At 42.5% G+C, this 260256-nt stretch overlaps 2 protein-coding genes and 1 long non-coding RNA gene across 6 annotated transcripts; all 3 read right to left on the reverse strand.

Annotated features, from left to right (window-relative positions):
* Window positions 1-15551: 15551 nt before the first annotated feature.
* TMTC1 (transmembrane O-mannosyltransferase targeting cadherins 1) lies at window positions 15552-162775 on the reverse strand. The gene is made up of 20 exons (XM_061444822.1): window positions 162276-162775; window positions 147002-147179; window positions 145205-145278; window positions 143889-144065; window positions 141822-142028; window positions 103739-103820; window positions 102651-102754; window positions 90022-90211; window positions 76635-76756; window positions 62062-62226; window positions 53907-54020; window positions 34502-34645; window positions 28539-28647; window positions 22597-22699; window positions 19486-19621; window positions 18550-18694; window positions 18300-18437; window positions 17808-17930; window positions 16642-16719; window positions 15552-15902 (listed from the first exon to the last, which is right to left on the reverse strand). The coding sequence occupies exons 1-20, from the start codon at window positions 162740-162742 to the stop codon at window positions 15762-15764; spliced, it is 2997 nt and encodes a 998-aa protein (XP_061300806.1). The 5' UTR covers window positions 162743-162775; the 3' UTR covers window positions 15552-15761.
* Window positions 162776-189475: 26700 nt separating this feature from the next.
* On the reverse strand, window positions 189476-195233 carry LOC133264823 (uncharacterized). Of its 2 annotated transcripts, XR_009741779.1 has the most exons (4): window positions 194563-195233; window positions 194052-194201; window positions 192306-192610; window positions 189476-192122 (listed from the first exon to the last, which is right to left on the reverse strand). It is a non-coding gene; the product is annotated as an uncharacterized LOC133264823 (long non-coding RNA). The 2 variants fall into 2 exon arrangements; XR_009741778.1 differs by having other exon boundaries at window positions 189476-192610.
* Window positions 195234-202785: 7552 nt separating this feature from the next.
* IPO8 (importin 8) lies at window positions 202786-253087 on the reverse strand. 3 transcript variants are annotated; one of them, XM_061444823.1, is made up of 25 exons: window positions 252901-253087; window positions 244489-244570; window positions 242241-242397; window positions 238579-238737; window positions 237482-237638; window positions 236370-236459; window positions 235457-235551; window positions 234824-234908; window positions 232108-232242; window positions 230999-231098; window positions 229310-229386; window positions 227947-228063; window positions 225609-225698; window positions 224618-224783; window positions 223901-224061; window positions 223331-223456; window positions 221533-221599; window positions 220721-220846; window positions 220134-220231; window positions 219008-219103; window positions 217175-217395; window positions 209714-209919; window positions 207504-207740; window positions 206721-206837; window positions 202786-206003 (listed from the first exon to the last, which is right to left on the reverse strand). In XM_061444823.1, the coding sequence occupies exons 1-25, from the start codon at window positions 252982-252984 to the stop codon at window positions 205906-205908; spliced, it is 3147 nt and encodes a 1048-aa protein (XP_061300807.1). In that variant the 5' UTR covers window positions 252985-253087; the 3' UTR covers window positions 202786-205905. The 3 variants fall into 3 exon arrangements, with proteins under 3 accessions (XP_061300807.1, XP_061300808.1, XP_061300809.1); XM_061444824.1 differs by lacking the exon at window positions 232108-232242; XM_061444825.1 differs by lacking the exons at window positions 202786-206003; window positions 206721-206837 and having other exon boundaries at window positions 207612-207740; window positions 209660-209919.
* Between the last annotated feature and the right edge of the window lie 7169 nt (window positions 253088-260256).

A 260256-nucleotide genomic window follows, 5' to 3' on the forward strand; every position in this document is an offset into this window, starting at 1 on the left:
CTCATTCAGCTATTCTTCTTAATCTAAAATGCACCAATCTAAGCTCTGTCATTTCGCTCCCCTGATCAGACTTCCAGTTTGGCAACCTGCCCTTCCCTCTACACAAACCACTTTTTCCATGAAGAATGTAAAAATGAAAGCCATTTCACTAGCATCAGCTGCAGCACTGTTTTGAAAATGTTCACACGAGGTATGGCAGAGGACAGGGAGCTTACCAAGCTAATGCTTGAGTAAAGAATATTCATGCAAGTACACCTCAAGGAAACTAGTGTCAGCCTGGTCAGCAGCTTTCTCCTGAGTGTGTGTGACATCAAGGGAGAGATGGGAACTGCCTTCTTTCCAACCTCCTGGTAGCACTGCCCATGCCAGGGCTGCCTTGACCCCCCCCGGTTTCAGTAGAGGTGGTGGCACCTGCGTGCAGAGGTCCTGCTGTTAGTAATGCCCAGGGCAGGTCTAGGCAAGAGGGCAATCATACTTCACTCTCCTGGTCGCATCCATACTCCCACCCACAAAAGACTCCTTCTGCCTTCATTATCCTGAAGCACCTTATAAAGCCCTTGCTCAGCAAAGTGCTGACAGCACATCTCAGTGCAGTTGCTTCCCTTTATCCCCAGAAAAGGTTTGCAGGTGGACAGGACAAGCCTGTTGCCCAGCAGGAGCCAGGGCAGATAAGTCATTACCTTGCATGCATTCCCCTGTTATGCATGGCCCGATGTCAGTGGCAGCTTCATGCCTCAGTATCACACTGCAGGTCTGGCTGCCAATGAGGGGCAGCTCCATGGCCTGCAGAACCAGAACCAGTGCCACACCACTGTGGGAGCAACGAGGCCACATGCAGCATCTGCAAGACAGCTTGCCCCTCCAGCCAAATGATAACCAACAGCCCCATTGCCTGGGATCTGCATCCACCCCTTACCCCAACACCCCAGGAAGAGGTACTGGGGGTTGCACACCAGTTGCATACCTGTGATATTTTTTGCAGTGACATTCTGAAGCAGTTTGGGATCACTGAGTGATGCTCCCAACTGCTTAATATGAGATAGAAGTCCTGGCTAAGAGACAGCATGCTCTCTCCTGGGAGGGCTGCTGCAGGAAGGGGGCACAGGCAAGTCTCTTCTGTCTCCTCTACTGTGGATGAGTCCCAAACCACTGGGGATGTAAAATTAAAAAGCAACATCCACAGACATTCCCATCTCCTTTAAAATCTACCAAATCTCAAGCAAGCCCAATTCCTTTGAGGTAAGTTTTCTGATATCTAGAGGAAAGAGTATAAAAGAGTATACATTTTTATGAACAAGGGAACTACTCCTACTTCTGTAACACTTTGTAAGGACAGCTCTGCTTGTGAGAGGCTCTGATACTCACACATGAATATTCACAGCAGCACTGCAAAGTGCTCCAAGGTCCCATGCTGAAGGAAAATGCTGATCTGCACATGCCTACTGGGGCTGGTCCTCTGACAAACAGAGGAGACCTGATGAGCAAAGAGCTACTTGAATTTTCCATCTGACAGGAGTCACCTTCTCTTGCATTTCTATTTCTGAAAGTGACTCCTTTCCCTTATTCTTTACCGTCTCCAACTGTGACCAGAAGACCCTGCCATTTGGCTCACCTTTCCCTAGCCACTTGCCATACAGTATCCCAGCCTGGGAGTCTTCACCCCTGTGGGGAAGGCAGATGGGCTGAACCTCATCCCCTGCAGAGGTATGGGTGCACAAAGGAGTGTATGAATCCCATGCTTCCAGGAGCATGTCTGATTTACGGCACCTTTCAAGTCACACTGTTCCTTTTCTACCCTTCACAAAACACCACAGTCACATGTGAGTGTTTGTAAACTAAGGATACAAACTGAAGTTAGTAACATATAGTTGAATTTATACATGGCAAATTCAGAGACAGAGATCAGGAAGATTATTAGCTGCCTTCGAATGTTAACATAAGCAGGAAGATATCTGGGAAGGGGACAAACAGGGGAAACAGCATTGCAGAGATGAGGAGACAGAGCTGCCTTTGTATCAGTCTCGTATAGTGTGGGAAAGACTGCTGCTTGTGAGAAACTCTTTACATCATTCTCACCAAAGACCAGAGCTGGTCAGATCAGAGGAGTTATGCAGGACATGAAAAACTCAAAAGATTCAACTCAATCCAGACTCATACTGATTAGTTTTCCTTGATATTAGGAGAAAAATGAATCACAGTTCTCCTCCGCTGCCTTGACAGGGCACTGGTGGTGCCAGACCTTTAAAGAACTAATCAGGGAGCTCTGCAGTTTCTTTAGGAGTTGCCCATACTGCTCAGATGCTGGAGTGGCCAGTTCATGCCAAGAGACATAACTGTTTAGCTGCAGAGTACAGCACATCTCCACATCCTGCTCTGTAAGGAAACTGGCAGCCCTCCTCATGCTGCATGTCAGGATGTCTGAGCCCTGAAATGAACAGTTCTTGGGTGTGATTTCCGTTATTCCTGCCATAATGGGCAAACTGTAATCCAAGCCGGTGAGTTAGGACGTGACAGTGACAGAAGGTTATTTTATGTTGGCTGATCTGCCATCTGATGGTCACAGGCAGTCATGGCCAGTTGACCGTAACCCATTGTAGCTCTATACAACTCAGGAAATTGCTGCTGAAAAGCCTAGGAATTTAGAGACTTGTACCAGTTCCTCAACAGTGACAACCTAAAATTACCTCAGAGGCTTTGCCTTTGCCAGAAGCAGAACTTGGAGTGAGCAGCTTTTAATCCAGCCTGCTTCTCAGTGGGCAGGACCTTTGCAGCTAATAGCTCAGGGTGATGGCCAGGAGGAAGCTGATGGCTTTCCAACAGCTAGCTGAGGGTTAGCATTGGCACAACAGGGCTGAAGGAAATTGCGCTGGTACAGCTTGTACGAGGGGAACTCAAGGACATGACATAGACAGGGGCATAGACAGAGCACAGACCCTGACCAAGTGATAAACTTTTGGGACAATTAATCAAAGCCTAGGACAAAAGTTAACACAGTTGTGCTACTTAGATAAGAAACAAAGGCATAACTGAGGGGACATTTCTCCTGTACAGAGAACATGAGAAGGGAAGGAAGAAGGGTGTTTTTTCTGGACCAGTGGAACAGATGAGGACTTTGCCTGCATAAAGCAGCCTCTTGCAGTGGTAGCTCATCCCCTTGGGCTTCCACTTATCATAGCAGGCTGGGTGCTGCAGATGCAGCAGGGCCACATCACAATCTATGTACTGCAGCCAATTAGCATGGGGCAGATGATGACACACACGACAGGGATGCTCTGTTCCTGCTTCTCTGCCTGCTGGAGGTGGCGCTCCCCCACTGTCACCACTGGGCTCGAGATTCCTGGTGGGAAGAAAAAAAACAGTGCTTGCATGATAAAGGAAGGGCCTGGGGCCACAGAGCAAACTCTGACAGTGAGTCTGCAACCCTGCAAAGTGCTTCTGCCCTGGGAACTGGGGCTGGCCTTCAGTAACAAGACATTCAGCTGGGCTGATTTTATACTGGCAGCAATGCAGAGGATCCCTGACCTTCAGATGGAAAACCTGAACTTATTTTTGAATGGATAGAATCATAGAATGATTAGGGTTGGAAAGGACCTTAAGATCATCCACTTCCAATCCCCCTGCCATGGATACATAAGTTTCTTGTTTCATCTGCTATCCATTAAGCCACTGTTCATACCTGCGCAGCACAGAGTTGCCAGGAGGCCTGGGGAGGTGCCAACAGATTTCACTGACGCCAGCTCAGTACAGGGAAAAGGACAGTTTATCTTTTGCCTTAGGTCTCACAGAACCCTTGTGCTTTTTGGCCTTGAAACATGAAGTTCAGCCCTTGTTTCCTGTAGTTTGGGATCCTAAAAGGCACATGAGAAGCTTTAAAAGCAGTGGGAACTGATTGCCAAGTCGTTTTGGCCCCATAAATCCTCCTTTCTAATTTTATTAGTGAATTTATGAAAGGAGCAGAGGCCTACATCCAGAAGCTTTATGAGACTAGACAAGTATGGCCATTATGTTTTTTCTGTATATTTTATAAACACTACAATGTCACAGTTAACCTTAGAGCAATCAGCTCCAGCAGAGTCAAAACAGCATTCACTATTTCTTTTAGCAGTTAAGTAGATAGCTACACTATCAGAGAAGAGTTACCCAATAGACGGGTGTTATATCCCCATCTTTAGCAAACCAGATCTTTAGCAAAGGAGTTTACTCTTTTGCCACCAGCTCTGGGGCACAGGGTAGGACAGTTTTACACTCAGTAGGACACTTGAATTGGGTTCATTGGTCCACCTGGTAACAAGCACTGCAAGAAATGCCCACAGGAGCCACACAACTCACCTGTGTTTCGGCTGTCAGTGTTCCATGTTACCAGCTCCCACAGCACAGGGTGCAGTACAGCAGGGAGCTGTCTTTGTGATGAGAGCTGGTTAAAAGTCTGCCTGAACTATTACTGAACTAGAACAAAACCCAGACCTGAAGTGACTGCCATTTGCCTCCAGAATATTTTACTTAAGAGTCCAGTGCTCAGACAAGAGCTTTGAAGTCTATTTATTACCGATTTCTAGTAGGTTTGTGGTTTTTTTTTACCCCCCTGTCCTCAATCTCTTCTCTAACCCCCGTGGGACTGCAAGAAAGTCTGACTGCTGTGAATTACCACCATGCTATTTAACCCATGCAGCCTCTGGAGGTGGCAAGTCTGGGCAGCTTGGCTTGAGGAGGATAGTACATACTTTATTATGGCCGCATGCCCTGAAGCACAGCCCCAAACATTTTGAATCAAGGTATGGAGGACTTCAACCTGAGCCTTTGCTTCACTGCTTTCTACTAAATTAAGATTTCTCCTTTTTTCCCCTCCCCATTCACGGAAACCCTTCCTCTCATTTTCTAATGACTTAGAAAAGTAACAGATTTACTAATGGCACAGCTCAACTTTAATCCTAGGAGGCAGTTTACTGGAACTGGAAAGTTCCCATACTTCCCAGCAATGTCTGATACCAGGATTGCCTGGCAATGCAAATGCTGCAGTAATGGGAACATCAGAACAGCATTGGCAGCATAACACGGAGATTAAAAGCACTGGCTAGTTGTGCACAGAACAGAGAAACAAGGACGTGCCTCATTATCAAGGTTACTCTTGTGCATTGAAATTTTTATACCATAGCAACTTTCTCATTATTCAACATTAGTCCTCAAAAATGATGCTCAAATTGAGCAAGAAACAGATGTGAAGCTGACTGGTCGGCAATTATGTTATAATGGATTATAAAAGGGCTGGCAAAGGGGCCACTTATATCATTGTCCCTGCACATTAAGAGGTCTTTAGCACATCCCATGAAGCTGGTCTTGCATTAAAAGTACAGAAACCAACGTGACTGCTAGGAGTTAACATGACAGTTACCAGAGCTGCTTTTACCAGGAAGCAGCAGTGCTTCTGACTCAGAAACGCTTCTCTGGATGCTTGCTTAGTGATCAGGGCTTTTTAAGGACAAAGTCCGTGAATGATTTAGACATTTAGGAGAGCCATGGTAGCATGGAGACTTCCATAACCTGATCCCTGCCTCAGGACTGCTCACACCTCACAGAGATCCTGGGTGCTGAGCAGAGCTTGCTGCTCCAGGCTGACCATGCAGTGAGCAGTGGTGATAGTCACATCTTCTCAGACCAGGCTGCCACTATGGAAATGGCCCACTTGAAGGACATCTTCAAAGAAAGGGTCAGGTACATTTTGAGATGATGTGACTCCCATTTCCTCCCAGAATGCGAAAAAATAAAGATGAGCCCAGCCTGGAAAACAAATTTTCCCTCACAGTATTAGCGTGCAGGACACCCAGCTACCTGGAACCCATGGGAGTCATTCCAAGCCATGACTGAACCTTGGCAGCCACTTTCAGCGTCAGGGTGCATGAGACAAATGAGACCCTGGAGCACCCCAAAACAGAGGGGACCAGATGGACATCTCACTTTCTTACTGGTTCAAGAGCTTCCCCAAGTCTTGATGCTAGCCAGGGGTCCATAGATCCATCCCCCTGATCCCAGCAGCCTACCCTCTCCTTACATCACACCCTCCTGTGCCTTCCTGCATTTCATGCTACTTGCAGACAAGTAGTACTTTTCCGAACAGAGGCATGCCCTACTCAGTTATTCATAAAGTGTCATCCCACAATCGTTGCTCACTGCTTTTGCTTATGTGAAAGCAAGACACTAGGCAAAACAACTCTCCTCTGCAACAGGGGACCAGAGAGGCATCCTCACTTTCCACCTCTGCAGCCTCTTTCTGCACCATAAACCAAGGAAGTCCTCAAAAAACCTCTGCAGCTACATTAGCTCACACCAGCCAGAGATCTCATCTTAACCATTACATCAGCTCATTGCCTCCCACTTTGTGACAGGAAATCAGCCTGGGAAGCTGAACCATAAGGACTTTTAGTCCAGGTTTCGCTCCTGAAAAAGCGGCATTCATTGACTTGAGGATGAATTAGCAATGCTCCTGCTTCTCCTCCACCTTTCCCAGGAGGAAGACACCACACTGCAACACAGACCTGTCAGGGCTACCCTTAACCACCTGCCTCCTACCAATGATTAGAGTGAAGAATCACAGCTGCAGAACATGCCCGAAGTTCTTCAGGTTGGCAGGATGACCTCCACACTCCAGGCCTAAAGAAGAGGCAGGAACAAGAGTGTTTTGCAGCGAGATATGGACCCACATTCTCAAATACATCAACTCGGGCTCTCCTGGCAGGTAGGGAATCAATGGGACAAATCCCAGGTGTCAGAGTTATCCAGACTTCCGCCTAAGCTCTAAGCTGAAGGCAATTATACAGAGACAAATGAAAACATACAGGAACAGCACTTATTGCTCAGAAGCTGATGTGCACAAAGCTGAAGTCTCCTGTGAGGTACTTCCATGATGTGTATGCACGGTCATAAAAGCAGCAAATTTAGATTGCATCCAGTAAGCTAATTATTCTTAATGAAATGCAACTGGGACCTACAAAATTAAATAACAAGTGCAACAAGCTATAATGATGTCACCAGACTTTATTGAGAGTTTATTTCAAAGCTTCCATCCCTTAAATGCCCTGGGGGGCTTAACGTGAGCAAGTAAAGCCATCATGAAAGATCTTGTGTCTGAACTAAGCTGGTCTCCCAGTCAGTCTTGGCTTTGGTCTGAAACATATCATAAGGAAACAGAACTTTTTTGTATCACTTTTGGCACTGACTGTGCCTTAGAAATGTGGACAATGAGCATGGGAAAAGACAGATGGCTGGGTCTGATTGAATTTTAGATGCTTCACTATGCAGTTTGAGATAAATTCCTAGCAATCTCATTCATGTTTTCTGGTGATTTCCCCGCCAGTCCTCATCCAGCAGGGGGCGATACACACACTGACAAGCCTGAGAGACTTGCGCTACCCCCCATGTATCAGCTCCAGAACATGATCATCACAGCAAAGATGACACAGGAGGTTGGGACACAAAGGGAACGAACCCACTACAACTTCTCATACCAGAGGCCTACTTCTCCTTCTAGGTGCTGGTGGGAGAGGGGTAGCATCAGGCTCCTGGCTCCTTTGCTGAGGACAGCAGCTCTTCTTGACTCCTTTCAGCTGGCCTGTATCTGCACCAGCTAAAAATCACTTTGTTAATCACTCCTGTCCATGTGTTCCTCATGCCAATAGGAATGGTCCCCTGGCTCTCCCAAGCCAAGGCTGGGATGAATTCAATTCCCAGCCATGCAAATATAAACAATATAATGCCCTGGAAAAGAGCTTGGAATCACTGGAGCCACCAGAGACTGAGTCTGGATCCAAAATGTTACTGACTGTCACAACAATGCCCCTCCAGACATCCCTAGCTTGGGGCCGATGTCCTCTGCATAGGCTTGAAGGCAATGCTCCTAGCTTAACTTTCCCACCAGGCTGACAGGCATTATGAAGCCTACCGATCTCCTACACCACCTCATCTGAGTGCCAATGAAGAGCTCACATCTTCCCCTCTACCCAGACAGCCCACCACCCCAAGACCTCAGCAGTAACAAACGGTACTCACTGCACAAGGTTGTGGGGATACCTGCACAACTCCCGCAGCACTCCTGGCTATAGAGGGGCTGAACTACTTGCTGCCCTGTTCAGTCCAGCTTCCCTCTCTCCCTTTTTTTTAATGGCATTTTATCACATTCCTGGAACTCTCTGGCCTCAAAGTATTTGACTACTGCAGAAAGCTCAGTCACAAAATCAAGCACAATTTTCTAAGCCACTGACCTGAACCAAGCTCTCCCCAGCCCTTGCTGCTGACTAGCTTTTCCAACAAGAGACTGTGGTGATTATTGCTATAGCAGCAAGTCTACTAGTGAAGTAGAAAATAAATAGACTTTATCAGGGAGGTAAATGATGGAGAAAACACCATTCTCATAGGTGGGGAGAGAAATACCATTAGCAATAGCAGAAGGACCAACATGATACTGAAGCAGGGCAGGAATGATGGCAGTTAACAAGTTACAACATCTCTTGTCCCAGCTGGCCAGGTCTTTTTAGCCCTATCTTCATTAGAAGGAGCAAATCACTCTAATGATCACCATCCTTGTGCCCAACTTGACCCCCTTTGCAGCCTGTTCCATGTTTATTTCCCTCTCCTACCTCAAAGCACCCCTAGGAAATATATTTTTACAGGGATGCAGGAGCAGGCCAGACTGTGAGCTATAAATACATTAGCCACTGCAGGAGAATGCGCAAGAAGGATTGGAGAACATGCTGCCATTCATTGCCCTCCTAGATACTTTGCTGACCTGAGTGCCCCAGGGTCCCCAGTGAGCAAGATCACTGGGACCAAGCTATTCCTTCCTTTCACACAGCAGCTGAACAGCCAGCATAGGGAACTTACCACAGCAGTCAAGGAGAGGGCTGTGGTGAGCAGAGCAGAGCAGAGAGGATAAGAAAGGCTTCAAACCCCAGCAGAACCACACTAATGGCAACCCAAAAATCATTCACTGGGAAATGCACACCAAGCCCTAGTTATGATCTGTGAAAACTGACTGGTTACATTCACTTGCTTCATACCTTAAAAGAGCCGTACACCAGTGCTTGCTGCTGCAGTCTCCACATCAGGGCATATCCCCCACAGCCAACACACAGGACTCACCACATGGAGCAAGAAGGAACACCAGCAGCAAGAGGAGCTCTGCTCCCACCACAGCCCAGGCTATGTTCTGCCACACACAGGAGGAACAACTCTCCTCCCCCATAGCTAAGGAGCCCCTTTTATAGCTGAGGGCCAATCAGTTTTGGCAGGTGAGGCTGCAGGGCTGCAACTCAGGTGGGTCTGGAGGGTCTCCAGATATGTCTTGCTGGTCATCTCTAGCCCCGTGGGCTCTCCTGTTTGTAGTCTGCTGTCCCCTGCCCATGGGGACAGCATCAGGATCTAATGTCCCCCTCACCATTGCCACCAGACCTGAGCTGCCTCAGTGGAAACAAACTCCACTGCTTTTGCAGAGGAGGGTTGGCACAGGCAAAGGCGAGGTGATCCAAGTTCTTCACCCTGTGGTCTCTCCTCGCCCTGGAAGAGCATGTCTGTGGGGTATGGTGGTGTGTTTGCCTCTCTCTTCCCAGAGGACACCGAGAGAGTTGGACACCTCCAGCAGCTTTTCATCTCTGCAGCAATACCTGGGGTTTAATTAGCTGCCATAAGGATGAAAACTGTTTGACCTTTTTTACAGAGAGAGCTGCTATCCACATACTGCAAGACCAACTGCGAATGGAGCTGCCTTTTCTCTTTGGGCCAGGAGCTGCAGAGGCCCCCTGGGTGCTGTGGTGCTGCCAGGCACACGAGGCCCTGCTGTCACCCACAGCAGAGCAGCTTTGGGGATTTATGGCCCAGCCTGTCCTCACTTGCTAGGCTACTGCCCATCCCCACTCTGCCCCATGGCCAGCTGGCAGTGGGAAGGCCTCTATCCTCTGACAGTAACACCACCAAACTATCTGCAGGCAGTGGAGGGAGGCAAGACCACCATGCTGTGCTCTTTGTTGTGGTGAAAAGGCAAAACCCGCACGCTGCTCCACAGGACAGGATCCAGGTTGTGACCTGGATTTACATCTTATTTCTCCATCAGTACAAAGGAGGGCCTGGAAAGGTGGGCTCTGGGCAGCAAGCTCCATTAGGAAACCCTGCACTGTTGGGATCTGGGAGAACTTCACAATGTATTAGTTGACTTCAAAGTGAGCATGGAATTCCCCTTCATACTACAGAGGGGTTTGCACAAGACAAGATGGCAGGAAACGCTATGGCTTATGTTCAGGGCTTTTGATGCTCTTTCAGGTCCGTTTTCAATGGAGGTGTTTATCACCCAAGCCCTGGGAACACTCAGGAACATGTGGGAATGTCTGCCAGGATGAAGGGAAGTAGAACAAAATGAATTTCTTTTTAATTTCTGTTCTGTTTTTCTCTTTCCACTCTGTAGACTTACTTGATACATTCCCCATAGATGCATAAAGCCTGACATGAAGATCTTGTGTCAGTATAACATATCCAATCAGCGTGACCTTATAAGCACCAGCCCTCATCCTTTCTTATGCTCAGGCTCCAAAAAACACCTGGTCCAGTATTTTTATACGGCCAGACACAAATACATGGGCTGCATAGTTGCTCCTCCATGACCAATAGCTGGGATTCCTTGAGCAATGGAAACTTTGGCCTTTCCACCTCCAGAAGAACTTGTTCATGGTTGGTCCCAAGGAACACTGACCCCACAGCCAAGAGAACAAAACCAGACACAGCACTCACTTTTCTACTTTTTATATAAAATAGACATTTACATACATTTTGTTTTGCAAAGTCTTTGAGCGCAAATCCTTCATGTGAAATCTAGCCATAAATCCCACAGTGAAAAAAGGAAAGACTTTGCAAATTCTTGTATCACTGACATACATCCGACTGCTGCTGTGTGAATTTAGTTTAAAAAGATTTCTATTCCACGGGCTGTTTTCTTGTTTCGTTGGGTTATTTTAAAGGTATGCACGACTGATTAAAAAAAACAGATACAGAAATAAGAACCATATGAACAACAGGCAATGCTAACCACTCCTGCATGAGAGAAACAGGCATCGTGACATCCACTTCAGGCAGAGATTTTGACAGTAATAGAGTTGTAGAAGCCATAACTTTTACAGAGGATACCACTGGGGGTATTTTCCAGCAGAAATAGTTTTTCAGCAAGTCAGTACAAACATGGCAATGAAGTTTCGCACAAAGGCATCGAGATTACCTGAAGCAACTTTGCCACATTGAATCACTAGAGAATGCCAAGCGCTTTATTTCTTTTTCCTCTTTTTTTTTTTTTTTTTTTTTTGCTGCTGGGTTTAAATGTATGTGAAAGCAAAATGGTGCATTTAGAAACTGCTGCAAGAGACTGATGGCTGGGAAAAAAATTAACCCTCCAAGGACTAATTTCTTCCAAAGATTGTGCATAATTGCATATATAGAAAGATGGAAATTGAGCACTTGGTCAACTTAATCACATACAGATTGAGGAGATTTAAGCATATATCATTATACTGAGCTGGAGGACAAGTGGGGCAAAAGAACATACAAGTATATTCTAAATTGCCTAATTACTAAAATTAGGATGACAATTATCTTTTTTCACCAAATATCATACACCATGTCTGGCCTGGTTTCTGTAACTGTTGAGCTTTCATAGCTTTGGCATAATTCTAGGGGTGTCCAGCTTCCCCTGCACGTTAGGCTCTTAATTTTGGATTTTTTTTGACTTGTTCCACCCATGTGCATGCACGCACACACCCCCGTTCTTGTTGAGATCTCCGGAATGAAGGCTGTTTCCACTGCTGCATTCACTTACTATTTGGCCAAAATGAGTTGCCTGCACATTTGTAGGAAAATCTAAGTCCAAGGAGTCTATAAGAGAGAGAAAATGCCCCCACTGCATCATTTATCCTAAGGGTGGAAAAGGAATGGAAACAAAGTATGCTGGGCTTTAAATAAGCAATAAAATAAAACAAAATCCATCAGCTGGAAATATTATTCATGGGGAAAGGAAAAAGAAACACAATTATTACGGTTTTAAGATTAAAATGCACAGCGAGTACACAGGAGTCCTGTCTAACCAGCTTTACGTTAATTCTCCACTTTAATACTGGTGAGCGCTGAGGTTTAGCCAATGCAAATTGCAGAGAGAGTGAACTCTCCCCCACCAGGTAGAGCTTCAGCCGCTTATTAATTTGTAATCTCTGCTAACCATGCTGAGTGCTGGAGCTGGCAGAAAACAATGTATTTATAACTCATTATTTTAGAAGCTGTGCAATGCTAGGGGAAGAGGACATTGCCTATGATTAATTAAGATAATATCCAGTTATCACAAGGTAAGTTGCTCAATTTATCTTTCACAATAGCATGCTATTTTGGTGGAGGTAACTCATTTCATACCATATTCCATTCTTCTTCACTTGCAATAAACCTTTCACACAATTAATGTCCTGAACAAACACAGCATTTCAGCATGAACGCCAACGAGACAGGAAGTCAGCTCAGAACTTCACAAGCGTTTAACTGCTTTGGTAGCTCATGGTCTGAGTCGTTCTCCAAATACGCTGCCAGTTTGCAGACCGTCATCCTGCATAGATGGGGTATAAAGTGCTGTTTCAGGAAAGCGGGGTTCATTACTGAGCCCTCTTCTCTCCATAACTACCATAAACCAAAATGTGGAGAGTCGACCTTTCTGCATATAAACATAATCAGGTTCAACTGGGATTGAACTCCATGGATATGTTACCTGCCTAATTCAGGTGAGCGGATGAACATATTGCCTTCCAACATATGCCTTCCAACAAAACCACATCCCTCACTGGGAAGATAGTCTCTCTATCTATCTATAGTCTATCTATCTTTCTATGTTATTCTGCAAGTAAGACAGTGTTGCAAAAATGGTAATCCTTCTCCAGGATCTGGGAGGGAGGCACCCAAAGCTATATTACACTTTTACACATGCACCAGTTTTAGGAGGTCAAGGTGGTTCTTCTAGGACAAGAATGAGACAATCATTTCTATCAGGGAAAACAAACTAAGATTTAAACCAAAGTTAAAAACACAAAACCAAGTCTTCTTCCTCACAAAGCATTGCTATAAAAAATACAACTTCTTCTATGTTTGAAAAAATAAGTTTCATCGGCCACCATTTAAAGCCACACTGCTGTGGGGCTTGTAGAATATATAGTATTTATTTAATATATCTTTATGAAGCAAAGGTTATAGCTGATACACATTTTTAAATGAGAGGCATCTCCTCCCGCCCCTATCCCCATGGTTTAGGTAGCTGTCACAGCACTCTGCAGATGCCTCCTCCGCTGGGGGACTTTGCATGTCACCGCTGCCCCAAGCTCCACCTAACAACACCCTGCCAGCCCCCAGGCTTGATGCCATGCAGTTGTACTGCAGGCAGCCAGACAGCCTAGGCACATGGAGCTTTGGTGAAGGCAGGCTCACCTTGGGGAGAGGCAGAGAGCTTTAAGGTGTAGGTACCTCTGAATACCCCAGTATTGCGCCATCTACAACCCTGCAGTGCATGGTGGGGAACTGACTGTTCTCAGAGGCCATTTAAGCTTTGGTTTCCCCATCCCATGGGATTCTGCTGGCATGACCTCATCTCTCCACAGCCATCCTGGCAGCAGCAGGGCTATGCAAAGCTACTCCACGCATGGCATCCAACAGCTGCTGCACTGGGGACCTGCAGAAATGTCAGGTCAGCAAGCCTGTGGCCATAAAAGTCATGTGAAACGACAAGGGTTGCTGACCAAGACCCAGGACCCCAAACCTGCCCTTGGCTCCAGAAAACAAAGTAGTGTGTGTGGCCTGGGGGCAGAAGGGAAAATTCACCAGCAAAAGACTTGCTTATTTTGGTCCCAGATGCTCTTCAAAGGGAGAGAACCCAGAAACATGTGTCACCACCTTTCCCCCACCAGTGCTCTCTCCCTCTCGCTTCTGCCTAGCTGTAGGCACTGACTGGTCTCCTTGGCCAGTGTGGATCTGTACCTCCCAAGTCCAGCCTCATCTCAGTGGGCACGCAGCCCTGCAAGGGCAGACGTCTGCACCAGTCTGAGCTCCCTCTAAGCTCCAAATGCAGGTGGAATCATGTTAATAATTTGTCAATAATTTGACCATCAGTACTGGCTAGACACAGAGCTTTCTAAATGAAGCCAGTGGAGCCACCAGCACATGGCTGTCCCATCACACTTAACGAGTCTGGAGCTTGCCAAGGTGCCATGGCCAGCACCAGCTCAAGCCAGGTGCCACGTGGGTCACTGGCACACAGGCTTTTCCTGACGGGTGTGTATCAAGGAATCACATACCTAATCTGAACTATCCTTTAATAATAGTGCCAAACCCTGGCATGTTCTTTCATTGGAACTGGCCACAAACCCTGGTGGAAGCAGCAGAAGCGCTATTATTGCAGTGACATTATGGCCCAATGTGCTCTGCAGCCATTTGCTTTAGAAACATCATTAGAGGGAGTTATTCAAGCACATCTTGATGGTATTGCATTTTTCCAGCTTCAGACAATGCGAGTCACAACACCCAGCCATGTGGCCAGCTGTGAAGGATACTGTCCAATTTGTATAAAAAGAGAAAATATATTAATTATTTGATTATTATAAGTTAAATAAATAAAACTCAAAAATAAAAGTCCCAATTCTGAAGAGATTTTGTTCTCCCACTTCAGTATTCAAAAATATAGATTTATGACTGATCGCCTATAGGTCATTTTCAGTATCTTTAAGGGGAAGGGGTGAGAACACTTTGACATAGTATTTTGTCAGTGCTATCACCATGATAAATGGGCTTCGTCCTTGAAAACCCGTAAAGAAAGCCTCCTTAGTACGTTTCCAGGCCTAGGAAATCTTCCCTCATTCTCTGTGGCTTTACTTTACCTCCTATATGGATCAGATTGGTTGGGGTTTTTTACTGGGGACTGGACAGGAGGACAAGTAGTTCTAGAGATTCCTATTGCCTTTGGATGCTTCTAATTTCTTTTTCAGCGTAATAATTATTTGGCCTGAAGGGAGAGGGAAAAGGGTAAAGCCATATACTTGACAACATTGTCAAACCTGAATTAGTACAAGATGACTATCTTGTGAGTAACACATTCAGGGGAGGTTTTCCCTCAAAGGTTCGTTTCTCCTACTTGTAGAATCATCCTTCTAGGGTGGTATTTAGATACTGTTTTCCCTTCCTTTAGAATAATTTTCAAGTCACATTCAGAGCTGTACAAGTGGCCACCACTTCCTCAGCATTAACCCCTTGAAACTTTTTTATGTGACCATTGACCATTTTTCTGGCTCAAAGTGACCTGGCAGCACTTGCAATGAAGCCCATTAGTGGTACTTTATGTGAAAAATGTGAGCCTATGTTGAGTAATAAGAGGTGCTACTTCACCCCTGCTGCAATGGATGAGTGCTTTGTCTCCGTGGTTTCCCCAGTGATAACCAAGATATTGAAGGTACACGTCCCACCCAGACTCCCAGTGTGCTTAAAATGGACCAGCCTAAACAAAAATCTTGATTAAAGGAAGGTTTTCACTCATTCTCCAGCATGTCCCACAGGAGCAAAGTGGCTCCTGTAACTTTGGTCAAACGTAAGCATGCATTCAAAATCTGCCTTCCGGAAGTCTGAGTCCTATCAAAGTTCCTTCAGCATCACTTCAAGAATAGGCTTCCACCATACTCTTCTCCAAGGGGCATGAGTTTCATTCCACTGATGACTGAATGCTATGTTTGGTCTTTCTCCTGGACTTCCTGAAACCGTTTCTCCAAGCGATCCAGTTTGGCCAGATTCTCCTTCAGCAACTTGCTGTTTGGAACCAGCTGTAAGGCTTTCTCATAGTAGCCACGGGCGGTGATGTAGCTCCCCTACAAAGAAAATGAGTGGCAGATTTCATTCGCATTCCCTGACATACAAGGTTAACTCCTTGGGAATGGTGAAGACCATAATACGCAGGAAAAAAAATTTATAAAACCTGATGTTGTTAGGTAACAGGAATACTTCTTCATTATGAAATGGATCACGGAGTGCCATTAGCCTAAATTGGGTCAAACACACAGTAGATTTACATTTGTCTGTTATATTGTACCAGAAGAGTTAATTTCACTCAGCAACAGGATAGCTTGAGGATATTATACAGTGTGACTCCTTAAGACCCACATCATAATGATATGCTAAAGTATTCAAAAAGATAAGCAATCACAGGGCGGGCTGTCTATTTCCATAATTTCATGCCAGTACTCTGCATTAGACATCTTTATTAAGTTAATTCCATAGAGAGGAATCTTAAAAGTCAACTCACGGTGACTTTTCTCTAAGGTAGGTAAACAACCAAAGCAGGAAAGCTTTAGAGATGGGCACGTTGTTCCTTGCAGCCTGCTCTCTTAAAATATGAGATTTACATTACAAGATAGATATTCCAAAGCAATCTGGTTGGGAAGTTCTAGTTGGGGTGAGCAGAATTTCCTCCCTTTTGGGGTAAAATATGTCAGGGACACTCACTGTTCATACACATGCAGTTCTTGGCAGCCTGAAACAAATTTGGCTTTCTGTCCCAAGTAGTAGTCTCTGTACTCGGCATCTTAAGGAAAAGCAAAAATGTCATACCTTGATGTGCTCGATGCCTCCCATATTCATCCAGGCCTGTGCTTGGTCTGGATTGAGCTCCACAGCCTGTTTATAGCTCTACATAAATATGAAACATTTTTAGGTTAAGAGTCTGAATCTCCAAACAAAACCAGTGCTGGAGAGGAAAGAGAAAGTTTCCTCTCCTGAATCCATTTAAAATATAATTTCAAATTCTTCTCACATACAACGCACAAGCTGAGTTTCAGCTTCTTCACAGCAGAGGCAACATAATACACTGCTTCACTACTGAGCTCATCTTGAAGGTTTTCCCTGCCCACAGCACCATATGAGGAGCCACGCCAACCCTTGTGACCCTCTCTCTGGACCCTGCACCACTGGGGTCTCCTGCACATCAGGGTCATTTCCTTGGGCAGGTGCCTGCCAACCACAAGCCATGTGTGGGTTGTGATGCTCCTCATCTGCAAGGCTTTGGAGCTGGCAGCAGACTATGGTACAGTCACTTGTGCGGAGGTTCCACAAGGACCCGAGGGCAATGCTATCACTCTCCACTGGCTCCACCACTGTGCATGGGAGAAGCTGCAACAAGGACCTTCTGGACTCTGCCAAACAACATCGTTTCTATGGTGTCACAAAAGGAAAGGATTCAAATCAGGATTAGACATCTTGAGGGGTTCTGAGAATATTCAGAACTGTCCCACTAATATTCTGTACTATTATATAATGCTAACATAATTTCTGAGCTCTCAAGCCTACTGCTCCATAGGATAAGCCAACCTCTTAGCTATTAGGTAATAAGGTGAGATATAACATCATGGTGTGTTCTCACAATTCCCCATGCTTCCAGCTGAGCCACCTGGGGTTGGACATCACTGGGAAGGGGGCTGGGGCTGGATGGACCAAGGGTCTGGTCAATGAGAAAAGGCCTAGGCTCCTCCATAATCCCACCACGATTCTGTACTAAACCTCTCAGAGCAGGGAGGTCTATTTCCACACAGGAATAAGGAAAAATTTGCAGCTAGGTCTCGCAAAATAAGGTGCCCCATAGCTTTACCTGTACCACTGCTGAACTTCTGAGCTCCCAAGAGCAACAGCCAGGGTGCACACTCCAGGGAGCATTAGATGCAGTGACCTAACTCTTATCTTTAAATCTACAAAACTATCCACAGGGCTGAGAGCAGTCGTACCTCAAAAGCCTTGTCAAGGAGATTCTGTTCTCTTAGCTGGTTTCCTTTAGTGAAAAAGAGCTCTGATATGACTTTTGGATCCTTTGGTTTTAGCTGAAGAGCTTTTTCTATAGCTTCAAGTGCCTGTGAGAATGCAAGAAGATGTTGTGTTACTGTATTCTGTGCCCTCACCACTAGGCCTCCCAGCATAAAAGTTACCTTCTTCCTTTCCCTTGTTTGCCCCACACCACTAACACACATAGAAATGATATTTTATATGCTTGTGGCTTCGTGGCAGTGGGGTTGACAGCAGTGGGAGCAGTAAGTAATAAAAAACCCACACTGTTTAACTTCAGTCCCAGTATCTAGATAAAAAGGAGGGTTTAGTAAAAATATTAACCCACTGGATGTGCACTAAGGCATGTGACATGTCTCTGGACAGATGGAGTGTAAAATTCAATCTGAGCTCTGTGTGTGAGCCCTCAGGACAAGGGCACTCTGGAGCCATGGTACCTTAGTATAGTGCTCCTGCTTGCTGTAGATGGCCGAGAGAAGACGGTAGCACTCCAGACACTTCACATCCTCGTTGAGTATATGGTTTGTCATCTTTTCAGCCTCCTTCGTCCGCCCCATCATTGCTAAAACCTGAGCCTGCAGAGCCACATTATAAAGGGTTATGGCATTAAAAATCTCAGCCCTCCTTAATAGATGATGCTGCACCCAGTGGCTGGTGCTCCAGTTCCACGGTCTCATTCACACTCACCAGTGCCAGTCGGATCTCTTTGTTCGAAGGCTGCAGTGATCCTGCTTCTCTGTAAACCTGCAGCGCTTCTTCATACCGCCCCGTGTTATAATACAGAGCCCCCAGCGGGGACAGTATTTCAGCCTTCCGGGATACCTTCAGTGCCCTGGAATTTGGGAAAAAGAGATGCTCTGGGTGGTGTAGGGATCAAAGCAGAAGAGCGAGGAGCGGCTTGTCCTGAGATAGAACTGCTAAGCTCTACACCCTGCTCATCCCACCCTGAGAAGCATAAACTTAAGGTCTCTTGGAGGGGTAAGCATGCCCACAGCAGCAATCTCTCTGGCTGCCTGAAAAGGACAGACAGATACTTCCAAAGTGCATCTGGAGTGAGAATGGCTGATGGTGGCAGAAACTGGGAAATGTGAACACAAATAAGGATGCCAAAAAGGAGGGCCCCTCCCACCCAAAAAACAGTCCACCCTGCTGCATACTAGGAGTCAGAGCCTGCCTTACTGGCACATTACTGGGGTGGGTCAGAGTTCCCAATGGTGTCAAAGTTTTAGTGGTGGTCTGTGCAGCAGTTATAGCTGTTACTGGTGCAGCATGCACAGACCAGCTTCAGGAAGGGTGGGAGTCCTGCTAACAACCTATTCATGCCCTCAGGGATCTTCTGACTTCATCTTAGGAGCATCCCCCAGCCAAAAGCAGCAGTGTGTCCATCCTGCGGATTGGGAACGGGCCAGAGAAGTCAACACTGCCTGAGTCTGTGCTGCTTCTCCAAGCATTCCCTAAAAATAGCCAAATAACCAAAGGTAAATCTGGAGATTTACCTGGAGGTTTTTATCTGGATGGAGAAAGAAACATGCACTGACAGATTCATCTATCAGAGGCTCTTTGGAAGAGACAAACCTTATAAGAGGAAGAGAGAAACCTTTGTTTAGCATCCCAAATTCTTACCGCTTATACCACACTTCAGCCTCTTTGTTCTGCCCCAAGGAGCGGTGAAGCCTGCCCAGGTTGACCATGGCCACGTGGTGAGTGGAGCTCAGGTGGATGGCCTGCTTGTAGTGGGACACGGCTCGCTCAGGAGCCCCTGGAGAGAAACACGGCAATTAAACTGATGCATTAAAAAAAAAGCCTGTCACAAATTTAGCAGACAGTAATGCTCTGGGTTCTTCTTTCATCTACTGCTGTGTACATGGGAACCATTTTGAGAGAGAAATACTGCCTCAGCCTTTTGCGATTCAGTACAAGCAAAATTGCTGTCCAGACTAATAGGCTCCAATATTCAGAGACAACCCTGAGAAGCAGATTTTCATGGGGTGGGCTGTTGCAAGTCAATTGTTGCAGCAATCATGCTGCAGGGGAGATACATCCACTGTGCTAAGCACAGAACCCACCCCAGAGAGGGGGCTGCGGCACGTATCTCACCTACTGGTAGAGCACCCTTCCACCCTGGCCCACTGGAGAGAAAGGCAACACAGACATGGAGAATAAGCCACCCGGTATACCCCACAAGCTCACCAGAGCTGCAAATAGTTTCAGGTCTTCCCAAACAGGGTGATTCTCTCCACCTCTGTTGGCTGGCCCTGCTCAGTCTCTGTGCATTGCTCACCTGGACTGGGAGTAGCTGCCAGTGACGAGCTAATTCCTACCTGGAGTCAATGAATCCCAGACCAGAGGGGTCCAGGTGCCCATTTTGGATCTTGTAGGCACCAACTCCATGTTGCAGAGGAGCCATTGGGTGGCACTGCTTCCCCGTGTGACAGTGTGTACTGGTGCGAGGTCCTGCAGTCCATGACATCACTGAGCACCAGCACAAAATACAACACGGTGCAAAAGGCAAGGCACCAGACCACGAGCCCAAAAGCCTGAAGTTGTATTTCTAACACTATATTTTTATTTAGCTAAGTAATGGCTTTCCTCGAGAAGGATCTTGAAGTGCTTCCCTCAGGCAGGGCCTGCTGGCTACCTACTAAATAAATTAATGGAGCACACTGCATTCCAGCAGTGTGAATATCGTGTTTTTAACCCCACTGCTCGTTAAATTGGTTTGCACACTGTAGACCAGATAATCTCCTGATGAAAACCGATACTCACAGAGCTTCATCCACCAACAAAGCTTTGGAGTATTGGCATTTTTTGAAGCCGAATCACTTCACAATGTATTTAATTCAATTTCTAGCTGGAAAGCAGAACTTGAAAGCAGCCTGTGCGTGCTGGGGCACTGAGCATCTGCTGCTGTGGGAATTGTATTTTCATAGCTCTTCAGATCTCGTTTGGTTTCTCTGAGACTATCTCCATAACATAAAAGTAACAGTGACACTTCTCAGCACCTCCTTTACAGGAGAGAGGAGGGACGTCTGTAGGGAGGTTTAGAAGCACTTAAGATTCATCAAAGGCCAATGATGCATCTTTCAAGGTAGGACTTTTTCAACACATCCATCAGAAGCCTTCATCTTCTCCCACCTCTGGCAGATGTTTTTGAAAATCACATGTACAAAACATCCTGGGAAGCAGCTGGGTGTGCACCATAGTCTGTAAGTCAGCCACTGCCTCCCCTGCTCAACACACAGGGGTAATGTGCATCGTTAAGGGAGATGAATGTCTATGACCACTGCAGAGCTGTCTATTACGGCTCCTGGGAGCTGACACTTGCTGGAGGCTTGTTGCACAAAGTCCTGCAAGTTAATTGGTGTGGTGCTTCTCAGCATCTCCCTGTGCCTGCTGGGGAAGAGCCCAGCCTGTGATGGGCTCAATACCAGCTGCTTCCTTCATGTATTGTCATGTCTCCGGGAGGGTTATTTACACATAATGCCTGAAGTACCAGAAGTCAGTGGGGTTTTTTCTTCTTGTTTGTGTGCAGGGAAGTGTAGTAGTAAACCAGGAAGAGTTAGTTCTCACCTTGGCACAAGTGCAAAAAATAGAAAGTGCACTGCAGTGCATTTGGACCACAGTTTTTGGCAGGAAAAGGGCAGCTTATCTGGGATGGCAAGCAGAGATAAGCACAATGACAGTGTGAAAATACTGAGGAATTTCTATTATTTGCAAGCTTGAATTTTGCAGGGCACAAATTCAGAAACTCAACCTCTGTTGCTAATGCTGAAATGCCTTTTTTTGATTATGAATATTCATTTTGCTTTCGTGTGTATTTCACACTGGTACTACAGAAGACCAGCGGCTGAGTGTCAGCTCAGAGGCAGGACAGTCACCTGCAGACTGATGGGTGCCACTGTCCTGTCTTCCCAAGTACCACAGGCACAGTTGCAAAGGGGCAGAATGGGTAGCAACCAAACACTTTAAGCTTACAATATTTCATCACTGGCTCTCAGCTCTGTTCTGAAGGGACCGGAGTGAGATAGTAATTTTGTTTCCGCTACTCATTTGTCAAACTTGGCTTTGCTTATAAAGCTGTCAATAAAGTCAGCAATTACAGTGGTGTTTTTTTGTTGTTGTCATTATGTGGATGGCAGGAAGTGCCTGAGTCCATGGAATTTGAATAGGAACCAGGAGCTCAGAAAAGAAAGGCTTTGGATGTCATTATGGAGCTCCTGAGAAATCAATTCACCCCAGAGTATCTTAGGTTTTCTTTTCACAAGATGGTTGTTGTTTAAAAGCCATGTTTATTTTTATAGTGGTGGCACTCAACCTTTACAGTCAAAGAGCTGATTTGTCACCAAGCAGAGCGGAAAGTGCTCCAGACCATAACTATCCACTTGTGTGCCTGGAATTGGGTTTGATGTGGCCATGCTTTCCTGAAGAAACAGCAGGATTGTCGGGGTGCTGCCCAGCTCAAATTGAAGATGACAACCGCCTGTACGAAGATGCTGAGAAACACTGAAGGAAACAACTGGGCTGAACGCCACTGCCGCACAGTGCCTGAATTGATTACAAATTCCAGTACACTGTGCCATCTTGATAGCACAGGAATATTTATTTCCAAGCTACAGTGGAGGCACATCTATTGCTTTGGAAGCTTTTCACACCCTTTCAGATGCACGCTGCTGAATAAAACAACTCAAAGCAAATAAGGCAGAAAGGGCAAATTCCTTGCTGCTTCTCACTTACCGGTATCAACCAAGAAAACACCATAGTTGTTATGCAGATCGGAGCTCTCTGGACAATTTTCTATTCCAGCCTTATAGACCTCTTCTGCTTCCTTAAGCCGTTCCTTAAAAGAGAAGATTTCTTAGCCATGGCAGAAAAGGTGTCAGCATCATTTGCTGTATGTGGAGCTCAAGGTCTGAGCCCACCCCACTGTCTAGGAGGCCAGAATTATACCCCATGGCATGGATGACGTATAGCTCCCATCTGGTACCCCAGAGCAATTCAGACAGCCTTCCCCCATACGTTTGCAATTGGAGCTATCTGTGAAACAAAAATAATAGCTGGAAAAGGTGGCTCCTGTGCAATGTCAGTGAGCCCAGCTGGGCATGTACCCAGACAGGTAATACACAGTGACAGGGGTCGTGTTGGTTCTGCTGAGAAATACCTGTCATCTGGGAGCTGATATATTTTCATTTATTTGTTTAATGAGCATCTCGCTGGCTAACATTTCCCCTCTGCAGCTCTGCTATTCTATCCCTAGGCAGCAGGGAAAACATACGGAGTGAAAGCTTGGCTTGTGTGATGCCTGGGGGACGGGGAGCTCCACAGGGAGACGGGAAGCTGGAGGAGGACGGGGGGCAATGAAAGAGTGGGGAAAATTTGACAGATCCAGATTAAAACCAGGCGTTGTCAATGCATGAGATGTAAGCTCACTGGGATTGATGGGATGTGCCATCACGCTGATTCCCAGATGCACTGAGCCCTTACATTTTGCATGGATTTAAAGGGCATTTCTTGGCGCTGAGCATGTCTGGAAAATACAGAACTTTTCTTTGGGAACACCCTGCCTACAGAAAGTGTACCACAGGCTGTTTACTCTCTAGCCTGAGCTACAAACAGCCTGGTCCTGACACGAAAATTAGGTGTCTCGTTTGGATAAATAGCAATTTAATAAGTTTTCCATTTCCCTCCAGCCAGCCAGAGCGTGCCCACTGCCTGCACGCTCACTAGCATGGGTTATCACAGTCTTCCTCCCCTCCCTAACCTCAGAGGCTTGCCGTTGCATGTATTTATGGAAGGAAGCTGTGAACAGCAGAGACAAGCAGAGTGCAGAGGGGTGTCAGGCAAGCCTCCAGCACCAAAGATGCTTTCTTCTATTCTTTCCCTGCCATGGAGTGGTACAACCCTACGGCAACAAACTCCAGAGCCCCCTGATGATGCTCCCAAGCAAAATCAGCCATCTGGGTCTCCACTGTGGAGGGCCAGGAGCCACCAAAGCAAACATCCTGCCTGGCAGCTGAACCCACACTGAAATAAACGGTTGGTCTACTCCCAGCTATGGACTGTGCTCTCCCCAAGCCCTGCAAATCCTAGAGCCTCGGACGCATTCTCTGGATTTAAATGGTGTACCTGATGGTAGCTTTTGTTCTGTAGCTGATTAAATGTGTGGGCTCCTTTCTCACCTCGTATTTCAGAACTGGGGAGCTGGAATTAATCGCATTGGAAGAATATGACTTGATGAAAGCACAGTTTGCCACGGTTAAGTGCTTTCACATTTATATGATAAAGGTCAGCCAGCAGAAAAGATAGGGTGTGACAAAACACAGAAACACATTTTTTAAAAGTGCTTAAGTTTGGACATTTTGGGTATATTTATGTGAATCTGACATCATTATCCTGAGGGGTCAGGAAAAGTGTAGCTATCATCAGCACTGACTGAAATGAAGAACAATTTCTTGAGAAAGCATCTGTGTTACCAAGACACTAACAAGTGTATTTTCAAAGATTTCTGTATTAGTTTCTTTTCCTCTGATTTTAATTTTCAGTCAAGGAATGTGGCTTTGTTTGCACATATGTCAGTTTTCTTCATTTTATTTACTGACCATAAACCCAATCTTTAAAACATGGAAGGGCTGTGTTAAACTGGATTAGCAGAGTGTCCCACGGCAAAACGTTCACACTCACTAATATTGAGCACTTTTAGCATTTTCATCATGGCTCATTGCTTTTTTGGCACCTGCCTGCCTCAGGCTCAGCACAGAGTCTGGGATGATTTCTCTAACAAAGTTTTGCATTAAGCACAGTCAGAAATCGGGATGGGTGGGACCAGTTTTTTCTGCCAGAGCTTTCTCCCTCACAGCATCTCCTCTTCTTGGAAGAAACGCTCTAAATTCATCAAGGCTTGATTCTCATTAACGGTTTATAATGCCACTCCCGATGCTCATGAAACATTCATCAACCTCACAAAATGCAGAAGATTGGCTTAAAAAAAGTATGAGATTTTTATGATATTAAATATATTATGCATGTGAGGATCTCTCAGTTGAACTCCAAGGGGTTTAAGTCTGGTTTTTCATGGCTCAGTTTTCACACACACACACACACACACACACACACACACACACACAGAGGGAAGAAGGTACTGTTCAAGTGCATCAGAGGAAATCCTGGAGAACCAGGAGAGTTGTGCAAATAGCAAACAAAAATGTTTGATTTCTGATATTAGCACCACTGCAGTTATCATAGAGAACAAGGAAAACAACAATACGTTGTGACCAAATTACAACACCAAGTAGAAAAAGCAGTAAGAAAGGCAAGCCTTTGGTGACATGGTCTAGGGTGAGGCATCCTTGCCCATGGCAGTGGGGTTGGAACTAGATGACCTTAAGGTCCTTTCCAACCCTAACCATTCTATGATTCTACGATTCTGTGGTAAAAGGCACAAACAAGCCAAACTGTTTTATACAATGTGGCGGTAGTTTTTTTCCATGTCAGGTCTGGCTTCAGAACCAACTATTAAAGAGAGAAGAGGGCAATTACATTGAGTTACAGGCTAATTCCCTGGTTCATGGGACATTTCTTTTAGGAACACTTTTTACATCTGTAGGAAGAAGGGGCCAATAAGCCTTATTTTGGATTCATTGCCCTTGATGGGGGGAACATGCTGTGTGGGACCAACCAAGGTAATCCAGGCAATAGTTCACCAAGCCACATCCACGTTTCCTCCCTTCTTATCCTTAGTGCAAAGCTGGAGGAGCAGCAGCTTCTCATGAGCACGGTCATCTTGTGTGAGTTATTTTAATGCACCACTTATGACACGTCAGGCCCTTTCTATCACATCCCAGCATTTACTGCATAAACTACATGGCATCACAGATATCCTTCAGCTGTGAGACAGACACTGGGCCGCAAGTAGACAGAAAGACACATTTGTAATTTTTAGACAGTTTGGACATGATTCCTTGGACAAAGTAGGAAACCCAAAACTAAAAAATGGGATCCTGTCATCATCCTTTGGGCTGAAGTTACCAAAACTTCTGCACTTACCCCTCCAGAAAGCACACAGCATTAGGGTTTGATTCTGCAGCCCCCAGCCACGGACAGCAGCATGTGTTTGTAGGACAGCCCTTACTGCAGTCACTAGGATAAGTGTGTGAGGCAGAAGCTGCACAATCAGGTAGTCATTCACTGTGGCTGAATGTGAGAAGGTGTTAAGAGCCTGCAGGAAACAGCTATTTTCTGAGGAAATTGTACTATCTCTTTTCCCTACCACTTACTCAAGAGGGTGAACAATCTATATGTAAGAGTAGATGAATTATTGCTGGACTTATTAATGGCATTTGCTTTGGGCAGAAGGCCTCAGGGCTCTATAATCATTTTATTGCTCTGTTGACCTTACAATCGATGGTTCTAATTAATAAATTCAATAAATATTAAAACCAGGTACTACTGTGGAGGACTCATTTCCTATACGTGCAGAAGACTCTTTATTGACAGCTTTATTCAAAACATACTTCCCATTCAGTGAGTCTGTTCTTTCAATTCATACACTGTATTTCTATGCCCGTGTAGCTGACATTGATAGTATTCAAATATTTCATAGAAGCCTAGAATAGTTTGGGGTGGAAAGTACCTCAAAACCATCTAGTCCCAGTCCCCTGCCATGGGCAGGGACACCTTCTACTAGACGAGGTTGCTCCAAGCCCCATCCAGCCTGGCCTTGAACACTGCCAGAGATGGGGCAGCCGCAATTTCTCTAGGCAACTTCTGCCAGTGCCTCAGCACCCTCGCAGGGAAGAAAGTAATTTGAAAGTAATTTAGAAGGGAAAATAAAATAGCACATTTTTTAGTAATCCACATATATCATACATGAGTTTTGCAGAGTGACTACATCATTAAAGAAACCTAAATCAGAACAAGACCTCTGCTTATAGTTTTGCTGAAATTTATCCACTTCCCTTACTGAAAGGTTTCACTAACCAGATCAATGGAAAACAGTGAAATAGGATACATTTCTGCTTTATCTGTATTTGCATTTGGCAGTCTTTATAGAAAGCTTTAGCACACCATGCTATGGAACAGTTAGATTTGAAACCTGGAGGAGAAAAAAATCAGTTTTCAAAGGTTTGTAGAGGTGTGCTGGAGCTGTGCAGTTATGAGGACCTTGTCACCCAACCCTGTATCCCCAAACTGGGGCCACTGGCTATGGCCAAAGCCCATGGGAGCGATGCCCAAAGCACAGCATCCCTCATCTCCTGCTGCAGGCATGGAGAAAAGCAGGGCCTGGTGGTCTTATCATGGGCACCCACACTTTGTGGCTTCTGAACTCAGGCATTTTGTGCTTCAATTTCCCTTTTTCTCCATGGGGGCAATATTTCACCTCACAGGGACCTTGTAGAAATAAATTACCTAACTACAGGGAGTAGAGGGAGCCCCAAGTAATGAGCATGGGGAGCAAGCCTGAGAGGAAATGAGTAATCCTGCCTCCAGAGCACAGCCTTGGCCATGCATGGTAAATAAGGCCTGGGGTTAAATAACCAATGAGGTTAAATAAAATATTGAACAGCTGTTCATTAAGAGCAACATAAAGGTAGTGAACCTTCCCATCCCCTGTATATGATCATCTACCACAGTAATGAAGTGCCATATCCCGATGTATGTATGCAAGGGGCAGAATTCAGGCTGCAGAGCCCACCTGTTTTTTGTCATTTCCTAGCTTTGGAGTGATTTATTATGAAATCTCAAAGTTACTGTCATGGTTTAAGCCCAGCCAGTAACTCAGAACCATGCAGCCGCTCACTCACTGACCCCCTTCTTCCCTCCCCACTCCTGAAGGGATGGGGAGGACAATGGAAAGAATTGAACTCCCATGGGTTGAGATAAGAACAGTCCAGTAACTAAGGTATAACACAAACCACTACTGCTACCACCGATAATAATAATCATAAGGGAAATAACAAGGTGAGAGAACACAATTGCTCACCACCTGCTGGCCAATACCTAGCCCAACCTGAGCAGCAACCTGGGCCTGCTGCGTAAGTCCCCCCAGTTTATATACTGGGCATGATGTGCTGTGGTATGGAATACTTCTTTGCCTAGTTTGGGTCAGGTGTCCTGTCTCTGCTTCCTCCCGACTTCCCGTGCCCCTCCTCACTGGCAGGGCATGAGACTGGAAAGTCCTTGATTGGAGTAAACATGACTTAGCAACAACTAAAACATCAGTGTGTTATCAGCTTTGTTCTCAGACTAAAGTCGAAAACACAGCACTGCACCAGCTACTAAGAAGGAGAAAAAAAAACTGCTATGGCTGAACCCAGGACAGTTACTTACGTAGGCATGTGTGTCTGAGGGGGAAGTGCTCGCCTATTCTGCTGTCACAACAAAGTACAATGGTTTAAGACTTCACCATAGATGTGGGGAGCTGCAGAGAGGGTGTTTACTCACAACTTCAACAGTGATTTAATTCAGAGCCACATCATGTGGGTGTAATTACTCACTGCAAATCAGTTGCCTCCCATCCTGAAAAAGTCATCTCTAACGCAGCCTGAGAGCTCTCTGCAGACAGTGGGGGACCCATGCATGCACACAAGGTGAGGGTGCTCTGTTGGGATGCGCAGGAGGTGCTGCGGCTGCAGTGCATACACATGCACAATAGTCACAAGAGTTCAAGTGATCACCATTACCTGTTCGGCTAGTAGCGAGGCCAGGCTTGAGTAAGCATCTGCAAACTCTGGGCCGTACTTAATGGAGTCCCGCAGTAAGATCACAGCTTCCTCCTTCTTCCCTTGGGACCTGCACAACAGGGAAGGAGGGAAAGAAAGAAATGTTCCTGTAAGCACAGGTTTAAGTCATCCCATCATCCCACTGATGAACTACTTCAAAGAGATGTGAAAGCCCCCAGCTTGACCTTTTCAACAAAGACTAAATGATTCACTTGTGCATCCTCTCCACGGTGTGCATCTCCTCAGCCCATCACTATTTCCATATGTTGTTTTCAGGGGTTGGGAGAACATAGGCTTTAATGAATCTGCTTTTGGACTTCTATTCTGGTATCTGTCATACTGAGCAGTACGTGATGATCCTAGTGAAGACAAAACACTGCCCAAAACAACTCATTCCTCAGCCCCACACTCTGAAGAACAAAAGGTATTTTTATTGCTTGCTATCAGGCAAGCAGTACAGGCCACATGCACTGTGTGTTGAGTCATAACCACTAGATTTTGTAAACTTCTCCAGTGCTACCATACATATCCTCTCAATATTTCTCTTTATGGCAAATATATCTCATTCTTATGCATTCAACCCATCAGGAGTTAAAGGTACATAAAAGACAAGATAGCAAAAGTGTCCCCAGGCATGAAGGGGTATTCAAGACCCTCCCATCAATGTCCTTGGGAATTCACATGCCCTACAGGAAGGGATGGTGTCAGGGTAACACCAAGTTTGCAGTCAGCTTCTGAAGGTCTGGCCTCAGTCATGTCACTGAGGTCCTGGGAGCAGGACATTTGCTCTCACCAACCCTGCTCACATCAGTAGGTTGGTGACACCAAAACATTTGCATTTTCCTAAAAACCCCCTGCATGTTCCCAGACAATGAGTGCTGTTATAGAGCCACTTATGACTTAGTTAAATTATACTTTGAAATTAAAATATTGCTAAGTTAAATATGCCTGGGACCTCTAAATAATTCCTTAGTAAGTCAGTTATTAGGCTAGAGTAGTCTGCTCTTCAGATCCTAACATTATGAACAGAGATAGTTGAGAGCTGGCTATGCTGATGAGCTAGGTTTTTTCCAGATTTGATCTGCATTTATTACCATGGAAAACAGAAAAGGTTTCCTGAACAAAGATCTAAGGATGTTTATTTATTTGAGCTACATTTCTCCAGTATCTCCATGTATTTCTTTCCTTGGAAAAATGAGGTTTCATGAACAAACATCTAAGGACATTTAGCTGGACTGGAACATGTTCCTTATGTTGGTTGTAGAAAGAATATGAATAGCAGAAATTTTGTTTCTTTTCTTTATAAAAAGAAACAAAAGGCTTCAGGACACAAAATACGTGAACACCTTGCTGCTTTGGCCTTAGATTTCATCTGAATGACATGGCCAAGTAACCAGATCTCATTTATAAGGTGCAAATTTCAGCTGGTAATATATGTGGCTTTGCAGATTTCTCCCCTTTCTAGTTGTGTAGCTGGAAGAATATTTTGCTTGTGCATAGGGCTAAGTAAAGCCAGTTGTGCTGGTCTTTTCCTTCTTCCAGTGGTGTTCCATATGAATTACACGAATGAAGCAAAAACAAATAAATAACCACTTTTCTCCTACACTAATTAGAGATCAGCTAGCTTGTCCATTTATGAAACTTTTGGCTACAGTTTCGTAACACATTTTTATAAATCAAAACCAGATGACTGCTTTATAAAGGTATTGATGTTTGGCAAAAAACTCTAGGAAATGCCAGCTACAGAAATAAAAGGATTAAGTGATCCACTCAGCAGCAGTAAAAGTCCCCATTACCCATAAGCATGCACTCTGAACATGGGGCAGCCCTCTTAATTACTCTTTTTTTCCCAAGTGGCCTTTCTTTCTTTTTTCTTTTGATCCAAGAACAATGTTTGTCTCCTGAAAGTGGAGGTAGAGAGGGAAAGATTAAGGCATCTTTTTTATGTGACAGACTGAATTACATTAAAAGAAGCAGATCCAGTAGTTTCTCAGAGGGCTTAGGCCTGCAAGATACCAGGCGATCTGGCCAAGCACTTAAACGCATACTTAACTTTTATGTATGCAAGCCGAAAATTAATTACTGGCTGAAGTGCTTTTCTGGATCAAGGCCAACACTTTGCAGGATCAAGGCTGTGGCTTTCATAGATCTCCAGCAGTTTGGGAGAGCACAGAGAATTGGAGGACCAGTCATATACACTAATTTACCATAAACTGGGGATCTGGGGCAGGAAAAGCTAGGTAATCTATACTTTCGCTATGACAGAGAGAACAAATTCAGCTGACATGAGGAGTCTATAATCACTCAATCTGATTTTTCTCCAAATACCCTGCCTTAAAATGCCCTCTCCTGACTCCGTCTTCCACTCAAGCTCTCAATCTGCCCTCTACAATCAGTGCGCTTGAGCTCAGAGCAAGACAAAGCTCTTTCCACTGGTAGCATCTCTCCCATATTTTTGCAAGTGCCCCACAGTTGGACAAGCACCAGTTTAAACCAGTTCACAGAAGTCTGATGATGCACAGGGCTGTGTGTGGGCAAATTTCAGTTGCAACATAAAGGGTAACCTAGGAATTAGTGCCTTAGGGAATGTTTTAACTGTCAAGATTTGTTTTATTTTGTAAAGTTAGTTCTGTAAAGCCAGAATCACAGAACTCAGTAAGTGCTCCACAACTGAGCATCTCATCTTGGTTCACAAGGAGAGCTTGCAGCGTCTAACTCTGCCTGCCTAGAGGAAGCCTTTAAGCCTGTTTGACTCCCTGGTTTAAAACCGATTCAGGTAATTTAGATGCACTCCTTTGCCATTCATCTATACTATGTGGATGACACCAAGGTGGGGGAATGGACAATACACTGCAAGGCAGAGCTGCTTTTCAGAGGGACCAGGTCTGGTGGGAACCTCGTGAAGTTCAACAAAGGCAAATGCAAGTCCTGCACCTGGAGTGGAATAACTCTGTGCTCAAGCACAGGTTGGGGGACGTCTGGGGTCCTGGTGGAGAACAACTTGACCACGGGCCAGCAATGTACCCTACATGGCAAAGAGGGCCAAAAGTGGGGCCAGAGAAGTGATCTTTCCCCTTTATAGGATGCTTGTGAGACACCACCTGGAGTAATGCCTGTCAAGAGTTGGGCTCCCCAGTGAAAGAGGGCCAAAAGAGGGCCACTAAAAGTCAGGGCTAGAGCACCTGTTGCTTTGAGGAAAGGCTGAGAGAGCCATATCTGTGCAGCCTGGAGAAGAGAAGGCTCAGGGGTAACTTCATTGCTGGCTGTTACTGTCTGGCTGGAAGATACAGAAAGACCAGAGCCAAACTCTTCACAGAGGTGCACGGTGACAGGACAAGAAGCAAGAGATGCAAGTAGGACCATGGGAAATTCTGATTAGATATAAGGAAAAATATTTTTCAGCACAAGGGTGGTCAAACACTGTAACAGGTTGCACAGAGAGATTGTGACATCTCTGTAACACCTTCAAGGTGCTCAAGATTCAGCTGGATGCAGCCCTAAGCAACCTGATCCGATTAGACTTGCTCTAAGCAGCAGGATTGACCAAATGATTTTCAGAGGTCCATTCCAACCTAAGTTATTTCTTTAATCTACCATAAATTTGACACTGCCAGAGTTTGGTTTTTGTTGGTTTGGATTTTTTGGTTTGGTTGGGGTTTTTTTTTTTGGTTTTGTTTTTTTTTTTTTTTTAGGAAATAGGCTACAACATGTATGTGGTACTGATGGATAACTATAGCACTTCATGCAATGCAGAGTATCCTAACCAGAAACCATCCAGAAAGCCAGATGCACTACCACTGAACATTATAACTCAGTTTGCTTCTTTAAATGGAAGGGATAATGTTTCATTCTCTAAAAGATCTTAAATCTCAATACACGTAATATCTATCTGCATCTTCAGACGGTTACACAAACCTGTGTCAGCACATCCACACACATACATATCCGGAAGCCTGTATCAGAGAGAGCAAACAGTTCTCCTTCCCTTGAATGGATGGTTTCACTAAACGTTGACTAAATCACGGCAACAGGACACATTGTGTGTTATTCTACATTCAGAAGAAAAGCAGTCTTTTGAATAAACTCAGTGTTTCAGTGGCATTGTTTCTAGGCATTTCACTTTTCCTCTGGAAATGAAACCGTAACACACTCAAAGCATGTAAGAGTCATGAGCCTTTTCTTTATAAGAAACAGTGTACTGAATACTGGAGCATTTGAGGTATGGATATACAGAGTACTGCAAATAAGAAGCTCTCTCCCATTCTTTTGCAACAGAAAGCCAGGATAAATATTTACTTCAAGTGTTTGTAATATTTTATTTCTCATCTCTTTACAGAATATCCCACAGACTATAAATTGTGAGGTATTCTGAATGATATTCATCTCAGTTTTTCATGCTGTATCTCCAAAAAAATGAATGTATATAGAGAAGTTACATATTTATTTAAAGGGAAGCTTCAAAACAAAACACAAGAAAGCAGCATCAGGCTGCTCTGTGTCACTGACGATGGGCCATGAAAGCAGAGAAAGAGATTTCTCACTTTTAGGTAGGCCATCTTTGAGTCTATTTTAACTAAGAAATCTGTTGGCATTGTTTAATTATCTACTCACCAATATTTATTGTAAGCAAGAATATGATGACATACAATTTTATTTTAGGATATGTAAACAAAACCAGAGGCTTATTCAGCCATTACTCTACAATGCTTCCTGAGAACATTCATCTTCTGGCACATAGTTGTCCTCACTGCACGCAAACAGAAAATAGAAACATTTCATCTAGGACTTCTGTAGAAAAAAAAAAACCTTAAAAATTTGACCCTGTGATCCTCAAACCAGACTTCTAGTAAATCAGAAGCAACTGATGCTCAGATAGCTTATTTACCTGGAATAACAAGAGGTAGATTCCCACATGGGAATAGCAAACCCATCTTTCCAAAATCCTGGAGACAGCCTTTCTCAGCACTCCAGGAGGTGAAATCTAATATCCACCACTATATTTCCACACTATGAGCAGGGATGGGTGTAAGGAACTCAGCAGAATTCAACTGGAAATTCCCTATGCCAGTTAGTTTCATTACTAGTCCCAGGAAATTCATGGGTGGAACCTGAGTGTTTTCTTTTCATGAGTTTAGCGTAAGCATCACACACCTTTAACATAGTACGACACATGGCACCATGGAACAATGCTGAGCACGTAATGTCCAAAGGGGGATACAATATCTTAACTATCACATTAGGAAAAATATGACATATTGCACACAAAACAAACAGCAGTTCTAAGAGACTTTCCCATGCTTCCTTTGTGCTTTGCTAGTGCAACAAATCCAGTTTCTACCCATCTGCTGGGTCATAAAAGAACCCATCAACAGGCCAGATTTAAATATTATTGACATGAGATATCATGGTGCTGCTTCTGGCTTATATCCTTTTGTATTAATATTTTATATTAAAAAAAAAATCACAGAGAATAATAAGGCAAACATGATGAATTAAAAGGACAATATGTATTTTTAAAAACTATTGCCACTGAAGATTAATTTCAATCAACAAAATCTGATGAATAATACAAAGACCTTCCATTTCTCTTGCAGTAAGACTGTCTTTACCATTTTTCTTTCTTGTGAATATTTCCAGTAAAACCCTCACCTACTTTCTAATTGCAACACAATTGCAAACACCACCTTAAGTGATGTAGTACACAGCATAAAGATATCCAAACTACCATAAAGATACCCAAACAAGCATAAGGATATCCAAACTAGCATAAGGATATCCAAACTAAGCCTTACCTTTGTGCTGGCACTGCTGGCTGACACTAAGAAATAATGCAACTCCTCTACCAGTTGGCAGAAAAAAATAGTTTGGTGATGAGTGTTGGGAAAATGTGAATTTCCTTGGTGCCTGTTCCCTGTTCAACTTACTTGAGCAGGTTGCCGAGATTAAAGAGAGCTCGATTGTGCTGAGGGTTTAACTGAAGGGCCCGTCTATAGTACTTTTTTGCCTCCACCACATCTTTGGTCAATGTCCCCAAGTTGTTGAGAGCGCTTGCATGACGAGGGTACAGTCTAGGAAAAAATGAAACATCAAGTTACAGACACTCATTAACTGACAAGTAAAGCCAAAGTCACTAATACTGCCACCACTGCTTTTCATCACTTGGTAAAGGGAAGGATGTCAGCTAGGAAACACTGTTTTCCCTTCATTTGCAGCAGGTCCTCATGGGACCCTGAGGAACCTTTTCAACTCTCAAACAGACAGCGAATCAGATCTTCTTCTACAGTTCCTGTATGCCTCCAGGGCAAAAGGGAACACTGAACACTTCTGAAAGTCTCTTTTACCCTCAAAGCAAAAGGCAAAATGACTAAAGCAGCTTGAATGTTTTTATGCAAAATGTTTTTCAAACAAGCAAGAACTGCCTTATCAAAAATAAATTTCCAATGGAAATATGTTTTGAAATACACAGAAACCGACAAAACAGTTTTAATTGATCTGTTTTGCTGTTTGTTGGGTTTTTTTCTAAATCAGTTTTCCACAGTAAAAGTAACAATAAAGTGCAAAAGGAAACTTGAAATCAGCCGTTGAACAATGTTTTCAAGACCAAACAAAATGATACAAAAATATGGAAATAGACTGCTTAACAGTATGAATTCCCTAAGCTTTTAGTTATCATTTTTTACTACGTGGTTCAGTTCTTTTAACTGATCTGTTGATCTTTACATCAATGTGTTTCAGTTACAACACTACATATTGGCCCGTTAAAATTCTCCATGAACTAAGCAGCACGTTACGGTCCATTCAGCTGCTTAAATTCTCAAAGTTGTGCTCCCACATTACTATTTTGGTTTGGAGATCTTCCACCAGAAAACTCTAGAGGGGAAAGTAATCCAGGGTAACATTTAGCACCCAGGACCCCTTGTGTCATAGATAGGGGAAAACTGAGCTTCATTCATTATAATAAAGAAATAAATCTATGTCAGTAGCCCACAAGTCCCAGGCAAGCTGGAAGACCAACGAACTGAGAAAGTCCAATGCTCTGGTATGAAATGGTGCACAGGTGCTTGTCCACTGAACTCAAGATGACCATTCATGATAGGGAGGAAGCAGGTTAAGATGGCCAATGCTTGGGTTTGAGAAGACCTAGTCACAAATCCCGCTGCCACTGTAGATATTCTGTTTTAAATGAGGACATCTGACATTTCTTTGCCTTAGGTCCCTGTTCATGGGAAAGTGATGTGGATAATGACATTAAAAATAGCTGGCTATGATAGCTCAGGGTACAGCATGAGGAGGGGCATTTAAAGGAAGAAGGGATTAAGACTCCATAATATAGCCTGAATATGAAGTTTGCAACTGTTTTTAATCTAAAACTTTCCATGGTGGGTTTTTTTCGCCTGGAGTTTTTCATTATGTCAGTTCAGCCCTGGGATTTTCTGTGCTTAAGTACCATGAATAATTTAGTATTTTACACACTGCTGCAACATTTGTATCAGTCACATTTTTGCTTCACAGAATATAAGTGATTTTGGCACAGTCTTACTTGGGGGTGAAGCTGGGAACACATGAAGGAACTCCAGGGAAAATGGACATGCACCTGTAACAGACCTAGGATGTTTCCTACATGTAAGTAAGAGAAGAGCCCAAAGTCCCTTTTTTTTACCCAACAATAAGCCTAGCAGACAGAGATTACTTACTGAACCTATTATAACGACAGAAGATAAATGTAGTGACCACCACTTACAGTAACTAACGACTGCAGACTCTATGAACCTCCGTCCTGTACAGATAAGCGTCCTGTCTCTCAGAGGTAACCACTTCTGCTGCAGGCCCTCAGGTGCATTGCCCAGTGTCTCCACTCACCCATACCACCTGCATTTGCTGCTCAAGTAAATTTTGAAGGGCTCCCCAATTGGTTTTGTCACAGAGGAGCAGAGACTAGGAAATTCATGGTGAGACTGCATTTGGCACAGGAATAGTAATGCTTTCCATCACTGAAGTTACCCAGTGAGCCTGACACATTCTGGGATGCAAGAGGCTACCTGCGCTTGGAGAAGAATCAGCAAAGGACAAGATGGTGATGAGGATACAGTGTTGGATCTTGACCTTGGCCCTAAAACCCACTGGTCATCAAGGCTAAGCCTCCGCAGCTGAAGCAAGCTGGGAGAAATGCTTTCCAGAACAGCAGCAGGAGAGCAATGGGAAGGATCAAGCTTGCCTGGTCTTCAGCACTTGGAAAGCAGCTCTGTGTGGTACCTTGACCAGGATCCTAAGTGAAGAACATCTTATCTATCTTAGGGCAAATGACCAAAGGCTCAGCCTTGTTTCCCATTTTTCCATGTGATTCTGACATTGTTTTGGACCAAAAGAAGGTCTGGGAGATATATTTCTGAGGCTGTTTTTTTGCCAGTTGGCTATGATACAAGCTGTGCGCTACTTTTATGGAATCATAGAGTCATAGAATAGTTAGGGTTGGAAAGGATCTTAAGATCATCTAGTTCCAACCCCCTGCCATGGGCAGGGACACCTCACACTAAACCATGCCACCCAAGGCCTCGTCCAACCTGGCCTTGAACACTGCCAGGGATGGAGCATTCACAACCTCCCTGGGCAACCCATTCCAGTGCCTCACCACCCTCACAGGAAAGAATTTCCTTCTTATATCCAATGTAAACTTCCCCTGTTTAAATTTTAACCCATTACTCCTTGTCCTATCACTACAGTCCCTAATGAAGAGTCCCTCCTCAGCATCCCTGTAGGCCCCCTTCAGATATTGGAAGGCTGCTAGGAGGCCTCCACACAGCCTTCTCTTCTCCAGGCTGAACAGCCCCAACTTCCTCAGCCTGTCTTCATACAGGAGGTGCTCCAGTCCCCTGATCATCCTCGTGGCCCTTCTCTGGACTTGTTCCAACAGTTCCATGTCCTTTTTATGTTGAGGACACCAGAACTGCACACAATACTCCAGGTGAGGTCTCACAAGAGCAGAGTCGAGGGGCAGGATCACCTCCTTCGACCTGCTGGACACGCTCCTTTTGATGCAGCACAGGATACGGTTGGCTTTCTGGGCTGCGAGCACACACTGAAGCCGGCTCATGTTCATTTTCTCATCGACCAACACCCCCAAGTCCTTCTCCTCAGGGCTGCTCTGAATCTCTTCTCTGCCCAACCTGTAGCTGTGCCTGCGATTGCTTCGACCCAGGTGTAGGACCTTGCACTTGCCATGGTTAAACTTCATGAGGTTGGCATCAGCCCACCTCACAAGCGTGTCAAGGTCTCTCTGGATGGCATTCCTTCCCTCCAGCGAATCAACCGAACCACACAGCTTGGTGTCATCGGCAAACTTGCTGAGGGCGCGCTCAATCCCACTGTCCATGTCAGCGACAAAGATGTTGAACAAGACCGGTCCCAACACCGATCCCTGAGGGACACCACTCGTTACTGGTCTCCAGCCGCACATTGAGCCATTGACCACAACTCTTTGCGTGCAGCCATCCAGCCAGTTCTTTATCCACCGAGTGGTCCATCCATCAAATTGATGTCTCTCCAATTTAGAGACAAGGATGTCATGTGGGACAGTGTCGAACGCTTTACACAAGTCCAGGTAGATGACATCAACTGCTCTACCCCTCTCCATCAGTTCCGTAGCCCCATCATAGAAGGCCACCGGATTGGTCAGGCAGGATTTCCCCTTAGTGAAGCCATGCTGGCTGTCACCAAGCACCTTGTTGATTTTCATGTGCCTTAGCATGCCTTCCAGGAGAATCTGCTCCAAGATTTTGCCAGGCACAGAGGTGACACTGACTGCTCTGTAAAACTTTTTTCAGTACTCACACATAAAAACAGCTTTAATATGTGACATGAAACAGCTTCAGTTATTAGTGGGCAAAAGTATTTCAGACAAGTCTTGGGAAAGAAACAGATTAACATTTTACAGCCCTAAACCTGATGATTTTGCTCTCAAACTCAGAAATTAATTCTGTTCTTGGCCTCTGCTGCTCCTATGAAATTTTAGGCCCAGAAGATTTCCTTGCACCAATGTGGAGAGGAATGAAAACTCAAGATTAAAAAATAGAACTGATTTAACCTTTAAATTGCACAGTTCTGACCAGCAGCTACATAAATACATTTCTGCACTCAGCGCTAAAACCTCTCGACAGCAAATCACAGGACGCAAGCACAACTCCCATGCACCCTGGGCTCTGTTTCTTGTGTTTTACATTTATTCATTACATCTCATTGCCTTTTCCAAGAAATACAAATGAAAAACGAGAACCCCAGCTAGCAAAAAATTGTCAGCTTAAACCCGCTTAGCATGTAGCCTGAAGAACCTCTGACATTTGCAATTTTACATACCTGAACAAACATTGAGAGAAAAATCTGAGCACGGTGAGATAAGGCAATGGCATTGAGCTTTGCCATTAGGATTCAGTTCTTTACAGCTTTATTTGGAATATTACTCTATTAAGGTGGTAGAACAAGATGCCATTCAACTGAGTTCAGCAGAGCTATAACCAAGCCCTAAGAGAGCATCATATCTAGTGGAGTAACCAGAGCTGGAGGCTGAGCCCATGACCTTCCATGCTGTTGTACTGTTAAACATGGTTCCTAACACTTTCACATCACCCTCAAATAGTTGCCAGGAGTGTTCCAGGGCTAAGCCCAGACCACTGTTTGGTCCCAGCGGCCAAGTTGGGTTTGGTCACTGTTTCTCAAAGGATACAAATACTGAATACTTGTGGGTCTGTTTATGCCAACTGACCTAAGGGCTAGAGAATGGGGACCAGACCCTTTTTTATTTATTAGTATGATGTTGACTAAAGCACTAATGGCCTTATTCAACCTACCCTCTGTTCATGCACACCCACTGCTGTTACTAATGACTTCCTGGGGATAAAACCAGAGTAGAACAAAGTCTTGTGCCTGGATTTACAGAACTGTGTAAAACTTGACCATAAATGACTAATTAAACCAACATTTACTTAAGAACTCTCAAAATATTTCTGCAAAACTTGCAGATACACCATTTGCAAACTGGTTTGCTGTACGTGATCTATCTTCTTAATGAATGGAGGCACATGAACATTGTTTTCCGTTTTGATGTTATCAGGAGGCTTGGTGCTGTTTCTCAATACTTTTGGAACAGGCTCCAGCTATTGCCAGTGTCTACTCTGCTGATTTTGACCATGAGCCCTCTGATGCAAAGATTGTCTCTTCCCACATGTATTTATTTTTTGGAAGGGTCAGAAACACATTACCAGGCCAAGGAGGTCTCCAGTTAACCTGAGGTCTCTTCATGCCACAATAATGACAATACTCAGAAGCCAGACCTTATTTTACAGTCAGGACACTGAGATGCGAGGAATCAGTTGGAACATGTATGCTTTGTTTTGCAACCTCTCTCAAGAAACAAAGCTTTCTATCTGGACACACACAGAGCTGTATTTTCCTTGCCACCACCACTGATAATGGTAACAGTCTGCAGGCAATATCCTTCTTGCTATGCATCTGATTAGGTAGAAATTCCTCTAGGCTACACCTAATCAAATGCAAGTGCTGCATTATTTATGAAAGAAAGCTGAATTTCATTAAACTTATTCTACAAGAAGCAGTTCATGTAAAAAAAAATCAGTTTCTCCTTTCTTTTAGAAATCAGAATAATTTTCTTTAAAAATCTACATTCACAGGCAACTATAACAGAAGTTTCAAAATGGAAAAATTGCTCTAGAAAAAAAGAAACCAACCCATAAAAGTATATTTTTAATCAGACTGGGATTTCATTTCTAAATGGAAGACAAGTGGGATGTTTCCTTGTCGCAGAATGAATAATTCAAATGATTCCTCCAGTGCTGTATCTGCAATTGTCAGAATAAATTTAAGCAGCTTTCCCTTTAACTATTATAGGTATACACTGCACAAGAAGTTCTGCTAGTAATTATCCCCACTTCTTTTAGGCTAGCAAAATTCCCTGTAATACCACCAAACAAAAGCCTTATTGACTTGCACAGCCAACAGATTCAGTTTCACAAGAAGATACCAGTAATAAAACATAACACAGTCATTAAAATGCTGATGACCATTTATTTTGCCTTTTAGTTTAATGTTGCTATTACCTGAAACATCTTTTCTTTGATTTGAGGGGTTTTGTTTGGCACCGTATCTGAACTACAAGACAATTCCAGTAAAAAGAGAAAGGGAGGGAATCTGTTGTCATGACTACAACCAAGAATTTTAATTCCTTTAATTCAGATTGAGAGAGACCACTTAAGCAACTGGCAAGCTCTCCTCCCAGTCCTGCCTTTAAACAGCCCTTAGTCTGGTGCCAGAGGTATTCAGGGGGCAAAAGCCGTTAGTATGACAACTCCCCACTTGCTCTTAAGAGCATTATGTGGTTTTGCACAGCCATTGCTGTGCAGGGACAGAAAATAACAGGGGACGGGGCCAGACCAACATGCAATAAAGCCTGCAAATCTTCCACAAACAGCATGGAAAAGGCTTCAATGCCAGCTCTCAGGGTCCACGCAGCCCCCCACAGCCACTGCATGATGAAAGGTTATTGAAAGCAGTCCATAGCCACCTCTCAGAGCTAGGACAGCCGTGAGATGTCACACACTAGGGTGCGATTCTCTCTGGTGTCGCAGCCCAGTGCTCAGCCCCTTGCCACTCTCCAAGTATTGATGATAAGCCTGTTCCCAGTGACTTAAAACATGAGTCCTTAAAACTATTATAAAAGCTGTAAGCAACACTGGCTATTATTATCCTAATGGCCATGCTATGGCAGCAGCAGAAAGAAAAAACCTGCTTGCATTACCCTGCACAATATTCAAAGGGGCTCCACGCGCATTAATTTCTGCTAAAAAGAAGAATCAGCAACTTACTCAGCTGGGAAGAACGAGCATGCCTGGTTTTTGTTAATGCATCTTTTGATTAAAGAATGCATTTAAAACCTAGCATTCGCAGGGAATGTTCCACCTTTGAAGCAGCTGTGATTAATTACCACTGCTGAGCTGCCGTGACAAAACAGGTTGTGTTACCTCTCTTATTCCTAAGAGAAAAAGAGAGGCTGAAAGCCCCTGGGACAGACCTCCTCTCCTAAGTCCTCCATAGCGCAGGACACATCCCTGCTGCCTGCTTTCAGCTCTCCCTGTGCCTGCATGACCCTGCCACAGTGCTCAGCATCCACAGGGCTCACTTCAGCCAGATTAAGCACGCTGTCAGGCCTTAATTATTCAAGCCCAATTACTTGCTGGCAGCATGGCAACTGGTTTTTAAGGCACATTTTGCCCCGTTCCAACATATACTGTAATATTTTATTAGCATCATTTTGCCAACAAAAGTAAGAATGTTACATGAATAACGTTTCATCTGTGCCAAATTTTTATACTGCCCATTTTATATTTATTCCGGTATACTATTTCAAGCAAATTTTCCAATCTTAATATTACCTCACACTCATGTTCATGTGTCTACATAGTTCTCAATAAAGCTCTGTATCATGCTGAATTAAAGTTTGACTTGATGTAATTCTGAGACCAGTCATCCTATAGGGAACAATCCTGCACTGGCAACAACTCGGGCCATGGCCTCAAGTGTGGCACCTTGTTCTAAGAGCTGCTCTACATGATGTAGAGACGTGCAGGGTCATGGAGCCAGATCCTATGTCTTTCTCAAAAAGACCTTCAATTTGCAGCATTTGAATTCTTTTTATAGCTGGAGAGATGATCCTGCAATATTAAGCAGCAGCTGGTTTTCTTCTGAAGAGTTTTTGTAGTTGCATCAGTATTTCCTCAAAGGTAACACCCTTCAGCTTGGCAGAAGGTTTGTGGCAGGCTGGGGCTTTCTATATTTAAAAAAAAACAAACCCCAAACCTGGAAATCCTGTTGAAAAAACAGTAGGTGAGAGATCTAACGCTTTTAGGTTCTATTGGAAGCCTCAGGCATAAGCTTCTTCAGTGAAAGTGTGACAAAGCAGTCAGACTCCTGGCTGTACACAGGTTGAGTATTACATCACACTCATTTCCAAGTACTCAGCTATGAGATGGCCTGGCTCAAGGCCTGACACAACACTGAGAACAAGACAGGGAGTGATCCCACCCCAGCATGGTGCCAGGAGCTCTCAGAGCATCCTTTAGCAGCCCTGTGTGTCCCATTAGAGTCCTCACTGGTGTTACACGGGCTGGCTCAGGTCCTGATAAAGGTTCTGTTCAAGAAGTCAGTGTGGAGAGTGCCTGATCACCAGTGCCTATAGCTAGTTCAGACACCCACCCAGGTTGGCCTCTCCCTGCTTCTGCTGAAGGGTAGGGGGTCCCCTGCCAGATGCCTTGGGTACCCCAGCCTACCTGAAAGTCTTCTACCTTCTGGTGGGCAGAAGTCACCTACATTTTGGCACTGAGCACCTACAATGTGGACACCGAGAGATGGTGCTCATCTCTACCACATTTCCCACATGGCCTAGGACAACTCTGTCTCTCAGGGTGTCCATGCCCTGTCACTAAAGGGACAATAAAATTTCTCTGCCCCATACTCACATACTTCCCTGCCTCTCCACTCACAGCAAAAGCCCTCTGTGGTGATGACAACCTCCAGCTTCAGTCAGTGGTCAGCACAGTGGATCTTGATCTCAGCTGGGATCTCCAGAGGCTAGTTCAGTATAAATAATAAGTGCTGAATCTCAGCCAGGGATCAGTGGAAGGAAGAAGGGTCCTTCTCCTGCTGCCTGGCCACCAAGCTGGCAGGAACAGCAGCCCATGGGCACCCTACCACCAGCAAACCCTTTCACCAGGGTGAGCCCCACAGGCTGATGGCCAGAGCACAGGGACGTGTTGAACCCTAATATTGAGGAAAACAGCTCTGGGACAGAAATGAGGGAGAAGAGAAGCCGAATAGATTTAATCTGTACATTGACAAAAGCCCAATTAACTCTTCAGAAAAAAAAAACCACCCAGAAGCATGCCATTTAAAAAAAACAAACCTGCAGCTCATTAAACAATATTACAATTTCTGAATTTTCATTAAATTTTCAAACTTGGGCAGGGGCAGAAGCTTAAGAGCTACAGTTGAGGAGAAAACCAGGATTTTAAGTCAAACAATGTTACAGCTAAATATAAATAAATAAAATGTTTCCTGCTAAATTCACATGTTCCCTGCAGAGCTGAGGCAATATGAGGTTATCAAACTGGGCTGCCTGCTTATGCTCTCACATAAAAAATTTATGCAGGATTCATGTAAGTCCTGGAAAATTCCAGAAACCACTCAAGCCAAACAAAGGACTAATAATTCACGACGTGCCTGACTTACAGACAGCGTAAATAGTGCAGGCATATCCACAGAGCCCACAGAAACTAGAGGTACACCACAGCAAACAGGAGACCACTGGGTGGGTTCTTCCACTAAACTGCTACACGAGGGGATGAAATAACAATCTGTATCTCACTGAAGCAGATGGGATGAAATCACACCTATCATCTCCCAAGGTTAAGAGGTGCTGGAGGAGGCTGTACAGCCCCACACCGCCACCTGTAATCACTGCTGTCTCCAAGATGTCTGGGGGTTGCCTCAGCCTTCGGTGTAAATCAGAGAAGAACCCATTCCAACAGTGCCCAAATTGCTCAAAGGGGCCATTCAGAAGTCTGGGTATAAGCTGAGTGCCTCAGCAACTCCTGCCAAGCCTTCACAGAAAGTCTCAAGGTTGTCCTTGACAAACGTGTGCTGGGAACCAATTTTTCTGCTGACCTGTGGTAAGGCACAGTGAAGGCAAGTCTCTGATGATTTAGCACGATGATAATAAGTGCCACTTGGTCATTCTTTGATCAAAGTTTTCACAAAGACAAGGACAGCAGGCTAGGGAAAAAGAAATAACTGTGGGATCAAGTCATTAACCCTTGGATCTGAGGTTCTCATTAGCCAAAAGTGAAAAGTAGACTCAAATACCTGGGTAATACAGCCATAAGTCTCTCTTTGCATGGCCCACATAAAAATCAAAATAGATGCCTTGTCCCACTAAGAAAACAGCTTTGCAGCTTCAATAGGGAAACAGTTTCCATTCCCCAGATTTTTAGCTCAGTCCCTAATATCTAAGTAGTCAGAGCAATGATGCAGTGCCTGAGGTAGGCTACAGAGCAGTCATTCTCACAGCTGATGGGGGCTCTTCTCCAAGAAGATGCATTTGAAAAGCCATCAAGTCCCTGAAGCACAGTGTAGAAGGACCTGCAACCATGACAGAAGCCATGTTCTAGAAAAGGGCCCTGGCTGTAAATACCATTGTCCAGGGGTGAGTTATATATGCATCTATGTGTAGCTTCCACCACTGTCAGTGCAATTACACGTTTACTGCTTCTGCATCAGGGCTTATGGCTGCACTTAACGTCGGTTCTGGTTTTGAGAAAATAAAAGCCCATGCCTTGATTAATTAATATTTTATCACTAAAAAGTAGAAAAACTGAGCAGAGGTGGAGCACACCCCAAAACAGGCAGGGATTAGCACTTCATAGAGAAAAAATACATTGCACTGGCTGAAGGAACTTGGCCATCATCCCATGCACTGTGTTGCAACGGCCATTAAGTCTCTGATTCAAATTATCAGGCAGCCTTCTCAGCCATCAATTACTACTAAATTACTCAACAATTCTGCCTAGCTTCAGGACAACCACCATATACACGTACACAGGAGCACCAATTACCCCAAAAGCCTACTGTCAAAACGCAATTCAGAAAAACACTGTGCAAAGATGTTTCTGACTACTTGGATGTGATCAGCCTCAAGTCTGTAACACCCACTAACACAGTGCATTATGTGAAGTCTCTATGAAGATGTTTCATCAAGTGTCTAAGCATAGGGCTTGCTCCAAGGGCCTGACCTAAGTACCATTAAGGGTCAGAAGGGCACTCACAGTTTCGGGAGCAAACAGAGCCGTGGCAGTCACAGCAAAGCAGCACTGCACATTTTTGACTCACTGTAAAAACAGGCTAACAAATGGTGCTGGTATTTTAATTCTTTCCAGAAATAAATCACAGATGGTATCCAAGGCCACCTGCAGTCCACGCTGAGAGGCATTTTCAAGGCACACACACAGGCACACACACACACAAAGGGCCTTATGAACACAATTTTTTTACTGCATGGAGAGTGCAATTTAACTGAATTTAAACAACCCCAGATACTGTTGATTTAAGATATATAAAAACCCAGTGGGAAGGTGTGTGGGAAAGCTTAGCAGGAAACCTGAGTCTCCCTTACAGGATTAGGGCTTTATTTCTAAAGTGGAGTGAGGAGAAAGCAGCTTTGCTTGCTCCTTTTCTTTCCATTCCAGTGATGTTATGAACTGGTTTTATTCCCCCAGTGAGGGACATAGATATGGCACCCACACTGATTCCTCTCCCTCCTCCCCCATCTAGCCTGCACTCAAGTACCAAGCATACACAAGCACTATCTCATGACACTTCTTGATGCCACAAACCAGCACGCCCAGGTTCCATGTGTGAGCAATGCTCTAAGCTGTATTATTTGACCATGAGATGGTGGAGCCTAGGATCTTGTGTGGGAGGAATAGAATACCTAGCAAGGCCACATTTCTGGATTTCCTAAGGGCAAACTTTGGCCTCTTCAATCAATTGCGAAGGGAAGTATCATGGCAAAGGGTACTACGTGGTAAAGGGGCTCAAGACAGTTGGTCAGCATTCAAGGACCACTTCTTCAAAGCTCAGGATCAGAGTGTCCCAATGAGTAGGAAGTCAAGTAGGGGAGCCAGGAGATCAGCATGGTTAAACAAGGAACTGCTGGGCAAATTCATACGGAAAAAGAGAATCTATGGATTATGGAAGGAGGGGCTGGCCACTTGGGAGGAATATAGGCCAGCTGTTAGAGGATGTAGGGAAGCAATTAGGACAGCTAAGGCCTCCTTGGAACTTAATCTGGCAAGTCGGGTCAAGGACAATAGAAAGGGCTTCTTCAAATACATAGCGAATAAAACTAACACAAGAAGCAGTATAGGCCCACTGCTGAATGAGGTGGGTGCCCTGGAGACAGAGGATATAAAGAAGGCAGAGGTGTTCAATGCCTTCTTTGCCTCTGTCTTTACTCCTGCAGACTCTCCCCGGGGGACCCAGATTCCTATAGCCCCAGAAGGAGTCAGGATAAAGGAGGAGTTTGCTTTGGTAGATGAGGATGGGGTTAGGGATCAGTTAAGTAATCTGGACATCTATAAATCGATGGGTCTGGATGGAATACACCCACGGGTGCTGAGGGAGCTGGCAGAGGTCATTGCTGAGCCACTCTCCATCATCTTTGGTAAGTCATGGGAAACAAGAGAGGTGCCTGAGGATTGGAGGATGGCAAATGTCACACCGGTCTATAAGAAGGGCAAGAAGGAGGACCCGGGTAATTACAGACCGATCAGCCTTATCTCCATCCCCGGAAAGGTGATGGAACAATTTATTCTTGACACCATCTCTAGACATATCAAGGATGAGGGGGTCATTAAGAGCAGCCAACACGGCTTTACCAAGGGGAAGTCATGTTTGACCAACCTTATAGCCTTCTATGAGCAAATAATTAGGTGGATGGATGATGGCAGAGCAGTAGATGTGGTTTTTCTTGATTTCAGTAAGGCATTTGATACTGTCTCCCACAGCATCCTCATAGACAAGCTAAGGAAGTGTGGGCTTGATGATCAGGTAGTGAGGTGGATCAAGAACTGGTTGGAAGGAAGAAAGCAGAGAGTTGCTGTCAATGGGGCAGAATCTAGCTGGAGGTCTGTGACTAGTGGAGTCCCTCAGGGGTCGGTGCTGGGACCAGTGCTGTTTAATATTTTCATCAACGACCTGGATGAGGGAACTGAGTGCACCCTCAGCAAGTTTGCTGATGATACTAAACTGGGAGGAGTGGCTGACACACCAGAGCGCTGTGCTGCCATTCAGCGAGACCTGGACAGGCTGGAGAGTTGGGCGGAGAGGAACTTGATGAAATTCAACAAGGGCAACTGTAGAGTCTTGCATCTGGGGAAGAACAACCCCATGTACCAGTACAGGTTGGGGGCTGACCTGCTGGACAGTAGTGAAGGGGAAAGGGACCTGGGGGTCCTGGTGGATAGGAGGATGACCATGAACCAGCAATGTGCCCTTGTGGCCAAGAAGGCCAATGGCATCCTAGGGTGCATTAGAAAGGGTGTGGTTAGTAGGTCAAGAGAGATCCTCCTCCCTCTCTACTCTGCCCTGGTGAGGCCGCATCTGGAATATTGTGTCCAGTTCTGGGCCCCTCAGTTCAAGAAGGACAGGGAATTGCTTGAAAGAGTCCAGCGCAGAGCTACAAAGATGATTAAGGGAGTGGAACATCTCTCTTATGAGGAGAGGCCGAGGGAGCTGGGACTCTTTAGCTTGGAGAAGAGGAGACTGAGGGGTGACCTCATCAATGTTTACAAATATGTAAAGGGTGAGTGTTGGGATGATGGAGCTAGGTTTTTTTTCAGTGATGTCCAGTGATAGGACAAGGGGCAATGGGTGTAAACTGGAGCATAGGAGGTTCCATGTGAACATTGGGAAAAATTTCTTTACTGTGAGAGTGACAGATCACTGGAACAGGGTGCCCAGGGGGGTTGTGGAGTCTCCTATGTTGGAGATACTCAAGGCCCGCCTGGACAAGTTCCTGTGTGATGTACTCTAGGTTACCCTGCTCTTGCAGGAGGGTTGGACTAGATGATCTTTTGAGGTCCCTTCCAACCCTTAGGATTCTGTGATTCTGTGATTCCGTGATTTGCAAGCTCTGTGAGAGCCCCGCCACGTGTCACAGCACCACATGTTTTCATACTGTTCATCTTGCCTCCTGGCCCACCCCCTCCTCCCTCTTAAGACTGAGCACCAGAGCAACTCCCTGAGCTGCAAAGAAAGCCAGCCCAAGGATTCCTGCTTGATGGCCAGAGGCCCTCTTCTCTGGAAGATGCCACAAAGAAGAATGGAGGTTTCTGCAAGGCAGGCTGGTCCTCTTCCCTGCTCTGTTTGGTCAGAAGCATTTGGCAGGGAAAGTCCACAGGGAGCTTATGGCTATGAACCTGTTGATGGATCATACACACACACAGAGGCACATTGCAGACACGTGGGCATTCTCGTGTACACACACACACCAGTGTATTTATATACATAAATTCACACTTTTATATATGGCGGATACTTCCTGCAGAACTCTATAGTATCAGCTATTACACTGATGATAAGAGGAAGTTCACACACTTGCCCATGGCTCCCCTGGGAAAGGGCAGCACCTCAGAGGCCAGTGCAAGGTTGCCCTGAGGTGCCTGGTGCTTGCAGGGCCAGCCTGAGTTTCTACTTCACCTCTCTGCCCTCGCCCTACTGTCTGTATTTCTTCTTTCTATCACTTTTCATTTTTCAGCCCCCCAATCCCATTTCTGTGACTTTCATCCAGCAAAAATGTTATGAAGAAAAAATTCAGTTATGATTCCCCCATTTATATTATATCATGGTCATATTATATCATGGTCACAGTATCAGCCTTCAGACGAAGATAACTCTTTCTCTCCCACTATTCACTTAAACACAACATTGGCATTTTTTAATTAAGGGAAAATCTATCTGGTTTTATATGCAAGAATGCACACATGAATTTTCAGATGCTGACCAGACACAGAAATGCAGCTTGAATAGCACAGAACTATTATTAGCACGTTTATTCACCCAACTCCAGCAAGAAACCCAGCAACCTCCTTCAGCCCCACTTGCTGCTCCTTACATCAATCTGCCATCCATGGGGAGCCTGGCCCTGGCAATGAGCACATAGATAGATGATAAGACAGGGCTGCTTTGGGAGTTGAAACTTTGAATGAGTGCCATTGTAGAAGGCAAGGTGAATTTCTCCCCCTCCCCCAAGTTGTTAAAAGGGTTATTAAAGGCATTAAGAATGTTCATCAAACAGGTTTTAAGCCTCTGCTGTTTCCCCCTCTGCATGTCAGCACATGTGAATTCCTGAGGAGCTATAAAACAGTCTCAACAGCAATGTCCAGGAAACAAGGCTGGGGAAAAGCAGGACAAAAGCCTGGTAGCCATCAACAACAGCAAAAATGTCTTCATTAGCACATCAGAGTTGTTCTTCATATTTGCGTGAGGCTGCACAATGCCATATTCACACTCACAAACACGAGAGTGAGAAGACGAGTTTTGCTTCAGACAAGACCAGCACTGTTTGATCTGCAGGAGCAGGAAGTCTCTGAAATGCCTCACAGCACCTGCATATCTGCAGCAGAAGCAGCAGCAAGGACCTTAAGGCCAGCTTTCAGAGCAGCCATGGCCAGCTCACATCTCAGATGGAGTACTTCTGGCCTTTACTTTTTGCAAGGAAGAAAACCCAAGTATCTCCTGGGGTCACTACCACATGCCAGGCAAACCAGTGAAGCAGTCCAATCCAGCAGTGTGTTTTTCTTGTTTTACTGAAGGTAAGCTGAAAGGTTTATAACCCTCTGCTACAACGGCAGAACACCAGCTGCTCATCAGGTCTGCTTTATGGGTAACTCATCTTGCATCTCTGAAGGGCTCTGCTTCCATCATTCCCCTTTTAGGAACCTAACATACAGGAGGAGCCTTTCCTGCATACACAGAATTTGTATTTTTCATTCTCCACATCTCCAATTCAAATGGTTTTCTCCATTTTTGCATTTCATTTCAGTTTCATTTCCCCCACTCTCGGGCAACATAATTAGATTGCACTAATTACCTCAGCCTGGCCAAGGTCAGGGTGTTACTGGCCCCTGGGCTGGGGAATGAGCTTTTTGGCAGGCTACCTGCAACAGCATCAACAACTAGTTGCTGGACTCAATCACCAAGTTTGCCTTGGAAACTTGTGTTGTTGTTTCACTGTCAGAGAAAGCACATTCTCCTCCACCACTTACCTGCCCTGAAGTTAACAGAGATGTACCAGCAGAGGACAAACCTGATTTTGAAAGCAGGAATGGGAGCAAGTGATTAAAGTACCAGGGATCAACCTTCCCAGGATTTAGTCTCAATTGCTATTATTTCACTACGTAACCTTTGTGCACTTCAGCATCTTTTCCCACAGCTCTAGCTACAACATCACCTACCTACTTCACAGGAGCAATGGGTTGCTCTGCTGAGTAGCTACATGGCAACCAACACTTCTGGCAGAGCAGCAGCGCGTGGAAGCGCATCGTTACGTTGGTGGAATGGTAATTGCAAGCGGTTCAAGCAGCGGAGGGCAGACTGACAGGATCACTTTTGTTTAGTAAACAGTTAAACTCATTCACCAGAGATCAAGCAGACCTTACACTGTAATTTGGCACAAGCTTTAGAAGTGAGTTGGAATGGTGGATGAGCCATCACACATGTGCCTCAGACAGAGCCAGTATGAGGCACATGTTCTGTCTTTCCTACCTCCCAGGAGCTCCCAGGCAGTGGCAGTCCACGTCCTTAATGACTCAATTTCCTTATTAATTCCTTCATTGATCTCACTGCACACTAGGCAGATACAATATTTTGATCTTCCCTACTTCTGAGAGTGCTGCTGTCAGACTGCAAAGCCTCTTGAGTAGCTTGTGTTTGCTATAATCTGGGATCCAGGTGGAACCCAGAGAGCAGACACCCAGAGAGAGATACCTGGGGGAAACCAGGGAAGCTTGTTGTGTTAGCACTTCAGTGGCTGGTCTGCTTGCTCCCTGATGAGAAAATTCATGGAGCGAGTGGGTAATCCAGTTCCCCAGCTGTTCTTCCATTTTCAGGTCAGGCCAGTAGCCAAAAACCAAACCATTCAAATCTGGTCAGGATATTAGAGCTACTACTTCCTTCTCTCTACCTGTAGAGTAACTGGTCTACAATCAGAGCAGTGATTGCACAGATGGAATGCGTGAGGATGGGTAAATAGCTTGGACATGAAATCTGTTCTTAGCTGTGATACCTGTCTAGGGTCTTCTACTATATCCACCATCATGCTGCCCGTTCCACATCCATCATCTTCTCTACTGCTTCAATGCAGCCATCACATGTAGACACCTAGCAGAGGCTGCAAGGCCTGCACACAACCCCAGGCATTTCAGAAGGGGTATGTCTGAGGTAAAGACATGGAATGTAATTCTCAACTGGAAAACACATACACTTTTCACTTGCACTGTTTTATTGCTTATTACACAAGTAATTTCCCTGTGAAAGCAGTGGGGAAAAGGTGTAAAAATAGGGAAAACAAGTGCAGAGAGACAAGGGATCAAGTAATGTAGCTTCCCAGTGGTGGAGCCAGTGGGAGACTCCCAACTCCTGGTCTGCACTGCTCGGTCAGATAGCAAATGCACACGGTTGGTCTCACTTTTCAGAAGAGCAGCTAATCCTGATAGTACTGAAGTAAGTGAAGCACTAGCCCTGGTGTCACCAAGACACCAGGCACCTAGAGAAGAGCACGGCTGGTTCTGTGTGGCTCCAAGTCCCAACGAGGCTTTCAATATTCTATAAACAATACCATTGGCACAAACCACACTATCTAATAAAGTTGGGGAAACGTTAGCAATCAGTTCTCAAAGCAGACTCTTTCACAATTGAAATACGGCAGAGCAGAAGGCAGCATAATAATTATAATAAATGGGTGCTGCTGAGTTAAAGAGCAGAATCTTTCATTAGCAAATCCCATTTACACAAGCAGAGGGAATTTTGGTAGGAGCTGTTGCATTCCTTTGTGCTCACATGTTCACTGCAGGACTTAATTTTTGTTAGCCTTTCTTTTTAACTTGCAATGGGCTTTTCTGGTAAGTTGGAGAAAGTTCAGAGAATAGCTGAACAGCTGGAGGACTGCAAAAACTCACATGACACTGAAAATGCCAGCAACTACATCAGTGGGTTGTATCAAGCAGCAGGTAAAGGGAGGAGCTGATCACTATGGAAAACAGTAGTGGGATCTTCAGTGTGGCATTTGAACAAACCCAGTGACTGGAAGATGACATTAAACAAATGAGACTAAAAAAACACGGAGGATGTTTTCAAGAGCCAAGGTAATTAACCTTCAGTACCTTGGTGGTTGTGCTGGATTTTCCAGTCCTGGAAACATTAAAAAATAGGATAGAGGTTTTTCTAAATGACTTCCTAAATGCCCAGCATGGTAAAACAGAACAGGATGCTGCTCAAAGAAGCTAAAAAGTTTTCACCCAGGTTCAGGCCCTCCTCAGTGACACTGAACTCCTGTCCTGCAAGCTTAGCCTGGGTGGGATAGGAGCCCTGGGAGAGCCTTTGTTATAACCCTGCCAGCTGGCCAGAAGACAAAACACAGATGTAATTTCTGGAGTTTCCTGCCACACTATGTGTCAGGAAAGAACATGACTTGCACCTCCTGACATGCCCTATAGAGCTGAGCTCTGTCCTTGCTGTCCATCATCTGAGCCACTCCTCACCTTGTCTGTCCTTCCCACATATGCTTTTATTCCCAAAGACATCTGCACCCTCCATGTTTGCTTTCCCTTGCCAACGTGTCCCCTTGCCTTTTCCCCTGCACTTATACCCCTGAGGGACTTGTCCCTTATCCCAGACCCCCAGGACCAGAGCGGAGAGGTCTGGGGAACTGGGGTGACCTGCTTGCTGCACTGAGCACTGTCCAGGCAGAAAGAATTCCCCGAGGCCCCAGCTGATCTGCACTAACAGCCCCAGCAGGAGCGATGCTGCTCTCAGGGAGTGATTCCATCCACCCATGGTCAGGAGGGTCCTCCAAAGACCTATACCACAGGAGATGTCCTATATTACAGCCTAGCCCAGGGCCCAGTTTTACCATGCATCTATGGGCACGGCGATTCACCCTCCTGCTTTAGCAGGAGCCACAGTAATGATGTTTATGCTGCTGCTGCACAGGAACATTTTCAGGATCAATTAGTTTAGTGTTCATGCAAAGCTCTGTGGACAGAGGCCTCAATACAAGTAGTAAGTACTATTATTATTACTGCACTTCAGATGGCTACAGCACTGGCATTTTCCAGGCACACACCATTAACAATTTACTAAGATAAATGGCCCAGGAACCTGAAAATGCATTTAGAACAACTACCTCCTGCTTACCAGCATACATTCAGCTGTGTAAATGACACCTCATTGCTCAACGTGTAGCTATGGTAACATTTCTATTGCATATATTGAAGTGTGCACACACACACACGTGTGGAGCTGGAGGGAAGCCAAGCTATCTCATTTAATGACACACAAACACTGAGCCAGGGAACTTTCCCAGCCTCCGAAAGCCAAGCTACCCCTGGGAATCAGTGGTGAGGAGCAGGCAGCTTGCCCCATGCCCGGCATGGAAGGGCAGGGATAACAGTACCACACAGCCAGAGCCCCACAAGCCATCAAGGGACTTACTTGAGAGCAGTTTTGTAGTGGTAGATCGCCTCAACGTTACGGCCCTGGTCTTTGAGGAAATTGGCGTAGTTGTAGTGCACCTTGGCATTGTGGGGCAGGGTCTTCACTCCTGAGCTGCAAAGAGGAACAGAAGCAGGACAATGATAGTGATCCAGTTACCTCGCTTTCCCCAAGGCTCACCTTCTCCTCACGGTCCCCTTCTCCCACGTGCTCTGAGTGGACACAAATATGTGGCAGGAATCAACCTTAACCTGGCCGCTGTCACTGCAGGCACCTCTAGCACCAACACAGCGACACTCCCTGTGTCCAGATGCTGTCATATTTCAAAATCTGAATTATTAAACTGAAAGACTCTAAAAAAGCCAACATTTAGAGGGAAGGCGTATAGCACTTTCTATAATACAGCCATAGCAGACTCCCTGCTTAAACTTCAGTGTTATGGAGCACCTTATGAAAAATCTCGATTTAAATATGTCAGCTGCAGGTACCAGAAAGAAGGCATCTTTTCCATGTGCATCAGCCACTAGAGGGGATGCATAGCATACTCTGAGTACTAAGCCAGCACATATGCGCTTAGTGCTGAGAGGAGTATAGCCAGGAGGTGAGGGCTAATGGCACTCTTGCCCCTAGCTGGGACTCTTGTCACTAGCTGGCAAGGTATACACTCTGGCATTCTAACACATGACTGAGGACATGTGGCTGCACAGCCATCACATCGCTCCCCTCCACCTCCACTGCCACATACAGATTGGACTCAACATTTGGAATCAATAATGAGGGCACAAAGACAAAAGGAGAAGAGCAAGCATATGCTTATTTACTTAATTAAGAGCACAGAAAGCAAGGTACACCTTGCACAGCTAGAGGAAACACCGTTTCAAGGTTAAAGAGAGAAAAAAATCCGAGGCACCTACGACATGGAAACATTTCCCCTGCAAGTTTAATGGGGGAATCCTTTCCAGCACATAAATAGGGGCTCTCTGAGGTAAAGGGATATAAAGGTGGATGAATCTGTTCATGTAAAAGCAGACAAAACGCTGGTTTTTGCTCACAAGTAGATTCCTGCCAGCCGCTCTTTTTTCTCCCCCCATCATCTCTGACCCTCCTACCTCAGGCAGAAAAAAGAAAGGCTTAGGAAATTCTCAAGTGTTGCTTTGCCTTGTCTGTCTCTCCTGTTTAACTTTGGAGGGTATGGAAGTTAATCATAATGATACAGGGTTGCGCACAGCCCCTACCAGTGGGGGAGAGTGCACCTACAGCTGCAGAAACCCTTTGCTGGGGATTTTGCTGTAAAACAGCACTGAAGAATCCCAGTGGCAAATAGGATATCTTTTTTCCTTATCTGCAGCCAGTGGTATCAAGTGTTGCTAATGCCTACTTGTGAGAGCTTCCAAAGCTTCACCCACGGCTGCCTTACAGAGTTTAGCACAACATAGCCACGGTTTGCCTACTGAAATTAAAAATACACCTTGCATTTGGCTTCCTAATCATTAGGTATTTCCAAATTACTTACTGGGAACACTACAGGAATAAGACATTTTGTGACTAATCGCTGAATTAAATCACTTAATTGATGCTATTCTTAAGAGAATGATTTTCTGTATTAGTTTTCACAAAGATATACTGCAGCAGCAGCAAGTAATGTGTGACTGCTATGGCTGTGTTAATTTCCGTTGGCCTTGGGAGCTATTAACTACACACTTACAACCTCTGGGCATTACTGGAATATTAATTTTTATACAGAGAGGTTTCATTACATCAGTGCCAGTGTTACAGGCAGAGACATGGACAGGCACTCAAAACTGCTGCTCTCTGAGCTACATGCAATGAGTTGCTGGCTCTGCTACAAGCCTCTGCTGAAACAGAGCAAACAGTGAGGAGTACAGTACATATGCACAAGTACTTCAGTTCTAATGAGATATGGTTTTAACAGTAAGATGCATATGTTTAAATATTTTCACTCTGGACTGTCTCCCTTTGAATAGAATTTATTATTAATCCTGCTGGTCCCTTTTATTAAAACATCACTAATCAAGCTCCCTTCATCAGCGTGCTTCTGCTGGAGGTGGGGGTGACATAGGACAGGCAGAAATCAGTTTGGGTTCTCACTTGGGCTTTCTTATGCATCATACTGCTCACACTCCCTGACCTATTTATTCTCCTTGCGCGAGCAGGGAGTGTGGAGTTTCATTTTGCAAAGGCACAGAGCGATTTTGGAGGCTGCTTGGAGTCTCTGTGCTGTGGGAGGTAGCAGCAAACACAGCACTGGACACGGAGGGGTTTTGTAGGAGAATCTAGGCAAACACTCCTGTTAATTGATTCTTGGGCCAGCCAAGAACACTGTTTGCTCATTGACAGAGGAAACAATAATGTCCATAATGAAAGCCAAGCAGGAAAGGGTGGAGTATAAATAACAAGGCAGAACACAATGTTTTTCCATTTCTGCTTCCCACAAGCACCCAGTCTCTTTTTTCAATCTAATTTTCCAATGTGCTTTTCCAAACTCCCATTTCTCTCTTCTCCAGCACGGCCCACATGTGCCTTCTGAAAACCTACGACACCAATCTGGCTAGAGCCAGATACAAGCTCACCGAGATCAGACGTCACTCCTACAGAGGATTTCCTTCCCTTTTGACTTCTACGAGAGCAGTAAGTGACATAAACGGAAAATAAACAATAGGCCAACCCTTTTACGCAACACTTCCTCCCCATAGGAAGTCAAAACCGTATTAGCTGTAAATCAGGGACATAAAATAACAGTGGTATTTTCCAACCTCAAATATCAGCATCACCTAGTCTCAGTTCAGTTGGGAAAAGTCTTCTGTGATCCCTTCCACTGTTTTTGTAAGTGCATGTTCTGCTCTGCAAAGTGACTGGGGTGCAGGGCAGAAGAGTCTTTACTTGTTTTCTGTGACTTCCATATGGAAAGTGCTCTGTTTACAGGGAAACAGGGCCATTCCCACCTCAGCCAAAGCCCTGGGGGATAGAGGAAATCTCCTCTGCTTTGGGAATCATTATCACCAATAAAGATTCTCTGCAGCAAATTATTCTCTGAATGACACAACCAACCACTTTCCTTGGCCTCCTACCCTTGTATTGATTTCACAGATATCAATGCTGGGCCACACTAAACTGCTCTATAGAAGATGCACAAAACGCAATAGGAGTTGCTCTCCCCAGCTGATCCAGCTTTCGGAATTAACAAAATAACACAGCAGTAAATGCCACCTTTGAGGATGGGTTGTTTTTTTTGCAAATTACTGAAGTCAGCAGACCTGGCTTAGGAGGGAAAACAGCTGACTAAGAAAGTGCCACTTTCATACAGTTCCTTTGCCGGTTACAACTGTGTTTCCAGGCACTGTCTGTCACAAACGTGGGCAGTACATGCAGATGCTTTCCAGGAGCAACAGGAAACATGGCAGCTTGACAAGCCTTGAAAAGGTTGGTACAGCGGATGCAGAGGTTAGCCCACAGCCCTCACCTCCCTCTCTCTGGCTTCAGAAATTAACACTGACCGCAGCCGAAGCCTATGGAGCCTGACCTCCTGGCCTGTACATTCTGCCTATAAGGGTAGTTCCTTAAATAATTAACAAATAAGCCCTCCCTGCCCACCTGCCAATACAGGAAAACAAACTGCTTGGGGCCTCTAGAGATCTATTGAAATGATACATATTTGAACACTTCTATGCTCTCTGTATATTCGAGCTCTCTCTAGAGCTGAGCAATTCTTATAGTTGTGGTTCATTTGCTTCTCATTTAGTCCTTGCACATATGTTTGTGTACTTATGTGGAGATGCAGCGTTTCCTCAGACAGCATCATCCTCCTACACTTTCAGCCAGGACACGGCAGGATTTCTGCATCCAGAAAACTTGGCCCCTGGGCTGGAGACTGAAAGCCAGGATGGCCCAGAGACGGCAACAGTGCTGCAGCACAATGTCAAAGTGGGATAAGCCTGGAGAATGAGACAAAATGGGGTACAAGCGCAAAACCGATAACATGCTAGGTATACAGTCATCTCCTGGATCAGCGCAGAGACAGCCTGTATAACAGAACAGGTCTTGGCCAAGGCAATCGTGACAGATTGACCAGAAGAAACACATCCAAGCAAATGGAGGAATGGAAAGTAGAGAAAAAAGTAAGAGGCGAGAAAAACAGTAATGAATTAAAGCAGGAACCGAAAAAAGAAGAATGAAGAACTAGGAATGGGAGTAAAGAATCTCTCAGCACATGCTTCTTAAAAATAAAATATTCAACACACGCAGAGACTACCAAGTAGGTTGATTTATGTCTCCTTTCCCACATCTATAGATTTGCTCTGTTTCATTATTATTTTCTCTCATACTTCTTTACTGTTTCTTATCTCCTCCTCCTGTGCTGTCCTTTCTAATTTATGGCTGTTGCACATGTCTCCATCCACTTCTCCGTTCTCTCTTCATCAGCCTATATATAGCTGCCTCCTCCTGCCCAAAGAGATCTCCCACTCCTGGATGACATTATCTTCTTGCTATACTATTCTTCTTTTGCATTTCCTTCCCATCAGTAAGAAGTGTCCTGAAGTATTACAGACTCAAGAGAGATGTACAACACCTAAGATCTTAAAAGGACAACAAAAAGACCAATATGGTTAAACAGCATAGTAAAGAAGGCTACGAGAAATGAAAAAAATCCTTTAAAAAGTGAACATCACAGCTACAGAAGGAAAAAGGAAAAGAGTATAAACTTCAGCAAGTTAAACATAAACCATAATTAGGCAGACCAAAAGAGATTTAAGGAAAAACTTGCTAAAGCCATCAAAGCTGATAATGGAATACATCAGATATAGGAAACCTGCCAAAGATCCCCTAAGGCAAATAGATGATGGAGGTCTCAAAGTAGTGCTTGAAAAAGAAAAAGCCATGGCAGAAATGCTAAATGGATTCTCTGCACCAGTGCTAACTACAGTGGTACTGAAGAGGTTGCCACATGGGAGCTTTTCCCTACAGGGTCAAGTTCAAAGCCCTATCTCAAACTGAAGTGGCAGTAAAAGAGGCTTTAAAACAAATCAACACCAAGAACAGCTATAAATCCATTGGGCTTGGTAGTATGCATGCAAAGGAAATAAAATGTGAAACTGCTATTAGTTGCAGTATGTAGCCTGCCATTTATACAAGGCCGGCACTAGAGAAATAGGACGTGAGGAACATGACTTCATTTGGCTCTAGGGGAGGGATCTGGGGGGCAACAGAGCAGCAAGTCTTGATTTCCACTCCAGGTAATCTGGGGAGATCCATAATGAAGACTGGTTCTAGCAAAGTTCTGGATAACTACAATCCAACAGAGAAGAACTGATCTTGTTTTTTTGCAGAAAGACGTTAGTTGGGCAGATCTGTTGTTCTTTGATAGACTCAACAGCTACGTGGTATTGAAACTATGGAAAGCTTTTATGAGCTTATGAGCAAAAATATCCCAGTCTGGCTGAATCACACACATCAATGTTGTGCACTTAAATATTCAAAAAGACTTTAGCTGTACTCTCTCACTAAAGACTTCAAATTTCTTAAAGGCATCATGGAATAAGAGGGAAGGTCCTCTCCTTCATCAACACCTAGATGAAAGACAACAAGGAAAGAGTGAACAGTTTTTACAATTGGAGAAGACTGCAATTAGGGTTGCCAAGAAACGTGCAGTGTATGCACCTAAGCTGTGTTCACATATGACTTGAAAAGGGAGCAAACAGGGAGACGACACATTTGCTGAAGACACTGACGTAAGTAACACTGCAGAAATTAAAGCTAACTACACATTGTTGCAGAAGGCTCTCATGGTATTGAAGGCTGGGCAAGAAGATGGCAGATGAAATACAACTCTGGTAGAGGAACAAGCATCAGAGTGTATATGCAAACACTAAATCTGCACAAATTTGCACACAGATTCATGTCCATAAATCAGGCACTTCCACTCACAATTGTTATCTTGGAGTTCTGTGGACAGTGCTGTGAAAGTATCACCTGTTGTATAGAAGAAGTGACAAAAGGCATGTGGAAGATCAAGAATTCATAGGAGAAGAGAAGTAAAACCAGAAAGAGCCCTATGCTGCTGTGCTGTACATATACCTTGAAAGGGGATTCTGGTCTCCTTCTCCAAAGGACAGATTAGAGTTTGAAAGCATCCAGCAAAGACTAACAAGCAGGAACAGAAATGCAGAACAGCTTCCATATGAGTAGAGTTCAAAATCAGAAGACTCCAGGCTTGGGGGACATGGGGATAAAGGCTGAGGGGGACAAGTGCTGAGCTGATTGTTACTCACTACTCATTCAGCACACCAGAACTAGGGGACACCAGACAAGATGATCAGGCCGAAGATTGACAGAAGGGAAATCTTAGTGTGCACATTGTGTAATTTTAACAACAGGGCCAAGCACACAGGATGCTGTAGAACCCAAACCTATAAACAGATTTGAAAAAGGAGTCAGACACATTAATGGAAGAAAATCCATCAGTGGTTGTTAAAAGCAAAAATAGCAAGTAACTCCTGATTCAGGAAGTCTTTAAACTGCAGATTACTGCAAGCTGGAAAAGGACTGGAATGAATTATTACTGCTGCTGGCCCTGTTCTTACATTGTTTTTCTAGACATCCACTGCTGATTCATCTCAGGGGAAGGATTTTACATGAGGTGACCCAGCAGGAGCACACCTATGTTCTTGCCTTCTCCTCCAAAGCCCAAGGAAGATCCCTCTCCTGGAACTGTTTCTAAAAGTCATGAGCTGAAGAGCAAGTTAGCTCAACCTAAGTCACTGAGCCCTGCATACTATCCTGCACAATACCAAATCCCTGCCTTGAGGCAAGGTGTATTAGCTCCAGCTCAGTGCTGCATTGAAGCAGTGGCATGGTTTCTGAGTATGAGCTGGATTGTACATTGCCACCCTGCTTTGCACAGAGGTAGGATGAACAGAAGTCCATCTATGTCCAGCTAGGTATATATAATCCTTTTCTGCTCTTCTGTGACAGACCCCCTGGCGCCCCATATCATCCCAGGAGTGCTCCTTATAGGAGGAGATGTCTTCCTGCCACCTGCTCCAGTTTGACTTCATCGTTCCTAAACAGGGGTGACCGTAACTGTACACAATGGGATACCAGAGGATGCCTGCAACTCAGCATATGGAATCGCCATCTTCCCACCCCCCTTTCAACAACAAAGTCATCTAACTTGGAAAAAGCCTGATGCTTTTCCTCTGACCAGCCACTGTTAGCCAGAAGGGTTTAGGCTGGAGGTGTGCTTCACAGGGATCATTGCACAAGCCCAGACGGGTCACCATGGCTGCTATTGTTTGAACAGCAAACAGCCTTTCAGGGAGACGGGCGATGAATCACGTCAGAGTGAAGAAACCTCTATTCCAGATTTATTTTCTTTTAAATCCCACTAACGGGGCCCCAACCACTTCACTGGAGTTTCCTGAAGAACGAAGGGTACACATAAAAAAATAATTTCATACTCTTTAGGGCTGTATAAATTAAACTTTGCTCTGGCCAGTAAGTCAGAGAGTAAAGTTAAGCAACCCATGTGCAGATCACCTGCACTTTCGCGATTACTTCACAATTAGACAACTGCTGAAAGCAGCTGGAGGCAAATGCAATATATTTGCTAGCAAAACACAAAGTGAAACAGTCTGTTTCAGTGCAAAAAAAATACATAAATGAGGTTGTAAAGAGAGCTGTTTGGCAAAGAGTAATCAAATAAAATAAAATATGGTACATTAAGTTGGGCAATTCATGTCATTTCATTTTTTGTCATTGAGAACATCACTAAAGAAAATTCAATATATTCCACAGCATTACTATGGTGTTCTGGAGGATCACAACAAATTTTTGCTACATCTTCAAAAGGAAAAGTGTTACATTATTGGTAATTTCAGAGAACTGAAGTTATGTAAAAGCAGCATGTCCTAAAAATGTGATTGCCAGAACCAGGGTCTGTGCATAAGCATGTAAAGTGCTGACACCAGTTTATGCACAGCTGCCAGAAAAGAAAAAGTAGCTGTTACTTTATAATAATAAAAATGTTAATCACAACAATGCATCAATAGCAGGACTCGTGCTAAAGAAAACTATTCCATGTAACAAACTTATTTTAAACAATACAAGAATGCAATTACTCTCCCGTGGTCACTCGTACCTGAAAAGGGATTCTCGTGACAGCCAGATTTCGTTCTGTTTCACGGTCTTCCAAGAGAAGAGCAGCAGCAGTAAAGCAAAGAGGGTCAGAACAGTAATTCTCCATTTATTTAACCATGTAGACAGCTTTCTTAGACCGTGGACAAAAAGGATGCAGTACCCCATACTGGGAAAGAAAAAAAATAAAAAAAATGGAAAATGCACCACAAGTTATATTCCAGTACTCTGGTTTATATGCAAGACCACGCATTATTGCATTTATTACACAATTAGAGGGTTTTTTGGACTAATTGTATTTTCTGGGCTAACAAATTCCAATTCAAAAGCAGTTTTCCTCAAGTCACTGCACAATTTCCAAATTAATCTAAATGATAGACCCGGATGCCAGAAGTACAGTAGCGCACATAATACCACCCAGCATAATGGTAGCTTACACCAGCCCGCAGAAGGCAGCTGCTTTTCTGAACAGCAAGCTAAGAAAGCATCATGTAATAACAGTAATACTGAGCACTACTGGGGCAGCTTGGAAGTGAAAAACGTTTTCAACACAGGGAAGTCTCCAAACAACCCCAGCAGTGGCCGCTATTAAGTCTAGTTAACAAATCGTGAAGTTGTGGTGGGAGAGCTAGTGTTGCAGCCAGCACCACAGCAGGAGAGGGTGGAAAAGGCCGCATCAAAGGCAGGAGTCCCTGCCTGAGTCTTGCACACCTACATCAAAGCCAGCCCATCCCTTTTAGTGCCCAGTCCAGAACAGCTGAGACGGCAGAGCTTCCTCACTGCCCTTCCATAAAACTACACACGGTCTTCTCCAGCACCCAGGCTCCTAGAACTTTCATGACTCTCCATACACAACTACTGAGGCATTTTCTGCAAAGTGAACTGCATTTTGAACTGAGGTCTTACTCCTGTCTGTATAACTTCAAATAAATTCAGTAATTATTGAACCTAATTCAAGCTTTATGTTAATTCTTCCAGTGATGCCTCTCTGAGCTGGAAACAGGGTGCTTTCGGTTGCTGTACTTAGTATGCCATTAATTCTGTTTGGCATTTTTAAAAGGGAATTTCAATTCTTATTGCTTGAGGAATTTCAGTAGCTTATTTTAACTCAGTTACTTAGCCCCTGGTTTAAACTTAAAAGCTATCTTAGTCCAGAAAACTCCCCCCTCAAAGAAAAAAGGAAGCAGAAGGATATGGAGTAACACCTGGGGACTATCAGCACCCAGGACAAAAAAAAGCAGCCCTCCCCAGACACTGGCACACCTTGAACCCCAGCTGAATCCCACACTTGAATGTAGGCAGGCCGGAGGCAGACAGCTCATCACACCTGCCTGCACTCTGGATAGAGATCTACAGGCTTTCCTGATCTGTACCAAGACATGCGAGCAACTTCCCCATGAGACTGCTAGGAGGCAAGAAAAACTAGAACACAATTTCTCTGTCAGAGGTGACCTTGCAAGCAAGCACATGGTATGGTGAAAGTCAGTCTGGATATCAGCAAAGGAAAAACATCCTATCTTCAAGGAGCTGTGAGCGTGCTTCCCAGCACAGTTTCTCTGGACACACTGCTATTGCTGGGCTTCCTGAGGATGGAGAGGGACAAGAATTCTCGCTTTTACTGAGGAATGAAGTGACTCTGTTGTATATGCTGACAGGCAGCAGGCAGCGGTGCCATCTCTGGCATAGTACGGGTGACATATAAGTTGTAGAGAAGTACAGACATAAGGGGCAAACCCAGAGACATCAGATCTAGAAATCAGTCAAGATTTCTTTCTTCGCTGTCGTTTTAGAGTTCTCCTGTTTTTCAGGGTCGAGTGTCAGTATGGTTGGGCTTTTTTATTTAACTATGCTCACATTTTGCTGCAACACATTTCTTATGGCACTTGCACTGTTTTTTCTTCCGTGAATTCTTTTGCACACATACGTTTATTGCACCTATATTAACTGCAAGCAGACATTCAGATCTACAAACCGAGACGCTGGTGCCAAACAATCCAGCCTGTATAGCTATTGAACCCTATTTTATAAAACCTCTGAAAAGCTAATCTCAGTAATAAGCCCTCCCTTCGCAATAAGAAATGTCTCAAAAACCTGCGGATAGTTTTCACTCTCTTATTTTGCCCTTCAGCAATTTTATCCCTCCTTTGGAATTAATTATCTGACATAAACATTAATTGCTTTAGCACAAGGCTGTTTTCAAAGGAATTTCCCTAGACCTTCACAGCTTCAGGAACAAGCCTTTTCTAACAGAGTTGTGAATACATCCAGAAAACAAAAAAATGCAAACGTCAATGTCTTGGTATTTATGTCAAACCCTGCCCCAGCTGTTGGGAATGTCTGCCTCAGCAGCAGCATTCAGTCTGCTTGGCCAGGGCACAGCCAGCATTGCATTAGATCTTACACAGCCCTGGGAAAGGGGCTTCCAGGTGTTGCTCTCCAGTATCTGCAGTGTCTTGCCACAAGTCACAGAGAGAGACGCTGGGTGCTGCAGAGAATTAAGGGTTCATTTCAGCCTGCAGCTCCCATCCCAGGTGCACTGGCAATGACACTGCAGCAGTGCCCAGCTCCGCGTGGCAATTTCCATTAGAGGCTCCCAAAGCACTTCCTGAGGGTCTGCTGCAATTTTCCTCTTACAGAAGAGCAGGAACCTGAAACATGTCAATAACATGATTTTCTCTGCTGACAGCGGACTGGCAAACAAGGCAACAAAGCTCAGCCCAGGGCCCTACCCACAACACAAGGGAGTATGCAATGGAAAACATCTTGCTGAAAAGCCCACATGACTCCCTGTGAGATAAACAGGTAAGTCACCCAAAGGCAGGCTCTACATGCACGCTCAGCAAGGCAGCAAGGCTACAGGATTCAGCAGGAAGTGCAAATACAGATGAGCATGGGTTCCCAAATGGCTGCTGGCAGCTAACCTACCAGAATCCCAAACTGCAAAGCTGCTACGGGTAAGGTTAAAGGAGTGACACTATAGAGGCAGGACTGAAGCATGATTTACACTTTAGTAAGAAGGGGGCCTACAAGTTTGCTAGAGAGAGACTCTTCATCATGGACTGTAGCGATAGGACAAGGGGTTTAAACTTAAACAGGGGAAGTTCAGGTAAGATATAAGAAGTTCTTTACTGTACGGGTGGTGAGGCACTGGAATGGGTTACCCAAAGAAGTGGTGAATGCTCACCCTGCTGGTGCTCAAGGCCAGGATGGACAGAGTCTTGGGTGACATGGTTTAGTGTGAGGTGTCCCTGCCCATGGCAGCGGATTGGAACTTGATGATCTTAAGGTCCTTTCCAACCCTAACCATTCTATGATTCTAAGATAGAGATAATGGTGACAGCATTAGGATTGAGTTGCAGTTGTGCTATAATTATAGCCTAACTAACCTATAGTCCCTGTACCTGCACTATAAAATGCATAGGAGCCCAAAAGAATGTAAAAGAAGGAAAAGGATCAGGAATCATGAAGCCGGTCAGTACTTTTATTTTCAGAACCTGGTAAATTTGGCTTAAAACTTCAGACCATTTCCTGCCACGGATCATCAGGGACAGGGTGGGGAGGGCACACCCACATTATCTTTCAGGGACATTTCAGTGCAGATGTCAGGTGGAGCTGCACCTTTTTGCATGGTCATTGCATTCCCTGGTCAAGGGTGAATGTTACATTCCCGGCTGCGGGTCTTTTTCAGGCCAAGGAATCCCAGAAGCACAAAGCACTCGTGTTAATTGCTGCCAGGAAAGCGTGTGTGTTTGTGATTTCATGCCACATATTGTTTGCAAAACAACAACTCCCTGCAACATCCCCAAAGCTATTATCCTTGGTAATTTCTGCATCTCACTTTACATTTCTACGTTAAGGCCAAATAATTATGGTGAAATCAGGGCAAATCCAGACCCCTCCTCCAGATCCAGCTCTAAACAAACAAAAAGAAGCATCCATACCAATGTATTAAGCATCTGTAAAAAAAGCACAATTACTATTGTTTCCTAGTCCCAAAATCACATAATCCCTCATACTTTACAACACACTTGTTTCACGCTAGACTCAGCAGTCCCAGTACAGAAACTAGCTTTAGTAGAGAGAACATGAAGTTTTGAACCAGTAAATCACCAAACTTGCTTAGATGGAGTTAGATGCTTAGATGCTGCTGCTGCAGCAGCAACATGTCTGACAGTCATGGGACCTGGAGAGCCCTCCACAGTGCTTCAGCCCCGAGATACGTGTTCATCCCATTTCCCTTGATCCCAACCTCATCAGGCTTCACATAAGCCATTTGAAGCTGCCCTGAGTTTTAGGAGTCAGCAGCACCCCGACAGTGGTACCCATGGTGGAAAGAGTCTAAACAGGTGAGACTGCACTTATCCAATTAACTTGTCGGGTGACTCTAAGGCATTTCCTATGTGGTGATCCTGTTATCACCTACAAACACAGAGAACATTTCAAATGCTTTTCTTCTCAAAGTGGTGGGGGAACTCAAATCCATATCAAACATTAGCACTGGCTAACACACATTCACAGAAAGAAGATTTAAGCTGTCTCAGAAGGACCTTTCATCAAAGACCTATTTGCCACTTGAAAATCTTACTCTTACACACTGCATTCCAGACATCGCCATAGCTATCTGCATATGCATCCAGGCAGTACAGTTGTAGGTTTGGGGTTTGTTTGGGTTATTTGTTAACTCTAGCATTTCCTAGGAAGGAGAAGGGAGGGGACCATTCCTCCTGAAGGGCTTTTCTCTTGGTATTGTAATGCCTGTCATGCAAACACTTTCCTGAAATACTCTGTAGTGAAAACAAAACAATGGAAAACAAGCAAAATCCCCAACCCTTATTATTATTTTTAAGTCAGGTTTCCACTGCATGACTGTGAAACTGCTAAGCTTTCTCTTTTTAACCTTCTGTAGAATAAGCAACAGCCTGCTACAGCAACCGTTCTCCACTATGAAAAGTGTATGCCAGCTTGGTCCCGGGGGTCAGATGCAAAGCAGGACCAGAGGAACAGCCTGACAGGTTAACACAGTTTTTCCATGGGCTAACAATGAGCACATTATTATGGGAGAAACTGTGGCTTCAGCAATTCAATGATGCTGCAGGAGAGCTTGGCAAATGGACTAACAAGCCAACGCTTTCATGATTGCTTGCGTTTCAGACTCCTGTGGTACTAAAGTGGTACCTTGCAGTTCAGGTACACGTCCTGAACTGTAGTGAGGGCACGGCTGCACTGGGCAGGCAAAACCCTCTGTGCCTTTGCCATGTACTTCTGGCAGATCACACACAGGGAACTGTGCAATAATAGATTTTTGTCTACAATTTCCATGGTTTGTTAATACCATTCCACTTGCAAGGAAGCATAGAGAGAGCAGGCACAGGCAGATGGGAATGAGGTGGCACGCAGACCCCATTTCCCTTGGTGCGCTACATGTATTGCCCACTTAAAACAAGAGCCAAACCAGCAGATACTTAGTATTTGCAAACACTTCTTGGATAACCACATCACAAATTCAATCTTTCCGTTGGCCATTGGCCTTGGGCCCTTTCCCAAGGCAAGGTGTTACTGACAATGCTTACACACAGCTTTTCTCTCCCTCTATGGATCAGGTTTCTCACAGTCAGGAACCACTTGGCTGCATTTGGTTCTTGGCAATGGCATCTAATCAAAGACACATGTGGTTAGTGCCACAGCCCAAGATTATTAGGATGTTCTGCTACAGCAATCTGCCAGCACAGGAAACCGTCTTACCTCTGTCAGCTCTTGAAAACTGAGGTATGTTCCAGTCACACATCTTACTGCATTTTCTGAGTTGTGACTTTGCACAGCACAGGTTTCCACTCACAGAGGAGCCTGTGGGCAGAATAGGCTAAGTGCTGCTGTTCAGAGGCACCGCACATGAGGGAACCAGCCCTGACACCAGCGCTGCAGCCCCAGTCTTTTCTAACTCACCCAGGCAAAGCTGTAACCTCAGGAGTTAAAAAGGGCGGAAGAATGCAGAAAAGATGCCTTCCTCACACCTTTTAATGGTTATTTTGGGGATGTTAAATCTTGTGAAATAGTTTGTTTAGTTTTGGAAAAACTCATTTAATCTCAACTACATGCATGCAGTAAATCCACTGATTTCATCAAAGCAGTTACTCCAGATTTCTGAGCTCAGCCTAGATAAGAATCCAGATGCATGCATACACATACATATCAGAAAAACAGTTGTCCATAAGCAGCCTGTCAAAGCATGGAAGAAATACTGCCCTGTTTAGCGGCTGCTAATGCAACAAAAGGGATTATCTCAAAACGATGCTGAGACCAGAAAATGCACTTGGCTTTAACATTCCACCCTGAAGGCTCTTTCTGGACTGCAAACCACCTTCTTGATTTCCAGCTCTTATTTAAGATTACTCCCTTTCCCGCCATAAAAACTAACCCTTGCTTTCAAGCTGAAGCAAGTTTAACCCTTGTGTGTGTGACTTAAGCTAAATTCATACTCTGCTATTGCCCTTCCGAGAGTGCGGAGCACAGCCTTGAGAAAGACGATGTCCGCTGCCAGGTCCAAACACTGAACACAAATATTCGATTGCCTCGGATTTATTAGTCCTCCACAAGCTTCCTAGCCCCAGTCCCACACGTATGTTACCTGGCACAACATGCTTTTCCTGCTTCCAGTCCAAGCCACTCCAGCTCTGCAGCCTGAGCTGAAGACACACACTGAGAGGAAGAGCTACAACCAAGCTGAAATGCAGCTTGCAGGCAGGGCTGTTGCTTCAGGGGAAAAAGGCAGTTCACCCCTGTTAAACATATCAGCTCTGCTCACACTGCTCTAATGGGGGGTAATTGATTGCAAAAAGCATGCCTGGCATGCCCTGTGGGCTGCTCCTGCCTTACTGCACAGCAGTCGGATGTGGAAAGGAGAGCAGGCAAGCAGGGATGGCCAGGGTGGATCCTTCTGCCCCAGAAAGCACACTCAGGCACGGAACTGCAGCGATGAGCAGTGCTGGCAGTGTAGCAAATATGCTGTTTCATGAAAAAGGTCAAGTTTTCCAAGGCTGGAGCCATTTCAGGCAAGAATAAAATCTGGACTTTACAAAAAAGGTTTTCATCTGGAAAAAAGGTGTATTTGTATGTGCATGCTGGCTTGCACTGGGGTCACCCAGAAAAGCCAGATACTCAGAAATCAGGGTACCTCCCTGTGACTCGGATCCCATGGATTCAAACCACCTTGCAAGGTAAAGCTGAGAGTTGGGGGTGCACTGAAAGAGTGTGCATGCAGGCCTCCAAGTTTGGTGTCCCCCAAGTTCTCCAGTCATCAAAACCTAAGTGCTGATCTGGAATAAACACACTCCGCTGGTCCAAATATATCTGGGAAATTGAGAAGTTTACTTTGTACTGCCAAGCTAACTGCTGGATCAAGATGTTCTCTCACAGCTGGTACAAGGCCTAAATTCAGCAAGTTACAGTCTGGCTAATTTGACAGGAATGTAAGCGTGAGGATAGATAAGGTCTGGATCAAACTTCTGCCACCAAGTGATCCAGCAGCCTGTAGGTCTGCACGAGCAATCCTGGAAAAATGTTGGTGTGTGGCACATGGACCTCAGTGCCCCAACTCTCAGATGAATATCTCCCCCAGAGAGGCAGCTGTGGGTTACATCCATCCAACAGTCTATTTCTGTTGGTTTTTTTGACCATAAACTCCATCTTAAGTTGGAGAAGTCTTTTGTTTCCAACCTTTTCATCTGAAGTTTCACTACAGTTTCAGCACACCTTGGCAGAAAGTTTTGGGTTAACTAAAATGTCACATTTTCCATGGGAAAACGTATCAAAACTTTCTCAAGCAGTTTGGAGTATGAGTGAAAAACCTGTTGGAACATTCACAGCTTTGGACTGAATGTCCAAAGGCAAGCAGGATGTGGGATGTGTCTCTGTCACACTCAGACAACCAGCAATATTCACCATGCATCTATGGCTCTTCACTGGTGTTGAAGTCTGGGGACAAAGGGAAAAGTGTTGCTTAAATTGTCTATCTTCCAGTAATGGCAACATGGAATTAGCATCTTTTTTCTTGGTTACTAGATGTTTTAAAAGACTTCAGGACCACCTCCAACAAAAAATGGCTAGTATATAAAATAAATCCTATTGGGAAAAAACAAGCCTCACAGCTCAGAAATATCAGTGGACAACTAAAGAACTGGCAGTGTACTTACTACTGAGTGTGCTGAATGTGTCAAATTTTCACCAGAATTAAGAGGCCTTATCCTGGAATAAGGTCTGCAATTCATAAGCACAAAGACATAGAGAACCATAAACACTGGCAGAATACATTTAATGCGGAAAGGTACCTTATGAGTTAGTGTTAGACTTTGTCCTTGGCTCTGAATTAAAACCTATGCATGCCTATATTAAAGACACTTAGACATAACGGGCTAAGTCATCAAAATGATTTACCTGCACAAGCAATGGGGTCTTCTAGCCAGAACATGCCATAATTGGAGAAAATGCAGGAAGTCTTATTTTCCTTATTAGAGAGAAAATATGGACTAGAAATGAATGATTTCGCTGACCTTTGAAAGGCTATTTAACATTTGGACACATTTCCCTTCCCTTCCTTCCAATAAGTCACATGATTTAAAAAAACTAGTTCATTAGCATTGAAGTCCAAGATTTCACTTCCAACAGATTCCCATCTGAAAAATTTACAGGTAATACACAAACTTTTCATGGTTTTGGTTACTATATGCCTTATGGAAAGAAAACATTTTATAAATGAGAAAGCTGATAAAATTCCATGGGGATTCCACAGAAGTTCCCTTAAATCTTATATAATTTACCATGGAAGGGTCTGTATGTTACAGTTTTAATTAAAATACTGTAATAACTTCTGGAATTCTATAGTAGGGACAGCATTTCCCATTCAATTCCATCACAAGTCTCAAAAGCCACCATGTAAGAAACTGTTTTCTATTAAATTTCACAAGGCATCTTCTTAAGGGCACTGTATGCCCTTTTAAATAAGAATTTCTCTTTAAACAAACATGACCAAGTAGATTATTTCTACAAGATGACATGAACTTAGCTTATTACTATTTTCAAAAGCAATATCCTTACATCTCTGCATTATTTTCAAAAACAGAATAAATGAGTTTGAAGGTTTTCCTTTAATCTATCACAACGAAACCAAAATCTTTCCAGTATAGACATTAATGCTCACACTTTGCAGAAATTCAGCTTTTCCTTGAATAGACTGTACACAGCCAAGACACAACATGTTTCTCAAAAGTATGTTTTAAGTTTAGTTAAAATAATGCAAGACTTCAGTCTAGACCAAATGCACCATAAACTAATCTTTTTCAGCTTTTCAGCATCATTTCAGCTTTTATTCCTAGGTCTTTACTGCCTTTTGTCAAAATATATGACACTAGCATCTCAGCATTTCTTGCCTGCATTTACAGAGGATGGCTGCATTGATTTCTGCTTAAAGTGTTTAACAGGGGTGGGCAAGCCTTCAAAAATAGGAGCTTAAGTTTGGATATGCATCTGAAAGGTAGCTGCTTGCAGTGTTTAGCCTTTCTACAAGCAGTTAATTCTCACTAATTAATGTGAACTCTCCCCGTCCCCTTCCAAAAGGCAGAGTGGAATTATTATCTCTATTGAACAGATAAGAAAGCAGAACCAGAGCTGCTTGTCTCAACAGAGGTCCCCACCTCCTCTCCTCCAGCCATGAGGCATTTTGCAGACTGAAGCTTGAACAAATGCCCTGAAGTAGGGACCTCATGGTAAAGAGGGGCCATGGTAAAGAGGACCCACTGCCATCACATAATGCCCTCCCAGTCCTCTCCCAGTGCCCACAGTTACAGGAAATATAATCCAGTTTGTTCCTTCTGAACGTGGCCCTCACAAGAATAGCAGCAATAGAGTAAGGCATTGAAATCATGCTTGGTTTAAGTAAATGGAACAGGTGTAACTCAGAGTCCATATCCGAATCCCAAGTCAATTGTTGGTGTATAACTTGAAAGCAGGCAAAAAGCTTAATTATGTCCTCGAACTGAGATCAGGGAGCAGATAAATTGGCTCCATGGAGTCAATGGGACTTTCACCACCTGACTTTGCTGGGGTCAGGGTTTGATTCCAATTGAAAAGAGAAGCTTCTTCTGTAACTCAGATGATCCCTTACAGGATCTGATCTAGTCCTGAAGGAATTCTGAAAGGCAAACAGGAATTCAGCTCCCAGAGAACTCGTAGCTTCAAAGAAATAGGTGGCAAAGGAAACCAAAAACACACCACCATCACATTATAAAACTGGTCTTCAAGAAAATGAAAATAAAGTGGAAAGAGTAAAACACCCCCAGAAAAAAGAAGCACCAGTAAGTCCCATCCTCAAGTGGCTGTCCTATAAGCAAACAGACTTTGCTCAGAGATATTCAGGTCCACAAAAATTACAGACAATTCCACTACCTACCAGTTTTGGGTGGTTTTGTTTTCTAAAGGTTAATAATGTACGGAATTACACTAATTGAAACAAATGCATCGGCACAAAAATCAAAAACATGCTCTATGCAAATGCAAAAATTCATATGGTGCCTGCTTTGCTGTGGCACAGGGAAAGCTTTTAACATGTGTTTCGTTCCTGAAAAGTGAAAGCACTTTCTTCTAGATGCTGGCTTTCTCACAGATTTTGAGATGGATGCTGAAGCAAATGCCATCCTGTATATAGCAGTTATCTCATCTGCTAGTATTGACAATTAGGGTTGCAACACCAACTCTTGATAGAGTGAGGAAACGGTAAAAGAAAAAAAGAACAAAAGAAAATGACAGCAACCCGTAATTGCCTGTGCTGGGAAAGAGTGTCTGCAACCCACTCATTGCCCAAAAATGGTGCAGGTACCTCTGACTTGCCTACGGCTTTCAGCAAATTGGAAATAAGCCATGTAGCAGTGTTTTGGTTGATTTGTTGGTTCATATACGGTTGTGAAAACAGCTGAAGTTGTCCAGCTGCAGTACAGCAGCCCTGCCAAGAGCCACTGCTATCAGGGTAGCAGTGAAAGATGGGGAAGATGTATGATTCTATGATTCTAAATAGCTCTGATTGATAGGAAAGATCCATGAGGTGAGAACAACCTCAACTCTGCTGATGTGTCAATAGGGCAGGCAGCCCCTGGATGGTCGAGGAGTTTGCATTACGTCTCCAGTTTCTGCATGGTGAAAGGCAACACAGAGGACAAGCTAGCACTAAGGACAGACAAATGCTCACAGCTCAGAATACCTGCATGTACATAGCTGTTCCTGATTTTCAAAGAATCAGGCTGTCTGTAGTGTTCTGAGCACATTAGCAGATAGGCAGCAAGCGTTATTATATCTACGTTTTGAAGAGGGGAAAAAAAAATAGTGATTTAAGTCTTTCACTGATCCAGCTATTTATTGTGATATCTCTTCGGAAAACTGTGGTCTAGAGAGTTGTATCCTGGCTAACACTTCCAAGATATGTAATCCATCCCCCTAGCCCTCCTGAAAACAAGTTTTCCCCTCTTAAGGATAAGAGAACAACAACAAAATGAAAATTAGAAATTGAAATACAAATAGTTTGCCTTTGAATCTTTTCAGGCAAAAGTAATACTATTATTAAAAAATCCTGATTTTAACAAATAAGTGCTTGTAAGCCCCAAATAAAAACTAAATACAAGAAATATTTTCTCCAAATATTTGTGGTTTGCTAAAGCCAATTAAAGAAAACATTCAACCATTTTGACTTAGCTTACATCCCTCTTCCCTGAGGCACAGCTTGCAGACAGAAGAGGAATTGTTCCAAATACTCATCAATCCCCAGAAGGCAAGGCCCAGCCATATAATTAGACATCAAGCAAAAGGCTTATTCCCTGTTCCTTTCTATTTACAACATCTTTTACATAAATCCTCGGGCCCTTACTTAACGTAGATTGAAAAGAAAATGCTTGACATTTTGCCCAGGTAACTACTGTGCAACACCGAATTAGGGCTTCAGGCTGCGACACGCATATACAACTGTCACATCCATAAATACTAATAAAAGGCTATTACTTGAAACAGAGATAGAAAAGCACCTTCCAGCATAAGCCCAAAACCATAGATCACTGAGCTGAGTTCTTTCCACCTAATTGAGAACTTTTGTCTAAATATAGCTGAACAACCACCTCTGACACACTAAATTTTTGGGAAGGAATAGTAAGGAATAAGAAAATCCCTTTTCAAGATGTAATATAAGAAACTGCTAAAGGCTGTTCATAAAGAACATAAGTGCTTCCTAAAGCCATCGTTATTAAACTGACATGCTCCCAAGGGGGGGAGGGGGGAGGGGAGGAATAAACAAACAAACAGAAACAAACAAACCCCCCCCACATTATTTTTGTTCTTCCATGAACGCTCACAGAAGCTCCCCTCACCACTCATGTCATTTTGCACCAACAGGATGCAAGAGTTACCATTTCTCGGTAACTCGTAGCCAAGAGCTCAGCTCTCTTGAGATCCTTGTGCTGGAAACTAAACTGCCCACCATTCCCACAAACTGCCAGAGTCTGCCTTCCCTTTTCATGCCAGCTGCCTGCCAGCCTGCGGTAGGAGCAAACACCAAATACTGCAAACCAGGACATGAGTGATCTGAGCAAAGTATGAGATATCAGGGGATTCTGACACAGAGATATCCCCTGTGCTCCAGAGATATCATTTAATCTATCGTCTACCTCAGTTTTCCTGCCTGGAAAAATAAAAAAAAACAACAGGATCTATCAATTGCCTACTTTGTAGGTCATATATTTGCAAAGCCCTCAGGGAGATGAAAAGCATTATACAAACTATATGCACACATGTTAACGCTGATTAATTTTCTCTGCACAAACATATCCTTTTTTCTTCTTCATTGCCCCTCCTCTCATTATATCAGCAGTCTCATCTGGAGGAGGACGAGGAACTGCTGACGGCTGAAGTATTTTTGCAGTTCTTTTGAGATTCAGAAATGCAACCACTCAACACAGCCCTGCATTCAGCTGACTGTTTCCTTAATAGCTTTGCTCTTTCATGTGTTTCCTCATTTTCTGTTACATGAATTTAAAGCAATCTGATTTCCAAGTTAATTTGAAATGATGCAGGATCCATTAGTTGAGGGTATCATTGGCAAAATAACACCACGGAACAACTTTCACTCACTATACTTTCAGGTATACTCTCAGCAAACAAAAGTAATGCTAGTGATGTGAATGAAATCTGCAGGATTTGACCCAAAAAAGCATATCAGTATATAGCAGAGCACAGATATCCAGTCTAATTGCATGAGAAGCTTGTAATAAATGCAACGGCTCCCACACAGCCTGAGTTTTACACCAATAAGTAGCCCTTTTGTGATAATGCTTATACAAATGATGATCAGAATATGAATACGGCTTTGAAAAAGACCAACTGTAAGCATTTTTCTTAGGATTTTTGGATCCATGTTTTCTGAGGAATACAATTTAAACATTTTGTGGGATAAAACTATTGTTTCAGTTATCGCAAAGTAATCCAGAGTGAAACTGAAGACTTGTACTTCTTCAACAGCTCCACAACGGCAGCTCCCACTAGAGATAACTGATGCTGACCTTCTGCACCCCTGGACAGAACTGGGCTTTCTGACTTGCGGCATCCAAGAACAACCATTTATACTCATAGCTGGAACAAACTGCACCAGCACAGATTGCCCAGAGAGGTTATGGGGTTTCTCTCCTTTGAGATATTCAAAAAGCTGTCTATACATAGTCCTGGGCAACTGGCTGTAGGTGGCCCTGTTTGAGCAAAGGGTTTGGACCAGATGACCTCCAGAGATCCTTTCCAACCTCAACCATCCTGTGATTCTGTGAAATGGGCAAAGTCTGGGGCATCTTGGATGAACAACTTGTTACTGCCACCTCAGCCTCTGGTCTGGGTACTGTGGAGATGTCAGAAGTAAGGACACCAAGTTGTCCTTGAGTAAATGTAATCAGAAGCACCCAGACTGCTGAAGTGATAACTGTTAGTGACTGGAAGCTGAGAGAAAACCCAGGGCAGAGGCTGAGGGATGGAGAAGTGGCTGGCTTTTCTTCATCCTCTTCAACAGCTGCAAATCCTGCCTTTTTAGATGTGTATGCAGTCAATAGCTTACAGGCAGGAGGTCATGCGTGTATTTTCACAACTGATGCCAACACCCTTTTAAGACAGCAAGTCACCTTTGTTTGTACTGACCACCTAATGTAGTGGGAAAGCTGAGCAATACCACAATAAAAATGTGACAGATTAATTTTTCGGCTACTTTCCTTGAGGTAAAGACATTAAACAATGTAAGCTGATAATACTACTAAGAAAGAGAGTCTTGGAGGTCTATCTTCAAAAACAACAGCTAATCTCTGTATTCAGCTGTTTCAGGCACAGCAAAAAAAACCTGCTCTCAACCAACTATAAAATGTCTCATGCTATCACACCAAAACTGCAAGGCAGAGAGCACACTGACTAGCAATATAATGTTTGAAGTATTGTAAAAGGAAAGAAGCAATCATGCCTGCTGTTACAAAATGGGATGGTGGTCTCATTAGAAAGGAATTCAATTGCGATAGTTACCTCGGCATGTAAAGGACTCGCTCTGCCACCACAAATCCCACCCTGAAGAAGAGGTTGCTGGCTGGGATGAATGGGAAAACCAGGAACAACAAGCCAACCAAAACTTCTTTGTGTTCCAGTTTCTGCAATAACACAAAATTAAACAAATATCAACTAAACAAATCCAACAATTCACCACTAACTTTCCCCTTTCCTTTTGAGTTTCTTATATATGAAAAAGGTAACTTAGATTAATATTTGATATGATTTGCATTTAAAAGAAATTATTTCAAGATGCTATTCTTCTATATAAACACACTGTTTGTGCTTCTCATATGTCCAGAAAGTGCACAAACATTAACCACAGTGTGTATTACTATCCTTGGTATCTTTTCCAAGGTCAGCTCTATTGTATGCAGCTCTCTTGAGATAGCATAAGTAACACTTAAAATATACCCCATGATCTTTAAGACCCCTTCCAACCCTAACCATTCTATGATTCTAAAATGGGTAATACATAAGTTTAGAATAGCGTGTATGTATACATTAGCATGTCTACCACACTCTGGCTGTATGTAAACACACAAATGCATATTGCATACACAGACTGCTGTGTTCAATCCTGAATGTTTATTAACTGAGAAAAAGCTGTTCAATCAGTCACATTTTGTGTAAAGAAAACTAGCCCCAAATGGCATATCAATGCAGTCATTTTATCCCTTTGGAGACAATATCTAAACTTGAAATGATACTTTCACACACGAGGTCTCCATACTCACACAGAGTTGGAAATTTGAAACATGCTAGATGCTAAAATTAACATCTTTCACTTGAGCTCAGTTAATGCCCTTCATTTGAGCTCACTTTAATGTTGGCTTGCTCTTTGAGGAGAAATTGAATTGCCACATGCACTTCAAATCAACTGTGATCTGCACAGCCAACACAAGCCTCTCAGGATGCCATTAGGAGCAGCCGCTGTTGCAGCCATAGGGAGACCCAAGCCTCCTCGGGAATGTTAATTTAGCTCCACCCCAAGAGGGTGAATAAGCTCATGCTTTCTGTCAGTGATACCAAAGAACATCATCAGGCTAACAGAAGTGTAGCACTGGGTCTGTTAAATCACCCAGGCAGACATCTGTGCCTTCCTGCCCTGCCATACTACTGCCTCATGAGCTGCTGCAGCACCCTTTGGCAGCCATTGAGAGAAGCTTTGTCATGCTTAGAAACAGATGCGACCAGAGTCACTTAATGGTTGCAGCCCTTTCTAATTGTTGTGGGCAATTTCTCAACTTTGGAGAGCAAATTGACTTCTCTTTACTGAAGGGATCTAAATTTAGAAACATTGAACAAGACTTTTGAGTAGAGGAATAGAGCCCGATCAGTGATGTGGGACCAAGCGGTACAACCTGTCTTGCTTTTGCACAGCTACAGACACCAGTTACCACTGGCCTAGTCAGTGGCTGAAATTCAGAAGTCCCAGTATTAAAATATATTTGTCCACTCTCTGGGAAAAACAATGAGCATTCCCTATGGGTACCAAATGCAAGGGTACACATCAGGAGGCACTAATGTTGCTTTCAAGGAGCTAAACCACAGGATCACAAAAAACTGCATTGGCTTCCCCTGGCTCAATGAAGAAACATGAAGCAGTGAGAGGACAAGAACTTATGTCTCCAGACTTCTTTATCAATACCTGCGTTATAGAGCACCTTGTTTACCTGCTTCTATTTTTCACTCTTTCGGTGTCTTGGAAATGAGAGCTACTACTGCCTTCTTGCAGTCACACCACCACCTAAAATACATTATTCCCAGCACTGGAGCTGACACCATCCATAAAACTGATGAGCATAGATGACTGGTAATGGTCAATTTGGCTTTTAATTACAATAGAAAATTGAATGGGAAAAAGGAAAGAGGATTAAAAATGATTACTCAACTCTGAATGAAAATTATCAGTTCTAGCTCAACTCCAACTTCCCTGCCACCCACTTCTGGACATACACTCTATTTCTTTCCTGCTATTTGACAGTCTCTTCCCACCTTGTCTGGCTTAATTATGGTGCCCATTTGCTGTCACTGCTCTAACTCCGGGGGTTTAACAACAAAGACAAAGAAGGTATGCTGGACCAAAAGGAGTGCACTGCTATTGCATAAAATGTTCTCTGTCCCTAAGATATGCTCTTGATTTCAAATGAACCAGCTATCAAGTATTTATCCAGTTGTTGTTCATTAAGTCAGTAATTGGGAAAGCAACCTCTGGTTAGCATCTCTAGGAAGGACACAGTGATATTCAAAGCTGCAGCACTGCAGATAAGCAAAGGAAACTGAATTCTGGAGAAAGATAAATAAACCTGTACATGAAATGGGAAAGAAGAAAACGTAGGAATTATCTCGGCTGAAGGAGAAAATAGTATTGCATGCCCTTTCTCTCTCCACAAGTCACACTCTAATGCCGCTGGGGGCTGCCAGCTCAGTCCCTCAGGCAGGGCTCAGAGACAGGAGCCCAGCAACTCACAAACCAGCCTCACAGAGCAGCAGAGTCCTCCTTAGCGATACCTATTTCTGAAATAAGAAACATCTGGCATTACCCTTTTAAAAGCATTCAGTTCAGGCTGAGGCTTTTGTGAAGAGATGGTTCTTGAGGGCCAGATTTACCCGATTTTGTTGCTTGCAAGCCAACAGGTCAAACTGCTGAGCTCATGCTGCGATCACTCCAGAGCTCAGTTTGGGTTTCTCTCCTCTACCAAGCCATTAACTTTCCCAAAATTTGTACAGACATTTCATGTATTTGACACCTTGGCTCTGTGGCTGGGTCCTGCCCAGGAGGAGTGGCTGGGGAGAGCCCCTGGGCAGGAAGCCCTGCCCACAGCCTGGAATTTATACTGAAATAAAAAAATCACCTAATTCTCAGCCAGACCTTATTTCTCATTTCCCTAAATAGTTTCTACTGACTGATTAGATAATGAGCAAAACCGGCGTTTGCCCTGATGGAAGAACTGAACATTCTTCTATCCCAGCCTTGTGAGGGCTGGTGGCACAGCAGAGCTCCATCCCTGCCTTCTCAGCAAGGGCTAACATTCACTCACCTAGGCAGCTCAGAGAAAACAGAAAAAAGGACAGAAATGCAACCATGATGTGTTGAAAGGATTCTGTGTATCGCAGGCGATAACTGTAAACGGCTAAAAGCTAACAGCACAAGTCTCATAAGACACTGTATTTTCCTTTATCTTCTTCCCCTATCAAAATTTACTTGGTAGATTCACCTTTTAATCTCCCTTCCCCCTGAAGGGACTGATAGATTTACAAATGAGTAGACAAGCACAAGAGAATGGCGCAAGAATATTGGAGACTGGTATTGTAGGGCTGCAGGAACAGAGGGCAGCAGGATCTTCCATCCAGCGCAAGCCACAGATGTCCTCCATGTGTTTTTTAGAGGAAAAAAAAACAACCCAACATGTAGCTTGTTACATATTTAAGGGAATAAAACATAAAAACCCACAAGCAAACAAACAAAAAATATTGGGACCATTCATTTGGTTTAACTGGTCTGGCCATAGGAGCTCACTTAAGAGACAGCTGAGCTAAAGATGGCCTGGAGGAGCAGTCAAAGCTTTTAAAGAGTAGTAGGCAATTTTGCTTGTCTTCCCTTTTCCTTAAAATAAGAAGAGCTAGTATAGAAGTTATAGATCACTTCATTCCTTTTACAGAGACACATCTCCTTTGCTCTTAAAAATAGTGCTTTCTTTTGGAAATACAAACTTGCCTTCCTATCTGTCACAGAATTCTCTGGGGGTAAAAAAAGCCCACTTTTGATTTAACCTTGGAATGATTCCTTTTGTTAAAGACAAGCCAACATCTACCTCTAATTACAATTAAGCCTTCACTATATTGTTACAAAAAAAACCAAAAACCAAGAAAACAAGCCAAAAAAAAAACAATAAAGAACTTTTTTAACCTGCTACTTTTTATAGACTTGAAGAACTGAAGAACACCACTTTTTGTCCCAAAGGCAAGACAAGAAAATTGTCACACTATCTCAAACAGAATCCATTCAAGGCCAAAATCAACCAAAACAACAATAAATCTCAAAAATTACTTCCTTGGCAATTTGGGGGAAAATTAAGAAAATCTTGAGTTTAGAACTGAAAGAGAACTTTGCATATTACATATAAGACATATTTCTGTGCTACAAATAAATATAGTTAGATTATTTGCTGACTACTGTTAGATCACAAGTCTCCTACGAGCCAAAGCCTACAGAGTACAAGTGCAGGAGGTATGCAGATTACGTTGACATACCTATCATAAACCATGGACTTGCATAAGCCCACTGTACATTTGCTATGTTTCCTCCGAAGAAACATTGTCTGAGGTGCCAGTCTTGCACACATTCACATCCCCTGGCACCTCGAAGGGCTGAGGCATTGGAAAGTGGAGCTGTGAGGAGAACCCTCCTGTCAGCTGGATGAACTTGCACCTTGGGGAAGAGAGCAGCTGGGCAAACAAGTCCAAGCAAATTCTGTTCTACCTTGGAATGCTTCTGAAGGTGTTTACACGTGACTGCCTGTTTGATGGGAAGGTGGCAATCAAATGGGTTCAATTCCTTCCTCTTAATAGTTTATTTTGAGAATGAGGCAAGCGTTACCTCTCCACCATTTAGAACCAAGAGCTCCATACAATAAAGACTTCCTTCCTACCAAAAGAATAAATCATCCTCTGCCAGTGAGCTCTGGATGGTCCAGAGCAGCCAGTGAGATATTATGCTTGGAACATCTGACTGTGAGCACAGAAAAGCTGGTATCCAGGAAAGTTGGTAGTGCGTGACTGTAGAAAAGCAATGATTGGTATTACACATTTTTAAATGCTTGCAGGCCTAGGAGGTAAGTGCATTATCCATCAAAAGAGACACAGAAATCTAAAGAAACTACATGACTGACTGTAGGCCACAGACAGAGGATTACATTTTTTCAGTTTATTCCTAACATCCATTTGTGCAGACTGCTGGCGCAAACAACACACAAACTTTATTCATGTACCATGACTGCTGTAGTTGTACCAGTCCACTGTGAAGCCACAAGCAGCTCAGCAACATGACTTCTCATCTGCCTGCACCAAATCACTGGCAGCATCTCACCTGGCAAGAGGTCAGGATCTGCAAGCCCCTCTCTTGCACTTTCCGCATACAAGTTAAAAGGGACATTTCAAATTCACACTGCATTCTTGCACAAGGTGATAAAAAGCAAACTTAAGCTAATCGGGAACCAACCCTTGGGCTTCATTCCTTCACAGCTGACGCAGAGCTTGCAGAAGCAAGCACTGGGTGTTCCCAAATCCTGCCTTACTGATGCAGGCCCAAATGGGTCATGGCAGAGCTGTACGATGCTCCATGTACCATCAACATGGTCTTCTTCAGGTCACCATCAGAAATCAGGATAAGACATGTACATCTTTATGTTCTGTGGCCAAACAGAAGGGCACTGTGGACCTGCGGCTGTTTCGCTCTGCTGCCTGTGCCACCACTTCCCATATGCTAAACATCAGGCGTCAACAGATGGTCTGAAAAACTCAGACATTTGGTAAGGGAAAGGTAACTGCCCAGCTTCAAACCTGGCTCAGACAGTAGGCTTAATCAGCCTGCTCCTACAAAAAGCCACAAATTCTGTAATCACTTCAATTTATCAGGAGTTTTATTCTTCCATCTCATAAAAAAAAAAAAAACGGCATCTTCAGTAGCGCCAGCTGCTTGAATGCCAGTCTTCAGCAACTTACTGTCTTCCTAAAATAGCTCTATTTTCCTTGGTGATCATCTAAGTCTTGACAAAACCACCCAGTTACTACTGACTAGAATTAAGCAAATGTTGTATTTCACAGAAAGTCCAAAACCATGGGGATTACCAACACTATTTTGACCATCACTACTAACTGCTTATTAATTACATGACGTGTTGATCCTAGTTGAAGCATCCAGCAACACAAAAACTACTTTGCAGTTCACCAGCAGCAGCACCTATTCATGAACTGGTGTACAGGCAAACATACACCAGTCAGAAAACAAATCAAAACCCTTGGAAGTACCATTGACTTCCTGACCCAGGCTTATCTGAAGAGAAATCCTTGGCACATATCTCAGACCACTTTAACGAGATCGTTCACTTTCCATTTTCAGAAGGAAGCAAGTACTGGTTTGTACCAGTAGATAAAACAGCCTACTTTTACAAATGCTGAAAGTGCCTAAAGCTTTAGTTACATCACCGAGAACTGGGGATGCTCAGCAGCTCTGGAATTCAGTCTTTCAATTACACAATAAAAGCAGAAAGCAGTCCTTTCCCAATCTCATAACCCACAGCAAGGCACAGAAGTACATTCTACTGATACTTCAGTTTTTATTTTAGTATCTTAAAGTAAAATTTTAATAGCTACTGCTTTCTTTTCACCTGTAGTTCCCAGCTATCCATCCATTCAGCTGTGTAAGGTCTTTCTTACCCAGGTTTCCAAAATTCCCTGAAGATATAAACTCATTTTCCCAATTCCTAATCTCTGCAACCTCTAACACTACCTGACAAACTGATTTGAGCAGGATGCAGGAGCACGTATGTCTTTGCAAGAGAAGTGGAACATTCCAAAAGGAAACAGGAAAGTCAGTAAATTGCTCCAGGAATTAGAATAATGCTTTTGACCTTATGGTTGTTTTTTGCTCTTCCCTTTCATTCTGTGACAGCAGGCTGCTTCACAACATGGGGGGAAAAAAGAAGGCAAAAATCCCCATGAAATTTAAACACATGCTCCCTGCTTGCAGTATGTAAAAGTATGGTGTCTGAAAAAGCAACTCTGTTCACAGTGAGTTTGCTCTTAAGAGGTAACGCATAACAAGAGGATCCTAAAAAAATTACACAATAGCTTGGCACTCAAACATTTAAGACCAAATAACCACAATGAGTATCATTATTGCCCTCAGCTATAAATTTCCTAGTCCTCAATTCCACCTATCCTCTCCTATTACGCCTACTATTGTGCCACTCAAAAAACCTTTCAGCCCTCAGTGGGCCTTGAAATATTAACTCAAGCCAGAAGAAAATGGTAGAAACAAAAAGAGTATCTTTGACAACATAGTAATTCTGTGTTAATAGGCTGATAACGGCAGAACTACCTGCACCTATGAAAACAACCTACCTAGGGTGACAAAACTCCTGTAGGAGAGAGCCCATTTAGCAAGATCTTTACAGTGAGCCAAATCAGAACTACTTCAGCTATTGTTATATTTACTCAGAGTACCACACTCCAAACCTGGTATTTCAAGCATCTCCCAGGAAAAAAAAAAAACAAACCAACAAACCTGATGCAAAAGGTATTTTGACAGCTCTTGTGTTTGCTTTTTTAATTAAGAACAGCAGTGGCATACAGACTGAGGAAGGTTCCTTCTTCCACTTGAGTGTCAGCTGGCACAGCAAGCACCCTGGGAAGGCTTTCCTATTTCTCCCAGCCCCATCAGGAATCCACACCTGGTCTGCTTGCAGCACTCAACAGAGCAGAAACATGGCCAGTGAGACACACAGGGCACCCACAAAGTTGCTCCCCCTTCCTCCAGCTTCCACTAAACAGAGTCTTTCTGGCTTATTACTCTCTCCCCGCAGCAAATATTAACAACAGACGCAGCACAGAAAAACCTTGCTGCTAAGGATTAAGAGCATCAGTCCTGACCTTCTCTGTGTGTGGAAGGAATTCAAGTGAGCCCTCAGGAAAATGAAAGCAGGATTTATTTTAAATGGACTTTTTATGAAAATGACTGTGGTTTCCAGCTCGTCTGATAGACTCCGTCGATAAATAGCCTTATTCACCTTGCCGTGCCTTTGAAGCAGGTATTGTTCTAGAAGTGTTGTGGCATATGAATCTTGCTAGACATACTTTCTAACTATGTACTACTGTAGAATATTACAAAAGGCAATTGTTCCCCAGAAAGGTCTGTAAGCTGTGATTTATTAATGAAATGCCAAACCTGGGAAACGAGGCAAAGGTCTCAGTAGTGCAGGGTAAAGTAAATAGCATGACAGAATACACATAATAAGTTCTAGCAAAAACAACAGAAACATGCACACAAAGAGAAGATGCAAACGCACTTCTCTCCTTGATGGTATTAAACATTGTCGGCTAAGAAATATAGTCTCTGCATGTGACTGAGGAATATGCTTAGATGACATTCATATATACAAACAGCCAGATAAATGGCAATATGGTACCAATTACAGAGCAAATTAAAGTCGTAATACTTTGCTATAATATGCCTTCTTTTGGCTAAGAAGTACTATGCATAGAAATGTAAAGAAGCAGCATTACCTTAAAATTATACCTGACGTAAAAAACAAGCAACTGTAGCACATGAAAGGTCAGGATAATAATATACATCACAGTCACATTGTAATGAATATAAACTGGAAAACATCACAACCTCCTGTATCACATGTAGCCACATCAGAAAGCAGCAGAACATGTTCTTCAAAAAGGTATATCCTAGAGGACACTACAGATATTTTTTTATTAATGTGAAACATAAGTAGCACTCCCTCCTCAGACACAAGCAAACTGCTGCATGTCATTATGTGTTACTGCTGAGCAAGTAGAAGGTGCCTTGAACCAGCATAAGGTACCTCCATGTGCTGGTCATGAGTATATATGCAATACAAGGACCAAGCAGCATGAAGCACAATACATTCACCCCCAAGACTGGTCAGGTACCAAAGCTACTGTTTTAAACTGGTTTTTGAGATCAGTTTGCTCTGAATTAAGCCATCACACACACATGAGTTTTCCCCCTATTGGCCCTCCATATATCAGGTACCAAAGAGGAATTTGATCCATCATGTGCTCTGTACATACCTTCACAGCTACAACTACAAGACAAGCTGCATTTTAATCACACTGCTAGTTAAGAAGCTTCCTAGAAGTACCACTCAGAGTGGCCTTCTAAACACCTGAAGGGTCTTCCTTTCATGCTTATCGAATTATTACGAATGCCAAAGAAATAACTGTTGCCCTGACAATACACCAAGAATTGTTGTCCTCTCTCTATTTCACCAGGTGCTTGCCATTTCTTCCAACATAGGAAGGCAGCACTACGGGCCCCTGGGTACACTAGTGGCCATTTGAAACATCAGACATTATTTCTCTGGCCTTGTAACTGGTGTGCTTGGCAACCAAAAAGAGTGCTTCATCCATTTCACTGCTATCTTTGGAATCTTCCAAGTCCCAAAGCTGGAAGACAGACCATATCCATGCCTTGCAGCTGAGGCTGTCTTTGAAAATGAACAATGTACAAATCTCATTCTCTTTTCCCAACTATCATTATTTCTCTGGGATGCAGGTATTTGCAATAGCATCCCCAGCCTTTGTCACATCCCCTGCATGCTACTTGAAGTCCAACCAGACACGGAGGGGAAGTTCACTGCAAAAAGCTGAACAGAGCCTGAGGATTTCAAGACCCTCTGGTGGCTCCTGGCACCTTGGCTAGAACATCTTAAGAGAGGCAAATTTGCAGAGCATGCCTGCCATCTGTGTAGTAAAAAATCAAGTATCAGTGTAGTAAAAAATCAAGTATCAGTGTTTCCAAGAGCTGCTTAACGATGGACTGCAGCTTAGCCACCAGGGAACTGTATCACTATGGAAAAGTCTTGGCTACAGGTGACAGCAAGGTCCCTTAGTCCAACAGTGGGAGATACCAGGAGCAGGCCTTCTCTTTACTCCTGTCAGGCATTCTGAAGATGGAAATTGTCATGTGTGGTACGGATGGTTACAGCAAGAGATAAGCATGGCTGCGCACCTAAACACTGCAGAGTAACAAGTCCTTCTTGAGGAACTGCTCATAGGGAGCTCTTAAGCCAATAAGCAAAAGGAAACAGTACTACGCAGACAAAACAACCAAGCAAATGAAAGTTATATAGAAGAAATTCACAGAGCAATTTTTCAATGACTTCCTCATTAAGAAAGAAGGAGGACAACAGTGACAGTGCATGAGGATGATGAGAAGGGAGGCTTCTCTCTCCAAACAATAACAAACTGGAGAGCTCTCTTATAGAATCATAGAATGGTTTGGGTTGGAAAGGACCTTAAGATCATCTAGTTCCAACCTCCCTGCCATGGACAGGGACACCTCACCCTAGACCATGAAACCCAAGGCTTCATCCTGGCCTTGAACACTGCCAGGGAGGGAGCATTTACCACTTCTTTGGGCAACTCATTCCAGTGTCTTACCACCCTCACAGTAAAGAAATTCTTCCTTACGTCTAACCTGAATCTCCTTTGTTTTAGTTTAAACCCACCACCCCTTGTCTTATCACTGCAGTCCCTAATGAAGAGTCCCTCTCTGGCATCCTTGTAGGCCCCCTTCAGATACTGGAAGGCTGCTATGAGGCCTCCACACAGCTTTCTCTTCTCCAGGCTGAACAGCCCCAACATTTTAGCCTCTCTTTGTACAGGAGCATGAACACCTCCATCTAGTAACAGATATATTCCAAGTGAAGCACTTATGGGTAGAAATTTTGCACTGTTTCTTCTCCTTCTGAGCTATAACAACGTTCTCAAAACGAAATGGAACAAGAAAGCTTGCCTTGGATGTCTTTTATCAGCACTACACATACCTAACAACAGAGTTATTACCCTAATCACAAACGTCAACAACAAATTAGCGCTGTTTAAAATTCAAAGGCAACAAAGACAGAAATCCAATACATGCATTCTCCTAATTACATTCCATGTAATATATTCTGCAAGTCTCCTGTGAGCTTGTTTGGATGCACACGCATCGCCTCTTACCACTGAAAATCAGTTCTTGTGTTCAATGCACAGATGTATTCACTCCTGCCAAAATAATTTCTAGCATTTCCATTCTCTGTGCCACAGAAAGTGTCAGTGCCAGTGGGAACAAATATGAGGTTTTTTCCTCTCTTAGCCCTGCATACCTGCACACTCAAATGAAAGGCACACACAAACTGCATGCCTGTTCATTCTAAAACCATTCCTTAGAAAATCGCAAGTTATTTCTTCCAGGTTAGCCTTTGCAATGAAAAATGAGAAAAAAAGGCTGCTAGGACAGTTCTGTGTGTTTGCTTCAGAAAGAATGCAGAATTTCTTACTTTATGCAATGTGAAAAATCAACTGATGTGTCTCATGCTGCCTACAACCTGCAAAATACTGAGAAATAGCCTGTCTGGGGCTTGGTGGAGGGATGGTTCTTCTTGGGGGAGCAGTACTGTATGAAAGGCTGTTGCATTTGGAAAGAAGCTTTCTTAAGAGCCTAATACAATTGTGCCTGCAGTTCATGTGACCTGAACTTCCCCCTCCTCTCTGTAGAAGATATTCCCAAAAGTGTCCAAAGCCAAATGGGATAATGCGTTTCCAGGAAATGTGTCTCTTCCTACTGTTTGCTTTCGTCAACAATCCACACTACTCAGCACAATTACCTTCACACCACTTATGGCAGTATCACCATAGTCATGAGAATCATTAAACATGAAACAGAAAACAGCTTTCGAAATTTAGAATTTCCTGAAAAGCAGAATATTTCAGTTATCTCTAATTATACCTAGGGCTGGGGGAAGCATGTTGACCCTGAGGAACCATTACCACTTCCATGTTTACGGTGGGTTTGCAGGAAAGCAGAGCAGAGACTGATTACAGCACTTTGTCAAGAATAGGTGATGGTTCCGGTTTCACTTGGGTTAGCCACAAAAGCAGATCACTTCAGATCCAATTTACTCCATGTTTGGGGTTTTCAAGGTTAAACACAAAAGAATCTACAAGATGAATTTCAAGACATCCAGCAACTAAACACCTGAAGAGTGAAATTCACGTTGTTTAATGCTACATTAACAGTGGGTAAGAGCAAAGCAGTGAAGCTATTTCACACACAAAAAAAAATAGAAATTGCCATTTCAAATCAAAGAGTGGTATTCATAAATTCACACTGAAAAAGTGTGAAGAAGAAGGCCGGAAGGAATAAAAATATTATAAAATCCAGGTACTTAATGCACAAAGTGCCTTGAAATATTTTGTTTTGCAGTTCGACAGAAGACTAATACTTCAGTTACCCAAAGGAATCCTTCTGGATTATCGTTTCACCCAAAATAAAATCATATCAAATGTCTTTGCATAATCCTGAAAGATTTTTTTTTTCCCCTGCAAACTAACAACATTAATCTCACTGATAGCAACCGAAATGTCAAAGAATATGGGATAAGATTTTTCAGAAGTGTTCAGTACTGTGCTAATGAGAATTTTATCATTAACTTCCATGGGAACAGGATTAGGTCTAACACAAACACTTCTGAATATCTCTAGCAGTGAGTAATACAAGCAGGAGGAATACAAGATGGTGTACAACCTGCAGGTAGAACTAGTGAATATCTAATAGGGTATTTTCCCATATTTCCCATAGAGCATCTGTCAATGCATAATCTAAATTAATGACACTGCAGTCTCAAACCATTTGGTTCATTTTCTCTTATCAGGAGCAGAGGGAAGACTGCCAGGGTAAACTGAAGTATGTACATGACCTGAACATTTTAGCATAACTAAGTATTAAAACCCTAACACTCCCCTACTATGCTTTTCAAAGATGCATATATTTAAGGAAGAAAAACTTTTGTCCTATTTCAAAAATAATTACCAGCACTTTCCTTCCAATACCGTTGAAGGAGGAATAGCTTGTAATAACCTATGATCCACAAAAAAAACATTCCATGTAAGTGCACGTCTAATCTCTGACAAGTCTAGTACAACCTCACTGTCATATCTAGTATGATTAATGGTGGATCTGAAATGTTGAATTGCAAAGCACGGCTTACCAGCTATATTATTTACGCTAAATAACAACTTCCAGATCATTTCAGGTTTCCCACATTCCATTACTCCACTGATGAGAAATCTTCTCATCAAGATGTATCCAACATTTAGCTTTTAGAAGCACAACAAAGGTATGAATACAGTAATTGATTTTATTTTCAAATGGCTCTGCAGATGTGTCATGGTTTAAACCCAGCCAGACAGCTTGTTCACTCACTCCCCTGCTTCTTTCCCTCCCCCTCAAGTTCCCAGTCCTGTTTGAGGTAAGTGACAAAGAGCCTAATGACTTTGGCAGAGGCAGAGACACTTAACTTCAGTGGGTTTGGATCCTTAATGGTAATGCAGGACTCTAGGACAAGTTTTGCCCTCAAATCACACCAATTAGAGACTGAGACATTCAACTAGGGGGACATTTTCACCTTTGAAGCTTGCCTGCATCAGTTATGTAGTAGGGTTTTTTTAACCTCAGTCCAGTGCATTTGGGAGGAAAACTCGTGCTTACTGACCATTTCAAATGAAGGTTAGGAAACAGAATATTTTAAACAAAACACTCTATTGCACGACTTTTTGGTGTTACCTTGAATGCAGCTATGCAATGTAGGCTGAGTAAGGTCATCACCAGTACCAGGAACACTGTGGCTAAGTTCCTTGCATCCCAGATTGACTCGATCAAAGGGATGCTGCCGACCTGCCAGTCATAGCACAGGGTGATGGGTGCCAGCAGAAGCCATGCATTGAAGGCCAGAAGGTAGGAGTAAGTCAGAAACCTGCAAAAGAATATAGGTAATGTAATATATGGAATAACTGCCAACACATGAAGCATTTTCCTTTGGTCATTACCATAAACTATATGGAAAAAGAGGAAAAAAACAAAACAAACAACAACCAAACAAGCTAAAAAACCTGTACACACACAGGCAATACAGTACCTCTCTATCAACAAAGAGATGCTAACATAGGTGAGGGGCACTTCAAAGAAATAACATAAGATCAATAATATTTACATGATTTCTGTGCACTAACCTTTAGAAAACTAAGAGATCTTTATCTCCAATGAATGTTGGATTTTTGAACAGATTTTCTCCCTGCTTCAATGATAAATGAATAACTGGGCAGGTACATACATATATTGACCCGTTAAACACTTCACTGCATCACTCCTGCAATACAAAACATCCCTCTAGCTAGGTTTGACTTATAATTTAGGATTTTTCCTATGTGCATAATATTCAGCAATTAAAGTCAAGAACTCTCTGTCTTCCATTCCAGCTCAGACAGAAAATACAGAAGAAAGGAGGCACAAGGCGATTCTTGGCTGATCCCATCAGCACTTAGTAGGGCCTGAGATGTGCCACAGAAATGATGGAGAAGTAGGGAGCCTTTGAAATTGTTGTAAACTTCATTAATTAGTATTCTCAATAGAGAGGAAATTAATGGGGAATAGAAATGGGGAGCATACTGCCCTCCTGAAGTATGCAGGGCTTTCAGAAGACTGAACGAGAACAGCATGTGTGCAAAAACAAGAAACAGAAGAAAACTAGAAACAAAAAAAAATCAAATCAAACCAACATCCCCTCTCCCCTCCAGCTTTTTGCTGCTTGGCATCTACCTGCCCAAAAGCACATCTGCCTCACACCACATATAAAGCAGTTCATATACTTTTGTATGCAATAGGCTGGAAATTATTTCAGCAACTGTGAAATCAAACAAGCAAAGTTACGGCAGTCTTAGAACAGACAAACCCTTTCTTGGTTTGCAAATGGAAAAAGTCACATTGTACACAGCAGCAATGACAGAAAATAACTCAAGGAATTAAGTTATATTCTATCCTGCATAATATTTCTTCCATCTGAGACTGCTCTGACTGTTGTTTTCACACCCAGTTGCCATGGTACCTTAGCAGGTTTGTTAAAATGATAACAATGAGACGTCAACCTATGTAGACAGAGGATTGTTTCACTTGCCACTTACTGACATGCCTCTTTGGGTCAAAATACAGCTCCTTCCACTTATTAATATTGTATTTGTGGCAGAAGGGGTAAGACACTGAAATTAAAGGTGACTCCAAGCAAGCAGGAAGTTCCTAGATAGATGTTGGCCCAAGACACAGGGATGAAACAGGTCTAAATATTTCTGAAAACAGTTTTAAATAACCACAAACTGTTAGGATATCAGTTTCTCTTCTCATCCAAACCCCCAAACATCTCCAGCAGCACAGTGACCTAAAAGCAGGGGGGCTTACAGAGCTGGAATAACATTTCATTGTAAACAGCGGACAAGGCACATTCTCATTTCCCCACAAATCTTTCTAAGCTCCCAGTTCTGATGGAAAATGGAATACTTCCACATTTTGAAGGTTTTCATATATTTGATACATTTCTCTTCCATCCCCCCATTTTCTTCCCCTTCCCCATCCCAAGGTAGTAAACAAGGGCAAAAGAGAATATCCATCTTCTAACAGAGGTAGCGACTAAAAAGCCAGTTTCTATATGAGAAAGCATCCCTCAAAAACATAATCTGATTTTACACAAATTTTTCTTACAATTTTGATCATTCAGTATTTCTCAAGAAACAAATACCCCTTTTCTAATAATAAAGCCCACATTTTCTGGCCTCCATTACAGAGGAACAGAGCAATGCAGAATCTGATGGAAATCAATCACACCAAGGTGTTCACTCCCTGATGTTACATGTGGCCTGGCCCCACCTCTGCTTGGCTGCAATAAAAAAAAAAAAAAGACTTCTGTATCAGCCTCAATACAACATCAGCTCAGAAAAGGTTGCCAGCATTTATTTACAGCTACTTACTTAAAAGCCGAGATCCCTTTCTAAAAGAAAGGGCATGTCCGTTTATGTCAGTCTGTGTCACGGCTTATGATGCTGTTACAAGAATGAACATTAGACAGGATTTTCACAAGTATTGAGTTAGTTTTTCTCTTGATGTCTTAGGAGAGCCCAGTTTTTTGAGGGAGTGCCCTTTTATGCCCTGGCATATTAACATTCTTAGTAAGCATCACAATATACATGGAAGTCTGGATGCAAACCACAACACACACCAGAAACACTCCCGTGCTTACTCAGACTGGAATGTTGGGTAGGAAGGAATGAGACGACATTTGGGATCTTTGCAAACTGCAGCACTGCAGCTAAAAACAGTCTAGTTGCTTTTCTGCATCTTCACTGATAAGGCAGGAGCTGCTAAATCATTATGCAGTACAGAATAACTAAACCCAGTTTGTTTCCATAACAAATTGAGTCAGTTTAACAAATTTTAAAAGTAACTAGCCAGATTAGTGTCTGTTACATGCATTTCTGCTGGAAAGTTAGGACAAACTGCTGTTGAAGATGAGAAGACACGCTCCAGGACACTCATTCATCAGGAGAAGTCTGTAAACAAGTCTCTCTTTCCATGCGCTTGTGGGGTTTCCATCTTCCTCGGGAGCCATGCACACAACATGCTGCCACAGGCAGGTCTCAGACGAGATGGGCAATTGCTCTGTTCCATCACAGCAATAACTGGTCTCTTAAACACACTCTGTCACCAGCACTGAGCTACATTAAAGCCTGTGACAGTTGTTAACCATCTATGTAAGGTCAACTGGCTGGCCTCTCCAGACACTCTGCTGGAGATCCCTTTGACCGTGTGTCTCATTTTCAAGCCTGAACACCCTAACTGAATGTGCATGTGCCATCAGCAGGCAGAGAAGCAAGACGCAGGGAAGGTGCTGCCTGATGTTAGAAGGTGTCTGTAAGCTGCAAAACATTCTTGAGCAAGCTCTGATCCAAGAAAAGTTTGGGTATGCTTTCAGTATTGGTAACCTGTCCTTGAATGTGATGGATGGCTGTATAAAAATAAAGCACAAACTATTGCTATTCTAGATACTAGGAACAGAAAAATAACAGGAAGCTAATAATAGTTACTGTCAATTCAGTGCTGCTTTTTACTTACAGCTCTCAAAAGCACATGGTATTCCTCTACATCCGTGTGGCTCTCATACCACAAGGCTAACCAGGGATAAAGCTAAACGCAGAAGAAACTTCAGAAGAACCCTCTCACCAAAGCTGACACCTCAAGGAAATAATCTGCAGATTCTGAAGACTCAAAGATTCCTGGAATCATTCCAGGAGCTAATTGCATTTCAGCAGCCTACCTGCAAATGGCAACAAAAGTATTTCTTTTAATTAATTGACTAAGTGAATTACATTTTAAATGAATGATCTTCTCTATGCTGCTGTTAATGCCTGCTGAAATTCCAAGGGAGAAAAATCCTTGCCTGTAACATCTCCCAGTCTATCAGTTAATCCCAGACAAGTCAGAATATTACTGGTGAGGTGACTGGAAGAATCTGCCTCTTAATTGGCAATCAGTTTTTCCCTAGGCATTTGCATTACAGCAGAGTCATTCCTTTTAATTTGCAAACTGAACACGAAAATGCAAGTTTCAGTGGGTATCAAGTGTTTCTCTTCACTTCTCAGTATCTCTGGCATGTTGGGAAAAACACAGCTCCTCCTGTAGGTAGCAGGTGTTGTCATGGCAATCCAGTTTGTTTAGTTTTGCATTTTTTAGTTTAAATGTACTGTGTGTGCTTTGTTTGAGATAAATACAAGATGCCTCATCTATAGAACCTGTTGCAGAAAACAACTATCTGAACTGATTGCTTCTGCTGCAAAAATGAAAGTAAAGGATACTATTTAAAAGCCATAAACAATACAACAGAAAAATACTGGAGGAATTGCCTGTTACCCTTTGCTGTAATAGAGACTACCAAGCTTGGAAAAGCCCTAGTCTCAGCTCTGCCAAACTCAGGCCATCAGATCACACGAGGACTGTGAGACTAGCTAAAATAAATACAACATTTATAGACACTTAGAAGGAGTTTCATTTACTTTCTGATGTTGCAGCATTTTAAGCTTCCCCCCCCAGCTCTCAGGGGCTGAGGTTATAGATTTCTTCCTAAAACTATGCCACACAAGTGACCACAAGACTCAGATCATGCCCCACTGAAGCTGCATGGAAAAGCAGGGGCCAGTGATCCTATTCTTTCTAGGTGCATGCAGTGGTGCAGCCTACCACCTACCCAGTTCTGAGACAACCCATCTCATTCCCAACCAACAGCCTTTCCACCAAAGACCGAGCAGGGTATCCACCTGCAAGTGGAAGATTTTCCTGCACTGGGGATTCTAGTAAGATAAAGGCAAAATATTCTCCTGGTTGGGAAAAAAAAATTGAGCAATCTAGCAGACAGGTGATAACAGTTCACTTAACGGGTATTTGGGAGAAGATGGGGGTGTATGAAAAAGGGGGGGTGGGAATCTGAGACAGAAGCAGGAAGATAGTGATTGCTGTTTCAGAAGTCACAGACCTCGTTAATGCTCCTCTGTGAAGACAGTCTGCACACTGCAAAGACTCCTGGAAGTTTCAGTTCACTGCAAGGGTGAGAAGAGCTCCTTTATTAGGGAAAAGAGCTTCTCGCTTGCATTAAGAGCTGAACTGGTGTCAGCTTAAGCCTCTCTTCATCCTCTGCAAAGCCCTAAAACCAATTGTGTTTGATGAGCCTCTTCACAATAATGTCCTCCTAGGACAAATGCAGCTGCAGTTATAACCAGGTGGTGGTATTTCAGGATATTGTCTTGAAACTGTATATTTGTGCTTCCCTTGGGGAACTGTCAGTCCAGTCATACCTTCCCACATGAGTTTGTTTTCCTGCTCTGTATATTGTCAGCCTAAACATTTTCTTTTCATAGCCTTAGAATTAAAATAACACTGTCTATCCAGCACATTCAGTGACAGTGGAATAAGACTACACAAACAAGCAACAGACATATTCAGATTTAACATCCAAGTGCAAGTATCAGCCAGGTAGAAAAGACTTGTAACTGGGAAAAGTGCCTTGTATACCCTTTCATCAAAACTTTTACATCTAGAGGAAAAGAGCTGCCAGTCAGTAGAGGACAGGAGTTGGAAAGACAAAGATATGAATAAACAGACAGCTACAGCTTGATAAATAGCAAGGTAACTCCTCTGGAAGGTGGGTTTGTGTGCACCAGGAGCACAGGGACAAGGCAGACTACATTGTCCTCTGTAGCTTCAGAGACTGAAAAGCTTTGATCTGATGAGCAGTTTGCTCTCAGTTGTTTCAACTCTGTGCCTAAGAATCTGAGAAATATCAAATTCTTGAAGTGTAAAGACTTTCAAAGAGCCTGTGAATTTCCAGTGAAACCCAAGCCTGCTTTCAGAGCCTGAATGCTGGAAAACCTGGGATTGATCTTGTACTGTTTTCCCTCCACAGGCCCATGTGTGCTGTGGGTGAGAGCGTGCCTTGTGATCAAAAGCAATCCTCAGCTCATCACCAACAGCAGCATCTCTCCAGAAGCCACTCAGTCAAAACCCCCAGCCACAGGTGACATCTGCTTCAGAAGAGGCTCACCGAGGTGGCAGGGGTTGGAGGGTCCTCTGGACAGCTGCTGAGACACTGGTGGCTGATCCTCGGGAAATTGAGACCCAGACCTCATAAACCTGCTGTGATAACATTTCTGGAAGTGGTCCATTGTACCCCAGAGCATTACGGGCGCCAAAGGGATGGCCTGGGCATGCTGCTTCGCCTCAGAGGCTGGCCATGGTCTATCCCTTGTGTCTGAAAGTGCTTTGATAAGCAAAATGCATTGTCTATAGGAGGCAACAGCCTCTGCTTTGGCTGCACCCCCTCCACTTTTGGCAGAGGAGGCTTGTTTTGTAACCAGCATTTGTAGCAAGTGCCATGACCTATTAAAAATGCCTGTCACGCTGAGTTCCAGAGCAGCACCACCTACCTGGGTTTCTTCATTAAACCAGGAAAACTTAACTGAGAGAGATGCTGAAATCTTTCACATGGTTCTGGGAAAGCAGGTTTCTTTGGGAACTGTAGGATGGCCTTTGCTTTGTAGCACCACCTTCCAGATAGGCTTCCCTCCAGCCCCCTTGGAATAAAGAATATATCTTACACTTAACATAGGGGCTATCTGGCCCCTGGGTGGGCATGACATCAGTTCTTACTGACACATGTTGTTCTCCCTTTTGTCAGAAGCGAGCCCTGAATTCTTGGTCCCTGCAGAGATTACATAGAATCATAGAATGGTTTGGGTTGGAAAGGACCTTAAGCTCATCTAGTTCCACCCCCCCTGGCATGGGCAGGGACACCTCACACTAGACCAGGTTGCCCAAGGCTCTGTCCAACCTGGCCTTGAACACTGCCAGGGATGGAGCATTTACCACTTCACATAGGGCTGAAGTTAAGTAGCTTTAGGCACATGATAGAAAGCACAGACAAAACAGGCAGAACTTTTCCACTCAGGAAGCCCGTGCAAGTCTGGCTACTAATTAAGAACTGATCTGTCACAGGGGTCTGTTTCAATGCCAATTCCTAGCTTAAGGTCAGAGTAGTTGCTGCACTTCTGTTGCCTTGTCAGAACTGGCTGGCACACACACTCAGCTCCCCAACAGAGGTCTGCTGTGTGCCTCTCAGTAACTCATGCCCTTCGCAGTTGCAACTGGGATGATTTAATGCACTGCTCAGGAAACAGTCACAAATCTATCTGAAAAGGAGCATTTGCCAGTTTTTATGTATAAGCATTTCTTCACTTTATACAGCACTGAGCTCTCATTTACTTTATTGAAACAGCAAAATAATACAGAAAAACAGCTTACAGAGAGAGCAGTTCAACCATAGGAAAATGTTATCTCAAGGCAGTTTTAGTAGAAATGTATTAACTATTTAATGCAACACCACAGTTTAGCCTGCTTCATGCCCAGAGCCATAGCCAATGGAGGTCACAAGGCAAATACCAGCAGAAATTCATAAAACTTGACTCACAAAAATATAGTTTTAAAAAAACAAAGCACAACAATTTTTTTAGTTTGAAATTACTGGCAGGATTTAATCTGTTCCACACACCTTGAGACATGCTGTACAATGGCCTTTTCCCTTGTATCACCATGGTGTTAGTAATACAATCTGTTTACCTGGAGGCCTCCTACTTCTTTCCTTTCAAGAATGGTGTAAGAAGGAAACATTGTGCAAAACATCTGAAGCATGACAGCCCACCACTCAACGCCCTGCTAACACTCAAGCTACACTTCAGTACACTGTTTACCTAAAGCTGGGTAGCTCTCCAAACATTTCTAATTGCATTCTTCCTCAACTTTTATCTAATACAAGCAAGAAAGTTTTAACAGAGTTTTGGGGTTGTTTTTTCTACTGCAACAGCTTACCCACAGCAGATTTTGAGATGGCAAGTCACAATGACTGGAAATGCACCTTCTTTAAGGTAGGTCACTGGCGAAGGTACATCCTTTCTGCAGTGTAAAATAGCCTGTATGGACAAGTTTTAATGGCAGGGCTTATATATAGCAACATTCCCAACACTAATTTCTGCCTACACTAAGAACTGGAATGATGGACAGATTTCATCTTCTCAGATCACTCTTGCCAAGCAACATGCTGAAGGACATGGAAATGTGGCTTTCATTCATGTCACTAAGTTTTAAGTTATTTGGGAATAGCACTTGTAATTTTAAGAACAGTAACTTAGTGAACATACTGAACTTGTTAAAGACTTCCAGCTTATTTCATTTTCCAATGGTTAAATGAATCTTTAATGTATACGTTTGTATGTCCAAGATTGAGGACGTTGCACAGAACACACAGCCATGTTCTAAGGCCAGACTAGGCCACACCAAAGGTCTGCCAAGACCAGGATCCTCTCTCCAGCAGTGACCAAAAATTAATGGCAAGCAAAGCATATAAGAACATGATAATTTTTTTCCAGTCTCTAGTTATCATGATTTCCCTGAGTTGGATGTGGTTTCTGCATATTTAGTAGCCTGGATTTCTTTTTTTAACTTGGCAAATCTCTCTTCGAGCCTGCATAAACTTTCAGCACACCCACAGGATCCTGCAGGAAGGAGCTCCCCAGCTCAACTACCTGTTGCAAGACACCTCCTTAGCTTGCTTTGAATGGCTCCTCTTAAATTCGTTTGATAAACCTTTATTTCTATATGCTCCCCACCTCCACACAACCACGGATGCACAGATCTCTCTCTTACACTACAAGAATCATAAGGGCTGGAAAAATCTGACCTCAAATACTTTTTCAAACCCATAACTTACACCTACCCCTAATCTTAGCTACAATAACCTTTGCCAGCCTCGGGACAAACCATGCCTGTATAGCTCACTGGCTGTCACAGAAGTCTTATGAGAGTTAACAATGCTCTTTTGGGTTCCTCCTATGTCAGCCAAGACCCAGCTCCAGATCTAAGTTTATACATTTCACAAATACTGCCACACATTTCCAAACTACTGTTTTTCTTTTTTATTCCACTTGTTGTCATCAGCCTTCTTCCTAGCCCCAGAGAGTTGGCCAAGTCTTACGATAGCTTTCAACTCTGTTGAAAACCAAAACATTTACCCTGGCAAGACATGCAGAATGACCACATTACCAGCTTAATACAAACAACTGCTTGCAAATACAGACTCCCATTTGTGCCCTGCAGGATCTTCAAAGAGTTACAAAACAACTCGCCTGCTGCCCAAGCACTAATCTTTGTTTCAGCCATAGCTAAAGTGTTAGTAACCAACCCCCTTAAGATCACCACCCAACACTGGTCTTTCTTTTAGTTTCATGGGGCTTCCTCCTTCTGGTGTTGACACCAAACTTGGCTCTTCCACTCCCTTCCTCCCAATTTAACCCAAGTTGCAAATAACATCCTGGCTTTAAATTCAGTGCTGTGACAAAATTACTGCCTTCAAAATCTCATTAAAAGCTTCCCACACCAACTCTTCATATGCTGCTGCTGTAGGTGTCTGCAGATGAGGAACATATATTGCTTAGCAGCTTCTCTGAGGCTGGACCATAACTACAAACACTTCCATCTGACTGGAGATCCAGCAGCTGGGCAAGCAACCGCACAGATCAGCACTTATTTGGATGTTGAATATCCTCAAACCTTGATGTCACAGACCCTAACCTAACATCACCTCTAACACTGGAGCCAGAAAATCACATTGCCTCCAGATATACCCTCGAGCAATTCATCCAGCTAACAGTGCTTCTTGTTTCCAGAGGATGGAAACAGGAGGCTTTAAAACTAATCTTGTCTCTTCAGCCTCCCTCTTCCTTGCACCTAAGCTGAACACCAGCCCTGCCTAGCCTTCCCAGTGGCCAGATACACAGATCTTCCTGGAAACCAGGCCTACACCACTCAGACTTGCTGTCTCCATCTGACATCCCAGTCCTGCACTCATGACAACTGGCACTGTGTCATTTCTGCAGCAACAGCTTCAGCTCTGACCACGACCAGATGAAGTCTCAGGTGAGAGTTACAGTTTGAGCCTGAAAGAGGAGGTGAGGAAGGAAGAGGTTTGCCAAGATAAGGGCTGTGGTCAACGTATGCATAACAGGCTGTCCATTCAGACGCAGTCCCCAGCTCCGTCCACCTTGCAGGACTGACCACTATCCCATTCACCAAAAGTTTGCCACCCCACCTGTCCAAAAACTTGTCCTAGGCTGTCATCCGTATTGACTAACTAGCCTTCCCACAGCTCCATGAGACTGGCAAGATACAACAATAAAAGAACAGCTCTCATCTCCAATTTCTTGTTTTTGTAGGTGATCCCACATGTCTAACATGAAGAGTATTGCCAGCAGCACAGCTGGGCCTATAGCTAGCTCTGAGGCAGTCAGTGGGTCAGTGACCATTTCAAAATGAAGGCTTAGGGTCTCGTTCAGGAAAAAAAGGCACTGCTGAGCAAGCCTAACGTGCTGGCAGGTGGATCCTGCAGGCTTACATGGGATCCCATGGTACATGGGATCAGGATAACCAAGTTTTGACCTCTTTGAGGTTGTTTGGCTGCAAGCTCAGGTTAGTGGTCAGCTTAAGATTTGAGTCCAAAGAAATATGAATTGCAGAGTAGAATTCACAGATATATTTTGCAGGTACTTCACATCTAAGATGAAGTTTCATGCCAGGAGACTAGGACTAAGGCCAGCAGAAGCTCAGAACCAAGTTTCTTTCTAGATCATACAGTGCTCAGACTGTGAGGACAGGGACTACCACAAAGCTGAGGAACAAGATCCATGGCAGGGAAGGTGGCAGGTACTGAACTGTGGGAACACATTGTCAGGGCCCTGATGAGCACCACCTAGTCCCACACCTGACACCCCATTTCAGTTCAGCCCTGTCTCCTGTATGCACATCGAACCTGTGCTGTAGGTAGCTTGTGTCTGTGGGGGTCCATCCAGGAGACACATTCTTGCTTGTCCTTACTCCTGCCTCTTGCCCTTTCTCCTGCGTGAACTTTGGGCAATGTTGCGGCTTTGCCGGTCCCATCTCCTGACTGCTGACAAGGATTCAGCAACAAACTTACTTTTTGGGTTCTGTTGTGAAGACCTGTACCTCAACATCAGCTATGGGAGGCTGGTGCTATATCAACAGCAACGGAACTGATCAGATAAATTTAACTCTGCGTATTAGAAAGCCACATAATGGCTGCCATCTGGGCTTGCTGAAATGATGTCTGGGTGGAAGATACAGGCTTCTGGGTAAATTGGCTAAAGGATTAAGATCAAGCTCAGCAGAAGAGCTGGGATAACTACAGGGGTTTAGAATCCCTGCAGAACGATAATACTGGGGTTTACTGCAAGGGTTTCCTTAATTAGGTTTGGAGCAGGTAGGTGTTGATGGATGGCAGGTGAAGCCAGGTCTGCTTCTTGAAGCAGGAAGGACCTTAGCCAGCAGCACTCTCACTTGAGTTTCATAAGGCTGTTAATGAAATCCACAGTGCTGATGGTAAAAATAGACACTGTTTTATAGCCCAGGAATGACTTAGCTTTTGGGTTTAAAAAACCTTCCCCTGTCATTACAAGATGTAAAGAGCAAACACATGAAAGTCATTTGCAGCTCAGCATACATAACTGGAATAGGCCATGATCATTTATGTCGTGATGACCCCCATCTCAGCATAAACATATCAAAAAGAGACAGCAGCAAATCCTTCAGTTGTGCTGCAGAGTCTGGTAGTAACGACTCCATCAGAAATGCTGCGAACAGATCAGAGCATTCCAAATCAGACAATGTGCTTCCTAGAGGCCCTTTCAGCCTTGATGGTAATAGGAGCTGTTGTCACATTATCTTAAAGGTCTCCAAATGAGATCCAGTCCAATTCTGCAGCAGATGTTCAATAAGGATTGCTTGATCTTAACCTGCATATCAGTTCCAATTCCATGAGCCAGCAAGGCCAGAAAGTGACACAGAGGAAGACTGTTCCCATTTTCATTTGAGACATAAGGAAATCCCTCCAGAAGCTGCAAAGCGTCTTTCTCCAGTTCAGAAGCTAACCAGAGCAAGCAGTTATGCACATGGCCCTGTCTTAAGAGGAAATTAACTTCCTACCACCTTCTTGGAACACTGGTTGGGTTAGGTCTGGAGGGAAGAACTAAGTCGCAGCTTCTACTGCCTTGCTGGTCTGGCCCAGCAGAGCCAAAGGAATGTGGAATCAGCCCCCTAATTGCACACTGGGTCCCAGGCAAGGAAAACAAAACATGTTTTTACCAAATTTAAGCATCTGTCTTTTAAAAAAAAGGAGTTATAAAACAAAAAAAGTCTGTTAACACAAATTTCAGGTTCATTGGTTTTAATTAATCCACAGCAGCCCATTTTATGCTTAGCCAGACTCTGCAGTACTCAGCACCACCCTGCATTCTGCCTTCACTGATCAGCCACCTATACTCCACTAACAGGCATGGTCCTCCCCTTTTTATACAAACTTCAGCTGAAGATGGAACTCCGAATACTTGCATCCAATGCCTCAGGAGCAGCCAGTTTAAAGTTTACAATTATGTTTCAGTCTCATAAATTAGGCTTTAGGTTTTGGATTAGGCTTTAGTCATTGGACTTCCTGGTCCTATGCTCAGGGAATTAAAATATATTCTTTGGGCTTTGGATAAAAATAAACCCACATCTGTAATGTAATCTAAGGGACCTGGAGCATGCTTCAGGGTTCAAATAATGCTGGTTACTCTCTATTCTAGGCAGAGCAATAAGGAAAAGTAATTAAGACAACAAAATGAGTCTTCTCATTTTCCATCTGTAAAACATTTTAGTGCAGGAGAAAAAATAACATCGAGACTTCACTTTTGAAAACTTTTGTTTGATTAGTGGCATTGTACCTCGTCAGGAAATACGGTGAGAATGAAGCTGGATTGTCCTGCTCTGAAAACATCGGCATGGAACCTCCCATTATCCAGAGGCGGAAGTACAACACGAGAATTACCTTCAAAGAAGAACATCCTAGTTAGCAGTGAGCTACTAAGAAGAACTAAGGCCTCCAGCAAGCGTTTTGTTGTGCTAGATCTTCATGCTCTCTCTGCCTACAAGTGAGTCAGCTCAGCGGTTTAGGCTAAATTCAATTTTGCCACCCTATGTAGGGTGACAAATGTGTCAACCCTCAGCACAGATAGCACAATACGTTGTTGTGTGTCCACCTTTCATGTGTGCATTACTGACAGCAACTGACATATCTCAGCTACCCACGACAAACGAAGCATTTTGAAGGACAAATCTATCACCCTGCTGTGGCTCAGACTGCAGTTTTGCTATTGACCTCTACCTAAATACAGAGGAGGAAAACATGGCTGATGTCTTAAAAGCTATTATCATTCACTCATGCTGGCACAGGTGTAAGGACAAGCTCACCAGAGTTTCTCATGCTGTATAATCCTAATCCCTGGAAGGACTTCAGCAGGCTGGCACTCCTCCAGCTTTCTGGGAACCACTTGTCAAGGAACAAGCAAGGGGATCTGGCTCCTAGAGCAGCACAGGGAGTCACACATCCAGCACACCCCCATGGAGGTACTTGTTTTCTCCCCTGCGACATGTCAAGTCATGCTTGGAGCATGCCAAGCAGCAGCTATTTGCAGGCAGAGGTTTTATTGTGACTTTTACCAAGAACTGCTCTGAAACTAACGGCATGCCACTGAAAAGTCAGCCCAGCACTGTAGAGTTCCCCTGTATTTAGGGCAGGAAATACCTGCACATTATTACATGGTTGTAAGGGCAACCACTATAAATTGAAAGAAAGCCTGAACTGGAAGCACAGCAATATTCTCGTGTCTGCCCAGCTGAAGTCTTCTAGACTGTTTTGCAAGGCTAACTCTGCATTAATATCTACCATCTAAGCTTTCAGAGTCTTTTGGGATACCATCACACAACATTCCTTCATATGCAGAAATACACAGTCAAGTCCATTCGTACTTACGTAGCTTATCACCAAAACAGCTCTCTTCAGAAAAGGCCGAGCGGTATACAAGAAATTCTGGTTCTTATTTGCAGTCAGGTAGCTGAAACATAAGAAAATAAGTATTTGTTGAAACAATAACTCATTTTTCAGACTGGAGAAAAAAGTGTTTGTGTAACACATTGTGATAAACTACCCTAATCTAATGATGCAGTAATAGTGACATCAATCTTACTCTTCAAAGCTCTTTCCTCATGATTCAAGTAAAATATTGAGACCACTTCAAATAACAGATACTATAATACATTGTACTTTCCCATCAAACTCTGGGTTTGGTTTGTAGGTTTTTAAATCATAATTAACTTCATAATCCTCAGAAAACCTCCATGTGTGTCTCACTAAGATTGCTGTCTTCAGACTCCCAGAAGATTACACTGAGACACATTTTTAAAAGGTTACCCAAATAGAACAATTAGATTTTAGGCCATTATTAAAATGCAAAAACTCCTTTTCCCCAGCTCTCTGCTCAGTCTCTGGAGATGCAAATAACTGTCTAGCAGATCTGAACTTATTTTAAGTGGTTTTTTCCAAATGTATCCAGCACACTTAAGTTTCCGCACAACTCTGCTGACAAGGTGTTACGATAATTAAACTGCACAGAGACAAACACACAGGTGGCTTATTGTTGTAGGAGTGTTCATAAAAAATCCTTCCTGTTTCTCAATGAGTAAAATTAAATTGTGTCTGGAGCCAAAACTACATATTTATTTTAATATAGAGTAGAAGCACTTGCCAGACTCTGTGGCGCTTTCTTAATATAACAAATGATGCTGTACCTATTAATTAAATGATAATTCCATTTCTACTGAACCTTACAGAGGCTTTGTCATTGTAATAGGGTGATGAAAAACAAAAAGAAACACAGGAGAGACAACTGGAATAATTTAAGCATATAGGAGCTAGAAAACTGTTGAAAAAAATACAGTTTTAAGAAGTTATAAATATCAAGTAAACAAATAAATTCAGAAGGAAAACATTTGTGAGTTCCTCTGTGTAAAATATAATCAGTATCAGGATACTCTATTTAAATGATTTACAAAACCTGTAGTATGACTCACACCTGCAAGCAAGTTACCTTTCCAAGCATGAAATCGTCATACGTTTCTCCCGTGAACATCTAGCATATAAAACACATCTTATTTCCTCTCCAAATTCCTCAAGACAGTCTATCATCCGATTGATTCCACCCTTCAAGTCTTCGAAAAAACCCACAAGATTTGGCAGCATTAGGAAGCGCTGCAGAGTCTTTAATACCTGGCTTTTTGTTCAAATTCGCTGTGGGAGGAAGTCTGCATGCCTGGTCACCGTGGCACACTGCAGACAAAGCACCAGGGGCAAAGCCAGCAAGAAACAGAGGTGACATTTAACAAGAAAAAGGAAGTATAATCTGGGTGCTTTCCACAAAATAACTGCTCTTCAGAAAAGTGCCCAAGTGTTGTACCTGAAACTTAGGGACCACACCATACACTGCAAAGCAAGCCAGAGGACTTCCAGTCTTTAGTGCCTACCTATTTACAAATGTTGACATTTAAGCTTGGAATCTGACTTAAATGTCAGACTAGTCTTCAAGGGCTCAACTCCACAAAGCGCAAAGTTTTTTGAGCTCCCACTGATTTTAATCAGGCTCCAGCAAGTACAAGTGAGATGAAACTAAGCCTTAAGCTTTCTCTCTCCATGAAAGGTCAGGCTGGCCTTCAAGTGTTCACCATGGCCCTGCTCCAAAGCCCACTGAAGCCAAAGGGAAAGACTGTCAGTGACTTTAACAGCATTTGGATCAAACCCCGATCCTTTGTTTCCTACTGAAACCTTCTATAAAACTCAATCCCTTCACAATTTGCAGTGGGAACAGAAGTGTTGGGTTGCATTTTGTTTATACTTTTATGGGTGGAGGAAGGAAAGCCCTCTATTAATCACGCTGCCTCACTCTTTTCAAGAACCCATTTTCACTTGCTCACAGTTTTAACTAACTGCAACACTTTGAGCAGAAATTTTCCATTACAAATATTTGCTTTAGGTGGAATTATTCTGGGAAAAGATAAGCCAAAACAATTTAGCTTTTTCCTCAAGACTTAAATAAGAGACAGAGGAGCACTTTTAATAGGTGTCAAGAAGTCTGCCAATTTCATCCTTGAGAAACTGCATCACCTCATACCAGTGACCCAGAACTCGTGAGGTGTCCATCATCTCCAGGCCACGTGTTTGCCACCCTCCAGAAAAGCCAGCTGTGATCAGGCAAGCAGCAAGCTGAGGGAGCAGCACAGATAGGGAGGTAGGGAAACGCAGGCCTTGCTGCTTGGCAGGGATCTGGCTTTTAGTAGATCAAGTCTGCATCAAAGATGTTCCAGCTGGAACGACTGCTGGGAACAACATGCTGTTTGTTGTAGTACCCCATCAGCAAGAGCGGTAAATTTTGTTTAAGTCTGCTGAGGCTCAGGAAAGCATGTTTGTGCTTCAGTGATTTACAAACACTGATCTAAGTTGGGGGACCAGCATAGCGGAGCCCTCATTACCATCTCTTCATTCCCTCTCCAGCCTGGCCTGAAGAGAAAATTGAAGCCAAAAAATGATTTGTAAATGGAAGGCCGCAGTTGCTCTTTCATCGTTGGCAGCATGGTGCAAGAATACTTCCGCTTTTAAACATCTTGATTTTGACTTTTTTGTCTATCTGTGAGTAACTAAAATGCCACCCACATCTCACACCTTCCTTGCAGCAAGCATAACACCATGCAACCTACCAAGCACAGTTTCAAGGCATGAGTTTATCTGTAAGTCAAAGTTAATTTGAAGTGCTACATGAATTGCAGGGCAGCTCTGGCCACTGCAGAGGAGGCCTTCTGAAAACATTTCAGAGAATCCTGACAGGCCTCTCACAGTTTATGTTGTGGAGCAGTAACACAGACAGGAAAAAAAAAAACCAAACCCCTGCACCGACACCGATTGCAAATCTCCACCCTGTGCTACAGAGTAGATGGGCTGCAAGCAAGAAGAAACCAGAATGAAAGCAACGGGTAAGTGGGAATTGGTGAAGCAAGAGAGTTCAGAGAGCCCCGATTTTCCCGATCATTTCCCCAAATGCTTCTGCTACTTTACAGCTTGTTAAGAAATGCTGGGGGGGGTCCCATGATAGTTCAGTTAAGAAGCAAAGCTTTTCCATTTTGAGAAAGCTGCTGTCCTGAAGTCTATCTGGAAACCACAAAGGATAGCATGGTCCATTGTTTGGTAATCCAGCTGTCTGCGCAGCAGATGAACCTGTGTGGGTGGTATAAACATACCTGTTATGCTCAATGCATCAAAGCTTTACAAGAACCGTGTGGTTTTCCAAAGTACCTCACTGAGGCTACTACTTGTTTCAGAGAAGGCAATTATTAAAACATCTCATGTCCAGCGTTGCTGAAGGACAACACACAGATTATATATTAAAATCAAATGAACTGCAAATGTGACCTGGATGAGGAAGTTTGCTAAATATCAGTGACACGCAGCATTTAAAAATGCACTAGCATTTACATGTAAAATTGCAGCTTGCAAATACATATAATCATAGAAGCAACTAGGTTGGGGAAGACTTTGAAGATCATCAAGTCCAACCATTACCCCAGCACTGTCAAGTCCACCACTAAAGCATGTCACTGAGGGCCTCATCTGCACAGGTTCTGAACATTTCCAGGGTTGATGGCCTGTTTCAATGCCTGAGCACCCTGTTGGTAAAGAAATTCTTCCTAATATCCAATCTAAACCTCTCATGGTGCAGCTTGAGGCCATTACCTCTTGTCCTATCACTGTTACTTGGGACAAGAGACCATCTAAAGTTACACTGAACTTTTCTCAGATAACCTTCAGATCAGCCAATGCTCTTTATTTTGTCTTTAGCTGGGAGACTCAAAGAAATTACTATTACAAGTTTAACTGCTTTATACCTGCTTTAAAAAGCTGCCTGTATAAAGCCATTTACAGGTCAGGTTTCCATGCATTTGCCAACCACATTAGGCTGCCAAACATCCCACTGTTCATAGGAACCACTCCCTATCACCTGCTCCACCCCAACCAGTGCAATGTGGCTCCCCATGCCAAAATACACACACATATTCATTCCCATGAGAGCAGGTGTGGGATATATGTAGGAAAGCTCTATTGATGGTAGCTCCCATGCAGCAAGATGCTACCTCCAGAGTAAGTGAATATTTCAAGGTGTTGGTCTCCCAGATTTTCATAATGATATAATAAAATTAGAGGAGGAAATCCAGATCGTCAGGTCTGCTAAATAAGTGTGAAAAGAGTCCTCTTGGGTAGAGGTTCCACCTCTGCATAGTGCCAGCTTTCCCACAAAGCCAACCAGCATGTAATTACCTACTTGCTATCTTTTAAAAGCCTTTCAGGAATATTCCCTGAAGCAATCAGAATGACAAAACCCAGTAAATCCAAGAAATGCTTAATAATGCTGGGATTTGTTTTGCACAGTTTGAGTGGAGGCCAAGATAGATATTTGGCAGCTCCAGCTTCCTGAAAAGCATGGCTCATCCTGAAACCTATTACATCATCAGGGCACTCGGAGGTTTTATAATTGAAGACAGCAGGGTAGGTGGCCTAGTAAAACTCAATACTACAATGTTTTCAGGAACGTAAACTTTGCTGGTACCACATGGACTCTGTGTTAATCAAAACAAACTTCTCTAAGAAGCAGGCAGCTTTTTCAATGTGCCTGTACTACTGGAGGCATCTAGAGTTTACACAAAGGAGTGGGGCAGCTCACTGAGCTGCTGTTCATTGCCATGGCTCTGTGAGCTATCATAGACTACTGGCAACACATTTATCCCACGTTGCAGCAGACTCAGCTTTGGTATAAAACATCAACTTGCTTTTGCGTTCTCTTTGAAGGCTTTCTCAAGGGAAGCAAACATCCAGCACAGGGACATCTAAAAGACCAGGTTAAGTATGCAGTAGAACAAACTTTGGTATTTCAAGTGCCTGTTTTCGGCAGGCCCCTCCACTGCAAGATCGTTGCTCCCATTTATATTCTTCTCAGCAAATAGATGCAACTGCCAGAAACTGACAGAGTTTTGAACTAGCACATTCAAAATCTTAATACTAAAGGCAGACATTAGAAGGATTAGCATAAAAGCAAGGCTGCTAACTTGCTCTTAATTATTGATAATGGTAAGACACCTCTATTCAAGATATTTTTATACTTAGAAGGGGCTATTTTAAGTGAACATCAAAGCTTAAGGTCATTGGTAGACACACACCTAATTCCAAACCAGTTTGCCACAGTCCCCTCATGAGAATGGGCAAGTTTTACAGGAGCCATATTTTGTTTATAGACACCACCTTACCATTTCTACTTAAAGATGACTTCCTTATAATCTGTTTAGCCAGCTATATCTTATATCAGAGAAGTATCTTTTCAACCTAGCTTGGCTTATATTACTCCTTGAGGTCAACCATCGAAGGGCAGGGAGAAAACAGGAATGAAAATCGATCACGAAAAAAAACGAAAGTGAGCAAAAGGAAAGGAAAACTGATATATTCCAGACATGCCTGGATTTTTAACTTGCTTAAAATACTTGTTAATGCAGGGAAATAAAATACCAGTCACAGCTATAGGTTTTACAAGGGAGAAGAAAGCCCTCCTGCTTCTCTCTTTCTGAGTAGTCTTGACATTCCCTGCAGCATACATGTAGCATCCTTGCTCCTTATCTCCCCAGAGAGCCTTAAACCCCAGACACAACTACCCATGCAGATGTATAAACACACACCAAACGGAAGCAGTTTTACAGACTCTTTAGGGGGCCACAGAGAGATTTAATGAAAGCCGCAACTGTTTTAACTCATTTGCACTGATAACGTCACATATTCGTCATGTACATTTTCAGTTGTAACCACATTTGGAGATCTTGCTGCTACTGGATTTTTGGGGAAAGCAAAGCAGGGCATAAATGCACTGGCATGTACAGCAGAGAAGACAATTCCACTCATGGCTTTTCAATATTTTTTCATGTAATACATATCTCATTCTGTGTGGGATGAAAGTAGAGGACAAAAACTGGGAAGAACAAGGAAAGGAGGAGAAAGAGGCATAGGAAGGGATCAGGAATAAAACAAGAAAAAAGGAAAATCACAAAATGCACTTAACGGATCAAAGATGTGACCAAGAAGATGAAAAAGGGCTTCCCTTCATACCAGACATTCCACCGACGTGATGAGGAGACAAGGTGGAGCAGGGCTAACAGGAAAAATAAGACCTCATCAAAGCACGGCCACTTTCCACCAGATTTCAGGAAACCAAAGCACCATGCCTGCAATTTGAAGCTTCCATCGATTTTAGCCATTTTATTTCCTCTGCATCACACACACCTGAGGCACTGAAATCAACCATTAGGCTTGTTATTTCTTGTCCTAGCCCAGTTAAGGGCTGGTAGAGCAGTATTTCAAGTAACTGCATTATAAGCAGCACTGATAGCAGCTTTGGCTGCTCCAGACATTTAACTACAAACCCCTATTTTCAGCTGCTTATTCTTGTGACAAGCTGTATTCATTCAGGCTGAAAGTTTTCCCTTACAGGAGCTTGTTGTCAAGCTAAAATTGTTTTCTTCCTTGAAAGTATCAGTTAAAACAGTCAGGCTGTCCTGAAAAAAAAACAACTGGAGAGACTTGCCCGTATCAACAAAGTTGTAAGACCACTTTACTGGGAAAGCTCCAGCAGCTCCATACTCTGGAGCAGGGATTTGAATTTAGTAGAGGGACTGCAGAGATTCTCCTGTTGTTCCTTTCAGTGACAACTGACTGCTTCTGGGCACCTGACAAGCCAGTGCAAAAACAAGTTCCATTGGCTCACTGGAGAGATGTATCAATTCCCCAGGGTCTCTAGCCCTACCCAGCACCTTCTAGCAGGGGCCTGCAGGAATAGCATCAGACCCTCCTTGCGTTGCTCCTGCAAAGCCACCGATGAGATGCTCTCTCCTGCAATCCAGCCTGGAGGAGATCATTTGCTTGGATTGCAGAATGCTGAAAATTTGTGTCTGAAGAGGCCCTGTGAATATGTGTTACAAGGAACAGAGGGGATAAAGGAGAAAGGAAGGTGGGCGCAAAGAGGAAAGGGATGGGAACAAAGAGGAACCAGGAAGGACAGAGAGGAAGAGAAAGCTGGAGATACATGGAGATACTCAGACCTCTTCTGCTGTCAGAGATCCAACAGCAGTATCCAAGAAATCTGCTGCCCACTGGAGCTCCACTCGCATCCCCAGTGAGCACTCAGGAGCTGGGCTGCAGCACTGGAGGCAGGAAAGAGCCTGCCTTCCCCAGAGTGGCAATGCTTAAGAAAGCAGCTGTGTTTTTCAGTGAACCAATCTAGCATGAGCAGATGGACCTAAAAGCACAGAGGATAGCCAGGACTCCTACAGACTGACTGCTGCTTCTGTGTATTTGCACAGAGAACAGCTGGCAGCTCTCAAATACCGCCTTCCCCAAAGCACAGTACAGCATCCAGGGACCACACTCACCCTCCAAGGCCAGGTTTGGTAAAGGGGCTGCTTGCAGACCCACCACATGCAGGCGGGGAGCGTGGCGTCCGCAAGGTATCTAAAACATACTCCCTAATCACTAGCTTCTTGCCAGCATTTATGTGAAGAGGGGAGGAGGTTATCCTCCAGTCATGCACAAGGCTCTGTTATTGTGAGTGGAAATTATTGAGGTGTCCCTGGGAATCAAGCATTCTAGTAAAAATTTACAACCAACCACAAAGGGTGCAGAGGCTTGCTGCGTTGCTTTGATGCTCTATGTAAAGTATTTTGTGTCAGTAAACACACGCTGGTCCAACTAGTCTGCTAATTTACAGAAGGAGCCATGGTTGGTGACTTTAAAATTATGTGTGTGCAATTAGGGAATTAAAGGCTTCAGCATTTTTGTTGTTGTCTTTGCCCAGGACCCCAGTAAATAAACTTAAAAAATAAATTAAATTTAAAGCTTACATCAGGGCAGAAAAGGAGGAATTAATCCTTTCATCAGTAAAATGTGGCAGAGAAAAGGGCACAGAAATCACTGTCTGTGAGACCGTCAGTCTCTTTCTGGTGAGCTTTTGAACATGAGAGGATCTTTCCTCTCCTCCATGCACCTCCAAGTAGGAAATAATACATACAACTGCTAACAACAACAAACCATCCTGGATTCAAATACAGTGCCAAAAAGGATCAAATATGAGAGGCGGGGGGGGGGGGGGGGAGGGAGAGGAGATTGGTAACGAAAATAACAGCACAAAACAAAAAAACACCATATTCAGGCAGACTACCTACTCCTCATGGAAAAATACATGGCACAACACAGGCATCCAGCCCCCAGAAAACACAGGAAGGACTCAGTGAGGAGCACAGTCCAGCTGTAAATATGCCCAGGAAAGGCAAGAGCCCAACCACCTAATCCCACAGAAGGATGGATACACTCGCCCCTACACAACCACCAGGATATGCAAAGAACTCCCTGGAGAACAGACCCATCATTTCCTCCATGCATCAGCCCTAAAAAAGTGACAGGAACTGATGAGAAACATCAGGGTAGGTAAGGGTCAGCTGGCCCCAATCCCAGCTCCTGGAACAACGCTTTAAGGAATTTAAGTAACTTGCTGGTACAAAGTTTGACTTGAGAAAGGAAGGGAAGCAAGCAAATTTTTACAGCTGAGCCTACTCTCAATCAGGACAACTACTCAGATGTTTGGGGTTCTTATATATACTTGAGCTGAATTATTTTTTAAGTCATCATTTGGGGTCAGCCCAAGAAAAAGCTTCTGCAATGCTCGGAAAGGCACATACTGTTTGTTGTGAGCATTTCTGGTAAATCAAGTGATAGTGGTAAGTGAAAGTCTGGTTTTAGAAGGAAACATGGGCACAATTTGCAAAGAAATGCAGGGAGAAAATAAGCACCTGAAACCTCCTGTAAATGTAGCCAGAAGAGTATTGCTTTATTTCAAAAGCTATTTGGTTTGGGTTTTTTTTGTAATTCCTTCATAATTTACTTGTAATCTGAAACTACTTGTCAAATTCAATTTAAATTGACGTTTTTAATTTAATTGGGGGGGGGGGGGTGGATCACACATCCACATTTTGAATCCTTGACTTTGAGACAAGAGGAGGGAAAGAGGAGCAGTTACTGTGCTGCTGTGATTGGGTAGGGGGACTGTGGACCTTCAGGACAGTAAAACAGAATATGTTTTACGGCACTAATGTCCAACAACCAACTTACAGACATCTAGAAACAAACACCAAGTGATAATGAGAAAATAAGTGAAAACAAGAGATAGTAAAAATTAAGGGGGGATATTTATATATTTTATAATCTTCCCTCCTCCACTGGCTGCCTCTGCCTTAGGACAGCAAGTTTTAAGAGCTGGTGCTGGCTTAAAGGATCATGTTAGCATAGACTTAGTGGGAGCAGGAGAGAGCAAGGAATGGGAAAGAGCTAGAGGTACGAGACAACTTTAATAGCAACAGTTTTCTTTTTTGAGGCATTAATAGAGACAGAAAAGCATGTGTGAATTCTTCTGAAGATGCTGTCTAAACTGAAAGAGGCTATAACCTGTTCATTTACATCAAAACCTTCCCAAATTCATGTAATGGAAAAGAAAGGAGTTGTCCTTGTGTGGATCCAGACTTTCTGTCAAAAATCACCAGCAGCAGAGATATTAAATTCAGCAGTACCGTGCTCACACTGAAGTTTGGCCTGTTTTTCACAAACTTTTCCTTCCAAATGAAACCCATGCATCAGCTGCTAAAAAAGCAGTTTACTGGATGTCAGTGCTAAACACTTCAGGAAGAAGGTATTTCCTTTCCGGAAAATTTTTAATCTGACATTTGATCTACCATGTTCTATTGCTTCTGTCAGGTTAAATAAAGCAACCCATAAATACGGCACCGCCATCTCTAAATACAAAACAAACCGTTAAGGACAAAAAAACACCCCACAACCCTTCCTCACTTTTTTTTTTGTTAGGAATCTGTCTGTTATTTTTAACGTCCTTCAAAATAGCTTGTTCTTTTTAAATACGAATGACATGAGGCTGTTAGCAATACAGTGAAGAAGCAAAATAACATTCTTCGGAGCTAGTGTCCTTCCAGAGAAACTTCTTGATGTTTGCAATCAAATGCAACTCAATACCAAAGTTATACTGCAACACAGACAGAATCTAGCAGAAAACAATTAAAAAATTGGCAGCAAATTACTTCTTTTTTTCAGCAGCCCTGTAAGTAAATTATGCCTGTGCTATTCCTGTTGGCAAAAAATGCCAAGCACTGTACTTCCAACAACTTCTATCTCTGTCGCTTTTCCACACAATCACACCAATCCTTAAATTCTTCAAATTAAAACTGGACCAGTTCCTTCATCACAGGCACTCCTGGTCCAGTTACGACTGGGTTCATCTGTGCGAAATAAGAATTAAAATCCACAACAGCCAGTAAAGATTAGTGGCTTACTTTAAATGGATTTCCTCCGCAAAGCTATTCTTTATATCTCATCTAAAAAATGGTAAAAGCCAATAGCACATCAATAAAAGAATAATTCGGAAACTTGGCAGAATTAGAAAAAATAATGACATTTTATCCTATTTTGACTACAATCCAGTCTTATCTATTGCCAGAAAAATAAGACCACAGATGTTCCAGTATTCCATAAGTCACCAAGATATTTACTTTGAACTACACTGGCAACTTCAGAAACTATGCAGCAGCAAGAAAACAGCATCATTTTGTAGTCTCCCATCTCCACAGAAGTGGGCTTAAATTCTGGTATTTAAAAGCCTGGCAAATATGAAAGATCCTGTGCAGTTGCTCACCGGAAAGCTTAAGGGATGCTGCACTCAGCCAAAAATACAGACCCCTTCTGCCTTGGAGATTTTACATCAGCCTGCAAGACATCCCCCAACCAAATCAAACTTTTACAGGATGGGGCTGGAGCTGACACTGAGTAACCAAACCTTCACATCTGATATGCTGCCTGTCTTCCCCAGACTCCCCATGCTAGAAGGCACATCACCCACTTGAGGGAAACCCACGAAAATGCATTGTGAAATTCGTTCAAGTCTTCATCACCCTGCAGAGTAGCCATGATCTCGGTTGTTCTGGTAGACCACAACCAAGATCACTCTAAAAGGTCATATCATAATGAACATCCCTTCCGCAGACCAACACACAACACAGCAACTCACTGCCAAAGGTACGCCTGCTCTGGCACCACATGAGCATCCTCTAAGCATCGCACCCATCCCACAAGTCATCCAAAAGGAAGGTGCAAAGGGCAGGCAGGCCCTGGTGAGTGAGCAGGAGCCACACATCGTGGGAAATGCTGCAGCTCCCTCAGAGGGTACTCCCATGGTCTGTGCTTGTTTGGATTCCAAACAGTGATGGGATCTAGTCAGAAATGATGCAGATGCCCAGACAAGAAGGCACAGGTGAGGGAGAATGGGAAAGGTGAGAAGTGCTTAGCTGCCACAAACACATCTGCTCATTCTTAATGGACAGCGGCGGTTCTCCTGCACAGGTGCTAGGACCTTGGCCTGGAAGGCCACCAGAAGAGTTGCTATGGAAGAACATCAGCAGAGCTTCTGCTCTGCAGCATGGCAGCAATCCCATTGCAGCTAAAACAGGAGAACCGATTCTCCCACATTAACTTGTAAAGAAGCCCCAAGACAAGCAATGCTGCAACAGAACTGATGGCAAGACTCTTCCACAGATTTGCTCGCACGAAACAGCTATTTTCATTAAAATAACCCATTCTTTTTCTTTTCTTGCTCCCTTTTAAAATTTGCACTGCATATGTTTGATCCTATTATTAAACACAACAAATAGCCCCTTGTTGAGTAATTAAGAAAAAAGTACCAGTGAGTGTGGGCGATATTGTCAACCAAGACTGAAGACAGAGAGCTGCTGTTATTTCTGTATTTGAGTTATTGATTAAATGTAACATCCGTGGAGCAGCAATCAAAATTGCTATTCTGCAAACATTCCCAGAGAAGTAGAGACTCGTTCCAAGTGCCAATCACATATCCTCTTGTGGTTAAAAATGCAATTAAGCAAGTAAAGCATCCAATATCCCCACAAGCCAAACAGAAACAAATCACAGAAATCTGACCTGCGGAGCAAATACAAAGGTAAGATTTTTTAAAACATAACTCAAAGATGAGATGTGTCAATACAGGCTGTGGTTTGTAAGTCATTGTAAATACTTTTCAGGTTACATGTAAATATAAACAGACAACAGGGACTTTTTCCAAAATATGTCTCAGTAGGAAAAAATCTTGTGAAACAGTAATACTTTAGTGATTCCAGAAAACTGGCTTTCTTTTTTTTATGCTTCCTGGTGTACTTTTGAAGACTTTTTAAGTGATGAAATGGATGGGAAGAAAAACATTCTTGAATTTGCTGTGTAAAACTCATGCCCTCAGACCCTAAAGAAAGAAGGCTATCCTGAGAAAAATAAGAGTAAGAATAATACCAAATAAATGTAATGATTCAGCAGTCCCCATTTGATCACCAGAAACTAATACAGAGAGCAAGATCCTCACCAATAGCCATCAGACTCGCCAAGAGTGAAGAGCCAGAGGCAGAAACTATGCCAGGGAGACAGCAGGAACTGCTCTGTTGAGACCCTGCAGCCCAACCAAGCAAGTGGTGAGCCCTGTGCACTGCCGTCTCCCACAGAAGAAAGGGGCCAAGTGTTTTGTAAGAGTACAGCCACACGTCTTCACTAAGAACATAAACTTTCAAATCACACTTAGCTTGTGGATCCCATATGGGTAAGAAAGGAGCAATCCCCAAACCAGCAGCAGTTTCCACTAAATTTGGCTGTTGCAAGCCCGTACTGTGGGGCTAAAGCATAGGAGGCACCTAGACTATGGACAGCAGCCTTGGCTTGGAGCTTCTCCTCTGTGGTGATGGGTCTCTAACCTGACCAGCTCAGGCCATGGGGTTGCTGCAATGTTTGCTGGGAAGCAGTGAAGTGGAGTTCACCCAAGCTGCTGTTGCCTGTCAAAGCTTCATCCAGAGAGCACAAGCTCACCCAGGCGAACTTTACTTGACTAAAACCATGTTGTCTGCTTCACTTTTGTTTCCTTAAATTGATAGCTCAAGGCTATGATGACGGACACAGAAAAGGGCACTTTTCACAGGGGCCAAGAAGAAATGGATTTTACAAGATGGATGGAATGAACCAGGGCAAAGTGTTGATGAACATACTGTACCTCATGCAACTTAATAAAACTCACATTACAAAATCACTACAAATCACCTGCTTGAGTTTAAAGTCTTGACCAAACCACACATGCTGCTTGCCTCAGGTAAGAAAATTTGTGCCCAATTCACTGATATTGTAATAGAGCAGTAACACACTGCTCCCTTTTTTTGTTTGTTGGGGTTTTTCAATCTCTAATGAGCTTGTTTTAGTGCCCTGAGCAGATCCAGGAGTCTCTCCCTTTGCAAGCAGCTACCTGCCTGCACAGCAGAGCAGCTGTCTGAAGAATTAGGACAGAGACATTGAAACGCACAGAGGCAAATTGATCCAATCGATCTCTCAGAGTTGAGAAGCACATGGTCCTTGGAGACCTTTATTTTTTCAATCTGCAATGAAAGGGCCTGGCAGTAAACTGGAGAGAGCCAGTTTTATAAGCTGGGAGGGAAACTATTATAGAACTGTAGCAATTCAGGGACCTTCCAGCTGGTTTAAATGATTCAGCTTCCTTATGAACACACTGAAGGGGAATAAAAAAGAAAACTTCTGAAGGCCAGCCACAAGTGCTATAGGTACTGCATGAAGTGGACCTCCCAATGCACTCTCATTTAATGCAGAGATGGGGACAGGAGGAGGAAGGAGGAATACAGAGTAGGAATGGAGGTTACTGCATCCATATGCAAATACAGATTAAGGAGGCAGACCTCTCCTGCAATATCATACACAAATGAGCAAAATCAAGAGAGGGACCAGAGAGCAACATCGTTTATCCCAAACTTCACCAACCACAGCTGGCAGGTACTCCACTGAGGTGTAAACGCGTATCTCCCTGGAAAGTGCTAAACTGACCCCAGTCTGCCACAGCTCAAAAAATGGTTTTTCCTGCTGGGTGAAATACCACTTCCTAAAGGGAACAGGAACTGATTCTTTGTCTCCTTTGTTTGGTTTTCCTTTTTTGTTGCACAAGCTCAGCTATTGTATGCACCGTACTCAAAGTTTCACAGGGGAGCAAGGACGTTTCTAAAATACTCCGAGAGGAAGGGAGTGCTTGTTTGGGTTGAAATGTTTTTGGTTATTCCAAGTCAGATTTGCAAAAACCTTTGCCAGCTCCACACCACACTTTTGTAAGCGCCGCAAGTTGCATAGACCAGCCTTCAGCAATCCAGGCTTCTGGAGACAAGGAGCAGCATCTTAATAGCCTTCCCTTTCTATCCTACCCCTGGGAAAAGTGTGAATGTTATTGAATTTAATTCCTTTTCTACAGCTCTTATTTAGAAAACGACCAAAGTAGAAACAAAACATGCTGATCACTGAGAAACGGCTTGGGATTTTTCCTCTTTGTTTTTGGTTTTTTTTTTTGCAGGTGGTTAGGGTTAGTAATAAAAACCAATTCAGTTTAGAAAAGCTGTTTAGGATATCCAGGGTTTTGGGGCTGGTTTTTTTTTTTTTTCATTAGGATGAATCTAAGAAATTAATTTTCACCCTGCCAGGAGTCAACAGGACCTCACTCTTTTCCCTCCTTCCTCAAAGGTCATCAGGCCACACTCTGCTTTGGTCCCTTACAGGCAAAGGCACAGCGACACCGAAAGCCACATGCTGGCTGAAGCACTACAAACCCAAGGCTGCCCTGCTGCCTGCTTGGGCAGGGGTGAGCAGGCTAACAGCAGTGGCCCCGGCACACGTTACAGCACCATCAGATGCATGGAGACTTTCCATGCCCTCTGCCTGTCTCCTGGGCACAGAGCAATGCTACAGCTGACTGCATGGTTTTGACCTGATGCAAACATGGGTGTGCAGAATAAGGACTGTATCATACCAGATCACACTCCTTGCCTCAGCCAACCACCCCCACAATTGCACACAAGCCCACTATAAAACTCAGACATGCCAGATACCTCATTTATTTCAATTTCTTTCTATCTTACTGATCTGTCTTACTGACTCTGCAAGGCCACATCTGATATAAATAATATCAGCATCCACAAAGTTATGGAAAAGGAAGCCGAAACCCCGTGGACTCCATCCCACTCTCACTTCTGTCAACAGCCACCTCTTACTGATTTCACCACAGGAATCATAACTTCTTTCCACTTCTTTATTATTTTTTAAAACAATTTTTGGTAGCGGGCCAGCACTTGACAAAGAATGAGACAATCCCACTGGTGCTATTCACCCCTGTCCCGCCAGCATTCCTGGCACTTACCGACCCACCGCTAGGTATTTACAGCGCTTATGTGAGCATATCACCACTCGGGATCATTGCCACCCAGGAGGGCACACTCCCTCTCCTGCCCTCTTTGCTCTGTCACAGTTAGGCCAGCCTACATTGGGAATCTGACAAATCAATCTACTTTCTCAAAACTAAGCACTACAAGCCACATGCTGATGAAAGCTGCTAGAAACCCCTGCAAGAAGAGTAGCAGCTGAGGGGGTATTCAGAAAGGCTAAATTTTGCCAAAGGGAAAAAGTCTCCCATGCTCCCTTTTTGATCAGCAGTGAAAGGGGAGGGGAGAGGCAATGCAGAGCCACCACTTCCCCTGAGCTAGCCTCTGAGGACCCTCTTGGCTACAGGAGGAACTCACTTCCCTTGGACTCAGCTCCCTCAAAACCCACACCATCCAGATGCAGCTCAGGCTCTGACAAAATAATTACAGCAACTGAAGGAGAAAAATTGGGTCTGGTATTTCTTGTGCACAAGAGTGCAGGATACTTTCACCCTCTTGGCAACCCTGCCTTTGAGTTCCCAGGAACTAATGCCAGCTTTGATGGAAAAAGATTGCCAAGCCCCAAAAGCATGGGACTAGCTATTCCCAAAAAGCATGGGACTAGCTTTTCCCTTGCTGCTCTGTGGGTCAAAGAGACAGATTCATAAATGGAAAAGCTTCTGTCATCTCACAATAGCAGTATGCAGACAGACTGCCTCTTGGCAGGAAAAAAGTAGAACTACAAAATAAGACTACAAATAACGTTGATACGGTTAACACATGCTTAAAATCAGTAATGAGAGGGTCAGAGGAGAGCTTATCCAGGGCTGCAAGTGCCAACCAGTCTTACAGCACTTTGGCAGAGGCAACTCTGGAAAAACAAGGTGGGGATATTGGCTTTACAGCTTACAGATTGTGTCAATGCAATCATACCTTAGTCATCTGCTTCAGCCAAAGCCCTCAGCCCAAACAGTTCCCAAGATGCTGAACTCAGACAGGCTTTTTGGGACCACACACCTCAGGGCTGAGAGGGGAGTGCCTGGCTGCCCCACAGCTGCTGGATCTCACCACAGCCCATCTCTCAGTGGTCACTGCCAAGCCAAGCGCTAGCTTTGCTGCTAGGCTTCTCCTTAGAGATAACTATCACCTCCTTATATGTACCCACAGTCTACTACAGTACCCATCAGACAGCTCTCCAAGGAACATACAGCCCATGGTTCTTCTTCTTGCTATCAGAAGTTTCAAGGGCTTTGCCTCCAAAATGAGAGAGTGGATTAAACTGAAAACTCCACAGCAATGACTCACACAGTAAAAACTGCAACATCACCACCACTGGAAATTAAATGGGAAGACAGAGGACACATAATTCCTTGTGCTCTCAAGATAAGAAGCTAGTCAGTGTGCTTGGTACAACACATCTTCACCAGCAAGTAAATGTTTTGTAACAAACAGCTTCCCATCTCAAATGGTTTCCCTGCTTTTTCAGAAGTACCAGTTATCCAGCCTTCCAGATGTCCTCAAGCTGCTCCACGGCCACTTTTCGGAGCAAGCATGTGGAAAATGTAGAACTGTTCCCAAAACAAAGCTAACCATTTTACAGGAACTGCAGATGTTACTCCTAACATTCCTAACACTGGTTTCCTTAAATGTATTTTGTAAGCAGCCACATAAAGCAAGACTATTTCACAGTTCTGCAACATCTGCAGCCTCTGCTGCACGCATGCCCACCCCACAGCAGGTCTCTGCTGCTGAGGCACTGCAGGAACAGAGCCCAGACTGCCAGAAACTCTGGGACACAACAGCCCCCCAATAACACATTGGGAACACCATTCTTACATTTGGATTCAACACTAAGAAGCAAGTGACCATTTCAAGTTTTGTTACACTGCTGATGTACACTACTCCCGAAACAGAGACCTCTTTCAAAGCATTAATATCAGAGATTGAGAAAGGGGTGCTGGTACAGACAGACAGCCCATGCTGGCATAGTTTATATGGGATACATTCAGGATCTTAACCCCATTGTGGGCTGACAGCAATCCAGAGGGGTTTGTGGTTTGTGTCCCCTTGCTTAAAAAAAAAAGGATGCACTCCATCTTTTTAAAGACAACAGCTGAAACATTTTAAAGTTTCCTTCTCATTTCTATCATGAGAAGGGAGAAACAAAGGGTAAGGCTGAGTAACAACATGCACTGGTTTGTCTCCAAAACAGTAAAATGAACATCGTTCCTAAGATTTCAGCAGGGATGACTCCCAACTCCAGGAGCAAAGATAACCCATTAACTAAAAAAAATATGCTGTTATGAGACTAGAGCTTCAGGTTAGAGGAGCCAAAGAAAAGTAATTTTTTAAACCCTGTTCACTTTTTTTTACCTTTTTCTAACTCTGAAAACCTGTTAGTTTATTTTTTTCCTAGACAAAGGCATACACTTTTCTCCAGGAGACTGAACCACTGCCAAAACTACGCTGCTATCCAAGGATCTTAACACACTTTGCAACAACATTAATTAAGGCTCACACAGCAGGAAGAATGGAGGAAGGTTGGGTCTTATGTTTTCACAGCAACAAAAAAACCACCACCACCACCACCAAAAAAATGAAAAGGGACAAAAAGATTTAACATCATACCGACCATCTCGAAGAAAACACGCTGCAGAGAACAGCAGAGAGGTGATGCCGAGAGGACAGAGAGGTAGGGAAGGAAAAGTAAAATGCAGCATTTTATCTCTTGGCAGTGCTTGTACTAGACTATGCTTCTACTATGCAATATTAGGTTGGTTGAGATTGAAAATGGAGATTTAAGAGCCAGTTTTCTTAATCCTGGCCCTCCTCTGCTTTTCACCACGCCTATATAATAGCTGCATCCAAACACACAATCCAAAACAAAGCAGTTGCTGATTATCATCTCATTGTAAAGATGCTTCATCCCTAATTCTTTCAAGGTTTATCACAGAGTCATTATTTCTCTCTGCAGGATGAGTTCCCACTCAAGTGTGGGAAAAAGAAGGCAACAGCTATTTAAATGCAATTTGCAACATGGACTGCATGTATTAATTTCTTGCTATCTTTTGGGAGCATTTTCCTACATCAGGTACCTAATCCATAAATAAATATCTATTTCCTTAAATTTGTGGACAAAAGAAAAGTGAAACTAAAGCAACAACTTAGCTCCTACTGAATAGCAGACATATATTACTTCATCATACGTAAATATTCCAAAGTGAACTAAAGTTAAGAAAGCTATTAATATATCCTTACTAACACGGCAGGGCTAGAAAGTAAAATAAAGGGGGTTCATTCACATCAGACGTCATTTGCTGCTTTTGCAATTGTTATTTGCCTTTAAAGCGACAACAAAAAAGCAGCCTCTCAGGGAATGTCAACTGATCGGTGGTTTTGCTGACAGAAAGAACAACCTGAAAAGCTGCAAGTTCAGCAGCAAAACGGCAATGCTTTTCCAAAGGCATCAGGTCAATGCACATTGCAATTCACCACACACTGCAGCAGGTCTCTATCTTAAAGGCCGGCACATGTCCTGAGCAGAGATCCTCTCCATTTGAGCCACCCAGAGCTAGGCCAGCACGGGGGCAGAAGGGATGAGGAAAATGGAGGAAACAGGGGAGCAGAGGTGTTTACGCTCTGTTTCTTAACGTAAATAGCTCCATATGAAGATTTTACTGAACCAGAAAAACAGAAGACTAAGAAGGAAATCTGAAACCCCTCATACTCAAAGATTTTCAGTTCTTTGGACCCCAGCATGTAACCAATACCATGGCTATTACTCAGAGACAATAGTATGGCATCCATGAAGCCGTCTACTGCCTGACACCAAAGGCACCTCCTCGCAACAGAAACATTCAACTTTCACATCGGGTCTAGGGACTGTACCACACAGTCTATTTTTGTTATGGAAAGAATGTTTTCAGATCACATTTGTTTCCAAACCGAAGAAATTCACCTCCCAAAGCCTGCCAGGGAAAGAGTAGGACAACATTCCTTCTCTGCTCTCAGGAAATTAAAGTCACGCGACTGCTGGGAGGTGTTAAGAAGCCTCAGTTTCTTCCTGATGCCAGTACTGAAAGGTGTCAAATGCCTTCACCTCACACTGCCATCAGAAGATGGTGAGGGAGCAGAGCACCATACATCCAAGCTCATGCACTAGGTTTGTTTTGTCTCCTCTGAACCAGAAATGCTTCAGACCACTAACACATGCAGCTCCAAGTTATTTCCTCTTCAGCTTTTTTTTCCCCGTTAGCAAATAAATGGCTGGTACCACTGCTGAGTGATGGCTGCTTCTTAGTGCAGAGTTGGACAGCCATTCCTTCAAAGCTACTGCTCCACAGCTGACAGACAGAACAACTCAGCACATAGTGGACTTGCCTCACCCAGCAGCAACCTAAACGACAAGTACAGTATTATCTCACCTGTCCACACAGACCAGCTATGGCCAAGGAAAGCCCTCAGCTTCACCCAGTAGCTGAAGAAAGGTCAGTCAGCCCTGGGGTTGTGCCAGGCATGGGGATGACCATGCCTACACACCTTCCCAAGAACACAGAGGTGCACATTCATCTCCTAGAGGTCCAGCAGCCCTTTCAGGCTGTCTAGACAAGAGAAGACCAAGTCACTCCTACTCAGTAAAAGGCATTCTTTCTAAGGGACTTTGTGGATGTAAATCCATGGTAAAGACAGCAAAAAAGACAGACATCCTTTTTGGAAGATGTGCCTCTGGAAATTTCACTACCAGGAAAGGAAAGACAACCATCCTGGGCTTTTTTAACTATGATTCATACTATCTTTGTTTACAGGTTACATCATTTTCACAAATCATTCAGACTCTGACACAATAGGCAAGAAGCACCCAATCAGCATAGCAAAGGAAGCCTATCCAGCATGCTCATGAAAAGGGAGCTGAGGTCTCCAAAAGGCCTAATATAATGAGAAATAATGCCTCTGGGAGTCCAGAAAAATAAAGCAAGCAGCAGCAAGTTTCTTCTCTAACATAGTGGGAAAGTCTTGATATTTAAGTTTTAAGTCCAGTTTCAGTTCTCACCTGACTTAGACATGTTTTGCACTAGTGTACAACAGTACGAGTTGTATTGTTAAACACAACGGTAAGAACAAGCCGCTATCCAAAATAACTGAACTTCATTTTTCCTATTCACTAGTTATCAAGATAATGGAGGAGGTTCTCTACTGCTTCATTCTCCTATAAATGGACCTTAAACATATTTGGTGAGGATACTGGTGGTATGGTTTTTTATCACATGCATTTGCAGTTGCTGATGGTTTTTGTTCTGTGCTTTCTCAAAATGGCTGTGAGTCAGAATGAAAAGCATAAGTTTCTGAAGCTGTTGAGATTTTCATGGCTCTTGACCAAAGGAAATACATAAAAATAAAAACAAGCACTCCAAACATACCCTTCTCCTCGGCAAAAGCAAAGGCAGCTTCTCTGGAGAGTTTCAGCCGTTGTCACTACACAAAGCTTGCCTAAATAACACCAGCAAGAAGGTTATTTTACATTATTTAGTAACAACCCGTGTCAATTCTCTGCATCCCTCCCTAGGAACACATACAAAATAAAGAGCTGCTACTGAATCCTCACACTAACACCAGTTTTGTACACCACCTGACAGTCTTTTTAGGTCTCTGTGCCCACACGTTATCACACAGGCACATAAAGGAAGGAAGGCAAAGGAGATGCACAAACACAAGGTTTAAGTGGGCTTAAATTGGCCATCGAGGTATTTAAGCTTGGAGAAGAAAGCTTTCCAAGCAAACTTGTCAGACTGTGGAGCAATGATTCAAGGGAAGACATGGACGTGATCCAACTGGACACAAGGCAGCACTGAACCAGTCTATGGAAGGGATTAGGTAACTGGCTGCATGTGATAACAGAGGACTATGCCCGATGAGCCAAGCAGTCCCTTAACATCTGATGTTTCTTTGACAGAAGGAAGGAGATTACTTTAAGAATCACCTGCAAATGATCTTATGGATGGTGTTGGTTTGTTTAAGTTTTGCATTTTTTCTTTTACTGAATCAGGGAGTATACCTCTTCTTGCTAAAGCCATCAGATTTCCTGCAAATCTCATTGGAGGACCTATTTAAGAAAATAATCATTAACAGATTGGAAAAGGCTTTTAAAATTAATGGTCCAAAATTCACCAAGCCTAGTTTAAGAAGGTGAGAAGAATCCCACAGGCAGGCTTAGCGAGTTGGTCAGATGTGTGCTGTTAGCCATCCCATTCACTAAGCTGGCAGGGGCTTGAGACTTGACATGAGGATGTCAAGAATATGGAAACCTCAGCTGTACCAAAACCAAACAAAGCTACAGACACCAGCTGTTCGGCTGCAACGACCCAGTAATCATCCGTGTCCCAGTTACTGGGGGACTCAGCTAGAGGGATTAGCAGGTCGTGATCATCACACTAAGCTCTACTCAAAAAAGCATTAAATGTAACGACTAAATGTTCAAAATAATTTCCTGTTCAAGTATCTCAGTGCTCTGGAAGCCCAAGAATAGACAATTCCTAACTCCCAGAGAGCATTACTGCTTCAGGTGATTACACTGGGAATCTCAGAGGCAGGCCCTGGGAGCTCCATCTGGACACACTCGAGGACCTGCAACTTCATCCAGTTGAAAATTAATGTCTTGGAAGTGTCCAAGGCCACATTGCATGGGGGCTTTCAGCAACCTGGGAAGGTGTCCCTGCCTCATGGCAGGAGAGCTGGAGCTAGATGATCTATAAGGTCTCTTCCAACCCAAACCATGCTATGATTCTGATTCTTCTTCAAACATGACTTGGGTGATGACTCCGCTATACTTAACTCTCAGGACTTCCCCCAGAAGCCTTCTCTGTGTCCTGGCAGAATTAGTAGGAAGGCAATAACACACTGAACCCCCACACTAAACCAAATTCAGTAACTCAAACTCTGGGTCATGACAGGGAAGCATCTTTCATGATGATGCAAAACATGCCTCAACTTCGACATTGGAAACAGCTCCCTCTTTCAGGCTCACATACATGTGTTTTGTTCCTCAATAGTTTTTTAAAGAAGATACTGGATCTAAGATCTGCCAACTACTAAAATACAAGCTTTAAAGGTATGACACACTTCCAGAAATTATCTTGGGAATCTTGCTGAACTTTATCATATTTAGAGTCATCATTCTTTCCATGCAAGCGTGCACTTCATTACTTGATAATGGGACAATAATTGCTCTTCAGTTATGCAAGAGGAACCTCTAATTTGTAAGGGATTTCTGAAGAGGTAATGACAGATGCTTAAAAAATATAAATGTGAGAATACGAAACTTGTTATGTAAAAGATAATGGTACCCTCGGAGTAGTCTGCCAGTTGGGTCACAGTCTCAGCTGGTATAAAAGAATGATACTACTGTTCTGTCTTATGTATTCTTAAGCACTGAACCTGGAGCCAAATTACTCACATTACTTTGTGCTTTAATCTAACTGAATCTCACAAATGAAGCATTACCAGCGTAGGTCAACACCTGACATCCCTGCTTTCCTGACAGCTTCCTACACACTCTAGGTAAGGCTGCCAGCAATTCAGCAGAAGGTTTTTTTCCCCTCTGAAATTATACTTCCTGATTATAAAACATATTGAGTGTGAAATAAAGATATCAATCTTTTTCTTGTTTCTAAAACTAGATTCAACCTGCTAGGAACTATATTGTGAGGGACAATCTTGTGTTAAAAAAGATGATATATCCAAATGTTCTCCATGTCCTTTTCTTTAACTTTACAACCATGAACGAGGGCTCAATGCAGCATTTTGAAGACCACATGTTCAATCACAGCCCTTTCAGACAAAAAGTCAACTCCAGACTCTGAGCACTGGTGTTTGTTAATGTGCAGTGATGCTCTTAAGATCAAGAGCTGTGTACCATCCAGATGTCATCTGTGTGTGCAGATGCAGTATCAAGTGCACCTCATCGTACAACTAATTTTCCAATTAAGCTTGAAACACTATTGCACTAGAAAGACAACAAACACATGGGAATGTCTCATTCTTGCCCCATAGGGATTTATCATCAAGGATACTTTAATTTTACTCTAATCTACTTGGGTTTAGTCAGCAAAGTACTGACTTTTACAATATGTAAATTCTGCACTGCAAAAATTAACTGTATTTTACTGCTTTGAAACTTCAGCATAACATCCAGAGGGGGAAAAGCCAAAAAATCAAAGAAAAAGAAATATTGGCAAATGCTTAGAGAGCTTGTTTCACCTACTCTGATCTCCCTGCCATTTCAGACATATTTTTAGCAGGACCCAAGCTACCTAATCCAAGACTTGTTCATTCCAAGTACATTAACTGCATCACAACAACAACTGCTGGGTAGACATACCCTGAGGAAGCCTGGCCTTTGAGTCTGTCTGGAAGAATGGTAAAACAACTACCACAGACTGCAAAACTTTCAGCTAGGAGAGTCCAGTTTAATCTAGCGGAAAAAGACATAATGAGATGCAGTGCTTGCAAGCTCAAATTAGATAAATCAGACTAGGAATAGGCACACATTTTTAACAGTGCAAATAGCATACCGCTGCAACAATTCACCTAAGGATATTTCAAACACTCCATACATCAAGTCTTTAAAGTCAGGGCTGCTGACAGGCATGCGACACAGCTCAAAGAGAAATGCAAGCTCCATCCAGTAAATCTAAGTTAAGCTCTGTCTCTTGCACCACGCTCCAGCTCAGATTAGACGATCATAAATGGTCACTCTCGACCTTAAAAATCTACAATGACCCTATTAGTAATGGTAAAAACGTCTTCAAGGAGCTGTAGCTCTGCTCAACCCTGAGAGATCGCAAACTGCCTGACAGTTCTGCACCAGTAGCCCATTTCATTTCCATCCTGTACAAACCGGCTAAGGGACAGGGACAGAGGCAGGCTGGAACAGCTGGCATTCAGGAACCAGATTTAGTCCTTCGCTCCTGGGTTGGCAGCAGCTGAAAGACCTGTAAAAAAAGTTACACGTACCTTGATAAAGCAGCTTCCTTCCAAAACATCAGCTGTCTGATAGTGTCAGGGACTTTGGAAAGAAAGAGAGAAAAATGGGTCTAATCCGCATTTCCCAGCGGAGAGTTGCTACAGTGCAGTCTTTATAAAAATGGCATAGCAGGAACGACACAGAATTCTCTCCTCCCCAAATAGCTAAGCAATTTAAAAATAGTTAATCCTGGAAACACTCTCAAAAGATTAGCTGTGGCTCAACAAACTTTAAGGATGATAATTTTTAATTTAATTTAAAGTTGAACACCCTTGTGTAATAATGGCAGCGATGAAGGACTATTAGGGAATAATCTTGTTTATGGATCAGTGAACTCAGAAAATTGCTAAGGCACTGTGAAACATATTCCTTATTCACACCTCATAATTAACTGAGTGCCTGCAGAGTGATGCTGCAATATTAAAGTCATCTTCATTATTAGAAAGCTGCTCATTTGGGCTGGGATGCCACTGAGGTGGCCTCATTTGGTTCTGGCATTTCCAGATTCCTGGGACAAAGTACCTTCAATCCATCAAAACTGCCGATTCCCAAAGCATAAGGGCAGAGAAAGCCTTTGGTCTATGAAAAAAGCATGGCTTGTGGAGGGAGAAAAAACACCTCCTTCCTTTCCTAATGCCATCTGGGACAACTTCTCTTTTAAAGGCAACTGAATGAAGAAAATACAGTTCTCTTAATTAATTCACATTGAAAGGCGCTTTTGATGGAGTCAAGAGGCCAAATCAGATCAAAGTAAATAATGCAACAAATAGTGACGTGAAACCCTGGGATAGCAGCTATCATGGCTTGCATTGTCTACAACTTTGTACTTAAAAAGGACAAATGATGAAGCTTTTAACTTGTAGCAAAGGGGAGAGGGATAAGGAGCTCTCTCTTTTCAGCAAATTTTGAGGAAGAAATTGACAATTTACCAGCAAAAATAGCAAGACTTTTGCTACAGTGGCTCTGCTTGATTTGGGAAACCCTGGTTTCCCAAACATCTCTGCTGTATGTCGGATTTTGTTTGTGAACTGGGGCAGATGTTCAGACTTTCTGTTCTTTGGTTTGGAGAGGTAATGCTTTTCCCTGGCTGACGGAGCACAGACATTGATGCAGAGATGACATGTACACCCTGGGTCCCAGGCAGCTGAGACAGCGGCTGCAGCCCCTTTGCACTGTAACTACACTGCTAAGCAGAAGCGAAAACAGCTGAAGCCAAGAAGAAGCAGTGAGAAGTGCTCATTCTCATGGGTGTCTGGGGAAGTCCACAAGCATGGCAGAAGCCAGGTTACTCATGCCCAAATAGCAGTTAAGAAAGGGAGGATGTATTGTATATATATTACAATCCAGATCAAGGTAACTGAGGCAAGATGCAGCAGCTACAGAGTTTGATGGTATCGGCTCTGGCCCTGAAATCAGGCAGGCCCATCTTAGCTTAGCTCAGCACCTTGCTCCAGCCTTTCCCCTGTAATGGGGATCGAGCCAGGTAGTTGCAGGATACTCTTCAGCCAAAAAGCAGTGCTCAGAATTCAAACCACAGTAATAAAAGATACTCAGATTTTTCCACCCAGGTTTTTACTGTACATCTCAGCTACCCACACAGACAGCAGTCGGAACAAAAGAATTAATAACAAATTAAAAAAATGATTGGTGCCATAAATCAGCACTGAAAAATGCAGCTTTTGAATAGCATGTTTAGAACAGAAACAACAAGCAATAATACACTGAATAAAAATCCAAGGTGCCCCTGCATCCAGAGTACTGCATGGTATTCTGAGATCTCCCCTTCCTCTGCCCAATTTTCAAATAATCTAATAGAGATTGAAGAGGCGCAGGAAAAGGTAATAAGGCTCAGACACATGGAATAGCTTTTGTGTGAGGAGACAAGTCAACACAACAGGGCTCCTCTCCACCCTGGAAAGGAGTGCATATGAAGATATCATAAAATTATAAAGGGCTTGGGGAGGTAACCAGAGAAATTACTTTCTACTTCTTATCACACAAAGTCAAGGGGCTCCCAGTGAAATTCTCAATTTTCAAGCAAAGGGAAAGATTTCTTCATACAGTGTATAATAAAATCACAGAACTCATTGTGACAAGATGCCCTCAAAGTCAGAGAAGAGAAGGATTCTAAAAGAGGAATTAGGCAGCTCCACAGAGGACAGGTCCATGGAGAGTCTTAAACACAGTGCTCCAGATAAAGCATCCCCATGCATAGGCTCTAAATCACTGACTGGCACACGCTCAGCATGCACGGTGAGGAAAGATAACCTCACACTGGCCCTATTCCCATTCTTTTCTTCTCTGTAAGCATCTAATAATGACCACAGTTAGAAAACAGAGACTGGAGCTAGGTGGACCGTTGGTTTCATACAGTTTTCCTACAACATTCTTCTATTATTTTGACTATATTGTTATGAGTGCCACAGACAAATCTTGGTATAAAGTTAACGTATTTGTTTGGGTTTCTTCCCCTGAAGAAATATCATGCAAAAAAAATCCTATAATTGTGCATAGCACTAAACCAAATGGATGAACAAATGCCTTCTGGGTGAAAAGTTATTCATCATCTATCTCCAAAAGCTTATACTGTCAATGAACGAAGGAATTTGGTTTTCCATATTGAGCAATTCCATAATGGAGATACCATTCAGGAACATAAGCAGGGTCATGATAGTGCTTCAGTACATCAGCACATCAGCCAAGATCAGCAAAGGAATGCAGATCTGTAATGGCTAGATTAGAAAGACTGGCATCAGCAGCCATTTGGATCACAGAGCAGGTGACAGCTTTCTAAAGATGAAAATTCCTGATGCTTGTACCAAAACCATTTTTGCTCTAAACAATTCATCCTCTGAAATAAATGTGTGACATAATTAACTCTAGAGAGAATGGGGGAGAACAACAAAATGAATCGAGCTTACTGCCAAAATACAAAAGAAACATCCCTGCTTCAAATATTTACAGATAACTCACAGGCGCTGCAGTGATACAAGCTGCTGTCATGAGATTGGGCAGAGGTTACAGTAAATGCAATTAAATCAAGCAATGTCAAAATATTGCAGGAGAATCCAAGGCTAGCATTTCACAGCAGCTTTGTCTCTGCAGAAATTCCTAACATGGTCTTGCAAGAATGATACATGTTAACAGGGTTGTACGACGAGATAAAACTGCATTTTATGGGAGGGAAATAACGGTAATGTTCCCTCTCCCTTCCACCCCTGACCAATAACTACTCTATCCCTGAATTTTGTTTTGAACATTCAATAAGGTCCTTGTCTCAGAGGAAAACAGAGAAGAGTTTTTCCTTCTGATTTTCCTTTTCCAAAGTGAACATCCAGCAGGTTTGTTGGCATCTTTCATGGATTAAAAGAACTGTATTTTATTCCATAGTTTTTGCACTAGTACAATCAAAGTACAATCTTACTTAGTTTCAAAGTACAAATTTTACGCTTAGTATTTCCTTACTGAAATAATTTCCTTACTGAAATAGCTGATTTGCAAAAACAAGGGATTCACAGGTGACAAAAGGAGAGATTTGAGCAGACGTTTAGTCACCAGACTTTAGACCCTATGCAAACATGCTGCCCACCGAAGCTTTCAGAGGGAACAACTGCATCATCCACACAGCAAAAGAACGATACTTGCTTAAGACAACCAAACCTAGCTTTGAGAAAGGTGGCTTTAAGAAAAAATAACAACCACCACAATGTATTTCAGTGGAAGACTTTCATTTAAACTGCTCCATGATCAGTTGTGGTAGGTAATGAGAATTCATAAGGCAAAGCAGAGCATCGCCAGATGCTGCAAGACCTGTCAGACCTCAAAGCAAACACTCAATAGCAGTGTTCCAACAGCCCAAGAGCAAACCTTGTCTTTCAAGGCTCATTTTGGCCAGTATCTGAATTTCGGCACGGGTGTTTGGGAATGTGGAATGCATTTATAAGAGTCCCTTCTGCGCTGCAGCTTCCTGGACATTCACATTCTGGAAACTGCTTAAAAGAATAGGAACAAAAAAATCTGCATTTCAAAGATCTGCATTTGGGAGACAAATGTGTGTTCCAGCATTTCCAAGCCAAGTAGAGGATTAAGGTTTTTAATGCATTAGCTGGAAAAGAATATTGATGGTGAAGGTGGATATACTACTTGTTTCTAATCATGGAAGGACCTATTCCTTTCGGAAAACATACAGGGAAGATGGGAGAAGCATCAGTCATGCTAACAGATTTTGTCTTTTTAAACCAAGAATTAAATCTTATCAGCTACTTCACATTAAAAAAAAAACAAAACACAAAGTAACATTCATCACACAACTGGAACCATCCACGTAAAGTCACATGCGGTAACATTGGTGTCCTCATGGTTTTGAGCAAATGATTGCTTTTATCAGCTTGTGAAAACCCAAAGCCACATAACTTAGTCCTGAGAGTTTGCTGTCCTTCTCTTAATACTTGCTGTGATTACCAGGTTTACAGAGGAGACACAGACCAGCTTGGAAACTATAAGTCACTAATGAGTTAGGTAGTTACAGCTGAATACTTCAATCCTAAGAACAGCCTAAACGTCTCCTTTCCACTAGATATCCAAAAATGTGCCTGGAAGTCAAAGCTGTAAGAGAGAAATTGTTCAATTAGATTAGCTCTGGGGGAATACCTGCAATAACATGGGTATCATCATCTATCTTCAGGTTTTGTGGTTGGTTTGGGTTTTTTTATTTCCTGGGTGACTGAAATACCATTCTGTGTCAAACTAACCCAGATTTATTGCAAGGAAAATGATCTGGCAAGCCATTAAGGGTTTTCTGTTTCTGAGCCACCGTTAATTCCCTGACGCTGGTTTACAGGGCTTTCAGAGAAAGCCAATGAACATGGGCACACTGCTATTTCAAACTCTGGTTTAATGAGACTGCCATGAACTGTGAATAAAAGGCAGTCCTGTGAAGTAAAAGGAATGAACAGAGTCTCCTGTGAGTCAGCTCTGGGACAAACAAGACTGCACCTACAAATTGGGGATTTCCAATTAGCAACACAGTGAACAGAGAAGCCGACATACAATGAAGCAACTGCAACTGCAGGGTTTAAACACAACTCCCATTAATGAGAGGAAAAAAACATTCCTTCTGCACATGAATGAATAAGCGATCAGCATCTTTCAGATGATGGCGAAAAACACCCAAACAAAAGCAGCCGTTAACTTTCCCTCCTGATTCTGTTTTGCACAGTGTGGTTCTTTGTCCCAGGCACAATTCCCACTCAAGAATTCACAAAAACATAGTTTTATGGACTAAATGAAGGTCTAAAGGATCTTTAAAAGGCTAAAAGGTCTTCCCTAAAAATAAATAAAACATGTTAAGTCATCATCACCTAAGAAAAACATCATACTCAGCTTTGCCCCCTATTTTCTGACATTCAATGTACACAAAGCCAAGCTACTTTAGTTTATTTGCCTTTTATTACTGAAATAAACAAGGCCTCTCAATACTGTCATATATTAATAGTCATGGGGATATTATTTACTTTCCACTTCCTCTCAGAGGATTTAAAAATAGGGAGAGGGGTGTTTTTCTGTACTGCAGGACAAAAACAACCCCAAACTATCCAGAATAGCAGCTATAATAATCCAACAGAAGAAGTAAGATTTAAACCCAAGCCTCTTCTGTTCAAACAAGTGTGCACAAGTGCTCTCATTTCCATACACAAACAAGCCAAGAGTACAAGTAACTGTGGCTCAGTGCCATGACGAGCACCTGAGCAGAGGAGGCTCCTGGCTTTTGCCTGGCTCTCCAGGCTCCCTTACTCTCAAACCCATGCAGCAAGCACAGGGAAAACTCACAAGCTGGGTACAGGGTAGAGGTGAGCTGAACCCCCAAAGCTGTAGAAAAGAGGTCAAAAAGAAACCAGGTTTTGCAGCCCATGGAACAGAAACCCATGCAGAGGAAGGGAGGAGATAAGCAAAGAGACAGTAAGCGCAGATAGCTCGAAAACCCAAGAAGGATCTTGCCCCCTAGGTGGGCAAGGCTCCCACAGCAGGAGATTGAACCCAAAAGAGAGGGGGAGTGGGAAGCACATGGAGGATGTGATACACAGTACAAAGACCAGGGGTGGAGGCCCCTGAATTGGCTGGGCAAGGACTCTGGGGGCCAGGAATATAGGCTGAACCCTTGGAGAGGGAGTTTATCACACAGTAGCTTTTCAGGAAAGCCATAAGATCCAAAAAGCAAAGCCTGAGAGGCAATGACTGGAAGCAATTAAATGACTAAGTAGAAGAAAACAAGGGAAGAGATGAGGGCAGGCTAGAGCAGACAAGGCAGGACAGCAAAATGTGGAGAGAGGAAGGAAGGGGCCGCTAAATGAAAATGCACATGCCGGGGCTTATTCTTCTCCAAGTCTGGAAGGGAACATGATGTCATTGTGCCTCTTCTGTCAGCAAATATCCAAGGGAAAAAGTCCCCTGTCTCTTAATACCAGCTCCTTTAGAGCACAATCTACTGCTGCCACCAGCTAGTCTGCTCGCCTAAGTGGCAGATGTCAATGGGTTGGATCCAACGGTTTCAATCCAACTGTTCACACCCATGTGGCTCCCCACTGCATAATTTCTGGCCATTCACTCCACTTGTTTTGAAAAGCAAGGAAATTACACATCCAGAAACTATGCCAAAAGTACTTTAAAAGATTACAGGCTGAAGGCAACAAACTGCAAGGAAATACCAGCACTTGGTAGTTTATACACAGAGAAATTATCAAGATGGTTTTAATCTGTCTCAGAGCAGGAATTGAATAATATGAAGTAAATTGTGCATGGGGCCATGCTCTGGACAAGGAAGAAACAAAATATTGAATGGTTGCTCATTAACTGAGCCACATCCATTCTGGACACTGAATAGAGCAGGAATCATGCAGAAAAAATGGTGTACGACAGTGTAATTAAAGACTTGTCATAATATAAACACATAACAGGGCCAAAATTAAAGCAGGCCTTTCTTACCTGGCGAGTACGTAATTTTGCACCTAATGATGTCTAAACATGTCTTTGTGTGTGCATGCAACATCAGTCATCACCATACCAAAGCGGTGCTGTTTTTTTGAATAAACTTTAGTTAGGAAGCAATGAGTTCAGTTACTTGCATTGAAACAGCACTTGCAGATTTCAAAGACTGAGACACATAATGCCACAAATATGCATAAAACAGAGAGTCCTTGGCTTTTTTGGGGTGGAGTCATAAAACAACTACCACATCACACAAATAGAGGTAGAAAAGAAGAGTGCATTACTGTGCTTCATCTTCCAGCACATGCCATGGGAAGAGAGATATGTAATTCTCTTCCCAGGTTTACACAAGGATTCTCTGGAAGACAGTCACAGGCCAGAGCGCATAAATCCTGGCTGAATCCAAAGCCTTAAGCATAGAGGCACCCACCTCTTCCATGTTTGGAGACTCTAGCAGAGTCTTCTGGTGGCCTCAGGTACCATCTCAGCCTGACTATAAATGTCATTAACTGACTGCAGGTGAAGGAGAATAAGATTCACATATTGCTAGCAAACTTTTCCTAAGGAGACAGGACACAGACACAGCAGTAGCTAGAGCTATTGCTCAGATTCACTGTGGAAAAAATGGTCTAAAGAACTAAGTTCAGAGAAGAGTAAATCACACGATAAATCCACCTCTGCAATACACCTCCCCAAGGGGGGCCAAGCTTCATTCAAAACTTAAGCCTACTGAATAAAAGAATGGCAGAGCCTTAGCAAACCTGCTACAATTAACAAAAGCTTGCAACATCATAGAAGCATCATCCCACTGTTATCAGGATAACAATGTCAGTTATCTGTCATCTTTCAGCACAAACCGTGCCTTCCTAAGCCTTTGGACTCGGAGCCCTGCTTGTCTTTTGGAGTAAAATTGTGTTGTCCAACTCTCAGTTGAATTTTAAACATCAATTCCTTAAAAAAAATCAGCCCAAGACCAGTGACAATCCAGCACTTCCTTTTCTCTCCTTTCACACAGAGGCAATCCAACACCAACCTTTGCTCAGAGCATCACAGACCAGGAGCTTGATTCTTTTATTTTCAAAACCTCACAGTCCTCTGGAGATCACCAGTGAGAGAGGAAGGAAGGGAAAAGCCTAGGCTGGTTCTATTGCTTAATGCTCCAGGTTACTCATTTGGTTTTCCTAGAGAAGAATATCATTTTGACTGCTGGACCCCCAGACCTTTTTCACCAGAGGCTGAATCCCAAACTCTCCTGGAATTTCTCCGCTAGTTATTGTTCTGGCATTTGCAAAGCCCTATATCCGTACCTTGCTATTTTGCTGTTGCATGGCAAGAACCTTTTAAGCCAGCAACGAGTATCCAGGTTTTTCTTTCATTGTATGTTTGCCCCTGACCAAAATAATACATTAATAATATTTACCTTAGTGTTTTCTTGTAACTATGTAGTACTGTTTACTACTGCACTTTACGTACAAATGCAACCACCAATGACCTTCAGGGTGTGTGAGCGCTACCAAGAACAACCTACTGAAGTTTAGCCACATCTTACAGAAAGGGTCTTCCTCACACTTCTACAACCCAGGCAGTTTCATATTCTGAGCCACACCTTCCTCTGCAAAACTCCCTCTTCAAGAAAAGATAAAAGTTCGCACACATTAAATCCTGTATCTGGGAAACTGGTCACACTATTCTGCTTATATTGGTTATGAATCTAGGAAACAGCATTGCACTGCATGGCAAGGGGAAGCATTAAAAAGTGCAGCTGAGACCTCCGCTTTCTGAACAGGAATTTCATGTTAGAGCAGGAAAGTGCTACACTGGCATATTAATTTAAAAAAAAACACCCATTGCTACACAAGAATTAGAATAGAAGCACCCAGTGAGGAAAGCCAAATCAACACCAAGCAACTGCTATGCAGTCGCAAGTTATGTGTGCCAACACTTTGATCCCCCCTTCCCGCTCTTCCTCCATGTTGAAGAGCAGCATCTGTTTCAGCTCAAACACTAGCTACATGCTGCGCAGGGACTCAGGGAAGACACGTTATGACCTTAACATGCTTTTCCCCGTAGTATGTCAATTTCAGGGCCAGCACAGCCATCCTTGGAATGCACCACATTCTGCAAAGCATTTCCATTTTCCTTCCCCTGCTACTGCAAAAGAAAGGAACATTGCTGCCGGTTTAGTCATCAGATCACACTTATCTCTGCTTTAGCCTGAAGGATTTCATTGAATTTTGGATCAATGGGGTTTTGTGCCTGGATCCCACAGTGCTAACAAGTAGTGAGCTCCCTCATTCTCTTCTGCGCATACACAGATTTAAAGTGATGATGTTGAACACAGCTCTGAGTACACCTGCTTCTTCCCTCATTCTGTCAGCTGGGGAAAAAAAAACAAAACAAACCAAAACTAAACCACCACAAAAATCTGATATAACAGCTCATGTAAGAGGAAAATGGCAGTCTTTAACACCAGCCTACTGTCCATTCTAAAGGAAGGGTCTCACCAGCTAAATCACCACCAGCAGATGCAATAAAAATCAGGTTTTAGATCACCAAAGATAAACAGATTTCAGTTTCAAATGTACACAAGCTATTAAGGAGTCTTGTTTTTCAAGAAGCTTAGACTGTGGGCTCACCATAGGATCATTGTTCAAAGCTCAAAGCCATCAGGGTGATTAGGTGGTATGAGGGTATCCACAGGCAGGACAGCATTTAGCAATGCTGAGCGTGAGGCATGTATGAGAGGGCATGACTACAGTTACATGAGACGGCATGACTACAGTTATATGTAGCCTTGGAATTAAAAATAGTAAAATAAAAAAAAACAGATCTCTGTTTTCTGTGGTTTCAACAAATCAAGGAAAAGAGAATGAGTGACAATAAATACAGACACAACTTGTACAAAGGACTGTGACAACTTGTTTTAACATATAAGTGGATCTGACAAAGTATCACTATGGTGAGCAGTGAAGTGTTGGCACTGTTAATGCTTTTTAATAGGATACATACACGTATACTGCACCATCACAGTGAAAGCACTAAAGGTCTGGCCTTGCCCCAAACAGAAGTACAAGCTTGACATGAAAGTTCCTGCCTGCACTTCTCCATTTGTGTCATATAGGAATACACATGCAGTTACAAGTCTTTTTCAGGTCTTAAAATTCAGGGAGGTGGATCTAACTCGTAACTGATCCTAGCTACCCCGTTTCACTGTATATGCCAGCAACCCCCAAAATTGCAATAAATGATGGTGATAAAACCTGCAATTTCATCCAGACTCCTGAAGGCATCCAGGACTGTAACACCCACATTCACTGAATAGCTGACGAGCAAGTGACAATAAAGAACAGAAATCATTCTGTCCTAAGAATTTACATAACTAACTCCAGTTGCTACTAATTAGACTGATTCCCTTAACTCCTCCATTACATTTTCCTGCATTTTTCAGTTAGCTCTAGCAGTAAGATATGTAATAAATTATTATTAAATAAGAATGTAATTGATCACAAGTACTTAAAAGTACCTATTGAACAGTGCACAACTATTTCATTGCAATGAAGACCTTACAACTAGCAACCTGGTGCACTAGATAAGGTACCAGCAGCTACTGCACTGCGCCCAATCTGCCCTCCAACTTTGGAGTTTTTGAAATACTTAAAATCTTTCCCCCTCCCTTTTGCCATGGAACAGACCTACACGAGTCAGAGAAACATCAATCACAGAGGAGAAATTGTGCAATTAATTTTGTGTATTAGACAGTGACTTCAATTTTTTCCTTCTACCTTTTTTCATCTATAGCAAGAATTTACTTTAGAAAAGATGGATTGCATTTTAATAGAGCAATTGCCTTGAGCGCTTCCTACTTCACATCATATAATCTGCCAATAGCACTAAAGACAGTGTACAGTGTATTTCAACTACTTTAATCTATCCTATGAGAAGAGTCAGCAAATGGAAGTAAGGAGAAGGCTGCAATCAGATCAGGTAGTGGTCACAGACCTCTATGTGAGGTGAACATCATTTTGAGAGTCAGTGAGCTGCAATACGTTTAATCTTGCTGCTCCATATGACTGCAAGCATGCTCCATGTGGTTGTGAACTCAGAAGATCTCTTGGAACTACAAATGCTGTAGCAGCATATTTAGGTTTTTTATACTGACTAGCAACCACTGACATTAGACAAGCAGGCACTGGTCAAATTGCTCAGGCACTAAGAAGCTGTCATTCCATGTAACAAGAAGTTACCCTCTAAGCCTTCAGAGGAAAGAGGAATTCAGAGCAAGGCAAAAACTAGCAAAGAAGGTTGCCAGCAGTGTGCAGCATCCATTAACCCATCCCAGGCTTTCTCCCAAGGCTCTCAGGCACAACTCTCATACAAATGTCTGGCAACAGGCTTCCCTCTCAGCCACTGTGACCAAGCCAGCTCTACTCTGGGCATCCCAGAGTGAGCCATCATCAGACAACAGGTTGCTGCAAGTGTGTTGTACACAGTCAGTCACTTGAAAAGAGAAGCTGAGCAGCTTGCACCATGAGAGACCCTTTTAAAAAAGAAAGCATCTATGTACACGCGGAGCTAGATTTGCCATGTGCAGAAATCCTTCACAACACTCGAAGAGGCAGCTGCCGAAAAACAAATGCCAGTTGGCAGCATGGATGAGCTCCCTCCAAAGCCATCCCACGTGCACAGTCTCTCCAACACGACTTCTGCAGCCTCTGCTGAAGCTGGAAAACCAGAGGCTTTCCCCATGGTGTAAGAAAGAGATGTTCTCAAAAGCAGCACCAGGGTGAGGGTGTCTGGAAAGAGTACGAAGCAAAGGAGAGGGGAAAGGAGCAGTAGGAAAAAAGAAACAGGGGTGAAAGAAAAAAGGAACAAGAAGATGGAGTAAGACAGGAGATGGCTTTTATATTGATACCCTCCACCATAGTATCCATTAGGGAAAATGGAAACAAACAAAAATATCAATGAGAGGCATTGAGAGAAACATGGAGAGAGCAAATAGCAGCTGCACCAGTGTCATGCTCAGGTTACTCCTCCCCATCAGATCCTAAACTTTGGAGGCAAAATGTCAAAGGAGACTTTTGGACAGCCCATTCTGGCCTGGCATATCAGAAGTTACCAGGGTGACCCACGCTTTCCAATTGTGAGGAACATTTGGGATGCATAAGAAGAAATAAATTTGAACAAACAATTTTAGAGGCTGTTCCCAACGGCCAGAAAAGCCTCCGTGCTGCAGCAGCCAGCACTTACTCACTCCAAAAAGCCTCAACTTCAGTACCATTTTTGTGTCACAGATTCCCACACTGAGAAGCAACTGGACCAAAGCCACTCCCTTCCTTGTTAAAAGCAGAACCCAACCATGCCCAAGTCAGACCAATCAGACAAAACACATGCAGGGCAGAAGCTCTCAAGTGGGTTGAACCATTTAATCTGCAGAAAAAAAGAAAACAGACTCTCTGATATGAGAGGCTACAGATTCCATGTAATGCTTAAATGTCATCACTACTGATGCAGGAAGATTATTTATAAGAGAACCCAACACAAACAACAACAAACAAACAGCTCCTACTGAACTGATTAATGAGGGGTGCTATGTGGGAATAAAACACTCCCTTTTCCAGATTTCAGGAGCGTTGCATGGGGCCTGTTCAGCTGCCGACCAGAGAACTGCTCTACCTTCCTGATCCATTTAAGGAACAAAACACTTTCTCCAAGGAATAGGTAATGCAGGGCAATTTGTTATTACAGGTGTCTAAATGAAATCATACTGTGTTTTGTAGTTAGTGACAAAGGACAAGCTGGACAAGGGCTACCAGGGAGACTGTACAAAAGTCAACGTTAAAAGAAAACCCCCCACACTCTGACACACATCCGTGGGGGGGGCTGCTGAGTCACACCACCTCAAATGCTCTTACTAACTCTGTGCAGTTCCATAGGGATAAGGGCGCCAAGCGCTGGTCCCATGCCAGTGTGGCCTTGGATTCCTGCCTTCCCCAGTGATCATGCCAAGAACTGCTGGATGTGACCAGTGAAAATCCTTCTGTTACTGCTCAAGCCTGGCTCTCACCATTACATGCACATTCTTAAGTATAAAGCAGAAGTGGCTATCATATATACTACTTTCATATATATACATAAATATGCACACACACATATATGTATGTACATCCATGTGCACAAATCATACCTACAGACATATGTATATGTAGATATATATAGCAATATCACATAATACACTCCTTACACTGCACTCACTTCAGACATTATTGTATACATGCACATATGCCTCCTCTTCACATTCAGATCAGCATTACAGTTTTGGCTTTTTCCACGGAGAAGCTGGGAAAAGGAGCATTGCCTAATACCATACCAGGATAGAAAGTCTCAGGACATGGACAGCCCTCAGATATTCTCTTCTTCCCAAGCAGAAGACATACCCTTTGCAATTCCATCCTCTTTCCTCAACTTTCCTTCCACTTTGCCCCCTCTTCCCTCTGCAGTAGCACAAGAAAAATTGCAGCACATCTCAGGATAGAAATCGGTAATCCAAAGTTAACCAAAAATGGATAAACCATTTTAACGTAAGATCGGCTACAAACTAAACCACAACACAGCAGCAGGCAGCCAGCAGTACCTCCGAATGGCCCACATGGCTTTGCTGGGCACAGAAAGGCCACCGCTCCGCTGCTCCTCGGGTGAGGCCGGGTGGCAGGAGCTCCAGGTGCCCCGGTGAGCAAAGCGATGCTTCCCATTTTCCCGACCAGCCGGGGGGACCAGCAGCGAGGCAGAGGGAGAAGCTGCAGATTGCTGCGCAGGTCTGTGGTGGATCCCCCCATTTCTCCTGGTAATGCATGTAGAGAAAAGGGGGGGGGGGGAAGAGGGGAAAAGGGAAATAAAAGGATTTAAGGATTTTTATTTTTCAGATGTACTCATCAAAAGGTTGAGCATTATGAAAACAGCACAACATGGCATCTAACTACAACAGGTGACATTTTATTTAATCCAAAATACAAAGTCTTTGCATGCTGGGAGGACAGGATTTATTAGTTCCTAACTAGGTCTATCAGAAGAGATCTGACAGAAACAGAAGATGAGCACTCCCATATCAAGCTGTTCTCTGGTCTGCTGGTAAGATGGGAAGCACTGTGAGGAAGAATATGGTGCTATTCCTAATTTTTTGCTGCAGAAAATAATTGGGTGTTCTGCCTCTTCTAAACAGAAAACAAATCTTTCCAGGCTGGGGGAAGGAGCAGGAGGAAGTGAGTTTAGCAACATGTGGAAGGATGCTGATTTTCTGCCCCCTAAAAAAGTCATCAGATCCTGAGCACCACAAACAGACAGAAAACCAGAGCAAATAAAAGAATGCAGCACATCTGGATTACAGAGCTTCATTCCTGCATGCTAAATAACTGCCATACCTGGGCAACCAGATGCCACTGAAGCAAAGAAATAACCTGGATAGGCCATTGGAATGTGAACCTATAGGAAGGAGATGAGGGGAGGGAGGAGGAGGAAGGCACAGGTTTTCCCCCCACTTAATTGACATTTGTGTTACCTTTAGCCAGGCAGCTCCTCGAGTGTGCCTGGCAGACTGTAAATATACATGTCAACAAGCATGCTGGCTGTCAGTCCCAGGAAACTGCTCATTGGCTACTTGCCCATTGGTTACACTGTTATGAATTACTTATCTGGTCAAAATAGAAGTCCTCTGCCAATCCACTGTACCTGCTCTCTCATTGTTATTGCTGCTAGAGGGGCTGAGGGAGGGCAGGGGGGACTGAAAGTGGTCCATTCCCCATTAGGACCTAGAGAAGGGCTGAAATGGGTGGAAGACAGGATGCTCTGGAAAGAGGAGAATCCCTCTTCTCCTCCCTGCATTTCCTGCTTTCACATTGTGACAACTCTGGTACTCCCCAAACCCTTCTGGGAGCTGATTTAATTACCGCTGCAGAAACACAAATTCAGTGTCCTTTTTGATAGCCTAGATACATTAGCTCACACAGGGGTGTGACAGGCTCCAGAGCCTGTGGGGCAGCACTGGTGGTAACTCAAGAGGCAATGGCAGGAGCAAGACCTCCCATTCTCAGTGGCAGCAAGCTTGTACGTTTGCTCATCAACAGATCTCCACCAGGTATGGTTTCTATCAAACAAAAGACTTTTAATGGAGATACAGAATAGCAGTTATTTGTGACACAAACTTCACAGTATTAGATTTTTCTCCACTGACTTCCAAGAGCTGCTAATTATTCCAGTCATTCCAGAACTGGCTGAATAATTTCCCTCTTTTTCCATTCTGTAAGGACAGAAAGGGTCAAACCTGATTTTGCTACTAAACATCATATGATATTCTAAAACTATGACATTACGGCTAAATAATCAAGCAGACATTGTAACTGGAAGGAGTTGAGCCAAAGAAATCAGAAGATGTTGATGCTTCACTCAGAACTCCCATGGAAAAAAAATAGATGCTAGTCTTGCCAGAGTGAATTGAGCATTTTAGAGATCAGTTCTTCATATCTGCTCTACCTACAAAGCAGAAGTTACCAGGCAGCAATAGACTAACAACCTCCCCCCTCAAGATTTGTCAAATGGGTGCCATCGAATTCAGGGGGGCAAGTCCATCTCCCACAGTGCTGTCTATAATCATATATATTTTGCACACGCAGGTGGCAACATCTGAAAAGCACAGCGAGTTACTTACAGTTTGAGTCCATTGCAGGAGAGGGAAAAGAAGTCATAAACCAAGCACACACCAAACACAGTGACTCCAGTTTCTTTCACCAGCATTGCACATGTCCCAAGGAATAAACTAAGCAGCAAAAAGAATGGGGAGGCAGTGGGAGGGAAATGTTCCCCAACATAAAGCTGATCCACACTCCTGAAAAATAGATTTGACATAAATATTTTAACTTTCCTGTTATTTTCATGTTTCCTACATTTACACAAATACTGACACACTTTTTCCTTAATTTCTTAAGATGCTGGTAATCAGTGACATGAACAAGCTACACTGTTCACTGATAAATGAGGAAGGGTTTAGACAGGAGACAGGAAGGGAAAACACGAATATTGTGAGGCGCACCAAGAATCTGAGCAGAGAAGGGAAAAAAGACAAGCTGGAAGAAACAGAGGAAGGCAGAGTAAGTGCAGAGACAGAAAGGGCAGAAAAACACCTGCTTTCCATCATCTAGAACACACATGCTTAATTCTCCCTATGTGACAAAATGCACTATGCAAGCAAAAATTCCTCCATCCCACCCACACCCCCCTGAGCCAAAGATATGTCCTAATCATTAATAGACTGGGCAGCAAGCCTGCAGGAGGGGGAAGAAGCATCAAAATCAAACAGGCAGATTCCTGCAGGGTCACTACCAGTTTTATGGCTTTGTAACCTTCTGATGAAAACAGAGCTGCAAACAGCCCAAGAGGGATATAAGCAGTTTTTCCACGTGGCCATGATGATAGTGCTATTTCTAAATGAAATAACAATGCAAAAGGGGCAGAAACCCCATCCAAGTAAAGCTATTTCTTCATCTCTACTTGTTCAGTCACAGTTTTAGGACACAGACCAGCAAATGGTGCCAAGTGTTCATCTGAAAAGGGTAAGTAATGGTCCATATGCAATCCTTAACTCTTCAAGACCACGTATTTCAGAGTCACAGTATGTATTTCAAAGGCAGCCATGTGTCCTTGCTTCACTCTACACATGGACAATTTGCCTTAGTTGAATATATTTCTTTACCATTTTTAGCTCTACAGGCCCTCCTCCAGTGTGTGCTCAGCTGTAACATCAACGGAAGAGGGGACCTTAAATACTGACTTCTCTTTTTTCTGTTTATAATGTTCTCATAAGCATCACTTATTTGGCACCATGGCTGAAAACAGGGGCCAGGGCACTTCCATGTAGTAGTGCTGGGAGAAGTACCTCTACTAGCAACCAAAAACTGACAGGTTACCCCTTTGTCTCCTCTGACTACAGCAACTCGTATTATCACAACCGATAGCAAGGATCCATACCTATTATAGGAGAGAAAAGCCAACAGAAAGAGTAGACAGGCTAGGACATCAGCTCTGCCTACTATACCTGTTACCTGAAAGGAAAAGAAACACGCAGGTATAAAGGCACATCTATAAAAAGGCATGCGCATTCAGTGAGTGTTTCAATGATCCATGATAACTGCTACTATTTTAAGCTTTCTATCTTTCAGTGTTATCCTCCCTCAACATAGTGAAATGTTACTTGGTTAGCCTAGGATATGCTCAGTTTTGTCTACTGCATTTCTCACTTGGCAAAACAAATGAGTAAACCAACAGTTCAGTCATTCTTTAATTTCTTATTAAAATATTAATAAAGTTGCATAGAGAAATGCCAATTTAGGGATATGTTCTAATTTTTTATAATAAGGCTCAAATAAGAAACACATCCAACTCCCAGAACTGAGATTTGTTAAAGGAAAACACTCATGAAAGAGCAACTCTTTGGAGAAGACTTATTGTATAGAAATGAGTTAATAATTAATATCTGAATGAACTTTATCACCAAAAAGCTATACAGTGATATGTAATCTATTCTCTTTCTGAATAATCTGAGTTTATGGGAGTTTTTTCTGCACATTAATTAACCAAATCTTCTTATAAGAAAGGGAATACCAAAGAAGAATGCATAAACACTTTTTTGACAAACTATTTCAATATTCCATTACACAAAGATCTAAAAACTGCCCATAAAGCAAATAAAAGACCCTTTGAAGTCGTGCCTCTTTTGAGATTACATAATTAAGCCATATTCAGTGCTCCAGCATTTTTTTTTTAACCTTTTTAAGTTTTGACCCAGACAAAAATAAATTCAAAGAGTGCCTCTTCTAAAACCTCCCTTATAATATACAGCTGTGTTATCAAAAGGAGCCTAGCTGATTAGTTCACACAAGACCAGCACAGGGAGTAACTGTAAAGCTCGTGGCTTTTTGTTATTAAGGTAATCTCTCCTCAGAAGTTCTCAGCCACAGCAGCTATTTCCCTCGCTCATTTACAAAGGCTCGTAATGAAAGCATGTGTACCTCACTCAATCAATGGTACCTCAGCTAACGAGTGCGTTTCTTTTAAGTATGGGTAGCTGGACACAGCGTTTCCTTCTCAAAGACTCGTTTTATCTACAGAAGTACCTCCCAGCGCTAGCAGACTGCAGTTTTAGCATCACTATGTCATTAACTGTTTCTTTATAATGAAATGGAAAATGCCCAATATGAGCTGTTGCTCTGTAAACTTACCATGACATTTATTAAGCTAACAAGTCATACTGAAGATGATACTCCTAGCTTTCAATTGAAATCAATACAAATTAATCCATGGGTCACATTGCCTCAATCTGAGCCATCTCCTCCGGTATACACACTAATACTCCCTGCACTTTCTCTCCCTTAAATTGATGACTATAGGTGATGACTGAAGGCATGCAACAATGGCCCAGCAGGAGAGCACAGCCTCACTGAGGTCTTTGGTTTCGGAAGACTTAAGACTTTCATCATCTGAATGACTGTCCATTTATTCCCAGCATCGCTGATTAGGAACATCAGTAAGGATTTAGTGCCAGAGCAGAGAGATGGCAAGTACAAATATGCTTTTTTCTTAATGACTCCTGCAAATTATTTTAAACATAGTATATTCTCACCTTTCCTCTTCCACAGGAAAAAAAAATCACAAGTGCCATACTCTGTATGACTCAGAGCTTGCTTTAAAAACAAACAAAAAATAATTTAAAGTAGACATTTATCTTTAGCTTCTGTGTCACCCATTTTTTGTGTGTCACATACTTACAGCCTCGGTGTGAATGGGATGCACAGCAAAAAACAGCGCCGTGACAAAAGCAAGTCGGCAGTCCTTGAACACAGCTTTGTCACAAGTGTACATCAGCACAAGAGTCACTAGACAGTGTAAAATTACATTCACTGCGTGGAAATAGAAGGGGTTCATACCAGCCAGCAATATGTTTAACCTGTAAGGAAACAAAATGGAACCATCAGTAGACTGCAGAGGTCTTGTAATAGCAGGACATCTTTCAAATACTGTAAATCATGCTTTCTTTAACTAATCTGCAGTCTTTTAAGTGTTATTAAACTAATTAGTGCAAATAGCTCTGAACTTCTGGTTTATCTGATTAAAGAGAAACCACTTCCCCAGTTTTTTTAATATGTGGTTTCATTTGGCAACCTTCTTGGCACCAAGATGGGAGAGGCTTGCGCCCTCCCACTACAGTTTACTGCAGTAAGACAGCATCTGTGCTTCCCTAGCAGCAAATAACACCGGCCAACATCAGAAATACAGAACTTGTCCTATTTCCCAGTTGGCACCTTCTGTGGTTGTCACAGCCACGTGACAGCTTTACAATATGGGTAGTTATTTTCTACAACAGAATAGATGGTTTTCCTTGGGAACAGCCAAGGCAAGGACTTGGTAAGGCTCTGGAGCATCCGCTTGGCATTCCAGGTGCATTTATTCCCATTTAATTTTCAAAATATTTTCATATACTGAAGGTTAAGCATTTATTTACATGCTTTACTGACGTCAAGACTACACCACCAAGCTGGTCTAATAGCTAGCATCACTTTGATAAGGACACTGATGGTAAAGATACGTTAGCTAACATCACCCTCAATTCAGTGAGACAATTGGGGTTCATCATTTGTGTTGACTGTGGAAGAAAAAGGAAAACATAACAAGCTGTTATGACATTTGTTTGACAGAGTGTATTAACACATTTTTTTTGTCGCTGTTTTTTACAGCCAGCTTGCTTAACAGCTGCTGACAGGCTTTGCCCTACATGCAGTTGAAGATAATTCCCTTTACAATTAACCGCATCTGTACATTTGGACAAATATATATATATACACCCACACATATATACACACATTCACATGGCGCCTCTATCTATGGAAGACTCCATATACGAACAAAGAATTTGGAAGCACTAATGTAAATGGACATTAAATAATAAAACAAGACAGCCAGTGAAAAGAAGACTCAGTCTAAATATTTCGCATGTTGCCGTAAACATGCTAAAGGGTCAGTAATCCTTCCTGTTGTTACCAACAGACTCCAGGTCTCCCATGACATACATGATGCATCAGCAAAGCCACTGAGCTGTTGCTACTATGCAAACACTTTAAGGTTTTTTTGTAAGACAGAGGAGGTGTGGTATGTCTGTAAGGGCCAGACAACATATGCTTTTTATAAATACTCTCTGCATTCCTTACTCATAAGCAACTGAGTGTTATCTGTCCTGGGCTGCATTTTCCAGGCCAATCCAACTTTACCAGACCAAGAGTCTTACTTGTGCATTCCTGCTCTTCTCCCACTCCCAGTGTTCATGGAGGCAATAGCTGAATCCCAGAGAGTTTGGCAAAAGTGAGGTTTTAGCATGACGTGACCCTTCCCTTTGAAGTATGGGTTTGATGCAGCTACATTTTGACAAGACATCAGTCTGTGTGATTCAAGAATACATGAAGAGTTGGGGCTTTTTCTATTTTTTTTCCCCCATTTCTCCTGCAAGCCACTTCAGGGCAGAAGCATACATCACTTTCCCTCATTTCTACCAGCACAGGATGACAAACCACAGCAAATGGCAGTAACATCCAGAAGGAGTTTCAGCTTTAAATATGCTGCAGCAGTGAGGACCCCCAGGCCTTAGTCTTGTTCCCGCAGTGTGCTGAGAACAAGGGGCAGCATAGGGCCACCCTGCCCCAAAGAAGACAAAGTTCCCACTCAGAGGCCCCTGCAGATATGTGCAATGGCAGGGACCACCTGCAGAACCCAATCTTTATAAAAATGAACAATTTCTGGCTGTAAATCAGCTGGGTAAAGCACAGTCGTCACTCAAATGCCAAAGCATGGTCTGGCAACCTCATTTCTGGAGAAAGCAGATGTGGGCAGGTGAGGACAGTGAAGACAAGAAGTGCTCAGGTTATCACATGATATGAACCCATGCATGAAAACATGAGAGATTCTCATTTAGCAAAACACTGGCACAGGTTGCCCAGAGAGGTGGTGGATGCCCCATCCCTGGAGATACTCAAGGCAAGGCTGGATGTGGCTCTGAGCAACCTCTAGTTGAAGATGTCCCTGCTCATTGCAGGAGGGTTTGACTACATGAGCTTTGAAGGTCCCTTCCAGCCCGAACTATTCTATGATTCTATTTATTTGGCCAAGTTGTAAGGATCAATCACTACATCTACAATATCCGACAGTACTCTGGAAAAATCTATCATTAGTCTCCATGGATCATGTTTGATCCTGCAAAACAGGTCTACTGGCAAGAAAGGCAGAATCTCATGGGAGAGATCTCCTGAGATGGAGATCTTCCGAGATGGAGATCTTCCTGCCCCCAGGATAGGTAACCCTATCCCAAAGTCAGGGCATGCTCTTCATGCCCCTTCTTTGGGCAAACATCAAGTCAAGAAGACTCAGAAGCTGTGAGTTACCTGAAGTAAATTATTGAAAACAGCTAAGAAAAAGCAGCCTCACAGCTTGGCTATTCCTCTGTGTATTCTTAAAACAATAAAGAAGGGAAAAAAAGGCAGAACAAAACACAAACATAACGACACCGTGGTATTCAGCCTTCCATTAAACAGCAAAATCTGACCGCAAGCATACCTCAGTGTATGTTTTAAGCACCATCTTTGGTGGTCCATGAATACTAAACGTGAATGTGTGCAGGTGCTATATTCACACCAGTGTTTTTTGCTGCTAAATCTCTTTGTCATAAGAAATTAGGTCACACAGCAATGAAGGAAACATTCTTTTGTCCTGAAACAATCCCAGCAGAATGATTTTGAAACGTTAGTAGTGCTTGAATTTATTGCACGTCAAACGGGTGAGCAAATCTGAGGCTCCAAACAGCTCTAATCCAAGTCACAAGCTCCCCAGCACACTCACACACCCATGGGGAAGAAAAAGGCATCCTAATGTGGGAAGCCAAACCTGCTCCATTGTGGAGCAACTATGAAGAAACTTGTGGGCAAGGGAGCAGGAGGAGATAAGTAAATCAAAAATGACTTCTCCCTTCTTAAACTTTAATACCCTTACAGAGATTCAGACTTGTCTTTGTTTACTGCCAGCAGCATTATCATGGAGTCATGTAGTAATTATACACGGTATATGGCTCAGCAAACAAAGGAAGTAAAACAGAGATACGAATCTCAAAATCAAGTAAGAAGTGGTGTTTATCCAACATAATGCTGATGAATAGAAGCCCTGGCAGGAAACAACTGTACTCCGTTGGAAGGGAGGAGTTGTCTGTATATTTCCATATCTAAACAGGCCCATAATTGGGGAAAATATTTCATCTTTTAAGTTGCAAGCCCCAAAGACACCAAACATTATCATCATTTCTAATTTGCAGGATGGTGTGGGATGGAAGACCTTAGCTGCTTATCCGTGAAGATCATAACATCTGTCTGAGCTAAAGCACAACTTTTAAGATACATGGTATGGCCTTGGTAGATCACATAGCTAGGAGAGCACATGGTTTGGGCTGGACAGGTTTTTTGGTCTGACTGCTCATCAAACCAGAGAAGTGTTTGCAGATAGTATAGATTTGGGAGTGAATAAACCAAGTGACCATGGTCCTAGGAATGGAGACACCTGAAATACCACCATCTCAGACAAGGAGGTTTTTCCTCAGGAGAGCCATCTGCAAAACACTTGGAGAGGAAAAGTTTTATATTGCTTCAACACCTCTGCTGGAAGAGTCCCCAGGGCAAAAGAGTGGGTTAAGCCTCCTGAGAAGTGATGAATGGCAGTTCATAGAATCATAGAATCATAGAATCGTTAGGGTTGGAAAGGACCGTAAGATCATCTAGTTCCAACCCCCTGCCATGGGCAGGGACACCTTACGCTAAATCATATCACCCAAGGCCTCGTCCAACCTGGCCTTGAACACTGCCAGGGATGGAGCATTCACAACCTCCCTGGGCAACCCATTCCAGTGCCTCACCACCCTCACAGGAAAGAATTTCCTCCTTATATCCAACCTAAACTTCCCCTGTTTAAGTTTTAACCCATTACCCCTTGTCTTGTCACTACAGTCTCTAATGAAGAGTCCCTCTCCAGCACCCCTATAGGCCCCCTTCAGATACTGGAAGTCTGCTATGAGGTCTCCACACAGCCTTCTCTTCTCCGGGCTGAACAGCCCCAACTTCCTCAGCCTGTCTTCATACGGGAGGTGCTCCAGTCCCCTGATCATCCTCGTGGCCCTTCTCTGGACTTGTTCCCAACAGTTCCATGTCCTTTTTATGTTGAGGACACCAGAACTGCACACAATACTCCAGGTGAGGTCTCACAAGAGCAGAGTAGAGGGGCAGGATCACCTCCTTCGACCTGCTGGTCACGCTCCTTTTGATGCAGCCCAGGAGCACACACTGAAGCCGGCTCATGTTCATTTTCTCATCAACCAACACCCCCAAGTCCTTCTCCACAGGGCTGCTCTGAATCTCTTCTCTGCCCGACCTGTAGCTGTGCCTGGGATTGCTCCGACCCAGGTGTAGGACCTTGCACTTGTCATGGTTAAACTTCACAAGGTTGGCATCAGCCCACCTCACAAGCGTGTCAAGGTCCCTCTGGATGGCATTCCTTCCCTCCAGGGTATCAACCGAACCACACAGCTTGGTGTCATCGGCAAACTTGCTGAGGGCGCACTCAATCCCACTGTCCATGTCAGCGACGAAGATGTTGAACAAGACCGGTCCCAACACCGATCCCTGAGGGACACCACTCGTTACTGGTCTCCAGCTGGGCATTGAGCCATTGACCACAACTCTTTGCGTGTGGCCATCCAGCCAGTTCTTTATCCACCGAGTGGTCCATCCATCAAATTGATGTCGCTCCAATTTAGAGACAATGATGTCATGTGGGACAGTGTCGAACGCTTTACACAAGTCCAGGTAGATGACATCAGCTGCTCTACCCCTGTCCATCAGTTCCGTAGCCCCATCATAGAAGGCCACCAAATTGGTCAGGCAGGATTTCCCCTTAGTGAAGCCATGCTGGCTGTCACCAAGCACCTTGTTGATTTTCATGTGCCTTAGCACGCCTTCCAGGAGAATCTGCTCCAAGATTTTGCCAGGCACAGAGGTGAGACTGACTGGTCTGTAATTCCCTGGGTCATCCAATTTCCCCTTCTTGAAAATGGGGGTTATATTTCCCTTTTTCCAGTCATCGGGAACTTCACCTGACTGCCGTGATTTCTCAAATATGATGGCCAGCAGCTTCGCAACTTCATTTGCCAGCTCCTTCAGAACCCGCAGATGGATCTCATCAGGACCCATGGACTTGTGCACATTCAGATTTTTAAGATGGTCTCGAAGCAGTTCCTCTCCTGCAGTGGGCCCAAGGTCTTCATTCTCACAGTCCCTGCATCTGCCTTCCAAGACTTGGGTGGTGTGGTCAGAGCCTTTGCCAGTGAAGACCGAGGCAAAGAAGTCATTCAGAACCTCAGCCTTCTCCAAATCCTGAGTAGCCAGTTCTCCCAAGAGCTTCCTGAGGGGGCCTACATTCTCCCTAGTGTTTTTTATTTGCTATGTACCTGTAGAATCCCTTCCTGTTATCTTTAATACCTCTAGCTAAGTTTAATTCTAACTGGGCCTTAGTTTTCCTAACCTGGTCCCTAGCTTCCTGGACAACATCCCTGTACTCTTCCCATGCCACCTGTCCTTGCTTCCACTTATTCTAAGCCTCTTTTTTCATTTGAATTTTCCTCAGGAGCTCCTTATCCATCCAAGGAGGTCTCCTGGCCCTCCTGCTGCACTTCCTTCTGGTTGGGATGCAACACTCCTGAGCTTGCAGTAGGTGATCCTTGAACAGCCTTGGGCCCCTCTGCCCTCTAGGGCTGTATCCCATGGAACCTTCTTAAGCAGGTTCCTGAAGAGGCCAAAGTCTGCTCTTTTGAAGTCCAGGGCAGTGAGCTTGCTGCACGCTCTTCTCACTGTCCTGAGGATCTCTAATTCGAGCATCTCATGATCGCTGCATCCAAGGCTGCCCTGGAGCGTCACATTTCTGACGAGCCCTTCCCTGTTGGTGAGCACGAGGTCAAGCACGGCACCTCTCCTTGTCAGCTCCTCTGTTACTTGCAGAAGGAAGCTGTCTTCCACACAATCGAGGAACCTCCTGGATTGCTTGTGCCGGGCCGTACCGTCCTTCCAACAGATGTCAGGGTGGTTGAGGTCACCCATGAGAACAAGGGCCTGCGAGCGTGAGGCTTTTCCTCTCTGTCTATGGAGTGCTTCATCCGCAGGTTCTCCTTGATCAGGCGGTCTGTAACAGATGCCCACAGTAATGTCTCCCATAGCTATATTCCCTTTAACCCTCACCCACAAACTCTCTGTGGACTGCTCACCTGTCCCCAGACAGAGTTCCATACTCTCCAGCCTATCCCTAACACAAAGGGCAACTCCCCCTCCCCGCCTGCCAGGCCTGTCTTTTCTAAAGAGCCTGTAACCTTCCATTACAACACTCCAGTCATAGGAGCCATCCCACCACGTTTCTGTGATGCCTATTATATCATACCCCCGTAGACGTTCAAACGCAAAGGCCCTCAAAAGGCCATGTGGAAAAGGAGGGGAAAGAGCACATATACAGAAGAGCAGTCTCTCAATACTAGATGACAGGTATCTTCTAATAGCGCTGATCAGCATCACCCAAGCTACCACCAAAATAAAAGCTCATTACAGAAATCTCAGCATTGATCAGGTGTCCTGTCAGGGCAGAGAACGCTGCACTGAAACATATATTCAAGCAGATTCTTGTCCTAACACAGGTCTTTGTGTCCAAGTGTTGCAGCATGTGCAGTTCAGCATGTAACACCCAAGACAGAGCACTGCCAAAGCTGCATGCCCAAGCAGGAGGTATACAAAAATAAGAGGCATATGCCTAACACAGAATCTCTTGATTTGTTAAGGCTAATGGATGTTTTCCAGGAACAGTGCTGTAGTTTTCCTTGCCATCTACAGCAGCTTTTCCATTCCTCCACCATCCACTCTAGGAAAAGGAATTACATAGCTCTGCTCTCAGACTTCCACAGGCACCAGCTGTTGAAGGTCCACAGATTAGAGCTTATAAAAGAGCTCTCCAGAAGAAACCAAATCACTCTTGGTCTTAAAAGCATAAGCAACACCTATCAGCATTCCTAGTTAGCCACTTACCCTCCCTCCCCCAGCACTGCCATCTTGGTTGAGGAGTGACATGTGTAGAGCCCAGACCATGCACCATGTTACCCTCAAGCCACAGGAACTTGCTCGTCCTCTATATAAGTCATCAGGCAGGGACACACCTTCCTGGGTAAGCAATTGTCTGTACAGACGGCCTGGCAATCGAGCGGGATTCAGTGACTTCATCCTCACATAACCAGAACTACAGGGGTCTATGCTGCAAGATTACAGGCTCACGGACAAATCCCATACATATCTAGTTACCATATATAATCACCAGCACCTCCGGGCTCTAATATAGTGCTTCTCAACCACTGGCACACACAAAGACTCATTCAACCTTTTTTAAGGCCTCTTATGATTTAATTATATTGTAAACCATAATTGGAGAGTTTCTCTTTTTATAGACTTTGTTATTACCCCTGGGCAGCTCTTGTTTAGTTTAATCTGTTTTATTATTTTCAAAAGACTAACAAAACCCACACCATGTTATAAAATAGAAATGCACAGGATAATAATGGTAATTTGTTATAGCGAGTAACGCTTAATGGAAAGTCTCAGAGCATCCCACACCTCATAAAACCCCCACAGTTTTTATAGAGGTAGGCTCACATGCAGATTTATATAAATGAATCTAACATACATGGATGGATGAAGTTTCCTGCGATCTTCCCTTCCTTTTGGAATTGCATGATATATATGGCAAACTTTATGCAAATTAATGCACAACTTCAGTGCATGGCGGAATCTCCTTATAAACTCCACAGATGCATCTACTTTGTGCCAGGAAAATGAGCATCTGCACTCCAGAAACGGCACAGCTGCATCAGTGGTAATAATGGTTAAAGCTATGTGGAAGCTGCTCAAAGATTAATGAAAAACCTGTACCAGTAAAAAGAAAATAAGCCCCCTTTGCAGCATTGCTTGTGCAATGGCCAGCACAAGCACAGCAGTTTCCATCACAGCGCAACAGCACTCTGTGCTGATAATATTTTCATAGTTCAGTACAATGCCTCAGAATTAAATGGACAATAAGGCTTAAATAGTTTGTTGCTTGATTTGCTATAACAGGGATTGGTGAGAAGACAGAGGCCATATCAATTCCCAAACTATAGCAATTCCCTTAGAGCACAACAGTCATCATTTACAAGAGCACTAGTTAAGCACTGGCATTCAAAGCCGGCTATTGCTTTCCAGTAGGGCAAGGAAAAGAAAACAGAAATCACAATTAGACAGGAAAGTAGCAGCATCTTGGAAGCAGCAAACATGCCAGAGCAGAAATTCCTAGTGGAACACTAGAAAGTGCGGCTTGATGGTCATTGCTGTGCTAAGAATACGGAAGGCAGCATTCACATGGCTTTAGATGTATCTCCACAAACAGCCTTGAAGAATTAAAAACCAGCCAGATGATGGCAATCGACAAACTGATAAAGCAGGTGTCATTTTACCTAGATGTTGAACAAAAGAAAGTTTGTCTTCAAAATTATCCTTGAGTAGCATCTTCGCAAGAGCAATGTACTGAAGAAAGCAAACATCTCATGAAACACTTCAGCAGCCATCTAGCAGTCCTCTTCCGAGAGCAGAGAGGAAGAAAGGGATGCGATGAAGAGCCAAGCTGCAGTCACTCATCAAGAAGAGAAAACAAAGCAGAAACCTAGTCTTCGGTCATTAGGCATAATGAAGACAATACTTTCAAACTGGATACAAGAGTTTCCTACCAAATTTGAAATAACTGGCAATCTTTCAGCTCAAGCTGCAGACCATGAAGGAAGTGCCACTTTGGTTTATACAGAAGCAAAGAAGAAAAAAAGCCACAATATAGAGAGTGAAAAGAGAACAGTGCTTTCTTTTATTTTCTTTAAATCTGAGAGACAATAAATGAGAAAGCCCAGGAAAGCAGTCACAAAGAGAGCAAGTAAATGCAGAAAAATGCCTTTAGCTAACCAGCAGCAGCCGGAGTACTTTATTTTCCTGGATTCTAAAGAGTATTGACAGGGATGCTCCTGTGGGGAAGAAGGTTGGTCAAAAGCTCTTTTTAGGTAAAAGATGACAAAAGAAAATTAAGGGTGACATTAGTACAGAAGGAGTAGGATGCTGAATGAGAGAAAATCCCCAGGAACTGGTAGGTGTTAAATAAAGACAAAACACCACTGAGGCAAGCAGCAGACACAGGCGTGACTGGATTCCCCTCAGCCAGATCTTTCAGCAGAATCTGCCCAGGCACTTTAGTGAACTCTTCTCCTCATAGTAAAAGGCTTTTAATTCAAGAGACAGACAAATTTTGTTGAGTATTATGGACTGAGAAAGTGTTATGACTAGGCAGAAGTCTACATGTTTTGTACAGATCTCTACTCCTGGGCAGATCCTCACCTCTGCACTTGGCTGCAAGGAGGTCTGTGTCCTCCCTCCCTAGGCAGGGAGCTTCCCTCAACCCTCCCCAGGAATCCCCTCCTTCCAGGGAGTGCAAGCAACCCTGCTGCCCTCCCTAGAGAAACACAGCCCAAACTTACAATCAAAAACATCAGACACCAAACATGAAGATTGCATTCAAGGGGGAAAGGAATTCAGTGCACCTGGAACTGGGAAAAACCAAGCTTTGAGGCACATGTGCCCCCTCTCAGATGGGAAATGGCAGAAAGACCCTCTGCTCTGGGTCAGAAGAAAAGCTTATGTCTGTGTATTCCAACTGTAACAAAACTAGTCTAATAAAAGCAACTGCCTCTCTTCACAAACTCCCCCTCGCCCAGAATGGCTACACCAGTACTATATCAATTTCATGGCAGGTATCACAGTATCAGTATGGAGAGTGATTGCTATAGCTAGAAATATTAGACTAAGCTGTACAGGAGAAATACTGACACAATCTTAAATGTTGTGATATTGCCCTATTATAGATGTAGAGGGAAGAAAATACGCGTGCACTGTGTATTTAACCTGACACATTATAGCTCCACTATATTACCCTGTGATGTCAAACTGTAATATAACATTAAATCACAAACAAATAAAATCTAAGGTCTTCTTTTCTTCCCTGGCTTGTTTTGGTTTTCTTAAGCTCCCTGTCCTTGAAACTCATGCCATTGATACAGCTGAAAAAACAGAAGGATCAGCTGTAAGCAGCTACATCAGAAGGTTGGCAGTGAATTATTGAATTAATTCTCTCTTTGGCTATGTATTTACACCTAACCCAAGCTCACAGTCATTGAAGGCTTTGATGCAAAGCCCCTGGTAGTCTTACATTAGGGCATTTGCTGCCCACACAGAATACTGAACTGCTGTTGAAGGGTCCCATTTACTTCCTAAGCAGGTATGTAGCCAAGCCATCACTGGCTAGCAGCCTCAGCGGGCAGGCCTAGAAGGTCAACCACTCTGCAGGCAGCAGCTGAGCGCAGCCTGGGCGTTTTGATTTACCTTCTTCCCATTTTTTCCAGCCACAGTACTAGCAGCATGGCTCTGTGCACTCACAAATCCTGTGTCTATGCCTTCTTCAGTGGAGAGTAGCATTCCCCTTTACAGCTTGTCTCCCCCAGCTCCTCTCCTCCTGGGCCACCAGAACCACCCAGCAGCATCTGGGATGGACACTCTTACACTCTTCGCACTGAGCCAAGCACATTCCCTGTGAACAGTCACTTCCACCTCTCTGAAAGAAGACCCCTTACCTGCTGTGCTTCCCTCCTTCCTTCATGAGGATGTGCTTTATCCTCATGAGTCTGTCATGGCTACATGACCTAGACCTGTCACCACCAGTCTTTTGTCCCTGGTGAGCTGTCACTTGAGGCACCTCCCTTACCAGCATTCCCCATGGCAGTGCCCCCCATTCCCTGCCAAAGAGGCTGAGCAGGCAGACCCTTCCCTTCCCAACCACCTGCAAAACCAGGAGACTGATCTCTGATTAAGAGTCTTTAAATCTCGGCACTAGGGCTCTTCAAAAGGCTTCGTTCTCACCGTTTCCTACCACTGCACACCTTCAAGCTAAGTCTGCTGTCTTGGTGACTATACCAAACTTCCATCACCTGATTGTTTCTGAGCTGAAAATCTATCTAAATGGGGATTTGGCAGACAAGAAGAGAAAGAGGGAGGGAGACAGCACTGAGGATTGCACCTTCTGCTTCAACAGTTGAGAAACAGTTTTGTGAAACCACTGGAACCAAGGAATAACTTAAGTGCTACTGAGGGAATAAATGATTCACTGAACTTCTGTTAGTGGAGACAAGGTGTAAGACAGAAAGCACCCAGTTTAAATATAAAATCCTGGGTGAATTACAGAACTGGCAGTTCTTTTTTTTTTTTTTCCCCACTCTTCTTAATGTTTTACAGGGAAGACACCAAGAAACGGTGTATATCCTGAGTCCAAAAAGACGCCTTCTTTAGAAAGAAGCATACTGAATCACTTCTTGGAGAAGAAAATAGGTGTAGGTAAACATTCCCTGAGTGACAGCAACTGGAGAAGAGAGTTAAGTAAGTTTTTCATAAGGACCAAGCAAAATCATTGCCTACCACCTCGGCTCCTGTGCAGATGAGGAGTTGTGCTAGACCTGTCACCTAACAGCTACCAACTTAAAATAGGAATGTTTCTGAATCAGCTAATTTTAACACCCCCTTACTCTACAGAAGTCAAGAAAAAAGGTGAGAGAAGTTCAAAGACACAAAGCAAACATTATTTAATTCAACAGGCCACGTGCAGGCTTTTTTTCTCCCCCTTCTGATGTTAAGACACACAAAACAATGCAGCAGTTCTGAGAATATTTTAAGTTTGCTCAGCGGTTCCAGTAACACAGGCCACTCTTATTTTCCTTTGATCATTCATACTTGACAGACCCGGCGTGAATAACGTCAAATGGTTGAGCTCTTTTCATTGTGTGGCTCCAGAGCATTAGTTACTGGAAGGAGGGCTGTCACTTAAGATTCCCAATTTGTCAAGGACACTGCACTACTGTTACAGAATTTCAGTAACGTCTGCTTAAGATTTGTCTGACAAACAGGTGATAAATTTCTTTAATTGAGATCATTTCAGGAATACATAGGATATATGTAGGATATGTTCAGCCTTATGAGAAGTCCACTGGGCATCACGAGTCCTTCCTCTTACTTTCACAGTCACGAAGGACAGAAAAGACAGCAAGACAAAGTTTCCATAGACTGATGGATCTGTAGATGAAAATCTCAGCCCACCCTTCACATCTGTTCTGTACATACAGTTTGGACATCTCCCAGATTTTTAATCTTAGTACAGCAAGACCCAAAACAAGTCTTTCCAGATGAAAGTTTCATGCAAGAGATGCAGAACCAGTGGGCAGGTATGAATAATAGTGCTTCTATAAAAATGCCTTGGATTTGACCAAATTAGCATAAATTAAAAAAAAAACCACCAAAAAGTAAATAATAAAAACCAAAGAGACCAGAATACACCACCACCACCACCCACTTCCCTTCCTCAGCAAGATCCTGTTTTCTCAAGTATCCTAAGTGGATATTTGATAATTAATCCTCTGTTAAATCCTAACAGAAGTATTAACAAACAATATTAATTTCCATTCTGTTAAAAGTCCATTTCTGCAGAGCATTTTACAAGCATCAGAGTAAATCCTTTTGCCGTCTGCAGGAGGAGAGTGCGCAACCAGCAACCTCCAGCTGGGCAAGGCAGGGGTGGATGGCTCTGGCAGGCAGAGCACAGCTCAACCACAGGCTCAGGGTTGCATGGCAAAAAGCTCCCTGCAGTCTCTTTGGAAGCAATGGGTTTGGAGGATGCACTCCACCCAGATCTCAATATCTTCCTCTGACACCCTACTGATAGAAATGAAATGAGAAGAAAGTGGCAACTGGAGGGCTGGAAGGATATGTGGTGGAAATAATCTTCTGCAGCCAGGGAAGATAAGCTATTCCTTCCCTATTCCAAGTGCAATGCCAAGCCATGAACAAGTGACTCTGCCTTTGACCCTATGCCTTATTTTATGGTTATTATAAGCACTTAAGGCTGAAAACTTACTCTCAAAATTAGTCTCACTGATTTCCAAAAAGGACTAGATGGAGGCAGCACTTTACACACACCCCCCTTTTAATAGCAAAGGCAAAGCCAGTTCAGAGTCAAGACATGTAAATGGGAACCAAAGCATTTAGTTTCTGCTCCATTATTAAAGTCTAAGATTCTTTTGCTAATTAGCACAATGTAACCTCAATCCTGCAACCCAATCTAGGAGGCCAAGCCCAGCATCAATACTGCACACAGCATGGTCAGTGGTGATACGCGCAGGTTCACCCACCTCTGAAATGATATCCCCTGCCCCTCAATGCATTGCTGGATCAGTCGGACAGCTCCCCCAGCTTCAACAGTTTGGCTGGACACCCGATGGAGAAGGCACTGTGTGTCCACAAAGCCAGCTCTGTCCGTGGCTGCCTACATCCCCTTTGCTCTCCACAGAAACCTGCCGAGAGCTCCTTAGAGCAGCAAGCACAAAACATGCCCTTAACAAGGGAGTTTATAAGGGTCTGTGCAGTTCAGTCTTGCTTTAATGCAGATATGCCACTCCGTGCCCACCCAGCCCTGCTTCCCTGATAGCCGATGCTGATGGCTCTTGTCTCGGAGCCTATCCTTACAACTGAAGGGTGGCAAGCACTCCGTGGGAGTGCAGAAGGGATGCTGCATTCCCCAGGACTGCTCTTGCCTCACAGAAACAAGCAATTTTCACGTAGTTCATTAAATGCTATTTGTGAATCAGGTATTTTAATGAACAGTTACTCAATTAGCAGACTCAACCATGTTCCAGTAACACCTCCTCCTGGCATACTTACTATATGGTCTATATAGTTAGTTCCTTATGCCTACCATAGGTTTGTAACGAGCATCTACCCATCACCTATAAACAAGACCCAGTGCTAAATGCTGCCCAGCTACACTAGTTCTTCAGCACAGCTCCCTGCAAACACCCATATTGTTTTTAAGTCCTAAAACATGGTAAATATTCACTATAATTTGTTTGATCAGGATAAATAAAAAGAGAACAAGCTAAAGGAAAGTATGGCAAACTGTAGGAACTGTAACTAAGCTGGTCGGCTACAAATAATCCTCCTCGTGGAAAAAGAGCTGCCTGGGTTTTCCTTCTAGGATAAGCAACGGTAACTGTCAGTTACTTTGCCGCTACTCAACTTCTCTTTATCCCTGTGAAAACACAGTCCCTCCTCATCAGCTCTGCCTGGTACACAGGGAACGTCTGAGGCAGACGAGGTTGGCGGGGAGCTCCGGGGCTGCCAGGAGAGGCTTGCTGTTGCCAGCCCCGCGCGGTACATGGAGCAGCTCCGTTCTCTTAGCGTGAAAAAGAAAGGTACAGATTACTGTGGGTCTGCTTCAAAGCAGCACCGGCGAAGTTTCTGGCGTGATCTTTCAATTGCAGAGAAAAAAAGTAGCGGAGATACAGCAAAGGAGGAACTCACGGAGAAATTCAGTCTGAACACCCTTCCCAGGGAAAAAAAAAAAAAAAAAAAAAGAGCTTTCCGAAATTTCCCTTTTACCCCCGGCAGCCTGGGGAAGAGTCACCACCTGTTCCCAAACTGAGAGGGAAATGGGGAACTTGTCGGGACAGAGCCATGCTCCGCCGGAGCGGCTCCTCATCGTTTCCTTTCTCCAGCTAACTTTCACCGGGCCGGGCAGCGGCCCCTTTCCCCCCCCCGGGGCATCCCCCGTCCCGTACAGCTCCGGGCAGAAATGCTGAATCACGAAGCCGAGGACGCGGGACCAGAGGCGACGGTGCTGGGAAGGGGATGCGGAGGTGTCCCGTTTTACCCCCAGCCCGGTACTGGCCGCCTTTCTCCGCCCGCTGCCCGGCTCGCCCGGGGAGAAGGGCCGGGAGACGGAGGGGATGATCCGAGCCGCTGTGGCGCCGGCGACAGGCACTTACTTGAAGGTGAGGACGCAGAGGGGCCGGTAGGACTTGTGGCTGGTGTTCTCGGCCATCCGCTTGCCCCAGAAGTCGTTAGCGAAGGCGGCAGCCACCGGGGTGGCCGCCCGCACGTCGGGGTTGTTCACGATGGCCCAGACGTCGTCGTGCACGAACTCGCCCCGCAGGGAGTTGCCGTAGCAAAGGGCGCACAGCCCCGCCAGCACCACCACCGCCGCCGCCGCCCCGCCGCGCCGCCCGCCCGCCGACGGGGACGAGTAGCGGCGCGGCGCGGCTCGGTCCCGGCTGCGGGATCCCAGCGCCGAGCCCGTCACCATGGCGCGGGGCGCCGCGCTGGCTGCCCCTGCCCCGGCTCCGCTGCCGCCGCGGCGCAGAGAGGCAGCGGGACCCGCATGGTGCGGGGCGGGCAGCGGGACCGCCGCCGACCACTCGCTCTCTGCCGAGGCGCAGCCTGCCCGGCTGCACATAAACAGCGGCCGCCTCCCCGCGCCATCCCTCCTCCTCCTCCTCTTCCTCCTCCTCCCCCTCACCCCCCTCCCGCACGCATGCTCCTTGCCGTGCTGTCACCCCGCTGCCGCCGCCGCCTCCTCCCGTTGGCGGGGTGGGCTCTGCCCGGGGTGGCTCCGCACACCGGGGAGGGAGACACGCACGGCACGGCAGCACCCGTGCGAGGCCGTGCTCCCCGCGGGCGGCATGGGCTGCGGGGCTGGGAGCGGAGCCCCGGTGCGGCGGGTCGCCCCTGTCACTCGCGGGAGGAAGGTACAAGACTGCCCTGGTGCCACTGCTTCCTCCATGCCCCCGCCGGCGTCCCCCTCCACGGACAGTCGCACCAGGAGTAGCTTCCCCGTGGGCCATGCTTACCTGGGCAGTGGGAACGTCCTAGCCGGCTGCACGGCATCTGAACTGCTCCTTAGCATCCACATTGCTCCACTGCATCCACACTGCTCCACGGCATCCACAGTGCTCCACACCATCCACGCTGCTTTCCTCACACCATCCACGCTACCCCACAGCATCCAGGCTGCAGCATTATCTGTGCCAAGCAGTCCCCCACTGCGTCCTGCTGGTGGGAAGTCTTTTGGTGCTATGGACTTGTTTTCTCTGCTTTGGTCCACCAACTGTCCCTCTTCCAAAACCACCTGAGAGCTGCCTTCTCCAAAGGATTATTTTGTTGTCTGCAGTTTGTCCATCCCCTCCCATTGCCATACACAACCTTTCTTATGGTAGCGACAACTCCCAGTAAGTTTTGCTTAAGGCAAGGCTATGTTCAGATCATCTATTCAGCCATGTATAAAGTTATGTGACCGTGACTTTTTCAGAAGACAGAAAAACAAGGGCTCTATTAGTGTTTTCTTGCAATTTAAATAAAACTTCCTGCTTATGACCAAATCAATAACGCTGTTTGGCAAAGCAGCTTAGATTCGATTAGGCAAATGGACATAACTGGACGTACTTTGAATTTGCTCTTGAACAGAGATACACTGACGTGGTTCACCACCCTCCTGTGTAGTTCCAAGCTGCTGTCGCTGTGTGTGCGTGTGAGCATGCCTGCCTGCGTGTGGGAAAAAAGAGGGGAGCAGAAGCCGTGAAGAGTTCACGCAGACTGTCCGGGGTGAGCCCTCTCCAGGAATGCATTTCCCCAGCATATTTGGCACTTGGACTGATCTGGTATTTTCCAAGAGCAACAGAACTGGCTTTTCAGATGCACTTTGGTCATAGCTAAAAATAACACTCAACTCCAACTAGGACAGCATGTTTATATCCGGGACAGAAGGAAACTCCACCAGCAGCAGGGTCATCAACTCTAACTTTTCCTTAAGTGACTGATGACATTTTGTCAGTTGGCTGCCTGTAAACTTTCCCCCGCACGGGAGACTGTGGTGGTGTGTTGGTATTCATTTTCACCAGAGTTTCAAAGTTTGGGCATGTTAAGGCTAGAGTCCAACATCTATGCATGTGCACAGAAAACCAGCCTGGTACACACAGGCACTGAAGTATTGAAGCCCAGCAGCCCTGGAAACAGGCATTATTGCAGACATGTGTGAAAGGTGGAATTGTGACTTTTTGTTGATATAAATTAAAATGGTGACAGTTAGTGGGAGGAAGGATGAGCAGAAGGATGGACTCTAATGCTAATGAAAGCAAAACCAGTACGTGTAAGATTTAAACATTGAAATTGCCTTGCAGTAGACTCCAGGTAGTGTTTGAAAACCTACATTACTCCACTGAACAAACTCTGCAGTCCCCTGTAATTCTAAAATGGGCAGCTGAAGGTCTTCTCTGAGGCAGATGTACTGCACACAGGTGAGCTAGGCAGCCAAAACAGGGGTTCAGCAGCCCTGCTGAGGTGAGCACAGCGAACCCAATGCAACCAGCAGCCCAGGTACATGATGCTCATGCTATGGGCCCACCCGCTGTAGACTGAGGTCCTCACAGCCTTTCTCACTGATGTCTTTCAGCCTTCCATCTTTCTCTTTCATCACAGGTTGGGGGCAGCCTGCTGATAGCCCATTCCTGCCATGAAACAGGGTTCGCGGCTGCCCTAAGTCAACCCAACATTGGGCAGGGGAGAGGTCTCTCCATTCATTATCCAGGACTGTGGTACACGTTCCTGCTGTAGCACAAGTCCCACTGTTTATCCCTTTGAGCTTAACTAGCTCATCACATAAAGCTGAGAAAAAATGCAGAGTTATAAAATGGTTAATGATGAAGAGGTGATAAAAAATCATTTTCTCATTAAGGGATTTCCTTTCAATATCTTATGACAGTAATGCACACAGCCATATCACATAGTACAACAGACACGCTCTATGGAAGAAATAATATTGCTTCCTATACAGATCTACAATTTCCTGTTTGCTTTCATAGCCCACCCTGCTTGAATAACAGCAAAAAGCCTGGAAAGAGATGGCAGTGCTGACCCATTCCGGACTCCTTCTGCCCTCATTCTTGGGAGAGCACAAATACTGGTCATTTGCTTTCATCTGGCACAGAAACCTAGAGTTTGCAGGGAAGAAAAACCCTATTTATTTTTTAATCTATTTTCTTATACAATTATTGAAATGCTATGCACAAAGTAGTTAACACTGATATGTCAAGTTTCTCTTAGGAGAAGAAAATCTATTTTCGCTTATCCAGGACAGACCAGATCCTTCCTTTCTTCCCTCAAGCAAAAATCTTAAAGAGACAAAGCAATGCTCCAGTCAGCCACAGAGGAAAACCTCCCGTTCTTCACACCAACACCTGCTAAAATACAGGTACACAGTCTTCTCCTTTTCACTCACACAGGGAAACATTACCTCATCATGCAGCAGTCACCGTCACAGACTAAATTCAAGATGTTTTATTACAAAAAGTCCTGACCACCTATAAAGAAACTAAGAGAAAAAAAGTCATCATTCAGAGTGTGGGAGAACACATATTGAACAGTGCTGTGTATTGGGTCTTAAATCTGTACATGTATATACAGGCATATGCACAGAGGAAGGGGAAAGAGAGAGGAAAAAATGAGAATCCAGTAATGGGATGGTTTGCTCCAAAGCTGCTTTGCCACTCTCAAAGATATCTGGTCTAATAAGAAGTATTTCCTCCTCCTGCAAGCCTTGATTCCTTTTCTACCTAAAGTAGCCATGTCATCACTTCTGAAATGTAAAATCAAATTGCTTCTCTGAAAGCCTAGCTGAGTTCTAGAATCATGTGTACTTGAAGCAGTCCAGCTATTTGACTGCCTGCTTGTATTTGAATCACAAGTTTCGTGCGAGCTATGCAAAAAGATTAACAAATGCCTGTGAGAAACAGAGATCTTGAAACTAATTCTGTGTGACACTCAGAAAAAAACCTTGCTCTGCTAATTGAGCAGAGCTCGTTACTTCTGAAGTAGGAAAGTTTAGCCTCAGCTTGGAGTAAAACATACGGCAGGGTATGGAAGGCAGTAGACACGTTTGAACCGCTACACTTCAAAGGGCTGAGCACTGATTGATCTGTTATTATCTGAAGATGGCAGCTGCTCAAAGGCAGAAAGAAACTGCAAAAGTTTTGAGTTTCAAGCTTAAACGTGGGGTTCTAAAGAGTTTAGCTTTGCACTGACTGATTAAAGTATAAGAATGCAGTAAATACAATTTAAAAGTTAAATTACCATATGGTCATAGCTAGAGGTAAATTTCAGAAGTAGCACATGTAAATAGTTTCTTGCTGTCTGAACAAATAATTCTACAGTTAAACTAAGTCATTTGGTAACTGGTACAATTGATTTCTGCTTGTAGTCAGTTACTGACTGGTTCTGCAATTCATTTAAGAAGCCCCCAGGATGAAACTCTCGATCTGCCATGCATATAATTTTCAGCTGATAAAGATTATGTTCATATGGTTAAAAGCAAAACAAACAACAACCAAAAAAACAGCCAGCCACCAGGTTCTGGTAGCTGTTAAAGGAAATTGCCATCTTAAATGGAGGAGTGTTGCAAAACCTGGAATCAAGTTTGGCATCTTTAATCCAGTGTGCATCTGCACTGGAAGAGCTTTGGAGAGATGGAGAGCAATCCATGTAGACCATAGCCCCTTCAAGTGCAGGCAGCATTCTGTTTAGGCAAGTAGGAATTGAACTTTGGAATTACCAGGAGCAATGGTGCAGTGAAAGACTGGACTGGGCTGGAAAAATCCTAATTATCATCCATTTTGCTTGTTACCAAATAGCTTTCAGGTCTATGCAGGCTACAGGAAGTTTCTCTTTGGTGAATTCTTCCCAGTGAAAGTTCCTGTGGTTTTGCTTTCACTTTCAACTATGGCCAAGAGTCAGAAATAGTACAAGCAGGAGAGGAAAACTTCTTGGCCTTAGTACCATTGTCCTGTGATCCTTAGGAGACAGAGCAATCCAATATCCGTAGGATGAGCTCTCTTTTTCAATTGGGATATAGTATTTCAAGTTTAGCCCACAACCCCCTAATAAACCTGCTTCCTGTTGCAGTCATGGAGTATGCTAAATATTAGCCCTGAAAATTCAACCTCTCAGTTTTTACAAAGCGATATCAAGAAGAAGATATCATATGGCAAGCGCTGCTTGGTGGATCCCCATGGATGCACATTTCCCATCCCTGACACAGATGGCAAATAACACAGAATCCTCCATGACCCATTTTCAGATCCATTTGTTACCTGTTTCATATGCCTGTGTAAAATGGGCAATTTCAAGCTGAGAAAAAGCTTCCCATAGTTGTTACTGGATTAGAGGGAATCTCTTTTTCAGCTCATACAACAAATGCATTTTCTGCCTTCAAAGAGTCCCACGTTAAGCCTTAGTCTATGGACAGGATTGTACAGAGTCTTTGAACCCCTGTAATGGGTGGAACATCCACAATTTGACAGGGGAGAGGCATCCAGCAAATGGTGCAGAGTGATTTGGGCTTAGTAATTGCAGTTTAAAGGTCAGGGACAACACAAAGGTAGGACAAGTCCCAGAAATGAGAATAACCAGACTCTTCACCTGCAGAGCAGACGAGGCAATGGCATAGGCTGCTGAAGTTGCCCACTCCAGTGGACTCACTCATGAGTTGAGGAGATCAGCACTTCCCATTTTTGCGGGCATGATTCAGGTGTGAATAGCCCCATGATGGAATGGGGAGTGGAAGAGAGAAAGCATTTTCCTTTCCTCATTGAACATGGATCTGCACTTTTCCCTTGCTCTGCTGCAATAAAAACAATTTTTTAGGCAAGGGCAAGACTGAGAACTCTTGGAATTTGGGAAGATTTCTCAATGCTTCTAGAGGAGGAAAAGTGCAGCATATAGGGCTTGAGTCATAGGAGTTATCAGTTGTAACATTCATCTATTTAATGATGATTAAGTACAAGACAGTTTAAGTTGATTTTTTATGTATTTCACGGAAATCAGCTAATGGCTCAGAACCACAAAAATTAAAAAGGGAAAACCCAACTCAAGATAGTCTCATTTTTGACCGAGCAAATGAGGTACTCTTAGATGACCCAACATTGTTTTTGCTTACAGTGCATAGGCCTGGACTACATTAGTACTATACATGGCACATTATTTCTGAGTACAAGCAGGTCAGAATGGGTGTGAGGCTGTTTAAAGCAGGGATCTTACTAGAGAGAAGTTGCTTTAAAAGGGTGTCTTTCCTGAGAAATGGGCATTAGTAGCTCAGACTTCATACACTTCCTATGAGGGTTATGCAAGGGCACGTGTAAATTGTCACATGGCTGCAAAGTTGGATGCTGAGCTGCTGAGGGCACTGGAGTCAAACACAGCATAAGAAACATTCGAGCACAGCACTCTGGTCAATATTTAGTGGTTGGGATTCATATTGCTCCTGCAGGGAGGCACTGGATTCAGAAGAAGAATCTGATTTTGGAGAGACAAAGGAGGCATTTTCAGCTTGGATTGATCTGAATCAGTTTAATTTGACCTTATATTCAGCCTTCAATGTTGGCTGTATGTTCCTCAATGTAATTCTCTCTTGGAAGTTTATATGTCAAAATAATAACAGAGATTAAATACCCCAAGTCTGTTCCTTATTCAGATTCAGTTGGTTTTATTTTCTGGGCATCTCTGAGCTGGAATTCAGTAGCAGTTACCTCCTAAAAGTAGCTGATTTATATGTAAGATCTTCTGGCATCACCAGTTTCAATTGAATTGCAGTCACTGCAAATGGTCTGATAAAATCAGACAGTCGGATAAAAATCAGGAAATCTCTACATTTATTCTCTGATTACTGAGCAAGCTCAATTTCACCATGGTGAAGCAGAGGCCAGTGATTACGATTACTTTTCTTTCCTTTCATCTACTTTTTAATATTTGGGTTTAAGATGGAAAATTACAAATTAATAAATCTGCACCAAGTCCAATCAAGGATCTGTATAATAATATTATTCATATCTCTATGACTAGCAACAGCTGGAATACATTTTAGCAAAAATATTAAAGTCTAGATTGTAGAATAAGCCACATGGAGTCACTGCAATTTGAGGAGGGGAAAAGTTTCCATAAAAGCCACTGGGAAAGGAATACGATTTTTATTATTATTATTTTATTTTTTTCTTTTATTCTTTTTTTCCAGGTGACTTCTTTGGGTTTTACTTTTTCAGGCAGCTACAGTTTTATTTTTCAGTGCTTAACTTTCTAGTGCTCCCATTGAACAAACACCCCAGATAAAACAACACATCCATCAGCCACTCCAGGTACTGCTTCTTCTCACTAGTCCTCTTACACCAAGGTGTACTGAGGAGTTCTGTATATGTTTAAGCAAAGATAAGTTCTCAAGCACAATTACAACAACCTAGGCCAACACTGGTGCTATGCTGGCTGGAAAACTATCATGCAGGTCTGCTTTTCACCTGCAAACATCACCATGTGCTGGCTGCTGTCTTCCCAAGGTGTTTGAGATATTCACAGACAGCTAATAGATCAGTTAAAAATCAAAGCAATAAAACCCTGTGCTGCTTCTCAGAGGAAACAATTTGAAAGCTTGATTGAGAAGGACAGTATCAGGAGGAAGGGGGATGGAGAAGGAGGCATGGGGATGACTGGAGTAGCTTTTCAGTGCTCCCTTTTCCCTTTCCATTGTTTCCACAGACCACACATCTATCCTACTGGTAGCAGAATAAGTTGGACCTTCCCCAGTGATCTTCGCTCTTCAGCACTCTTACGACTCTGAAATATGTTGCAATGCTAGAGGAATGTTTAATAAAAATATTAAGCCCATTCTAAATGAGAACAATTATCTAGGTATGGAAGCACCAAAAGGACCAGTAGAAATGCTGTGAGAATGCTAAGTGCAGATGTCAGCTACGTCATCGAGATGCCAGTACATCTAGGTGCAACTTACCAGGACCTCCCTAAACTGAAGATAGACTACACCCAGCGTAAAACAGAAGACAGAATATAAATCAGTAACCTAAAGAAATGATGCAAGGAAGAAAAGAATAGGCTCAGGGCCATCAAATACCCAGGTACGGGGAGAAAAATAAATCGTAATCCAGGGATGGAGCCGGATGAAGTGCGCATGAGGGTGTGGGAGCACGTGCAAATCCTGTTTTGTTTTGAGTAAAATCACCTTTCTGTCCTACATTAGCTCACATTGAACTTTGTTACATTTTTACTGCAGTGTTGCAAAATTAGTTTTGGGGCTACAAACCTGGCAACGCTGGAGTTATGGGCTGTACATGCCTGCAATGCTAACACACCTTTTATCCATATGAATGCAAACTCCTGGCTTGTCTGAAATGCTCTGGGGGGACATATGTGTGATTTTCTCAGTTTTCCTGAAGGCGAGTGCACATGTATGAGCTCAGGATCTTCAGCTCCTCCTGCTAACAGGAACCACAGGACTTTCTCCTTTCAGTCTCTCTCCAAGGAGACGAGTCTCTCTTGCTTTCTTATGCCCACTCCCACTCCCTTCGTGTGTTTCAGCTGATTTCTCCTGATTGCACTCCAGCTTTCTTTTCAGTCAGTAGGAACTTGTAACCTTTGAGTTTCTATTGCTAAACAATTGAGAAAACAAGTTACTGAGCTTTGCCTAGTTGAGAGCTTGCAGAATTTCCCATGGCTCCAGCCCAAAGCCAAAAGTCATCTGCAGTTCAGCTGAAACACTTTTAAGATCCCTGCAGTAGGAGTCTGGAAGCTTTCCGGACTGCGTTTGGAGCCTGGAAGGTGTAGAAATCAAAATAAACCACAGTTTGAGAGCAAATCTAGCGTGGTCGCTGTTACTAACCCTGCTTAGCAACACCTCTCTGTAGGGTTTCTGTCCTCTCTAGCTGAGCCATCCCAGCACATTACACCTGCCCTTTTCTTCCATTCCTGGGGCACCACATTAAATTCAGTGGCCTGGTTTGAGGTTCATCTGACCTCACTGCCACGTCCTAGATCCTTCCTAGTTTTTTTCTGCAGGCTGTCTAAAGGCTTTCAGAGATGCTCCATGGCTCAGCATATCTTATTACTGAGTTCATGCCACAGCTCTGCTCCTCAGGCACAAGGCAACCTTTTCTTTTGTAGATGAGAGGTCACGTACGCTGAGACAGAACTTCCCTGGAAGCTGCTTCAAGAATAATGAGTGATTCCCCACAAGACCCAAGGATTTTTGTGACCCTTATCGTCATCATCTGAGCGCAAAAAGACCAACACTCTCCAGTGTAAACAAAAAGGATAATAACAGCAAACAAACCACTCCATCAAACCACAATACACCTCTGTACTCTTAATCCTTCCTTGGGAGAAGATGGAGAGAAAAAAAATCATTACCAGAGTCAACATCATTTATGTAACTACTGCTTAACCACATCTGTTGATAAAAAGGGTAAAAACATACAAAGCTTGTGCTGAATAGTTTTATAAGGGAAAGGACTGGAGAGGAGCCTGAAGGAGGACTCGGGTACAGCCCAATTTCAGTGAAGTGCTGCAAAGATCCACGCTTTGTAATTTGGGCCTATTTCTAGCTATCTCTGCATTTAAATAGACTGACAGTTGTGAAGAAAAGTAAAATCCTAAAGATGGGGCTAGTCTTTTTTGGCATGAGGCTGCTGTCTGCCATGGGAAATTAATCCATGCTAAGCTGCAGTAGGCTGAGCTGCTGAGTTTGTATTCGTGTCACTGAGACTGCTTATACTCACTGATTGTCTATAAACTCTTATTAGTCAGACTTGACAGTGGGTGACACCTTGATGAAAAGAATAGCCTATGGATCACCGGCCATTCAATAACAGTTTATAAAAATGATATTAAATGAGCCATTTTTCCTAAGACCACATACCAAAATATTTTGGGGTGATGAATGAAACGATACTGAGGGCTTTTATTTTTTTTGCTTTTTGAGAAGGGGATTAGAAGGTTCCCAAGTGTTTTGTCACTGAAATAACCACATCTGTCAGCTAAAATGGTGGCACTATTATATTCAGTTTCTAGAAAGAGTTCCTCAGACTCTGAGGTCTTGGACACCTCCCAAAAGATTTGCTCTCTGGACAGTAGAAGCAGAATGAAATGAGAGGGAAAAAATAGCTCACAGCCACAGCATTTTCACTCTATTCCAAATATCCCGTGGTTCAAAATGTTGATGAGAACAGACGGGCTCATGAGGGGTGGCTTGACAGGAATCACATTCCAATTTCCTTCATAAAACTTTGCAAGCTTTTCTCTCTCCAGTGGCCACCTTGCCGTTGTTACCTTTTGCGGGCCCACACAATCCTCCCTGTGAGGAAAAGCTATCCCAAGGCATTTCCTCTTTCCTTTTGCAAGACGCAGTCGGAGGATCCCATTAAGTTCTTTAATTTGTTTAACTGGCTTCTAATTTTGCAGACTCCCGTCATGCCATAAAAGTGACTGATGAATGACAGGGCCCTGCTAGGTTTTGCTGGGATGTAATGTGAGCTCCCAGGGCTGGAAACAATAAACCTCAATTTTCTGAGGACTGGGACATGCCAGCCCTGACTCCGCCACACCCTTGCATTTTGTTAGCTCTAGTTCAGCGAGTTAGGGATGGATTTTCTTACATTTCCTATCATTATGAGCCCTTTGTTCACAAAAGTAGGAGAGGATCCTCCGAGTATCTTAAGGTCATTTCAGAAGAGAGTTGATGAGTGCTGTGCCGGGGACTTGCTCTGCATGTACGGGAGCCGGCGTACGGGTTGCATAACAACACAGCAAAGGCTCATATAGAGCAGCTCGGAAGTGAGAAGAATTCCGGATTAATCAAAAGGCAGCCTCTCCCCTCCCACACTGACCTTCTCTGGAGCTGCCCCACGCTGAAAATCCCCTCTCTCCATCTATCTGTGCATTTTCAGAGGACTGTCAGCTGAAAAGAACAAAGAAACATTGGAGTTCGCCTTTCAACTGTCATTGTCGCATGCTGGTTTTGGAAACTAAGTGACGAGATGTTCATGCCACGTTTCAGCTCACGGTGATTAACACAGTCAGGCTGTGCCGGAAGAGAAGCTTCTTCAAAACTCAATACTGTTTCCTTAGCAGTATAAGTAAAACCTGATCAGACTTGACTCCCTCCTGCAGAATATCCTCCTCAACAGGCAGGCAAAGACAACTATAAACGTTTTCACCTTGTCAGGCTGCCTGTAAGTAACCTAATCAGATCTGGAACACTTTAATTCATAATGAATTGGTCCATGTGGCTGAAAGCATCGCTAAACACCTGCAGTAGTGAGCCTCCAACTGTGCAGAGGCTCCCTATTCCACCCTCCCACTGTGCCATCAGCTGCAGGGACACTGACCTCCCACCAGGACACAAGAGGCACCTGCATCCAGGCCTGGACCTTACTACAGCCTCCCACAGAGCTGTGGTCCCTCACACCTGCACAGGTAGACTCCTTGTCACAGGGGAGCAAGGCAAAGAAGTAATGGAAGCATGCAAGCCTTCCTTATTGAAGCAACAGAGGTATAGGAAGGCTAAGAGATGTGCTCAAAGCTAGAAAGGAACTCAGGCAGAAAATATAGGCAGTAGGTGAAAACATATCTTCTCATTTCAGTGTCATCTTCTGCCCCTGAGGGCACACAAGGATTGGAACAATAATTCCCTCAACCTTTCTGAAGTTTTCTTATTGACTTTCTCAATCTTTACAGTCCGGATTTTGAAACAGGAGTGAGACAGGACTTGCTCGGGAGGCAGAATCCCACGCCTTCCCACTGATGACCTCAGGGCATTATCACCTGTAAATCAACCCTAGAGCAAAATCCCTATTGGGGAATATGATTAGGATGCCACATTGCTATAGCATCTTGCAGCAGCCTGTGTTTCTGTCACAGTCTGAGAAGCAGGAATGCATATGCCCTTACCATGACAGCATAGGAGATTTTGAGCTGGTTTTGAATAAATGATTGATAGGGCAAAGGCAACTACTGGGGAACAGGTCAAACACAGCTAATGAAAAAAAGCAGACCCAGTTGTCATCCTGTTAATAGAGTAGTGTTTAGCAATAGCTTGTGCATTGTAAGGCTTAAGGTTATCAGCAGAGTGGCTGCAGAGAGCTAGTTAGAATTCATTCTGCATCTGTGACTGTAATCCAACAATTTAGATGAAAACATGTACTCTGCATAGGTGCATGGCATAGACTATTACTATCCTTAATATAGCAACAGTCGTAATAAATCACATATTGAGTGCGTTTGTTATTCCGAGGAAAACTTAATTATCATTTCCAAGCTGGCAGCATTTGATTTACTTTCTGCTATCTCTGAAACTGTATAATTAGTTCCCAAGTTGCAACTCCTGCAAAATCTCTGCCTTGTCAGGGGTAGGAGATGTGGAATTACAGCTGCAGCCATCACTCTAGCAAAGATATCTTTCCCTTGAGAATATTAATTTTCAACATAAAAATTAAAAACGAGTCAAACTCCCCTAAAAAAGAGGGAATGCTTGGAAGGTGCATCTCAAGCAGCCTCCCCTCTCATTGCTGAGCTGTCTTTGGTAAAAGGAGCTCTCTAGTGCCCAGCTGTAATACTGCAGTTCAAGAAGAAGTTGCTAGGAGCATGCAACCTGATCAAATAGATGTGCAAACGGAAGGCCTAGGTCTCTTCTTTCAGGCACTCAGTGCTAACAGTAATGTGCAAAGTGCTACTTAAACATCACTATCGGCCAAACCAACACTGTACTCAAAAGTTTAAAGGCACGGTGCAGAGGTCTCCTTCATTCTCACCTGTCGTTTATTATTCCCACCTATCTGTTTCTTAAAGGAACTTTTGCTGTGCTGATGAAAGTGACTTCTGCTTGGTCTATGGGGCAAGGATGTGTGTGCACATCTGCCAGCATCCAGGCCATGAAGAAAGGTTTACAATTTTACTGTGCTCCTCTCCAGAGGCAGCAAAGTGCCTGCCATGTGGAGATCTAAGTTCATGTGCACATCCTGGTTTGAGGTAGTATACTTTGTATAAGTGAATGCCTAACTGCAACGGATGGCTTTTAGTACATGGGCCTGATTAAGTGAAATTGTCTCATGCTGGACCAAACAAGCCCGTGGTCACTAATCCTAGAAAGCAAATTACAAAGATGATTCGTGGATAGTAGCATACAGAGGCAAATAGAACCTCTAGTCTTTTCTAAGTGAAGACCTTAGCATTTTAATTATTATTTAGCAGTAATTATGCAGGTTTGAGTACATGCTAAAATATCAACACATTGTCGTTACACTGCTTTTAATGCTTGCATTTTGTTTTTTCAACATATTACTGATGAGCTCACTAATATTTATGAAAAATGAATTAAAAGTCTATTTGGCTATTGCTGGATATTACAGATGGAGAATAATGACTTGACAAATTGGCAAACTGAGATTATCTGCAAATATTATGAAAGACATTGGAAGCTCTTACAAAATACACCATACTTTTAAATAGCATTTTGCTATTATGATACTTTCCTTGTGGATTCTGTGGTTTAATATTGCAAGTATGAAAAACGATGCCATAGTCTAAGCTTTGCCACTGAAAAGCAACATCTTGTGTTTCTTATGCTCTGCTTCCCACAGCAAGGCTTATTCTACAGCAGAAAATAAATTAAGATGTAATAATTAACTGTGTTTTAAAGGCAAGAAACCCAACACACGGCTAAGTTGCTCACCTTTAATCATCACAAACAAAGTGACGGTGGATTTCCTGCAAGTTACTGCAAGCCAGAGGCTTAAACCTTTTGCCTTTAGATGGGTTTGCAGTATTTTTTAGCTTCCCCCATTACTGACCTTCCTTTTCTGAGCTCAGCTTGCAGAGAAGCTGTAGATGTAGTAGCTGAAAAACAATTTCAAAAATATAAACTACAAACAACAAAGAATCCTGCCAGATTCAGATAAGTCATAACAGTAATAGGTTTTTTTCTCACTTAGCACTTCAGCTCAGTATTAAAACAATCACTCTTGATAAACACAAAACCTATCAGTACATTATTATTTCTAAGAGTCCTATGGAAAATCTAAGATAGAGCAGCCCATTTTCCCCTTTGTTTTTGCAAACCTGCAGGCATGGTGGCAATGGCATTACTGTTCTCCCAGCTTTTTTACCAAATGGAACAAATGGTTGATATGTTGGGGTGAGAAAACTACAGCAAAGTGCTTCTTGTCTCCTCAGAGAACTCTTTGTAAAGAAGCCCTCTGGTGCCTAATTTCAAGAATGTGGGTCCCTTTTCCATTGAGATTTAGGTTGGAAGGGACTGCGAAGATCCTGCTTGAACTCCTGCATTATGCAGGGTGCAGAATTTCAGCAAAATCAAAGACAAATTTCAGTTTTATTTGCAGTGTTGGGTCCTTGCAACATACAGAACTCCCCCTCCCACTGTGCAAACAGGTGCTTGCGGCTGATCCAAACCCACCCAGAAGCTGAGCAGATGCCTCTCTGAGCCTCTTCTATGTTTAAACATGGAAATGAAGCATCAAAGCATGTGCTTTCTGTGCTGTCCTGAATGATGGGGTTTATTTTCCTTGTTAAAACACAGTTTACACTTCTGTGCTATCACTTTTGACCTGTTTGTCGAAAGCAAGTCCAAAGACGTGAAATAAGGCAAATCTCAGTGCCACTGGGTCAGTTTCACTTTACATCCCAAACTGATAGCAGGCCTGGACCGGTGGCAAAGGACCAAAGAAGCTCCCAGAAGCTTTGCACATCCTTCACAACACTGGATTACTAAATATCAGGCAGCTGCAAAAAGGATGTACCTAACCGTTTGGGGTTTCATTTCTGTTTTTCTTTCTCTGCATTTATGGATAGGTGTATGGAAATCTCCATTAAATAAAAGTTTGCAAGTAGAGAAGAATATTGTAGGTTCATAAATAGTTTCAAGCTAGTAAGGTAAGCATGAAGATAATGTAAAGCTTAAGACTCTGGAGTACCCACAGCCCCTACCTGAGATCAGAGTTACAGCCTGAGGGCCACCAAAATTCAGCAGATACTTCAGAGTACAATCAAGAGTTTTGGAATGGCACTGACTGTACAGAATAAATGTTTTGATTTGGTTGAAGTGCCCCCCTGAAAGGAAAAGTATGTTTAATACAGAAATAACAAAAAGTGGCCATCTTGCTCTCTCAGCTAAGCTGCGAGATTTTACTCCCCTCAGTGAGGTATGATATTTACTTCTGTGGAGACTTGCATCCCAATATGCAGTTATGATAAGTGTGTTGCCACACTCCTCCTGTAGATAGCACATAACCAGTATCAGAAAGTCCTAAACCGAGTACAGATGCTTTATGATTTATACTAGCTAGGAGCCACTTCACAGAGCAAGAAGAATGTGAACTGGTCTGCTTAGACGAGAACTTTGGAAAAGAAGCTCATGAGTTAAAAAACTTGCTTTCTAGTTAAAAACTAAATAATAGTAATAATAAATGTAATCCAACTAGCTGGTTGGTAAGTTCTCAGTAGAGTTGTGGAGGTTTTCCCTTGCCAATGGGCTAGATATAACAGCACACCCTTTAAAGCTTCTACTTTGTTTGCTTAGATTTTCCTGCTCTCATTTGGAATTGTTAGGATTATTGTGGGCATCACATCTGAATCCCTGTGGTCCTTGGCAGACCTCCCCCAGCCAGGGGTACTGCAGCGGCAGGGTAGATCTCCTACTGTAGGGTGGTGGGAGATGCCAAAAAGCAAAGGATCTGGCCTTGTTACCAGTGTTGGTGTTGACAGTGAGTCACCCAGCTGCCTCTGCTGAAAATTAGTCTCTCTGTCTCTCCAGTCCTAATGAATATTGATGAACTTCACAGCATCAAAAGAAGCAAAGGCAAGACAGCTGTTTGAGGGGACAAACACTTCAGTTCTGGATTGGGAAAAAAGAGGCAGACAGAGGAGTGGTTGTGATGAGCCAAGACAGCCTTCTCCCTCGTTTGTCAAAATGTGATTTACAGACACACTTCCATTCACCCCTGTGGCTGCCAGTTTCCACATCCTGTGTCCACAAATCTCTCCTGCTAATTGGATAGGCAATATGTGGGCTGCCTCCTCTATAAAAAGCTTCCCTGAACTGGGATGCTTCCCAGCTCATTTTAATAAATCATGACTGTAATTAAATTCTTTTGCTGCATATTTCTGCAATAAAGTTTGTATCATTCACTTACTGGCCTTCTTTACTGTCCAGCTTTCATCTTGTCTTGTTTCTGAAACTACCTTTCCTGCCTAGTCATTTGAAGAATGCCATTTGCTTTGAATCCCTAATCTAATTCATCTGTTTTTTCCTTATCCTTGAGCCTCTCCTCATTCTGTCAGCCCCAATAGTCCCACTCATGCCTCTAGCCACTGTCCTTGCCATCAGTGACCACTTCAACTCACCCTTGATAGTTCTGCTCCGTAAGGGTGTCCCACTCCCTCCAGAGCCACTTCCACCAGCACGCTGACAAGTGCATCTGAGACTACCCTTTCCAGGTGGCCAGCTAGCAAAGCGCTTATTTACACAGCAAAACCCCTTTGTTGATGGAATTTGTTCCTGTTTTCTTCTTTTGGGGAAGTCTCTGTTCTCCCTTATGGACTTTTACAGGTTTTGACACATTTACAGGGGTTATTGCAAAGCAAACAAACTAACCATCTGCAAGCAAAAGACTACCCCAGAACTCTGCCAAAGCTGGAACTGCATTGCCCTCAGGACTGTCTGGAGACCTCCAAGTCTTGTAGTGAGGGGACATACAGCCCCTGAAACACTTGCGCTGGTTGCTGTGAGAAGTCAGAAGGTTAGGTTTGACAAAGTTCCTCATAGATGTTATTTCCCTTTTACGCAGGCAGAACGTGGGGAGGAAGCCCTGGGCTGGATGCTCACCCTCCTTTTGGGTTAGGGGAAGGGACAAGGCTTTGAAGAGCCATACCAATTAGGCTGGCAGCTGGAGTACCAGCTATCTACCTGAAGCCTAGAGCCATCTCAGGGCAAACGCAGCTCTCTCAACAAAGGGCCAGTAATGCCAGTCATGACGGGCAGGCACTGCTTTGCCTAAGCAACCTTTTTAATTATTTGTTTTGCAGACTTACCTGGTCAGAAGCAAAAGGTCCATGCATTTGGAAATCCTTCCTAGTTTCTGCATAGGAGCAGATAGGACACAGGAGTCCCAACACTAAGCTTTAAATCTCATCACAAAACCTGTCTTGGTTTTCATTTTCTTAAAGGTCCTGTCAATCCTAGTGTCCAGAGGGGATAGGACTGATGTTAGGAGCCATGACATCACAAAGAAGAAATGAGTTAATTGAGAAGCTGGATGGGATGTATGGGTCATATAAAACAGTGTAAGCATCCAGTCTTTTCCTTGCTTTGAAACAGCCAGTGTTTCAAAGACACGGATATGTGAAGCAGCATCTTATTTTGTTCTTCTTCAGAAAACTTATGAACTTCCTTTTATTTAAGGGACATTTGTGTAAATGCCATTTTTAAAAGGCAGAGTCCTTTGTCTTTCCTTGCCTCAAAAGCATCATGTAAAAAGTTTTAATGTGTAAGACTATAATGTAGGGTTGGTTTTACACTGACGGTTTCAGATTCAAAATAGATTGAGATATGCCTCTTCTTTGCATAACTCCAAGCTCAGCTTCAAACATCTAAGTGGGAAAAATTAACATTAAAATGAATCCTTAAACTGCAATTACTTGGAAGATGCAGAGCATGAAGCATCCAAATGGCTCTCACTCAGTGACCCAGTTAAAACATACAGATCAGAGAACGTGGAGGCTCTGCCCTGCTCGCAGCTTAACTCTGCTGTTTGTACTCTAATGCAACCCAAAGAAACAAATAGATGTCCAAAACACTAATGTATTCCCATTAGGCTGTGATCTTCCTCAGGTCTTATGAGGGAACAGGAAAATACTTGAGATTACAGGGGAGGTTTAGAGAGATGTGCCAAGGTTTTGTATTATCGTTAGTAATATGGTGTAAGTACCCTTTAAACTGGCATTGAAAATACAGCTGCTGTGACATGATATTATGAAATAAAGATGTATTATATCAGATGAAAGAGAAGGTACCAGGAGGCCCCTGGTATTTTCTACTATGTAAAAATGGCTTTGTTGAGAGAGGCACTGTTGAAAGTGTCATCTATAGACTAAGCAGACAGAAAATTAATTCCTTTTTTCTCTATTTATTAGGAAAGGCATATTCTGAATACACTAAGTAATGGAGTGAGCAAATACAAAGCTTTACAGTGCTGTGTCAGTATGAAAGGAGGGTGTCCTTGCCCTGCAAAAGGGTAGCAGAGCACACAGTCAGTGTGAAGGACTTCATGAACCTTTGTCCTCGAGATCCCCAGGTTGCTCAACCCCCTGTAAGAAAATTTACAGACCATTACCAAGGAAGCAGAAGTGACAAAGCTGTCATCTTTCCTCCTCATTTTTGTCTCTTTCTGACCAGCCTTGCTATTTTTAAGGGAAAGTGAGGGCATGAGGAAAGCTTACAGCCACCGTAACAGCCCTGGCAGAGGAATGCAGGCAAGGAAGGATTCCAGGAACTGCAGGACCTGTCAGTGAGAACCAAAGGAATAACCTCATCAGCTGGCAGCAAGAGCAAAGGCTTGTTTTTTGTGTGGGTTATCTACTAGGGGAAAAGGAGCAGGATGTATTTGGCAAACATGTATGCTCTCAGTGCAATAACAAGTCATGGCTGCATTCCCCTGCTTTTCACTCCTGCCTTCAGGTTTCATTTCTTCTTTCCTTCCATATTCATTTGCAGCTGCTGGACAGGGTCTGAAGGAAGCCTAGTGCAGTAGTCACAAGCGTGACCTTTCCTGTACCACAGCCAGAGTGAGCTGTGGCTGAGATAAATAGCTTGATATTCTCCAGGCATCTCTGCTGCAGCTCTCCTGCTGACCTCATCTGGGGACTAATGCCAACACCTCCCAACAGCTCCTGGTCAAAGAGCTTGTGCTCTCCTCCCTCTGCTCTGCAAAGCAGGTTCTTGCAGTGCACCTTTAAACTGCCTTTGGAAACAACAAATTGTCTGCCCACTGATGTCCACATGGGAATGCATTCATCACCTTCATCTTATGAGGTAGTTTGAAAGTGTTCCCACCTCTCCTCCAGCCAAGGGCTTCCCCTTTTTGGTTGGATCAGAACCACACAAGCAGCTAATCTGATGTTTGGCATGGGTGAGGTGACCAGAGGGTTCTTCAGGGGAGCAGAGACATGCAGTGGGGCACAATGGCTCACTGGGAACCTGACAGTGCACTTCCACAACCCCTCCTTTTCAGTAACTTCTGATCTCAGTAGGCATGTTCCACAGTCTTGTCTGCTATTCCAGGGGCTGGAAGACAAGCGAAGGAGTGTGAACCCCTAATGTGGGAACAGGAATGGTAGCAGGTCTCTTGTTTTGTTTCCAAAATCGGTTTTGGGGATCAAATGTCAATTATGATTACAAGGCAAAATGAGTACACCTCATATAAAATGTACCTTTAATACTGTAAAGCAAAGGGTCACATCTGAAAGCTCTCATTTCTGTAAAGAGTTAACTTCCTGGCCTCCCAAGTGCTGAACAGAGAACAGCCACCACTTCCCTCGGCTTGCTGGCTGTACTGGTATGAAAGCACCCCACGTCTGATGCGTTTAGAAATGAAGCATTCTTGACTCATGTTTAGCTTGATGTCCATCAAGACCTCTAGGCCCTTTTAGGCTAATCTGATGGCTAGTCAGCCAGCCCACTACTTGTACTGTTGTTATTATTTCCCAGGTGCAGGACTTTGCATTCATCTTCTTGAATTTCATGATGCTTCTGCCATCCAATTTATCCAGCCTGTTCATGTCCTCCCTGGATGATGAAAGGCTGCTGCCTTTCCCTCCGGCATATCGGCTACTCCCAATATCCAAAATAACTGGAAGCAACGTCATGAAGGAGGTGATAGTCACCTTAGCGGTACTGTATAAACTCAGACTGGAACAGGGCTGACAGTTATGCTGCATTCAGCCTTCTACTGGAAAGCACCCTGTGCTGCTGTCCTTCACGGGGTAGTTGATGCCCTTACTTTTGAATATGAAACCAAAGGATGATGTGGTTTACAGAGGAAGCTTACAGAATTCCTCTGAGGAGATTTTGCAAGGACTGGTAGAATTAAGGGGTGTTTTTATCTCTACCTCCAGCCCCAGAAATCAAAATTATTAGCATCAGCCCAAAGCATGAAGCACATCATCTAATCTGGGGAAAAAGATGCTCTTTCCTGTGACCTTAACTCAGTCATATAGGTCAAGCAGCAAAAATGATCTGCTTAAAATAACATCTAAGCTGAGCTTCACTGCTCCTTTATACAGGCATTTGTCCACAGGGAAAAAAAAACCCAAACCACAAAGCACCAAACAGCTCCTCTTCAGAGTTGCTTATTCATTCCAACAAAGTGACAACAGCTAAGTAGCAACAAACAAGAGTTAAAGGGAAGATGATGCTACATTCAGCAAAACGTTAACGCTTATTGCTTTGGATGAAGGGAAATAAGTTTCCTCTCCACAAAGTTTGCTGACAGCACTATATGCACCTTTCTGTTTTCACTCTCGCACACAGAGCAGCAGCTTTTACTTGGCCTATTTGGATTGCCTATCACAGCACAATGAAACACTACGCAGTAAATCAGTGCAAATCAATTCTTACATCCATTAGAAAGAGTCAAAATATATGCTTAGAAAATCCAGAGAAACTTAGAAGAAACCACCTCAAAGAGAAACATGGGGTAGCTTCCAGTGTTAAGACCTAGTGTGAGGTATGCCTGCCTATGGCAGGGGGATGGAACTAGATGATCCTAAGGTGCTTCCCAACCCAAACCATGCTATGAGTCTATGACCAAGAAGACAGGAAGAGCAACTGTGAGGACTCACCCATCTGATGGAGCGGTCTGTCCAAGGGATGGAGTCTCCTGCTGTCACTGTTCGTTCAGTAGATGGCCCTCTCTTGCAAAGGGCTCACCTCTGAGCCGAGCTTCTCTAAGCCAGCAGGCCCAACCCCATTTCCTTCATTTTCAGCAATTTTCTGGATTGAGGTCTAACACAGATATGCCCGAATTGTCCACAACAACAAACTGTCAGATCAACACCAGCTGAGTTGGACTAAACATACTTTCTACAAGCTTCCCAAAAGAGGTTTTTGAATTTGGGGAAAACAAACAAGAAAATAACTCAGTGAAAGAGCCCTCAAAGCTACCTCCCCCTTCAGCTCACACAAACCTAAAGGGCTCAGAAACCTGTAATGGGCTGTAAGCAGAACACCAACCCCTTCCTGGCCAGCTCTGAATGCCTCATTGCTGGAGGTGGTGGTTGGTGATGGTACTTTATGACTTTCTTGTGAGGGCTTCTGGTCTATAGAAATCATTCCTATGGTAGAAAAAAGCTCTTCTGCTGGAGTCAGGATCAAGCAGTTTTGCTCCACTGTTTACCCTAGGCTGTTTCCTCAGAACAATCCTTTTGGGCACAGCCATTTCCTTTGGGTTCCTGCTTCCTTGGCTCTGCTTGCATATAATCTGAATATCTACCTTGTTTTCCAAAGAGCATATCTCTCTCTCCAGAGAGTGAGATAACCTGCTCATTTCTTCATTTCCACTCAGTGAACCGTTAAATCTAGGGAACAGAGTCTGTGTAGTACAAACTCACTGAAATGCTGGCTGCTAGACCCGTCTGAAGGATACCTTTTGACCCAGCCTTGCTGCTTGGTCCACTTTATTCTTTGGATGCAATGTACAACGTGCAAGTGCTGTTGGCTTGTTATTCCTGGGACAGAAAATAATCAGCCTAACCACAGAGAAATGACACATATTGTCTTGTCAGGCACTTCTCCTCCACAACTCCTTTTGTTTCAAAAGAGTGCGAAAATGGGAAAGCAAGCCCTTATTTATCTTTCACACACAGTGAAAATGAGCCGAACCGGCAAGGATACCTGTGTTTTGTTCCCTCCTCCAATGCAAAGCCGCTAGCTTTGCTTGGTCTCTGCCTGACAGCCACCCAGAAGGATCCAAAGCAAGTGTTGGAGGCTCAATAAAATAGATGTTGTGCCTCACTGTGAAATAGACATGGCAAGATGAGCCAGCAAGGAAGAAAGAGTCAATTTGTCTCCGGCCCCTGTAAAATCCCAGACTGTGTTCTCAGTAATATGATCAGATCTGGGGCTAGATGATCAGTTTTGGCAGCTCTAACAGAGTCTGTCTGCCAGTACTGTAATTGTAAACACAACCAACATCTGAATACAATAATAATAATAATGATAAAAAGTAATGTTACCATGGCCCACACCCACTGGGACATCTCATTTTTGCTTTGGCTTTAGGATAAAGGACAATGAGGATGTTTGGATCAACAGCTTCATTTCAGCCAGTGTTTCTGATAAGTCTGTCACCACATTTGTCTCTGGAAAATATTAAGCACAACATAGAGCTCATTCCGAGATGATCTACAAGAGGCTTGTTTTTCTCATTTCACCACAGATCTTATTTATATATACACTGCAAATAGATTGATACCACACACAGAGCACATCTACAGGGCCTGATTTTTCCAGTGTGATATTGGATTTATGATCTTGTAATTCCACAGACTTTAACGAGTTTTACCAGAATAAAGCTGGTTCCTAAAGAGAAAGGATGTATTATGAACTTGTACATATTACTCATGTATCCACCCAGAAACGTTAGTATAGGCAGACACCAGGCACAGATGACAGCAGTTAAATTTGCCTCGTACTCCCTTTTATAAGACCCTGATTTCAGTTGCTTGCAACTGCCAAATATTCAGTGCTCGGGCAGAAAATTTCCCTCTAACGTTCTTGTCTCAGGTTCAATATTTTCAGACAGCTCCAGCAAAAATAGCCCAGCCGTTTTGAGGATGAAGTTAGGGAAAACCACAGTGTTTCACCAGTATTAAGAAAGACTCCAACAGCCTTATTTAGAAGCTCTTGAAGCTTTGAAGCAAGACTTCAAAACACTGAAAGGAAGCAGTATGCTGTATCCCAGAAGTGCATGTGCTGCTGCCTTGGAAATCTGTCCAGGATCCAAGAGAGACATGCCCAAAACCAGCAGTTCACACTCAGCTGTTGACTGCGCACCAGGCCCCGAGTCACCCACGTGTGCTTGCAGTGGCATGCTCTGTCACAACGGGAGATCTCTGCACTCACACAAGGCATGCAGCAAACCCACAGTGGATGTTTATGAAATCATTTACAAGGAGACAATCAATGCTGCAAGTGTTCTGCTACACCACCACGTTGTGTTTGCTCTGCACGCTTCAGTGAACAGGAGCTGCCTAAGTTCAGAGGGACACGGAGATAGTGCCTGGGCAATATGGGCAAGCAGCAACCTTTAAAGAAGGCCATAAGGGAAGAATGTGAAAACTGCCCTAAGTTAGGGTTGGCTTGTTTGGAGGTTTCTTGTTTTGTTTTTTATAAACAGCAGTGTCCTAGTTAGCACTGCCAAAAAATACCTACTATTGTCTTTGCTTGGGCAGGGCTACATCCATTTTGGCTGCTTACCCCTAAGGAAATACATAGAATACTGAAGAGAGACATGCTTTTCTTGGTGCACGTGCAATCTTTAGACAACACAGAAACAGAAATATTTAGGGTGGATGGGGCCTCTGGAGTTAAAATGACCAGCAGCCCACCACTGATTTAAAGCAGGGCCAAAGACCAACCTCTTCTCAGGCACCTCGCTCTGGGTGGCAACACCCAGATTGTGCAGGTGGAAGGAAGTGACCCCCTTCACAAGCACAGGGTGAGAGACAGGAGCTGAGACAGGAGTGATGCCTATGGATGCACTCTTCCGCAGCAACTCAAATCAAAGCCCAAGTTCTTCCACAATCTGAAGAACTCCCAAGCAAAGAAGGTGGCTCACAGACCAATCCCTGCAGCCCAGTGGTTCACAGTAAACCCACAGCTCACCCACTGGCATTCAAATAGAGCATTCCACCTTTAACGTGCATTCATTTTGATGTCTAACACAACTCTTACAGACTAGATGCTGGCTACTCGCTGCAGCCACTGACAGCCATGGACTGCAGACCACCCTGACAGAGCAAATAGCTCTTCAGTGCTCTCACTGCACACTCTTAACTCAAGCAGGTTTCTGCTAAATCTCAGTATAAACAGCTCAGCCATCTTGGTGACCCCTGTGCGGGTCCATATGGTTCCATATGGTGAGAAAGCTGGGTTTTTTCCATTTGCTCCCTAAGACCAAATACAGGAAATTATATACAAACCAGTGTTAAGAGAATATTAAGGTTGCAGAATCAAGCAGTTACAAGCCAGGAACTGACTGACAAGGTCTTAGTCACATAAAAGAAACATCTAAATGAATGTGTTTTGATAGCCAAAAATGCTCTCTGAAAGACAGGCTACATAAATAGAAATAAATGAATGAGGCTGCTTTGTTTGAGCACAGCTTCTTAAATCATGATCATCTTTCCAGACCATTTCCTTCCCTCCTCCCTATATTTCTGCCAAATTGCAGCTGTTTAATATGAAGATTTCACAAAAGGTTGGTCTTTGCACTTGAAAAGTAAGCAAAGTTTGGGCTTCAGAGGTGATTTTAGATCATTTTGAAGACTTACAATGGTGTACATCGGGTACCTTAAATTTACTACCCTGAAAAGCTGCAGCACTACATAATTCTTCCTGTAATCTTCCTTCCCCTATAAAGGTGACATTCATCCCTGTGGTGGGTCTGCTACAGTTAAAGGTTAGACTTATCAAAGTGAAATCTGCTTTCAGCAAAAGGGGGAAAAAAAGATTTCAGGAGTCTGCTTAGGGTTGTGCAAACAACCCCAAATTTCCCCCCACTTTTCAGTCATCAGAGACATCACAAATAAGTGCCACATTTGTTAAGTTTCAGTAAGGGAAGGCCAAAGAAGCAAACAGAAGGCTCCCCAGTCCAAGCTGCATTTGGCTAGGAGGAGAGTAATCAGCTGTCGGTGAGCCCTGCAGGATGCAGTGGCTGAGGAAGATGGACCGGTCACACCATCCCCATCACGTGTTGCCTAAGCATCAACAGAGTCCACACGGGCAGCAGATGTTCACAGGCTGGCACTCACATCCCAATCTGAAGCACTAAATCAGCTCATGTTGGCAGATACGTGGGATCTTGCCATTCCAGCTCCTCACATGACTTCTGAGAATCACAGTGCTTGTGGATCCTGTTATGAGAATAGTGACAAGGGCCTGAACAGAAGAAAGCAGAAGTCGCACTGTAGGAGATATCTTTGGAGCCATCGCGGAAGACCTACAGAAAACACTAATCAAAAGGCTTTGACTCATGGGCAATGCCAGGGAGGCTAAAAACACCCAAACAACCAACAAAACAACAAAGGTAGAAATGTGGCAAACCAAGAAAGTCACATGAAATCAAAGTGAATTCAAACCCATTTCCCTGAGAACTCCCACACATGCAAGCCCTGCAGCAGCCTGTCTCCAGCAGCTCCAGTCCCAGGCTTTGCCAAGCCTCATCCACAGGTCAGAACGGCCACAGCAGAAGTGAATAGCCCCACAGATCCTGCTGAGGAGGTGAGCGGGATTTTCAGTGCCAGGTGGGAAACTTGTAGAGGAAATGAGTACGAGACAAGCAGAGATTGCAAAAGGACCAAGCTGTAGGATAGCCAGAGCTTGAGGTATGGATGGGAGTACAAAGGAGCAGGTGGTTAGTAAAGGAACGCCCATTTAAAATGGGAACAAGTCTTAGCCTTACCTGTGAAGTTCTCTTTCACCGATAGAAGCTGTGCTTTTTTTCTCAGGAGCATTTTTACTAGTCCCCCAGAGCTGATCATAAAACAAGATCATAGCTCTGGAGAAGGGCCAGCAGAGTTCAAAGCCCCTGGGTGGAAACTAAAGCAATGCTGACAAGCATTGAGGGAAAATTTGTGAGGTCCTGATCTCTAAAAGCGTATGTTTGGGATGTAAAAAAGTAATGGTTATGCCACCCACACTGTTCATTCTTTTCTTATGTGTGGAGTTTGGGGCCAGTGTATTGAAACATAAAACAATCTGAACGCTTTTTAGATACGATTTACAGCATTCCTGGACTGACATTTAGCATCATGACTTGCAGTTGAGCATACTATTCAACAAGCCACCTGCCTCTATAAATGTCACTACTTGGGCTCAAACTTGGTTTATGTCTAACTCAGAGGAGCTCCAGTTCTTTCAGTTCCCACCTGTTTATGGGGAGGTTTCATGGCACAGCACTGAAAAAGACAATTTGTAGAAGATAAACGTTAAAGTCGTGTGATTTATCATGTTTGGGAGCAGTGGAAAGGGGCATGCATTCCAGTAGAGATGCAGGACTGCCCATAGAATAAATTGGTGCTGGCTTGTGCAATCAGCAACCCTGTGAGGAACAGAGAGAATGACCCACTCACCATGAAAAGCAATGGATCACCAGGTGGGATGGCAGGCGGCCTTATGCTGTGAATGCTCCATCCCTGGTGGCGTTCAACGCCAGGTTGGACAAAGCCCTGGGAGGCATGGTTTAGTGTGAAGTGTCCCTGCCCATGGCAGGGGGGTTGGAACTTGATGATCTTAAGGTCCTTTCCAACCCTAACTATTCTACGATTCAGTGATTCTATGTTTTCACATCTGGAGAACTTTGAGCCTTTCACAAAGCACCAGACCTACCCAAAGGGGCTCTCTCTGGATGCAGGGATTTTACAGATACTACAGAAAGGTATTAATATGACCACCTCTATGGTGGAAGGGAGAGAACTGAGGGAGGCAGAGGCAAGGTCCTTTCCAACCCTAAACATTCTATGATTCTATGTTCAAATTACCATGTGCTGGAGTGTTCAAACTGCACAACTGCCCACACCACAGTCCCAGAAACTGTATCTATTGAGTGCCTCCACACTCATTACAAGAAATGAAGACAGCACTTGGAGACAAATGTCTGTCCAAGAGCAGCTGCAGCAGCAATGGATCCAGCACCAGTTGTATAAAGAGCCCTTGACCCTGGCTATGTGCTCAGGCAGCTGTATTAGAATCATAGAATAATTTAGACCAAAAGGGACCTCTGCAGGTCATCTAGTCCAGTGTTCTGCTCAAAGCAAGGCCAACTAGGTCAGGTAGGTCAGGCCTTGCTCTTGTTCATTAGGATGAAATGCTGTGCTGGTTTCGGCTGGGGTAGAATTACTTTTCTTCACAGTAGCTCACATGGGGTTATGTTTTGGATTTATGCTGAAAACAGGGTTGATAATCCAGGGATGCTTTAGTTACTGCTGAGCAGTGCTTACAGACTTGCCTTTTCTGCCTCTCACCCCACCCTACCAGCAAGCAGACAGGGGGTGCACAAGGGGTTGGGAAGGGACACAGCCAGGACAGGCTATCCCCAGCTAACCACAGGGATACACCAGACCATATGGCATCATGCTCAGCACGTAAAGCTGGGGGAAGAAGGGGAGGGGGACACATTTGGAGTAATGGTGTTTGTCTTCCGTTACATGTCATGTAAAGCTTCAAGGAAAGCTTGACGGCATGCTTTCCCCAAAGATGGCTGAACACCTGCCTGCCAATGCGAAGTGGTGAATGAATTTTGCTTTGCTTGCACATGTGGCTTTTACTTTACTTATTAAACTCGCTTTATCTCAAGCCATGAATCTTCTCACTTTTATTCTTCTGATTCTCTCCCCCATCACTGAGTGTGAAAGAGCATCTCTGTGGGGCTTAGCTGTCGGCTGGGGTTAAACCATTACAAACACACTGCCAGAGCTAATCTGTTGCCTCTTTAAATCACAGACACATATTACCTAGACTTGCGCTCCCAAACCATAATATTTGCCACACAGTCATATGGTGGGTAACAGAAGCCATTAGTAAATTTACTGCCTAACATATCACAGTGGAGCAGACAGAGGGCTCTATCAAACTCTCATTCCTTTGCTAATGTAAAACTGGCATTTTCCTGCTTTGCAGAGAATAAAAAGTGCATACAATATTTTCCCTGGGATCTATCTAGTCACAACAGAGACCAGGGAAACTAGGAGATGTGTATCTCTGGAAAAGGAGTGGTATGCTGAGATAGTTCACAGAGCAATTGGGGGTGCTTCATGTCTCCCTCTAAAACCCCCATATAACTAATCAGGTCAGAAAACTAGTATTTCAGAACAGGGACTTAACAGACATGGCTCTGCTTTAATGAAGCTCTCTTCTACTTGGCACAATATGTTGGTCTGACAGAAGTATTTCTCACCTGGATTTAAACGTTTTGGTCTCTGAAGATATCTGGACTCTTTCTGCAACCACCAATTAAGCTTCAAATACTGCAAAGAAGAGGGAAGCTAAGCCTGTGCCTGTCACCTTGCGCAATCAAACCTAACCACAAATTTAGCCTTCTGGGCTAAATAACAAATAGTTGGTGACAAAGCATGAAAATCATCTTGATGGCTAGCTGAGCTCTGCCTGACCTAATCTTCCTAACATTCACAGTATTAGAAGATTTAAAAGTTACATGTACGTCATTCTTGAAGATCATGGGATGAAAAATCACACATGATGGAAGTCCCCAGGCATGACTTGTAATGGCAAACACTTGATTTTTGTTGCAAGAGGTTTATAAATGGTTGTACTCCACTTCTGGAGATTTCCCTCTACAGTTGACTCTTCCTGTGCAGAACATAGTCCTGCAGGCAAAGACTGGGTGATGGTACATCAATTGCAGAAATGAGTTCTTGCTTGGCACAGGCTAGATGAGTGGTCTCCTTTGTACAGCCATTATTTGAACATGTGGGAGAAATGAAGCAGAGACTTCTAGAATCATATGAATTCTAATATATAATGTTAAAATGTCCCATGCTAACAATAATCCTGAGAACAAGCCCTTGTGCTAAAAGTAAGATTGTTGTAGATGAAACTTCACATCCTTCCTGCAAGTGAAGGGAACAACAGGCACAGAAGTAAAGCTCTTGTGCATCAGCTTTGTGACTCTTATAACCAAGGATTGTCACACTGAACAAAGGCATTCTGCCATTCCCGGAATTAAACAGAAACGGAGCCAAATGCAAGACAAAGGTAGAAAGAGGAAGAAAAGGTATCCTGCTAACAAGGGCTTTTCAGAAAACTGCCAAAAGGGGTGCTTGGTAGAGGTAACAGCATCAGAAAATGTATGTAGAGATACAGGATCTTCTCTCAAACACTCCTTCCTTGGATCCTCAGCTGGCCTAGGGAATCAAGGTGATGGTGGGTGTTGAGGTCTCTTCTTCCTTGAGTCTGACTGGCATGCATACTCTGTCAGAAGGAACCCACGAACATGTCAAAGTGAAAAACAGATCTATCTTTATTCTCAAAATGTTAGATTTTTAAGCGTTAGTCACCCATAGGATGGTACAGCTGAGGCCAACATGATCTTCTCATGGACCCAAAGGTTGCAGTAGACTGAACCACAGTGTCAGAAGTATGTAAAACCTATAGGAATGGGTTTTGCTATCAGCTTTCCTGAGAAATGCTGGACTAGAAGCAGCTCTCCAACGTCATCAGAGAGACTGCACCAATTTAAATAATCACACTTTGCAAAGAGCTTTTAGTACTACAAAACTCTGAACCACAAACTGATCCAAGTTAGGTAAGTAATAAGGGAGCCTCTTTCAATGTCACCCCAACTGTCTCTCTTCCTGCCTTCTGGCTCCTGCAGCAAGTCAGGCACATGGTGAAAAAACATTTCAAGCCAGTGGGTGGCATCCAGTATTATGTGCTGCATGTGTCACTGATAGTTGGAATATATCAGATATTTTTAGCTACTGTAAGCAGTTTAGGCAATCAAGTATTGTAATCAAGAGCGTACAGAAGTTCAGCTGTATTAGTTCAGTCAGGGTTTTAAGGACTCAGGTTTTGCAACTCTCAGCTAATGAGCTGAGGTGCTCCTTGGTTTGGTGTAGCACAGCCATTTTCAGAAGTATGATCTTCCTGAGAACTCCCCGCTGTGTTCAGATTAGGAGGCAGTTATTTCAGCAATAGCAGCTCTCTGCAAGGAAATAGGAAAGGTAGCCCTTATTGAAGATATTCAGATATCTGCAAGGGTGAAAATCTCTGGGTTCCAGTGGGCCGCAAAGAAACAGTATGTGAGAAATGACAGAGAGAGATTACAGACAGAAAGATTATAGAGCAGCCAATCTTTTTCAAGACCAAGCACGAACCAAGAAGAAACCTGTGACTGTTGCTCAGCTGAAGGAGCCTGCCCAAGCAGAAGCAGGAGGAGAAGCCAGAGCGCCTTTCACAATGTCCCCCCGATTTGCTGGGCCATCCTCCCTCCCTGCCACATAGCTGACAGGATGAACTGAACACTGGCACAGCAGTGTCCTCTGGAGAAGAAGCTGCAGATGAAGCTGGACGAAGGGGGCTCTGAAGGAACTGCTAAGCCTGGGTGTTTCATGGCAGAGCTGTACCTGAACATGGCAAGCTTTGGCTCTGTGGCGGTGACCTGAGCTTGGTACCAGAGGAAAAACATTTCCCCTGCAAATGAGAGTAGAAATACAGGAAAGAGTTACAAATGTGTTCTAAATTGCTATGAAGGAGAAAGCATGAGCTTCGTAACTGTATTAGTAACTGTCTTCTCTCTAAGCTTGCGTATATCTGCATGCCCCCTCTTCTTCACTGCCACATTTTTATCTAGAGCTTCATACAGGCTGGTCTCCCCATCTGGCTTTCCAAGGCACCCATGAAGAGGCAACACATCTGCACCTCCGATAAGTGAATCATTGCAAAGAAGCTGAAATTTGGCAGCAAAGCTTGAGACTGGATGGCACAGGTGTGCTGGATGTGCATCTCTGTACTAGGGCTGAGCAAATAGTTGCAGGGTAGGGATGTGCCTCTACTTTCCCCTGCAGTAACACAAAGTAAATGACTGCAGGTGCCTTTCTCAACCTTTAAAAGACAGTATTTCCCTGTTCAGCCTTTCCTCCTTCAGCAATATGCTTTGTCATCTTGGAAAAGGTTAAGAACATGGGGGTCACAACCCATCTCCTTGAAACCTCCATAGATCCCTCCATTCATCTGGCTCTCCCATTCTTAGATCCTTTGTCAGCGAGATGCTCCTTCTTCTCTTATGAATAATAAGCCACCTGCTTCCTTCAGCAAGCAGAACCTACCAGACACCTGCTGACACTGCAATCCAAGCAGACATTGATTTCTCATGTAGGTTCTCCCTTTATATCTCCCTCTCCTACACATCTATAGTTCATGCAATAGAATTTATACCTTTCATACCTTCCCCTCCCACACAACTTTATAGTTCATGTTTCAACTTCTGAACTGCTCTGAGGAAGTGACATACCCTAGCAATTGAAGCTAATGCTACTTCAAGCCGTAGTTTCCAGAGCTAGAAATTGCATGGTGGTGAGACTCATGCCTAATGCTTATTGCATTTTCTGATCATGTCCTTTCAAATGGAAAGTCTAATTACCTCCAACTGTCTGAAGCAGAGCCACTTCATTCAAGATTATTGCAATTATCACATTTTGAGCAAGTCAAACACCTGCCCTGCTAATCATCTCTGCTCACACAGCCCAGCCAAGCCATTTCACCACTGCCAACCCTCAATTCCCCCTGCCCATTCTGCAGGAAGAGCAGCAAGACTGACTCAATAAAATCCCAAGCAATATTCTCTATCTCCAAGCTGACCCTGCTTTGGGCAGCAGGTTGACTAGAAACCTCTGAAGCTCCTTTCTAACTTGAACTATTTAGTGATTCTAAGTTCTCAAACAGGGATAATAACAGAAATTGATAGAAAATCTAGCTCTGTAACATACTCCCAACCACAGGTTGTATGTTTCCCTTCTTTAGGGTTTCCCCCTAATCCTAAAGGGTACGCTAATGGTCACCACAAAGCCCAGAATCTGGACACACAGCCAGAGGCTTGGCACATTCAATCATTCATAATCACTACCTTACCTACCTTTAGGTGTTTCTGTTCAGCAGATTTTCAAGCTGTTCCTGCTGACTGCCTTTTTTCAAGGTCCTGCAACTTTGACATTCATAGATTATCTTTCATAGCACTCACTGATGAACTGCTGACCTGAATGCAGTCTGACAAGTTTCCTGAATGCTGTAGCACCATTTACCTGTGTTAGAGCATCTACAGGAAAAGACAAAAATAAAAAGGGCCAAAATTTTCACAATACATGGTGCAATCAAGGCAACATAACACTCTAAAACAGGAAGAGAGATAACTCATCTCCTGGGCAAGGAAAGGCTGTAATTTACTGTAACAAGACAAAGCCTATACATCAAATTACTCACGTTTCAGAATCTCTCTCTTGCACAAGCATCAGCAAAACCAACTATACACTTGCACACAATCAGCAAACAAGAAACAGAGACTTTTATTCTCTGATTACTGAGTGTTATAATCTTCCTGAGTGCTTCTCCTTCCCCTCCAAACAAATCCACCAGGTGGGTGTACTCACATTAGCTGAATTACCCACCCAACCTGGATGGTTCATCTCCCTGTGCCAGCTCTGCAAGAAAAGAAGGAAGCAGGCTTTGCCAGGGGGTGATTTAGAGCATCTGATGGCTTAGGAGCACAACTCTGCCTATCCCACACTCTCCTACAAAAGCCTAACAAGATAAGCCTCCTAACTTAAATTAGGTACCTAAAACCAGATGGTGTGCTTATTTTTTCCCTTATGTCCTCATTAGTAATACACACTGTGTGTCTTTAATCATACCCACAGTTGGTCATCTTTTCCCCCCTATTTTTCTTCAACCAAAGTGGGGATATTATGAAAAACAGTAAAAAAAAATACTATTGTATAAAACTATATGGTGAAGCAGAAAGCATTCAGGAAAGGAAGCAATGCTTCCCACTGCTTTAATACTGCTTTGGAAATTCATTACACATGAACTGTTAGTGTCCTGTTAGGCAACCTCCTGCAGCAAAATGAGTCTTGGATTCAGGTGCTCTGTAGTAGAAGTGACCTTGGATGGAAGCCACAAAGATGGCAACAAAACAAACTGGTATATGTTCTTTGGCATTAAGTAGCCAGTGCTTTTTTTCCTGCAGCAGTACTGTCACAAAGTAAAATCTGGAGTTAACAGTCAAGTACAACTCTGTACCCAAATGAAAAGTAAAAGACAATTAAATCTTCCCCCCTACCCTAAAATCAGGAACAAAGCAAGAACATGAAGTTATAAAACTGAGTATTTACAGTTTATAAACAAAGCAATGATATCTTTTTCTTCTTATAGTTAACCTTTGATTTGTTTGCCACATTTCCTGCATCTTCCCCAACCTCTATAGTGACAGAATTCCATTCAATCAGAATTTGGGCCCTGAAATACTGAAAAACTTGCTCAAAATCTATTTGAAAACATTTTACACAGTACTGTATCTAAAGAAAGAAACAGTAGTAAGAAAATCTCATGATTAATAATCCGTGCTTTGTAGTAATACGTATTGACAGAAAAAATTGGATTACTCCATAGTTGTTCTTAATTCAGCAGATCACAGCCCTGAAGATGTGAGTGGAAGACACAGAAATCCAGAATCATGATTAAGTGAGAATCCTTTTTCACAAAACGCAGAAGCTGAAGATCGAAGGTAATATCCTGATGCCTTGGAAGACCACTGCATCCTAAAGCAGACAGCAAAGAGGAGGCTAACAAAGCCTGATCGTAACAGACAAAGATGAACATAAGCACTCTCCCCCATCCTTCCTTGTGTCACAGGCAGCCTGGAATGATTTGCAACCACAAACAGCCGCTACTTCAGCCACACAGTGGCAGCGGTTTTTCAGTATGTGTGTTTTATTAGAAGAATATCAATCACTAAGTCATAGCAAATCCCATTAAACAATCAAATATGCCTTTGCAGCAGCTAGGAAGAATCAACAGAAAGAACTGAGGCAATCTGAGACTGCAGAATTCTCCCTTCTTCACAGAAGAACCTTTGGCAGTCAGGAAAAGCCCTTCAGACCCTCCAACCTAGTGGCTCAGACGGCCCTGGGTTCTGAAATCAGCCATGCTTACCAGAGGAGCACAGTGGGAAAGTATTAGCAACCTACTTACCTTATCTTCATGAGATCAGTGAACCTTTCGATTAACAGTACAAAAAGGATAAATATTGTGTAACTGAGCACCAGGAGTACTAACTCTGCCTTTGAGAATTTCCATGCTTGCTCTTCCAGTGAAAACAATGCTTGGGAGACTCGGCCATGTTGCTGGTGGTGGTGTGTTTTATCTCTACAATGATGCAGACAGATCCTGTCAGTCTTTCTTCAAAACAATAATACAAATGGAGCTAATCATGCTGTTTACCCTGAGTTGATTCTTGTTTGGCAGAATTCAACAACTATGAACCTTGTTGTACCAAGGAAAACTAGACTCCTTGCATCTGTTTAATCTCACTTGATGTCGACACATTTCTGAGTGGTCTATACATAGAAATGGATGGTGATAGCTAGTTCTGTTCAGTGCACGTTCAGATGCTTTTGGTGCTCTCCTATTTCTCTTGTTGCAGTTTTGTTTAACCCCCTGCATCCTCCAGAAAGATACTCATTGCAGGAGGAAAAGGAGACACAGGTTATGCTTTCTCCATACAGACACTGCATGATCTGCTCTACAAGGTGCTGAGAGACAGAAGGCCAATATCTTTAATAAAAAAGGAAAACATCCATTATTTATATGCTGATATGACCTTTCCAGACTCTTTCTCTCTTTCTCTTTTACTCTGAATCTCATTAAGATGACTATGGAGAGTATTCCTGATGGGCACACAAATCCATGTAGCTTGAGTTTGCCAGAAAACCCATAAATTCAGTAGGATACTGCATGAGATTGGTGAAGTCCCAGTAACTTAGTCAAACAGGCAAATACAGTATTTAAATTATTCATTTAACATCTCTGATAATAAGAGGAAGCAAACACTGATTACCTTTCACCTTTGCTGGGGACCAACCAAGAGAAATGACCATTTTAAGAGATCTGGAGATAGAATTCAGCTTAAGAATGTGATTCTAGGTAAAAGATCAATGTTCTGTCAGAGGGCAGGAGGTGGCATAGGAGCCATATATTTACTTTGGTAAAAAATACTCTTATAGAACCCATTAAAAGTGGCAATCACAGAATCACAGAATGGTTTTGTTTGGAAGGAACCTTAAAGCTCATCCAGTTCCAACCCCTGCCACGGGCAAGGACACCTTCCACTAGACCAGGTGGCTCAAAGCCCCATCCAACCTGGCCTTGAACACTTACAATCACAACATACAGTTTCACAACCAAACCAGCATGTTTGTTAATACCTGCAGACAGGCTACAAGCTTCACAACACTCGTGATACATGGTGCAGATGATACCACAGGTCACCTAGAGTTCTGCTCCCACGTCAACGGGTTCACTTCAAAGTCTCAAGAGAAATTAACAGTCAGGATGTCATTCATCAGCTAGGCGAGAACCATTTTTCTACGTGACAGCTCATCATACCAAGCAACACACAAAAGATACAACTAAAGAATGTCACATCTAGACAGATTAGAATTGCAGCTCAATAGGGGAACCCACTGTTACTAAGCATTTTCATAAATTACATTCTGACAGAGCTTTTCGGAAAGGTATTAGCAGTGATCCAAACATTAGGACCTAGCAAATTTCTTGGGCAAAATCCTGGCTCCGTTAAAATGAATGGCAAAACTCCCAGACACTTCTACAGAGACAGGATTTTAATTTCTCATGCCAGCTGCAACACACTGCTACTGCTTTGGGCAAACTATACTAACTCAACCTCCCCAGTTATAATAGGCCACTAACCACTGCTCTTGGAGACACTGTGGCACAGAAGTGCCCCACACAGAAAAGGGTAAGCATTATCAATCAGTACAATTAAGAATCATAAAATGGTTTGGGTGGAAGGGACCTTAAGATCATCCAGTTCCAGTGCCCTGCTATAGGCAGGGACACCTTCCATTAGACCAGGCTGCTCGAGGCCCCATCCAGCCTGGCTTTGAACCCTTCCAGGAAGGGAGCATTCACAGCTTCCTCGGGCAACCTGTTCCAGTGCCTCACCCAAGGAAGTTGTGCCTGTTAGCAAACAGGCTGCTTCAGCAACTCACTGTCAGGAAAATACTCCACTGATACAAATACTGGTCTTGCACTTTCAGCAGGATTCCCACGTACAGAAGACTGGCCTAAGCTCTGGTGCAGAAGCGCTGTCTTCACTAGTTTGATAACTTAAGAATTGTATTTGGCCGATCTGTAATGATATCATCTCCATTAAACAACAGTTGTGTTCTATTGCAGGCAAAGTGTGCATGTGAACAGTTACCTTCACAAATCTGAGATTAACAAACAGACACTGCTACACAAATGCACATATTGGATTGTTAACACACACATTTGTTTAAAATGAATTCTGCGGTGTTCTTGCAAGTCAGTTTTATGGCTGCATGAAGAGAGGCTGTAAAATGAGATCAGGATCCTTGGTAGGTGGCATGTTACATTTTTTTAAGAAATATTATTCCTCCCATAGAAATGCACAACAGATGTAACATTCGACCTAAGCAGTAAGATTTATTACTATTTTTAAAGCAAATTCAGCACAGCTTCAGAGAACACTGTCCAAAATTCTTTGAGCTAGGAAGAGGTTCTTCTTGTCATCGATGCACACTTTGCGTTTGTCAATTCTTACCCTCAAAGCCAACCCATAGTTTAGTATTTCAGGCTTCTTACAAAGGTGATGAACCTGTAATTCAATATGCTAATGTAGCACAGAGTGGTCTACCTCACTGCACACATGGGCTCCTATTTTTGCTTTTAATACCAAAAGAAATCTGCATGGCCTCTTTGGTGTCTTTCTGAGCCCAAAAACATTGCAGGTGATGTCAAGCATACTACCAACAGCAGATGCAATCAAAAGCAATTTTCACACACTGTTTATCAATGATAAAAAACAACCATTACGGCTGTGATCAAAGAATGGAGTCCTGCTTATAGTGTCTTAAATTCTTTCTTTACCTCATGCACTTTTGTATAAATATTTGTTTTCTATTTCCTTCAGAGGCCATAGTTGTTCTGTTTTCTAAAAATAACCACCTTATGCACAGTCTCCTCTTTCAAAGCACTGCTCTTTTTCCTTTTGTTAAGCTCATTTCCAAGTCCTCTCTGCATGGAGAGTAGTGAAAAAGGGGTATGTGAAACTTCACTAACAAACATGTTAAAAATGCCTAAAAATGAGGAACAATTCTTGGATTAACCCCTCCAACAGTACGCGGTTCTGTGAAAAGTCAATAGGCCTCCATGTTATGTAGTGATTTTATATTCTGAGTGAGGGCAAGAAATCCAAAAATTAAAACATACCTGAACATAACATTAAAATCTCATTTCAAGAAAACACTCATTTTTGCTGCTCAAGAGTTTCAGACTATCCTTTCACTTCATCTAACATAATCCCAGATGGTCCAGCAAGCAGCCCCTGACCAACACTTTCCATTCACCTCAGGTGAATCCTGGAACTGATGCTGTTGTTTAAATGTTGGAGAAATTGATGCCTCTGAAAGTTCAACTCTTACCGCACCATGTGCATAGCCAAGCACTTAAAACTGTGAACCTCTATACAGGCTATAAAGAGGATCCTTGCATTAATATACCATTTTCACCTCATTTCTCTGATACGGAAAACTACCCGCTTGTAATAAGAATTGCTTTCTGACCCCAAGTTTGAAGCATCCCACCAAATCTGGGGCTGCCCAGTTACATTCTTTTCCTGGAGAAAGGCATGGGACAAAGTTCTTGGATGCTCCTGCAGAAGATCCAAGCAACATCGGGAACACTGCAAATCTGAGATCATATCAAATACATCACACCTCAATGAAACTGGATGCTTTCCCTATTCATTACAATTAAATATGCCTGCAGATTTTCTCTGAACTGCTGTTCCACAAAACTCTAGTCAGGAAGCAGTTCATCAGTTAGCTCCCTAGACATAGAGTGTTTTAGGTAGCCCTTTAGTACAGAATCATAGAATGGTTTGGTTTGGAAGGCACCTTAAAGCTCATCTAGTTCCAACCCTGCCCCTGTCATGGGCAGGCGCACCTTCCGCTACACCAGGTTGCTCAAAGTCCCCTGCAACCTGGCCTTGAACACTGCCAGGAATGGGGCAGCCACAGCTTCTCAGCACAACCTGTGCCAGTGTCTCACCACCCTCATAGTGAAGAATTTTTTCCTAATATCCAATCTAAATCTCCCCTCTGCCACTTGAAAGCCATTCCCCCTTGTCCTGTCACTACAGGCCCTTGTAAAACACCCTTCTCCATTTTTCTTGTAAGCCATCTTTAGGTATTGGGAAACAGTTATTAGGTCTTCCTGGAGCCTTCTCTTCTCCAGGTTGAACAACTCTCTCGGCCTGCCTTCACAGGAGAGCTGTTCCAGCCCTCTGAGCACCTTTGTAGCCTCACTCCAAGTCCACGTCCTTCTCCTGTTGGAAGCCCCAGAGCTGAACACAGTACTGCAGGTGGGGTCTCATGAGAGCAGAGGGGCAGGATCACCTCCTTCAACCTGCTCATCACACTTCTTTTGATGCAACCAAGGATACGGTTGGCTTTCTGGGCTGCAAGCACACACCGCTGGCTCATGTTCAGTTTCTTGTCACCCAACTCCCCAGGTCCTTCTCCTCAGGGCTGCTTGCAGTCCATTCTCTGCCTAACCCATAGTTGTGCTTGGGATTGCCCCAGCCCAGGTGCAGGACGCTGTACTTGGCCCTGTTGAACTTCATAAGGTTGGCAATGGCCCACCTCTCAAGCATGTCAAGGTCCCTCAGGATGGCATCCCTTCCCTCCAGTGTGTCAACCACACCACACCGCTTGGTGTTGTCAGCAAACGTCCTGAGGGTGCACTCGATCCCACTGTCCATGTTGCCAAGAAAGATGTTGAAAAGGATCAGTTCCAGTACTGACTTCTGAGAACAACTACTCGTCACTGATTTCCACCTGAACATATAGCCATTGACCACAACTCTTTGAGCACAACCATCCAGCCCATTCCTTATGCACTGAGAGGTCCATCCATCAAATCTATGCCTCTTTAACTCAGAGTCAAGGATGTTGTGCAGGACAGTGTCAAATGCCTTGCAAAAGTCCAGGCAGATGACATCAGTGTCTCTTCCCTTATCCATCAGCGCTGTGGCCCCATCATGGAAGGCGTAAAGGGATGCATATGTTTTCTGCCAGTGAAAACTCACATTAAGTCATTACTTCTCATCAATGGCTATCAGATTCAGGGTACTGATATCCATACACTTGTTGCATGTTCTATTTTAAAAGTATGTGGGTGCACTTGCAGTGAGTACTGGGATTAGGGAAGTTTCTACCTGTCTAGTGCACAAGCATTGCTTTAGTTCTTTCTTATTTTATACTGGTTTTTGTTGTTTTGTTTTACAAAAATAGTAGCTGTGGAAGAGGTGTCAAAAGCAAGCAGCTTGAACTGTACATATATCCTCTCACATATCCTTTATGATATGGCTTTAGGCTAAGACTTTCTGGTTTCTGGAAGAATATCTGGCTTCCTCTAACACACTAAGAACATCCACATCTTCTGTACGCCATCTGTTTTGGGGTAAAATTTGACATTCGACAGAAGAGAGTGCTATTTTCATTCATAAGATCAAGAAGCTGATAGCCATGTCTGCTGTATGCTTTCCTGCGACGAGGAAAATACAGATTATCTGTCTACATGCAAAGATTCAGAGTCTCTTGGATTTCAAGAATGCCCTCAGAGATGGAGATCCTTGAAGAACTGACCACCAGCCTATCAAACATCATCATAAGACTGACGAGGGCATCTCAGAACTAGAACTGGGTACTCCATTACATAGTGCAGTTTTGCCTATCCTTTGATTAAATTTCAGTACAAAGTGTGGGGATTTCAAAGCATCCATACAAGTACCCATACCTTCAAGAAGTAAAACACAGAAACATTCATCAAACCACAGGCACAAATGAGGGGGTTTTGCAGTTCTGTGACATCTGAATATGTCAAAAGAGAGACTTTATTCTACAGACAGAAATGCAATGGATAGGTTGCATTGCTTCAAGAACCATAGGATTTTAAAAAAAATTGTTTAATCTTTAACTTTTCAGGTACTTTCAACAACCCCTGGAATATCTGATAACACATTGGTTGGCAAATAGAAAGAAAGGAGGGAAGAAAAAAGGATTCTGGACACAAAAGACAGTTAATCATTCATGTTCACCAAAGTCTCAAGACAGACTCTTGCTTTATAGTAAAAAAATAAATAAATCCTCTACTGTCCTACTGTCTCTCCTCTACAATGTATGATGGACTCCAGAGTCACAAACTGCCCGGACTTCACAGGCAAAGGGCATGTCCTAAAGCAGTTAATTTCATGTTTCCCTGACACCCTGGCAAGCAGCCTTTCCCCCTAAAGCAAAGAATCTCTCAATATCATTTTGTGTAACATTTCTTACATATTTTGACTTACACTCCCAAAGCACATTTATTTCAATCAGACTGTGCACATGTGGGTTTTGGGGGATTGTTGAGGTTTGGGATTTAGCTTTTTCCTTAGCTTGATATTCTGTACTTTTCCTGGACCTGGCCATTTTCATCAAAGATTCTGGTTTTAATGAAAACAAACCAAGACCTTCAACTTTGAAAGAGAGTAAAAAGTAACAGTCAAAACATATGGTGAATCTCATTTTCTTTTCAAAGTGACAAAACGGCATATGCAATTCAATACCCAGGATCAGTTAATTTTATCTGAAAAAGCAGCTTATCATGTAAATTAACATTTGCTATGATTATCATCTACAGAATGCTAATTTCCTATGTAAAGCCCCCATGATGCCCATACAAGTCACCTTCACACTTTAGGAAGATGAACATGTGGCAACACAGGTCACTGTTTATCAGCCTTTGATTTATTTTACAATACATTCATGATTCTCTGCACTTCAATGGCAAATACATCATGCTTGATTGGCCGATGTTGGTACCTGATATTCCATTATTACCTTGGCTTCAAAGTGAGACACTAATGCACATTTGTGTTACTCTCCCTTTAATGTAGTACAAAGCTGGACACAGGTCAGAAAGAAATCCCTCAAATCCATTACCTATTTATGATCACGTACAAATGGATATTTATCATGTTAAAAGAGAACCATATGTTAAAGTGGAGGCTAGAGCCCAATAAATCTTTTTGGATGAAAACCCTTTTCAAAAAAAAGGAATAAAATAATTAACATTTGCTTTTGCCAGTAGAAACATTTGCTCATGAATCTCCTGGGAAGGGAAGGGCATTTAACCTTTTTACATGCCATCCCCTCAGACACCTCTGATCCCCACTGCAAAACAGACAACAAAGATACCCGACTCCAAGCTGCTGATTAAACCCCTTGTAAGAAACATCTGGGTGAAATTTTCTTGGCAGCTGATTTGTAAAGTATACAAGAAGCAGAACAAGGGAGCAGCCATAGTTCAGCTGAGTGACACAAAGATGCTATGCAAAAGCAGATTTTTCCTTGAACACATCAACTCCTAAATATTAGCTTGTGACTGTGCAAGCAACCTCATTAGCAGAAGAAAAATAAATCCCTCTTCTACTCTGCATGCCAGTGTAGAGAAGGCAAATGGGCTTTTAAAGAAACCCAACTCAACAATCTCATTTTTAAAAATAAGATAATAAAGGGATTAAACAGTTTACCTGACTAATACTTCACTTCAGTTTTCAGGTAAGAGAGAAGATGTCCATGTCCTTAATTTCAAAAAAAACCACATTCCTTAAATTCATGAAGGAATTCAAAACTTCTATGGTTTCTGAGAAACTCCCCAACAAACTGGATGCAATGTTTTCCTACCGTCTCAGTCAACTCACCCCCGGGCCTAAATTAGCAAAAGTGACCTATCATTTTCATGGCCTGATGTTCAAAATAAAGGATGTCCTGGCCCTCTGTTTTTTGAGCTTGAAGAGCCTGCCCAATGCAGCTCAGTGTATTGTTCCCTTTTGGAAACACAGAACCTGGAACTCTCACAGTTTTCCATATGTTCAACAGACCTAAAAGTGAGAAATTTTCACTGTTGCTATTGAGTAGCAGCAGTGAAAAACCTACACAAACCAGGGCAACTTTAATCTCCAGCTGCTGGGGAAGGGTGGGAAAGAACCAGCAGCAGAGAACAGCACAGGACAGAGTCTGACATAAAGGTGCAGGAAAAAGGAAAGCAGCAGGGAATCTTCTGCCCCTCAGCTGCCAGGCTCAGAAAATGGGGCAAGAAACAGGCAGAGACACTCTGGCCTTTTCCAGAAGCCAAAGCACAGAGTGCTTCAGATTTATCAGACTGAATTATAAGTACTCTGAGGTACATGAAATGAAAGCTTCAGCATGGGGCAGGGCCAGCAATCTGTAACTCATTACAGTCAATGGAAATCTGATGGGGTATGGGAAGGGCTTTGACTTCTCAGCTGAGGCACTGCTGTAAAGATACACTATCCGTATGTGCTTAAAATTGTTTCGTAAATATTTCTAAATCATAAACAAATTAACATATAGAGACAATATCTGGTCTAAACATTTTATCTCCAATCCAAACTTCACATTCTAAAGCACCCCTACTTATTTTGGCTACACCACTGCGATTCCAGTAAGCCTAAAGGAGGGGCACCTAATCAAATTAGTACTGCTATCAGTTTCTCAGATTAACATGTTCACAAAAAATTTGTTGGATGTGTTTCAATTTATGAGAAACCAGTCTTCAAAATTAAGGAAAAAATCTGGCAGATGATGGAATTTCAGCATGCAACAAGAACAGCCAACAGGAATGCAGACCAGAAATGCAATCACGGAAGTATAAGAGTCAGAAGAAATAAGTTTGGAGCTATTTTTCTTCTATCAAGATAAATAAAATATTGTAAATATTTTGTACCACATTACTCAGTACTACCACTGGAATGGTAACGAATGAATAAAACCAGAAAAGAGGTTTATAGAATCCCAATTAAAATCCAATATTAATCAAAAATAGTGGAAATAAAAAGCTGTCATGTAGAACATCTACATGCAAGGGCCACTCCGCTTGCCCAGGCAGGAGGTAATATCAGTGTAGGTTTAGGGTAGCCACCTGCCATGCATGTCATCGTAACTCAAGCAAGTTGATTTCATGGCTAAGAGAAATAATTTAAAACTACTGCATCAAGGGAAAATCTGCAGTTTTGTTAAGACCCTTCGACATAACCAGTGTATGCTTTGCAACTCCAAAAGACACCTCCCTCTACACATTTGGTCTGCACCAAATAGAGAAGATAATGTTCTGAATCCAGCAATGCATATGCAACCCACAAACAACTGAACCGAGTAGTAAAAGCAGGTGACTGGAAAACATGGAACCAAGGCTTACAGTGTATCAAGAAATGTCCTTACACTTAAAAAATTATAATGCACTCCAAAATCCATTTGTTCAGGCAACCCATGTACAACAGAAGGCACTGTTATCCATATGAATCTATCAATTCTGCACAGCAAAAACCTGAGAAGTGCAACTCAATCAGATGCAGCCTGGCTCCTCCCAGTCATTCGGTTTCCTTGAGGACAAATGTTTCCTTTCCATCTCAAATTATAAAAACACCACAAGAATTTGTACATTACAGTAGCTGGTTAGAAAGAACATTCTGGCGGGGGAAGCACACTGCTATTTCCCAGGAAACCTTCAGCAGCATTAAATTACCCTCCCCTATCACTCAGAAGTCACCATGATTTCAAGAAAATGTAATGATGAGACCCTTCCCATTGACCTTTGCAGCCGATCCTTCAGTTGCCACCGGTAGTACTTCCAGCAAAGTTAAATGCTGTGATCAGTCCTTTGCTGTCAAATGTGTAGCCACTTTGTTGTTCTATTGTCTTAGCCTCTAGAATTGAAAGAAGGGAAAGGATGTGAAAAACAGCCTATTGAAAATGCTTTTGTCAGAGACAATACAGCTCAGCCAGGAATACACAGTTGTAGAAAAAACTCTCAATTGAGTCAAAATATCATTCCCGAAATGCAGTGACACTAATAAATTACACTCAGATTTTCTTTAAATGCAGACATGCACACACCGCTATAACTGAGAAATAAGCTTAGGAATTAATCCTCTATAGAATCAGTTCATGTGATACTATTCTGCATGTTTTTTATTAAATATGAATTTATTTTCCATGATGCAAGCTTTCTAAGCATCTAAAACCTTACACTGACTGTGACAGTAATTTTAGCAGTTAAAAAGTCACAGAACTGTTAAACACATAATAATCTATAGAAATCTTCATCAATTGCCTGGCTGACAGCTAGATATTGTCTTAATTTCCTCTTCATTTCAAATGTCAGATTGTGCAAAGCTAATTCAGACCCTGTTCAAATAGCAGCACGTGGTAATGAGAAGGCAATTAATTAGAAGCAAGAGTATTCTGAATAACACACACTTCCGGGCAAGGAATAATGTAAGTGTGATATCCCACTCATGCTTCTCAGGAAGTTTTACTTGGCACATTGACAACAACAGAGATTTCTTCTCTCTGTTGTTACAGATTAGATGCAGTTCCAGCATCTCTGCAACAGAGAAAATGGCCCCAGAAAAGTGCCTCACCTGCCGCACTTCGCCGGTGTTCTGCTAATGTATAAATCTCCTGCAGCTGTTTCTTCTGATCCTCACTCAATGGTGCTGTCAGCGAATGGTACCAGGCTGCATCTCGGCTCTGCACAGCTGTTAGAACAGGAACAAAGGAAAAGTGATTATCAGGTTATATAGCAAGTTAATTTCAGAAGAACAAAATGAAACACATGGAATCCCTGGTTGGTTTTAAAACAGAATTTGCACTGCAAAATGAGTTCAGTATTCCTGTCAGTTTTCTTAGCACAGAACACCCACTGTAATAAAAGCGATCTGTTTTGGGGAACTTAATGATATCCCCCTGTTTTCTGAAACAGAAAGTTAACCATGTATCCATTATTTTTGAACAATGATGAAGTAAATCTTCTGATTTCAAACTCATACCAAAACTAAAAGCAACAGGAGTAGTCAAACAGGAAAGGCAGAAAATAATTTCTCCATTAGGATTTTAACATCTAGAATGTGACAAGTATTTCTATATTTAGGAGTCCCTCTAGTGACCGAGTCTCATTTATTTAGGCTGTGATTGAAATGTTCTGAAAGAGAACATGAAGATAATTCATCTCTGGCTGTATTTGCTACCATTTGTTTTTGTGGTACTTGTAAGCAAAAAAATCTTAGGACTAACATTAGAAAGTAAAATCACATTTTCCAGTTTCACTAATCTGAACTATTACTCTTAAAAAGAAAAGAATGATCATAAACATCTCCAAATTATTTCATCATGTTATGTCATTCTGTCAACTAGCAAACACATACTTAAAAGTGCTTGTGTAAAAAACTGGTATTCATCAACTCCATTTTCAAGGTCAAGAGGTGTGCTGAATCCTTCAAGAGCAGTCTCTTCCAATGCATCTTCATCCCAGTCATCATCATCATCATCTTCATCCTCTTCCTCTCCTCCACCACCACCTCCTCCTCCTCCTCCACAACCATGGTTCTCTTGCATTGCCTGGCTCACTTCATTTGCCTCGTCCTCATCACTTGGTATCTCTTCTGCAAAAGCATTTATGTATTTTGTCAAGCAAAGTTTAAAAAGTATGAGGAAACAATGACTGAGTGAAGAACAATTACGTTTTGGCTGGAAAGGGGACCCTCTGTTATCACCCTTCCCCAAAGTCTTGAAGAATTGGAAAAATGAAGCTGTTAATGTTTCCTGCATTCAAGATCAGTTAAACTTTTGTTTCTAAGCACACCAGGGGAATGTGAAACTACTATATTCTTCTTCTTTCATTTATGTAGTCATAGTGCAATTACAGGATCCAAACATTTTTATGAAATGTGTCTTTGTCAAACTGTTTCATCACTGTGCTTTTTAAATTATCACAGAATCATAGAATGATTTGGGCTGGAAACTACCTTATGATGATCTAGTTCCAACCCCCCTGCCATGGGCAAGGACACCTCACACTAGGCAATGTTGCTCAAGGTCCCATCCAGCCTGGCCTTGAACACTGCCAAGGATGGAGCATACACTACTTTGGGCAACCTGTTCCAGTGCCTCACCACCACCACAGTAAAGAAGTTCTTCCTTATATCTAACCTGAACTTCCCCTGTTTAAGTTTAAACCCATCACCCCTTGTCCTATGGCTACAGTCCCTGAAGAGTCCCTCTCCAACATCTTTGTAGGCCCCCTTCAGATACTGCAAGGCTGCAATGAGGTCTCCACACAGCCTTCTCTTCTCCAGGCTGAACAGCCCCAACTTTCTCAGCTTTTTTTTTGTGGAGTTGCTCCAGCCCCCTCACCATCCCTGCAGCCCTCCTTCTGGACTTCCTCTAAAAGAGCTCCATGTCCTTACATTTGAGGACACCAGAACTGCACACAGTACTCTAAGTGGGGTCTCATGAGAGCAAAGTAGAGGGGTAAATGAACAAATAGACTTGCACAGACTTCACAAATTGACATAAAACAAAGAGAAAACCAGATGCAGACCAAATTCCTGCTCACTGTTCTTCAGAGTGTCCTCTTATTGGAACAAACTTAATATTGCATCTTTTGCTCAGCTTTACCTTCAGATCCATTTATGAAACAACTATTACATCCTGAATTAAATGCAACTCCACCATGCAATTCTAAACACTGCTATTTCTTACCTAAAGTAAACTATTCTGGATTTATAATCCAGATAAAAAAAATCCCCCTCCAATTCTAAACCTTCAGTTCTTCTTGTAGCAGTTTAGAAAGAAAAAAGATAAGTATCTGCAACAAGCAGGGCCAGAATCACAGTGATCTGAAAATTACTGCGCTGTTTCTATGCCATATTCCTATGCATTGAGAACTCTGTAATTCCATTACAGAACAATCATGTGTGAAATTTGAGTGGATTACATGATCTGCTTACATCCAATCTAATTTTTAGACCTCAAACCATCTATCTCCTGTTCCAAGTCAAATACAGCCACGCATATCTGCCTGCAATGCTGTGTAAAGTTCACTCCTCGCAATTCCCTCCACAAGGTATTCTTTGATGTTTTTTCTCTTCTGGCAGACACAGCAGCAAGAGACTACTCCAGGAACCTCAGCTGTCTCAAATCCTACTTTACAAATCACTTTCCATTTGGACAAAGAAGACTTGCTGGGATTTCCTCTGAAGTGCAACCAAATGGGTCTTTCAACTAGTTGGGTACTAGGAAAAGCTTCTTTCCAGGATGCAAGAATATAACCAGTGCAGTTCTGGCAAACTCCTGCTGTCTATGTGAGAAGACAGAGCACATTCACAACTTAGAAGAGTGGACTTGCAAGTTTCACTGTTACTCTTAAATAAATACAACCGTTTCGTTCAGTGTTAGCTATTACACACTGAAACCTTTTTGGGAGGAAAAATCAGTTCCTAAGATGATCTTTCAAGAACCCAGTAAGATGAGCTATTTTCAGCAGACTAATAAGTCTTAAAAATGAACTGCAATTCCTTACCCCCTTTAAATTAAATCCAGACAAAATCCACAATGTGAAAAGGGGAGATTTTACCATTATCTTCTGCAACGTGTTTTTCATCTTTAGCATGATCCTCATGTTCTGTGAGTTCTCGTGAGGCGCAAACTTGTTTTAAGCCCAGGAAGAGGAGGAGGATTGAAGGGACAATTTGGGCAGCCACAGCATCCACTGCAGGCGGTCGGTTCTGTAATTCCATTAGGATGCTCAGTCCTATTATGCACATCTTTCTGTCATGGAGTCTGAAACAACACACACTTGTTACATAACAGATTTTCACTGCAAGGATATACAGAGAACATTAAAGGCCTGGTGTTTGGCATGGCAGAAGACAATGTCACAGATGCTGTGTTACACATCTGTATCCAAAGCTCCTAAATACATTATTTCTTTGTTCTGTTTACAAGTTGCCCACTGGAAAATACTTGTCCAATAGCAAGTAAATACCTTTGAAGCACCAGTTAAATTCCTAGAACAACTGCTTCTGATTGCCAAACGTAAAGTTTGTAAAGCTTAATAAATACTGTTTAATAATTATGTAGAATACCTTGTCTTTAATATAGTATTTGATACAGATTATCTTCATTAAATAGGACGGAAAATTAATTTGCCTTGGCTTCAATACCAGTACTGTTGCAGGGACTGAAATTAGCAAAAGGATTATTAGTGAAAAGTAATGATAAGCAAGAATCTACTGAATTGCAGGGTGCATTTATGGAGTGCTGTATTTAAATATATTTATTAACAGTCCACCAGAATGGCTGTATTATACATCCAGTTTCCACACTAACTTGAGACATTGCTGACTCCACTGAAAGCAGGGAAATAATTCCACTGCATCAAGAACACAGTACATATTAGTACATAATAGTACAGTACATAATAGATAACTGAAGGGAAAGAAAATCATGACATTAGTAGCAGAAAGATCTTTATGTGACCACAGCCAGGAAACTAGGTAAGAACCGATATGCTATTACAAATAAGAATTGATTTTCACTTCCAGAAATACAAGTTATTTCAAACAAGATGGAAAAATTATCTAACTGCCTGTGCAGGTACTCTCTGGTTCTCCTTTACTGGAAACACCATCAGTATTCAACTGTTCTCTAAAATTATGCTATTTTGCTATTAAGGGCTTGAGAGGAACTTGGTTTGTTTGAACTTTTCAATTTGATGCTGAAAACTTCTGTGTACACCTTCTGCAAGACATGTAGTTCCAGCAAAAAGTTTTAGCAGGAAGTTTCAGCAAGACCTACAGAAACCAAGCAAACCTCCAGAGCTGGCAGAAAATGGCTATCCTCCAGACTCTGGGTATATACTTCTATTAATGAATCAGTTTTAGTTTGGGACAAAGAGATACAACAAGTTGAGAGAGATGAAACTAAACGTGCACCACAGACTGCAATAAAGCTCACAGGGGAATAGCCAGCTCAAAAATTCAATCCAGCACTTCAAAAATTGCTATAGAAATACAATTTATAAACTGCTTACAATTTCATTACCAAAGATCCCATACAACATGCTACTGAACTATAATACTCTCTAAGTAATACAAGTGATCGTGTATTACAGCTTTCTGAATTTTACACGTGCTTAAACAAGGCTGGGGATCTGAAAGGGATTTCATTACACCTCCCACATTGTTCGTCCTGTTAGGGCTTAGTGAAGTAACTCCATTCTTAGAGTAGTTGACAACAACAATGAATTACATATGACCATGGGTAAGATTATGATCACAGACGACCTTCCAAGAAAAACAAAGTCAACTAGCATATCAAATGACACGTTTTGTCATTCTGGGTTTGGCTGCTCCATTACATGTGTTGAAAAATGTACCAAAACATAAGTAGGCGAAGAGCGTCCTTACATCACTGCTAACTGCAATACTTTTACAGAAGGAATGGGGCTCAAAAAGAGGGCATACAAATCAACCAAGGAAACAGAGTCAGGGGAATAGTCTGCTTACTCCTGTCAGTTTATTTATGTCAAAAACAAGCTCATCACCATTTGCACTCATGCAAACACTGTGAAGACCAAAATCCAAGCTAAAGATGATGCCACCTATGAATGAAGCATAGCTTTTTCGGGACAGTTGTCCTTCAAGTACAAAAAGGAAGAACTTTCTCTACGTCCTCTCTCTGCCAACACCTTCATCCAAGTTTCACAAAAACTCTGTAGTCTATGCACAAGACTTCCATCCTGCATCTTTACACTGGGAACCCATGAAATTTCTTCAAGCCCCAGATGTGTAACAAAGCAATTTCTGTGTACATGCACCAGAGTAGTTAATGACACTTGGCTCTGCCTTTTATAATACATTTGAAAAAGCTACCATTACACAATGCTGACTGCAAAATGCAACACAGTAAAATGCAAAAAAAAAAAAAAAAACAACCCAAAAAACTAAAAAACCAAATAAATCTTAGTAATTAGTGGCTTAGCTACATACTAAATTGTCTCTTCTGGACAACAAACAAAAGTTTTGCAAGAATCAAGCACTGCTGTTTAAAAGAGTCATCATTAGGAAGCAGCCCGAATGGCCAAAAAATACAGCCTATTTGTCATGCTCCATTTTCAACAGGAAAGCTATAAGAATGAACACGTCTTCAGTATACGCATGTTATTAGATGGCCCAGAAGTATAGGTGAAATCCAGGCATCAAGCCATCTTTAGTGAACCTGAGCCAGAAAGAGACTTCTTCCTTCAACCTGCCAGCAGAGACAAACAGCAGCATAAGATCTGCCCTGCCATAAGTTCAACATTCTACTTCACCCCAGTTGTATTAAGTACCCACAGGACTGAGCAAGCAAAACAGTTTTATGTCACTTACATATTTTTGTAATGGCAAAGGATGGTTTCAGGACCATTCCTTTGCTATCAAATGGCTCATGATTTCAGCACCCTTCCTTCTACACAAGGATGCCTAGATACGACTTCCCTCAGTGCTTTGTCCTTCAAGATTTATACTTATTTGCACAGCAGCACACAAAAGTCCTCCCTAACAATCAGGAACTCTGCTTGCTCCCTCAATGGTGTATCAAGCCTGGAGTGCTAAACATGCAACATATGGCAATGGAAAGGCCCAACTCCTAGGCTAGTCTATTTTCAACAAGCTGTGTGTGGTCTTCATATACTGCAGGACCTTTTCTTGCTAATACACTTCTTTCCAAGACAGGACAAAAAGGTCTAAGAATCTTTTGTATTTTAAACCAAGCTGAAAGTATTTCAAAGGGAAAACACTAAGCCTTTTTTTTACTGGTTTGCTGGGCTCCTTTATGCGAGGATCAATTTGCTTTCTAACACAGCAACCCAGTTCCTGGACAAACTGCAAGTAATTGGCCATTTCCTTGTTGCTGCAAAGTTGGAACCAACCCTGTTTTTCTATGTAAGAATAGGATTTTATATACAACTGAGAAGACCAGGATTTCTACCTATTTAAACTCCTACCAAATAAATGCCCCTATTCACCTTCTAAAAAAATAAAAATGCTACTGAGGGTTTTTTGAAGCAAGTTAGATTTTCTTTTCACCCTAGATTTCACATAAGAATTTTTAGTATGAGAGTAAGCATAAGTCATGCAGAAGTCTCACCCAAATTTCAGTTGTCAAGGAAAGGGTGGAAGGCAGTAAGGAACAAATGTTTCTACAAAAGACTTTTCAGTTTAAAGTTTTTGTAGAAAACATTTGAAAATAAATAAATACAACATGCTCTGGCACATGGGCATTATGGGCACACATTCACAGATATATGGTATCTACAACGACATACTGGATTTATGCACAGTCTTACAATGAGTAGTGAGCTCTCCTTGCCTGGATCATAATATTCCAAACGTCTACTCAGTTCTAAATAGTTTCCCTATTTTTAATAACATGGAAGAACAGTTACTTACCCTACCACAACTGCTTCCCTCCCCAAGTGTATTATTTCCATGGATTCTATCTCATGCCTTCACAAGCATGGTGCAAGAAATACTGCTTTTGGTAAACACTGTTGGCTCCAGCCTGAGAGCATGCAGACAACCCTACTGCTGGCAAGGCAGAATCTATGGGTACTAAGACTTCATAGGAGCAGGAGGGCAGAGGGATGTGAGATGTGTGGACAAAGCATCCTGAAGAGCCACTGTTACCAGTAAGCCACAGGTTTCCTGCATGGCTGACAAAGAAATGGCAGTAAGATTCACTGGCCCTTCACAGCTGGAGGTAGATCTATTTCAATCTTCTACAATTTCTCTAGGCTCTGTGAGTCTTACAACTGATTTGAAAACCCCTGGCACTGCAGGGAAATAAAATTCTTGTTATTCAGCTCAGGGAGAGCGCAGGGAATGGAATGTAATGAGGAGGCATGGAGAGGAGTGGAATGGGATGGAGTGGGATGGAGTAGAATGGAATGGACTACACTAGACTAGAATAGAAATAGAATACATTATGCTATGGGATCCCTACATCTCTGCATGACAAGTGATGCCATAGGTCTAAGGCATCCACCCAGGAGAGTAGCTCTCCGCAGTGCAGGTCCCAGATGCATCCAGCAGATAGGGACAGGCACAGCTACAACATGGCCCAGACAGGGACTGAAGGCCCCAGGCTGAACTGAGGCATGTCCCCTGGGCCCTTGGCAGGAGACAGAGAGGTAGGGAACACCCTCTTGGTAATGTTTCCTCATCTCAAGTCTATCATGTCATCAATACGTGTCATACATTGGGAAATACCCAATGATACTACACACCTCCTCTTCTGTTCTGGGGCCTCCAGATTAGATTAGACATTGGGAAGAAATTCTTCACTATGAGGGTGGTGAGGAACTGGCACAGGTTGCCCAAAGAAGTTGTGGCTGCTCTGTTCCTGCCAATGTTCAAGGCCAGGTTGGACGGGGCCTTGAGCAAACTGGTCTAGTGAAAGGTGTCCCTGCCCACAGCAGGGGGTTGGACCTCGATGAGCTTTAAGGTCCCTTCCAAACTGTTTCATGATTCTATGATTTATTTCACTGCTGGTAGCAACAGATCGAAGAAACACATTTTAATCTTCTGCTGCCATTCAAGCGTAGAGTATGAGCAGAATTCAGCATCATGATCTCCATGTTTCATTTTCATAGGCTTTGTCAACTTTTGCCTCAGCTCTGAAGAAGACTTTAGTTGAACAGTAGTTGCAATAGCTGATTCTTTTCAAAAAGCAACAGAAAAGAACTGAAAGTTATGCTGTAGCTTATAGGAGTAATTGAGGTTAGAGCCTAGTCAGATCTGCAGCATTTTTCCCCTCTGGATTTGACTAATTTCTCATTGAATGTTCCAGGATGAACTGTTTAAGGCTATTAATCTCTTTCATTTTTTATTTCTTTTTAAAAAGGTATGACAAGTTTACCATCTGTAGGGAACGTTTTCCTTCCTACTGCCTCTGTATGAGTTCAGCATTTGATATGCAGTAGAAAAAATGACAGAACAAAGAGCTGAATCTCGACAACTGCACTTCAGCCATAAAAAACTAAACAAAATCAGTTCATGGAACTCCTTTTCTAAAGTGGGTAGATATAAAAATAATTCAGTAATTAACAATAATATTACCATGCAATGCGGGAGAAAGAGACTTAAAGGTGCTATTTTTCAGCCACTGGCACTGTAAAAAGAAATGAGTGACACTGGCTCCTTTATGCCTTCTTTGTCACCAGTTCAAGTAACCCCTCTAAGTGATAAGTTGTGTATTTATGTTAAGATACAGGATGTACTGTAGACATTTTGTACACACAGCAGGTAGAAGTCATAATGCTTGTGATAATATGAACCATCTAGTTTGTTATAGTAAGAGATTTCCCCCCCCCCCCCCCAGTTTTTATCCATTTAATACTTTTTTTTTCCCTTCAAGGAGAGACTGCTACGGTAACACCTTCAAACACAGACATGAATGGGGAAGCTGCACAAAACCTGTATATCACACATTTCTCTTGTATCTCCAAGTGGTTTTCATTCTAGTAAAAAAGAATTAACATGCAGACCTGAAATATGCTGCAATTCTACAAATTACTGAGCTTTCATCCTCATCCCAATAAATTGTACTTAGGACAGAGGAGGGACAAAAACAATTTTTCCTGTGTATGTGGTATGTGTTTCAAAAATACTGCAAAGGACATGCTGAAAGTAAGCCTGGATATACCAGTTAGTCACTGATTGATTTGGAATCACTATTTTATTACAGTTATGAAAAAGGTGATGCAGTGCCCTAATGCACCACACAGTTCTAAATTCAAGACAGACACTGAGGCAATAGCACAGCTATATCAAGATGGCATATAATTCTGTTCAGGGAATATTAACTCGCATAAGAATTGGTATGGAGAAAAGCTACTTGGATGACTGAGGAGTGGAGAAACCCCCTTATAAGAAGCTCCCTAGAGACTTGTTTAGAATTGGAAAGACAAAACTGTACCAATAAAAAATAAAAAACAGGTAGGAAAAGACTGACAATCTAAAATAAGGTATGCATCTATGGGTGAGGAGCTGCCTGTCTCAGCCCATTCTCATTTACATCATGATTGCTAACATGCTGACACTTCACTTAGTCTGCTGGCATAGACCATGAACAGAGAAGATTCATTCTAAGCCTATCTGTATACCTGCAGTCAGATGTCAGCCTCCACCTAGAAAACGTAACTCACAGCAGGAAGATGAGAGGTAGCTGTTAACTGCATCTGACTGCCTGCTTTGCCCTTAAGTGGATTTGAATCTCACAGTTCGACACCACATCTTAGCCGAGAGGCAAGCACTAACTGTCAAGCACTGGACTTCACATCCACAAAGCATCAAATGCATGCTTAGCTATGTGATGACAGGCTTTGTCCACCTTCATTTACTTGACAAATGTTCAGCTCCTGCCCAAGTGCACACTCATGCAGTGTACACAAATGTCTGAGGAAGGCTGGAATGAAGTCTAAGTTCAGGAGTAAGCTAAACAGTTAGTACATCGACAGCATAATGATAAATACGCAAGTTGATCATGAACAACTCACAGGGATTAAAATAAGGATGTGGGATTCATTGGACAGAATGATGTTTTTTAACATTAAGTGGAGCAGTTGAAAATACTTTATAAACTATAGAACAGAAAATATGTATACAGTGTTTCAGGAAAAAAAGTTAGCATCTCACTGAAATCCTGCTGGTCAGCTCTGAATACTACTCTCAATGCATGTTGGTCCATCTTTTGGAGCAGCAGATAGTTCATGACTAAGAAACTTAAAAGAATTCTGAAATAGCCTAGGTATTGTACCCTTGTATCCTCACAACACAGAAAATGCAGCATGTGGCTCAACAGACCTGGAAAAGTTACATGGACATAGGTCACCTTCACTGGCATCACAGCAGTCAGACCTCATGTGGATTACTGTTACTTAGACTAGCCATTGAATGAAAACTCTTTCATCAACACAATGAGGGACATACACAGAAGCAAACAAAAAAATTCAAACCCATGGACTTCTAAAAGAAGACAACACAGTACTTGCCCAAGAAAACAGTCTGTGTCATTCATCCACTGGTTTATGAACTGTGCAGTGATGGGCTCAGGATTGTGTGGAAATCTGATGTTCTCTAAGGTGTGCAGAAGTAGGTCAGGATTGTAGTAGAGTGCAGCTATGGCAACCTGAAGACACATGGTACGAAGCTCACTTGTTTTAACTCCTCTAGTTAATCGATCCAGAACAGCCTCCACAAAGAGTGGAATACACTGGGCATAGAAATATAAAGAAGAAAAGAAAAATAAAACAGGCATTGCACATGTTGCCAGATTATAAAAAAAAATTTAAGATACTATTATCTGAATTGATCTCCAGAGTTAGCTGAAGTGCAGGTGTAACCTAGAAACACATTCTATTCACTTCCTAGTATAAAAGCATTTTAAGCCTCTGATTACACCCTTATACATCTTCCCCAAAATAGCTATTCTCTGAGCTAAAAATTGCCAGTGTTATTCTCAGCACAGAAAATAATATTTGGGACCATTTGGTGTAATTTTTTCTAGTGTGCATAAAAGGTTTAGAGAAGAACTCAAAGATATTCTTATCTTTCAATAAAGATATCCAACAATTTCAAAACTAACAGGCATAAAAATATTACCTCAACCTGCAAGAAAAGAAATTTTTCCTAAGAAAAGTGATGTTAAATTTCTTATAAAAGTTTGAAATGAGTGAATTTATTCAGATAAAAGCAAGTACGCACAGATTTCCACACAATGAAATTAATATCTATATTTCAATGTGCAAGTTTATGCTTTATAATAACTGGGAAGCATTATGAATGTTTTAGTTTATGAGTTTCAGTTCAATGTGCAACCATTTTAATTCACAGAGTTGTGGAGCTCAATTAATCCTTCCACCACATACTTATTTCAATGCAAATGCTTACAGTTCACTTTAATCCCTTCCAGATCTCCTTTAAAAATAAAATCTTTCAGGGAACATTTTTATCTTCAGTGACTTCAGATTTACGTTAGTGAAGTTACATTGGTTTCAGTGAAATTAACTGAAAATTTATTACCAAAGTCCACGGATTCCACTGTGGCAACATCGAATATGGTATGTTAAAGAAATTGAGCCTGGAGCATTGTGTAAAACACGAGACCAGAATTTAGCCCTTAATAGGAAAGAGACTGCATACTAAAAGTGTGTTCTAAGAAACTCTGAACAACTTATTATGTGTCGTGATCATGTTTTACCCAGCAACCACAATCCAGCCACACCAAAAATTAATTTCCAAATGCACTGAGAAATTCAAAATATTAAAAGGGAACAAGTTCAAATTGCTTGGAGAAACAATTTCAGTAGTTGGATATGTATAGTTAACCTCTCAGCCACAATTATTTAACAATTTGTGTTTTGAATCAAAAAGGAAATCCTATTAGGAAAAAGCAAAAAAAGACCATCCTGCACATCATACTCTACCCTTATTATTCAGTCTGTATTCATATGCTCCACCCCTGGCAGTGTTCAAGGCCAGGATGGATGGAGTCTGGGGTGACATGGTTTAGTGCGAGGTGTCCCTGCCCATGGCAGGGTGGTTGGAACAAGATGATCTCAAAGCCCTTTCCAACCCGAACTATTCTATGATTCTATCATTTTCAGGTCATGCCCACTAATCTGTAATGCAAAAAAATTCCCAAACGAACAAATAAAACAACCAACCTTACAAACTCTCCTGAGTTCATTTACTTTTTTCTGCATTTCTCCCCATCTCTACACTTCACATTTACCTCAAATTCTCCAATTCTAACTGCTTTTTCAGGAATTATACACACATCACTGGGAACTAGTAAAAGAGAAAAACTGTTCAATATGTATCACCTGGTCAATACCCCGTCCTTTGCATTGAAGAACAATTACTTCTAGGAGTTTGGCTGCATGGCACTCTGCATCTTCTCCTGCATCTCCTGTTAATACCTACCAACCAGGACGACAATTTAGTTTATCAATATGAATCACTGATAACTTTGAAATCAAGTGTGCTCCTGTAACTGTATATACCAAAACCCCTCTACATAGCATATACATATTTATTCATGTTATATTTTGTGAAGGAATTAAGACACATAAAAAAATCATCTCTATAGGACATAAATAAGGATAAGTGGCTAAAGACGAATTTAAAAAATTCGAAGAAACTGCTATAGTTCTTTACAAATGTTAGCATTTTTTATATGTCATAGCTCTCCATTTTTTAAAGGAAATGCTACTGGTAAGAAACATTGATGTTTTCCACATTTTGCTTCCATTTTTTCAATTCAGTTCTAATAGATACTGGCAGATTAGCAGGCTGGCAAAGTGAAGCCCTATCTCTAGTCTAGTTTCTGATTAAAAAGAAGATCTACGCAATTACTGTATGTGTATGCACATACATGTGAAACTGACTGCTTCTTTTCAGCACATTTCAACCCTATGGTCAGTGTCAATCAAGCCTGACAAAGAATTCTGAAACACACTGAATTTCTGTAAGTTTCTTAAAAGTAAGATGGTAGCTAGATGCCTAACACTCTATAATGCCTAAAATCAGAGAAAGGCTGCAGTGTGATCTCATATTTTCAGATGAGAGAATCAGCATAGAAGAGAAACATAAATGTAAGAGGAACTTCAAATAAGTTCACACCTTAGCTGACAACTAGAGAAATCCAATTGCAGATACACAACCCAAGGAAATCAGGCTTCATTAATTCCTCTACTTACCAAAATAGCTGTTCATAAAAGAGAGTCAAGACGAACAGCAACTTTCTCCCACACAGATTTGTACATGTAATTTATTTAAAAGCATGTCACTTAACAAGTGTGAAAGTGCTATGTGTACTCGGAACTGAGCCGAGACCAAATTTCATTGCGTTCTGAAATGACTGCCAACCACCTGACAGTTCAGGTCACTCTGCTAATCTGATCGTTAAGCACCAATGATAAGCTCAACAGTAAGAATGAGAAGCCTTACCTTTTTACACATAGCATAAATGATTTCTAAATGCTTTGGGTTAGACAGTAAAGTATTAGTGTCAATGGTCACATAATTATGCAAGAGAGGCATCATATCTGCAAAACAGCGAGAGCAAAAGAGAAAAACATTATGAACTAACCCATCCAATTGCAAACCAGTGAGGCTGCAGTCCTGTAAGGGAATTCATTAGCTCAGATTCTTGGATATGGGTGGAAATGTGGAAATTCAAACTCTGCAAAAGTCTAATTTGAAACATTTTTTATAAAGTGCACCATGCAGGGTGCCTTGTCAGAAAAGGAAACAGAATTTTAATTAATTAATTTGTAGTTTCACATTAACTTTGTATATTTCAGCTTGCTTTGGGTTCAGGACCTCCTACAATAACTGATCACACTGACAGATTTGAACACGTTTCTCCTACTTAAATACGCTCCTGTTATACTCCCACACTAAACAGACGGTCAGGGCATGACTCAAATACACAATCATTTTAAACCAAAACACTAAATGGAAAAGACCCTTACTAAGGTGTGTTTTAGAAAGTAATTCCCAAGCAGTAGAAACATCAATAGAAGTGATCATACCTGCAAAGTACTCAAAGCAATCTTGCTGGAAAACTTCATATAGGACACCCAAAAGCTGCCACATTTGAGGTGAAATCATCTGGCATGTCAAGCTGTAGGCCAAGGAGAGAATTTCTTCATAAAACTCTGGAAAGGAGAAACAATTTGAAGTAGGGTGCTTTGCAAAAAACAAAATTAGCTTGCTAATACCTTGAAATTTGAAACCACGCCCTGAGTCATAAAACAACTAGAATTAGTAACTTTTAGCAATTAGTAACTAAATCAGTATGTAGAAAAATAATACAAACCGGAGAAGACTCTTGTAGATGAGCCTTATGTTGGCTATAGTTACAATGATATGCATAGTTTTCCATTGCAAATACACACCAGAAAAATACCAGCACAAAGACATTGCTTCTAAACAATTTACTGAAAAATATTTTTTCCCTCAACTTTTGTTTTTTCTTAAAGGCCTTATCCCCAAACTGTGTGACTCTTTAGTCAAGGCTACTGATAAAGCAGTAATTTAATTGCAGCCCATGTCCATAAAATACAAATGTAATTGCAGGTATTGTCCTTTAACACAGCTAGCCAGAACTATAATCAGAACTGCATCTTCTACTTTTGAGTCTGACTTTCAAATCACAATAACCAGCCTGACTAACGTATCAGGAGAACAAATCATAACTGAAAATTAACAACTTTTTTTCTTTAAAGAAGCACACATACAAAAAGATGGTTCAGGAAGACAGTACCGTTTGTAATAATAAATTTAAGATATTTTTAATGTAAAAATAAGTAATGTTTTCCTAAAAATTATCTCTAAAACATACCTATAACATGTTTCTGCAAAACAAGGCCAATAATCTGTAAACAAATGCTCTCAAGCTGTTGAGTTATCTGAAATAAGAACATAAAGAAGTTTATTTAAAAACTTAGAAATACAGGCGTTTAATCAATGTATTTGACTAATTCAGTTTGACAAGTCCTTCAAAGCAAAAGACTTTTATCACTTAAATGCTGTGTTAATGACTGGAATAGTATGAAATAAGGTCTCGCTGATGTAAGTATTCATTTCCAATAAACAGTATTGCTTTAAAGCTTGTCACAGTATTTTTCTTTTTACTAAAAAAAATAAAAATCTTATTTTATGGTTGCTCTACAGATCCTACCAAAAACTGTACCTGTTTTCCTTTCTGGATATGAAGTTAATACTGTACTCAAAGTATTTGAGATAAATCCTCTGTTCAAAAACTTTGAAGTAGAACAGGAAGAAAGGAAGAGATGCTTTTGCCTAATGTCTATGGAGAGCTTCCCAGAGTAGGCTCAGTACGAGGAGACACATGCAAAAATTCAGAGCATACAACTGTGTCGAAGTCAGGATTTAGCCTTGCCATGTTAGACAGAGAGACTACATTTATGAATTAAACTAAATTAGAAATATATGGCTACATTATAAATCTAATTAAAGCCATCAAATACAGACATTTCATGCTATTACCACAGGTAATTACAGACATAATGTTGCAGGGAAAAATTAAGGCATTAAGTATGTGACCACAGATTCATCCTCTTACCTTCGAGTCACCTTTGAGTGACTTGAGTTTTCATCCTCTAAACTCTCTCCATACATACAAGAGAGTTTTCAGCCTCATATGTCATTTCTATATCATCTATATCACTTTTAAAATTTTCTAAGATCCTAAGATGAAGAGCACTCTGCACAGTATTTTAGTCTGTGCTTCACACAAGAGAAATAAGCTTCTAAGTTTATACCAAAACTACCCCAACCCTAAAGCTCTTCCTAGGCAGAAGATCCACTTCAGACAGTCATTCCTAATGCTCGGCTTAGCTATCAGACTTCATTTTAACTTTAAAAAGATGCAAGAGGTTCTTGTAAAGAAATGAAAAGATATTTTGAAATCCAATGGAACATAATGGTCTTATAACCAAATAATTAGTATTTTAATGAATCTATTTTCAAAATTATAAGCTTCATAAAAAGATTTCACCCTTGCAATGAAGCATTCTCATTGTAAAACAAGGAAGCAAACAACCCGGGACAAAGCACTTTTATGCTGAGTTTAAAGTTACTCACTGACTTTGCCTCCTTGATCAGTCATTGAACTCCTCCCTATCTCAGTCAGCTCAGGTGGTATGAGCAGAAAGAATCTTTCTTCCCTGAATATGTGAAACACAGACTTACACTGCACTCAAATTAGGAGACCAATTCCTAGGAATTCTATCCAAGGAATTGCTGAGTAAACAACAAAGTATGAGTCACCATTGTAAAAAATTAGCCTTGTGCAAAATATTTCTCTCTAAAAATCTATTTCAACAGTCTGTAATATAAATATCCAATTAAGTATTATGAAAATAAGAGCTAAGGCTTTTACCCTCAGGATAAAAATTCCCATCAAAGTTGAGAGTTCAACAATTAAAAAATCATAAAAGTAAACTGGGCTTTAAATTCAAATTTGTCAGAGATCACTTGGTACTAATTCATCATGCTGCTATAAAAAATACACACTCATATCAACTCAAGAGATGCAACATACATAGAAGTGCTTCTTAAAATGAATGAAAGGTGTAAGGGAACAGCAGGAGAAAAGATGCATAAAAAAATCTCACCTCCTTGTGATCTTCCACAACTGTCAGGATTGTGTCAATTGTGTGCAAGATGCCCATGGCCATAACTGTTTTGTCCTCTACTTCTTCATATTCCTCACTTTGAAGTACTTTACCAAATATTTCAGCCTATGAAAAAAAAAAACAACAACCAACTTGACATTCAAGAGCAAGCTCACGTTTCTAATTTGTCATGCAAAACCAAGACAGCTAACGCAAGAGCAGCAATGCATTATCTGTATGAGCTGTCAGCACTGAAAAATATATTCCTTACTTCTGAAAGGAGAATACAGAAAATTAAAAATTCCTTTTTGAGAAGTCTGGCTATGATGCATCATTTGAAATATTAAATAGATAAAAGATTAGCTCATTAAAACCAGTGGCAAAATTGGTATCTCTAAAAACCTACAGGTTGTAAAGATGCTTCATACTGAAATGAATACAGTGAATACTAAAGGTGGATCTTTATAAAGATTACTTTAAACAGTGTGCAATTCATACAAAGTTCATTACATGTTTACTAAACTAGGCATGCTCTTCTGACTGTACTGTTACTTTACCCTTGCCTCTTACCAGGTGCTGAGTCATGTCAACTGCGATAGTAGCTACTTCCTGACTGTATTCACAGATCATCTTCTGGATTACATTAGTAAGATCGTCGTTTTCCGTCTCTCTAACAATGTGCAAGAGCTCTTGCATAACTGGCCTTATGTAAGGCTTCACATATTCCTTGGCTAAAAAAATAAAAAAAACCCTAGGTGAAATCAACTGTCCATAAACACAAACACCCAGTATCTCAAAACTATTATGGAACTGACTACTCTTGAACAACGTAAGTTAATTCACAAAAAAAACCCCAAAGCCAAAAAAATTATTCAGGGCACATTTGCACCCCATAAACAACAAACCAACAAAGAAAATAAACTGTACATTTACCACATTCAATACTAAAACATCACCTACAATTAAAATCCACTGTTTTGGGGAAACACATGCCACCATTCATTCTTAGAGATACAAGTTATTTCTTTTCACTAAAGAAAAACAAAGACAGGTGCTATTTACTTTATTCAAAGAAATTTTTGATTCCAACTTTTTTTGTGTAGAGACCTGCGATACAAACTTGAAGTCAGAATTCTGGGATGTATACAGTAACTAATGGGCAAGTGAAGTTGTCTAAACATGATGAAATGTTCTGAAATCTACATCTTTCAAGTGGCAGAAATGTTTAGATAAATCTACACCAACCTCCTCATCAGTGTATGCAACTAATGAATCACTGTAGCATACCTTGCTCTTGGTTGCTTATTAATGTCTGAAGAGCTATGGCTGCTTCTACTTTGACGGGCATTTCCTTATCTTCAATCAGGCTCTTCTTTGCCAACTCTACTGCATTCCTCAAGTTTAGCTCATTATGAAATTCCAAAGCACTGAATGAATGAAGTACCCAACAGGACTGCATGATGAGGAAAAAAAAAAGCAAGTTTAGGGACTACTACAATTTTGAGCATTTTTTAACTCATACAAAACCAATGCTAATTATCTCTACTTGCACATATTGCTTTTTTTCCCCCTTAATTATAGGGTATTCCTACAGTAAATATACCAGTTTTTGCACTCAAGCAGTTCAGAGAATCATGGAATGGTTTGGGTTGCAAGGGACCTTAAACTTCATCCAGTTCCAACCCCTCTGCCACGGGCAAGGACTCCTTTCACTAACCCAGGCTGCTCAAAGTCCCTGCAAGTCTGACCTGGCCTTGAACACTTCCAGTCCTTTATCTTCCTTTCTCAAATCTTATAAATACACTATGGACATAATTGTCATTCATAATTCTGGTCCTTCTGGGGAAAAAAAAACAACAAACAAAACAAAACAGAACAGTAATTAAAGAAAATTAAATGTTTGTTTATGACTGATAGGACCAACTGGGGAATTTTTTCAAGCTACACTCAAAAACTGGCATTACCTACTCTGTGGAAGTCCTACCTATTCTTCACAGTCATCCAACCACTCTAGTTTTTGAGATCTACTAAAGAAAAATAGTCACAAAAGGGCCACAATCAAAGAAGTAAACAATAATACGAGAAACTTTTCATCAATTCATTTAACTGACTAACCATTTTTAAATCAAAATGAAAAACTACTGCACAAGGCTGTTTGAAAATTGAAATTTTAGTATGTATTTGCTTTATTCCTTTCATTAACATTCAGAATGAAGTCAAACTGCAAAGGGAAGAATCATGGCAAATACTGAAATAATGATGTAACTTGTGAACTTACTCTAGCTCTGAGGTACCCCAGGTTGGACATGAACAGTGGAAATACATGATTCTGTAACATCAGCTCCATTTGATCCTTGAAGACACTCTTCTGTTGATGTAAATAAAAATTAATTTTGGAGCTTATTCATTTTACATACTTCATTCTAGACAATATTCCATTTCAACTATCAACTATGGGAAATACAATGATTTGCCTATGTAGTAAAGGTATTCTCTCACAAAAAGATTTGGAGCCTGTACCTTGAACTGAACAAACCTCATAAACATAGCAAGTTCAAAGCCAGATAACTGAACTGTACATACAATATTCAACTCTACGCAACTCATTACAATACTATAAACTGGAGTTTCCATTTTCTTTAAGGCAACCGCTTCCAGCTGATTCTTCTTAAAAACAATGAGGATCAATAACCTAGTACCTCCATTCTTTCTACAAAGGAGTACATACGTGCCTGAAGAAAAATATAAGCTTAGTATGAAAGAGATCTGTTTCAAATTACCTACTATCAGCATCAAAAGTCATTATTTTACAAACTACAACAATACATCTTTTTTTGTTTATTAATGGACTAAGATACGTCCTTTCTGATAGAAAGCTGGAGGATAATCAGTGAAAATAATCTTTTATTATTCAAACCTTGGCAAATCCCAAGATATTCACAGGAAGCCAGAAACACCAGCATGGAGACTTGGGACTTTCTTAGCACCTCTAGCCCCAGGATACTAGAAAATATGTATGCCGTGTAACCATCTAAAGGAATGATTCAGTGGCTGAGATAGGAAAAAAGGGTAAAAAGGGACATTCAACACGCAAAATATATGTTGGATGATCACACTTTTACTTCACCAATGCATAAATCATTTTTTCACACACTAGTTTCACAACTTTCAGAAGGACAGATGAAGAACTGGACAGAGAAAAAAACACAGAGAAGGGAAAAGAGATTTCCTTTGTGCACACAGGTCAGAGATTTTCACACATTAAACCGGAGCCACTACAGGGAATCAGGTGGCTAAGGTAGGGTTTTACGGAGCTCCTCACAATCTTATCTCAGTCGGCTCACCAGCCAGAAAGCACTATAAATCAAGTCTTTTATGAAGAAACAAATAATGGGATTTTTCAATCTGTCAAATCCCAAACACAAGAAATTCAGAGCTGAAAAGCGTCTGCAATGTTTGGGGGTTTTATAAAGTAGATAGAAAATATATACTCTTATAAAGTATAAATTCATGTTTCAAGACTGAAAATTTCAAATAACAGCAGTATACTGGAATAAATTCCTTTTTTTTTTTTTTTTTTTTTGCCTTTAGAACAGAGATAAATGGGTTTAGAAACCCCTAATCAATATGAAAGGCTCCTCACAACACAAACAGTGTCCTCCTATAATAATGTCCACTGTTATACTCCACCATGAGGGAGGGCTTTTAGAAACTAATGTAATCTACAAAATATCTGCAAAAGTTACTGAAGTTTCTGGATTTCAGATCAGACTGTAGATTGGTACGTTGGTATCAAATAGATGGCAAATGTTGCTTGTAACCTGAAGACACATCCTGCACAGATGGACAACTCACATAAAATACAATAAAATACTTCTAAAAGGAAGCCTCCAGCACAAGGCCGCCATTCTCATGATAAAAGTGGTAACTTTTTTAAAGTTATCATGGAGAGAGGGCATACTTTAGACTCTACCTTCTACAAAAGCATAAGGGAAACTGTAATCAATATTACATTGGAGAGTAACAGTGTAGATTAAATGTATATTCAAATACCAGACAAATACTCAAAATTCTGAAGATACTGTATAAAAATTGGAGGAAGGTTAGAACTCTGTGCTCTGTCCAGTTACTTTCAAGACTCCCAAATGGCAGACAAAATAAGAGTTAAAGCAACATACTGTAGGGTAAGAAAGCTGGCAAGCTAGACAAAACATTCCTGGAACATGTTAAGTAAACGTTTTTCTAGAACCAGAAGCCCACAATAGTGCAGGCTGTTGGGCAGTTTGCTAAAGGATCATAGAAAATGTTACTGATGGAATGCATGTTTGCATTTTTAACACCCTTTCATTTTACTTGTAAAGTAAGAGAGTAAACAAACAGTGCTTTGGAGAAACTTGAGAAGAAAAGTATGCCTATAAAATGGGAATATAAAAAACAGGAATGATAATATTTGTAAAGAAACAAACCCTCAGATTCTTACCACACAGCGCAATCTCTCTACAAACTTTATAAACATGGCTAACGGCTAGCCACACTTTACAAGCTAAGACATATTTATTGGAAAAGGCAGTTAATAATAAGAATTACAAACCTTTTTCACTTCTTTACCCACATACCTTCAGTAAAATATCTGCTAGGGATCCTATAACATGCAAAGCTCCATCTTTTTTCCTTGGATCAATGTTTGGCTCTGTCAGAATCTGGTAGCAATATGCCATCATTTTTGGTAGTACCTATGCAAGACAGAAAACATACAATCTTCTTTTGTCAATTTTAACAGTATTGTTTAAGTTAAAAAATTCAAGTAGAAATTTCACCTTGACGAAAGCAACTGTGAGGTGTTACATGTAGCATCTTTCCATAGTTAAAATTTAGCAGGTTCCTTTTTCAACTTTTCAGCCCAACTTGTCAGAATTATATTAATCTCCTTGAAATTTCACATTAGTAACAGTACATAGGTATTTTTGTTGTCTTGTGGTAAATCAAAAAAGGTGATGAAAAGGCAAGAGGCTCAAACAGTACCGCGCCTATTTTATTGTCTCACACAGATACATACATATATATATATACACACATATACATGTACATATACATGTGTGTACATATATGTATGAATATATACATATTCAAGAACAGCTTGGACTAAAACCTCATAAACTTATTTTAATCAATTGATTTTGGCAGTAATTTCTGAAGTTGACTAGACTTTGAAAGGCTTCTTGGCAAAACTAATCGTTTAACTTCATTTCCACACCCATTATGTGCCTTTCAGATACTATCACATTTTGACAGTCTCAGTGCAAATCACGAAAATGAGAAGATCAGTGGGCAAGGACTGTTTTGACGATAAAGAAGAAAGATCATAGGCTATTCCACCTGACAAAAAAACTACGCTCTTCTCTAAAAAATCCACCTGGAAAAACAGCTCCATGTTTACTGGATGTTAAAATGGTATCCAGTGAAAAGTTCACAGTTTTAGTAAACTGGCATATGCTTCCCAGGGCTTGGCAATCTTTTGCCCAGATTAATGTAAGTATAGAAAGATCTACAGGGAAGTTATATCCTCATTTAAAGAGTAACTATGAAACTGCTTTAATTCTTTATAATTTATTTCACAGTTGTCAACAGGATTTAAAATAACATCAGTGAAAACTAATAAGGATCGAGTTCACTTTCCCCCTGCTACAGTTTGGGAAGCTCAGAACATCCATGACAGAGGCTGTTTGCAAACTTGGGAAAATACTAGTACATCTATTCCAATTCAGTTTGTATCTGGCTGCAAGAGGAATCCACTTACTTATTTATAAATACACACATACTTTTATTCACTCAATATTGATAGCACTCAGCCAGGAAAACATTTGACTATGTATTAGCAAGTAGATTTTTCAAGACTAGCTTCCTGGAGCATCTTCAACTTTAAGGGAAAATTACATCATTAAGGAAACTTCAAATAATTAAAAAGCACTAGTTACATACCTCTTTTCTCTTCTTCGCAGCAGTATAAAGGAGATTCTGTGCTGCTGTTGTAGTGGATGCATAATCTTCAAATACATCTAAAAATTTAAAAAAAAAAATCTATTTTGAATGACAGAATTAAACTTTTATAAACCATCTTATCTGTGGGACATCACAAAACCAGGGTGAATATGTAACTTTAAAACTACTGACAGAGTTGTATTCACACTTAATGAGTCAGATCCAAGCTTATGTCACATAGCTTATGAAAGCATTTACTTCTTGCCTTCCTGATGCTCTGATCACTGATCATTCCCTTTATTAGGGATGTGTTATTTATTCATTAATTCTTTGAAACAATGTATTTAAGGGATGAAAAGTCCTGGGGTTTTGGGTTGTTGTTTTTTTTTTTGTGTGTATTAAAACTTCTATAGGAAAACCAACAGTACACTTCAGTACCATCTGCATAGCATACATACATGTTTTTGGTTTGATTTTATTAAAAACTCATGGGAAACTTTTTGTTTGTAAAAACTAATTGGCTATGGGGGAGTTCCAAATGTGCTGAGAGTTTAAGCTTTTTAGCTTCATTCATAACAAGTAAACCTCCTTTAACCATATTGAAAATATCACTTGTATCTTGAAAAACAAAAAAATCTGCACTGCCAAACATGTTCTAATGCAAACACCCCTACACAAATGGAATTAAAGAAAAAGATCTAAAAAACCATAATCTTAAATTGTGGTTAAAATCACACACTAACTTTTCCTGAGAGCCTGAAGATAAAACATGATTAAGAAATACGACCAAACTACTGAATTCTGTTCCAAACCCAGATGTGTATGACTATACTTCAACTCAATGTAATTTCATGCTTATTTCTTTTCTTTATCCTTCACCATATTTAACTGTCTCACTACATATAAAAATAGAATTCACTACTTATACAGCATGAACTGAATTCACATATTAAAAATGAGCAATGTATTTGTACCCCAGTGATCAACACTATATTGTAATTTTTTGCACAACAACTCTAAGGGTTTTTCTTATTATTCTATGAACATTTAAATTCTGGTTTCACATATTAATCCCAAATCAATTAATTAAAAATTCCCAAATGCTACATATCTCTGTGGTGCCTGGCTTAAGGAATTTTTCCAGCTACAGCTGCTATATTTTCAATATACCTTTCTCTTTCTCAATGACATGAGTCTTTTAATACAAGTAGTTATTCATAATATGGTCTTATGTGATATTACCATGATTTTTGCACTGAGTCTTTTGGAAGAATATGTATTTATATTCATCTTACAATTTAGCAATAATACTCAGGAAAAACTCTGAAGATATTAACAATTTTCAGTAAGGAAGAGCAAGTCGGGCCTCTTCTGGTCAAAGCAAGAGCTGCAAGAAATTCTGAAACTGGCATTAAAAAGAGAGCAAGCTAGTCTATTTGGGCTGCACTGAGCACATGTGAAGTAGGAAAAACTGTTAAAAGAATCATTTAAAGCTACCAGCCAAATGGCCAAAACTCACTTGATCTGCTGCTTTCTCTTAACTCAGATTAACTGAGATTTAAGAAACTAAATTTTCTTCCTCTAGTCCAGGACACTAGTGAAGACAGAGACATTACAGTGGCCATGCTGTTAACTGGGACTGTAGTGCACACTTACGATGAAAGCAAAAAAATAAACACAAACATGTACCGAATTTCATGCGGATATATTCATATGGATCCTCTTGCCAGAGCTCTTCGTCCTCATCTTTGTAGCACATTAGAGAGAATATCACTTCTTCTGTTATACTCTAATATTAGAGAAGTCAAATACACGTAAGTACACACAAAATCAAATTCCAGTACAGGTTCCCTCCACTAAGCACTAATTTATTAGACTTACTTTCCTGAAGAGTCAAATTCTTTTAACCAGTGTTAATTCTGGCCAACAGAAATAAGCTTACAATATACTTTTCTTTTGCAACAGTCCCAGACAGCAGTAATTATATAATCTACCTTTATAAAGTGACTCACACAAAATATACTTCAGGACACAGTCTATGAATAGCAGAACATTGCATTTGGCAGAAGGATCTCACCAATGCAACACTTAACATGAGAATGGACTTCAAAGTCCTTCTTTGTAAGAGTCATTGGCTTAACTACAACAGACGAACTTATGATTTGGAAAAAAATAAAAGCGTCACGATAACATTTCACTTGGTTTTAGTTCACGTATAAAACAAAGAGTTAGGTTTCTCACCGTGCATGTTCTCTTTGCCCACTACAATCACAGAATCACAGAACGGTTTGGGTTGGAAGGAGCATCCAGTTCCAACCCCCCTGCCGTGGGCAGAGACACCTTCCACTAGCCCTGGTTCCTCAAAGTCCCAACCAACCTGGCTTTTAACGTTTCCAGGGATGGGGCACCCACAGCTTCTCTGTGCAACCTGTTCCACTATGTCTCACCACCCTCATAGTGAAGAATTTCTCCCTATATCTAATCAATTATGACTTTCCAAATTTATAGACAATTCAAAACACCAGTAAGTAATAAAAGACAGAACATTATGATTGTCTGGAAAACTTCCAAAATAAAAACATGGAACAGAATCTTTAGCTGAGTTAACAATATCTGCAATAAAATGTAGTCATAATACCAAAAAAAAACCAACCACATTCATACAGAAATGCCATTTTTTGCTCAGATCAATCACTGCACGAAACCTTCTCTAGAACTGCGGAACTGCTGGTGGTGTTCTGTTGTTTTTATAATCTCTGGTGACATGCAGTGTTTATGACTGGGTTTTATACACTGACCTGTATGTGTGGCTTCATCTGCTTCCATGTTACAGAGTGAATAACCCCTTGGTTCAGATAATTTAACGTTTGCTGAAGAACACGTGGCGCAACATAGTCTTTTTGCCTGTACTGGTCTAAGATTCTTAAGAGAACCTAAAAAAATGACAAATTAATATTTTTAAATGGAGTTTCTTTCTCACACACAGACATGCAGTGAACCTCTTCAGTAAATGCACATGGACTGATTAATTAGTTTTACAGCAGAGGTTCTATGGTTAGTTATCAATGTAATGTCTTTGATCCAAGTATCAGAAAACATTTCAATATGTTATTTTATACATATATATAATATATATTAAATTATAAATATTATCTATATTAGATCCTGCAACATTACGAATATTGCAGTATCTAATCCTGCAAGTATGTATGTACATGTCTGCTTTTACCACTAACCCCACCATGTGATCACTTGTCATAGTGAACCAAAGATACATTTCAATATTCACAGGCTCTCAGTTTACGCAGGCCTCAGCAAAATTTGGAATACGTTAGGAAAAGGCACAGTGAGATTTTCAAACTGGTTGGCTGCTAAATCTGTTAGTAGCGTCTGTGTTCATTTTTTAAGGACAGGCCCCTAAAGAAGACAAATTACTTCGGAAGAACAGAGGTAAGAATAGAAATATTAACTAGAAAAATAGGTTAGTGCCTAAATCTGTGAATCAGAAGAGATGCAAAACCCTTCAACTCCCTTTTGTAACCATCAGCTCGTACCACCCAGCACGCTATCACAAATTCTGTCACAGAAAGCTCCCTTAGTATACAGGCTTGCTCTACTGGGAAAAACCTACAGAACAAAGCCACTAATCTGCATTAATGGCAGACGAACCATGTTAGTAAGTGTAAAGAACTGACATGTACACAAATAACAATAAAAATCAAGGGCAATGCATAACAAAATATCAAGTCGTATTTTCAGAAGGACAATTCTGCTTCATAATTCTTCACAACATTATAATATATCTTATTTTGGATATAACTCTTTCATTAGGAGTACCAAGTCTGATCTTGAGTCTTTTATACGATAAGCTCCTTGGGCAAGAATTATCTGTATCTCATATAGATTCTAGCATGATGCCAGCACTTTAAAACTGATAAATAAGTAATGAAGGCTTAGTAACGTAATATTCACAACAGAATTCTTATTAACTCTGCAAGAAAACAAGACAAATCAGTATTTAAGAGCCAGAAATAAAAGAAACATGCAGATGGTCCAGTCCATTTATCTTGAAAGCCAAACTGCTCCCTCTGCTACATAGCGTAATCTCTTAACAGACAAACCTTAAGTATTTCAAATGACAACTGCTCGTGGGATTTTATTTTTTCCACTTAGAAGTTAAACACTGGAAGGAGTTTAGAATAGATGTTAGGCTATTTAAATGTAATGCTTACAGCCTTACCACAACCATTCCTCTCCCTGGTTCTTAATATTTATATATTTACACAGAATTAATACACTGGTGGATAAACTATGCTATTGTCAAACTGGATGGAGAAAAGTATTTTTTTTTTGCAGACAATCCTGGTATTTTGAAATCTAGTTTAAATTTGACTTGAAGTTATAACAATAGTCTGGCACCCCACATCGAATTTAAATCATAAGAAGCCTAAAGAAGCCCTGTCAGGGATTTTTAATCTGACAGCATGCTAAGCAGCCACCTATTCTGGAAATACAAATTGTCCAAACACTTGTCACTTGAAAAATTCTATTCCCAGGTGTTTTTCAAGATTTACAGGTCAAAGGGAGGCAAGAGCACAGATCATGAGAAGGAGAGTGTACTGCAGTCTCCTGGCTTCTTACAAAACTGTTTGGAATATGTAATCCAAAAGCCTGAACACTCAAGAGCTTTAGCTGAAAACTATGCTTGTAGTCATATAGTATACGGTAGGCTGCATAACAAACAGGAGGAGCTGTGCCAAAAATATCCAAGCTTGGGAGCCAGAACCCAGGGCTTTCAAGCACCAAATTACTACATCCATTCCACCAAACCAGGGAGATGCTGGAAGCCCATGGTTGGAGGGGTACACAGCTGAACTGAGAGAAAACCACAGAAAATTCTGACAGGAATTGCCTCTCTTCTATGCAACTCTATCAGAACTGAGCTGTCTCCACACCACCACGCTACTCACAAATAATTAGCATTTCCCAACAAAAATTTTCTTGCAAAGTGTGAGTTTACACTGTATCTTCATAAAATATGTTTGCCAAGTATAAAACCACTTTCATTGCTGTTCTCCAGATACCTTCTAATCTGCTTCATCTTCCTGAAAGAAAACAGTATCATTGGATTACTGTGCCTAAGTTGTTTGCAGCAAAAGCACTTCCTAAAGACTGGCCTGAAAACATACCCTTCTAAGATATGAGGGCTCTGCATCAATAGTTTTGTCTCTCAGCTGTATCTAGAATGTTCATACATGATAATACCATTCCACCAGCACTCACCTTTCCTGAGAATTTTCCTGCAAGGCTGTTTGAATTGCTGAAAACTTGTGTTATGTACCTCAGCTGTATGGCACTGAGGTATAAAGAACTTCTCAATAACTAAAAGGAAGACCTGCCTGACTTGGTTCATTTTTGTTTTATGAATGAACTTTGATACAAGCACACTGTTGAAAAGCAATGCATTTTTTCAGTGAAAATTATTTAATTCAGAAACAAATGAACTGTACTTACCTGTTGTATGCCCACAGCATAGGTTTTTAAAAAAAACTCTGAGAATTCAAAGTATTCTTTAGTCACATTCCCAGGACTTCCATACCTTTAAAAAGAGGATGCAGATATTTACATTTTGAGAATTCTATTGTGCCAGTAAAACACAGTACTTTCTAAAACAAAGGGACCCTGCATAGTCTTCCATCCCCAAAGGAATCCTCTCATTCAGATTTCTTCTAAGCCATTATTTCCCATATAATGCCCCGCTTCCCTTTTCTTAGATTACCATAATGTACAATACTGTAGTCAAGTAAATATAGCCATCTTTTTGTCACAAGCTCTGTAACTTTCATATTTATGGATTCCTTTTCAAATCTTCCTCTGCCTTTATATTTGAGAATATAAGCACTTGTAGCTGGATGTAGTAAAAAAAACAATGAATTTTAAAAGACGTACTTCTTCCACAGGGCTAGTTTCTTGCCATCTTAAAGTTAATTCATTTCACTAAGAGCTCAGACCAGCGGCTATGCGAATGCAAGCCAGAAGACAGAAGCAGGAATACCTCTTCCATGACCATGAGCTGTTAAATCAACTCAACTGTCCTGCTTAATCACACCTCAAGTAACATTACATATCAGTTTGTTTGTTAGTTACCTTTCAAAAAGACGAGCTACAATATGCAATGCCCACTTCTTGCATTTCCACCACACCAGCTCCGGTCTATCATCTTCATCAATTTGCAAAGTCTCCTATAAATAAATACATTTTAAATTAGCTGTGTGTATTGTTGAGATCAATGATGCTTTAAATATTCCTTGTTGAGTAAACTACTACAAATGCACAGCCCCAACCAAGAACTTTGGTTAACAGCTATATAACATTCAGAAACTTTCAAATATCTTTATTAGTCAATATAACTGTGTCTGTGCAATACCTGCACAATCCCTGTACTTTAATTTTCATAATTAGATGACCTTAAAAGTCCTTTCCAATCCTAAATATTCTATGATTCTAAGATAAATACGCATATTTACAACCAGAAACTCTTAGATATACTTGAATACCACACAGCACGATACTAACTCTTTAAAATATATACACCCTAACCATATTCTAATGCAAGAGTTATTAGAAGAATGTTATGGTTGTGAAAGAAATGCATAAAATACTGAGGAAATGCCAGTTAATGTTGTACATACACAAACAAGAATTTAATTATTACTTTTGTTCTTCAAGAAATGTGAAGGATGAGTGAAAGAAAAAGAGGAACAGAGACAAATGATGGGCTTGTGGTGAGCTTTCACTTCTTGTTTGAGAGAAACTGGCTAAAATATTTGAAAACTTGCAAACATCCCAGACTGGAGTTTAAATGGTGTCACTACCTTGGAGAATGAAATTCAGACAGGGTACATGATCTTCCTGGCTTTCTGTCAGAAAGACCATTTATTCCAAGGATAAGAATCTTGAACAGATGAACTTTTAAAAAAAGAACACTTAGAAAATCTTCACGCTGACTGTTCCTCAAATGGCAATGGACAAGTATTGTCTTTGCAAAACTAAAACTTACCGGAGGTACATTTCTATCTATGATAGTACGGAATATCTCCATCCACTGAGTCATAGTCTGGTTATTCACCAACTGGAGTGGCAATGCATACTGAAATAAGAATAAAAACCACACTCATTAAATACTGATTTTACCTGAAAAAGGTAGATGTTTCTACAGTAGTTATAATCTGAGGAAGATGAGGTTTTAAGCAGAATGAAAACTAATTAGGTTAAATATTAATACTACTCTAATTGCATCCTTCTTGGTACAATTTACAGAGGAATTTCTGAGCAGACACTATATGAGGAAAGTTCCTTAATCTGAGAAGTTGCTGACTCTTTGTTTCTTCCTCTTCTTCACAATTCCCCAGCTAACTTTTAGGGACCACATCAGTGTCGGTATTACAGGGTTTGGGTAAACCAGTAGCATTTCAGGAAGTAAAATATATTCCTATTTACTACAAAGCTACTATCTAGTAAATCTTACTTCTCTACAAAATCTAAAGCAAAGTGTCAGTATTCAAGCAAGCTATTGAAAAGTAAAATAGAATCTTGGGATCTTTTTAATCCTTCCCCCATCTAATAACAAACTATTTTAGCTTTTTAACCCCTAGTAAGAATTCTCCTGCTTATGTAAAATCCTGTTTTCTCATTCTCTAAAAGTGCTTCCTGAACAAATACATCCCTGTAAAAGCCAAACTGCCTCAGTAAAAAAGTTCTGCCAGATCTTCAGAAGATAATAAGAAATGCTACCTCCTGAAGTGCACTATTTGACAATTATAGTACAATACCCATTACCAACACTTTTAGAGCCCAGCAAGCACAGTCTAGATACGCATACAGTTTATATGAGGTTATGCATGACTTTACAGAACCAGGAACATTTACCCACTAAGCTTACAAACACAATGTGCAAAAGTACTAGATTCATTTAAAATTTAATCTGAGGGATCATGTGACCTGTTTTTAAGTAGAAAAACATCTATAAAGAACATATTTTTATAAAAGCTGTTTATTGTACTTGACTTTTCCCAGTGAAATCAATATTCAATCACACCTGTGAGTGTACTGAAAGGGGCCGTTGTGCCCAGCAAAGTAAAAGTTTCGGTTTTCCTCTACAAAGATGCCAACCTGAACAAGAGCATAGAAGATTTTTAAGATTTGTTTCTGAAGCAATACAGAGTAATGGGAGTTATCAGGCAAAAGCTGGATCATCTGCTGCTGAATCCGAGGCAAAAATATTTGCATTGCTGCTATGAGAGGATCTCGCTCCTCTGCTTTTTTGTATCTGCAAAGGAAAGAAAAACATTGGTCCAGGATCTACACACTGGAGATTATAATGCCTATTCCCCACCAGCAATTTAAGTCCTGTACCCTAAAAACCCAAAATTAAATAATTAATACCCAAGCACTCATTCTTCCCTCTTCTAACCCCCGTTTCAACAACTTGTGCAAATTCACTAACCTATAAATAGAGAAATTAAAAATAACAAATGTTACCATATATAGAATGTAGCTATAGGAAGGGAGAACTAACATTCTTTACTACTGATTTGTCAGCTCACAGGAGCAAGGACTTCAATCTCTCTGACATTCATACCAGTGCCAAACCCAAGCTGGGCACTGAACAAATACAAATGAACAGCTATTGAAAGGGAAAGACAATTCCTTTGTCTTGAAAAGATTCTCTTTCTCCATTTACATTTCTTTTGTGCAGCTTATACATATATTTCTAACAATGGACTTTTTTTTTTTTTTAAATTAGTGAGAATGCTGACTACATTTCTCCTAATCTATACTTTGTGGATTTAGACTATCAGGAGGATGCTATAGGTAACAAAATGCAATAGGAGTATATGACAATGACAGCACTGTATTCATGACATAAAAGTAGAAAATAATTTGCATTCATATATCCAGCATTTGGGGAATTGTCAAACAAAAGAAGTTATGAAATTTTTCATAAATGAGTTAAATCAGATCAAAAGTAAAAAGCCTCAAGACAAAAGTCAGTAAATTCATACAGATTACTGCTGGCATCTTTGCTTTCAATTCACTGGTGATATAAAGTGACAAATAGTTTTCATTTATTTGCAGGAAAGAAAGCATAGGACAATTATTAATTCCTATTTTCTACCTGAATTGCTTGTAGAACTGCCAGCACTCTTAGGAATGTCATTCTCACCAATCACCTGAGACACCTCATCTACTGATGGACATCAACTTACTCGTAAGTCTTCACCAGCTGATACAGGCACAGGAGGCTCCCAAGCCAACTCCCACTGTTTTGAGACTGCAAGTAGTAGCCTATCTTATCTACCACAGCTGTCCAGTGGCCAGGAAAGTCATGTTTAATGATAGCACGGAGGCACATTGTCAACTGGGCTCTATGGCAAGAGGGAATAAGAAATATACGTAAATAAGATCACAGCATAGTGTTTAATATTAAAGAACAGATCCCAAATCTTGGTTTATTGGCCACAATATGCATATTACATCATAAGCATCATATGCATTTTAACAGCACTGGAAGTGTTCTGGGAAGTGGCAGAGGAAAAGCAAGAAAAAAAAAAAAAATCCCAGGGGATTCAATTTCAAGGAAGAAGCTAATTTTAGGACATTTTATCTACTTTTCTCCCTTCTCCACACTCATCGGGCAATATTCAAAAACAATTAATTGCTCATGAGACTAGCTAGCTTTGTACTTCGAAAATGAATGTTTACACTTCTACACACTTAAGAGGCCAAAATTAACCACAAAACCACAAATTTGTACATTTTTATTAAACAGTATTGGCCTGTGTTATGACCCAAACCAGAGGTTCCTCATAGAATCATAGAATAGTTAGGGTTGGAAAGGACCTTAAGATCATCTAGTTCCAACCCCCCTGCCGTGGGCAGGGACACCTCACACTAAACCGTATCACCCAAGGCCTCGTCCAGCCTGGTCTTGAACACTGCCAGGGATGGAGCATTCACAACCTCCCTGGGCAACCTATTCCAGTGCAGCTAACATCCATGCAGTTTAAAGCAAATAAGAGAAGATTCTTCATGTATTAAATAATGGCAACTGTCGGACTCCTCATCTGAAAAGGTTGTGGATATTAAAACTTGACATGTTTCAAGTGGACAACTAGACAAACTCGTGGAAGATAAATCTATTGAGGATGTTCAAAAGTTTCTTCTATCTCAGGCAGACCCTTAGCTGCACATTGCTGGAGTTTGGAGGAGTATTTGGGACTAGAATCACTGTATTTTTAATCTGTTCTTGTAGTCTTTGCTAGGCATCTCCTCTTACTCCCTGCCAAAGGTGATCTTGCTCTGATTATCATAGAATCATGGAATCGTTAGGGTTGGAAAGGATCTTAAGATCATCTAGTTCCAACCCCCTGCCGTGGGCAGAGACACCTTACGCTAAATCGTATCACCCAAGGCCTCGTCCAACCTGGTCTTGAACATTGCCAGGGATGGAGCGTTCACAACCTCCCTGGGCAACCTATTCCAGTGCCTCACCACTTTAACAGGAAAGAATTTCCTCCTTATATCCAACCTAAACTTCCCCTGTTTAAGTTTTAACCCGTTACACCTTGTCCTGTCACTACAGTCCCTAATGAAGAGTCCCTCTCCAGCATCCCTATAGGCCCCCTTCAGATACTGGAAGGCTGCTATGAGGCCTCCACACAGCCTTCTCTTCTCCAGGCTGAACAGCCCAAACTTCCTCAGCCTGTCTTCATACGGGAGGTGCTCCAGTCCCCTGATCATCCTCGTGGCCCTTCTCTGGACTTGTTCCAACAGTTCCATGTCCTTTTTATATTGAGGACACCAGAACTGCACACAATACTCCAGGTGAGGTCTCACAAGAGCAGAGTAGAGGGGCAGGATCACCTCCTTTGACCTGCTGGTCACGCTCCTTTTGATGCAGCCCAGGATATGGTTGGCTTTCTGGGCTGCGAGCGCACACTGAAGCTGCCTCATGTTCATTTTCTCATCAACCAACACCCCCAAGTCCTTCTCTGCAGGGCTGCTTTGAATCTCTTCTTTGCCCAACCTGTAGCTGTGCCTGGGATTGCTCCGACCCAGGTGCAGGATCTTGCACTTGGCATGGTTCTGAAAATTATGGTCATGAAATTACAGTCTTCCTGGGATCTACTAGAAACAGAACTTTCTCCACTTCCAAAGCATATGGCAGAGCCCAATTACGTAAAAATATCTTACCATTCCTCTCCCTCCATGCACTTTTAGTTGCCACTCACAATGGTGATGCAAGATGTGATTGCTAATTGACTAAAGTGAGGTGTGATTCAAAAAGCTGAGCAGCACTGAACTAGAAGCTGCAAATAAATACTCTTGGCTCTGCTAAGGAGTCAAAAAAAAAAGTCTGCAGAAAATATTGGTTCTTCTATATTTAGTTTTCCTTTGGTATCCTCTTGCAGTTCATTACATAAGGAGCCACTATTAAAAAGTAGTTCAATAAGGGGTCCTCCACCTACCAATCTTTTTAGCTTTGTACTAACTTATTTTCCCCCTCAAGTCTTTGGAATTTGTGCTTGTTGCCAGTTTGGTTCCTCCCCCACTTATTTTCACAAGCAAACAATGAAAAATAACAGGATTAGAGCTTCAGACCAGTTCCAGTAAAGTTTCTTTGACTTTCTGAACCTCTAACAAATCTACAAATTTAGCCAGTATTTAGAAACCCTGTACTTCATTACAGTGACTGTACCAGCGTTTTCAACAATTCTATTAGGTGTAGATTGTCACTGCATCAGGGCATTCTGAATATCAGGTTATGAAACAATGGCTGAAATAGTTTGCAAAAAACTCTTCAAACTTCCATTATTTTGTGTTCTTTTGTATGAACCTAGCCTTGGTATCTATGACATGATAGCAGGAGAAACTACATACCTTTATTACCTTATCAGAAAACAACACAAGCTTCCTTATCTTGTAGCACAATCTTGGCAAGGAGCACCTACCTCTTTCAGTGGAGATATTAATCATCTGCGTCACAGTGTGTTGGAAAAGATTAACTGGAAATGATGATTTAGTTCATTTTCTTGTCTCAGTAAAGGACCATTTATGCCCTAAGAGTTCCTGGCAGGTGTTGGTCTAATTTATTCATAAAGACCTCTAGTGACAGCAATGCTATAGCAGTCTAATACATCCTAGCTCTTCATTATTTTTTAAAAGTGCTTTCTCTAATCCCAATTTCAATCTGTAGTGAATCACCCCTTCTGGATATGACCACTGACAAAAAAAGGACATCTTTGGGCACCTAGCTGGTGGGGAGCAGTAGAAGAGAAGAGGAAGATTTTCTTCAGTTTTTTGAAGATGAACATCTATACAGTATAGCCTAATCCCATCCTGTCAGCCTCACTTTAGAGTGGTGAACAAGTACCAGTTGTAGTATGTCTATGAATCTTAACTATTCTTCCATCAAAACAAAGAACATCATTTCTTTGTTCTTTGAATAAGCCCAAGAATACTAATTCATATTTAAATACTGAGACTACATATAAAAATAGCAAAAGTAATTGAGAAAAGGGCTACTAGAAAAAAAACAGATCTTGCGCAGTATTTCTCTGAACGGTTAATTCTATATTGCAGATAGCCCTTTCTGCCATCATCAGCCAAATAGGCTGTCACTACAGTAAGTGTTACATGACACTTCAAACATCACCCTAAGAGGACAAATCACATCACAAGGCTCTTAGCCAGGTTACTACATTTCTGAAAAACAAGTGCACATAAATACGTTAAAATTTATTATTACATTTTCAAAACAAGTACTTGATTCATCTCCCAAGAAATTGAGATTCTCACATCAAATACATCTGGACTGGTAGGTCTGAAAACCTGAGCTACAGAAATACCTCCACACAATGTAAGGTACCTCACTAAGTCAGGAGAGCGAATTATTCCTTCTACAATGTTATCACGAATCTGCTGACGATCATTTTCATGAATGTTAAACGGGAATACTGCTTCTCCAGGAGGCGGTTCACGGTCTGGCCAGTACTGTGTCACCATGTTCTTCAGGTAAATGGCAGCTAAGTATAAACATTGGGGAAATAAAAGTTTAATTGTAACACATCTCCACATTCCTCTGTGCTCAACTTTACTACAAGCTGAAAGTAGAACAAAGAGTTGAAAAGACAACTGAAAATCACTGCATGAGTTGTTAACAATTCTAGGCACTAAGCACAGCTGAAGCAGAAAACCATTTTTTTTATAATTCCATACAAGATCAGGCTCAAGTGCCTGGTCCTGAGCAGAACAGGACAGTATTCAGTCATCTTCTATCAGGATATATTTTCTATTACAGCAATCTTCTATATGGACATAATATTCAATCATTCTAAATAAGCAAACAAAAATCTACTTATCTGCATTTTTAGCCATCCCTAACTCAAGCTCAGTAAGTGAAGTTTAGAAAGCTCAGGTAAACAAACCATTGTGCGTGCAGAAGGGACACTCGCTTGGGGAAACGCTCAGTATGAAACTGGCATGTGGCCTACCTTCTATTCAGACCGAAATGTTTGTTGTGAATTCCCTAAGCTTTATCTCACTAGTAGGATTCCCCATAATCCCGTAGAATTGTTCCCTTCTGTCTCACATGAACAACCATGAAAAATAAAGTTAATCTTCAACTGAAAATAAAGCAGCATTTATGCTTCAGTACTAAAATGTCTGTAGGCATTCTCTATGAAAATGTAGTAAATATGGTGTAAGACATTAAAGGAATGTTTTTAATAAACTCTTATACCTAGTTAGGCTGATTACTAGCTAGGGTTTTAAAGTCTAAATAAGATATCCTTGGGTACAATCATTTTTCTTGCTGATGTCAAATTACTAAGTATGAAAACATGTAGTTCATAAAATATTTTATAGGAACAAGAGGAAAAACAGTTCTTTGTTGATGACGTGCCAGGATTTTCACATGAGAAACAGGTCCACAAAGACCAGCCCAAGACTTTAATTTACTTTAACCATAGATCTTGTTGCTATACAAATTCTTGGCTTAAAAAGTTCCCAGGGAAATCTTTTAGCTTACAAATGTAATTTAAACATGTTTTCCTATTTTATACCCCTACTCTGTAAGAAATGAAAAATAAACCAAAAATTTAGAAATGATGTTCTACATACTTGGTTGGTTTTCCTGAACGATACTGAAACGAGAGCTTAATTTACAAGAATTACCTTACGGAGTCTAGATTAAGCATCAAACTTTACTAGAGAATGGTTTAACAATGCCATTCAAAGTTGGATTATCTTTGAAAAAATAAATGCCGGCATGACAAACAGCATATGTCAGCATGCCCTAATACACTGAGGGGATTAATAGGATCTGTTAAAAAAAAAACCAACAGTGCTTCTATGGGAAATGCTGTTCCATAGGATAAAAACAGAGCTGTGAGAAAAAGAGTGTTCATCGATTTCTTGAAAAAGCCGATTTTTTTCTGTATCTGTCAAAAATATTGTATAGGATTAGTGAAAACAGATTATGAGAACTTAGAACCTGATCTTATTCAGATGTATACCCTGAAGTTAACTGCATCAGCATACCTGGACTTACACACACTGCTGGGCAATCCTTCTAGACATGCTCAGGCTATAAATTTATAACTCAGCAGTGGTGTGACCTTTCTTCAAATCTACTTTTGTGAGCAGACACCATAGATACTGTCTAAGCATACATGGCTACCCCTGACCTAGGGAACTATGGGATGTTTTTTTTTTTTATTATTAGAAGCTTTCCTTATTCCAGGAAAATGGATACATGTATAAAAATGAGATCCACTTTTTTTTTTTTTTAAATTCCTACTTGTCTTGGCATCACTACTTCTATACCACCCGGAAAACAAAGACCTAAGGCTCCCTTGGGTACTTAGTTTTGAGCAGAAATCATTCCCCTATTAGTATCACAGCAATCCAGCAGGGATCACTACAAACACAGGGATGCCAAAGCAGAGCTCTAGCATATGCCCCTGGTTTTAACTGACCCTCATGTTAGATCCTTTTCATTTCCACATTTAGGAGAAATGTGAACTTACTTGCATTGCAAGAGCTGGATAAGTTGTTGAAATAACATACAGACTGACTGTCTACTGAAAGAAAAGGAAACAAGGAATTCATCTCACCTGCCTGACGCACTGGAAATTCGACTTGATCTGATACTATGATTTGCAGTAGACTTGGAGCAAAATTGATGATCTTGTAGGACTGAAACACATACAAAACAATAAGCAAATCACTACGTTTAAAGACGACTGTATTACCAAAAGATAAATAACAAATACATTTTGCAGGTTATTTTGACTCTCCTTATGAAGTACAAAAGGTTTTAGCACTTAGATTTACCTGGATCTGCATCAATCCAAATAATTACTTGTGAAAGCTGAGTGTATAACGGCCCATGGGTGGAATATGTAATGCAACAAGGCTCTCCATGAGATTAGTGGTAATTAATATTTAAATAGTGGTACTGAATATTTAAATAATTCTGAACATGCATAATGAGAAGCACTACAGATCTCCCTTTGAATTATTTAATTTAGCCTCATAAATCAAATAGATATTGACATGCTTCATCAATACATACCATTTATTTGCAAAACAGATTGTGGTGTAATAGAGATACTGAATTTTGAAGAGATTAAGAAAACCATTTAAAATTATATTCAACTGTAAACAGCATCTGCATTAGCCAGATATTATACACCCACTAATGAGCTAGAAGTATAGTGCATCTTAACAGAAAAACAAGAGCTGGGAAAACACAGTGGAATAACCATTTTTAATTAAAACCAAGGGCACACAGATAACATTTCAAACCCCACAGCCTTCCTGGGAACTTTCAAACGCTCCATCAGCCATGCAGCTGAGGAATGTCAAAGAGAAAATAATGCTCACTGAACTTCTGAGCAAGGCATGTCAGACTGAAAAGATGTGAAAATCTGATAGCATTATTCTGCTGTCATTCAACAGGGGTCCTCCAACTTGAAGAATCATTGACTCAGCATGGTGCAGTAACTACTAAGCCTTGGCAACAGTCAGTAGTTACTAGTAGGTCAGATCTTTCATCACTTAGATACATGTGCTTTATGTCCAAAGAAAGATGTTTCTTCGGGCTAGATAGCACAAGCTCGCTTTATTTCACCTTTTATAGTATTTCTTTCCAACTGCTTTGTCTGGCAGTTCTGTGGTTGTTTCCAGAGCTGTGCTTTAAGTACAAATATACTACATCCTCCTGTAAACTTAGCCTCATTCAAAAGCTGTGAAATAAAGAGGAGTGCTCTGCTCTTCATGTACCCAGTTCCTTGCGCTAGCATTTCCATAATGAGGTAAAATTACATCGCTTTCATGATGCCTACGTGCAACAGCTGCATCACAACACTATCATTCAATAATTTTACCAAATCAGTTAACTTTCTGGCCCTCATTTTACTCATTATAATGACAGTGTAATTCTAACCTACTCTGTGCTCAGAGACTCATTTAGGGTTTATAGAGTAATCTGAGATTTCACATAAAAGCAGTAATGGCAAATCAAAAGCATACTCTCCTATAATTCCCTTCTCTATAAACTTTCATTATCCATAAGAAATGTTCCAAACAAAGTAAAAGCTGTAACAGACAGCACTGGAACACCATTTATCTACAAACATGCAGAAATACCAGCTGTCAACGTCAATTGGTTGAAACGTACTCAATTCCAAAGATCACCTTTTAATCAAGTGTCCTGGAGTGCAAAGTTTGTCCTTCAGTGACTAGTGGACAGAATATCTACAATGTTGGCAAGTTCTGATGGGGGTTGCAGTAGGCTGCAGCATCCTCCAGCACTCAACACCCAACTCCAGGGAGACAGGGAAGCCACTGGGAATCCCAGCAGCACAGAAAACCCAAAACATGCGTGAACTCAAATAACTCTTTTTATTCTGAACAGTGCCAATACGTTGTTCTCAGACCCAATCTACTCACAGCTTTTACTACTATGAACACATTAAGAATGCAACATTTTGGGAGGTCGTTTTGCTGTTGTTGTTTTCCTGCAGTAGTCCTACCAGTATGACATTTAGAGTGGACACAGTGATAATGGTAAAAATTGTTTCCCTTTCTCTGTGCAAACAGCTTTTACTAAATCCACATTAAAGTCAGTGCTACTCCAGGAAGCTTTACTGGTACCACTTGTGCTGGTGTACAACTGCTATCCCTGAAGTTTTGCCAGGATATATACAAATACGGTTATTTGGCCCGTGCAGCAAATCCTTTCAGCAAGCGCCTGGAGTGACAAAAGACATGTTATGCAGAAGGTACGTGCAGTGTCCCAGAGGGGGCCCCAGCTCCATCAGCACACTGCTATGAGGTTCCTTTACACTTTACATGCCAACATCCCAAAAGGGCCCACAGGAACAGAGTATCAAGCTCCCATTAAATCTTCCTACTCCATACTATTGTCGTTACCATAATTCACGTTTGTACATAGCTTCATTTTCTAACCGTTACCGGAAACACAAACACTGTAGAGATCAACAGAGACTCTGTGCCCCTGACTTGGCTGTATTTGTGAAGCTCAAACACCATCCTGCTCACTTGCGCAACAACAAACCCGCTCAGGAAAACTACATGCTGCTTGCAATTTTTAGAACAGAGGACTTTTTAAAAAGCTGTATGCAGCAACATTTTTTGTATACCAGCACATTCTTGGTTTAGTTGTCTCACAATGCTGTGATCTTGGGATGTGTCCTTTCCCTGCCTTGTGCAGGAAACCATGTAACAGGCTACTGGGAACCAGTAAGTAAAGCTGTATTTATCACACCAGCAGGTGCAGAGCGATTGTCAGGTGTGCACTGTGTAAGTGAGAAGAGACAAGGAAGAGATCTTGGTACTTGATGAGTTCAGCAAGACAGTTACTTACATCATTAGAGCTGCATCTGAACTTTCACAAAAGGAGAGCACGAATACTGCCAGTCCCATGGAAGGAACGGAAGGCTACCTACTGATTTTGAAGAGCCATGCCCACGAGCCACAGGGAGGCACCAGACGGCTGAAAAAGACCTTCAGCACAACTCCCAGAATACAGCACACTGCTTTGTGCAGGTTGTGAACAATCACATTTGCCCCTGATTCATACTCTTGTGGAAGGTGCTGACCCACAGTGGCATATGTTTATTTTGAAGGAGAAAGTAGAAGTTTTTAACTATAAACTTTCACTGAGTATTTATAAAGAGTGATCATTTTAAAGCTGTGTAAAATACATACTGAATCACATGTCATAGCATTTATGCTAAAAAAAAACCCAAGCTCACATTTAATGTCCACTGGGATTAAGAGGATGGGATACAGTAACATGCAAAACTAGCAGCTAAACTGGGAGAGGCACACAGCATTGGTTAAGATGCAGTTTGGTAATTTTACAGCAACGGAGAAGAGATGCGTATGTCCCCATGCATCTTGTGCCATCTCTGTCTGCTGTCTCAGGATCTGTGTATTGCAGCTGTACAGCTTTTTGCACTCTCTCCACACACCTTTGGCCTAACATACACTTTCCTGCCTCAGCACCACAGCTCCAGTCTTTGAAACATCAGACAGCACATCATGTTTTGCTTATTTCCTCTTCTATTTGATTAGGTATAGAACAGATGACACCCAAGAAAGCCTCATATGGGCCACGGAAAAACAGCAGGATGAACACCATCACATGAAAAGGACTAGAATGCAACAAGAGAAAAGCAAGAAAAATATATAAAAATTTCCACAAAAGGATCTTACTGAAGCAAATAGTCTTCACACCTAACATTCAGATTTGGATCCCAGGTTATCATGTACTATATACTACTAAACTCCTTTCAGGAAGTATTATTCCATCTTGCTTACCGTCACATTTAAATCACACAGCAAGCAAGTGCTCCATAATCTTATTTGTCTGTAACCTTCCCGCTGCACTGATGACAACCACAATGGCTGGGTCCAGAACAGCACTGGATGGTGCTTTTTCCCCTGCAGAACAATGGGACAACCAAGGACAATGCATATGGAAAACTGGAGCCTTCCCTCAGGTTCTGCAAGTAAAGCCCAGACCATCCTTCTACACCAGCAGAAAACACCTCTTTCTCTGTACCTCCTAATCCAAGTATGGCATGTAAAAATTGCTGAAAAATCAAGGCATTACATTTTTGCTTGCAAAGACAGACAAAATAAATTTGTGCCTTGAATACATATACAATTAACTGTTTACTAAGATTATTTTAAGGTTTACACACATTTGATCTGAATGCTCAACTACCTGCTTTAGTAAGTTTTATTTTCTGTTTGCTGTGCACTGGAAATGTGTTACTTAGAAATTCCATCAGTATGTCACACTAGGGAATATTTTTGCAGTTGTTAAGAGTATTTTCTCTCTTGTTTTTCACACTGTCAGTCACAGACAGTTGTTAAAACAAACTACAACTTCAAAAGACACTTTCTGCTTTCCCTGCCTACACAAAGGCATTTTGTGGAGGGAAAAACAAAATGGGGAGGAGAAAACACATAGTGTTTTCATACATGGTGAAAATAAGCATATGAAAGAACCTCCCTGAGCTGCTTTCTTTTGTGGGTTCTGCTGCCAAATTCACCCAGTCTCAAACAAACTCACTTTCCACAGAACTTCTAATTATGCAACTCAACTTCCTCATCAAACTGGTCTTCAGTACAAATACCCGAACACCTGAGATTTCTTCCTCTAGGTAATGAATGAGGTGCTCACTGGCACTTTCAGAGTGGTCTTAAAATCCCCACCCACTACGGCAGCCAGCTCAACAAAGATGTAGTAGATACGGAAGCCCCTATCTTTATTCTGAACTCTTCTGCTTTTAGGCAATCTCCTAATATTTCTTTCTCTTCTTCCACAACTGCTACTCTGCTCCTGTCAAAACCAAATTCTACAACTCCTTCTCAATATTCACACAAACAGCTGGAATCATTACCTTATTTTCCCCTTTGCTACAAGCCAAAGAAATGTACTATAGCAGGCTGAGCCACTGAAGATCAATGCACTAAAATTGTCGGGGGAGCACAAGAAAGAGAGGAGTATTGAAAGATGTGTACACTTAGAAAATCAACTATCTACAAGGGAAATGACAGCAGTTACATGATAGATTACTGACCTGGCAGGAAATTACTGCTCTAGTTTATCAAGAATCACCTTTCAGGCAAACCCCACACATCCACCTGTGTTCAAGTCACAGAGGAGTGAAGTTTGTTGACGACTCAAAAGTAGAATGCATCATCCAAGGAGAAAGATCAGAAAAATCCTACAAAGAAATGAGTGATCTTTAGAACTGCATCAACAAAAGCGGAGTGGAGTAAGGAGACAAAGAACACGGTCATGCACTCGAAGATAACAGGAATTTCTCCTAAAAGCTTGAGGCTTCTTTGTGACGAATAACCATACAATAAAAGGAGACCTCAGTGTATTAAATTATGAGAAATATGTAGATGTTGGACACAAGTAAGATAACTGTAGTTTTAGAAGGTATCAAATTGAATATGGCATTAAATATGAAACTTTCTGGAAACAGAAGACCAGATTGCACAAGAAAGATTAATTCAAATGGAGACAAACACAAAGAAGAGCTGTGCCCTCCTATTATTAGATTCCATAAATTCAGTTTTAGTATAAGGCAAAGGAAATACAGCCTGTTGAGGCAAGGAAAACAGGTCAGTAGGGATCAGCCTTTGACAAATATGTCAGAGAGAGTACCAAGAAATCTATACTAGTTGAGAAATAAGATTGGCACAAATGGATATAAATGGACCCTAAATTAATTTTGTCTGGAAACCAGAGCTTGCTTCTAGCTGCAGAAGGAAGAAAATTCACAAACATCTTTCCAATAGATATAATAATGGAAGAAAAAAAAGAATCTTGACTCCATCTCTGAATGCAGTTAGATGATAATCCATAAGGTAGACAACAGCTAGATTGATTTAGCTGTATCTTTACACATGTGCAGAAGAGAAAGAAACATGCAGAAGACACATTTTCAACATGCTGGGATTTTTTACAGGTAGGGAAGCTTTCCTTCATTTTAACACCATTCCCCATAATCTATGCTGTAAGCAAATTACAGAGTCAGGATCATTACAATATTGTTCTAAAGGACTCTGTTTTGGTATAGGCAATGAGACGCCTACAGAGGTGCTATATTGGTGGACTAGTTGGATTTACACTCTCTGGGAAGCTCCTGTCACTACCTGGATTCAAACTTGAAAGCAAATGTACATTTCAGATAGGCAAACACAAGAGAAGTTTTACCTCAATACCCATTAGTATGTGTGTATCGGGAGCAGCATCAGTTTAACTATGGCACAGAATAAAGGTGACCCCTGTTTTGTTTGGCCAAGTGTTATATTACCACTTCAACTACTTATTGTTGGAGGGTTTTCTGGTTGGTTGGTGGATTGGTTCCTTTACTAGAACAAGATAAATGCCAGAAAAGCATCTGGATTCCAGTACTTGCAGGAACAGTTATATGTCAACACTGTCATCAGATACATGAGAGTCTGACAGGTTGCTTTGTAGTCTTGCTTCAAAAGCACTGAAAGGCTTCAAGATGTCAAAGGCCCACGTTAAGCAACATTCCTCAGGAGCACTTTTGTCCCTCATCTGAAGAGTTATGTCAAACCCAGCACTGCATCAGTACACTGTATCAGTCAGATACATCATGCTTCATTTAGTAACAGAAAGCCTACACAATGAAAGCTATGTCTTAGTTTCAAGACTCATTCCTTATAGTAGTTAGAGAAAATGCGCCAGCTATTTCAAATAACAACCTGTATCTCAACCTGATCTCAATAAATGTACTTGTCTACTTGTCCTCTGGAATCTAAAACATGTCTTTTATGAGAACTGCACTACCCATCACTTGAACCTAAAACACTTAACAGATCTCAATCTTGCTTTCAAAACTTTTCCTGAGCTTCTTACTGATGCCAGAACAACAGTGTATGGAGCAGGACCCAGGAATCCAGACAGCTGCCTCTTTGTTCTCAGCCTGCCAAACATGCAGCAGTTTATTACTGTAGTTCTGACTCCTGTGCAACAGGTTGCTAACAAATATTTATAATTTCCCTCTCAGTCCTTCATAGTAGGGATAAAAATAGATACTGATGTTTTTTTTTAAGTAACTGTGCCAAATAAAGACATAAAAGTTTTGTATTTTTGTCTAACTATCCCCAAGAGCCTTCTCAATGTCCAACACTTAATCCACTGATTTACTAAAGGAATTTGCCAACTGCTAAAGCAAGGATTAGCTCTACCTAATTCAGAATGACTTTTAAACTACCTAAATAGAAAATTAAGCCAGAAGAGCAATTCTGAAATAGCAGTAATACCTGATAGCCAATTCTCATTGACCATTTTTCTAAGACACCAACAGAGCCAAAAAATCCAAGTCCTCCAACAGAACTGATCCATTCCATTAAAGCATAGATGTAAAGGATTTAGCACTGTGCAAGGGAATTTTCTCCTTTTTCAAATGTCCAAATTCATAAAAGCAAAGAATGGTTTGTCTTAGAAGGGACCTTAAAGCTTATCTGGCTCCAACCCCCTGCCACAGGCAGAAACACTTTCCACTAGACCAGGCTGCTCCAAGTCCCGTCCAACCTGCCCTTGAACACTGTCAGGGATGGGGCAGCCACAGCTTCTCTGGGCAAGCTGTGCCAGGGTCTCACCACCCTCACAGTTAAAGAGTTTCTTCCTAATGTCTAATCTAAATCTCCCTTCTGTCAGTTTAAAAGCATTCCCCCTTGTCCTGTCAGTACATGCCCTTGCAAAGAGTCCCTCTCCAGACTTTTTGCAGGCCCCGTTTAGGTACTGGAAGGCTGTTAGAGAATTGCGACTGTGCTCATAGTTTTTATTCAGTGCTTACTGCCTTTACAAACTGCGGGATGCTGCGATAAATACTACCAACAGAATCCTAACGTGCCCATCTCAAAGTTTTATTCCGCGCGCTACTGAACGGGACAAAATCCTCAGGAGCCACCGCTCTCAACCATCTGGAAGAGCAGGACAGAGACCCGAGGAGCACGGCGCCCCGGTACCATGCCTCCCAGAACTGAGCACTGCAAGCAGCGCCCAGGCCAGCCGAGGGTTACACTGCCGCACTCCATCCGGTACACCGTGCTCCAAGGGTCACGAAACTAAGGACACAACGGAGCGAGGACAGCGAGGACAGCGAGGAGAGCGAGCACCCGCTCCGGGATGCCACGACCCGGACCGGGGCTCCCGGAGCCGGCAGGTCCCGCCCCGGGAGTCCCGCGCTGCTCCCGCCGGCAGGCCCGAGCGCCCGGGGCAGCCGCTGACAGCCGGCGGGGAAGGGCCCGCTCTAGCGGGTGATGCCCCCGGCAGCTGAGCGGGGCGGGTGACGGTCCCTCCGGGGAAGACAAGGCGCAACCCGCCCCTGCCGGCGCGGCCGGACGACCCCGTGCTGTGCGGCGGCCCCATGGCGCGGCGGGGCGGGGGCGGGGCAGGCCGGCGGCTGGTCGTGGCCGGGGCCGTCCGCCCCCCTCACCTGATTGAGCTCGTTCTCGGCAGCGATGCGCAGCTTCGGGTCTATGGTGCCCTTCAGAGCCTGGATGATCCTGTTGGGATCCATCTTCCCGCTCCGTCGCTGGCAAGCAGCGCGTCCCCAGGGGCAGGAGAAGGAAGAGGGAGAGGAGCCGCCGCTAGCGCCGCCGCCCCCCGGTGCCACAGTCACAGTCTCGTGTCCCCCACCCCCCTCGGTCCCTCTCCGGAGCCATTCACCGGTTTGCGACAGCTGGGTATCGGGAAACGGGCAGTGCTTTACGGCCGCAGCGCCTCCTTCTAGCTTCGGGCGGAGGTCGGCGAGAGGTGGCCGCCATGTTGTTGTACGGATAAAAGTCACCCGGAATGGCACGCTGGAGGCGGGGTTAGGGAGCGGTATCCTTGCCGTGGCTATCGGGGGGCGGCCATGTCGGCGTACGGAACGCAGGCTGAGCAGGCCCGGGCAGCCGCGGCAGCGAAGAGGCGGCTCGGCCAGCCCCAGCACTGTTGCCGTGGTACAGCTGCCGCTGCCTCAGTGGTGTTGAGGAACCTCCATCGCTGCTTGGTGGCCTCTCCGTACCTTGCAGCGAGTGGCAGCACTGACTGAGGCACACCAGTCCCACAGGTATTGGGCTGCTCAGCCCACAGGATGCTTCCAGACCCTCTGCACTAATCCATCTTTGCCAGCACATACTTGCACTGCACTTGAGGTAAAATCCTCGTTTTCCTTCTTAAGTTTACTCCTTTCTTCCAGTAGCTTTCTAGCTTGCATACCAGGTTCGATGTGTATTTGCTACCTGGTGAGTTGTTCGCATGAGGATTAAAGTGAGCACACAAAAACTGAATGGAGGCGAGGTCAATTCCATTACTCACACAATTGTCCAGGTACCTGCAGCTGGACAAGAAAAGTTCACAACATACAGGAAGATGGAAACATGCTGCAAGGTGCTTCCTAAAACATGCAGTGGGACACACATTGTAATTCCTGCTGTGCTTCTGAGCAGGCTCCTTTGGATTGCTTGTCCTCATCATTATGTAGATTAGTAGAACCTGAAAATTACTTGTGTATCTTAATGGTGTTTGTGTGTGAAAATCATGGAATGGTTTGGGTTGGAAAGGACCTTAAGATCATCTAGTTCCAGCCCCCTGCCATGGGCATGGATGCCTCACACTAGACCGTGTTGCCCAAGGCTCTGTCCAGCCTGATCTTGAACACTGCCAGAGATGGAGCATTCACAGCTTCTTTGGGCAATCCATTCCAGTGCCTCACCACCCTCACAGTAAAGAACTTCTTCCTTATACCTAACCTGAACTTCCCGTTTTAATTTGAACTTCTTGGGTATACAAAGACTACTTCCACCTGTAAACATTTGCCCTACTGTGATTGTCCACCCCTGTCCTCCTGTTTGCACCCTTAAGCCATAGAACATGCAGCTGATCCAAAGGAAGAATTAAATATCCGTGCAGGTGTAAGATAACTATCTGAAGTGCAGTTCACAGACCAAAAGCCTGCCAGGAAACCCTCATGACTAGTGTGAACTTAGTGAGCTAAATCCTTTGCTTACTTCTGCAGGTAATGTTTTACATTACATTTACAAACAAGGAACATTTTATTAGCTACTAGAAAGAACAAAAAGACTATCTGCTGTATTTTGGAAAAGTCAAACACAAGAGCAATTACAAGATCATCCCATTATATAGATGCCTTAGAAATACTATTAGACAGTATGTCATTTGTTCATTGTAATTACAGTGTAAAATGTCATTTGTCATTACTGCTCCTCAATTAAGAAAGCAGCAGTACTTCCTTCAACTCATGTATTACCTGACCTATGCTGAAGAATACTTTTCTTAACAATACTGAATGCACAGCATTTATGTATCATTGATAGTAGGGGTACCCTTCTCTACCCAAGGGAACTATATAGCAGTGTTTGCCATATCTTTATTGCCACTAAATAACTTAAGTCCCTAAATAAGGAGGGCCTACAAGAATTCTGGAGAGGCACTTTTTAGAAGAGCATGTGGTGCCAAGACAAGGGGAAGTGGCTTTAAACTGACAGAAGGGAGATTCAGATTAGACATTAGGAAGAAATTCTTAACTATGAGGGTGGTGAGACACTGGCACAGGTTGCCCAGAGAAGCTGTGGCTGCCCCATCCCTGGCAGTGTTCAAAGCCAGGCTGGACAGGGCTTGGAGCAGCCTGGTCTAGTGGAAGGTGTCCCTGCCCATGGTGGGGGTTGGAGCTGAATGGTCTTTAAGATCCCTTTCAACCCAAACCATTCTATGAAATTATTTACAAGGAAAATATTAAAGCAGCTAATACTATTAAAGAAAACTCCCTTAATAATTTTGTTTATAATTTAAAAAATAATCTGGCTGTAAAAATGAATTACACTTACCTGGCCTTTGGAGACTGTGTGCTTTCTTGCGGTTTTCATCACTTTGAAGTGGTGCAGAACACCTGATCATTATCATTCAAGAACTGCCATTCTGTTCTCCAGTAATGCAGCTCTACAGCATTTAGCAGGAAATTGAAGGTATTTTCATCCACCTTTTCATTTGTTCTCAGAAGCAGGTGAGAGTATGTTCAGTAATCATAAAACATAAACAGAAAACAGTGTGAGTGTGAAAAGTATATGTTGTTAACTGTGATAATTCTTTGTCATTTTCCCATTTTGGTTAAGATAGAAAATAAACCAGTCCAGTGAAAACTGTCCCTTTTAAAGATCTTGGAGCACATATCATACAAATCAATGTAACTTCAAGGATTTGTAGTGTTGTATCTCTACTTCCTTCTCCCAAATTACCATGCTGTGGGCAGTTTAAAAGCAGCTCTGGTTTATTCTGTTTCTGTGTATTCATCTCTGGTAGGTGAACTTAAATGTTATTAAGTGTATTTGTTAAAGGACTTCAGTCTTGTGGAGCTGGTGATGTAAAACGTCACAATGAAGAACCAGATGTGCTTAAAGGCTATTTTAACATCTCCCTAAAATGTTTTTAATAGTTTTATTGCACTTACTATTTGTATTTAAAACACAGAACTTTTAAGACACAATACTCATTACAAGAAGAAAAAAAAAAAAATTTTACACCAAATAGCTAGCAAAGGTGATCTGCATCAGATAAATGTATAGCAGGCCTCCAGCTACAAGACTTCATGGCTAAAAAAGGACATGGAGCTGTTAGAACAAGTCCACAGGAGGGCCATGAGGATGGTCAGGGGACTGGAGCACCTCCTGTATGAAAACAGGCTGAGAGAGCTGGGGCTGTTCAGCCTGAAGAGAAGGCTGTACGGAGACCCCACAGCAGCCTTACAGTATCTGCTTGTAAGGTCGCTGGGGAAGAACTCTTCATTACGGACTGTAATGATAGGACAAGGGGTAATGGGCTAAATTTAAACAGTTTAGATTGGATTAGATTAGAAGTTTAGATTGGATATAAGGAAGAAGTTCTTTCCTATTAAGGGTGGTGAGGCACTGGAATGGGTTGCCCAAGGAAGGTGTGAATGCTTCATCCCTGGCGGTGTTCAAGACCAGGTTGGACAGAGCCTTGGGTGACATGGTTTAGTGTGAGGTGTCCCTGCCCATGGCAGGGGGGTTAGGAAATCAATGATCTTAAGGTCCTTTCAAACCCTGTTTTATGATTCTAAAATTCCAAAGCTGTTGCCCCTACTGACTGTTTTGTTGGAGCAGCTACAGGTAACTTGGAGGAGTCAGGAAGGAAACATTATGTAAATTGATCCAGAAAAAGAGAACAGTGATATTGTCTGCACCACCACTGCAGCCTGCAGGATGGAGGCTTCCTTAGCTGCAGGAAGGCAGCCATGACAATTCTTGTTCATTCATGGTCTCTTCTCACTTCCATAGCCTGGAGGAAACACAAAAGTAAATTCCATTAGTATTTTGAAAGCTTTAAGAAGCCCTTTGTTGAATCCTTGAGTAGGCAGCTAAGACCAATAGAGCCACTCACTCCCCCCAACAGTAGTGAATCAGAAGAGTAAGGATGAGAGTATGCATAGGATAAAGACAGTTTAATAGGTAAAGCAAAAGCTATGCATTAAAGCAAAGCAAGGAATTTATTCACCAGTTCCCATCAGCAGGCAGGTGTTCACCCATCCGCAGCAAAGTAGGGCTCCATCAGACTTGACAGCTACTTGGCGTATCAGATGCCATAGCCTGAACATCCCCTTTCCCTTCTTCCCCCAGCTTGTAGTGCTGAGTACTAAGTTATATGGTTGCTATGGGTAGCTGTCCCCTCCCAACAACTTGTGCATTCCCAGCCTGCTTGCTAGAAAGGCTATGTAAGAGGCAGAAAAGGCCTTGACTCTGGGTAAGCACTGCTCAGCAGTAACTAAGACACCCTTGTGTTATGGAAACTGTTCTGCTCACAAAACCAAAACACAGCCCCATACCTACTACTCTGATGAAAACTTATTGCAGTCAAAGCCAGCACACCCTCCCATTTCAGGGTAGTTCCAGCATTTCACTGAACTCAGAGAAGAAAATGTGGAAACTCACTCCAAATCAAAATGTAGGGTTAGTTCCTTAACTTTTAGGCTCATCTTCAGCTGGCTGCACAAGGTAATTAAACTGGAGAGAACTTAGGTGGTATCTGATGTGCATAGCTAAGACAGCAACAGGATGTTAGAAGAGCTATGATGCCTCTTCATATATTTTAATTAGATCTGATTATCATCCTTAAAGTACATTAGCTAGTGCAACAATTCAAGCAACTTCATTTAATGACTACTAAGGAGAAAAGTATTGGCAGACAATACTTACCTGAAGTCTATAGCAGTGGTACATCAAGTATTCTCAAATTGTGAAATGGTTTGCCCAGAAGTAGAATAGGGATCTAGATCTTTCATCTAGACATACTGAGGTAGAGTGAAACTGGGTCAGTAAATAATGCATTAAAATATTCTGAAGTACTTTGAGAAGCATTCAAAATCAAGTATTAATTTGAAGCATGCAAAATGACGTATGAGTTATCAATAGACTAGTACTTATTACCTGAAATCATAGGAAATGATGGGTTTAGGTATTTTAAAGATCAGAATAGCAATTTTCAACTAGTGGATTTTGGCCAGCTGTTAGTGTGGAAGAAAAAAAAGGTACTTTGCTTGGTCTTCTGAAGTATTTTGTAAACATAGCCTTAGCATTTAAAAGGTTCAGTACTAGTCATTTTAGTCACATCTAGTCTGAAAACTTTTTTGTGACAGCACCTGTTCAATAGTACTTACATTTGTTTTTGTGACAGAGGTTAGCTAAAGCTGCGTCCATGGCTCTGACTAGAAACACAGTAAAAGTTCTAGCTAAGAAGGTAATGTGAGAAATGTATAGGATAACATTGAACATATTTTATTACGCTAGAAGAAAATTATCCAAGTTGTATCTATTTTTAATAACAAGTATCAGGAAAAAGACATTTTAAAGTAGCTGCACTATAGAGAGAATTCCAATTCAGACTGATAAAGCCTATAAACTATGAAGTTTTTTAAAGCTATCCATTACATGATTTATGATCAAGTTTACTAACAAGGAATGGTATAATGATAAGATTTCACATCCCATACCTGGGGCAGCATGTACTCCTTTAATTAGGCATTAAAAATTCCATCTTGTACGGATGAAATCAAGATGCTTTGCTCAGATATCTTAAATATATGCAAGCTAAGATACATAAAAACTTTGTAGACCTATCAGTAAGAAATAAGATTAGTCCCAAACAAACAGTAACATGAGTCCACCAAGCAGTTGCCGTGGTTTAAGCCCAGGTAGTAACTCAGAACTGCTCAGCCCTTCCTCCTCTCTCTGGGTAGGATGGGGAGGAGAATCAGAGGAATGTAAACCCCACTGGTTGAGATAAGAACAGTCCAATAACTAAAGTATAATGTAAAACTACTATTAATAATAAGGAAAATAAGGTGAGAGAAGTGTAAAACTGAAAGGGGAAAAGGAAAGGAAAACAAACACAAGTGATGCACAATACAATTGCTCACCACCTGCTGACTGATAACCAGCCTGACCCAAGCAGCAATCTGGGCCTTCTGGGTAACTTCCCCCAGTTTAAATACTGAGCATGACATGCTGTGGTATGGAATACCCCTTTGGCTAGTTTGGGCCAGATGTCCTGGTCTCTGCTTTCTCCCAGCTTCATCTCCTCCCTGGCAGAGCATGAGACTGAAAAAGTCCTTAATCAGGATGAGCACTGCTCACGAGTAACTAAAACATGAGTGTGTTATCAGCATTGTTCTTAGACTAAAGTCTAAATGCAGCATTGCACCAGATACAAGGAGAAAGATAACTGCTATAGCTGAAGCCAGGATAGCAATTTTACAGATCTGATTGAACCAGAGCATTAGAAAGCAGCATGCATATTATGTATTCACAGTAATCACACCTGAGGTTGCCAAAGGCTGAGCTTATTAGCAGCATCTGTAAGTACTAGTAACTTGTTCTTAAAACATATGAAATCTATCACTTGCATATAAAGCAAGTAAGGATAAGCTGCATGCTAAATGAAGTAGCCTGCACTAAGGCCATCTAAGTGCTATATGCACAATAGAGTTCATGTATTTACTAGTCTCTATAATATAGACAGACTGGGAGACGTGTGACTGGCACAGTGCTCTACAAATAAAACAATATAGGAGTTGTAGGTCTATTAGAAAAGCAATAAACTTTTTGTCCACAGCTACAAAGCTACTGCAAGCTTAGTTATCCTAGCACTCAGGCCTGTCTACCAGATGTATATACAAGGAGAGTTAACACTAAGAAAAGGGTGCTAGTTAAATTCCTGCCACTTAACCTCTACTGGGATTGTTCAGCATTGGCTGAAGAAATACCATGTTTAAAAGCACAAAATACAGCCTTAGTATTCAATAGTTAAGGCTTGACATTTGTCTGTAGTGGGAAAAAACAAGGTTCCCTGAAGCTTAGGCTTCTCAGAACTTGCCAAAGTAATCAAACCAAGACAAAGTATGATTACTCTCCAAGTCGATAAGAAAGAGAAATCTAAGCTTGGAATAAACCCAAGATCTTATGCCAGTAACTTCATTAAGTCATGCCAGACTTGTTTTGGCATCTGCAGGGGAGAGCCATTTAAATTTGGAAGTTGCAAAACCAGTCACCGTGAAACAGAAGCTTTATATCAGGTCTGAAGTCTACCCCATGCAGGTTTTTGCTTTTATCTCAACAAGCAGATAGCTGAACCATTTTTACTTTGCATAGTTTTGTTTCATCTTCACATATGCCAGTCACACTTTTGCACTCATTAGTGCACTCAGATGAAGTGCTTCCTAGGGCTAAAACAAGCTAGGAAGCTTTTAGAACTAAAAAGACCCAGTGACTTACCTATC

This window comes from Pezoporus flaviventris, unplaced genomic scaffold, assembly GCF_033815535.1.
Source record: "Pezoporus flaviventris isolate CSIRO_AGI_PZ_B2104156 unplaced genomic scaffold, CSIRO_AGI_Pfla_v1 ptg000002l, whole genome shotgun sequence".
Classification (NCBI taxonomy): domain Eukaryota; kingdom Metazoa; phylum Chordata; class Aves; order Psittaciformes; family Psittacidae; genus Pezoporus; species Pezoporus flaviventris.

Coding starts and splice junctions, on each gene's coding strand:
- TMTC1 (XM_061444822.1), bottom strand. CDS start 162,742: ATGTGCAGCCGGGCAGGCTGCGCCTCGGCAGAGAGCGAGTGGTCGGCG. Junction 147,180..162,275: donor CTCTGCGTCCTCACCTTCAA/GTAAGTGCCTGT, acceptor GTTTCCTTACAG/GTTAAACATATTGCTGGCTG. Junction 19,622..22,596: donor TGTTTTCTTGGTTGATACCG/GTAAGTGAGAAG, acceptor GTTTCTCTCCAG/GGGCTCCTGAGCGAGCCGTG.
- IPO8 (XM_061444823.1), bottom strand. CDS start 252,984: ATGGATCCCAACAGGATCATCCAGGCTCTGAAGGGCACCATAGACCCG. Junction 242,398..244,488: donor ATTTCCAGTGCGTCAGGCAG/GTGAGATGAATT, acceptor GTTTATACTTAG/CTGCCATTTACCTGAAGAAC. Junction 220,847..221,532: donor TTTGCAGAAACATGTTATAG/GTATGTTTTAGA, acceptor TCTCCTTTCCAG/AGTTTTATGAAGAAATTCTC.